The sequence below is a fragment of the Apodemus sylvaticus genome, chromosome 14, assembly GCF_947179515.1.
Source record: "Apodemus sylvaticus chromosome 14, mApoSyl1.1, whole genome shotgun sequence".
Lineage (NCBI taxonomy): Eukaryota > Metazoa > Chordata > Mammalia > Rodentia > Muridae > Apodemus > Apodemus sylvaticus.
Genome location: NC_067485.1, coordinates 44,694,954 through 44,981,211, shown reverse-complemented (window position 1 = coordinate 44,981,211; position 286,258 = coordinate 44,694,954). Strand labels below are relative to the sequence as shown.

General features: G+C 42.2%; 20 protein-coding genes and 10 non-coding genes across 47 annotated transcripts; 12 read left to right on the top strand and 18 right to left on the bottom strand.

The window, feature by feature from the left end:
* Nucleotides 1-14,659: 14,659 nt before the first annotated feature.
* Nucleotides 14,660-15,586, bottom strand: LOC127664798 (putative olfactory receptor 2W6). The gene has a single exon (XM_052156972.1). The coding sequence runs from the start codon at nt 15,584-15,586 to the stop codon at nt 14,660-14,662; it is 927 nt and encodes a 308-aa protein (XP_052012932.1).
* Nucleotides 15,587-38,998: 23,412 nt separating this feature from the next.
* Nucleotides 38,999-39,940, bottom strand: LOC127665147 (olfactory receptor 11-like). The gene is given in 1 exon segment (XM_052157581.1): nt 38,999-39,940. A coding segment is annotated over 1 exon segment (942 nt).
* A 12,987-nt stretch (nt 39,941-52,927) lies between these two features.
* Nucleotides 52,928-53,875, bottom strand: LOC127664752 (putative olfactory receptor 2W6). Its single transcript, XM_052156898.1, has one exon. It carries the CDS (start codon nt 53,864-53,866, stop codon nt 52,928-52,930), a length of 939 nt encoding a protein of 312 aa, XP_052012858.1. The 5' UTR covers nt 53,867-53,875.
* Nucleotides 53,876-71,604: 17,729 nt separating this feature from the next.
* LOC127664826 (olfactory receptor 2B2-like) lies at nt 71,605-72,546 on the bottom strand. Its single transcript, XM_052157014.1, has one exon. It carries the CDS (start codon nt 72,544-72,546, stop codon nt 71,605-71,607), a length of 942 nt encoding a protein of 313 aa, XP_052012974.1.
* A 27,424-nt stretch (nt 72,547-99,970) lies between these two features.
* LOC127664773 (olfactory receptor 2B2-like) lies at nt 99,971-100,912 on the top strand. The gene has a single exon (XM_052156939.1). It carries the CDS (start codon nt 99,971-99,973, stop codon nt 100,910-100,912), a length of 942 nt encoding a protein of 313 aa, XP_052012899.1.
* A 7,368-nt stretch (nt 100,913-108,280) lies between these two features.
* On the top strand, nt 108,281-108,351 carry Trnag-gcc (transfer RNA glycine (anticodon GCC)). The gene has a single exon. It is a non-coding gene; the product is annotated as a tRNA-Gly (tRNA).
* A 340-nt stretch (nt 108,352-108,691) lies between these two features.
* Trnam-cau (transfer RNA methionine (anticodon CAU)) lies at nt 108,692-108,763 on the top strand. Its single transcript has one exon. It is a non-coding gene; the product is annotated as a tRNA-Met (tRNA).
* Nucleotides 108,764-113,145: 4,382 nt separating this feature from the next.
* Nucleotides 113,146-113,569, bottom strand: LOC127665114 (histone H2B type 1-C/E/F/G/I). Its single transcript, XM_052157525.1, has one exon. It carries the CDS (start codon nt 113,539-113,541, stop codon nt 113,161-113,163), a length of 381 nt encoding a protein of 126 aa, XP_052013485.1. The 5' UTR covers nt 113,542-113,569; the 3' UTR covers nt 113,146-113,160.
* Nucleotides 113,570-113,814: 245 nt separating this feature from the next.
* Nucleotides 113,815-114,276, top strand: LOC127665111 (histone H2A type 1-B). Its single transcript, XM_052157522.1, has one exon. The coding sequence runs from the start codon at nt 113,825-113,827 to the stop codon at nt 114,215-114,217; it is 393 nt and encodes a 130-aa protein (XP_052013482.1). The 5' UTR covers nt 113,815-113,824; the 3' UTR covers nt 114,218-114,276.
* A 701-nt stretch (nt 114,277-114,977) lies between these two features.
* On the top strand, nt 114,978-134,024 carry LOC127665119 (histone H3.1-like). Its single transcript, XM_052157529.1, has 3 exons — nt 114,978-115,320; nt 130,074-130,518; nt 133,173-134,024. The coding sequence occupies exons 1-2, from the start codon at nt 114,992-114,994 to the stop codon at nt 130,390-130,392; spliced, it is 648 nt and encodes a 215-aa protein (XP_052013489.1). The 5' UTR covers nt 114,978-114,991; the 3' UTR covers nt 130,393-130,518; nt 133,173-134,024.
* On the top strand, nt 118,449-120,391 carry LOC127665103 (histone H2B type 1-M-like). The gene is made up of 2 exons (XM_052157514.1): nt 118,449-118,849; nt 120,163-120,391. The coding sequence occupies exons 1-2, from the start codon at nt 118,473-118,475 to the stop codon at nt 120,215-120,217; spliced, it is 432 nt and encodes a 143-aa protein (XP_052013474.1). The 5' UTR covers nt 118,449-118,472; the 3' UTR covers nt 120,218-120,391.
* A 15,846-nt stretch (nt 134,025-149,870) lies between the features above and the next one.
* Nucleotides 149,871-210,775, bottom strand: LOC127665117 (uncharacterized). Its single transcript, XM_052157528.1, has 5 exons — nt 210,449-210,775; nt 193,899-193,925; nt 191,967-191,983; nt 179,317-179,645; nt 149,871-150,636 (listed from the first exon to the last, which is right to left on the bottom strand). The coding sequence occupies exons 1-5, from the start codon at nt 210,732-210,734 to the stop codon at nt 150,318-150,320; spliced, it is 978 nt and encodes a 325-aa protein (XP_052013488.1). The 5' UTR covers nt 210,735-210,775; the 3' UTR covers nt 149,871-150,317.
* Nucleotides 152,359-154,277, bottom strand: LOC127665105 (histone H2A type 1-B). Its single transcript, XM_052157516.1, has one exon. The coding sequence runs from the start codon at nt 154,231-154,233 to the stop codon at nt 153,841-153,843; it is 393 nt and encodes a 130-aa protein (XP_052013476.1). The 5' UTR covers nt 154,234-154,277; the 3' UTR covers nt 152,359-153,840.
* LOC127665101 (histone H2B type 1-C/E/F/G/I-like) lies at nt 154,519-185,133 on the top strand. 8 transcript variants are annotated; one of them, XM_052157512.1, is made up of 3 exons: nt 154,519-154,910; nt 162,887-162,925; nt 164,152-165,232. In XM_052157512.1, the coding sequence occupies exons 1-2, from the start codon at nt 154,534-154,536 to the stop codon at nt 162,894-162,896; spliced, it is 387 nt and encodes a 128-aa protein (XP_052013472.1). In that variant the 5' UTR covers nt 154,519-154,533; the 3' UTR covers nt 162,897-162,925; nt 164,152-165,232. The 8 variants fall into 8 exon arrangements, with proteins under 8 accessions (XP_052013472.1, XP_052013471.1, XP_052013469.1 ...); XM_052157511.1 differs by having other exon boundaries at nt 163,896-165,232; XM_052157509.1 differs by lacking the exons at nt 162,887-162,925; nt 164,152-165,232 and adding an exon at nt 184,945-185,133.
* Nucleotides 167,859-177,648, bottom strand: H1-5 (H1.5 linker histone, cluster member). Of its 8 annotated transcripts, none has more exons than XM_052157491.1 (5): nt 175,855-177,648; nt 175,145-175,443; nt 169,263-174,557; nt 168,191-168,302; nt 167,859-168,101 (listed from the first exon to the last, which is right to left on the bottom strand). In XM_052157491.1, the coding sequence occupies exon 1, from the start codon at nt 176,697-176,699 to the stop codon at nt 176,028-176,030; it is 672 nt and encodes a 223-aa protein (XP_052013451.1). In that variant the 5' UTR covers nt 176,700-177,648; the 3' UTR covers nt 167,859-168,101; nt 168,191-168,302; nt 169,263-174,557; nt 175,145-175,443; nt 175,855-176,027. The 8 variants fall into 8 exon arrangements, with proteins under 8 accessions (XP_052013451.1, XP_052013450.1, XP_052013446.1 ...); XM_052157490.1 differs by having other exon boundaries at nt 168,191-168,272; XM_052157486.1 differs by having other exon boundaries at nt 168,191-174,557.
* Nucleotides 180,528-181,840, bottom strand: LOC127665104 (histone H3). Its single transcript, XM_052157515.1, has one exon. It carries the CDS (start codon nt 181,809-181,811, stop codon nt 181,401-181,403), a length of 411 nt encoding a protein of 136 aa, XP_052013475.1. The 5' UTR covers nt 181,812-181,840; the 3' UTR covers nt 180,528-181,400.
* LOC127665108 (histone H2A type 1-B) lies at nt 183,026-183,504 on the bottom strand. Its single transcript, XM_052157519.1, has one exon. The coding sequence runs from the start codon at nt 183,471-183,473 to the stop codon at nt 183,081-183,083; it is 393 nt and encodes a 130-aa protein (XP_052013479.1). The 5' UTR covers nt 183,474-183,504; the 3' UTR covers nt 183,026-183,080.
* Trnal-uaa (transfer RNA leucine (anticodon UAA)) lies at nt 188,280-188,362 on the top strand. The gene has a single exon. It is a non-coding gene; the product is annotated as a tRNA-Leu (tRNA).
* LOC127665099 (histone H2B type 1-C/E/F/G/I-like) lies at nt 195,687-196,247 on the bottom strand. The gene has a single exon (XM_052157500.1). It carries the CDS (start codon nt 196,245-196,247, stop codon nt 195,714-195,716), a length of 534 nt encoding a protein of 177 aa, XP_052013460.1. The 3' UTR covers nt 195,687-195,713.
* Nucleotides 196,387-196,851, top strand: LOC127665106 (histone H2A type 1-B). The gene has a single exon (XM_052157517.1). The coding sequence runs from the start codon at nt 196,403-196,405 to the stop codon at nt 196,793-196,795; it is 393 nt and encodes a 130-aa protein (XP_052013477.1). The 5' UTR covers nt 196,387-196,402; the 3' UTR covers nt 196,796-196,851.
* Nucleotides 197,562-198,037, top strand: LOC127665116 (histone H4). The gene has a single exon (XM_052157527.1). The coding sequence runs from the start codon at nt 197,682-197,684 to the stop codon at nt 197,991-197,993; it is 312 nt and encodes a 103-aa protein (XP_052013487.1). The 5' UTR covers nt 197,562-197,681; the 3' UTR covers nt 197,994-198,037.
* Nucleotides 210,776-211,465: 690 nt separating the features above from the next.
* On the bottom strand, nt 211,466-211,951 carry LOC127665107 (histone H2A type 1-B). Its single transcript, XM_052157518.1, has one exon. The coding sequence runs from the start codon at nt 211,912-211,914 to the stop codon at nt 211,522-211,524; it is 393 nt and encodes a 130-aa protein (XP_052013478.1). The 5' UTR covers nt 211,915-211,951; the 3' UTR covers nt 211,466-211,521.
* A 115-nt stretch (nt 211,952-212,066) lies between these two features.
* LOC127665098 (histone H2B type 1-C/E/F/G/I-like) lies at nt 212,067-215,190 on the top strand. Of its 4 annotated transcripts, none has more exons than XM_052157498.1 (3): nt 212,067-212,587; nt 213,491-213,567; nt 213,945-215,190. In XM_052157498.1, exons 1-2 carry the CDS (start codon nt 212,070-212,072, stop codon nt 213,516-213,518), a joined length of 546 nt encoding a protein of 181 aa, XP_052013458.1. In that variant the 5' UTR covers nt 212,067-212,069; the 3' UTR covers nt 213,519-213,567; nt 213,945-215,190. The 4 variants fall into 4 exon arrangements, with proteins under 4 accessions (XP_052013458.1, XP_052013457.1, XP_052013455.1 ...); XM_052157497.1 differs by having other exon boundaries at nt 213,651-215,190; XM_052157495.1 differs by adding an exon at nt 213,298-213,385 and having other exon boundaries at nt 213,491-215,190.
* Nucleotides 215,191-223,623: 8,433 nt separating this feature from the next.
* Nucleotides 223,624-223,706, bottom strand: Trnal-uaa (transfer RNA leucine (anticodon UAA)). Its single transcript has one exon. It is a non-coding gene; the product is annotated as a tRNA-Leu (tRNA).
* Nucleotides 223,707-229,142: 5,436 nt separating this feature from the next.
* Trnai-aau (transfer RNA isoleucine (anticodon AAU)) lies at nt 229,143-229,216 on the bottom strand. The gene has a single exon. It is a non-coding gene; the product is annotated as a tRNA-Ile (tRNA).
* Nucleotides 229,217-229,756: 540 nt separating this feature from the next.
* Trnat-agu (transfer RNA threonine (anticodon AGU)) lies at nt 229,757-229,830 on the top strand. The gene has a single exon. It is a non-coding gene; the product is annotated as a tRNA-Thr (tRNA).
* Nucleotides 229,831-264,983: 35,153 nt separating this feature from the next.
* Trnai-aau (transfer RNA isoleucine (anticodon AAU)) lies at nt 264,984-265,057 on the bottom strand. The gene has a single exon. It is a non-coding gene; the product is annotated as a tRNA-Ile (tRNA).
* A 791-nt stretch (nt 265,058-265,848) lies between these two features.
* On the bottom strand, nt 265,849-265,921 carry Trnaf-gaa (transfer RNA phenylalanine (anticodon GAA)). Its single transcript has one exon. It is a non-coding gene; the product is annotated as a tRNA-Phe (tRNA).
* A 15,251-nt stretch (nt 265,922-281,172) lies between these two features.
* Nucleotides 281,173-281,246, bottom strand: Trnai-aau (transfer RNA isoleucine (anticodon AAU)). Its single transcript has one exon. It is a non-coding gene; the product is annotated as a tRNA-Ile (tRNA).
* A 788-nt stretch (nt 281,247-282,034) lies between these two features.
* On the bottom strand, nt 282,035-282,107 carry Trnaf-gaa (transfer RNA phenylalanine (anticodon GAA)). The gene has a single exon. It is a non-coding gene; the product is annotated as a tRNA-Phe (tRNA).
* Between the last annotated feature and the right edge of the window lie 4,151 nt (nt 282,108-286,258).

Here is a 286,258-nt window from a genome sequence, read left to right as displayed (position 1 = left end):
ATTTCATCATTTGATAGGTGAACTTGGGAAGATCATGAGTTCAAAGTCAGCCTCTGTTATATAGTGTTTTGGAAAGCCTGGGCTACAGAGAGAAGCTTTGCAACAAGCAAGCAAACAGACAAATTAAATAGGAGCTTTGGGGAGAGCAAACCATATTCAACTCTTAACACTGAGATGGATTTCTCACAAGAAATGAAGTGACATTTAAAGAAGGCAATATAAGGAAACAAAAAATCGACTATGAAACCAACATAATTTCCTGACTATACTTCACTGGGTACATATACATCTTTCAACCAAATTGTAATTAGTTTGGATATCAGCATAACAATTTTATGACTTACTCTAGAAAATATTAACCAAACAGTGTATTTGTCAAGGCTTTAAAATGAATTCTTTCTGCCCCCACCAATTCAGAATGATTAAATTATAAGTTTTATTTAAAACAACCAGTTCCCTGTCTTGAAAATCCACTTTATTGTCACCTGTTCTATCCATAATCTTATAAAGAACCTTCCTCCAGTTCTCTATTTTCTGTAACACTGTCTAGAAAGTATTTGTCATTACTGTAATAGGTCCATGTATTAGTTATTTTCTATTGCTATGAAGAGCCACCTTGACCAAGGTAACTTATAAAATAATGCATTTAATTGGGGTTTTACTGTTCCAGAGGGTATTAGAGTCCACAACCATCATGGCTGGGAGCATGGCAGCAGGCAGGCAAACATCACATTAGATCAGTGGCTGAGAGCTAAATATTGAGACAAGATAGAGAGATGGAGGCGAAGAAAGAGAGAGGGGGGGAGAGAGGGAGAGGGGGAGAGAGAGAGGGAGGGAGGGAGGGAGGGAGAGAGAGAGAGAGAGAGAGAGAGAGAGAGAGAGAGAGAGAGAGAGAGAGAGAGAGAGAGAGAATAGTGTGGGCATTTAAAAATTTTAAATCCTCCTGCCCAGGGACACTCCTCCTCCAAAAATCTACAACTCCTAATTCTTCCCACCAAATGGGGACCAACTACTCAAACACATGAATGTATGAACCCATTTTTATTCAAACTACCACAAGCCAATAAAACTCAGCTATGCTTAATCTATACTTTTGTATGATTAACTAAGAAACTACCAAACAGCATCTACAAATACTTTAATGCCCAGCAGTAACACCAAAGATTTTAGGGTCCCATACAGCTTCATCATTTGATGTTGTCAGTGTTGTCAGTGCTTGTAGCTGTGGTCACTGTATGTAGTGAGGTATTATCACTGTTAGAAAATTTGCATTTCCTGAGAAAACCAGGTAGGCTGCCTGCTGATCTTTGCTTCTCTTGCTGTTACCTCAGATTCAACCTCACAGTTTCATCCCCAACTCTGTAGCAGTACACCTGTGGCAATCTTCCCTACCCCCAATTCCCATCCTCTATGGAACTCACCGATCTTTTCCCTCTAATGCCCCATTTGTTCCTTTCTCTTAGTTTCCAATCCAAGCAGGCACCCCTGATAATCCAAGGGCCTCTCTATCCACACTTCTCATTCTATGCCTCCTGATGCAACACCCCCTCCCTTCCCCGAAAACCTGCTGTTGAATCCCTTTCCTCAATAACCTCATCCCCACTGGTTAGCAAAGATCTTCTTTTCCAACCTTCCTTACCCCAGCTCATGCCATTATCCCTCCAACACTAGTAGGGATACCCTAAGAACATACCGGCTGAGCAAGTCAGGGAAATAAGTCCACATAAAGTTTTCTGCCAGGCAGCTCATAACTGCTACATTTTCCTAAAGTCCAGGCAGGAAGCAGGAACCAAGGAACAAAATGCTCATCCAACAGAGACAAAAGTAGCTATCATCACCCAGACCTATAATCATCCCAATCCTGGATGCCTAGATGAAAGCACAAAAACACAACCAAAAACATCCAGAACAAGATGTCTCTCTTGGAAATCAGCAAAATGACCACACAGGTACTGAATATTCCAACATAACTAAAGCCCCTCCCCCCAAGACCTTAAAATAGTCTGTTTGAAAATGGTAACGTGTCTTACTGAGTAAATGAATAAATCCCTTAAATAAATCCAGGAAAACACAAAGAAACAGTACAAGGTAATGAATCAATCTCTTTAAGAAATAGAGGGAAACAAATGAAAAGGCAAGTAAATGAATGAAGAAAACCAAAACTGAGGGAATTCTGGAAATGAAAAGGGAATTTTGAACAGGAACTACATAGGGAAGCTTGACTAATAGAAAACAGGAGATAGAAGAAAGACTCTAGGTGTTGAAGACGTGATAAAAATATGGATACATCAGTCAGAGAAAAGGATAAATCTAAACATTTGTTGATAAAAAACATCCAGAAAATCTGGGACACTATGAAAAAGACCAAACCTAAGAATGATAGGAAGAGAGGAAGGAGAGGAAACCTAGCTCAAAGGACCAGAAAATATTCTCAACGAAATGATCAAAAAATTTCCTAACCTAAAGAAGGAGATGCCTCTAAAGGTACAAAAAGCATACAGAACACCAAATAGATTGGATCAGAAAAGAAATTTCCCTCATCATATAATAATCAAAACATTAAACACAGAACAAAGACTATTAAAAGCTACAAAGGAAAAATCAACTAATATATAAAGGAAGACCTATCAGAATTAAATTTGGCTTCTCAATGGAGATTCTAAAAGCCAGAAGGTCCCAGACAGATATGCCACAGACTCTATGAGAACACAGATGCCAGCCCAGACTATTAAACCCAGGAAAACTTTCAATTGCCGTGGAGGAAGAAAATAACATATTCTATGATGAAATGAAATTTAAGCAACATTTATCTACAAATTCAGCCCTAAAGAGGGTGCTAGAAGGAAAGCTTCACATTAAGGAGGGTAACAACAACCATGAAATCACAGGAAATAAGCAGTCTCACACCACCAAAAGTCAAAGGAAGGGAAACACCCCCCACCCCCACACTCCAACACACTCATATACACATGCACGCCATCATCAATACCAACAACAAAATAACAAGTATCAACAATCATTGGTCATTGGTATCTCTCAATATTAATGATCTCAATTGCTCAATAAAAAGACACAGACTACTGGGCAGTGGTGGTGGATACCTTTAATTCTAGCACTTGGAAGGAAGAAGCATGCGTTTTTCTGAGTTCTTGGCCAGTATGGTCTACAGAGTGAGTTCCAGGACAGCCAGGAAACCCTGTCTCAAAAAAAACAAAAACCAACCAACCAACCAAACAAACAAACAAACAAAAAACTTCACAGACTAACAAACTATGTGAAATAGAACCCAGCTTTATTGCTTCCATTTTAATATCTAATAAAATAGACTTCAAACCAAAACTAATCAGGAGATAGGGAAGGTCACTACATACTTATTCATCAAAAGAAAAATCCACTAAGATGATATTGTAATTTTTAACACCTATGCTCCAAAAACAATGGCACCCAAATTTGTAATATGAACATAGTGGAACATGTGCCCCTGTGGCATGGTGGGGCATCTTTTGGGTATATTCCCAAGAGTGTTATAGCTGGGTGGATCTATTTCCAATTTTCTGACATACCTCTAGATTGATTTCCAGAGTGGTTGTACCAGTTTGCAATCCCACCAGCAATGGAGGAGTGTTCCTCTTTCTCCACATCCTCTCCAACATGTGTCACCTGTGGTTTTGATCTTAGCCATTCTGATTGGTGTAAGGTGGAATCTCAGGGTCATTTTGATTTGCATTTCTCTGATCACTAAGGATTTTGAACATTTCATTAGGTGCTTCTCAGCCATTTGGTATTCCTCAGTTGTGAAATCTCAGTTTAGTTCTATACCCCATTTTTTGATTGGGTTGTTTGGTTTTCTGGTGATTAGTTTCTTGAGTTCTTTATATATTTCAGACATTAGGCCTCTATTGGATGTGGAGTTAGTGAAGATTTTTTTCCCAATCTGTCTACTATGTTCATAGCAGTCTTATTTGTGATACCCAGAAGCTGGAAACAACCCAGATGTCCCAGGACAGAAGAATGGATACAGAAAATGTGGTTCATTTACACAATGGAATACTACTCAGCTATTAAGAATGAGGACATCCTGAGTTTTATAGGCAAATGGATGGAACTAGAAAATATCATCCTGCGTGAGGTAACTCAGACCCAAAAGGACAAGCATGGTATATATTCACTAAGAAGTGGATGTTAAAAAGTACAGAGTACCTGAGATACAGTCCACAGAACTCAAAAAGGTAAAAAAGCTGAAGTGACCAAGTGAGAATGCCTCCGTCCCACTTGGGAAGGAGAACAAAGCAATCACAAATGGGGAGAGAGGGAGGGACCTGGGAGGGAAACTGGATGTGGGGGGAGGGAGAGAGTAGGGGGGGAGAAGGGAACCTGATCTGGTATTGGGTGAGGGAAGAGGACTGAAGCCCCGAGGGCCAGCAGAAAGAATGGAAACAGGCAGCCTCAGGAGATAGGAGGTTGTGGGGATCCTCCAGAATGCATCAGAGACCCTGGAGGTGAGAGACTCTCAGGATTCAAAGGGAGGGACCTTAGATGAAATGCCCAACAGTAAGAAGAGTGCCAGCAGGAAGGCTGGGCATCAAACGAGGGAGGCGTTGCCATCCCCGAGTCACAACTCTTACCCATAATTGGGCCTCTCTGAAAGAATTACAGGGATGGAAATGGAAAGGAGTCTGAGGAAAAGAAAGTCCAGAGATAGACCCAAAGTGGGACCCAGCTCAAGGGGAGGTCCCAAGTCTTGACAGTATTACTGAGGCTATGGAGCACTCACAAAAAGGGACTGAGCATGACCACTCCAGAAGACCCAACAAGCAGCTAAAAGAGTCAGATGCAGATATTTGCACCCAACCAATGGGCAAAAGAAGCTGACCCCTGTTGTTGAATTAGGGAAGGCTGAAAGATACTGAGGAGAAGGGCAGTACTGTAGGAGGACCAGCAGTCTCAATTAATCTGGACCCCAGAGAGCTCTCAAACACTGGACCACCAAACAGGCAGCATACACCATCTGATATGAGGCCCCAACACACATACAGTAGACAACTGCCAGGTTTGTGTTCATTCAAACATGATGCACTTAACCCTGGAGGCTCCAGGGAGTTTAGAGGTCCAGGGTGGGGGTGGGGGATGGGGGTGGGAACATCCACGTGGAAACAGGGGGGTCAGAAGGAGGTACAGGATGTGGAACAATCAGAGGGTGGATGTGGGTGGGGAGGAGTAAAATATGGAGTATAAAAAATGAATTAATAATAATAATAACAACAATAATAAAGAAACAGTACTATAGCCTAAATCTTACATATTGATACTTACACAATGATGGTGGGAGACATCAGTAGCCCACTCTCACCAGTAGGTCATCTAAACAAAAACTAAACAGAGAAATGCTAGAATGAATAGACACTATAAACCAAATGGACTTAACATATTTATAGAACATTTTCCCAAACACAAAAGAATATACCCTCTTCTCTTCATTTTACTTCATAGAATTTTCTTTGAAATTGACCACATACCCAGACACAAAGCATGTTTCAACAGATACAGGAAAACTGAAATAACCCCTGCATCCTCTCTTACCACCAGATTAAAGCTGTATATCAACAACAGAAGCGTACAAACTCATGAAAACTGAAGAACTCTCTACTGAATGGAAAATGTGTCAAGACAAAAATAAAGAAATTAAAGACTTTGTAGGATTCAATGAAAATGAATATGCATCATACCCGAACTTATGGGACACTATGAAAATGGTTCTAAGAGGCAAATTCATAGCACTAGGTGCTTACAAGAAAAACAAACAAACAAATAAGAAGCTCATACAAAAGTCCTGGGATGATCTCATGCTAGCAACTTAATAGCACACCTGAAATCTTTAGAACAAAACAAAAAAATCACACACAAAAGGAGTAGATGGCAGGAAATAATCACACTGAAGGCTGAAATCAATAAAGTAGAAACAAAGAGAACAATACAAAGAATCAATGAAGCAAATACTTGGTTCTTTGAGAAAAATCAGTTGCTGGAGTCCAGCTCTAGTGGATTTCTAAGACCCCAAGGATGTGGATGTGGCATTGGTGCAAAGAAGGAGAAGACCACCATCTTGTTGTACATGAGATGGTCCTGAATAGTACAAGCTTCTCTTTATTTCATTTCAAAGTCATAAAAGCATACAGTTTCAGTTTTATTTCCTCAAATGTTTCAAGAAAACAGATCATAACTCTCCGAAGTTTTTTTTATTATGTTTCTTTTTTATATGCTTTATTTTCCCAGGCAGATATTTAACCTTATGGGCTCATAATTAAGCACATCTCTATGACCATTGTGGTAAGCACAATGTACCTTAAACACATACTGCAAGTTTTCATCTGAGCCTACACTGACAATATCTTTATTTCTGTTCAACCATGGCCATAATAAGAAAATTTATACTGTTGGCATGAGATCTGGTTGACTCTTGATGAACTTTTTGTATTTTCTAACTACTTGAGGTTTTGGCATCTACATAGACGAGTTCCTTGTTCCTGAACTAATAATGTCTTCAAGTTCATGTGTATTCATTAATTTCCCTAATCCATTCTTGGGAAGGCCACTCTCTGAGTAAGTGTGCTTTATGTAATTTTCTGAGACTAATTATGTGTCCCAGGGAAACTATGATTTCTATTCTGTTCTTCATTAAACTTTCTCAGTTGATTCAAACTTTCTCAGTTGATTCAATAACCATACTATCAATTCCATCATATAGTTTTAATAAGTCCACCTTAGAATTATTAAGAAATTTCTTTGTATATATTGGATATTAGTCCTCTATCAGATGTAGGATTGGTAAAGATCTTTTCCAAATCTGTTGGAAAAGATCTGTCCTTTGCCTTACAGAAGCTTTGTAATTTTATGAGGTCCTATTTGTCAATTCTTGATCTTAGAGCATAAGCGTAAGGTGTTCTGTTCAGGAACTTTTCCCCTGTGCCCATGTGCTTCAGGCTCTTACCCACTTTCTCTTCTATTAGATTCAGTGTAAACTGTTTTATCTGGAAGTCCATGATCCACTTGGATTTGAGCTTTGTACAGGGAGATAAGAATGGATCAATGTGCGTTTTTCTAAAAGTTGACTACCAGTTGACCCAGCACCATTTGTTGAAAATACTGTCTTTTTTTTTTCCACTGGCTGGTTTTTAGCTCCTTTGTCAAAGATCAAGTGACCACAGGTTTGTGGGTTTGTTTCTGGGTCTCCAATTCTATTCCATTGATCTACCTGCCTGTCTTTGTACCAATACCATGCAGTTTTTTTAATCACTATTGCTCTGTAGTATAGCTTGAGGTCAAGGATGGTGATTCTGTCAGAGGTTCTTTTATTGTTGAGAACAGTGTTCACTATCCTGGGTTTTCTATTATTCCAGATAAATTTGGAAATTGCTCTTTCTAACTCTATAAATTTCTATTATGCTATTACCACATTCAGTACAAAATGATAGAAAAAGCTACTAAGAGCATAAACAGTATTATACTGGAGGAAAGGGATCATCCCACAGCCAATACCAGGAAAGATAGCAGAGGCTGTAGATTCTGTCACACTGGTCTATGCTAGGCATACAGGAGCATCTTGTTGGGTATTTCCTAGAAGTGCAGCCATCCACAAAGTACTTAGACTCCACCCCCTAGAATAAAGCTATGTTATCTACCAATCAGTAAGATTTACAAACCCTTATCAAAATTAACTAAAAGGTTGAGAGAAAATATCCAAATTAACAAAATCAGAAATGAAAAGGGGGACATAACAACAGATACTGAGGAAATCCAGAGAATCATATGGCCATACTTTTAAAATCATGTACTTAATTAAATTGAAAAATCTAAAAGAAATAATTTTCTCTATAGATACTACTTTATCAAAGTTAAATCAATATCAAACAGATAAGTAATTTAAACACATCTATATCCTAGTGAAACAGAAGCAGTCATTAAAAATCCTTCAACCAAAAAAATTCCAGGGCCAGATGGTTTTAACAACGTATTCTACCAGATTTTTAAAGATGAGCTATGGTTCTCAAATTATTCCACAAAATAAAAACAGAAGAAACCTTGGCCAACTCATTCTGTGAGGCCATAGTTCCTTTGATACTGAAACTACATGAAGACCCTTCAAAGAAAGAAAATTACAGACCAATTTCCCTCATGAAGATAGATGCAAAAACAGTCAATAAAACACTTGCAAACCAAACCCGAGAACATGTGAAAATGATCACTCACCAAGATCAAATAGGCTTCACCCCAGAGATGGAGGGATGATTCAATATCTGAAAGTCAATCAATTTAATTCACTAAACAAACTGGAAAAATTCACATGATTATTTCATTAGATGCAGTAAAGGCCTTTGACAAAAATCCAACACATCTTCATAACAAAAGTCTTGGAGTGATTAGGAATATAGGAGGCATGCCTAAACATAGTAAAGACAGTTTGCAGCATACACATAGCCTTTATCAATTTGAATGGAGAGAAACTCAAATTCCACTAAAATCAGGAAAAGACAAGGCTGTCCACTCGCTCCATACATATATAATATAATATTATATTCAATATATAATATTATATATATTAATTATATATTAATTATTATATTATATATGTTTATTATAATAAACATATATAATATAATATTCAATATAATACTTGAAGTCATAGCTAGAGTAATAGGACAACTAAAGATCAAAGGGATACAAATTGGAAAGGTTAAGTCAAAGCATCTTTATTTGCAGATGATATGATAGTGTGTGTGTGTGTGTGTGTGTGTGTGTGTGTGTGTATATATATATATATATATATATATATATATATGTGTGTGTGTGTGTGTGTGTGTGTGTGTCCCTAAAAATTCCACTGGGGAACTCTTACAGCAGGTAACACTTTCAGCAAAAAGATAACAACTGAAAATAAGCAAATTAAAGAAAATTTACATTTTGTAATGATTACTGACTTGAAAATGAATGTTTTCATATTTGCTAGTTATGTGTGTCTATGTGTTCATGTGTTTCATTCAATTCTAAAATGCTTTTTGTTTTCTTGATTTTTGTCTTGACCCAATTTCCATTTAGTAGTGATTTTCAACTTCTATGAGTTTGTATACTTTCTGCTATTTCTATTGCTGATATCTAGCTTAGTACATGGTGGTCAGATATGATTCAGTGTGTTATTTCAAGTTTTTTTTTATTCTATATAATTTTTTATTTACATTTCAAATGATTTCCCCTTTTCTAGCCCCCCACTCCCCGAAAGTCCCATAAGCCCCCTCTCTCCCCCTGTCCTCCCACCCACCCCTTCCCACTTCCCCGTTCTGGTTTTGCCGAATACTGCTTCACTGAGGCTTTCCAGAACAAGGGGCCACTCTTCCTTTCTTCTTGTACCTCATTTGATGTGTGGATTATGTTTTGGGTATTCCAGTTTTCTAGGTTAATATCCACTTATTAGTGAGTGCATACCATGATTCACCTTTTGAGTCTGGGTTACCTCACTTAGTATGATGTTCTCTAGCTCCATCCATTTGCCTAAGAATTTCATGAATTCATTGTTTCTAATGGCTGAATAGTACTCCATTGTGTAGATATACCACATTTTTTGCATCCACTCTTCTGTTGAGGGATACCTGGGTTCTTTCCAGCATCTAGCAATTATAAACAGGGCTGCTATGAACATAGTAGAGCATGTATCCTTATTACATGGTGGGGAATCCTCTGGGTATATGCCCAGGAGTGGTATAGCAGGATCTTCTGGAAGTGAGGTGCCCAGTTTTCGGAGGAACCTCCAGACTGATTTCCAGAGTGGTTGTACCAATTTGCAACCCCACCAGCAGTGGAGGAGTGTTCCTCTTTCTCCACACCCTCTCCAACACCTGCTGTCTCCTGAATTTTTAATCTTAGCCATTCTGACTGGTGTAAGGTGAAATCTCAGGGTTGTTTTGATTTGCATTTCCCTAATGACTAATGAAGTTGAGCATTTTTTAAGATGCTTCTCCGCCATCCGAAGTTCTTCAGGTGAGAATTCTTTGTTTAACTCTGTACCCCATTTTTTTAATAGGGTTGTTTGGTTTTCTGGAGTCTAACTTCTTGAGTTCTTTATATATATTCGATATTAGCCCTCTATCTGATGTAGGATTGGTGAAGATCTTTTCCCAATTTGTTGGTTGCCGATTTGTCTTCTTGATGGTGTCCTTTGCCTTACAGAAACTTTGTAATTTTATGAGGTCCCATTTGTCAATTCTTGATCTTAGAGCATATGCTATTGGTGTTCTGTTCATAAACTTTCTCCCTGTACCGATGTCCTCAAGGGTCTTCCCCAGTTTCTTTTCTATTAGCTTCATAGTGTCTGGCTTTATGTGGAGGTCCTTGATCCATTTGGATTTGAGCTTAGTACAAGGAGACAAGGATGGATCAATTCGCATTCTTCTGCATGCTGACCTCCAGTTGAACCAGCACCATTTGTTGAAAAGGCTATCTTTTTTCCATTGGATGTTTTCAGCCTCTTTGTCGAGGATCAAGTGGCCATAGGTGTGTGGGTTCATTTCTGGATCTTCAATCCTGTTCCATTGATCCTCCTGCCTGTCACTGTACCAATACCATGCAGTTTTTAACACTATTGCTCTGTAGTATTGCTTGAGGTCAGGGATACTGATTCCCCCAGACTTTCTTTTGTTGCTGAGAATAGTTTTAGCTTTCCTGGGTTTTTTGTTGTTCCAGATATAGTTGATGAGAGTTGCTTTGTGTCCTAATATGTGGTTAATTTTTGAGAAAGTTCCATGGCCTAGTGAGAAGAAAGTACATTTGTTTGTGTTTGGGGGGAATGTTCTATAGATATCTGTTAGATACATTTGATCCGTGGTGTTATTTAACTCTCTAGTTATTGTTCAGATGATCTGTTGGTAAGACTGAGGTATGGAAGTCACTCACTATCACTGAGCTAAAATCTGTACATGATTTTTCAGCTGTTTCTTTTATAAACTTGGGTGCTCTTCTGTTTGGTGCATAAATGTTTATAATTGCAATATTCTTTTGTTGAACTTTTCTTTTAATAAGGAAGGATTAAGGTAAGGTGATAATCACTTTTTTCCAGCTAGAAATTAATAAGGAAGGGTTCAGGTCTACCTTCAAGATATAGTGTAACAATGGTGCAAATATTTTGGGAGTAATCAATCACTTTTTGATGGATGTAAGACCCACTCCATGAGATGGAACTCATACATGACACTAGTTAAATTACCAAGAACCTGAGTCTGTATAAGTCATGAACTTAAGAGGAAGCCTGCCATTATTCTTCTGTTAAAGGAAGATAGCAATAAAATGACTCCTAATGAATCACTATACTTATACAGCATGGAGTCACTTAGCACTTAATCAGAGAAGCTTCTTTTTAAAGTGGAACAGAGAAGTAGCACAGAGATCTATGACTGTACAATGTGCAGATAATGAGAAATGTAGGACTTAGCTCTAAATGAGAACTTGGACTCATCCCTAAATGGAATGCCTTTATCAACCCCCTTTCCCCTAAAGCTCAGTGATCAGAAGAGGCAGAGAGCTTGGGAAAGCCAAAGGCAGTAGATGACTCTAAGGAAACAATGTCTTCCAGACACAACGGGATGATACATATCATATGAACTTACAGAGACTGTACTATCATGCACAAAACCTACACAGGTTCAAATGAGACAAAACTGAAACATTGAGAGAGGGAAATGACATAGGATACCACCTTAACCAAGAAGCTATTTGTAATTTATACACGGGAAAAATCAGTTTTCTACAATGGAGTGTCAATGGATCTATCATCAATTCTAGGGGAGGTCCCATTTCCATGAGTAACTGGCCAATACAAAACAGATTCTGTGGGTTTTGTATGGTGTGTGTGTGTACATGTGCTTTTGTTTTGATTTGGTATTTTTTGCCTTATTGATTTTTTTTTAATTTGCTTATGCATTTTGATATTTTGTTGTTTTTCCAGTCTTAGAAAGAAAGGAAGAAAGAAAGAAAAGAAAGAAAGAAGTAGAGACAACATAAAGCTGCATGAGGAGGGCTGTGGAGAGGATCTATGAGGATGTGGGGAAGGGGAAAAATATGTTCAAAATATAGTTTATAATGAATATAGAAAATGTGCTTCATTTACACAATGGAATACTACTCAGCGGTTAAGAATGAGGATATCTTGACTTTTGCAGGCAAAGGGATAGAACTAGAAAATATCATCCTGAGTGAGGCAACTCAGACCCAAAAGGACAAGCATGATACATACTCACTAATAAGTGGATATTACACAAAAAAGTAGAGAATACCCAAGATACAATCCACAGAACTCAAAAAGGTCAACAAGCTGAAGGGCCCAACTAAGGAAGTGTCAGTCCCACTTGGGAAGGAGAAGAAAGGAATCACAAGTGGGGAGGGGAGACCTGTGAGGGAAAGTGGACCAGGGTGGGTGGAAGGAAAGAGGGGAACCTGATCTGGTATTGGGTGGGGGAAAAGGACTGAAGCCCTGAGGTTCAGCAGAAAGAATGGAAACAGACAACCTTGTGAGGTAGGAGGTCAGGGGGGGAACCCTCCAGAATGCACCAGAAACCTGAGAGGTGAGAGACTCTCAGGACTCAAAGGGAGGGACCTTAGATGAAATGCCAGACAGCAGGGAGAGGGAACATGTAGATCCCACCTCTACCAGGAAGACAGGGCATCAAGTGAGGGAGGGGTTGCCATCCCACAGTCAAAACTCTGACTCATAATTGTTCCTGTCTGAAAGAACTGCAGGGATGGAAATGGAGAGGAGCCTTATTTCTTTATCTGGAAATAAGGTCCAGAGACAGGCCCAAAGTGGGATCCAGATCAAGGGTAGGTCCTAACACCTGACACTATTACTGAGTCTATGGAGTGCTCACAAAAAGGGACCTATCATGACAATACTCCAGAAGACCCAAGAAGCAGCTCAAAGAGTCAGATGCAGATATTTACACCCAACCAATGAATAGAACCTGCTGACCCCTGTGGTTGAATTAAGGAAAGGCTGGAAGAAGCTGCGGAAGAGGGCGACCCTGTAGGAGGACCAGCAGCCTCAATTAACCTGGACCCCCAAGATCTCCCGAACACTGGGCCACCACAGGCAGCATACACCAGCTACTATGAGGTTCCCAACACATATACAGCAGAGGACCGCTAGGACTGGACTCAGTCATAGAAGATCCACCTAACCCTCAAGAGACTTGAGGCCCTAGGGAGTGGGAAGGTCTGGTGTGGTCTGGGGTGAGAGGTGGAGACATCCTCATGGTGACAGGGGGGTAGGGAGGAGGTATGGGGTATGGAACAGTTGGAGGGTGGACTGGGGGCAGGGGAAATAAAATCTGGAGTGTAGATAAATAAATGACAAAAAATGAAAAATATTTTAAATAATTTTTTAAAAACCAGGTGTATGTATGATGTGGAGAGAAGTCACAGAGGTTGATCCAGCCTTTGAAGTTCTCAGCACTATCTCTGATTGTGAATGTTTTAAATGTTGATGCATCTTACTGTATCATTTTGTCTATCTATTCCGAGTGCATTTTATGCCCTGTTTTAAAAAAACCTTTCTACCCAAAGCTATGAAGACATTTTAAAATTAATTTTGTGGTTAGTGCACCAAGAAATGGATTTCTCTGTGACACCTGCTTCATGTGCATCCTATTCCTTACTCTAATTGTCCCTCCTCTCTTCTTTCTAGTTCTCTGCTTTAGGTTGCAATCCCTTCTGCTCCCCAGATACCCCATTCTGGTTACACAAGGCAAACATTTGTTGCAGTTCCCCCTCTTGGTTCTCTCTTTTCTCTCCCCTGGGGGTTAAAAGAATTGCAGTGCTGTGATTCGAACCTTGGCCCTTGCATACTCTGGGGAAGTGCTCTATCCACGGAGCTGCATCTCAAGCCCCATGGTGTTTGTCTGTATTCTCTTTCCTGAGTGGTAGATCATCTTCATGGCGACCATTGGTCCTTCTCCTCTTGGAACTCACAATGCCAGTCTCCAACAAAAGAACGGACACATTCTTGCTTCCTTTCTAAGAATGTTTGAATTGTCTTTCCTGTTTTATAGTAGAGGCCAGTTTTGCACATTTATTTGGACATTTCTTCATTCTATACAAATTTATTGCACGTTTGACTTTTTGAAACCAAATATCACATCTCTGTCTTCATTGATTAACTTGAATAAAATTTAAATATGTGGTTATTTTTATATCCATTAATCATTTGCTTTCATGGGATTTATTCTTTTTTGTTAATTAGTAGAGGGGTTATAATAACAACTAGTTGCTTACCTTAAGAAGCTGAAATTTATGTACAACATGATAGCTATGACTGAATCACACGGACTTTGGATAGAGTTCGGTGTATTTATTGTATTAAAAGTATCCCAGAGTCAGCTTGGCATGCTGGTGTGCACTGTTATTCCAGCACTGGAGAGATAGAGGTAGGAGAATCAGCAGTTCAAAGTTACCTTTGGCTAATTGGAGAGTCTGAAGAAAGCCCAGGTTACATGACACTGTCTCAACCAAACCAAAACCAAAAGAGTACTGCAGTGTGTCTAATACATTAGCTGAATCTATTATAAGCAAACAATAGGCGTATTTGAAAAGTTCTTGGGAACCCATTATTTACTTCTGTCTCTCAGTGCCTCCCACAAACCTTCTTCAGTGCCCCTTTCATTTCTTTGTTCCTTAAAGTATAGATGAGTGGATTCAGCATGGGAGTCACTAAGTTATAGAAGAGAGTGAGAAATTTCCCTTGGTCCTGGGAAGAGCTATTTCCAGGCTGCATATACATATAGATGATACTTCCATAGAATAGGGAGACCACAGTGAGGTGGGAGCTGCAGGTGTTGAAGGCTTTCCGTCGCCCAGCCGCCGACTTGATCTTCAGCACAGCCGCAGCAATGTAACCATAGGAGACAAGAATCAGAGCGAGGGGCAGCAGGACAATAAGGATGGCCAAGATGAAAGCTAACATTTCCACAGGGCGAGCATCCACACAGGCCATCTTGATCAGAGCTGGCATTTCACAAAGGAAATGATTAATTCTGCGGCGGCCACATCTGGACAGCGTCATTGTCAGTGGTGACATGATGATGGCATTGATGAGTCCACTCACCCAGGCCACAGCCACCAGCCTCACGCACAGCTGTGGGTGCATAATGACCATATAGTGCAAAGGTTTGCAGACAGCAGCGTAGCGGTCGTAAGCCATGACAGCCAGAAGGATGCACTCTACACTGCCAATCGACAGGAAGGAGAAAAGTTGGACCACACAGCCAGCGTAGCTAATGGTCTTGTCTGGGCCCCAGAGGTTTACCAGCATCTGTGGGATGCAGCTGGTACTGAAGCAGAGATCCAGAAATGAAAGATTTGCCAGGAAGAAGTACATTGGAGTGTGAAGCCGAGGGTCCAATATACACACGAGGATAATGGTTACATTCCCCAGCACAGCCACCGAATACAGAGTAAAATTTACTATGAAGAGCACCATCTCCAGGCGAGGGCGGTCCGAGAAGCCTTCTAAGATGAAGCCGTACTCCGAGCTGTCGTTGGACTTCTCCATCGACTTTCTTTCACATCATCAGATCTGTGCAGCTGGAAGGAGCCAAATGAGAAACAGTTAATCTTTATTTCCTAGAAAAAGATCCCACAGCACCAGGATCCAGAGAGGAACATTTAGCCACTGAGTTTAACATTCCCATCCATAGGAGACATCTTTTTAACCAAGAAGTAAGGAGTGCTTGCCATTGATTTAAATTATTTCGTGTTGGAAAATTTTGACATAACAATCTTTTAATTTGAATTAATTAATTTTTTATTTTTGAAGACAGGCTCTCATGTATCCCAAGCCGGCCTCACACTTCCTATGTAGCCAATTGATATCGAACTCTTAGCAATTCAGTCTTCCCCTCTTAAGTACTGAGATTGCTGGCAAGAACCACAACACCCAGGTATAATCTTTTGTTAAAGAGAAAAAAATCCAATGATTCATAAGGCAAAGTATTTTAATTCTAACATCAGATCCTTCTTTGTTAACACATTTGTAAGAAGTTATTCTAATTTAACTCATTTTTCTTTACACCCAGGCAGACAGCCCCCTTTATTCCACTCTTCATGAAAGAGTGATTGGGCATGTTAGGGCCCAGATGTTGTCTTCTATATGCCTTAAATGTAGACCTTTAAAAAGATGGCAACCCGGACTGAATTCAGAACCCAAGCTTCTTAAAAACACAAGAAAATCAGCTATCAGAATCGATGCCAACCTTATTAATGTGGTATAAACAGGCATTTTTCTTTACGGTGTCTGTATTACACTTTCTATGTAAGGTGTAATTACATCTGCTAAGTATCTGACATCTGCCAAATGCTACCTCTGCCATTCACTTTTGTGGCAAGTGATAGCATCTTGCAACCGAGGTTGCTAAGGTTGGGGGAGACCAGACACTTGGGTGTGCTGTTTTGTCTTCTATTAGCTCTTTAGAACTATCAACACAATTGTAGAAGTGAGGTGAGATGCAAGAGGATAAATGGGGAGAATGTGAGAAATAAAAAGCTTTTAGAAAAATGCAATTTTAGCACTTGTTGATTCTAAAAAAGTGAAATTATCTTGATTCGTAAGTAACAGAGTTAGAATTGAAGTCAAGAAACCAAGATAATAAGTAACATAGTTAGGCAAGAGGGAAGATGTCTGCTGGCACAGAAGGAGACATGGCTCACGAGAGTCTGTCAGCTTTTGATCACCAGGATGAGTAGCAGAATGAGGATTCCTGAGTGGATGCTGCTGGCCAAGCCCAAGTGCTCCTCTGACAGTGTGCTCATTTGGTAATCCAGGAACCAAATCACAGCAGAACTTGATGGCTTTTTAATCAGATATGTTGATTTTAAAATAGCATATATCTTTGAAGAAGACTTCTAAAATCGATGGACCTATAGTAAATCAATTTTCCACAAATAAATACACTAAAGTAGAAAACAAAAACAAAAATGAAGCCCTTGTTCTTTAGTTCTTAAGGCTCACCTGTTTTCAACTTTCTCCCAACAATTCAGGAATAACAAATGCTAATGTTTTCTTGTTATCTTGTTATCTGGGATGTTGCAGGTGATTATGAATTTGATTTAAATTCATGTGGAAAATAAGGCATGTCAAAAATCTTATGATTATGAAATGAAAGTACTATAGCAGCTTAACTTGTCAAATGACAGACTGAAAATTAAGTCCCCAACTCTTCTGTGAATTATATTTTAGTTTCTTTCTGAAGATGGGTAAAGACCCTTTGTTCACTTTTCCTATAGGGTTTGGCTAAGTGATAAGAATAATGGTAAAGATACAATAAACCAAGGCTAGTTAAGTCACAGAGTAGAGACAGCTGCAGTGGAAAACCTCATTGGCGGCTATCCTCTGTCTAGCTGCCATTTGGGCCAAATACCCAGCCTTCTGTGGGCTTTCTGGAGCTGTCAACCAAAGCCCGGGGGCAAAGGCTTCCTGAAGATCCCTGAAAGTAAGCAAGGTGGATGGGGATGCTCTTACAGCTCAGAGCAGGGAAAACAGGACTGACCTGTCAGCAGGAGAGATGGTGCCTACAAGTTGGTGTAACCTGTTTTCTTGTCAACACCATGGGGACTGCTCCCTCCTTTGGGTAATTAGCTGGTACTGCAGATGAGAACAGAAGAGTGAATTCTTGTGGGGGAAATGATGAAATAACATCTGAGGAAAGTCAGAACACAGTTTTTTTTTTTTTTAAATTGTTGTTGTTTATTTCCATTTGGTATCAGAGGTGCTCACATCTTCAGGATTTAACTCTTCCTAGGGCAAACCATTCTTGTTGACTTGTGGGGCAAACCATCATTAACAACCAACCAGGGATCTGACATACCACTAAAACCATTGAAATTTTGAGATCATCTAGTTTTCCAAGGAAAGAATTTTAAATTCATATTTATTTCTATTTCAGTATGATTTTTAAAAGTTAATCCAAGAGTAGGCTATTTTCATTGTTACTTAACTTCTAAGTTTTATATCTGTTTGGATTGATAAAGTTTCCCAAATACAATAAATAGAAAATGAATACAAATAATTTGATTAGTTGAACTTTAATAAACTTAATTTAAAGATGTAACTTTGTTTAGATTACTATTGTGCTCTCTCTCTCTCTTTCTGTGTGTGTGTGTGTGTATGTGTGTGTGTGTGTGTGTGTGTGTCTTCAAGTAGCCCATGAATCCAGAAGAAGTTGTTGGGTTGCATGGAACTGCAGTCATAAGTGTTTGCAACATGCTGAATGTAGGTGCTGGGAACTGAATTCTGAACCTCAGGAAGAGCAATAAAATTTCTTAAACTTCAGAACCATTACTCCAGCTCTTTAATCTACATTTCAACTGATTTTCCTTTTGGAGGTAAAACATTGATTACTCTTTGAAGGAGGTAAACTTGCCTCCTCTCAGGCATTCAGAATGATAACTGTCTCAATCAAATAACTGAGGATTAGAATGAATCCTTAAGGTTGGTATATATCCAAAGAATAAACAGTAGGCACATTCACTGATGCACAATAGTAGTGCTTACTAGTTTCCTTTAAGCTGATGTTATTTGAAACTCAAGACAGACCTAGAAACCTCATTTGAAAAGTAGAATTTATATATATAATTATCAGGTTTAAATTATAAATTTATAATTTATAAACTATAAATTTATATTATATTAAATTTAAATTATAAATTTATAATTTATAAACTATAAATTTATATTATATTAAATTTAAATTATAAATTTATAAATTATAAACTATAAATTTATTTTATAGTTGTTATAAAAATATAAGAATAAAATATGGTCACCAGTGAGCAAATTGCAATAGCTTATAATTTTCTGATTAATTGTAATAGGTTTTTTAAATAGTGGAAATTATTACAACAAATATATGAAACAGATAGCAAAAATTTTGATAATCAAAGACTTTTCTAACTTTCCTTTCACTTTCCTTTCCTCTCTCTCTCTCTCTCTCTCTCTCTTATTTGAGATAAGGTTTCATGTAGCAGACTGGTAAAGACAATCATGACCTATACCTGTAATCCCAGCCCTTAGAATGCCAAGGTAGTATCATCAAGAGTTCAAAGCCATCCTGTGTTACATACTGGCTCATGGTACATAAGACCTTATCTAAATGAAATCAAACTAAACCAAAAGATTACATTTATCTAGAAAAGACAAAGTGTGGAGAATAATGAAATTCAAATTCCTGAAACATAACTTTTAAAGTTTTCAGCTTTGTGCATAATTAGATACAAATCAGCATAGTGATGAGTACTTACTCTTTCATGTCACATTGCAAATGCTTTTGTTTGGCAGTGTTCAGTCTGTGAGGCTATAAGACAAGGACATCACATGCAATAAATGAGATTATGAATCAGTTTTAAGATTTTTTCATTGGAAGTGTTTCATGTGTGTGAGCATTTTGCCTGCATGTATGTCTGTGCACCATGTTTATTTTTGGTGTCCATGGAGCACAGAAGAGGGAATCGCATCCTCTGGTACTAGAGTTACACATGGTTGTGACTGCAGCCAGTGCTCTTAACTACTGACTCCTCTCTGCAAACACCATTTTTAAATTTTTATAGGATGGTTTTACTTAATTTTTGGAAATTTGGTTGATGTACAAGTCTTTGACACATTGATTTTACTCCTCACAATTTTATTATAAAGACTATTTATATAAGTTATATATAGACACATATATGTGTGTTTGTGTGTAAATTATATGACTTAGCTATATAAGAAGTAGATTAAATGCCCATTGATTAAATGGTAATTAAGTAAATATTTGCATTGCTGCAAATAAGTAATGTGGTAAATGCATATTGATATGGAGAAAAATTCAAAATATATTAAGCATATTAATAATACTTCAAATGTATCAAATATCCCAAAATTATATTAAGAGACTAGGGTAAAGTATATTGCATTACCACTGATAAACACTTAAAATATTACATATTATACATTATATGTAATTCTAATTTCTACCTAACATCTTTCCACTAGAAATGCTAATATATTACCACATAAACATATATAATTATCATTTAATGCTATTTCCATACTTAAAAGATAAATACAAGTTTGAAAATAAATATAAATTTGTTAGATTAAGTCTAATATTTAGATTTGACTCTGAACATAGACTCATCATATGTTTGCATCTTGTTCCTAAAGCCAAGAGTTGATTCAGTTTGGTTCACTGATGCTCACTAGGTTCCATGATTCTGTTTGATTAGGAGACAATCTTATATAGATTCAGAGTTCTGATTCACAGGAGTATACCCCATAATGAAAAACACAGTTCAATCATCTCAGAGTGCTTACAAATTTAATGGTATTGCTATTTTCACAGATCATTAGGTAGAGGAAAAAGTCAAAGCCACATCACAAAAACTATAGAGCTGAGACTCATCGGGTTTCCATTAAAAATAAAAATGAACAAACAAAAAGCCAAATCAAAATAAAACAAAAAAGCCACTGCTTCTGTTAGATCTATATGCAACTTTAATTCAAATGTAGTCCATAACACAGCACTATCAATTATTTTTTACTCAAGCTACTTGTTTATTACTGAAGTGGCTTAAGATTCTTTTTGCCATTTATTAAAGCAATGGTGTGAACAAATTTGACTAGGTATAACAATGTGTTTTTTCTGCTTTAAATAACCCTTGTAGGTAGTTTTTATTTTTTATGAGCACAATATTAACAAATCTAAGTCATGAGAATGAAAATCCAAGGATGTAAGTCATTTGTGTTTCCTATCTTCCCTATCTTCTAAGTGAAAAGAAAAGACAGTCACCTGATTAGGTCATTGCATTTTGGGCTTATTTATTGGTGGCTACACTCCGAAGTGGGTGGAAGGGGTGGAAGGGAAGTTAGAAAGGGAAAGAACTGGAAATGTGTGCAATGGATTGAGCTTTTCTCAGGCTCTCTTTGTTTCTGGTGGAACAGAAACACAGTTCCATCCACTCATGTCTTTTTCTAAACATCTTGGAAACCTTCAGGGATCCTAGGTGTTGAAGTCAGTGTGTCATATTTAAAATGAGAGTAGGCAAGGTAGGAGGCACTGGTTTTCAACTTCTGCAGTTCTTTATAGAAGTTGCAAAGAACGAGCCCTCAGGGATCTTGTTATGAGATTGTTAGTGCTCATAATGACAATTTCATTTCCCTGAGTCCACAGGGATCCAGCCTCTGGAAGAGTGAAACTTGTTAGCACATTCTTTCGTAATGCGTGCAACTATTAAAAAGTTTCAGAAGTTTCATAGTAATTCACAAAGTGAGTTGTCTCCAGGGTTATCTTAGGAGAAGCAGGCAATTATTCAGAGAGCTCAAGTGAATTGGCTCCTGTCACCATTCTTCTCTTTACAGTTACCTCTGCACTGCTCAGCAGCCCTGGAGACTTACGCCTAGTTACAGCACCTCAAACTTTATCACTGTAACTGGAAAAGTCATCTACCCTCCTTGCAGAAGGGATTTCATTGAGCAGGGACTTACTGTAAGTACCTGAGAGAGTTATTCTCATAGTGAGCTTACTTTTATATCTCCCTCCAGAAATAATTCCCTTTAAAAAGTTGAAATGTAGTATTACCTTATGAATACAATAATTATTCATCAACCACATTTTCAGTGAAATCACTTTGTCCATTCACATTATGTATCTAGCTTTAAAGTTCTCACAATCCAAAAGAAGGTAAGAATTAGGATGTTATGACATTGCATCACAATGAATGTCTTGTTCCCAATAGACAAAAAGATAAACATTGAATCACTTTTGTTATTGTGTTAACTGCTCATTGCTTTTCTGCTTTGATGTTTTCATACTCTATTATATATAGTATTTACTAATGTATTTCTAATATTCACCACAACATTAACACCCAGTAATTCTTCAATTTTTTGACTCTATCATTATAAAAAAATAAGTTAAACATGACAGTACACATATACATGATTTGTTTAATTTTATTTTAAAAGAATCTTGGATAATTTTTAATATAGTAGACACTGCAGTAAAATGTTGTCCCCTGAACTAACTTCTTGGATGAAGTTGATTTTTAAGGCAAATATTAGAGCACCAACTTGGTATTGCCACCACTTGGTATAGATTTATATGTTATTTCTTCTTCATGTAGCTCCATTTCTCATAAATAAACATTTCTCATCGTAATGGCTCTTATGTAGCAGTGGCTTCCTAAATGAATGACTACATTTAGGTGAGTATATATAGTAAACAGAAGCCTCGTATTTGCTAATATTACATGCCCATAGAAAAACATAAAACCAAGAAATATACTCAATGTTATGTGTGGTGGCGTACATCTGTGGCGTACATCTTGGAAGACAGAAGGAAAGATTAAGATTTTAGGGCTAGCTTTGGCTACATAGTTAATATGAGGTCAGCTTGGACTACATAAGACCCCAATGATGTATATCTCTGGTTCTTGTCCTAGTCAGAATTTCTATTCCTGCACAAACATCATGACCAAGAAGCAAGCTGGGGAGGAAAGGGTTTATTCAGCTTACAGTTACAAATTGCTGTTCATCACCAAAGAAGGTCAGGACTGGAACTCAAGCAGGTCAGGAAGCAGGAGCTGATACAGAGGCCATGGAGGGATGTTTCTTACTGGCTTGCTTCTCCTGGTTTGCTCAGCCTGCTCTCTTATAGAATCCAAGAATACCAGCCCAGGAATGGTACCACCCACAAGGGGCCCTCTGCCCTTGATCCCCAATTGAGAAAATGTCCCACAGCTGGATCTCATGGAGGGACTTCCCCAACTGAAGCTCATTTCTCTGTGATAACTCCAGCCTGTGTCAAGTTGACACACAGAACCAGCCAGTACAGTTCTCAACTTGAAATAATCTAGAATTACTTAAAAGACAAGCCCTTTGGTACACTTGTGAGAAATTTTCTAGAGTAAGTTAAATAACTTAATGTCCGTGGTGGCATCCCTCTGCTCTGTGGTTCTGGACTGAATGAAAAGGAAGAAACAAGCTGTGCTTTTTAATTGTCAACACAATCGGACCAGCTCCTGCTTTTCTAACACCATGAGGGAAATAAACACTTTCTTCCTTGAGTTTCTTTTGTCATGTATTTATCACAGCAACAGGAAGAGTAATTAAGATAGGCTGTGCCAAGAAAGGAAGAGAAACAAAAAGAAAAGAAAGAAAGTAAGAAAGTGGATAACAAGTTCACAATAGCAGATAATTTGAACACATATAGAGGAGTATAAACGTCAGTCTCTATTTCATTACTAATATTGGTCCATATAAAGAAATATACTACATATCACACAAACTGAATCAAGATAAATAACTGTTACATGACGATTAATGGAAAGTGAGAGGGGGGTTGCATCAGTAGCACGGAGCATTGCAAGCAAACCGTAAGAGTTTGAGATACTGTGAGTTACTGATGAGGTTTAACCTGGAGAATACTATAAAAACGTGGTGTTGTAGTAAGAGCTTTTCAGCAATTAAGGTTTGTGTGGAAAGCAATGGATGTGACTAAGACATTTTCCATGGCAAAGGTGAGAGACAGTGATGGAAATTAATAAATTCAAGAAATACAGATATTGAGGAAGAAATTGTCGTGGTTATGCATTTGATGCCAAGAATCAGAAAGAATTCCAACCCTATCCTAACCATAACCCTACACTAACCCTAACCCTAACCCTAACTCTACCTTAAGTCCAATGTTAACCTAACCCTAACCCTAATCCTCCCTAACCCTAATCCTAACCCTAACCCTAACCCTAACCCTAGCACTAGCACTAACACTAACACTAACACTAACACTAACACTAACACTAACTCTAACCCTACCATAAGCCTAACCCTAACCCTACCCTAACCCTAACCCTAACCCTAACCATAACCATAACCATAACCATAACCATAACCATAACCATAACCATAACCCTACCCTAACCTTAACCCTATTCCTAAACCTACCCTAACCCTAACCCTATCCCTACCCTAACCCTAACCCTAACTCTACCCTAACCCTGATGCCATGTCACTAACCCAGTCTGTTTACAGTATTCACTCGCAAATTGAAGAATTAACAAAGAGAAAGGGATTTGTTCATGCTACAGCCTAGTGAGGAGACAAGACAGCAAGTCTCAGACCAGCAACCTTGAAGATAGAGTTTAGGGATGTTCATGGATGATGTGGGTGACCTAAGGCCTGATTAAATGAGCAGACTAATGGAAAAGTAAAGTAAGACAGTGGCCCGAGCACACACAATCGAACCTCATGAATCCTTCTTAGCTGTGTGCTCAGAAGGCAATGGTGTTAGTATGCTCCTGGGATAAGACTTTTGACCTTTTGGTATTAGGAAGTCACCCATTAGATACCAGTTTTCTCCTGTTAATCAGGGTCAGTTCTTGCTGATAGTACAAGGTAGCACTTACCTGCTGCTTTGTAACAAATCACCCTAAATTTTTAGCAGCTTAAAACAAACTGCGTGTATTATTTCATAGTGTCTTCTAGGTGAGGCATCTGGACACTAACCAGTAATGCTCAGAGTCTCTTAATTGAGGTTGCAGTCAAGGTATTGTTTTCTTAACATTATCTGGCTTTCTAAGCCCACTGTTGGCAGGCTCCAGAAGACTTGCTATAAGCAGATTCATTAGAGCACGTATCCAGAGCTTGTCCATGACACAGCACCTGGTTTCCTCCATAGTGGATTATCCATGAGAGAACATTCAGTAAGAAAGTCCATCTAATTAGAAGATGGCATCTCTAAAGAGATTTGCACCATTCCTGTTCTATTCTACTTATTAGGAATAAGTCAGTAGTTGACCTTATATTGAAAGGACAATTAGACAGGGAATAAAAACCAAGAAATGTGGGTCATGTGTACCCCATCAGAGAATGCCTGCCACATACAATGGCTTCTCTTCTTGTGTGCTGATTTGGATCACAAAAACAAAAACAAAAACAAAACAAACGAACAAAAAAATCTCCAAAGCCTGGCCACAGTCATAGATTATACTTTCAATAAGACATCGCTTTCTCATAGAAATTAGATGCCATTTTAGACCATCAAAACCCAAAGTTGCAAAAATTGTCCTGTACATTTTTGAGAATAAGTAGGGGCAACTTCTGTTATAATCTCTGGGTTCCTAGACTTACCTATCTACTATTTCCATTAGCAATACAGCACAGTGGAGGGTTTTCTAGTTTAATTATGAGAGAATGGCTGCAAACTTGTAATAATTAGATCATAATGAAACATTCTCAACCATTCTGTGAAGGCAAACCATAGCCTTCGCAGTAATCTGCTCAAAATAGTAAATATTTGGTTAAAAATCACTACATTCCTCTTCCAAATCAGGAAGAAGCATATTCCCAACACAATAAAAAAAAAGGGCATATTTTGATTTTGTTGGCCTTCTGGCAGTTTCTGCATTCTAGGACTTTCCAACCATCTGGAAGTTCACTCTCTTGTCTGTCACTGCAAGTTCTGTAGAGTAATGCTGTCCCTCCTTTGAGTCGTACATTGTTCTGCTCTTCCTGTTGCTGTAACACAATAACCGAGACTAGGAACTTTATAACGTATTTTAATTAGCTCAGAGTTTTTTCCTTGCAGACCTATCTGTTTTGACTCTGGTGAAGTTTCAGTCCTTTGTGTCACAAGTTGAAGGAGGCACAGTGGCAAGAAGATGTGCTGGAGTGATCGTATGGCGAATTAGAAGTCAAAAAGGATTGGAAACCTTTGGGGGAAGTACTCAACTCCTGTGATCTAACTACCTTGCACTAGCAGCCAACTTTAAAGTTTGTTTTTTTGTTTGTTTGTTTGTTGTTTTACATAACCAAGCTTCTACCGCACAAACCTCGAGGGGACGGCCAATCACAGTGCCTTCTTTTATGTTTCTACTGAATATTATACACCACAAGGAATAGAATCTTTAAAATGTTGCCTCTAGATGACTACTGCTGAGCCTAGAGAAGACTATTCAAGCCTTCTGTGATGAGTTGCTTCGGTATGGTACAGCATCTAACTCACTCTCTCACCTGATTTCCTTTGAAATGGGCTGCTTGGTTAGATATAAGGCCACATGGTTTACTACCCAACCAAAGCATTGTTCATGATCCCATTGCCAACCTCAGTTTTTTTTAAACATGAAAGACACATATCTAAAAGGAGTCTATATCTTTTAAGGATACATTGCTAACACTTTCAGGATGGGAAAGGTCAGGGATAGTGGGTTAATTACTGTATTTCAGGGTGTTCTTAGGAAATAGTACCATATTGGGGTCTAAGCAACTGGTTACTGACATTAAAAACCAATGGTGAGATCAAGCTTGACTGGTGGGGCTGTGGTATATCCCCATAGTTTACACTTATGCATTCCTTGTACCAGTTCCAGGAGCAAATAATGAAGACCAGCTGATGTCAATGTGTTTACTTTGCTGGTTTGAATCTCATATACATTGAAAGGTAATTGTGAGAATTAAGTATAATAGAAGATCATTGTATTTGGTGTCTACTCCCATGTGTACAGACACTTGATTTTAATTTACATTTGTTTGTATTTTGAGACAGGGTCATGATGTCCCAAACCGGTTTCAAATTCACAACCTTGCTGTTTAAGCTGAGGTCAACCTTGCTGTTTAAGCTGAGGTTAAGTATATATCTATTGCTTGGCTTGGCTAGATATTTTTCATCAACTTGACACAGTCTAGAGTCACTCGGGAAGAGATAACCCTACTGAGAAAATGCCTCTCTCAGATTGCCCTATATAGATAAACATGTGGGGCACATTACTGATACATGACTGATGTGAGTTGGCTCAGCTCACAGAGGGCTATGCTACCTATGAGCCTGTGGTCCTGGACGCTATAAGAAAAAGTGCTGAACAAACCATGGGGAGCAACCCAGTGAGCAGGATTCTTTCATGGGTTCTGCTTCAGGTTCTGTTTCTGGGTTTCTGTCTTCAGTAACTGTCCTGAATTCTCTTCATGCCAGACTAGAACTGCAAGCTAAAATAAGACCTTTCTTCCCTATGTTGCTTTTGGCCATACTGTTTTAGCAAAGCATTAGCAACCCTAAGACACTTTGCGGTCAGCGTGTCATAGGCACAAAGTGTGATGCTTGTTCTGTAGGAACTTAGCAACTCAGATGTGTTAATGCAGCATTAAAATAAATGAACATGCTGTTCTACAAATATCCAAGCTGTTATTAAACTTATTTATTTATTATAAGTTTATAATATACAGATGCTTAATGAAAGCTGAATAGTCCACAATCTCCTTTTCTCTGTGTCTTGGCCAGATGTGGGTCACTTTCTTAGTCACCATCCACTGCAAATAGGAACTTCTCTGATGAGGTTTGAGAGATGCATAAATCTGTAGATATGGCAAGTCATTATGAGTCAGATTGATATCATGCACACTGAGTAGAATGATAGTAATAGATTCTCTCTCCCCTAACTTGTAACCTGCCTAGCCATCGGCTTTTAGTACAATATTATGTGAAGGATGGGTTTCATCATGTGGAGCAGTATTTAAGTCCAATCAGAAAGTAATTGGTTTACTTCCATGATGTTTGTGTTACTGTTGTGTCAGTAGACTTGTATCTCTAGGACAGGAATTGTTTTACCTTGCAGGGTTCACAGTTGAAGAAGATAAATGGTTAGTTTTCTTTCTGGTAGCATACACCGCATCCTCAACACTATTAAACTATTAAGTAAGGGTAAAGCTTCTGGGTCAATACTAGCTTAATATATATTTATGCTATGTGATTCAAGGATGTGAATTCTTCAGTAATGGTGTGCTGACGTCACATTCTAGAGGGTAAACAGTAGCATTGCCAATACATTTTTTTCTCCCAAAGGTCAGAAGTCATTGAGGAAGAGGGGTTGAAAAGAATGTAAGAGCTAGAGGCAGTGAATGAATACAAAGAATAGTACCTTTTGGACACAAAAGGGCAAGTGAATATATGAACACAAAGAGGTTATGACAGTATGTAAAAGCTCTATGTAAGCTCAAGTTAGACCAAATTATAGCATAAAAAGGGAAGATGGCCATGATCTCCTACTTCTAGCCAAACAACATTGGCAACCAATAGCTTCTGGGAAAGGTAAAGTCAGTATTCTTTAAGAGTTTTGCCACTGTTCTCTCCAGAGTTATCTTTAGTCCAGTTGCAACTTCTCTGCCTGAGCCCTCCTCCCAGCCTGTCTTAGGGTTTTAAGGACAATATTTCATTGGGGCTGGCTTACAGGTTCAGAGGTTCAATCCACTGTCATCAAGGTGGGAGCATGGCAGCATCCAGGCAGACATGGCTGGAGGAGTTGAAAGATCTACATCTTTATCTGAAGGGCACTAGGAGAAGAATGGTTTCCAGGCAGCTAGGATGAGGGTTTTAAGGTCGAAACCCACAGTGACACACCTACTCTAAGAAGGCCACACTTCCAAATAGTGCCATTCCCTGGACTAGGTTTACTCAAACCACCAGCCCAATTACATCTTCTTTGGATTTGGCCTCCTTGTATGGACCCAGGTTCCCCCTAGTTCTTCCCCTTGACTCTCAACCTTTCCTTCTAGCCTATCTCCACTTATTTGTGACTCCCCGTTGATCTTCAGAATATTACCCTACCAGGGTCCCCCACCCTAACATAATTTTCTAATATTGAGAGCTGCTTTCTGCTAGTGGCCCTACAGTTATCACACTTGGCTGGGACTTAGGGATTCCACAGATACCATACATAGCTAGGAGCCAGGTTGGGTAACAGCAACCAAAAAGCAGAAAACCCACCCAAGAAAGACAAGACCAGATATCTACACCAAGAAACACACCAAACATACCTTACATGCCTAGATTCCAGCACAACCACACCAGCAAGACAATATGCCTCTTCTAGAGGCCAGCAATTCATTTTTTGTTGTTTTGTTTTGTTTTGTTTTATTTGTTTTTTTTTTTTTTTTTTGAGACAGACTTTCTCTGTATAGCCCTGGCTGTCCTGGAACTCACTCTGTAGACCAGGCTGGCCTCAAACTCAGAAATTCACTTGCCTCTGCCTCCCAAGTACTGGGATTACAGGTGTGTGCCACAACTTCCTGGCATTAATTCTTTTGTAATAGGCCCAAAGAAAAGAAAATTTGCTGAAGTATAAGAAAAAGATTTGAAAATAGCAATTATATATATATTCTAGGACCTTAAAGAGAAAAATGCTTAATGATGATCATAAAAACAAACTGTTAAATGAAATTAGGATTTAACAAGAAATAGAAATATTAAGGAAAAAACTTAAGGTGAAACAAAACTGAAAATGAAAAACTCAGAATGCCAAACAAAAATATCAGAGGTAAGCCTCTATAACAGATTAAATGACCCAGGAGAGATAATTTTAGGTCTTGAAGATGAGGCTGAAAAAAATGGATAGCTCAATTAAGAAATATGTTAAATAATAAGAATAAAAACCCAGTAACAACAACAATAACAGCAACAACAACACACTCCAGGCATAAAATATGCAGAAACACTGAGGCATTATGAAAAGAACAAACCTATGAATAATAGCTATAGAGCAGTGGTTCTCAACCTTCCTAATGCCATGACCCTTTAATATAGTTCCTCATGTTTAGGTGACCCCCTTATCATAAAATTATTCTTTTTTGCTACTTCATAATTGTAATTTTGTTACTGATACAAATCATAATGTAAATATCTGATTTACATTATATCTGATATGTGACCCAACTGCTAAAGAGTTGTGAGACTCACAATGGAATAGTGACCCACAGACTGAGGATCACTGGTATAGAGGAAGGAGAAAAGCACAGGACAAAGGCACAGAAAATAATTTCAGCAAACTTGTAGAAGAAAAAAAAAGCCTAATCTAAAGAAAGAGATAGCTATTAAGGTACAAGAACACCAAATAGGACCAGAAAGAATACATAATATTCAAAATACTAAATGTACAAAACTAAGAAGGCATACTGAAAGCTACAAAAGAAAAGGGCCAAGTCATATATAAAGTCAGATCCATTTGAATAACATCTGAGTTTTCAGTATAGTCTCTGAAAGCCAGAGAGCCATTATGGTTGTTGTATAACCTCTAAAAGGTCACAGATGGAAGCCCAGACTACTATGCCTAGCAAAATTACCAATCACAACCGATGGAGAAAGAAAAATATTTCATAATAAAAATAAGTTTAAGAAATTTCTGTCTACCAGTACAGTTCTACAAAAGGAACTAGAAGAAACACTTCAGTATGAAAAGAAGGTTAGCTAATACTGAAGAAGACACAAGGAAGAAATAATTCCAGAAGAATCAACCAACCAAAGGAGGAAAAACCTACACTACCACAGCAAAATAATGGAAAATAATAAACTAGCAGGTCTAAGTATTAGTGATCTTAATTCTTCAGTAAAAAGACATAGACTTAACATGTTGGACTAGAAAACATTATCCACATTTCTGCTTCATCCAAGAAACACAACTCACCACCAAAGACAGACATAACTTGGCAGTAAAAGAGTGAAAAATGGTGTTCCAAGGAAAATGGAACCAGGAAGCAAGAACGTGTAGCTACTTTAAAGTCTGGCAAAATAAACTTCAAAGCAAAATTTATCAGAAGAGGGTGAGAAAGGACACTTATTAGAAGAAAATACTCATTAAAGGAAAATCTTCCAAGAGGGTATCACAATTCTAAACATTTATGCACCAAACACAAGGTCACTCAAGTTCATAAAAGAAACAATACAGCTTAAATCACATATTGACCCTCACACACTGATAGTGGGAGTCTTCAATATGCCACACTCTCTAATAGATATGTCACCCAGACAAAAACAAGACAGAGAAATGCTAGAGTTAAATAGCATCATAAATCAAATAGACCCAACACACATCTACAGAATATTCTTCCCAAACACAATACAATATATTTGCTTTTCAATAGTCCATGCAACCTTCTCTAAAATTGACTACATATTAGGACACAAAGCAAGTCTCAGCAACAACTGAAAATTGATATCATTCCCTGCACCTTCTCTGTCTACATGCTGGTTATCAACAACAGAAAAAGCAGAGAGCATGCAAACTCAAGGAAGGTGAACAACTTACTACTGAATAAAAATTAGGTAGAGGCAGAGTCAAAAATAAAATTAACAAATGGGTCCTCATAAAGCTAAAAAGTTCTGAACAGCAGAGTGGCAGCTTGTAAAAATTGGCAAAAACTATAACAATTAAATCTGCCTGATAGACAGTATCTACAATATGTACAAAACTTACTTTTATATATGTTGAAGCTATTTTCTTGAATATCTAGAAAATAATTTCCCAATTAAAAATAAGATAAAGAATAAATAGAGTTCTCAAAAAGTTATTGTTGCTAACAGTGCAAAGATAGTGTAGTCCCCATGAAAATTAATATGAACATTCCTTAAAGGCTGATAACAGAGCTACAAGGCTACCACAAGATCCAAATATACCAATCTTGGGGATATAAGTAAAGAACTCTATATCTTAACACAAATATACTTGCTCATTCATGGTCATTAATGTACTATTTATTAGAGCCAGAGATTGGAAACAGCCTGCAGGTCGATCAGCTGAGAAATGGATAATGAAAATGTGATGCATTTATACAATTGAATATTATTTGGCTGTTGAAAAATTACAAAAAATTTGTAGGTAAGTGGATGAAGTTAGAAGACATCATCCTGAGTGAGGTAACCAAGATTCAGAAAAACACAGACTGCATCATTTCTATAGAAGATATATAACATGTGGATACTAGCTATTAAGCTTTAGATATGTGTTTTAATTTTACAACTACAGAGGATCTATAGCTAGTAAGGGTAGGATATGGTCATTCAAAAGGAGAGAAATAGAATGTAGTGTTAAAAAGAGATAAAGGGAAACTAAGATTGGAGGAATAAATGGGGAAAGGAATGAATGGGTAGGGAAGGAATATGAACATAGGGAATTTGGTCATATGAAATAGGAACAGTTTACATTAAAGACATTTTAAGATACCATATTAAAAAACCTATTACTGTAGAAGCTTCCAATCATATTTACTTATATAAAAGGAAATCAAAAGAGCCACCATTTAGAGGGGAAGACAATGACCCAACTAGACAACTTATGCCAACAAATAAAACATTAAGTTTTGACATGGGTTATATCTTGTTGAGTCATTGGCCAAAGGTCAATAGATGTCTGAGAGATGACCCATGAAACCACAGAGTATTGCCAAAACTATAGGTTACTATCCATGACCTGATGGTTAAGGCCTTATTTCTGAAGACACAACTTACTCATGTTATTGAACATGGAGAAATCAAGCTGGTTCCCAACTAGAAGGTTTACCCTTGGTTACCCTACTGACTGGCATTCATTATTTAAGAAGATACATTGTATGTTACTAGAGGGAAAAAGTAATCATCAGTATGACCCAACTATAAATCATGTGACCTACAACAGAGACCTACCTATAAGATACAGTGGTGCAGCAATGAGTGGCAGAAATGTTATGAGATTTTGGATATAAGATCTGCTCCGTGAGATCAGCCCATACATGACACTGCTAAAGTGGCCAGGAATCCGAGACTAGATAGGTCATGGGCCTAAAGGAAAACCTATTACTATTATTCTGCTAAAGGAACATAGCAATAAACTGACTTCTAATGACTTATTGTTAAACCCATGGATCAATACATTGTTCAAGTCTTATCAAGAAAAACTTCTTTTTGCAGTAGATGGTAATTAACACAAAGTCGCATAATTGGACAATGTACACAGAGTGAGGACTTTGTTATTCTTTTTTTTTAATATTTTTATTTTCTATATTCTTTGTTTACATTCCAAATGATTTCCCCTTTCCCGGATCCCCCCTCCCCATATGTCCCATAAACCTTCTTCTCTCCATCCCTTCTCCAATCACCTCCCTCCTTTTTCTCTGTCCTTATATTCCCTTCCCATGCTAGATCAATCCTTTCCAGGATCAGGACCCTCTCCATACTTCTTCATGGGAGTCATTTGTTATGCAATTTGTGCCTTGGGTATTCAGGGCTTCCTTCCCTTACAGATCAAGGATCTTTTCAGGACAGAGGGCAGAAAAATTGTAAGGGGTAGAGGTGGTAGATGACACCAAAGAAAAAGTGTCTTCCAGAAGCTATAGGACTGATGATACAAATGATTAAAGACTGTGCCAGCATGTTAAGCACTTGTGTAGTCTCACACCAGACAAGATTTCAGCACTGAGAAGGAGAAGTGAGTACAAGATCCCCTAACAAAGAAGCATTTGAAACAGATACCAGCTAGGAAAGGAAAAATCATTTTTTGTCTTATTGAATTTCTTTTTATGTTTTTTTGTGTTTTAAATTTTAGTTTTTGATGGTTTCCTGTTTTGTTTATGTGTTGTTTTAAAAAAAATAGCAAGCTGGGTGTGTAGGGAGACAGGGAGAATCTGGGAAGAGTTGTAGGAGAAGAAAAATATGACCAAAATATATTATATGAAAAAATTTAAAACTAAAAAAAGCAAACTAAAGTCTATGAAAAAATGCATTAACAAAATAAAGTTCACTTTGTGTTGGCCAACTACTTCAAGGAATGGAGTGTGCCTTAGAGTGTGGATGATATAGTCAGTGTCACTCTACTGGAGAAAATAGATATTATATTCATATAGATATTATATTTATATGTAAAGGTATATGTGTAAAAAATATATGTATGTATTATTTGGTAGAACAGTGGTTGCATACCATACGTCTAAGATCTTGTTAATTTACCCATTACCATTATGTTTAGCCCAGAAATTGTGCTTGGGTTTACTAATTGGCTAAGGTTGCAATACCCTATAGATAGTCTGCAGGATCTATCCAAGTTCTGAAGGAGTCAGATCAGAGAAATTAAATGGAGATGATAGAGATAATTTTTGTATACTATGTCTTTAATGGCTGTATTGAATTTTACTATTATCCCCAAAAAGCAATATTGTTTTGATTTACAACCTATGAGAGTGGAAGATGACAGAACAGCAAAGTCAAAGGTGTAGTTTAGACTTCCTATTGTGGTAGTATTATCCCATAGACCAAAGGCCAAATGTGAGTGTTACTCCAAATATCAAGACATGAACCCCAAATATGTAGCTCAGACATGAAGAAATGGCTCTGAGGTAGGTTTATGGCCCCTTCCGAGCTATGTGCTTGGGTTCGTTAATAGGTTAATATTGCAGTACTCTATAGATAGACTTCAGTCAGGATTTATTTATTTACTTCTGTGGGAAAGTTAGAGGGCATCTTTTGGGAGTTAGATATGTCCTCCTATATGGATTTTGTAGATCCAGATTAGGTCATGAGGCTTGAAAGAAAGAGACATCTCACTGGCCCAAGGACTGCATTAATTACCCTACTCTCTAACTCTGTACCCCAATAAAGATAGCATAATGACATTTTAAGCCTCTTGCTATCATTGAAAACACAGGCCATATGTTCCTATTACTCAAATTTTCAGACACTTAAGTCTATAAAAATGGGATGAATACTGAAACACAAATAATTGTCTTCATTAATTATTAAATAATAAATTTTTGTGGTAACAATTTTATATGAGGTATAAGAAATCTAATATTTCTGGCCAGGATGGTCTGGAACATGAGTCTAGGCACCCTAGATACCCAAGGAAAAACCAAAACACAACCAGAAAACAAAATCAATGAAATGATTCCTACTGATATCTGCTATACTCATAGATCTGTGCCTTGTCCCGTTGTCATCAGCAAGGTTTCCTCCAGCAGGAGATGGGAGTGGGTGCAGAGACTCAGAACCAGACATTATGACAAGAGAGAGCCTAAATTGGAGGTCTTCATAGGGTATGTACCCTAGAAGTTCAGGGAACCCTGCAGATGAGAGAGGAGAGATTGTTGGAGTCAGAGAGGATGGAAGACACCAGAACACCACCCACTGAAGCAGGGCTACTATGGGCTCACAGAGACTGGAGCAACAGGCACAGGCCTTCAGGGCTCATCAGCATCGGGTCCTGTGCCCACGTCATGGCTGTTAGCTTGGTGTTTTTGTGGGACTCCTAAAAGTGGGAGTGACTTATTTTGCCTAACCCTGGGATGCTTTTCCTCTTATTAGGTTGCCTTGTCCAGCTTCCATATGAGGGTTTAGGCCTTATTTTCTTTTATTTTTTCATTTTAATACTTTTATTTTCTATATTCTTTGTTTATATTCCAAATGATTTCCCCTTTCCCACATCCTCCCTCCCTATATGTCCTATAAACCTTCTTCTCTCCATCCATTCTCCAATCATCTCCCTCCTTATTCTCTGTCCTTATATTCCCCTCCAATGCTAGATCAATCCTTTCCAGGATCAGGACCCTCTCCATACTTCTTCATGGGAGTCATTTGTTATGCAGTATGTGCCTTGGGTATTTAGGGCTTCTGGGCTAATTAATATCCACTTATCAGCGATTGCATTCCATGCGTATTCTTTTGTGACTGGGTTACCTCACTTAGGATGATATTTTCCAGATCAAACCATTTGCCTACAAATTTTGTGAATTCATTGTTTCTAATTGCTGAGTAGTATTCCATTGTGTAAATATACCACATTTTCTGTATCCATTCCTCCTTTGAGGGACATCTGGGTTCTTTCTAGCTTCTGGCTATTATAAATAAGGCTGTTATGAACATAGTGGAACATGTGTCTTTATTGTATGCTGGGGAATCCTTTGGGTGTATTCGGCCCTATTTTCTTGTATCTGAATTTGCCCTGTTGGGTTCTTGTCTCTTAGAGGGCTGATCTTCTTTGAAAGAAATTGGAGGGGGAGGAGCAGAGGGACGGGAAGCTGTGGTGAGATGCATTGCAGGGGAGAAGAATCTACTTTCAATTCAAAATAAGAGAGACACACTCCACAAAAGAAATTTAATTTGAGCTTACTATATCATTAAATTGTTTTCTCATACATGGAAGAGAATCAACCTATAAATTAGTTCTTAGAACTTGAACAACTGCATCTAGTTTGTGTTCATTTCTGAAGCACTAAATGTGCATTCATACACACAGTTATACATTGATATATGTACACTCTACAGAAACATGTACACATATCTATGCTCTGTCTTTATAGCTACATTATACATATTATGGAAACAAATTTAAGTAGTATGTAGTTTTTATTGTATACTAAGTATAACATTTACCATTGTATTTTAAAGTACATGTCAGTGTCATTATATATTCAAAGGGTCATTTACCATTGCCATACCTTTCTCTAAAACTCACTACACCACCAGATGGGTATGAGTGTGGTGCTGTTCCTTGTGATTTTGATTTACAATTTACTAATAAAAATGACATTATCTCTTTATGTTTTGTTATTATGCATATGTCTTCTTTGGTAAGCTCCTTGCTCAGACAGTTCATCCATGTTAAGGTTGGACTGTAGTTTCATACTGTTGACTTAGAGGCCTTTTGCATAGTTTAGATATAAGGTCTTTATGAGACACACAAATATTTTACAATATTTTCCTTAATCTGATTTTTGGCAAAGTATACCTTCTTTGGTTTTATTATATCTACCAGTTTTTTTACACACATTGTAATTTGGTGATGTATTGAAGAACTCACAAGAAAAGACAGGATGTCATAGAGTTTTAAACCTTAATCTGATCTGTTGATATATTATTTATTGTTTTGCCAATATCAGACAGATTTGACTCCTTCAAATTGAGTAAAATGACCCCCAAATTTTGCTCTTTTCATATTTTAATATCTTATATATTTTTGTTTTTCTGTTTAATATTTAGAATTATACAGCTTCTATTTGTGCAATATCTTACTGAGAATTTATTGAAATTACAATGAATCTACAAGTCTAGTTGGAAAGCCATGTCTTAGCAATATTGAGTCTTCTAATACATTAATATGAAATATCTCAGTGACACAGTCAGGAGAAGCTAATTGGCACTTATAGAACTCTCCACACAATACTAGATCACACATTCTTTTAAAACAATCATAAAAGATTTACAAATGTTTAGTCAAGTCATTCTGTTAAAACCAAATACAATGCACTAGGTGGGTGTCTTAGTTAAAGTTTTACTGCTTTGAACAGACATCATGACCAAGGCAACTCTTAGAAGGACAAAATTGAACTGGGGCTGGCTTACAGGCTCAGAGTTTCAGTCCAGTATCATCAAGGTGAGAACATGGCAGCATCCAGACAGGCATGGTGTAGGAGGAGCTGAGAGGTCTACAACTTCATTTGCAGTCTTCTAAGAGAAAAGTGATTCCAGGCAGCTAAACTAGGGTGTTAAAGTCCACACCCACAGTGACACAGTTACTCCAACAAGGCCACAGCTCCTAATAGTCCCCAAGCACATACAAACTATCACAGTGGGTTTATGAATGACAGAAGTTTATCTCTCAAAGTCCTAGAGATTCAGAAGTTCAAAGTCAAGGTGAACATAGAATTGCTATCTGATTCACAGATGGTGTCTTTAGTAAATTGTCTGGGGTTTAGGTTGGGGTTGGGAGGTGTATCACAGAATGTGTGCTTATGTGTGCTTGGTTTCTCTTGGGGATGATGAAGGTATCTTAAAATGAGACTGTGATGATACTGATTCTGTCATGTGAACACACTAAAATTATTGAAATAGTCATAGTAAATGAGCAAATTTTATTGTGTGATAATTATATTTTAGTAAAGGCAGTTTAGAAGAAAATGAAACGTCATATATTGAGAGAAAATTGCTATTAGATATGTTTGACAGTGGGCTAATTAACTGAAAGAAAGAGATGACCCAAATTAATAGAGTTAGACATTAAAAATGGAAACATTACAAGGGACATCAAAGAAATTCAGAATAGTGTAAGGCTATACTTTTAAAAAATCTATTTCATTAAGTTAGAAAATCTAAAAGAAATGTAAACATTTCTATGCTCATCCAAACTACCAAAGTTACACCAACATGAGATCAACAGTTTAAACAGATTCAGGAAAACAAGGAGAGTGAGAGAGTAATTTAAAAAAAAGGGGGGGGGGGCTTCTGATTTAAAAGATCTCAATCCCAGACAGATTCACAGCAGAACTCTAGAGGACTTTCAAAGAATGTCTACCACCCACACTTCTTAAATTACTAAAAACAGAAACAGCATTTTAAAACTCCCTCTGTAACGCCACTATTTCTCTAAAACTAAACCAAGGTAAAGACCTTCCACAAAAATTACAGGCCAATATAGGTCAAACCCTCGTGAACATAGAAAGAAAAATCACTTATAAAATACTTGCAACCTGAATACAGGCATATATAAAAAAGATTACCTGCCATCATCAAGTTGACTTTATTCTGTAGGAATATTTCAACATATGTAAGTCAACAAATAGAATAAATCATATGAATGAACTTGAAGAAAAACTTCAAATGATCATCTCTGTAGATGCAAACAAGCCTTTGGCAAAACCCAGCATGATAGAAGACCTAGTGGTAATAGAAGGGAATAGGAGTGGAGGGGACATGCATCATGCAATCCAGGGTACATGAAAAACCCACAGCCAACATCATCCTAAAGGAAGAAAAGCTCTAAGAAACCCCACTAAAACCAGGAAGAAGGTGGCTGTCCACTGTCCCTGTTCCTTTTCTATATAGCATGTGAAGGAGCCAGGCAAGCTACCAAGGGAGCTTCCTCCTGATGAGCAGTGAGAGAAAGACGCTCTGTGTCTTCCTCCATGCAGCAATGGGGTTAGAATGTCGTGTTTATAAGCTGACTTAAAGAATTAGGCTGAGGCATAGGCTAGGTGAGTGTTTTCAGCAACACTCTAAACACCTTTATCAATGCCAGGAAATGGTCAGAGCAGTAGCGTGAGTTTAAACCACTGGAACAAAACGGGCAGTGAAAGGACTCCATTTCTCCATCGGCATAATAGGAAGAAAAGGACAGACTGGGTGTGTCTTTTAGTTTATCTTTTCCACATCTCTTAGTTTTTGCTTAAGAAGACTCTCTTGGTCAACCTTTTAAAGGTTTCCTTTACCTCTTTGCTCCTAAGTGTATAGATAAGGGGGTTCAACATGGGGGCAATAATTCCATAGACAAGTGAAACCATCTTTCTCCTGTTCTTGGAGTGTGGTGACGGTGGTAGTAGGTACATGGAGACAGCTGTACCATAAAACAGTGACACCACTATTAGATGGGAGCCACAGGTCCCAAATGCCTTTTGTCGACCTTCGGCAGATTGGATTTTCAAGATTGCACGGGCTATAAATGCGTATGATATAAGGATGAGAGTCAGAGGTGTTAGGTGGAAGACCACACTCCCAAAGAAGAGTTCAGCTTCGTTTGCTGTTATATCCGCACAGGACAACTTGAGCAGTGCAGGCACTTCACAAAGAAAGTGATCTATGACATAGTGGCCACAGCGTGGCAACTGGAGAGTTAGAATGGACAGCCACACTGAGTTTCCAAAGCCAATGATCCAGGATACAGCTGCCAACTGAAGGCAGAGCCTCTGGTGCATGATGACTGAATAATGGAGAGGCCGACATATGGCTACAAACCTGTCAAAGGACATGACTGGCAGCAGAACACACTCGGTAGCCCCCAGGGCCAGAAACATGAACAGCTGGACCACACAGCCACCAAAACTTATTACTTTCCTATTGCTGCGTTAGTTTACCAGCATTTGTGGAACTGTGCACGTGATGTAACAAAGATCTATGGCTGAGAGATTAGTCAAAAAGAAGTACATGGGAGTGTGGAGTTTGGGATCCAAACGGGACACCAGAATAATGTTGAGATTTCCAAAGATGGTCACTATGTAAGATGTCAGGAAGACCACAAAGAGTGGAAACTCCAACCATGGTTGATCAGAGAAACCTAAGAAAACAAACTCTTCTGTGATGCTCTCATTTGCCCAATTCATGATTAATGTCTTAACATATGGCTTCCTGAAACACAAAAATTCATGAAATCAATTTACAAATTTACACTACTTATGTTTAACATAAGCATATTTAATATGTATTCATTAGCTTTTCCATTTGTTTAAAACCACATATTTTTTAACTGTTTCACTTACATATTCTCATTCTACCACCCATTTGAAAACATTTAAGCAACTAGTATTGCTAGTAATACACACACAAAAATAATACAGTTCAATTACAATTAAACTAGTTACTTAAGTATTTCTAAAGTTTCTATGTCCATGCCTACACTTCTAAACTAAAAGCTAAAATTTAAAAAGCAAATTCCTGACTTAGATATGTTTATGTTTGTTCTTTGATTTCTTTTGCCATTGGTTAATTTTTGTTTGTAGTAATTTCCACATAGCTATTAGCAGGAATATTCATTCATAATCCTGATCACTGTTTTTAAACTGTCTTTGTCAAAAATACCCAGATTTCAAGTTATACAACAGAGCTATAATGATAAAAACAGCATGGCATTGGCACAAAAACAGACATGTTGATCAAGAGAATAGAATTAAAGGCACACCCACACATAAACCCACACTCTTACTACTGCCAAAATTTTGACAAAGGGAACACTAGTACACACTGGAGGAAATATAGCATCTTCCACCAATGATGCTTGTCCAACTGGATAGCTATATGCAGAATGAAGCTTGATCTTTATCTTTCACCCTGTACAAAACTCAGCTTCAAATGGACCAAAGACTTCAACATAAGACATGATGTCCTGACTCCGATAGAGGAGAAAGTAAGGCGTAGCCTTGAACTCATTGGCATAGGAAAGGACTTTCTGAACAGGACCCTGATGGCACAGATGTTAACAGGAACAATTAATAAATGTGACCTCATGAAACCAAAAGGCTTCTATATAGGAAAGGCCACCATCATTCCAATGATGAAGCAGCCTAAGGAATAGGATTATTTTGTTTTGTTTCTGGGTGTACATTTGATAAGGGGCTAGTATCTAAATATGCAAAGAAATAAGCAAATTCTTTCTTATTTAGAAATAATTTCTAAAAATAAGAAAATAAAAATGGGACATGAAACTAAAGAAAATAGAAAAGCAAGGGAGAGATGAGAGAAGGAAAAAAGGAAGGGGAAGAAAGGAAGGAAGGACAGACAAAAGGAAGGAAGGAAGGAAGGAAGGAAGGAAGGAAGGAAGGAAGGAAGGAAGGAAGGAAGGAAGGAAGGAAAATACTGCACTGGTAGGAATTCTGAAGCAGAATGAATGAATGGGTAAGGAGAGATGTCACAATTTCAGGATTTCCTGAGTTTCTCCAGTGCAGTAAATGCCCTCAAGCTCATAGAACTATGGCGACACTATGCCATTTTCTTCAAGGACTGATGAGTTTATTCTGCTGTGCTGTCCTGAGTAATAAAAATCCATTCATCCTTACAAGTGTTCTCATTTAGCTGAAAAGCTGTAGATTCTCACTAATACTATTGAAGAGTGACAGTCTCAAATATTATTCAGAAGGCGTCTCCTTATAAGGACATATGTGTGGGGTCAGTGGGCTTCCCAGGCCAGGCTTCAATGTGGCATTCATTTGCTAGAATTCAGTCCTCACCAGCCTTTCGTGCTGTGGTTGATAATAAGACAATTAACGTCTTACCCATATATCTTTCTATAATTACAAAAGCAATGAGCTTTCTTCTGTCGTTCTGAACATACTGTGTGTAGTAGCATCTGCCAGTGATCATCTCCCCATGATCCTCAGTAGTTAGGGCACTAAAAAGAGACAGGTCAAAGGACAGGGAGACATTAAAATAATGGTTGAAGACAATTCAGAGGGGAGGGGAGATTGCAGATCCTCTAAGTGTTATTACATTGAACTTTTTCTCACTTTAGGGTCATGTTTTCCCATTCTGCAAACATTTGGTCATCTTGATAAAAATCCAATATCAAAAAAGAGATTGTTGGGGCTGGAGAGATGGCTCAGTGGTTAAGAGCACTAACTGCTCTTCCAGAGGTCCTGAGTTCAATTCCCAGCAACTACATGGTGGCTCACAACCATCTGTAATGGTGACTGGTGCCCTCTTCTGGTGTGTCTGAAGACAGCTACACTGTACTCATATACATTAAATAAATAATAAATAATAAAAAGGAGATTGTTTAAGTGAAAAACTCAAGTATCCTTTTGCATTGATAAAGTTTAAGTATCTTGAATTTCTAGTGTTGTCAATGTGTGGAAGTGAAAGGATGTGTTGATAGGAGAAGCAAACTCAGAACACTGTGTCTCTGAAATTCTAGCTTAGAGGCAGTCTATCATCTACCTGCTTACTAATGGCGTCTACTGTCTGAGCTGAGACCCGGAAAGGACTCACAACCCACTTCTTGCTCCCGAGTGGAGTTGCATTTACAGCATTTGCAGACATTTCTCAACACTCCCAGTAGGAAAACTATTAAAATCCTGGATTGAACTTCTCTTTTCCAGCTGGAGTGTAAGGATAAATGACAAGAGTAATTTTTTTCACCCAAACTCATAATTCAGCTTAAAAAAATGTCAAAGTTGGCTGTGTTTTCTCCATTTGCACAAAGGCCAGGTTGTGAGTGAATCTAACTTGAAGGGTTCACAGATGCCATTTTGTAAGTTGCAGATAGCAATCAGGTGAGAGCTCCTAAATTTGTTTTCCAGTAGCGAACAAACACGTGCTCCCAGATACCCACTGTGAGAAAAGAAAATATAGGGAAGAAACTAAAACTGAGTCAAATTTGTGTAAATTCTGTAATGGTAAGCAACCCGTATGACGCATGGCCAAGCCTCTAATTTCAATTTCTCTTTTCCCAGCACAACGTTTTAAGAAAGTACTTTACATACCCCACTTGGAGCCTTGGGACCCAATGGCTTGTGTCTGTTTGCTAGTTCAAGGAACTTTGAAATAGAAATGGATGCTTTAAAAGTATGCAGCTTCAATAACATCTTCATAAGCTCATCAACAGCAGTCTGATGTGATGAAGGGTTCTCCAGCCCCTCATTCTACTGTTCAGTAACAAGTTATGAGATCTTCCTTCACGAGTAAATCAGAAAACAAGAGAATAAGAGAGTCTTGCCGGCAACTGGAGCGCGTGTTTTCTGGCATTGTGTTGTGGAATGGGCATTCAGAGTCTGGTTTCAGAGACCTCCCCACCGAGACTGCAGTGACGAGAGGGTGAGTCCTCCAGTGCTGCTCTGCTCTGCTCTGGGTTGTCCATAAGGACAGCAACTCTTGTTATAAGCAAGGGTGATGCCCAGTGGGGGTTCTCTGTGACTCACTCGGCCTTTCATCTTTCCCTCACATTCTGTTCTGCAGTTCTCTTTCCCTGGGGACCTCCTCACCTGTGTCCAAGACAAAAGGGAATGACAAATAGGGACTGAAATACTTTCTGCAGTAAAGATTCAATTTTGTGCTATCAAGGTGAGAATTTGCTTCCTCTTGTAAAGAAGCCAAGAGAATTCTGTGAACTCACAGAAAACTGCATTTGCTCTGGAATTGGATTTGAGATCAATGCTTGTACAATGGACACTGTTAATTTTCTATGAAACTGATTTTGTTACCTCAATTCATCAAAGGATACTTTCATTTCCTACATATCCAAATAATTATTTTCTTCCATAGGTTTTGCTTAGTTAAGCTCTCTTTCTCTACTCAATGCATTTTTGTACAGTTATTGCAAGTTTAAGCATTTGATTTATATTTTCAATAATCTCTAATTAAGATGTATTTTATATATAGTCTCGTATTACTTTTTAAAATGAATAGGTATGAAAAAATAAAGTATGTCTGTCTTATCACTCCAGAAACTATAGATAATATTGTCAGCCCTATTCTATTATATTATCTTCTATTATATTATCAATAGGTTCTGGAGTAATAAGATAGGCATACTGTATGTTTCTTATACCTATTTATTTGAAAAAGTGATATCAGACCATAGATCAAATCTTGATTACAAAAGATTACTGAAAAATATAAATCAGTTTTTAAGCTTACAAACCTATATGAGCAAGTTTGAATTTTTCAAATATTTAAGGAAATATAGTTAAGTAACAATGGAAAGTCGTCTGTCACATAAGGAAAAGCAGGCAGCAGTGCCTCATGTCACCATTGCTACTGAAGGAGATATGAGTACTCACAAAACATTGCTTACTGGCTTAGAAGTGAATAGAAAAAAATCTTTAACAAGCATATCTGTTACCCTAACAATTCTTGCTCATGGAAATCTAACTTGTAAAATGAATTTCTGGCTTGCAAAGATGGAATAAAACTAGCATTTTATTGAAACAATGTTTGTAATGACCAAGTGTGGAGGGAAGATCTCTCTCTCTTTCTCTCTCCCTCTCCCTCTCCCTCCCCCCCTCTCTCTCACATAGGGAATGGAGCAAGTTGTAATTATTAGGAACCAGAAGTATTAAAGTGTGATATTGTTAAGTGAGAAAATAATGTAAAAGAAGAAAAATAACGCAATGTCAATTATGAAGTAAAGGATCTAAATACAATCGTAAGTATTTTATTCCCATTCAGGATTATATTAGAGAAAGATAAAGAATTCTTGGATACTTTCCAGGATCATCTGAAGGAAACAGAGGTATGTCTTGTGGAAGGAACAGATATTAAGCAAAAAGAGAAAAACTTGGACTCATCCCAATAAAATTAGTCAATAATATTTTAAAACTCCCCAAACTATTGACTGTACTTACTCTGATATAAGAGACTGGAGGAAGAAGATGGCCACAGGAAGATGGATTTTCTTGGTAAGTCCTTGCAATAGTTAGATAAGTAAAATAAATTATGGATGTGTATTAATGTATTTAGCCTTAAATTAGTTAGAAGTTGATCTTGAACTTGTAACTCTCCTGCCTGGAGCCTCCTATGCTGAGAGCATAGCCACACATCAGCCCATTTGATGTGGTTCTAGGGCTGAACCAGGGCTTCTTGCATGATAGGTAAGCATTCAATAGCAAATTACACATGCAGCCCAAGACAAAGAATTTTTAAAGGAGAACAAAAGGTTAACAAGTCTTTAGTTTGCAGAATGGAGCAGGATGAAAAACTTTTAAAATTTTAATAGTTTCCCCCTCTATGGGAAAAGTCTATTAAGTCTAATAGATTTTTTTGTAATTTTTATTACTTTTTTATTTACATTCCCATCAGTGCCCCCTCTCTTGGTCCTCCCTTCTCACAGTTCCTCATCTTACTCCTCCTCCCCCTTGCCTCTGAGAGGGTGTGGCCCCTACCACCTGACCTCCCCTTTCCCTGGGGCTTCAAGTCTCTCAAGGATTAAGCACATCTTGTCCCACTGAGGCCTGACCAGGAAGACCTCTGCTATATTTGTGCCAGCGGCCTCTGACTAGCCCATGTATGCTACTGGTTGGTGGCTCAGTCTTTGGGAACTCCTTGGATCTGGGTAAGTCAAGGCAGGTTTTCCTATGGGGTCGATCTCCCCTTCAGCCTCTTCAGTCCTTCCCTTAACTCTTCCATTGGGTCCTGACTTCTGTTCAATGGTTGAATATAAGTATTTGCTTCTGTCTCAGTCAGCTGCTGGTAGGCCTCTCAGGGGACAGCCACACCAGGCTCCTGTCTATAAACATCTCATAGCATCAGTAATTGTGTCAGGCTTTGGTGTCCTCCCATGAGATGGATTCCAAGTTGGGTCAGTCATTGGACCACCTTTCCTTCAGTCTCTTCTCCATTTTTGTCTCCGCAGTTCTTTTAGACAAGAATAGTTCTGGGTCATAAATTTTGACTGTAGGTTTTTATATAATTTTAATAGAATCTTTGGGAATTTCACATCATACACCCCAAATACCACTCATTTCTCAGTCCTTCCATATCTGTCCTCTACCTTTGTAATCCCCCAATAAATAAAAATGAATATTAGAAAATAAAAGAAAAACAAACAAACAAACCATCCCTCTGACCTCACTGGGCTGCTCTATCAACTGCAGACTTCCGTTCATGTGCAGACTTTCCTTCCTGCCCATCTCAGTGAATGTAGCCCTCCAGTCCTCGGGACAGGATCTTCACGTGCTCCAGCAGCTCACAGATGGAGATGTTGGGGTGGGCCAACTCACTGTCTTGGGCTGGGTCTGGGCGGGATATGAGTTGGTCAGCCTGCCAACTCTCCTGTCCCATACCACACGGGCCAGCTCTCACACACCACTCTTGTGAGCGGTATAGCCAGCTCACACACATGAGACAACCTCTGAGGGCCAGGGCCGTTGGGGACCAGCTCTTCCACACAGCTCTGATAACACACAGAACAGTGGCAGTTCTCCTGTGCATATGCCTTGGGTGGGGCTGGCGAGAGGTAGAGTCAGTTCTCACTCTCCCATGGTCACACCTCCAGGACTAGCTCTACAATACACATCCTACCACTGCCAGCAATATAATAGCTCTTAAATGTTCAGAGATCTAGTTTTTAAGGGCCCAGACTTGGGAACGAATCTTCAGGGTTTAAAAATAAAATAAAGCTTCTGGTTTTCATTCGCACCCCAGAGCTGACCCTGTGCCAAGCTATTCAAACCCAAATCCTGCTGGGAGAGAGCTGGATTCCCAGGAGTGCTGACACACCTGAGAGCACAGGTAAGACCACCACTTCTGCTCCAAAGGACCCGACAAGTGCCCTCAGTACACAGAAACTGAGGAGCAACATGGGACAGGACCCTTCCGTTTTCAGTCTGCCACTGGAGATGACCCTGTGCCATAGCTCTCCATAGCCAAATTCTGCCCTGAGAGAGCTGGTCTCCCAGGATTGCTGACACACAAGCTTACACAAGGGACAAGCCAGTCAGAGATAGCAAGACCAGCTAACAGCACAGATAACCAGATGGCAAGAGGCAAGGGCAAGAAAATAAGCAACAGAATCCAAGGCTCCTTGGCATTGTCAGAAACCAGTTCTCCCACCACAGCAAGCCCTGGATATCCCAACACACATGGTATGTACTCACTGATAAGCGGATATTAGGCAAAGAGCATGGAATACTCGAGTTTCGACTCACAGGACACATGAAGCTCAAGAGGAAGGAAGACCAAAGAGTGCATGCTTCAGTCCTTCTTAGAAGGGAGAACAAAATAATTGAGGGAAGAAGGGGGTGGGAGGGACTTTGGAGGAAGAAAGGAGGTGGAGGGGGAAAGGGGCAGAATTAGGTATGGGAGGAGATGGAGATGTTCAGAGAGCCAGGAAATTAGTCAGAGGTGTATAGCAAAGGGGGATTGTAGGACTGTGAAAGGCAGCCTGGTTTCTGGTTGAGCACAGGCTTGAAACCTCAGTGACTGGACACCAGGCTCCTGGCACAGGGCTGCAGCCCTCCATAGATTTGTGGCCATCAGTCTTGTAACAGCAATGCCCCAAGCCCCTCCACAGGTAGAGGATATGACCACGGGTCATGTAGTATCAAGACAGATCTCCATTTTAATGAGGCACCTAAAGGCCTGGAGGTTTAGCCAATAAACTCCCCTTCCCAGACACTCCTCCCTGCAAAAGGTATTTAACTTCAGGCCTGCCCTGAGAAAGGGGTACGGTTTTATTCATCTACTTTCCTCCATGACAATAAATGTCTTGAAACCATGGACTGCCTCTTTTCATCCGGATCTACCGTGGGGAGCAGTGAAGCAGGCCTTCACCGAAAGAACCGGCTGCCTAATCTCCCACAGAAGACCTCTCAGCTCGCCCAGTCATGGCCTCCACCAAGCCAAGCTAGCATGTCCATCAACAAGCCAAGGACTCTCCCTCCTACAGGACGCAGCCGGAGCTCTCCCGCCTTTCCCCCTTGGCCCTGGGTTAGATCCAGCCCTCAGGCCCCCTCTCCATTCTCAGCTCTTTCACGGCTCCCAGTGGTGTCTGGGTGCTCAAGAGAACCATATGGCACTGGCCTCCCTGTTGGCCTGCGGGGTCCCCGGGACCTCAAACTGCGCTCCCCCATCCCCAGACCCTTATAGAGGTGTCCAGCATCTTCACATAGCCCAACATCCAGACAGAGCCAGTGTGGGTAGAGCACAGTCGATTCTCCCATGTCCCATTTCCACCAGTGGCCCAAGCCTTGTGGTGCAGTGGAGGCGGGACACCCCATAACCATAGAGGGGATGGGGAATTGGGGTAGCAAACAAAAAGTCCCAGATGCCAAGAAAACAAGAGCCTTGCAGGACCCCACAGGGATATCATTACCTGGAATAACCTACAAAGGGAAGGGAGACTCTGTGGAGACCATATCCGGAGGTTAGGCATGGCCCCCTGGTTGATGGGGCCACACACCCATCTCCAAAATTTTAACCCAGAATTCCTCCTGTCTAAAGGAAATTCAGGGACAAAGAGTGGAACAGAGACTGAAGGAAAGGCCATCCAAAGACTGCCCCACCTGGGGATCCATCACACATGCAGACACCAAACCCAGACATTATTGCAGATGCCAAGAAGGGCCTGCTGACAGGAGCCTGATACAGCTGTCTCCTGAGAGGCTCTGCCAGATCCTGACCAATACAGATGTTCACAGCCAACCATTGGACTGAGCACAGGGACCCCATGGAAGAGTTAAGGAAAGGACTGAAGGAGCTGAGGGGGCCTTATTTGGCATCAGTGGGAGGGGAGGCCCTTGGTCTTATGAAGGCTTGATACCCCAGTGTAGAGGAATGCTAGGGTGGTGAGGCAGGAGTGGGTGGGTGGGTGGGGGAGCACCCTCTTAGAAGCAGGGAGAGAAGGATGGGATAGGGGGTTTACAGAGGGGAAACCAGGAAAGGTGATAACATTTGAAATGTAAACAGATAAAAATCCAATTAAAGAAACAAAATCAGTGTGAGATATTACTTGTCAATTGTTGGTCTTTGTTCCTGGGCAAATATAGCCCTATTCAGAAAGTCCTTTCCTACACCTTTTTGAAGGAAACAGCTTATGCTTTCTTTTAGATTCAGTGTTTCCAGTTCCGTTGTAATCTTTGATCTGGTTCAAGCTCATTTTTGTGAACCATGATAGATATGAGTCTATTTTCATTCTATTCCATGTGGATTTCCAGTTTCCCCAGGACCATTTGTTAAAGATGTTTTCCTCTGCAGCTTATGGTTTGGGCATCTTTTTCAAATATCTGATGGCTATAGTTATGTGCACTCATGTTTGGCCATCTATCATATCCTATTGTCCAACATCTCTCTGTGTTTGTTATTATAGTTCTACAATGTATCTTGAAGTTTAGAAGGGCAATCCCTCCATTGCTGTTCTTTTCATTCAAGATTGGTTTGGTTATGTAGGGTCATTTCTGGTTCCATATGAATTTTGATTTGTTTTCTAATATTGTAAAGACACAAATGGAACAGCAACAAGCAATGCTTGTTTGAACGAAACTATTCTTGGATATATAGACGTGAACAATACAAAAGAGGTCAGTCCAAGGATCTTAAAGACGGATTTTTATTTTATTTTTTTAACCTTTTCAGTAGTATCTACTTACACAATCCACTCCTCTCCTTTTTAATTGGTGGCTTTAAAGTATGCTGTTTAAAAATTTTAATACAACTCTACTTATTGTCTATATATGTGCTTAGATGTACATGTGTTGTCCTGCACATCCTACTGTGTGTGTGTGTGTGTGTGTGTGTGTGCGTGTGTGTGTGTGTGTGTGTGTGTGTGTGTGTGTGTACAATTTGTGGTAGCTGGCTCTCTCCTCCCGTGTAAATCCTGGGGATCAGACTGAGGTTGTCAGGTTGGCAGCATCACCTTTGCCTGCTGAGCCATGTTGACAGACCCAAACTGTCTACTTTAAAGCTCATGCCCTCCCATCCACATTCCCATCTACCGCAGCTGGAAATGGAAGCTTGTTGGTTTCTGTCTACCATGATTGCTCACAATCTGGGACCTGGTCATAATGTCCCATAAACTGGTCTCACAACAGTTAGCTCTGACATCCTGCTGCCACAGGGATAACTCCTTCCTCCATCCGTCTAATGTCTCCCTAACACTTTCAAGTGTTAAAATTTTAAATTCTGCTACTTTAATATATTTAAAGGCTCATAATAAAAATGTGTCCTTACTCCTATTTCAGGGTAAGAAAAATATCAGAAAAAAAAATCTCAAACACACTCACTCACACACACTCCGGTGCTTTTCATCGGTTGACCAACCACATCGACGCTTAGGAGCGCACCTTCCCTCTTAGGCTGTGGTCTCTTGCCAATCATTGGATCTTTTTCCTGGTCATCTGCTTCCGTCTTCATTCTTGCAACTTTCCTTCTTTCTATGCCATTACTTTATGACTATATCATCTTTCTTTTTATCTTATAAATATGTTGTAATTTCTCTTATTCTTAAAAATTCTCTTGGGGGAGTGCAGAGATGACTCAGAGATTAAGAGCACTGACTGCTCTTTCAGAGGTCAATTCCCAGCAACCACATTGGTGGCTTACAAGTCTGTAATAGGATAAGATGTCTTCTTCTTGTGTGTCTGAAGACAGTGACAGTGTACTCATATGTATAAAATAAATAAATAAATCTTTTAAAAATTCTCTTTTTTATATTACAACCTCTTTCTACACTTCCCCCTTTCTTGGCTTTCCAGTTTTCCTCTGCTGAAGATGTCCGGTATTTGACTGCCTCTCAGGTGTTTCCCCTCCGTCTTACACACATTCTGCAGTCAGAGTTCATGCAATCATTCTGCTTTTGCTGCTTTGCTAGGTCTCATGGGACTAAATCTAGTGGTTGATTTTCAGGTCCCATCTCACTTGGTCCTTTAGCTACCTATGACGTCATGGCTCACATTTCCCTTCTGCAAACACCTTCCTTTCCACAACGGGCCCTGCTCCTGCTCCTCTTCTCTCTCCATCCTTCTTTATGGCTCCTTCTCATCATCCTGATCTCAAAGTTGCACATATTCCTCCCTCTGCTGGCAACACTCTCGTAGGACGCCTGACCTGTTGTTTGATCTCTATCACACAGATCTTTGCTGGAGTTCATTTTCTGTGGTCTTGCGCAATGCAGCCCTTCCCTACGAACTGCCATGCTTACATGTGCACAGATGTCACCACAGAGGGGGTCCCCTTATTTGCTCATCTTTTTCTCTTTACTGCAGAATGGAAAGTCAATGCAGTGATGATGAGTGCCCCATTTCAATGTTTGGTTCCGGTGCCTAGAACTTGTTTTCAGGGCCTTTGCATCTCCTGTAAGGTTGAGAAGGAGAATAATGCGATAAGCATTTCATAAACTATTTCTGACAGTTCTAAGAGTGTAAGTAAAAGTGAACGTAAACACGAGCATTGTGAGGAGTGCAGGCTAACTTCCATTTCTCTTGGAGGAAGATTAAGAGCAGATCAAAGCAATATGCAAAACTATGCATAGTGGACAGAATCCTGAGGATCGTTTTGACCCAGATGCCTTTCTGTTTAAAATAGCAATTGGTAAGGATGACTCCGGTAATATCCTGACAGATAGAACTCATAGATGACAAAAGAACTCATAGATAAAATATTTTTCTGTATTTTATTTTGAGTAATATTCTACAATGCTCAGAAGAGGATAAGACAATCAAGATATTTTAAAATTTATCCTTCTTTATGCCTAAGTAGTATTCTTTGTACATTATTCTATAAACTGCAGGAATGTTAGTAGGACATAGTGATATTTTCCCTTGTTAGTCCCCATAACCTATTACAATATTAAATATTTTAGATAAGAATGAGGTAAAAACAAAGTAAGTCTCATGGAAACTAATTCATCTGGAGTTTCCTTAAAGGACTTGCCAAGTTTGTGCATCTACAAAAATACCTACTTCGTTTTTCAATTTTTTCCTTGCCGTGTAGTGTGACCTTGGTGTCAATTTAAATAAAAGAACAACTTAAGAAGGGTCTGCCTTGGCTTGTAGTTTAAAAGGGATTAATACTCGAGCACAGAGAGGAACCCCTGGCAGCAGTATCATGGTGCAGGGTATGCAGTTGGGGGTCCTCACAGCCTCAGATGTCAGTGGAACAGGAAGCAGAATGCAGACAAGAAAGCGGGGTGGGGCTGTAAGACCACAAGGCCAGCTCTGTGTGACCCACTTCCCTTATGAAGCTCCATGCCCCACAGTGTTCCACAACTTTCCCATACAGTGCCACCAGCTGGGCACCTAGCGTCCAGACAAGGAGCCCATGTGATCACTTACACAGTTGCCCTGGTAACTGCCCGAAATAGATACCCATGGCAGCAGGAGAGGCACTGTTGTCAGTAATGTAAACATGAACAGATCAATATTCAGAGAATAACCAAACATGGGTACCATAACAATCCCCACAACTTGTCTCATTTCTTTCTTTCTCCATACAAGACATTTTCATAAGGTATGGGAGGAGTGGAGAAATGAAACCAAACATCTGAAGCAAAAAGATCCCTCTGTCTTCTCTTGGCATTGATAGGTTAATTGTTAACAAAACCTTTCTCCTCTTAATCTTCCTTTACATGTGTTCTCCTTTGGCCTTTCTTGCTTGAAAGTCAAACATGAATCATTAAGGTCAATTATGTATGTGACTCAAAACACACAGGCTCCATGAGTCAATTTTGGTGTTGGAGATACTAAAACTAGGTAACTGAACGATTTGTTTTGGCCCTTAGGTAGGCATTTGGCACTAGAAATGCACATTTGAATTTTCTAGGGAAAAAAAGACAAGTGTTTCTTCTGTATTAGTTCTAAGATCATTCTTTTCATATTTGTGAAGGGCTCACTAGCAGTCATTGTGGTTTTTATAAAGTGGTGTTTAGAAATGCCATTCCCAGCTGGTATTTTACAATGATAGATTGTTGTTTTATCCAGGTTAGAATCCCTTAATGATGAACTCGAAGTTGGAGGAACTTGAAAGGACACAATGATTTTTTCGTGTAAGATGAGTAACATATCCTCTCACCCTATCCTCTTTCTTCTGTAATCCTAGACCATCCCTAGGTCCGATAGTATATAAAGATGGTGGGTAAAAAGGTAATACCCAAATGTGAACATTCCCTGCTAGACTTCTATGCTCCCCTTCCCTAGCACTTTCTTTATGGCCTCTTTGACATCTTTGTTTCTCAGAGTGTAGATCAGGGGATTAACACTAGGAGTGACAATGGTGTAAAAAAGAGTGAGAAACTTGCCCTGGTCTTGGGAGTAAGTGTTTGCCGGCTGGAGGTACATGTATATGATGGTACCGTAGAAGAGAGAGACAACGATTAAGTGGGAGCTGCAGGTGTTGAACGCTTTCTTTCGCCCAGCAGCCGACTTGATCCTAAGCACTGCTCGGGCAATGTAACCATAGGAGATAAGGATGAGGATGAGCGGCGCCAAGATGATAAAAATCGCCAAGGCAAAAGCCAGCGCCTCCAAGGCCATCGTGTCCACACAGGCCATGCCAATCAGGGCAGGCATCTCACAGAGAAAGTGGTCCACACGCCTGTGTCCACAGCGGGGTAACATCAGCGTCTGGGGTGCCATGATGAGAGAATTGCCAAAGCCGCTCAACCATGCCACGGAAGCCAGCTGCCCACAGAGACGAGGGTGCATGATGACGGTGTAGTGCAGGGGCTTGCAGACAGCGGCGTAGCGGTCGTACGCCATGACAGCCAGGAGGACACACTCTACCCCTCCCAAGGCTAAGACAAAGTACAGCTGGATGGCACAACCCACATAGCTGATGGTCTTGTCTGGACCCCAGAGGTTGTAGAGCATCTGTGGGATGGAGCCCGTGGTGAAGCACATATCCAGGAATGAGAGGTTGGCCAGGAAGAAATACATGGGTGTGTGCAGCCGGGAATCCAGAGCTGAAAGCAAGATGATGGTCACGTTGCCAAGAAGAGTGAGCAGATAGAAGGAGAGAACGACCACGAAGAGGATGAGCTCTAGGTGAGGACGGTCAGAGAAGCCCACCAGGATGAAACCTTCAAAAGAACTCGTGTTTTCCTTGTCCATCACTTGCAACCGCACGCTACCTAGGAGGAGAAACACAAATGTTGGTGATGATTGCAGGTGTGATTTCTTAAAATAGTAAAACTGTACCTTTTCAGAAATGCTAGCTCTCTGACCTAAAGTTTCAATAGGCACTGATCTAAATCATTTGGTCTGAAAAGTATCTCATTTTAATTTTTAAAGTTCCAGCTTGTAATGATTTGTCAACTTGCATCGCTGTTTTTCATCAGCAGGCTGTAAAACATTATTTACAAAAGGTGATTGATGAAGGGGTTTACAGCCCCATGGGAAGAACAATGATGTCGGCCACCCACACGCCCCAGGACTCCCAGGGACTAAACCATCAACCAAGGGGTACACATGGTTCCAGCCAAAAATGTGGCAGAGGAATGCCTTGTCAGGCATCAGTGGGAGGAGTGGTCCTTGGCCAGGTAAAGGCTCAATAGATGCCCCAACAAAGGGATCCAGGAGGGGGAGGTGGGAATGGGTCTGGTGGAGGGGTGTATACGTGGAGGCAGGGGTTGGAGGTCTTTGGGGGGGGAGGAAACCGGGAAAGGTTTTACCATTGGAAATGTAAATGAAGATAATATTCAATAAAAAAAACTGGCAACAAAAACCCCAAAACAAACAAACAAACAAACCAAACAAAAGGTGATTGATGCCAAACACGGCAGTGCACACTGTTACCTTAGCAGCCCAGAGGCAGATAAAGGCAGGTCAGGAGTTCAAATCCAGTGAGTTGGAGGCAAGACTGAGCAATGGAAAAAACCTGTCTGCAAAAAATGTCTGATTCTTTGTAAGGGATCAACACTCAAAAAAATGCCATCACTTTTAAAAACGAGGAAGTAGCAAATTTTCCTAGTAGTCTACACCCGGTGGAGAGGCTAAGGGCTTGGCCACAGATCAGAGACACAAACTTCCTTTCAAGTGAAATCTTGTTCTGAAAACTGTCTCATCACTCCTGAGAGGTCTGGAATCCAATACAAACCCAAGAGGGTAGACATAACCCAGCAAAATGGTCAAAAGAAGCGTATCTTGTCTTTAGTCACATCTATCCCTGCTAGTCCCATCCCTCCTGCTGACTGAAAAGTGACCCTAACACTCGGTCAGACAAGATAACAAATGCACTACTTCAGCATTCTCTGTCCAGCTTTACCGCCATTGTAAAAATTATAGCTTACGTCACTCGAGTGTGGGATCAGGTGACTCACCCTGGGAAAGCTTTCCCACAAAGGTTAACCACACAAGGAAAGCCCCAGAGCCCATCTTAACTGGGCATCTATTTGGCAGCCTTTTTCTCCTCTAATGCTTTATACTTATAGCAAACCCTGCTTCTAGGGAATCTAAACGGAATATTTTCTTTATCTGTCCTGATTTTATAGCGCTGAAAGATTTTTGTATCCTCCATAGTACTTTATACTCTCAGGTTTTGGCTGTGGTTTTATGTCTTAGGGCAAATGTCCTGTGTAATACAAATTAACCAATAGTTTTTCATATTTTTCTAAGCAGTTACTAAAAAGCCATAGGACTGTGACTTTTATTAGAAGCCAATACAGTCATTGAGTACACTGTAGCACAAAAGTATTGTTTATTAAACATTGACATATACTGGAAATGAAATTTTATCAAAATTATAACCCAGCAGAGGCTTCAATGAGTTTCTTCCATTGTAAAGGGTTGAAGTGATCATTTCAATAAGCTCTAGGTAGACAGACAGTGCTTTGATAGCCGAGAGCCAATACTTAGGCTGACGCCAACAAGGCTTTTCTTCTTCCTCTTGAAAAACAGAACTTTAGTACATTACCAATAAACTCAGGGGTGGAGTGGGATGGGGGGGTGCATGGATACCACCTGATGATGAAAAAGTGCATCGATTCTGAGATTCGGGGTGCTTATCATTTTTAAATAGGTAGAAGTGTTGCTACAATGGAATAGCAGTTAATTCTGATTGGGAGAATGCTTGCATTTTTTTTTTCCTGTTAGTCTTTGAAAAATTCTCTTCACATTGAACATATCTTAAAATAAAACAGAAAATAAATTATAAGTTACAGACCACTTAAATATTAATGGGACTAATATTACTTGCCTCATACTAGACATAATGTTAACTGTTGAATATAGTCTATCTCACTTCATTTTCTCATTCGTTCCAAGAGACCAACAGTTTGATTATTCAACAGTACAGATTAAGCCACTGCGGCCAATCAAATCAAATAAGTAGTCTTGACTCATAAAGCTAGTGCATACTAGATCAACTGCAGTTTTATGCTATAGTCAACCTTTCAGTATGGACTCTAACCATAAACACAGGCAGCACAGAAATGACACTAAATATGCACACAAAACTTGAATAGTAATCTTGAGACGTCATCCTATGTGTTTTGATTTATTGCATTATTTTAATAAAGAGTTGTGATTATAAATCCAGTAGGGCAAGTAGGTATCATGGCAGAAGTAGCAAAAAAATCATATTTTTGTTCAGGAACTGAGAAACAATTAAATCTGCCTGCTGCATTAACAATGAGACTGGGCACTCAGAACTTCATAGAATAAACTGAATGAAGCCTTAGGTATTGGGAGACGTGAATGTGATTGACAGTGATGGTGTTCCATCACTACCATCCCTAGAATTTTCCTGTGATAGTCACAGACATGCATGAGTGTTTATCACTTGAAAAACAGAACATAAACCCCAGTATATTTTCCCCTTGCTCCTTAAATCAACCAGGGATCATCCAAATAAGATTCTTGCCATCATGTCCCATGCTAATTCATTGACCCAGTCACTTATGCTTTTTACACAGCCCTTCCCCAGGGGAGGATTGCTTCCTTACATATCAGACTTTATTAGTCTGAAATGCCATTTTAAGTATATACGTGTCTATCCTTACCCGAACCTAAATGAGTGACTTCTCCACAGTGGCACACCATCCCTTCTCAAGGGCCATTACGTTACCTACTTAGCTTTAGTAATGCCATCTGTAATTGCAGAATTTAAATGTTTGCCATCGTTTTGAAAAATAGTACAATATTTACATGTTTTGTGATTTCTGGATCCCTGACCAGATAATTTAAATTTTATATATTCTAAAAAGAAATCAAATACTGTTCTAATATCAGCTGCTATCTAATTACCTTGACAGAAACCAGCATGGAGTGTATTGCTTAGAAGATTCAGAGAAGTGAATTAAGAAGTCTCAGAGTTAAGAATGCTTCAGACTCATCCAGAGTTAAGGTGCTCCAGGGTAAACCCACTGCTCATTATGTGTATGCAGTGGCCACAAAGCCATACAACCCAATGAGAACGTCTTGTGTTCCTTTTTACAGATTCTCCATGCTGAAGTTCAAAGTCACAGAGCCACTCAGTTCTCCTTACTGAGAGTCTCACACAATATGGGGTTATAATCAGTATTTTTATCCCTATGGTTTTACAATCCAGTAGATTCTGATATATTCTACATTTATCCTGGGGAGAAAAACTCCAGTAAAGTACAAAATCTTTCTCCAGTCTCTACACAGAACGAATTATATTTAGCCACACTTTTAAATATTTAATCAAGCTTCTGGAAATAAGTATATCAAATTTAGACTGATCTGACCACAGCTCGAGGTTCTCAAATCAGATCATTGGTAATGTATAGGCCCAGGTCTCAGGATCAAAAACTTACCAAATCTAACAGCACTCTCTGGATTGCCATAGCCAGGGCTCTTTCTTTTTCCTGGGACTTCGCTTGGAAGTCAAGTGGAAGCACCAGAGTATGGACAAGGAGAAGAGAAAGGGGGCTGCAGGGAGTCTCTGGGAAAGGAGCTAAATCAAGGAACAACGGGGCTCGGTATAGTGCAATTGGCCTGGATGAAGAAAGAATGTTGGTGAGTACCCTGGATTCACACTACCTGCGCTGTGGCATGAAGCCCGGCTACAGCCTCCCAGGCCCAAATGAGGAACCAGAGAAAGCGCAGCTTGGGAGGACTCTGATGATCAGCAGCATGGTTGGTGCCTGAGGATCTAAGCACACATGTCTAGCAAGTAAGAACATCTCACGGGTGTCTGGGGTGATACAGAGTTGGTTACTCTGGAAGGTCTCCTAACGCTCCCACCCAAATTCCCTTAGCTAATTATTGCTAACGAGAAATGGGAGAGCGTATGGTCTCACAGGAAATACTGCTATTTCCAACTTTCTCACTCAAAGTTGTGTGTGTGTGTGTGTGTGTGTGTGTGTGTGTGAGAGAGAGAGAGAGAGAGAGAGAGAGAGAGAGAGAGAGAGAGAGAGAGAAAGAGAATTATGTCTTCCTGCTGGATGATGGAGGCTGGTAATTGATAACAAGCTTTGGCCACAGGAAGTGATGACTCCATATTTATACCAGAATGGAACTCAGGGTCAAAGAGAATAAGTACAGTGCTACATCCCTGTGTTATTTTCCTCTTGTGATAATAGCCTATACTGTTTTCTTAGCCGTGCAATTAAAGAAGTACAGGTATTCAGGTATCCTCAACAATATATTTAGTTAAAGTTTTATGCAGTTTTAAGACCTATGGCAACAAATTTAGTGAAATATTTTCTATTTAAAACATATTTCTATAAAACAAAAGAGAATGAGGGGCTGGAGAGATGGCTCAGCGGTTACGAGCACTCACTGCTCTTCCAGAGGTTCTGAATTCAAATTCCAGCAACCACGTTTTGGCTCACAGCCATCTGTATGAGATTCAGTGTCCTCTTCTGATGTGTCTGAAGACAGCTATAGCATACTCATATGCATAAAATTAACATAAAATGTGTTAAAATAATTTTATTTCCATATTTGTAATTTGATATAAAATGACTAAAATTATCTCAAGAAAGTTATGATCTGACTGGCAACTTCAACTCAGAACAAATGAACCCAGTTGAGTGAAAAAGCAATACATATTTGTGTTAGCTTACTTTATTGTCTGTTAAGGCCACAAGGAAACAATATAGGAACTGATGCAAATTACAAGCATGTATTCTATACTTAGTTGTCAGTGATTTTTAAGGGAGACTAATTTCAAATATCTTCTCTCAATGTCAGAAATCTTAGCTGATATGCAAGAGATAGCATGTATAAGTCTGCATTATACATTTAAGACATATTTAAATTGTAACAGTCATTGTTAGTAACCTCTTAGCTGTACTGACCATTTCTGGGTACTTTCATCAAGTAGAAATAGAACACATATGACTATTACCACGCTAGGTGCTGTATTGTACCTATAAACATTATTAGAGTGGTATAGTTTAACATTAGCACCACTAATTAAACTGATGAGGATGGCCTACTTTGATGAACACAGTGATGATAATACCATGTCTATTTTTATTAGTAGTGTATAGTGGTTTTGTTGTCAGCCAAAATTGAATACAAAGGTGAGAGGTTGCAAGTAGTTCACAGGAATTCTGCTTTGCAACCTAATTCTTGGCACATGTGAGCCACTTCACCCTTAGATCCACCTACTTGCTGTGCTTAACATTTTCTTATGGAAATTAGGAAGAATAACCTAGAGAATTTGATGCTTTTAAGAATTTTCTGAGATAATGAGTCCCTCAGAGAAATGAAGAGAATGAGACCCATAGGAGCTAAAACAATGGAATGGAAGTAGAAAAATGGTTAGCTTGGGGTGGGGTGGGGTCAGAACAATCCCTTTTACATTTATTCCCACTTCACGGTTGTTTTGTTCACACTTAGCTTGCATAACCCACAACTCATTTCAAACACATTCCAGTTTATAATTGATGGGATTAGTATAGCACACAAAACTTGGTATGGAATGAAGCAATAACAACCCAAAGGTTATGTGTTAACATGTTAATAAAATATCATGTTACATCATAGAACATCCCTGAAAAGAGCAGAATCTATGTTAGTCATGTTCTCCTTCAAGTGAAGCTGCATGCAAGCACATTCCATTGTATTGCAACTTAGTTTCCACAGTAGCATTTAGGAAGACATTACTAATACAACTTAATTACGTGTGATCAGAAATGCTACTGTCAAGCCCATTAGTTCTTTGAATTTTATTTCTTAAATCTGGTTTTAATGACTTTTGCCTCACTGTGATTTGTCTGACCAACAGCACCTATCTTGTATGTCTTTCCCTAATTTATACTATGCTGCTAAACCCACTGTAGCACCTGCCTTTCAGAACCGACTTCTTTCCTTCATCCCTGGCACTGGGCTACAGCTCCACTGTTATAAGTGCTTCTTCATTTCAATAATAATTTTACCTTTTGATTACTTGAGAGAAGGTCCCGCTCTGTCATCCAGGGTGGCCTGGACCCACGGCAGTTGTTCTGCTTCCGTGTCCTGAGGGATGGGATTACAGGTCTGCACACTACAATCAGTTCTTCTGGCGGCTGTAGTGTCTCACTGCTCCCCATCATCCTTCACGCTGCTACAAAGGGAAGCTTTTAGAAACATAGGCATGATCAGCCCATCTATAAAGTTCTGACATGGAAGGCCTTGACCTACAGAAATATAAATTATTTTAAACAGTGATTTTTTTTAGAAAAATTTACATTTTCAGCTTTATCTAGGAACTTTGAAAACATCTTTGTGCGTGCGCGTGCGTGCATGTGTGTGTGTGTGTGTGTGTGTGTGTGTGTGTGTGTAGCCTTCCTCCTTGTTTAACACCACTTCCCCGTTATTCTGTACAGTGCAGGAATGAGCACAGCTGAGCACACATTCGTGGTGTACGATGTCGAGTCCTTTAGGTGTATGCCAAGGAGTGGTGTAGCTCAGCCACATTGGAAATTTACTTATTTATTTAGATTTTTAATCATACTGATTTCCACTGTGTATGCATCATTTACAGTCCCACCAACAATGAGGGCTCCCCTCCCCCACATCCTTCCCAGAGTGTGATGTCAGGTGTTTTCTTGATCTTATCTATTCACAGTAGGGTAAGGTGACATCTCAAATGATTTTATTTTGCATTTTTCTTATTGCTAACGGTGATGAACATTTTTTATCTTTTTCTGAGCCTTTTTTTCTTCTTTTGACAATTCTCTGCCCATAACTTGAGTGGATTGTTTACTTTCTTTGACTATATTTTGAATTATTTATATATACTAGATATTTATTCTCTGTCAGGAGTAGAGCAGGCAAAGATTGTTCTCTACTCTATGGACTTTCTGTTCATTCAGTAACTTGGTGATTATTTCCTTAGTTTGGTGGAAGACTTTTAGTCTTATGGAAATTCCTCTTGTCAATTATTGACCTTAATTTCTGGGCAAATTTGGAAAGTCCTTTCCAGCACATATGTCTTGTAGGAACACTGCATGTGTTCTCCTCTAACATTTTCAATGTTTCAGGTTTCACATTTGGTTCTTTGATCCATTTGGAGTTGATTTTTGTGCAGGGTGATAGATGAGGATCTAATTTCATTCTTTCACATGTGAACATCCAGTTTCCCGATGCCATTTGTTGAAAATGCTGCGTTCTCCACCAGTGTTTAAAGAATACCTAGCATCTTTGTCAAATGTTAGATGACTTAGCTATGAGCACTCATGTTTGGAACTCCTTGTTTGTTCCATTGGTCTACGTGTCTGTCTTTGTGCCTGTACCATACTGTTTTTGTTACCGTAGCTCTGGGATATATCTTGAGATCTAAAATAGAAATCCCTTCAGCATTGTTCTTTTTGCTCATACTTATTTAGGCTATTTGAAATCTTTTGCATTTCCTGGTGAGTTTTAGGAGAGCCCTTTTCTATTTCTGTGAAGAATGAGATGGGTGGCTTTTTTTTTTTAAAGGATTGCATTGAATCTGTAAGTTGCTTTTGACATAAATGACAGTTGGTCATTTCACAATATTAATTCTACCATCTTGATATGAAGTGTTTTTCCATTCTATAAGTGACTTCCTCAATCTCTTTCCTAGGGATTTAATATTTTCATTGTAGAGGCCTTTCACCCCCTTGGTTAGGTTAATCTTAGATGGAACTATAAAATATTATATTGAGTACAAAACATCACAACCAAGATACAAGTTGGGGAGGAAAGGGTTTATTCAGTTTACACTTCAACACTGCTGTTTATCACTAGAGGAAGTCAGGACTGGAACTCAAGCAGGTCAGGAAGCAGGAACTGATGAAGAAGCCATGGAGGGATGCTACTTACAGACTTGCTCAGCTTGCTTTCTTATAGAACCCAAGACCCAGAAAGACAAGGATATATTTTCTCTGATTTGTGGTTCTCAGATGAGAGAGATGTGACTATATAGCTTTGAGTAACCACAGAAACCAGGGGAGTAAGAAGGTACTGTGATGGAGTGGAAAGAGGGTGTGGGGGGAGAATGAATGCTAGAGAGGACAATAGCATGATATGAGTGATACAGTGATACAGAGGACAGATGGAAAACTTAAGGTCGGAGGACTTGACTGTGGGATGCCATTACAAGGAGAGGGAGGGGTACGGGGAAAATAATATTAAGAGTGTTTGAAAAAGTCATTAAGATGTATTTTATTCACCTAAAATTTCAAATAATATATATAAATGTATGTATATACATCTACATATGTTGATTAAATAAAGTTATACCATTTGGGTTGACAATGCTGCCTTCAAGAGTTAAAGTTAACAAAAAAAAAAAAGAAAGAAAGAAAGAAGAAAGAAAAGAACTCATCATAGCATCACAAGTATGAGTTCCCCTTCCCTAGTTGTTGGTTAAGGAAGTCAAGAAGTTCAGTGCAGTACAATATTCCTGTTGTTCTTGCTTAAAATCTTTCCAACCAATAGCTCTCTAATTAGACTTAAGTCTTGCTCAACAAGAAGTAAATTATACATGGTATTGCAATCCTATCCAAGGCCATGGATCTTAAAAGAAATCTACTACTGACTCTTTACTAAGCCTGCCTAGTTCCTAACAGGCTGCGGAAGGTAAGTCCCTATTGCTGAAGATACCATGCACTGCAGACAGAATTCAGAGGATCTGAGCTAGATTAGACGTGGAAAGCCTCCTCCCCGAGGATTGGCTTTCACAGGGCTGGAATGGGCCATGCACGGTGCCAAGGGAGGAAAGCAACTGTACTGGCTGGTTTTGTGTGTCAACCTGGCACGAGCTGATATAGAAAAAGGAGCTTCAGGTGAGAAAATGTCTCCATGAGATCCAGCTGTAAGACATTTTCTCAATTAGTGATCAAGAGGGGAGGACCCACTGTTGGTAGTGCCATCCCTGGGATGGTAGTCTTGGGTTCTATAAGAAAGCAAACTGAGCAAGTCTGTAAGTAGCATCCCTCCATGGCTTCTTCATCAGCTCCTGCTTCCTGACCTCCTTGAGTTCCAGTCCTGACTTCCTCTGGTGATGAACCGCAGTGTGGAAGTGTAAGCTGAATAAACCCTTTCCTCCCCAACTTATATCTTGGTTGTGATGTTTTGTACAGCAATAGAAACCCTGACTAAGACAGCAACCAATAATCCCAACCAGCTGGGAAGCCTATAAACCACAAATGCTAGCATGGCAAGATATCATTAAGGATGTGATAGTGGAAGTTACATCATGGTGGTAACCAACAGCTCTCTAATTAGAATTAAGTCTTGCTCAACAAGAGGTAAATTATGCCTGGTACTGCAACCCTAGCCAAGGCCATGGATCTTAAAAGAAATCTACTACTGTCTCTTTACTAAGTCTGCCTAGTTCCTAACAGCATTCCACATACTTATCCTTGTATCCAGATAAATATAGCTCTAACCCCTCATCACAAAGCTTCTCTTTGTAACATACAGAAACCATCATAACCTCCTCTCCCCAGAAAAACCAGCACCATCACCTACAAAAACATATGTGGTCAACATGCAGAAAACAGCAGATCCTGGGGAATAAAGCCTCACTGGGTACATTTATAATACAACTCCTGGGCATAAGACTTGGGAACACTGATGAAGAGGGGTTGGAAAGATTTTAAGCAAGACTAGCAGGATATCTGATGTGAGACTGTGATTCTTAGAAATGATAGAGCTGCCTCACCCATGATAGCTTAACAATATGGTTTCCTGAACAAGACCTGAACCAGGACATACTAAAGAGGAAGGGGCAAGTCTCAAGGGGCGCTCCCATTAAACAAAGAACTACAAGCAAATGAAGAGTTCTGAATGGGAAGAAGTAGTTTTCATCAAGAGTCTGCTCCCTTATTGGTTATCCAGTATCAAGTAAGTAGGCATCCCTGAAATATTGTATGTACAAGAAGCGCTAAACAGACTCAGCGTATAAATATGTTGTATTTATATATGTATGAAATATGGGCCATGAATTCATGAGACAGTGAGGGGTGGGGGACATGGGAAGAATTGGAAGGAGAAAAAACAGTGATTATGTAATTATATTTTAGTTTTAAGAGGAACAAACTTTGAAACATGGGTTGTGAATTTTGTAACTACTATAACACTATTAAGCATTTCTAAACATGTAAAAATGTGATGGCACAACTTTAAAAATATTTACAATAGTCAAAGAGATAAACAGACATTTCTAAAAAAGAAAATATAAAAAATGGCCAATAGATTTCTCTCAAAGTTATCAATCATCAGGGAAATTAAGATCAAAGGCACAGTGAGGTATCATTTCACCCCCAATAATGGGTATTATAAAAAACAGTAAGACTGGTGTGTGTGTGTATGTGTAGGAAAGAGTAGAAGCTGTTACAGAATACAATTTAAGTAATGAAGACTATACCAACCAGTTTTAAGGTCTTCAAAGAATAAAGATAGGGCTAACATAAGGCCCAGAAGTTTTACTACTGGATATCCAACAGGGAGAAGAGTTGTTGCTCACTGTGACACTACTAACAGTACAAGAGATAGAAGCAACCAGAGTGCCCATCAAGTGACGAATGCTAAATAATATACTTCAGTATACAGTAATTCAGCCAGGAAAGAAACGAAAGCCTTTTTGCAACAGATAGAACTGGAGATCATCTTGCAATCCCACCAGCCGTAGAGGAATGTTCCTGTTTCTCCACATCCTCGCCAACACCTGCTGTCTCCTGAAGTTTTTTGACCTTAGCCATTCTGACTGGTGTGAGGTGAAATCTCAGGGTTGTTTTGATTTGCATTTCCCTAATGATTAATGATGTTGAACATTTCTTAAGGTGTTTCTCAGTCCTCTGAAGTTCTTCATGTGAAAATTCTTTGTTTAGCTCCGTACCCAACTTTTTAATGGGGTTATTTGGTTCTCTAGGTTCTACCTTCTTGAGTTCTTTGTACATATTAGATATTAGCCCTCTGTTGGATTTAGGGTTGGTGAGGATCCTTTCCCAATCTGTTGGTTGCCATTTTGTCCTTTTGACAGTGTCCTTTGCCTTACAGAAACTTTGTAGTTTTATGAGGTCCCATTTGTCAGTTCTTGATCTTAGAGTGTAAGCTATTGGTGTTCTATTCAGGAACTTTCCCCCTGTGCCCATGTCCTCAAGGGTCTTCCCCAGTTTCTTTTCTATTAGGTTCAGTGTGTCAGGTTTTATGTGGAGGTCCTTGATCCATTTGGAGTTGAGCTTAGTACAAGGAGATAAGAATGGATTGATTCGCATTCTTCTGCATGCTGACCTCCAATTGAACCAGCACCATTTGTTGAAAAGACTATCTTTTTTCCACTGGATGCTTTCAGCTCCTTTGTCGAAGATCAAGTGACCATAGGTGTGTTGGTTCATTTCTGGGTCTTCAATCCTATTCCATTGATCCACTTGCCTGACATTGTACCAATACCATGCAGTTTTTATCACTATTGCTCTGTAGTAAAGTTTAAAGTCTGGGATACTGAATCCCCCTGAAGTTCTTTTACTGTTGAGAATAGTTTTAGCTATCCTGGGTTTTTTGTTATTCCAGATGAATTTGAGAATTGCTCTTTCTAGCTCTATGAAGAACTGGGTTGGGATTTTTGTTTGTTTGTTTGTTTGTTTTTGTTTTTGTTTTTTTTTTTTTGAGACAGGGTTTCTCTGTGTAGCCCTGGCTGTCCTGGAACTCACTCTGTAGACCAGGCTGGCCTCGAACTCAGAAATCCGCCTGCCTCTGCTTCCCAAGTGCTGAGATTACAGGCGTGCGCCACCACTGCCCAGCTTGGGTTGGGATTTTTATGGAGATAGCAGTGAATCTGCAATTGCCTTTGGCAAGATGGCCATTTTAACTGTATTACTTCTGCCAATCCACTAGCATGGAAGATTTTTCCATCAGAAAACTGGGCATGACACTTCCTGAGGACCCTGTTATACCACTCCTGGGCATATATCCAGAGGATTCTTCAGCATGCAATAAGGACACATGCTCCACTATGTTCATAGCAGCCCTATTTGTAGTAGCCAGAAGCTGGAAAGAACCCAGGTGTCCTTCAGCAGAGGAATGGATACAAAAAATGTGGTATATCTACACAATGGAGTACTATTCAGCCATTAGAAACAATGAATTCATGAAATTCTTAGACAAATGGATGGAGCTGGAGAACATCATACTAAGTGAGGTAACCCAATCTCAAAAGATCAATCATGGTATGCACTCACTAATAAGTGGATATTAGCCTAGAAACTTTGAATACCCAAGACATAATCCACATATTAAATGATGTCCAAAAAGAATGGAGGAGTGGCCCCTGGTTCTGGAAAGACTCAGTGCAAGAGTATAGGGGAATTCCAGAACAGGGAAGCAGGAAGGGGTAGATGGAGGAACAGGGGGAGGGAAGAGGGCTTATGGGACTTTCGGGGAGTGGGGACCCAGAAAAGGGGAAATCATTAGAAATGTAAATAAAAATATATCAATAATAAAAAAGAACCAAAAAAAGACTGCTAAGGGAGTATAAAGGTAAAATAAAATGTTACTGATAAAAAAAAAAAAGAACTGGAGATCATGATGTTAAGTGAAATGACCCAAACACCTAAGGACAGGCAATGAACGACCTCTCTTGTGGAATACAAAACCCTGGTCTGAGAGAGCTGGAGAAGAACACAGGCATGACCGATGAATGCTACAGTTAGATAGGAGTTGACACATTCCAGTGTGTTGTCACATGGTGGGATAACTGAAGGAAATACTTCCATGCTGTATATTTCAACAAGTTAGAAGAAGGGGTCTTGAATGTTTTTATCACACATATCTGAGATATGTCCAATTTGGTTTAAGAACTATTTAATATCTATATCTGTTAAAACACCACACATTACCACATTAATATGAAAAAATATATATTGTACATTGGATAAAATAAATTTATGAAGTATATGTCTTCTGAATCTTTTGAATACAGTGTTAGTCTGAGGTTTTCAATTGACTTTAATGACATGAGGTAAGTTTTGTACAAATAGAGAAAAAGTATGTCATATTTACTTGAGAAGATTGTTATCTGTAATATAAATTATGCAGAAAAATGAAAGTGATAAGTCAGACAGTGAACTTGATATGATTGTTCAAGTTACATACAAATAGATAAATACTACCTCTTCCTGTCATCCATGTGTGCTGATTAATGCTCACACAGCTTTTAGAATTATATTGGTTAGTCAGTTATTTGTAGTAACTGCTCCAGGCTAAAAGCAAGGCAAATGGGGACAGGAAAAAGACTTCTTATGAAACCATGCTTTTTGCATGCACTGGGATATCACACTAAGTTCACTAATATCTACAACTATATACATGTCAATATTTTTTTTTGTTTTTTGTTTTTTCAAGACAGGGTTTCTCTGTGTAGCCCTGGCTATCCTGGAACTCACTCTGTAGACCAGGCTGGCCTCGAACTCAGAAATCCCCACCAATAATTTTTTAAAACTGCATTTGTTTCTTGGGTCTGAACAGAAGGGTATTATTTTTCTGCCAACCTTGTTCCAATGGTTAATTCAATGTGTGTGTGCGTGTGGTGTGTATGTGGTGTATGTATATGTGTGTGTATGTGTGTGTGTGTGTGTGTGTGTGTGTGTGTGAGAGAGAGAGAGAGAGAGAGCAGCAATCTACTATTTCAAACTGTAAAATATGTGTACCTTGAAGAATTTTAATGACAGTAAGACTGTGATCATGCAAAGGATAAGACTGAAGCAGATGCTCACCAGTTCATCAAGAATAGAAAACAATCTCTGCACTTAAATTAGCTTCATGCTCTTTTAGAGGATAAGGGGCTCTATAGCCCTGAATGATGAGATGGCTCAATGTGTTGATCAACAGCACTGACTGCTCACAAAAATGATAGATCTACAGATGATCCTTGTATCTTTTGATACCTCAAATGGCAAAAGATATGATTGAGAATCTTTCTCAAAAGATTTACTTTTATCATTTCAGCTTTTATGTGTTTGTATGTCTATGTGTATTTATGCCACAGTGTACTGGTGCTTGCAGAAGCCAGAAGAAGGGGTCAGATCCTTGGAGCTGGAATCTCAGGTAGTTTAAGTCTGTCACCCAACGCAGGTTCTGGGAATCAAAGGCACTGGGAAAACAGCAGGTGTTCTCAATTGCTGGGTCATTTGCACTAGTTTTGTTTGGGCTATTATAATAAACACTATGATCAAAAGAAACTCAGGGAGAAAGGGGTTTATTTTAGTTTACACCTTCTACTACCAGTCTGTCACCAAGCAGAAGTCAGGGTAGGAACTCAAGGAAGGAACTGAAGCAGAGATGATGGAGGAATCCTGCTTACTGGCTTGCTCTCTGACACAGGTTTAACCTGCTTTCTTATACAACCCTGGGTCTCCTGCTACTCCGAGTGGACGGGCCTCCTGCTACTCTGAGTGGACTGGCCCCTGCCAAGGCAATCATCAGTATAGGCAATCTCTCACAGACTGTGTTCAAGGCCAATCTGATCTGAGAAATTACCCAGTTGACTTTTCTCTTTCAAAATGACTCTAAGTTTGCATCAAGTTCACAATAAAATCTAAGCAGGACATCATTTCTCCAACCCCCTGAGTGGAAATCCTAAGAGGGGGCATCTATTATTGATCATCCATATGGATCTCAGATGCCATCATGAATCCTCATGAGACAGGTAATGAGAGATCTGAGTTGCACACTGAGGAAAAAGAGATGTGACACAGACTCAAAAGTGTCCCAGAGTTAATGAACAAGACCTGCCCACAGTGACCACTGGCAAAAACAGGCCCAGAGCCTTTTTTCTTTTTCTCTCCCATCACTCCAGAGTGAAGGACAGACCTATGGCTTCAAAAATTTTGAAACCTAAGTATTGTTTCAACTCAAGCATGTGACAATCTGGCTGATTATTTCATTGTATCCAAGATTTTATCTTCTCTAAATTCTTTCCATATCTAACCAAATTCTTTATATATTGTGATTGCCAGAACCACAGATTTTTAGATTTGGTTTTACAGACTGTGTATACCAACTTCCCTTCAGTATTTGTAAATGTCAGAGATATTAACTTGTTTGTGTCACTGCATATTTTATAGTGTGACATTTATAAACAAAATCAGAATAGCTTCTAAGAACCACCTCTGTCCTCAAAAGTCACAGCCATCAGCCCAGCTTCTATATGACAATTTCTGCAGCATAGCTATCATTTGTCTGTCTGCTTTTGTTCTTTAGTCATTCACAAAAGTAAGTGTATCAAGTTTGATTTCACTATAAAAAATTCCTGAAACAGGAAACCATAAGTAGGTTTTTAATTTGATCTTTAAGTTATATAAATTTCTATTTTCCAAGGTTGTTAGAAATGGTCAACTCTATCAGCATTGTAGTGTGTTGGTTGATATATACATATAGCCTTTCTTCTACTGTACTAAAATCAATTTGCTGATTTTTACCCACTGATGGAATTCAGTCCTTTATGAAAGAAACTACATTTCATGAGCACCCCTCTAGTGCTGATGTCAATAACATCAGAAGAAAGCACTTCCTACTCAATGCTGAATAAATCCTTAAATGCCTTAAAATATCTCCAAGAGATATTCTGATTCCCCAATTCTTCAATCACTCTCTATTCTATGAAGATATTTGTGTTGCAAAATAGATTGATTAAAATGCAAATCCCAGAGTTAAACCAATAGTTTATTAGTAAGTGTCATAGTTAGGTCCCTGTTGCTGTGATAAAACACAATGACCAAAGGCAACTAGAGGAGGAAAGCGTTTATTTCACCTTCTGGCTGTCCCATCACTCAGGTGACTCAGGGCAGGAACTGAGGCAAAAGCCTTTGGAGGAATATGTATTATGGCCTTGCTCCTAATGACTTGCTCAGATCCCCATCCTTCACCATCCAGGACCACTGACCCAGGAATGGCACTGCACACAGTGGGGAGGACCCTTCTGCATTAGTCATGAATCAAGAAAACATCCTACAGACTTCTCTACAAGCCAATCTTATAGAAGCACTTTCTCTTTTAAAATGACCTTTTCTGAGATATACTTTAGTTTCATCAAGTTGACAACAAGCAACCAGGAGTATTATTATCAGTATGTTCTCCCAGGTAAAGTTCTTTATGGAATTTGTTGTCAATCATATTTCAATATTTTCAGTATATTAAATGAAGTAGATGTATCTAAATTGATTTTTGTTAAATTTTACCAACTTATTCCTGATTTTCTTTTATTCTGATTTTTTACATTGTTAGAATAATTTTCTCATTCCACTGTCTTTTTTGCATTATTTACTTTTACGTGTATTGGTGTTTTCCCTACTTGTTAATCTACACACTTCATATGTACCTCATGCCCACAGAATCCAGAAGGCATCAGGTCTCCTGGAACTATAGTTATAGATATTTGTGTGCGGCCATGCTGGCAGTAGGAATCAAAGAGTCCTGGTTACTTTTCCAGAGGGCTGGGGTGTAATTCCCACTGTGTGCATGGTCTTATAACTATTTGTAACTCTAGTTCCAGGGGTTCCAATGACCTTTTCTACCTCCAAGAACACTGCATGCACATGGTGGCACAGACATACATGCAGACAAAACACCAATAAGAAACCTATATGGAAGATGTATAAATCACAATACGTTCTACCTCAAGGGAACTAATAAGCATTCGATAAGCTTTATTCTTGCAGAAGAAAATAAATTAAATAAGTGCCAGTTATCATATGATGATGTTTTGAGAAAATGTTTAAACTGCAGGTAGTTCTTTAATGACTAAAAGAGAGAAATATATATATACAGGAGAAAATGTTTTAAATCCTCAAAAGAAGTTTCACTCAAATGTTAAAGTACAATCTTTTCTTTTTCTTTTTTCTTTTGGTAGATGATATAGAGTAAGACTTTCAGAGAAGTAGAAACTACAACCATAAATAATTGAAGATTTGATTAAAATGATAGAAATTATCATGGTAGTTTTTAGCATAGTCTTGGCTCTTAGACTGTGGAATTTCACTCTAGTCTCTTCTGATTAAGGGGCAGAATCCATACATGGCTTTACAGAATCCCGTTAGACCAACAAATGTCTGGAGAATAGCAGAGTTCTGATTTTGACATGTAGATGAGACTATTTATATGCATTAATATATAATTAAAATGTATTGTTTCTGGGTAAAAGATCGAAAAAATTATTTTAGACCCTGAGATGTATAAGAAACCTTGCCAACCACAAAAATTGTATAAAGCATGAAATTATGAAGTTTATAGGACTAGCAGTTTGGGAAAATCACAGCCACATCTCAGGGCTTGTCAATGGATTTATCTAGGCAGCGAACACTATATAGTCCTCTATCAGCAAGGCTTTATTTGATGGAAAACATCACAATAGTTCAGTAGAGAAGAAAACCATATAGTTTATCAGGCTGTAAAACCTTCTACTAACAGGGCTATTATTTGGGCATCCCTTATTTTCTACTCAGGATGACCCTTGTCACCAGCCTCTTGCACGCTCCCTTTACCTCTTTGTTCCTGAGTGTGTAGATGAGGGGATTCAGCATGGGTGTGATGATCCCATAAAAGAGGGACACCATTTTCCCCCGGTCCTTGGAAGCAGGGGATGGTGGCTGCAGGTACATGTAGATAGCCGTGCCATAAAAGAGGACCACCACAATGAGGTGGGAGCCACACGTCCCAAACGCCTTTCGCCGACCTTCAGCTGACCTGATTCTCAACACTGCTTTCACAATCAACGTGTATGATATGAGGATGAGAGTCACAGGTATTAAAAGGAAGACAACACTTATAAAAAATTGTTCACTTTCAATTGCTGTCGTATCCACACAGGATAACTTGAGCAGGGCAGGGATCTCACAGAGGAAATGGTCCACTTCGTTGTGACCACACAGTGGCATCAGAAGGGTCCATGTGGACTGCAGTACTGAGTTGCTGAAGCCACTGATCCAACACGCAGCTGACAGTTGGAGGCAGCGCCTTTGGTGCATGATGACTGAGTAGTGGAGAGGCCGACAGATGGCTACAAACCTGTCAAAGGACATGACGCCCAGGAGAAAGCATTCAGTGCAACCTAGAGCCAGGAAGATGAAAAGCTGGGCCACACAGCCTCCATAGCTGATCACCTTCCGGGTGCTGCAGATGTTGATGAGCATCTGTGGGACTGTGCTTGTGGTATAGCACAAGTCCAGCAGGGACAGGTTAGTGAGGAAAAAGTACATGGGGGTGTGGAGTTTGGAATCCAGGCGGGACACAAGAATTATCATCATATTTCCAAAGATGGTCAGAACATAGGACACTAGAAACACCACAAAGAGTGGCAGCTCCAGCCATGGCCGATCTGAAAACCCTAAGAGAATGAACTCCCGTGAGATGCTCTCATTGGCCACACTCATGTTAAATGGTGCAGCCTCCGGGTCTCTGGAGCACAAGGGGTTATAAGTTGGTTGGCATGCTTGTTGGATGTGTCAATTAGTTATGAAGTGATGACTCTGGAGAGTTTTGTGCATTCATAAAGTGATCCTGTTAGGATGAAAATGTATTGACAGAAGTTAAAGTGTCTATCAAACATTTTTGAGGTGATTTTCTATTCCTAATAGTTTTTACCAAAGTGATGTCAAGGTTACAGCACTTTATCAGTGTCTACTGTCACAGAACATCCCTTTGGTGTTTGCTGTTCTATGAGTGGGTTGTGCTATGGTCTTTTTTTTTTTTTTAAACCGGGTATCTGCTATTAGGGAGATACAGCTATTGATCCTATTCTTTGGATCCAGTTTAATTTCTTTCCAGAATCAGTGAGAGTCTCTGTCTGCTGGCATTTGCAAAAATTATTTAAATCTCATTTTTTCACTATTCCTGCCCTTCCCTCAAATAAATCCAGATATTATAGCATCTATAGTAAGTTTTCAGACACCATGTCAAAAGCCTTATTCTATCACTCTCATGTCGGAGAATCTACACAGGATTGTTTGTTCGTGTGACATCTGAGGCCGGCAGGTCTGGCTCATGCACCCCCAACCCTCTTCTGTAACTTGTTACATTGCTCTGAGAATGCTTCTCGTCCTCTCATCTTCGGGTTCCTCATTTATACAACAAAGATACAAATCACTTTTCTGGACTGCAGAGAATCACAAGTGCACCCCACTGAGCCTGACTCAGGGTGGGAACAGGGCAGTGTGAGTCAGGCAGCCACAGTGAGGGAGGCACTGAGGAGCTCAGGAGACTCTCTTGGAGCTTTTACAGTGCTCTCTCTCCTAGGGGTCAGCAGCACAGGTGGGTGAGTGACAGTCCTGGCAGTCAGTTCAATCCCAGGGCCAGGGAAGCACATCCTAAGTATGGCTGTTACCTTCCGTGTAAACTGTTTGGCAGTGCCTTGTCCCCTGGAGCACAAAAGTTCAACAGTTGTGACAGTGCTTTATGTAGATATGAGTCAGAATCTTAAATACCTTGGAAGTACTAATATAGCAAGTCCAACATCTAACAAGTACGGAATCCAAAGAAACTTCCACAAGAAACTAAGGTTTCCTATGTATTTTATCCATATGAGAATGTATATTTACAATTTTATCCAGATTCTTTAAAATATTAGCAATGGGTATTACATTTTTCCTACTTTTTCTTAAATATTTAGTTCCTCTCAATCTGTTATGTATTCATAAAAGTAAAGTATGAAATAATATTTCAATATATTTGTATGTGTCTTTGTATGCACGCTGGTGCGTGCTAGTTTGCACACATGCATGGTACAGCATGTATATGAAGGACCAAGACCACCATCGGCTGCTGCTGTCTCTTACCTTGCTTGAGACAGAGTTTCTATTTTGTTGTTCTTGTTGCATGTGGCAGGCTAACTGGCCGTCATGACGGAGGCGATTCTCCTGTCTGTCTCTCTTCTTGCTAGAAGCATTGGGATTCCAAAGAGCACCAAGTCCTCAACCAAACAAGGTTTCTGTGGTTTTAAACTCAGGTCCTCAAATTTGTATAATAAGGAACTCATTTGCTGAGCCATTTTCTCTGTATCTTGGCATATTTTTTCTTTTCTTTTCTTTTCTTTTCTTTTTCTTTTTCTTTTCTTTTCTTTTTTTTTTTTTTTTTTTGAGATATGGTCTCATGTATCCTAGGCAGGCTTCGAATTCACACTTCCATTCCTATGATGCCTCAGTGGTTTATGCATTCTCAAATCTACTCATTCTTATGAGGGGGTCTTTCAAATATAATTTTTCTCCTAAGTATATAGATAACAATAGGATAACAATAGTGTCCCCTCCCACACTGCTAATAAAGGAGGGTTTTACATAAAATGTACTCTTAGAAATGGTGGACCCTGAAGGCAGAAGCTTGGGTTTATAGTCTCCTCTAGCTTCGGTTGCTTTCCTGAGAGCCTGGATCTGCTTGAGCAGCAACCAGAAGGAAAAGCTGACCTGCTGTGAAGCCTGTGGTCCCACCAAGATCACAAATATCTTCTAACGTTCAGATTCTAATGAGAATTTATTTAGTAATTTCTTGTATATTCTACTTACCTCTAACTTAAGCGTGAGAGTCATAAAAATTCGTTTTGACTTCCAAAAAGTCTGACATTCAAACAGAACTAATTTAAAATGCAGAAATACAAGGCCATTTCCACGTGCTACTTAGTCATATACTCGGCGGGGTGAAGTGAACTGATGCTCTTTAGTTCTGTGTGCTGGAAGTGCCAAGGTCTCCAGTCAGAGTGAACTGCATGGCGAGAAGGACACACTGTTCATGCCCAGGACATGTGTCGCTGAAGTCACGTGCATTACACTGAAGTAAGCTAATCACTGTTTTATGAAGAGATATTTTCTGGTTGATTTTATAAAAATAGGCCAAAATATGTTTTCAGCCAATACTGGGTTTGGTCTCTTTAAAAATCTCAACACTGTTCCTTCCTTTATACTGTCCACTAGGGGCTGGGCTAGCCAACCTCCTGACCCAGTGGAAGATGTGGGAGGAGATGTACAAAGAGATGTTGCTCTCCCATTGTTGTTCAGTTCAGGGTAAACCTTTCTCCAGGGATCAAATCCTTAACTTTTTAATAATACAACGATGATGATGATGGGGGAAAAACCTAACCAAACAATAACAACTAAAAATTGAATTTTGTGCTCAACAGAGATTTATTTACACTTGTACATTATTATTGAATGAGTTCTCTAAAGTCACTAGATTAGTTTTTTTCCTTCTTTTTTTTCATTTACTTTTAGAGACAAAGTCTGGATCCTTAGCCCAGGTTGTCCTAAAGCTTAAGACCCTCCTGCCTCAGTCTTCCAAGTCTTGAGATTACAAACATGTGTGACTGCATGGATTTACAGGTGTGGGTCACCATGTGTGGCCAATAGTTAATGCTATTAGAAATATTAGAACCCATTCCATGTTCTCTAAGATGCCACCCGGAATCATGCTGTCATACTTTTGATTTCCATATCAGAAAAGAGACTTCTTTTTAACTTACCTTTTAAAATTGTTTATTAATTTTGTCTATGATACATATATACCTATTTCCAATATATCCAGGATATCTTTTCTTTTCTGGGTTCATTATCTCTAGATGAAGCTGCTTTTAGCAGATGATTGTATATGGCCCATTAAATTATTTTGTTTAAAATTTATCTGCAATACAGTATTTAGTTCAACCAGAATACAATGATGTTCAGGTTAATTTCAATTTATTTTTTAGATGGATAGATTTTTAGAAGACATGTTTATAATTGTGAAAAAAAAACCTCTACACTTTTAACAAATTTGGAGAAAAAAAATCCAATATATTACCACATTAAAAAAATGTCAGACTAATGTAGAGTAGCCAGGTTTGCAAGTCCAAATAATAAATATAAGAAAACTGATCCAATTATCAAGGAAATATATATTAAAAATAATTAACCTCTGTATTCTTATCAGTTTTTAAAAGGAGAAATGGGTTTTGTAGGCTCTTTCTGAAGAGACATAAGACAATATTTCCTTTTATTTTTCTCATGTTTATTAGTTCTTTGAGACTTTCATACAATGTATTTTGATGATATTTACCCTCACCCCAACTCCTCCCAGACCCATCTTCCCTTTCTATTACACTCAACTGTATCCTCGCATATCATCTAAATCTATCAAGTCCAATGTGTGCTTCCCATATACTCTCGGATGTAAGGCCTTCACCAGAGCATGGTCAACTCACAAGGAGCTGCACCCTTCAAGAAAACTGACCCTCCCTCTTCAGAAGCTAGCAGCTGCCAACAGATCTTTAGGAAAGGATGGGACTTAGTGCTCATCTTCCCTACCCATTGGAATCTTGCTTTGCTTGAGTTTATGCATGCTGTCCCAACTGTTGTGAAATCATATGTAGAACTCTTCTGTTCTGTGCACAAAACACCATTTCTTCTAGTTCTTATAAGATTTCAACCCCCTCCTCATCAGTGATTCCTGATCCTTGAGCAGATGAGATGTGATATAGATGTTCCATTTACAGTTGAGTGCCATATATGGGTTTCAACTTGCGGAGCAGACCTGAAATCCAGTCAGAAAGTGGTTGGTTACTCCCAGGAGTAACCATGCTACTATTGCACACATATGTGTGTCTTGCCTGGCTGCTCATTGTTGTATCTCTCAGGGTTCATAGCTGGGTAGGATTAATGACTACTTTTCCCTTCTTGTAGTATACATAGCACCTTCTAGAACTATGAGAGCTGGCTAATAGAGATGAATTGTCTAGGTAAGTACTTGCTTGATTTCTCAGTGTTCTGTGTGTAGTGTCTTCAGAAATTGAATTTAATGTCAAGTTTTTTAGTAACCTAGAACACTGGCAATAGCCTGTGATATTGGGAGATTTATGGGACCTCATCGTCCAACAACTCAAAAAGAGGAAAACCCACTTTTGTCACTGTTGTATCAGATAGTGGTGTTGTTGCCTTGTTATAGGAAACTCTATTTAAACTCCTTGTGTGTGTGTGTGTGTGTGTGTTTTAAAAAGTTTCTTCAGGTTTCCATATGATTTTTTTCAAAGTGTCGTTAGTGTTAGTTCCCCATATTCCATCCTCTATCTTGACCTCTCACCTCATCCTTAACCCTTCCTGTACCATTATTCACTTCTAATCCCCTATGCCATTGTTTTGTCTCTCCTTTGAAATCCACCCTCTTCTGATCCCTTGCTAATTTCCTGACCTTTATGGATATTCCCAGCTGTGCATACAAACCTGAGGATTCAAAACTAACAACCATATAATGCATGTATGTGTGTGTGTGTGTGTCTGTCTGTCTGTCTGTATGTCTGTCTGTTTGGGTTATCTCATTCAGAATGATTATTTCCAGTTACATCATTTACCTCTGAAATTCATAATTTCTTAAGAGCTTAAGAATATTTTGTTATATAAATGTACCATATTTTCATTATTTATTCATTGTTGTAGGTGTCTAGGCTATTTCCATTTCTTGGCTCGTGTGATTAAAGCAGGATTGAACACAGATGTGGCAGTATCTGTATAATACTGTCTCTGCCTATGGATCTTGTGGTTGACCTGTTTCTCAATTTTTGAGGAACCTCTTTTCTGAATTCCAGAGTGCTGTACCAGTTTGTACTACCACCAGCGGGAATACACATTTCACATTTCTCTTTTTCTATGTCCATGCCAGTCATTGTCTTTGGGGGGGGAAGGGGTGACCTTAGCTGTTTTAATTGGAGTAGGATGAAATCTCAAAGCAGTTTTAATTTGCATGTCCCTTATAGCTAGGAATGTTGAACATTTAAAGCAAATGTTCGCATCCATTTGTAGTCCATCTTTTGAAAAGCCTCTGTTTAACTCCATGGCACATTCCAAACTTGGCTTATATCCTTGATGTTTAGTGTGGTTCTTCTGTAGTTGTTGGTCTTTGCATTTTATAGATCCTAACCCTCTGTGAGGTGTAGAGATGGTAAAGGTATTATCCCATTCTGTAGGCTTCATCTTCTCTTGAGTGATGGTGTCTATTGCTGTGTCAACTTGACACAGGCTGGACTTATCACAGAGAAAGGCACTTCAGTTGGGGAAGTGCCTCCATGAGATCCAGCTGTGGGGCATTTTTTCAATTAGGGTACAAGGGGGGAGGCTCCTTTTGGGTGGTACCACCTCTGGGCTGCTATTATTGGGTTCTATAAAAAAGCAAGCTGAGCAAACCAGGGGAAGCAAGCCAGTAAGAAACATCCTTCCATGGCCTCTGCATCAGCTCCTGCTTCCTGGCCTGCTTGAGTTCCAGTCCTGACTTCCTTTGGTGATGAACAGCAACGTAGAAAGTGTAAGATGAATAAACCCTTTCCTCCCCAACTTGTTTCTTGTTCATGTTTGTCCAGGAATAGAAACCCTGACTAAGACAGGCAGAAACTCAATAAAAGTTGAGGAACGTTAGCCAGGGAAGAAAGCTCAGCATACTCTGTTTTACTTTTTTCCATTTTGCCTCCACCCTTTCCCCATCCTCACCCATAACTCATTACAAATACATGAAAGTTTATAACTTATTAAAGTATCATAGTTGTAGAACTCTCTTTTTTGTGAAATGATGTAATAGAATCCAAAGATCTTCAGCATTTCATATTACAATATGACGTAATGAAGTATAAATCTGACACCATCCACTATCTCAGAAGAGTAAACAAAGTCTATACTAGTCACAAATTCAATAACATTGAAACACATTCTCTTTTACTGCAACATAGTCTAATTGTTCTCAAGGAGCTTTGGTAGAAGGGAAGATGATATTGCCCATGCTACTTTCCTCAGATGTATTCAGAGCATTTACATCAAGCACCCATTAATTCTTTGAACTTTATTTTCTCAAACTGCTTTGCATGGTTTTTGCCTCTGTAGTTTGTGACGACACCACTGTTTAAAGCAGCAGCTACCTCTTGCATCATTTTCCCCTTAGAATTTATATCCACTAAGCTGCCAAATCTACCATGACTTTCAAAGCTCTGACTTCTCCTTCGTTTCTGCTTTGCTTGTCCTAGCCCACCACCCACCCCATTGGTAGAAAGGCATCTCCATTAAGGAACTTAGTTTTCTTTATAAAATTTTGAGACTGAGTCTCACTCTGTAGTCCATGCTTTCCTGGAACTCATGACAATCCTGCCGTTGCATCTTACGTGCTGGAATAATCACAGATGTGCACACCAATTCTTGTGTCTTGTTACTTGTGATTTTCTTTCACTTTACTCCAGAGGAGCCTTTCTAAAACATGAGCCTCATCAGCCCACGTATAAAGTCCTTATATGGAAGCCATTTGCTTAGAGAAGCATGCATGCATTCTTTAATACTGAGTTTGGATCTGAACCTGTTTACATTCCCAGCTCTACCTAAAAAGCGTCTGTTTATCTTGTGCTAAAATTATTAAACTATTGAGCAATTTTCAGAAACAATGGAAATTGAACTAATTTTAATAAAATAACTTAGAATAAAGGAGAGGAGGTTTGCCTTTAGAGGAAAAAAATTAGTTTAAACTCCAGCCCAGAAACAACCACTGTGGGCTTAAAAATTTAAAGCCTCATTCAAAATTCCTCAGGAGAAAACCCTTTGAAGAATGACTATGAGTTACATAAGGTAACAAACGCTGGATGTCACCATTGATCCTGAGACACAATGTATGTTTTGCAAGCATACATTTTATAATTGGGATTTCTGTAATCACAAAATACTTAAAGGCATCAAGTTAGCTATTTTGCAACTAATAATTTGTGTGATGATGTCCCAAGATTGAAAGATGCTAAAAAGAAGCACTGTTTATAAAGTATTTGATAAAATGTTCATACCCTTAATGTCACAGCAGGAAGATAATGGAAAAGAAGGGGAATGGAAAGGAAGATCACAGTGAAGAAGACGGACAGGATGAATTGATGGGAAAGATGAAGTTGTAGCTAGTGAAGGAAACAGAAAGAAGGATGAAAGCAACGTAGAGCCTGGAAAAGAAGTCAAAAATGAAGATTTCAAGATGAAGAAAAAGAGGAGTCTGGAGTATTAAAACTGCCCTATGTGGTGTTATAATTTAGTAATGCAGTTCATTTTTTTACTATTGTTATCTCTTTGTAACAGAGAACATTAGAGAAAGCCACAACCAATCAAAATGCAGAGTTATGGAGCCCAGTCTCAATGGATACATCTACAAAACTTCCCTACACCTAAGGTTCAGGGATTATTGTGGAATAGAGCAATCACCCTTTGTAGGTGCCAGAGGTGTTTGATTGTAGGAGCAGAGGGGCAGGGAGTTTGATGTGAGCATGTGTCTCCTTGTAATATCAGAAGATACAGCCATAAAATTTCAACAGCGTGACAGCCTAAACATGAGCTGAATAAGGCTCGTAGCAACACACGTGCTAATGTGGACCGGGAAAAGCCCAAGAGGCCTCAACCCTACACAAAGAATTACAGGCAACTAAGGAATGCTGAGAGTAGGAGGAAACCTCCCCAGGGAAGAGCACAGTTGGTTACCCAGTACCACACGGTCAGTCCTGAAAACCCATGGGTAAATAACATTATGCTGAAAAAACAGGTTGTACTTATATATTTAGAAATATATGTGTGTGTGTGTGTGTGTGTGTGTGTGTGTGTGTGTGTGTGTGTATAACATCAATTAATGCAAAAAGAGGGCATGAACTTGAAACAACAAGGGAGGTATATAAGAGGGCTTGGAAGAAGTAAATTGAACTGGGAAATGATGAAATTATATTATAATCTCAAAAAGAAATTTCGAAAAACTGCTCTACGTGGTATCATAATTTGGCAGCATAGTCCACTTCACACAGAGAGAAGACAAGAGAAAATTTCAACGAAGTTAGCAAAATGAAAGAACCAAGTGCTTATCGTGGTTGATAAGTGAAGGAAAGTAGGTGTAAGGGTAGAAGACAGGAATGTGGCAGAAAGAGAAGCTTTTTATCTGATCTACCCACAGAAAACACATTTTGTATAATGATACCATCTAAGGCCCATACAGTCTGGTATTCAAATCCCTGTATTAAAAAAAAACTAGGATGAGAAGAAATCATAAGTGTATATAATCAAAAAAATGAATATTTCTTTCAAAGATGCCCTATACAGAAACTACTAAACACTCAGATTTACTACTAAAACTACTAAGTTTTAAAACTCAGAAACTACTAAAACACTAAGATTTTGTTATTAATGAGAAAATGGTTGGGTGTAAATATGAACTTGTGAAATGAAATTAGCAATGAAAGTAATGAGCTTGTGACAATTCTATTTGATAAAATGAAATACTGAAAAGGAATGAGGCTTCTAGAAATAAAAAGTAAAAGAAAAAATTAGGAACTCAATTTGGCTTATAGAAATAAATGCTGGGAGACAAATGAATAGAAATATACTGGCGAGGAAGAAAAATAAACCCAGAGCTTGTCAGTGGCACACACCTATAATATCTGCATGTGGGAGGCAGAAAGGAAGCTCAGGAATTTGAGGCCACTCACTGTTATACATTTATGTGGAGGTCAGCCTTAGACTCCAACTCAACAACCCACAAATTGAAAAAATTATGAACATGCAAAATTTGCATAAGAAACCGTGGTGGTTAATCTGAAGCACATCTTAGAAGGTTTCTAAAAGGATGTTTCCAGAAACGTTTAATACAGCCAGTAAGACCCACTGTAAGTGTGAGCAATACTGTTCCATGAGCAGAGGTCAGCGGCACTGACAGCTGAAAGTGAACTGAGTATCAGCGCTGGTCTCTCTGCCCCACCCTCCTCAGCACCCTCAGTGGATACAATGTATCTTCAAACCATGACTCAAAGAAAATTCTCCTTTCCCTAAGTTACTCTAGTCAGGTATCTAGTCACTGCAGCAGCAAGAAAAGTAACTAATACAGAGAAAAATAACTGGTTAGAGACGGAGATTAGAGAGTTTGGGCTGTTGTACATTCAATAGAGGATTGATATCCATAATGCACGAAGACCTCAAAAGGCAAACAGACAAAAACCAAGGAAATAAATGATCCAATTAAAAATGGGCTATATATCTACAGAGAGTTCTCAAAATAAGAAAGTAAAATAGTTAAGAAATACTTTTTAAATGTTCAATGTCCTTAGCCATCAGGGAAATGTAAATTAAAACTGCTTTGAGATTTCACCATTCCCTAGTTAAGATCAGGAATACAGCCAACAGAAAAGGGGACTGTAGAAAGGCAAACTAGTGTATTCACAATAGTGTGGAGAATTCTCAAAGAGCTAAAAGTAGATCTAGATCTAGCATATATAACCCATCACTCCTTGGCATACACCCAAAGGACTCTCAGTTTCTTACTCCACAGATACCAGCTCAGCCATGCTCTTTGCTGCTTTATTCATAATACCTAGGAGGTGAAACCAATCTAAATCTTCCTTATCTGGTGACTAAGTAATGAAAATGTGGCACATTTTGAATGTGGTATACCATAAATATCCATTTAGCTTTACAGAAAAATAAATTTCTCAGGCAAATAGATGGAACTGAAGGGACTACATTGTGCTGGTTAATTTTGTTTTTGTTTTATTAAAGTGACAGAAACTAGAGTCATCTAGAAGAGGGAACTTCGGTTGAGAAAATTGTTCCATCTGATTGTTCTGTAGACAAGTCTTTAGGACATTTTCTTTTTTATTTAATATTTTTATTTTCTATATTCTTTGTTTACATTCCAAATGATTTCCCCTTTCCCAGTTTCCCCCTCCCCATATGTCCCATAAACATTCTCTCCATCCATTCTCCAATCACCTCCCTCCTTTTTCTCTGTCCTTATATTCCCCTCCAATGCTAGATCAATCCTTTCCAGGATCGGGACCTTCTCCATACTTCTTCATGGGAGTCATTTGTTATGCAATTTGTGCCTTCGGTATTCAGAGCTTCTGGGCTAAATAATATCCACTTATCAGAGATTGCATTCCATGTGTATTCTTTTGTGATTGGATTACCTCACTTAGGATGATATTTTCCAGATCAAACCATTTGCCTAAAAATTTTGTGAATTCATTGTTTCTAATTGCTGAGTAGTATTCCATTGTGTAAATATACCACATTTTCTGTATCCATTCCTACTTTGAGGGACATCTGGGTTCTTTCCAGCTTCTGGCTATTATAAATAAGGCTGCTAGGAACATAATGGAGCATGTGTCTTTATTGCATGCCAGGTAATCCTTTGGGTATATGCCCAGGAGAGGTATAGCAGGGTCCTCCGAAAGTGTCATGTCCAGTTTTCTGAGGAACTGCCAGACTGATTTCCAAAGTGGTTGTACTATGTTATAGCGACTGATGAGGAGGGCCCAGACAACTGTAGATGCTGTTACCCTGGGCAGATGGTTCTTCCTGCCTTGTATTTTAAAAAAAGTCTCAAGCGATGACGAAAAAGCCAGTAAGCAGCATTCCTCAGAAGTCTCTGCTTCAGCTCCTGCTTCTAGGTCTTGAGATCATGGCCTGGATTCCTTTGATAATGGACCTGACCTAACCTAACCGGCAGGATGTGCTGACCCCTCTCTTCCTCATGTTCCCTTTGCTACCTCATAGCATTTATCACAGCAATAGAAAACAAACAAGGACATTTACTAAGTGGGGTAACTAGACCCAGAAAGACAAATGTGGTATATTTGCTCTCATTTGTGAATTCTAGCTCCAAATCTTTAGCTTTGAGTATATAATCTGACATAACCACAAAATCTAGGGAAGTAAAACAGATTATGTTGGAGAGGGAAAACAGGAGCTCTAGAGAAGCAGAGAATGAGACACAAGTGCTGTGTAAAGGGAGAGGGGAGGGGGAGATGGGAAGAGAGGCTTTAACTGGGAGAAGAGAGAAAGCGTATATAATACAGGGAAGGGGGTGTGGATAAATAATATTAAGGATGTTTGAAAAGCCACAGGGAAACATTTTGTAAGCTTACTTAAGAATACATATATAATGGAGTTCTGCTAAATGATGTGGTAATGCTCTACCCAAGATTAATGGACTAACAAAACTCCTGGTGCCAGGTGTGGAAACCTCCCTTAGCATCATTGCTCTGGGGAATCCACAAGACCCTGAAAACAAAAGAGACTATTGCATTTGATTTGGTCACCTCCAAGTACTTGAAAGTATGGCCCCCCACTCTTAAAGACAACACACTTCAGGCACAGGATGTGGAGGGATCAAGCTGGAACTGACAGCGAGGCCTCCTGCTTTTAATATTAGCATTTGTGAGGCTGAGGATGCAGGAGCCACCGGCTTGCAGCTAGTCTGTTCTGCACAGCAGTAGACAGCAGGAGACAGCAGGTGCTGGCAAGGATGTGGAGAAAGGAGGAACACTCCTCCATTGTTGGTGGGATTGCAAGCTGGTACAACCACTTTGGAAATCAGTCTGGCGGTTCCTCAGAAAATTGCACATAGTACTACCTGAGGACCCAGCTATTCCACTCCTCGGCATATACCCAGAAGATGTTCCAACATGTAATAAAGACACATGTTCCACTATGTTCATAGCAGCCTTATTTATAATAGCCAGAAGCTGGAAATAACCCAGATGTCCTTCCACAGAGGAATGGATACAGAAAATGTGGTATATTTACACAATGGAGTACTACTCAGCCACTAAAAATGATGACATCATGAATTATTAGGCAAATGGATGGAACTAGAAACTATCATCCTGAATGAGGTGACCCAATCACACATGGTATATACTCACTGATAAGTGGATATTAGCCCAAAAGCTCAGAATACCCAAGACACAACTCACAGACTGCATGAAGCTCAAGAAGAAAGACCAGGATAGAGCATACATAATGTGTAACCTATCAGAACATAAAAACAAAACCAGTTTGGTATCTGCTGCACTAATAATCTTTGAGTTTATCCTTATGAAATAATTTAATCTGTTTTGTGCTATTTTGAGGTCTTTATCCCAGACTAGCTTCTATTTCAATTCTTATCCATATATATGGCATTAGACAGACAAAGCCTAATTTCCCATTTTATAGTTGAAGGAAAAAAATGTTTCCTAAAATAAATCTTATATTTTGAAACAGTTAGCTAATAGCCACAACTAGAGGCTAAAGGCAGCTCTAATTATTTGTATCATTGTCTGGAGTTGGTTTTCGTTTTAATAGAACCTGTTTGCACCATAATAAAAAGCATGATGAGAACTGGATAAAGCTAGACGGAGTGGTTTTCATTTAAGGATTTCTCTTCCTGTGTCAGTCGATGTTACTCTCTTAATGTTATTTTAATACAATCATTTTATGTTTGAAAATGAAGACAATCATGTCAGTCTGTGAGCTAGCAAAAGGCAGTTATTGACTTTTGCAAATCAGCCACCTCTAAAAATCCATAGGAGATGAGTATGTATTACTTTGCAAGTACAAATCAGGATCTGCGGAAGCGAGAATGGATGCAGGAGGAGGCAATCCCTCTCAGAAGATTAATATGTGAAAAATAGCTCACTTCAATGGATTCTTTCCTCTGTCATTGTAACAAACATCTCTCACTGATTCTTTTTCCCAAAGTAGAACCTTTTTTTTTTTTCATTAGCTTGCATTGTACCAAATACATGAACTGACAAACTTTTTAATGACATATTTGAGAACTACCTTTTTCTCACTTGGGTTATTCCTGGTCACATCATTGGGACTGTTCCTGAAACCTGAAGCAGAAAGCAGTCTGGCACACATGTGGAAGTGCCACGGTGTCTTCCTGTGAAGGCAGAACTTTTGAATTGTTTTCTACAGACTCTCTGGGAAAGAGCAGGTTATCCCAGAGTTCAGGAGACAAAGGAAGGGCCCTGAACTCTGCCAAAGTCCCTTTCTACCAGGAAATGTGTCTATTAGAACTCCCTGTGGTAGTGATCCATTGGCTGCTTAAACAAACCCAAACCAATAAAGAACAATTTAAAACTCTTTATAAAAAGAAAAAAGAAAACAACAGCAAAAACAAAAACCAAAAAAGGAAGTCCAAAGTGTGAGTGCTTCAGTTCTTCTGAGAAGGGGAATAAAATACTCACAGGAGGAAATATGGAGATAAAGTATAGAGCAGTGACTGAAGGAAAGGTCATCCAGAGACTGCCCCACCTGGGGATTCATCGTACATACAGTCACCAAACCCTCAACACCATTGTGGGTGCCAAGAAATGCTTGTTGAAAGGAGCTTGCTATGTCTGTCTCCTGAGAGGCCCTGCCAGAGCCTTGCAAATACAGAGGCAGAGTCTTGCAGCCAACCATTGGACTGAGCATGGGGTCCGCAATGGAAGAGTTAGAGAAAGAACTGAAGGACCTGAAGAAGTTTTCAACCCCACAGGAAGAACAACAATATCAACCAATCAGATCCCCCAGAGCTTCTAGGGACTAAGCCATCAACCAAGGAGTACACATGGCTCCAGCTGCATTTGTAGCAGAGCATGGCCTTGTCAGGCATCAATGGGAGGAGAGGCTCTTGGTCCTATGAAGGCTTGATAGATGCCCCAGAGTAGGAGAATTGAGAGTGGGGAGATGGGAGTGGGGTGCGTGGAGGAACAACCTCATAGAAGCAGGAGGAGGGAGGATGGGATAAGGAATTTTGGGGAAGGGGGAAAACTGGGAAAGGGGATAACATTTGAAATGTAAATAAAGAAAATATCCTATAAAAACATTAAAAAAATTTAAATACCATACACCCACACTCCCAATAAATGTGTCTTAATTTTACCTCAGAAAAATGAATTCTTACTCTCCTACAAAACTCTACACACCTTTATAATAGTTTCACACGTAGTATTCTAATATAGAAATAACTTCAATGTTCTCCAGTAAATGAGAGGTTAAAAAGTAACCTCTGCTACATCCATTGCGTGAAATACAGCCTGGTCATCTAAAATATCAACCCGTGAATACACGCAGCGACAGGAAGACTGCTGAGGGAATGAAGCAGAGCGGGAAAGTTGACCTTAAGGTTACAAACTGCATGATTCTTTATACAACCATTCTCAAAATGACGCCCATACGTGGTGGCCAGGAGTCGGGAACAGGGCAGAAAGGGGGAATCTGTGCTTGGAGCTCCAAGGTGGAGCCGGAGAATAGCGTGGTGGATTTGGGCTGCAGTGGTGGGAACACAGATTTACTGGTAGAATGACAACTTTGCATAACACTAACACAAGAGCTTGTGAACCTAGGCATAAGTTCTAAGGTTGTACATGTCTTAGTCAGGGTTACTACTGCTGTGATAAAACACCATGATCAAAAGTAACTTGGGGGAGGAAAGGTCTTATTTGGCTTACACTTCCATATCACTGTTCATCACTGAAGGAAGTCAGGAATTCAAACAAGGCAGGAGTCTGGAGGCAGGAGCTGATGCAGAGGCCATGGATGGGTGCTGCTTACTGGCTTGCTCCCCATGGCTTCTTCAGCCTGCTTTCTCACAGAACTCCGGACCACCAGCCCAGCAGTGCTCCCACCCAAAATGGGTTGGGTCCTTCCCCATTAATGGTTAATTATGAAACTGCTCTACAGACTTGCCTACAGCCGTATCTTCTGGAAGCATTTTCTTAATTAAGATTTCTCTCAGATTTCTCTGTTTTTGTGTCAAGTTGACATAAAACTATCTGGCACATAGAGATATCCATTTCTTGGTTTGGGCACTATAGTGTAGTTATACAAGACATGTCATTGGGTGAGGAGTACACAGGATCTCTCTGTACTATAACTTTTGAGATTCCCTATAAATGTATCATAGGAAACTAAATTAAAATAATATCCTCTTAAAAGATAGTATGTGGAGACTGGAGAGATGGCTCGTTGGCTAAGGTGTGTAGAATACTTGTAGAAGACCTTAGTAAAGCGCTTCCTTGCAAACATGAGGACTTGATGTCAATACCAAGCACCCAGTTACAAGGCTGAGTGCAGCAGGATATGCTCACAACCCCAAGTGCTGAGGTGAATCCGCAGGCTTTACTGGACAATCTGCCTTGTTGAACAACCACCAAGTTGGTGAGTACCAGGAAAACGTGAAAGATTGTCTCAAAGGACAATCTGGACTCTGGCGAAGTTCACCCAAGTCTGACCACTGGCCCTACACACTCAGATAAAGAACACACATGGATAAAAGGAATAAGGGTGATCTGAAAAAAAAAACCAACAACAACTCATGTTTGAACAACTCATTTATATTTCAATAATGTTTTGCATATTCGAATTTTAAATAGGCAAAGTGGAACAAAACGGTAAGTGTCCGAAAGAAATACAAACAGAAGTAAATGATCTACCTGAACTAAAAGTGGACTCTGTCCCACGTTGCAGAGGTTAGAAAAGCTGGGAAGGTGTAACTTAATGTCTAGAAAGAGACTATTGTAACCATTGCTGTCAGGGCAAAGACAAAAAGAACCTCATTAAAATTCTTCTTACAACACTATTGTTAATATTTATTCGTAATAATGCTATCATTTCCAGAAGGAGAAATTAACAGCTCTAGAGCTATTTGAATAATACTATTGAATGCAGAGTAAATATATGGAACAGTGCAAAACCAGATTCCCATTGTTGGAGAAAGAAACAAGGAAAAGGAAGGATGCTGCAAGGAACCATATGATGTACAGACACACACACACACACATACACACACACAGAGAGAGAGAGAGAGAGGGAGGGAGAGAGGCAGACAGACAGACACACAGAGAGAGACAAGCAGACAGACAGACAGAGATTGCAATAATACAATGTTTATGTATTCATTTGTCATGGCTATAACAAAATGCTTAAAGCTAGGCAATATAGGAAGGAAAGACTTATTTGCCTCAAGTTGAGAGGCTGAAAGTCCACATACGCTGCCAGTATTGATGAGATGGACGCCATTATGCTGGGAGCATGGTGAGATTGGTTAGGGGCCAGACGTGCCTTTTACAACATTTATTTATTTATTTCCAGAGAACAAACTGTTGTTCCATGAGACATCAATTCTTTCTGCAGTTTGGTCATCTTGTAATAGCCTTCACTTCTCTCATATCAAACGCTCATCAGTAATGCCAGACTTGGTGACACATTCCTTTAATCCCAGTGCTTGGGAGGCAGAGGCAGGCAACTCTCTGTGAGTTTGAGGCTATCATAGCCTGTGTGGTGAGTTCCAGGACAGCAGAGATTGATAGTGAGATCCTGACTCAAACAAAACAAAACAAAACAAAACAAAACAAAACAAATCATCAGTACTGAAGCATTGGGAACCCGGCTTCCAACACAGGAAGGGAGACAACTCACACTTTAACCAAAGCACTAATTATATGCATTAAAAAGCTGTTTGTTGTTCATGGCTCTGTAAGTTTTCATATTTGAGATTTATGAAAGATACCACAGGTGGAGAAGAAAGTTGAACTCCGGGATGGCACCAGAGTTAGTGATGGTAGTTCTCTCTTCATTAGTGGACAAAGGGCCATATATCTAATGAAGGGATAGATGCTATTGGCTCGGGACACAAGGACTCTTAGAGGAAAAGAGACCTTAAAAAAAAAGCTGTTTGTTGAGAGAAACTAGAAGCAAAAAGATTCTACCAAGGGACATGCTTAGTGCCTAGATCTTGATTTCGAAATGAACTGGAGACAGTATAAGGAGCCAGGGACTCTGAGAGAAACAATCTATTTCAAGGCTGGCCTGCAAAGGTTCCCTGGACAGTGGTGACAGAGCTTAGACATGCTCAGATAGTGAGCATGAAGCAAGGGCATGGGAACTGTCGCAGTCCAAAGTAGGACAATCTTATATTAATTAATTACAAATCAAGATGAGACAGGAGACAAACCTGGGCTGTGTTGGAGCCCCATGAATGTGTCCTTGAAGAGGGCACAATGAAAGGACCAAAGAGCTTTCACAGGACAAATAGAGGACAGTTTCAGAGACAAACAGGGTCAAGTGACCTGCAATTTCTTAATACACTTTGTTCCTGTTGATTCCCTGAACACAAAGTTTCTGAACTATCTTTGCAAATAAGTATATTTACTTTAACTGTAAAGAAATTATAAACACACATGCAGATACATGTAACTATAATTTATATATAAGAAAATCGAGACTGTCTTAGTTTAAGATGCATTCTTCATCTCTTATTTTCATTCTTTGACAAAGAATGGGTCTGCTACAGAACTTGGATTTTTTTTTTTTTTGCTGAAAACCTTCTGTCAGCATCTACACAGCCTCCACATAGCATCCAGGCTATTTTCAGGGAAGTAAAGCATCTCACCTATGCATGGATGGGTGCATAAGCCTTCTCTTGCCTTAAAGCCACGCATGTAAGTAAAAGCAGTAACCCAGGTAAAGTATATTTCCCCCTCCAGCTTAAAACTAGCACAGTATGTCCATCTCATTTGAAGCATTAACAAGCTGCTACGTGGTAACAACATAAATCAATAGATCTGAAGACCAGAAATGCACTCTTTCTTCCCCCTAAAAACAAACAAACAAACATATTTTTTGTTTGTATCCTGGCAAACAGCCAGGCCAGGTATTGTGTTAGGAAAAAAAATCTGCAACAAGCAACAAACTTATCTTCACTGAAATAGTTTAAATAAGAAGAAAAAATAGGATTTTTATCTCAGTATTCCTTTTCTCCTATAGAAACAGTTTGAAAAATTTAGATAAGTCCAGATAGATGGTTGTAACATATTTCTAAGGAGAGTTGATTTAAGGAATCCTGTTCTTTTTTGAACCCAGAGAGTCAGGGTGAACGCAGGAAAGCCAGGAGCTGGCGAAGTACTGAATCTGAGTCAAATGCCTGGCCAGGCTCCTGTCTACTGCCGGCCTCCAGGAGGCTATGATGCAAACAGTCTTATGCTCATAATGATGATTTGCTTAGGGGGCCTGCTACATATACAATCATGATCCCACCACATCGCAACAGAGTTGAATACTTTCTGGTACCTAGTGAATTGCACTGTAGTTGTTTCAACTGTTAGAACAAGCCATGGCATCAGTGTTTGTTGTGGAACTGATATAAGCAAACCTGTGCTGCCCAGTGATATAGGAGTAGTTGTGTGTCACAGACTGTTCTACACACAGTATGCAGTACTTGATGGATGACCATGCTACTAGCTTATGTTGGCATGTTTTAAATTGTGCTCTGTCTACTGATAAAAAGTTTCCTGGAAGGCATCAGGCTGGCAGAAGCCTTACAAGTCTTGAAATGACTGCATCTCTTGATTAATTTGTACAATGTATATTCACAGAATGAATTAAATGGTGGTGTATTACTCAGAACATTTCTGCCTCGTGCCTCAACACCTGTGAATATGGCTGGCAGAGGGAAGATGGAAAGAAGGGCTGAGCCCTTGACTATTACCCACCCCAGAGAGCCTCCACAGTCCTGGTAGATTAACGATGATCAAGGATGCTGTAGTCTAATGTATGCCGTGGAACTTGAGAGCTGATCTTGAGTCCCTGAGGAAAATGGGCCCCCTCCATACTCTCTCCTCCTCCTTTCGGTATACCTAAGTTACTGAAATGGCAGGTAAGAGTAGCCTTATCTGGACAGAAAGAAACTCAACAAAGCAGGAGTATTGAGAACTTAAAGACAACCTCTGCTAAATATTATTGATACCCTGTCTTGATTAAAAGCAAAACAACAGCATCCATAAAACAAGAATAACATATCAGTAAAAGGCATAGGTCCTTTCCAGAGTCAGCATCTGAGTCCATTCTTTCTTTCAGTAAAGGTGCCATCTTTAAAGTCATTTGTGGATATAATGGCTGTAGACATTTAGACTATAGACATTGAGGCTACAGACAATGGTGGTTGGTATTTCAATCCATGGATTTTTCTGTCTTACAAATTCCAAGCAGACGATGTAATTAGAGCAGAGCATATCTTTAAAGTCTTTTGTGGAAGCATTTTCTCAGGAAAATGAGATCTGGAGTACTTGGTCAGCCATTAAGAGTGAACGTTTGCAGAAGTCAAATGATAGAGGTTGTCTTCATTTATGCTTATTTTATGGAGCCTCAAGGTATCCATAAATCTGATCTGTGATGTTCTCTTCGCCCTTTGGTAATAAGATGGGAATCTGAGCCCCCTATATGTGCATCCCCAGGGCTTGAGCAGAGGCGTACGTAAGTCAGGTAGCCTCCAGTTCTAGCTTACTTTCTACTTCTGTGATTACCGCCCGGACCTAAAGTAAGTTGGGGAGGAAACTAGTTATTTCATCTCAAAGCTTGAAGTCTATCATGAAGGGAACATCAGGATAGGAAGTAGAGGCAGAAACTGAAGCAGAGAACCTGGAGAAACATTACTTATAGACTTGTTCTCCAGGCTACCCTTGTAAAACTTCCCAGGACTGTCTACCCAGGGTGGCATAACCCACAATAGGTTGGGCTTTCCTATATTAATCAATCATTTAAAAAATGCCTCCACAGACTTCTTTATAGGTCAATCTTATGGAGGTATTTTCTCAATTGAGGAGTTCTGTGTCCTGATGACTCTAACTTGTGTGTCATGTTGGTGAACACTGATCTGGACATCCTATTAGAACAGACTGGACTGTTTCTAGTTACCCTCATGGGGGGGGGGGCATAGTCTCCCCTGTTTTCCTTCTAAAGAGATGTGTGTTCACCTGAGCTCATTTGTTGTCGTGAAGACTGGATTTTACACCCCAGAACTACAATGATTGAAAATGTGATTGGTTTTTTTGTTGTTGTTGTTGTTTATTTTTATTTTATTGTTGTTGTAAGTGTAGCTTTTAAATTTTCTTCTCTACTGTTTTTATAGGCTTGTCATTGGGTCCTTACTTCATTTTGGTTACTTAAGCTTTATAAAGCTAACAACTTTCTCCACACCCCCTAGCCTTTGCTCTGTCTTTTGCCCCCTGACTGTGATAGGATAGATTAATGGAGCCATCTGCTGCAGGCTGGCATCCAGGACCAGCAACTTTCTCCAAGGAAAAAGAAACTTCAAGTCCACTTCAAAGCTGTTCGCTCTATGGAATAGTAACTTTTTGTGTTTATTACTTCAATGACTCTATGTTACTTTCACAAATTTTTTTGTTATTTATTATGACTTTTTCAGTTCTTGAAGGGTTAGTATATCTTTCTAGATATTCTGTGTGTACAAGCAGAATTAGTGATCTTGAGTTGAGCTAAGTTTGCAAAAGAAGACATAGACTTCACTACCATGGGTGGCTTCACAGGCAGTGGTGACAGGTGTACCTACCATGAAGCCGAGCTTAATTTCATAGCCGGGCACTTGCACAGGCCCTTTCTAAGTCATGGAAAGAGTCCTTGTGATGCATTCCTGTAAATACATTTCACCTACAATTCATGCCACCTGCTCACCTTTTTAAATTTTCATATTAATTGGTAATGAAATAGCTACAAGAATTTTCATCATCTAGCTAAGAGATGACATGAGTCACAGTCATTTGCATATACAGATAAGTGGTTAGTAACCTTTCTGAAATAGGAACAGTATACTGTTCACGTATGAGCCACTGTGATTAAAATGACAGAAACAACTTGGTGAAGATTCAGTCATCAAGGCTGGAAGGACATGGTAGCCCTGTAACAATGAGTCAAAAAGGGTGTGGGGCAGGGATGAAAGGAGGAGGAGAAAAGAGGAGGAATGGGAAGAAGGAAGAAGAAGGGGAAGGGGAAGAAGGAGGAGAGGAAGAAGAGGAAGAAGAGGAGGAGGAAGAGGAGGAGGAAGAGGAAGAAGAGGAAGAAGAAGAGGAGGAAGAAGAGGAGGAAGAAGAGGAGGAGGAAGAGTAAGAAGAAGAGGAGGAAGAGGAAGAAGAGAAGGAGGCAGAAGAGACAAAGGAAATTGTAGACACAACACACCAAATATGTATTCAATACAGCAAAAGCAGTAGTGAGGAAAAATTATATCCATCAGGATCCATATAAAAAGTAGAAAGATCACAGATAAACAACCAATTGCAATGACTCAAGAAAATGTACTACACAGCCAAACCAAACCAAAATACTAGAAGGAAAATATAGTTAAGAAAGATTTAAAACTAGATGAAGCTCCCTCATCCAAGAAGAGAAACAAATAGGCAATTGTTTCTGCAGTCATAAAATGAATCCCAGTTGTAATAAAAGAAAAACACTACTCCAGTAATATGTAGTAATATGGATACATTTCAAAACATTATGTATAGTTGAAGAATCTAACGAAAGTTTACAAACTTCATATATAAAAGGTTTGGTATAGAGAGAAGTGTGTGGTGCTCACACCAAGGATCCCACACCTGTGAAGCTGTGAGGACTTGATGAAATGGCCCGCATCATAGATAAAGTGATTACAAGCAAAGAACTGAATGAAGAAGGCACCATATTGAGGAGCCTGGTTTCTTCTACTTGGAGAAGGAGCCTACAAATAGGGAAAGGGAGAAGACCTGCACGAACTTTACAAAGAGGACTGAAATTAAAGTATCACTGAGAACTGGAGAACTCACCATGTACAGGTGACTGAGCTAGGAAGGGGTGGAGAATGCCTGTGCACGGTATTAAATACTTCTGTGTTCACGCACTCTTAGGTCATGCTGTCTTTTCCATCACCTCCTGAAGGAATCCAGAGTTCTATGGAGAAATTCCAGGCATAGATTGTGCTGAATTTAAAGAAGTATTTCTAGAACCATGATGAAAGGACAAAGGGATGTAGTGGCTGCTTGGAGAGACTTCTGTGGGCACCAAGTGGGGGAAATCTGAGTATCAAAATAATTGAATGAGATTTCAACTAATAAAATGCAGAGGGAACACACAAGTCCTGACTATCGTAAATTTGTGAGCAGAAAAGTGGACATTTGGTAGAGTTCCAACTAATCATCACAGAAGAGTAACAAGATTGGAAAAGGAACATTTCAAAGCCGTGGTGCCATGGATGCGGCCGAGAATCAATGAGAATGCAGAGGAGGTGGGAGGGTTAGGAAGACAACGAAGGCCGACAGAGTTTCAAATGAAAGCTAAAGGCTTTTTCTTAGTTAAATAAAAGGGTAACAACATGGCCCGAGATGCTATCTTAGAATATTTATACATAAAATAATATTTTTCTTCTCATTGAACTAAGTAGTGATCAGAGGTGGTGGCACTTCCCCGTAATTCCAGCACTGAGGAGGCTGAGGCCATCCTGAACTACAGCAGACCCTGTCTCAAAAAGGATCTAGCAAATAAACAACAGGAATTAAATGGTTTTGGAGAACCTTCTGGATAGATTACAAAAAGAAAACAAATTTCTACTGAGCACAAATTTTAGTTTCCATTTGCTAAGACATTCCACGCCGTTCCTTTAGCGTTAGTAAGAGTTGAGCACCCCATCCCTCCCCAGAGGGAAGTTTCTTCTTGAGCTAATCAGTGAGCAAAAGGCCCTCATCTTGCAGCTCCCCTGCCTGTGTCCCACAGGGTCAAGTCCTGGCTTTGCCACTATAAACAGAAGACTTTGGCTATGAAAGATTAAGATTCCCTCCACAGACCAAAAGAAACACCAGTCTTTACAGAGAAAGTATCTTTTATCTAGTTTTGCAAGGCTGACAGAAAAAAAAAATCCTTTAGAATAACAGTAGATTCCCTAAACTATAAATGGCATGGCACCAACGCCATACATTCCAGTCCTGAGAGATACTTCCTCCTTACTGTCCAGCAAGCTGTGTTTGGGGACAACAGAATAGCTACTTAGCAGTGAAACTAAAGAACATTAAGTCATTTTGCCAGAATGAGTGTATGGCTAATTGGTGCAGGAAGGCACCGATGCATCTGCAGACTCTAAATCAATTCTATTTGTATTCAAGGATACTTGGACATCAAAACAGAGTCATCATTCCAGAGGCTTAAATTGCCGGTAAGTAAACACATTTATACAAACTGTTAAAACTTGCATTAGAAATCGAGCATTAGAAGAGGATTGGGAGCCCGGTTGGGACCACGGCTTCACAGCAGGTCAGCTTTTCCTTCTGTTGGCTGCTCAAGCAGATCTGAGCTCTCAGGAAATCAACCTACGCTAGAGGAACAGATAATCTTCAGAGCTCATCGTTTCTAAGCTAAATGTTTACTCACTTTTTTTCCTTACTAGCTGTGTAGGAAAACTACTTCTATTATTTATGCTTATAATCCAGCAAAACAGGATGGTATATGAAAGATCCTCTCACTGAGGTATGAAGTGATTTGAGGAAGCACAAGTAAAAAGTTGTTACACAGAGAGAAAAATATCACTTCTATCCCACCACAGAAAATAAAACTGATACTCAAGGTGTTTAATTCCCTTGTGCAGCCAGCAGACTTGGAGCTGACTCTGGTGCCCTTCTTGTTCCAATGTCCTTTGCACCACTTAAAGCGCTTTTTCAAGATCTCTCTCATTGTTTTGAGTATTCAAACTCAGATCCAGGGCAAGGAAATTCAAGATGAGAAACACAAGGTCAATCCATTACAGGCAAATAAATAAATGAATAATAAAGTAATGATATTACTCATCAAAGAAGTATCCTGAAGTTTAGGTTAAGTACTCTCAGGTGATCACAGATAAAACTTGTAAAGACTCCTCAGTAGCTTTCTGGAACACTTACTGACAAATGTCAGCTTTAGCCTCACTGCTGGCCCTCACGTGGTTCACGTGTTTTGTTTTGCCGGCTGACAGAATGTGTGGTATTCCAAAGGAGAATAATATCACCCTAAGGTACTGCAATGTAGGTTTGCTTTAAAGGAGAGAAACCTATCTTGTACCCTCAAAGACAGAAGCTGTAGCTGTGAGCAAGTAGATTCGGCACTAAGAGGCAAGTGAGAGCCTAGCCCGTGTTGTTTATTAACGCAGCTAAGGAAACCCTAACCTCTGGGTCTGTGTTCTCTTTATTAACAAGCACTTTGTGCTAAGGCTAATGATCTCAGTCTGAGTTCAGTTCACTTAATACACAGAATGATAGCAATCCCACCTAGAGATGAGCTTTTAAGAGATCATGGACGTTTGAGGCTCTCATTTGTTGGAAGTTGGACTCATTCAGAAAGCTGAATGAAGCACAGTATAAGAACTGAATTCTCAGCCGGGCGGTGGTGGTGCATGCCTTTAATCCCAGCACTCTGGGAGGCAGAGGCAGGCAGGTTTCTGAGTTCAAGACCAGCTGGTCTAGAGTGAGTTCCAGGACAGCCAGGGCTATACAGAGGAAACCCTGTCTCGAAAAAACCAAATTCAAAAAAACAAAACAAAAAAAGAACTGAATTCTCACATTGCCTTCCCTGATTCCTGTGTGTTTCTCTGTTGTTATTCTATTCCAAAGTTTCCTGCTAGAGGGACAAATACCTCTGCTCTTCCAAATACCTCTGCTCTTCCTTGTGCCATGACTGTGGAACATGAGAGGATCTTACATATCACAGAACCACTACTATATTACATTGTTTACAGAGGAGTTATAAGTTATGACTCTCAGGGTGAGGGCTCCATTGAGTAGAAGTACATCAACTAATTTTCTCTCCTTTATCTATAATGAGGTGTCTTAGAGAGGCTGTCTTTTGGCAATGTTTCTCAGGATAAACATCAGCATCAAGGGCCCAGGTGTGTCATTGGTCATGTTGGATCAGGAAACACAAGTGATGTCCTTGATGGTGAGATGCCTCCTTGGCAGTAATACAGAACTCATTCCATGCCTTAGCATTGGTTAGGGAGACTTTATAGCTTATCCAGTTAGGACCCAGTTTGAAAGTGGAAGTAACTCCATCAGTTTCTGTTCTAGGACAAGTCCTAGGTGACCTGAGACGTAGAGTCACTCTAATTGTATGGACTTGAGGAGGCTGTGATTTACTCTTGTAATATAAAGACATGTAAGTTCTATATTATGTTAATAAGGACCTACACCCAGCACATGGAAGGGTAAGGCAGAAGGATAATGCCAACCTCAGCTATATATCAAATGTGAGGCTAGCCCCGACTATATAAGACCCTATCTGAAGACAAAGAACAACACAAATGAAATTGTGAGGTATGTGAAATTTATCTTTACTAATGTTTATCCTGCTCTTTCTACCTTGTTCCCACATTTTTTGGCAATGTATAGTTTTGGCTAAGAGAATGAGAAGATGAATTTCTGCCCTCCCTGCTTTAAATGTCCTCATAGATTCATACTGAATTTTAAGAAAGTAGTGAATTAAAGAAATTATGTTTCTTATGAAGATTTGAATCTGATTGGTGATTAAAGCCTCAACTAAAGTTATACTAGTTTGAAAATAGAAACCCAAATATAATGGTGAGTAAAACAATTAAGAATTTTATAAAGGAAAGAGGTGCCTATTTTAAAAGAACAGACAACAGGCAGGTTAATAGGCCAAGACTAGTTTGCTTTCCTTTCTCTACCTCTGTTTCCCAAGGATATGGGTCTCTTCTGTATCTCTCAAGGTAACGTTTAATTTGTATATTACCATTTAGCTATTGTCTGCTATATATTCTTTAAATGGGTGGGTTGGTTCTATACAACTCTTCAGTAACATATTTTCACTTGAAAACACACATGCAGGACTGGGAATGTAGCTGAACTTTGGTGAATGCTTGCCTCTCTTGCCTGCAGCTCAGGGCTCTGTCAGCACTGCTAACCAGGGAGGGGCGTGGCTGCACATCTGCTCACTGCTCTCCTGATGTGGAGGCAGGACGAAGGGAGATGAAAGCTGGCCTTCGGTTACCAGGAAATTTCAAACAGGTCTGGAAACCTGTCTAAGAGACAAACTTAAAACTTCATCTCTCTCTAGCTGATCATATATCTCAGATGTCTTAAAGGAGAGAGTCAGGGAGCGCCTCCTAGAGAGCAAATGCTCTCGAATGAGGAGAAGAACCCAGCACCCTTCCCTCACATTTTGATGAGTGAGACTAAAGCTGAAAAGCATAATTTCGGATAGTGATGAACTCACAGAGTAGCTTAGATTATCCTTGAGAATTGTGTGGGATGCATACATTCTTAACTGCCTGGCTTGTCTCAAAATGTAGGGCTATGAATAGTTTCTCAAACCTAAGCATTCCGCGCTCTGACACAGTTGTGCTTCCCTGGCCCTGGGATTGTCACTCACCCACCTGTGCTGCTGACCCCTAGGAGAGAGAGCACTGTAAAAGCTCCAAGAGAGTCTCCTGAGCTCCTCAGTGCCTCCCTCACTGTGGCTGCCTGACTCACACTGCCCTGTTCCCACCCTGAGTCAGGCTCAGTGGGGTGCACTTGTGATTCTCTGCAGTCCAGAAAAGTGATTTGTATCTTTGTTGTATAAATGAGGAACCTGAAGATGAGAGGACGAGAAGCATTCTCAGAGCAATGTAACAAGTTACAGAAGAGGGTTGGGGGTGCATGAGCCAGACCTGCCGGCCTCAGATGTCACACGAACAAACAATCCTGTGTAGATTCTCCGACATGAGAGTGATAGAATAAGGCTTTTGACATGGTGTCTGAAAACTTACTATAGATGCTATAATATCTGGATTTATTTGAGGGAAGGGCAGGAATAGCGAAAAAATGAGATTTAAATAATTTTCACAAATGCCAGCAGACAGAGACTCTCACTGATTCTGGAAAGAAATTAAACTGGATCCAAAGAATAGGATCAATAGCTGTATCTCCCTAATAGCAGATACCCGGTTAAAAAAAAAAAAGACCATAGCACAACCCACTCATAGAACAGCAAACACCAAAGGGATGTTCTGTGACAGTAGAAACTGATAAAGTGCTGTAACCTTGACATCACTTTGGTAAAAACTGTTAGGAATAGAAAATCACCTCAAAAATGTTTGATAGACACTTTAACTTCTGTCAATACATTTTCATCCTAACAGGATCACTTTATGAATGCACAAAACTCTCCAGAGTCATCACTTCATAACTAATTGACACATCCAACAAGCATGTCAACCAACTTATAACCCTTGTGCTCCAGAGACCCGGAGGCTGCACCGTTTAACATGAGTGTGGCCAATGAGAGCATCTCACGGGAGTTCATTCTCTTGGGGTTTTCAGATCGGCCATGGCTGGAGCTGCCACTCTTTGTGGTGTTTCTAGTGTCCTATGTTCTGACCATCTTTGGAAATATGATGATAATTCTTGTGTCCCGCCTGGATTCCAAACTCCACACCCCCATGTACTTTTTCCTCACTAACCTGTCCCTGCTGGACTTGTGCTACACCACAAGCACAGTCCCACAGATGCTCATCAACATCTGCAGCACCCGGAAGGTGATCAGCTATGGAGGCTGTGTGGCCCAGCTTTTCATCTTCCTGGCCTTGGGTTCCACAGAATGCTTTCTCCTGGGCGTCATGTCCTTTGACAGGTTTGTAGCCATCTGTCGGCCTCTCCACTACTCAGTCATCATGCACCAAAGGCGCTGCCTCCAACTGGCAGCTGCGTGTTGGATCAGTGGCTTCAGCAACTCAGTATTACAATCCACATGGACCCTTCAGATGCCACTGTGTGGTCACAAGGAAGTGGACCATTTCTTCTGCGAAGTCCCTGCCCTGCTCAGATTGTCCTGTGTGGATACAACAGCCAATGAAGCAGAGCTGTTCTTCATCAGCGTACTATTTCTTTTAATACCTGTGACTCTCATCCTCATATCATATGCATTTATTGTGAAAGCAGTGTTGAGAATCAGGTCAGCTGAAGGTCGGCGAAAGGCGTTTGGGACGTGTGGCTCCCACCTCATTGTGGTGGTCCTCTTTTATGGCACAGCTATCTACATGTATCTGCAGCCACCATCCCCTGCTTCCAAGGACCGGGGGAAAATGGTGTCCCTCTTTTATGGGATCATCACACCCATGCTGAACCCCCTCATCTACACACTCAGGAACAAAGAGGTAAAGGGAGCGTGCAAGAGGCTGGTGACAAGGGTCATCCTGAGTAGAAAATAAGGGATGCCCAAATAATAGCCCTGTTAGTAGAAGGTTTTACAGCCTGATAAACTATATGGTTTTCTTCCCTACTGAACTATTGTGATGTTTTCCATCAAATACAGCCTTGCTGATAGAGGACTATATAGTGTTCGCTGCCTGGATAAATCCATTGACAAGCCCTGAGATGTGGCTGTTCGTGATTTTCCCAAACTGCTAGTCCTATAAACTTCATTATTTCAAACTTACCCCATTTGTGTGCTTGGTGAGGATTCTTAGACATCTCAGGGTCTAAAGTAAAAACTGAGAATCCTTTCTACAAAAACAATGCACTTAATATGCATACAGATACACTGTCATGCACATAAGCATGAACCTCCCCCTTTAAACATGTGCAGAAGCTCTGACAGAGGTCTGCAATGCTAACTCTAGACTCATCTTCTTGAGCCCTGGGTGGAAATTAATCATTATCTCTACACCAACACAATTTAAAATGCACAGAGAATTGACCTCAGTAGTTTATTTTAAAATTTTCATGATTTTCTTTCTGCTGTCTCTACCTCTATTAAATCGAGGCTATATCCTGTTTTATCTACCAAAAAATAAATAATAATAAAGCAATACTTTAACCTTGAGTCAAACTTCTTTTTGACAGTTTAAATGATTTCTCCTGTATACATATCATCTCTTCTTGTTAACCTTTAGAGAATCCACAGTGCAATTCATTTTAAAAACAGTCTTACAATAATGTCTACTACTTTTCACTGTTCTTTTCTTCTTTTAAATTTTCGTTTTATGTGTGTTGCATGTGTCTCTGTGTGAAGGTATTGGATCCCCTGGAATTGGAATTAGAGACAGTTGTGAGAGTCCACAGACAACTGTGTGTGGGTACTAAGAATTGTATTCTCAAAGAACAGAGAGTGCTCTTAACCACAGAGTATCTCTCCAAAGCACTGTACTTTTCTTATGCAAGATGAACATTTGTTTTCTATTTGTTAATTGCCTCGAGCCAGCAAGTCTGGAATTAATACTTTTCTCCTATTGCTTTCATAATTCAATAGTGCTGAAGAAAATAGTTCTACACGAAAAGCCATAACTGATCATGTATATTATATGCTAAACTATTATTCATTGCTTCAATTCCTTTTCAACCAAACTTATCTTAAAAACAAAAAATGCAGTGAACACTTTTACTGAGTCCTACAACCCTCAGCGTTTCTAACACAGTAGGTCTGATGTGGGGCTGAGAATTTGTCTATTTTACGAATTTCCAGAAAAATGTTCATGTCCCTAGCAGGGACCAGACATTAAGAACTATTCTACTAACAGTTAAAGAAAATAGCAATTATGCTAAGCACCTATCCTTTCTTTCTATTATTAGGAATTAAAAAGAAAAATGGGAGAGAACATTGAAAGTGTATTTTTGAAAAAAATGAAAGGGAATTTTTTAAGAAAAGTGCATTCTTATCTAAAGTCCAAGTAAAGGAAAGATCAAGTTTCCAGAGACAATTTTTATATCATTTCGAAGACAGTATCAGTGCCTTTTAGAGATCTTTGAGGAGTTGGATGTTGTGGCTGTCATGGGCGGGATGCCAAGGAGAAAGCCACTGAACACCGCGCTCCATCCTGGCCTTCTGAGGTCTTGCTGGTATTTCCTAGGGATCACCTGGGATCAGATCCAGCCTCTAGAACTAGGGTGAGGCCAGCAGAGGGATTAGCGGAGGGGAGAAAATCGAGGTGTTTTATGTTTTAAAAAATGAGCAATTTAATGGATTCAATACACTGTACACTGGTAAATTTTAAAGGGATTTATATCTAAATTCTGTAAATATTTTCCTATTAGCCGATGTATAGATGTACATATGATGAGGGCTTCATGATCTCTGCGGGCTCCTCTCATTATACTGTTGTACAATGTGGAGCAGCAGTGACTGAGGAGGTAGAACGGTTCTGTGTGCTCCTATCTGTGTTAACCACCACCCCCTCAAAAACTGACTAGTAAAATGCTACTACTTTAGAAAGAATTCACTATTGCTATAGGATTTAGATGTTTTACTATACTGATTGACATTTGTCAATCAAAAGTCTGACTAAATTAAAAAATGACAGGAGTGGTAACTTTAAAAAGATGGGTGGAGTAAGAGAAAATAGTTCTGAAGACGTGAGAAATATGATTTAAGATAAAACCAACACATAAGTGGCTGGTAGTTAACATAAATTAGTCTACATATGTCAACTTCATTTTCTACTCTAAAAGGTTTTAAAATATGATTGACAATAAATTCCATATAATCCTTAGCTGGGAGAATGTACTAATAAACTATTGGTTGTAGCTCTGGGATTTGCATTTTAATCAATCTATTCTGCAACTAAAATGCCTTCATAGAGTAGGGAATAAGTGAAGAATTGAGCAATCAGAATACCAAAGCTTTTGAAGATTTTTTAAGGAAGGCCTCAATTCGTTCAGCATGGAGCCGAAAGCACTTTGTCCTGATGTCATTGACATCAGCATTGGAAGAGCGCAGTTTCTTTCATAAAGAGGAGAATTCCTACCACTGGATAAAAATTGAGAAGTTGATTTTAGTATAATGGAAGAAAGAAGTCATAAAAATATCAGCACTCTACAATGCTGATAGAGTTGACCATTTGACAATCATGGAAAATAGAAATTTGTGAAGCAAGGTTAAATTAAAAACTTCTGGCTCCTTTCACATTTCTTTCTCCATATTGTGAACCTCAGTAGAATCTCTCTCAACCTGTCTCATAAAAATTCATAATGTGCTTGGCAGTGGTGGCGCACACCTGTAATCCCAGCACTTTGGGAGGCAGAGGAAGAGGCAGGCGGATTTCTGAGTTCGAGGCCAGCCTGGTCTACAGAGTGAGTTCCAGGACAGCCAGGGCTACACAGAGAAACCCTGTCTCGAAAATACCAAAAATCCAAAAATCCAAAAAAACAAAAAACAAAAAACAAAAACAAAAAAAAACAAAAAAACAAAACATGATGCCATTTGGGTGCCAACAACATAATTTGGAATAAGTACCTCCACTTACGATTCTCAATCACGTAATCAATTTTGCTAATGAAGGTAATAAAAGGTATGAGGAGAGCTTGCAAACCTACTTCATTGCCAAGGGAGGCCATTACTAAAATGCTGAGCCATCCATCCATCCTATTCTGGATCACGTAGTCCCTCATCTCCTAAAAAAAGAAAGCTAAGTTGTTATTTTTTTAGAGTGTTGATCAAATTGAGAAGAATCCACTTAATCTTATTTTATTTTTTTTCTGAGACAGGGTTTCCTCTGTATAACTCTTGCTGTCTGGAACTTGCTCTGTAGATCAGAGTTGCCTCAAACTCACAGAGATCTTTCTATTAACCAATCAGAGATAATTGGGGAGCATTCTTTATACCACACTGATACAGGAGAGCCTTGAATATTCATGAAAATGCCCACGCCTGGACTGTAACTAGATCTCAGGAGAACAGAAATCAGCATCTGAATACACAGTACACAAGACCGTGTACACATAATGTACAGTTGTGTACACAACACATACAAATAACACAATTTCAGGATACAGGAGGAAAATCTGGGAAATAAAAGGAAAAGACATCATTTTTTGATGACAGCAGAGTATTTTGGCAGATACAGGAGCAGCTCTAGATGCCAAGGTTGCTTTTTTGTTAGGAACTGACATGGTCAACAGGCTTGCGTCAGAAACATAAAGAAATTTGCATTAACAACCACACCTCCCTCAGAAAGTTTCATCATCCAAGACACTCAGTACGTGTTGCTCAGGATGCTGTGGTAGCTTCTGTCATCCAGTTACCACCAGACAGCGCGTCAGCACGGAAGCCAGAAGAGACACTGGTGTGGAAAGTGTCAGACGATGAAAGCGTCCAGGGCGGATTTTCTGATGGAAGTGGGACAAGGCAGAGATGGGTACGGTGGGGTGGGCCGGGTGACAGGGAAGTACTGGAGTCAGGGAGAAGTGGAGTGGTGGATTTGTTCAAATGAAGACGAGTGTCCAGAAGACGGCCATAGCAGCGTGTTCCTAGGGTGGAGTTTTAGTTGCCAGATATAAAATTGTCATACATGTGTAGGCTCAAAGCAAGAGTTGCTAGTTTTCTTACTGAGGTTTTGGGCAAAAGTGTGGCGGTGGGACTCAACTAATGAAACAGGAAGTAGAGAAAGATGGATATAAACAATCTGCCTTTGGGGTTTAGACATGAGCTTTATTTGGGTTTAAAGAGAAGAGGAATCAGGCAGAGGAAAGACGCGCGCAGTGCCGCAGGGTCTGCTCAGAGAAGCCTGGGTGATCAATCCATGGGTCTTCTCCCAGGCCCAGGGACATTGTCATCACTCTCACAGCTGGGGGTGGGGCGGTGGGAGGGGCGGTGAGCTGACTATGGCAACGTTTGTCTGTCAGCTTCTCCTGGTCTTCTTCAGGTTCTCCTACAGCTCCAAGCCCAAGGCAGGCCACAGAACTAGAAGCCTTCTCCTCTCACAGAGTTATAATCCCCAGGAATATTATTTCAGACTTCCCCTTCTATTCCATGTAGCAGCCGGCTAAGAAGGAATGTCATGACCTACCTCACAGGATGAGGCTTCCAGGAGTGTCTTATCCTAAAGGAGTGAGGAGCTAATGCTACATGGAGAGGCGGGGGAGTGCCTGTAGCCAGGTGTCTTAGGTAGGGTTTTACTCCTGTGAACAGACACCGTGACCAAGGCAACTTTATAAGGACAGCATTTAATTGAGGCTGGTTCACAGGTTCAGAGGCTCAGTCCATTATCATCAAGACAGGAGCATGGTAGCATCTAGGCAGGCATGGTGCAGGAGGAGCTGAGAGTTCTCCACCATCATCTGAAGGCTGCTAGCAGAATACTGACTTCCAGGCAGCTCAGATGAAGGTCTTAAAGCCCACACCCACAGTGACACACCTATTCCAACAAGGCCACACCTCTAAATAGTGCCACTCCCTGGGCTGAGCATATACAAACCATGCCCCCAGGCCATCTTAAGGCTCCCATTCAACCTATTTCTGTTTGTACAAGCACTTTTTTACTGTCCATTGCTGTCTATACTTCAGAAAATGTAATCCTGGATGGTTCTTCCTGGATCTTTAAATGGTCTACCTCTAGGCTCCCACAACATGTCAAACTTGGATCAAATCTATAATTTGGATCTAATTTTTTTGTTGCTTATTAACCCCTTTCCTTAATAGAGGTGTTATCTCTGTGCTTTATGATGGACAGAAAAGGAATCACCTTCTTTGATGTGATTATATCGGAAAAAAAGCCAGCAGTGAGGAATTTAGATCAAGGGTAGCACAGTCAGATCCTGGAATGCTTTCCTCAGGGGACGGCTCATCTTCATGCCTGGCTCACACTTAAAGGGGCCAAAGGTCAGCTAGTGAGTGAGCACTTTATCCTGGCCGATGAGGAGGGCAAGCAGCTTAGCTCATCCCGTGTAAGACAAATAGTGAGAATCGAGCTTTGTGGTAAGTGAACAAGAGAGGCACCTGGGCTGGAGAGATGGCGCCCGCTACTCAGACTCGGTCATCTGAGTTCATCCTAAGATCCCAGCGGAGGAGAGAAGCAGCTTCCAAAGGTTGTTCTATGATCTCCGCTTGCAGGCCATGGTACACACATACACACAGTAATAATAATAATAAATAATAATAACAACAATAATAAAATTTAATAATAATAATAATAATAAAATAAACAATAGTGTAAACCTGCCAAAAAGAAAAGTGTCACATGAGTCCTAAGTTCTCTGTTGAAATGAGGGGAAATAGAAATGCTGCTTCTGAGGCCTCCACTTGGGGGTTTCTTTACCTGAGCCTCCAACTCACATTTACATTGGGGAAACTTTTTCTGTGCAGATCTTACAATCACAGTATTCTATAGGAGAAAACCGTTTCCTCTTTTGCAGGAGTCCGTTTTGCTCTTTGCAATAGCGATTTTGCATTAAAATTTCTCCTAAATGTGGAGAAACCTTTTTGGACATCTTAGCTCTGGAAACCCTAACAAACCTTCTGGGCAAAGATATCTTAATGCCGTGGTCTCTCTTCCCTGTGATGTTTCCAGAGTCTCTCCTTCCTCATTGCTTGTGGGTTTTATTTGTTTGTTTAACAATATATAAATAAACATATAAAGAAACCCTTTATTAGGTATGCTGTGCCTATTTTCTGCCTGTGTGTGGCTTGTTTTTAAATGTCTTTTACTGAACAAATTTACATTTTGATTCAATGCTGAATGTTCTTTCTCCTCTCTTACTTAAACTAGGATTTTGAGGCTACATAGCTAAGAGGTTAGTTTGTTGTTTTTTGTTTTTGTTTTTTTCATTTTCTTTCTCCTCTTGTCTCTGCTCCTCCTTACCACCGGGATCCACCCTCAGCTTCTATCCCAACATGTATTTGGATTCCTAAAGGTTTTTGGAAAGCATTCCCACACCTTTTCTACTTCTCCAGAAGTTTCTGTAGGGATGCACATTTAAATCTTTACCTGGGAGGGCCTGGAAGGAGGCCCCGGGAAAAACCAGATTTAGTATGCTCAAAAGAAATACTAGTATGTCCTTGCTCACAAACTCAACATTCTGGATCTTTTATGGAAAACCTTCTATTTTTTGGATTTTCTGTTGATTAGGTTACAGCAATCACATCTTGAATTTATTATACAAAATCATTTAACAAGAGTTCATTTTTATGTTTTTATGGAAGTCATGACTGTGCCTTTGGAGAGAAGTTATCCGTTATTGGCATTGCTGCACTCAATTTTCCTAAAGAGCTACTTCTGAAATCAATGCAACCTTGACCAAAGCTCCTGAAGTCAAATCCTTATTTCTAACATTCTCCCTCCCGTCTTCCGACTTCCGACCAGTAGGGGGCAGCACTGATCCTACATACCAGTGCGGGCCTTGGGGGTTCCTCTCTTCCCTTTGCTCTGCACTTTTGCACCCTTTGGTTGGACTCTCTTCTCATTCCCTTACCTTTTCTTCATTGTCCTGCTCACGCCCCTTCAGGGTCCACCCAGATTCCTAACGATTTCTGAGAGTTCCCTCCATTGAGGTAATATTCACGTAATCTGCAGGTACCCACCTCGTTACTGCCCTCTCCGCGCCTCAATACCCCAGATCCCCCGAACCACCCAAGTCTTGTCAGTCTTTCCAGCCTCCTCATGGAGACTTACGGTCTACAAGCTGGTGGCTTGCAAGTGCTTGGGACACTCTGGTTGCAGTAAAATCAGGAAGAAACATTACCAAGCATTATCAATAAAAGTGTAAGACGATGGTAATACCTATATTTTTAAAAAGTCATATTTTAATACGAAAATTTTGATGTCAGTAATGTAATCACTTGTAGGATTACCAGCAGAACCATTCAGGCATTGGTGGTTCAGTGGTAGAATTCTCGCCTGCCACGCGGGAGGCCCGGGTTCGATTCCCGGCCAATGCAGTTGGAGGTTTTTTTTTTCTTTTTCATACTTTTTTACGTCTTCGAAATACAATCTGCCTTGGAATCATTCGTTTTTCCTACTTACATTTTCAATTTCTCGTAATGCTAATCATATTTTAAATAAAATCGTTCTTTCAAGTGAAAGGGAATGATAGGTGAGTGACTGGTTATTTTCTTAAAGAAACATTGAATTAATTTATCTGATGCTATTTAAAATACAATAATTTTGAATTCATTTTTACTAATTCTCAATCACTATACATTGTAAAAAGCTGTCAAAAAAGACAGTGCTCACAGAGGAGTATAAAGGTATTATTTCTAGACATAACTAGCCAGCTATAGCAGAGTGGCGCAGCGGAAGCGTGCTGGGCCCATAACCCAGAGGTCGATGGATCGAAACCATCCTCTGCTAATGTGTACTTTTCTTTTCCCTCGCCACCTATCAGTTTTATTAACTTTCTATTTGCTTGCAGAAACCGAAAGCAATAACTAATTAAAGCATCCTGCGCTCAATATTTCTTCAAGATGAGAACAGCGTGCTTTTAATGACCTGAGGATGGTAACGGACTCAGGCGGTAAGAAACCCAGCTACATGAGTAGCATGCTTGTGCGCCACCAAACTGCATATTACAAATGAAACTACTTATAGCCAGCCCGGTTTTAGAGTGACTGTGAACGTCACACGGAGTAGCCTTTTCTCCTGCTCCGTTTTCCTCCTCGGCCGGCGCTTTTCTCTACCAGCTCAGTGCCGAGTGTTTTATTTATTTCTTTAGAGCTCTGGACATTGTTCCTAGTTTGGCTTTTATATAATCTCAGCTGCTCACCAGCTGGAGGGTGACTCGAGCCAGTAAATTGCTGGGCAACATATGGAGACCTTCTTGTGGGGAGGTGGGATATAAATGAAATTTACTCCTGGTACTGACATTTTCCCTCTTAAAATGTGCGCCTCCTTCTGGAATTCAAACTGGCACTCTTTTCTTTTTTTCTTTCTTATTTCTTTTCTTTTCTTCTTCTTTTTTTTTCTACTTAAAATCTTAATTGTTGAGATGTTAGATTCAGAAGGAAACGGTTCTCTCGAATTTTCAATCGTGAGTGGAGAGATAAAGAAAAGTGGCCATTGATTCGTTAGCCAACCATTTTTTAAATGGAATTTGAGATCCTGGCTTCATCTAAAATAGACCGGAGAGACAGAGAAAGGGAAGGAGAGGAGGGGAGGGGAGAGGAAAGGAAGAGAGGAGAAAGGAGGGGAGGGGAGGGGAGAGGAGGGGAGGGGAGAGGAGAGAAGAGGAGAAAAGCGTAGGCAGTTCATTTGCCCAGGAATCTGTAGTAGGAAGGAGCAGATGGCTGTTACTCTAGCCTCTTCCCGTTTACATTTTGTAAGACAGAAGAAATGGGGGTGGGGGGGGGGGCGAGGGAATTTTAGAGACAGGACTGAGAAAAACAGGTAGAAGAGATTGTATCACATGGCACAGGCAAACAGGTGACTGGTCCAGTAACCCCCTCTGTTTAATACTCAGCCTTGTGTACAGATACCAAAATATCATGCTGTGCTCAGCTAATGTATAAAACTTTGCCTTGCCAGTTAAAAATAATGTCATTGAAAACAAAACAAAGATAATCTAAGTAGAAAAGAATGTGTGTGCATTTTGCATTTTAAGCTTAAGATAATTATTCAACAATAAACCACTTTCAAAAGGTTAGAAAACAGCAGGTAACTAACACTAACAAAAAACACTAACAGAGGTAGTGTTTGCTTAGCAAATACAATGACTAACCTGAGTTCAGTCTTCAGGACTCAAACAAACAATAAACAACTCTGAATATTTCCACGCCTTCACTTCCACCCCACTGTTGTTAGAAAGTCAAGACTGTTCCCACTGGTTTTCGTTTTTTATTTTTTTCTTAACTAGCTTTTGAATGTCTGTTATGTGAGACCCCCTCCCCAGCCCTCCCCACCCTCTTCCCCTCCCTCCTCCTCTCCCTCCCGCCTTCCCCACCCTCTTCCCCTCCCCCCCCCCTCCTCTCCCTCCCGCCTTCCCCACCCTCTTCCCCTCCCCCCTCCTCCTCTCCCTCCCGCCTTCCCCACCCTCTTCCCCTCCCCCCCCCTCTCCCTCCCGCCTTCCCCGGGAGCAAGGAATGCCTTCTTAGCTGAGAATCAAGGGGAAACGCTGGGCATTTGATTCAGGCCTCGGTGTCAGGAGACTTCATGAGTTTGTCTGGGTTCAGAAAGTTTTCTTCATATTCAGTTCTCCAGCTTTGAGATTAAAAAACAATAGAAAAACAAACTTTTGTTTGTTTAGTCTGAGTCATATCCTAAACGTTTGTTAAATGTTACAAAAGATTCAGACAATTTCATATTTACATACATCGTTTCTTCAAACCGGGAGCCTCAGCCAGCGGACCTGTGTCCCACGGGAGTGTTCCACGCCCAGCTCCTGGCAGTTTCTGCCAGTTTTCTGAACTGTCTCGTGCTGTGATCGTTCCAACCACAGGACTAAGAAACTACTGGCATGTGTTTTCGTCCTTATTGAAAAAGGAATGCTAAGACAATGGACACTAATGAACTAAGATTTCCTCCTGCGGGGCTGGAGAGATGGCTCGGCCATTAAACAGCTAGATACTAGCAAAACTAAAAATAGAAGAATTCCTCCAGGAATCTCAAGAAGGGGAAAGGAAAGGCTAGCATCCCAACTCCAGGAGTTCTCACAGCAGGGCAGCCAACATCTCCTTGTCCTGTGTTTCTTTCTATGGTTTCTATAAAACTGTAAACCAATACAGGCAGAGTAGGGTGCACAGGAACTCATATCTCCCCAGTTCTCGCCGAACTGTGAATGAATCTACTTTCCTTTACTCATTTCTTTTTCCTAATTTCTGTTAACATTTAGGGAAAATAGAGTGGCAGGATTAGGGGCCAAAGTGTCTCATAACAGTATCAAAAAAAATTTTTTTTTTAAATACAATGTCAGAACAAGAAAATTTGTAGAAACTAAACATGGTTTCAAATGTCCAATGACTGCTGGACTCCCATGTGCAACTCACATAAACTCTGTTTCAGAAAATCTTCAGTTGTTGTTTTAGCTATAATATGAACTAAAATGAAAGAGATTGTGAACTAATAGCAGGTTGGAATAAGATACACAGTGACACGTGGTGATACAGTGCGCTCCCCACAAAGGCCCGTGGTCGGGTCTTGTCCTTGATGTGACTGTATTTGGAGGTGGGATCTTCAAGGAGCCGTGAGGGTCAGGATCTTCCCAGGCTGGAGCTGCAGGTCAGTGGCTACCACTTGCCTGCTAACGTGCCTTCCATCCATTTCCATGAAGAACGGTCCTAGAGTGGGGTTCTCCTTAGAGAGAAACAGGGCTGAATAGGTCAAGGGCACAACATGAAGGCAGAGACCTGTCAAGTCCTAGAGAGGCCCCAGGAGAAGCCATATCTGCTTATGCCTTGATCGTGAACTTCAACACAATACTTATTGTCTGTGTTACGCTTCTTATTCAACCGTGTTGTTCTAATAATGTTTTAATATCTTTGGGTACGATTTAGCACTGGAATAAGGAATTAATTATTAATTCCCTAATAAATTCCTTAATAAATAAGGAATAAGAGACAGAAATCAAAAACTAAAAAGTATGTCTCTAATATTTTCAGTTATTTTTGTACATTTTAATTTGATTTTGTGTAGTTTTTGTTTCTGATAGCTCTGACCAGACTCATTGTGCCCCAGTCTGTCTGTCTTGCCTCCTCCCCTTCAGTCACGCTCGAATGACTCTTGAGAAGGTAATATAACTTTTAACGTTATTAGGAGAAAAAATAGTTACACTGCTGTAACTCACTGGTCACAGCATAAGGAAGCATCTTTAGTCTGATTAAAAAAAAAAAAAAAAAACCCCACCGGGCTTGTGATTCTATATGTTGCCACAAGATGGCAGAAAAGAACAGCACATTGCACAACACTGCAAAACTAGGTTATTCCAGCGGACCTGCTTTATCTGCACGATGGAAGAGGTCTTCATGCAGAGGGAATACAATCGTGATCTACAAAATATGGTTTAGTGGAGAAAGTAGATCATGAGGTGACGGAGAGGGCCAATATCACTAAACATCAAAAGTGATTTTGGGGATACCGGGGTTATGGAGAGTTTCATAACCTGGACGGTGCATGGAAGTCCCACGAATATTGGGGGCTGTACCATGCATTTAATTCATCTCCAACTCAGCAGTCACGCTGGGCTCCACTGGCTTTAAATGCAGTTGACACTTGCGGCTGGATTCATGACCGTGGACATTCGTTCCAATGAATCTTGAAGATGGCCTCTCTGAAGAATACTTCATCATGAATTTCCACTCAGGTTCCATCTTCGCTTGGACGGCCAATACCCACACCCACGCAGCATTATTGACCTTTGCTTACTCAGCATACTTTTTTTTTCACTTAAGAGGAAAGAAAAGTTGGTTGGCCAGGCTCTGAATACCAGTTAATGCGTAAGTTAAAGCTTCAGAGTACAGTGCACATTCGTAAAGTTTCACAAGTGAAACTGGTAATACAAGCACTATCAATTATAGGCTGCTGCGCACTCATTAAAATATTTCTACAGTCCCGGGGGGGGGGTAAAGTTCGATTGTCCAATAACCCTGATTTTTCCAAACGCATGCTGCTTACTGCAGCTGTCCGCACTTTACCTTACCCTTTGTTACCTCCAAGTGAGAGTACTGCCTTCAATAACCACTCATGTGTAACAGCTATTCCATAGGAAACTGTGGGTGGCTCTGAAAAGAGCCTTTGGGTCAGAAGTGAGTTAGATGAACTCACTTGGAGCTGGTGTACTTGGTGACGGCTTTGGTGCCCTCGGACACGGCGTGCTTGGCCAGCTCGCCTGGCAGCAGCAGGCGCACGGCCGTCTGGATCTCCCGGGACGTGATGGTCGAGCGCTTGTTGTAATGCGCCAGGCGCGACGCCTCGCCCGCGATGCGCTCGAAGATGTCGTTCACGAACGAGTTCATGATGCCCATGGCCTTCGAGGAGATGCCCGTGTCGGGGTGCACTTGCTTCAGCACCTTGTACACGTACACCGAGTAGCTCTCCTTGCGGCTGCGCTTGCGCTTCTTGCCGTCCTTCTTCTGCGCCTTGGTCACCGCCTTCTTGGAGCCCTTCTTCGGTGCGGGCGCGGACTTCGCTGGCTCAGGCATGCTGAAGAAATGGGACGAGCTAAAAGGAAAAGATGACGAGTAGAATAAGATGCTCGCTCTACTGGCTGCCTTTTAAACAAACTTACAGCTATGGGAAATCATGAATCACCATACGTCATGTACTAACTGTCCAATCAAAACAAGAGATTTTCAAAACCAGGGTACCATTGGTAACCAGTGTGTAAACCAATGAAATCTCTCCGTTTTCGCGCCCTGTGTTGACTATAAAAAACATGAGCATAGCTGTTTTGCTTTCTATTGTGGTTATCTCAATAACTAAGTCATGTCTGGACGCGGCAAGCAGGGCGGCAAGGCTCGCGCCAAGGCCAAGACCCGCTCCTCCCGGGCCGGCCTGCAGTTCCCCGTGGGTCGCGTGCACCGGCTGCTCCGCAAGGGCAACTACTCGGAGCGCGTGGGCGCCGGCGCCCCGGTGTACCTGGCGGCCGTGCTGGAGTACCTGACGGCCGAGATCCTGGAGCTGGCGGGCAACGCGGCCCGCGACAACAAGAAGACGCGCATCATCCCGCGCCACCTGCAGCTGGCCATCCGCAACGACGAGGAGCTCAACAAGCTGCTGGGCCGCGTCACCATCGCGCAGGGCGGCGTCCTGCCCAACATCCAGGCCGTGCTGCTGCCCAAGAAGACCGAGAGCCACCACAAGGCCAAGGGGAAGTGAGACCCTTTGTACAAAACAACCTACCTACAAATGCCAAAGGCTCTTTTCAGAGCCACCTACTTTCTCCAAAAAGAACAAAACACTACTGGATACATTGTGGGAGGGAGTTTTTAGGTATTGCCTCACTGCTAATATACCTTGGTTTCTATAAGGCCATTTCCCAACCTCGTGCCTAGTAATACGTAGGCAGACACATCTTGGAATTTAACTGCTCTGCGGAGCAAAACAGTACTACATAAAAGGATTGTCTGCAAGATGACACTTGGACAACACAGGATTAACAACTGTACAATTCTCACTTATGTGTATGATAATTCCTAACTGCCAGTTGCCAACGTCAAAATCAGCTAAGGATGTTAAATCATTTGGTAGTAACACAGCTAGTAACATTTCCACTACACCCCCCCCCCACCTCGCTCTGCAAATTGAATTCCGGGGGGGGGTCAATGTGTTTAGAGTCACTACCTATCTCGTAGGCGTCTCACTACACATCTTTTCATATAATCTGAAACAGGAAAAACAGTAAGAAAAATGCTTTTAATAAAAATTGCATTAATTTCCACGAATACTCAGCGGGGGAGGGTTCTTTTCAAAGAGGAAATTGCACACTTGCTTAAATACACTGTCAGCATACTGCAGAAAACAAAAGGACTCACCAGCCAATTAAGTTGTTCCGGGTAGTCATTTTGACCAATCAGAATTCGGCCGTCTGTATAAATGTGGTCGTGACGCTTCCTCTTTCTCTTGCTTTCCTTTGGAAGCTCAAGTGTTGACATGGCTCGCACCAAGCAGACCGCCCGCAAGTCCACCGGCGGCAAGGCCCCGCGCAAGCAGCTGGCCACCAAAGCCGCCCGCAAGAGCGCCCCGGCCACGGGCGGCGTGAAGAAACCCCACCGCTACCGGCCCGGCACCGTGGCGCTGCGCGAGATCCGGCGCTACCAGAAGTCGACCGAGCTGCTGATCCGCAAGCTGCCGTTCCAGCGCCTGGTGCGCGAGATCGCGCAGGACTTCAAGACCGACTTGCGCTTCCAGAGCTCGGCCGTCATGGCCCTGCAGGAAGCCTGCGAGGCCTACCTGGTGGGGCTGTTCGAGGATACCAACCTGTGCGCCATCCACGCCAAGCGTGTGACCATCATGCCCAAGGACATCCAGCTGGCCCGCCGCATCCGTGGGGAGAGGGCTTAAGTTCGTCTTTGTAGTGTTTTTTCAAAGGCTCTTTTCAGAGCCACCCACACGTACACAGAAGTGCTGTTTACTTGAGCAGTTAGAAAACTTCCCTTGGAAAACTGGTTTCTAGTCGTTTTTTAACCTGCTTGGTTTAGCTGTGAGAGTTGGTGGTTGATTCTCAGGTCTCTACAGTCCCAAGAAGGGACAAGGTAAAATCGTCTAAGGGGAGGTGGCCTTCTGTAAAGGAAGGTGACAATTTGGAAAAAAGATCCCATGGGTGTACTGCAGATGGAGAGCAGCTTGTCTTTGGTTTCAGGCTAAGACCACCTGTTGCTAAGATATAGTACTAACTCCAGAAGGGCTCACACAGATTAAGATTTGCAATGACCAATCCTCAGTTTCCTTCTCTCAGTTTTAGGCTTTCAGTTAGAATTACACGGAACGCTATTCTCACTCCTTGGTAGGCATGGCTGCATGGGCACGAATATTCTGTTTCTGGGAATACTCCATGTGATGGGACTGTCACAATACTGTGATCATCTTCTAAGTAAACCTTAAAAACTCCAGCACACCTTATCTTCCATCTAAGAACAGCCTTTTACTTTATTAGCGACATAAAAACTGCTACTCAGATGCCACCCTCTTGGCCTATCCTAGTGTGTAGGCATTAATGTTATTAAAAATTAGAAGTTGAATTGCTCAGTGATGACTTTAGAATATATATTTAGATTTTTGTTTGCTTGTTTCTACACATAATCTGGAAGTTAGAGGAACAGTCACATAAAGGGACTAAGTCTCAGACAAGCAAAGATCTGGAATTCAAGATTGTGGCAAAAATATTTTAAACTAAGGGAAGGGCCTGTCTCTTACAACTTCTGCCTTATTGTCAGCATCACACTTTGCTTTGCTCTCCTTATGAATCTATACTTACCGATGCTCTGTGCTGGATCCCCATACCATCCTTTAATAATTCCCTAACCTCAGAGAGCAGATGTCCCTTTCATAGATTTTATGCTCTTAAACCATCATGCTCCCTGTGCCCCTAGATCCGTACACTTCATCTTTCCGGTGTTATTTGCCCACTTTTGTGTTGTCACTGGATTGTTTCTTTAGCTCAGACACTACACTTAAGGGTGTCGAAATGTGAAACTGATTGTTTCAGAAAGAATAATGAGGACTTAAGGGGTCAAATAACAGACATTGTGCTTGAACTCCCTGAGACAGCAAAACTGCTGGGTGTTAGGAATTCCTTTCCAAAATCCAGATTTCCAATATGCTCATATGGGCAACACCAAGGGAATTTTACGGCGCTGTTCTCCAGTGGCCCTCGGATTTTCAGAAGAAATTTGAACTATTTCAGAACATGGATCGTCTGCTTATTAGTATCCTTGTGATTGGGATGACAACATTCAATACAGTCATTATTACTGCAGTATCATCTAGGGCACATCCTTGTATACCTGGCTAGCTGCTCAGGGTTTTTTATTTTTCTCTTTGAAATGGGGTTCTCACTGGCTAGCCAGCCCCTGCTGGCCTGGAATTCAGAGATCTGTCTGCCTCTGTGTCCTGAGCACTGGAATTAGAGATGTAGGGCACACATGCACAACAATGTTAACAGTGTATGAGCCACTAACATAACAGCAAGGTGGACAGCTAACTACAAATATTCATAACAGAAAAATAAAGCTAGAAACAATGTTTTCTAAATTTTTATTAAAGTATATACCCACGTGAAACAGGAATCCTATCACAGACTTTGGATTTTCAAACTCAGCAATCCCACTGCCTCAAACAGCAGTGATGGTATTTAGAGGTATAAATTACTCTATACCTGGCTTGTGAAATTTCATCTTGGTGCCACCTACAACAGCGCTATCATATATATGAATACTGGGTCACTATAGAAAATATATATGTTCTGTGTCTCAGGGTTAGGGTAGGTCATCAACATTTTCCCTAGTTTTTAACTCAGGTCCAGCTCCCCTTAATTTCCATGCTAAGTCATAAACAGACAGAGAGAGTAAGGTTAAGTAAAAAACACAACTAGGCTAATATTGCTTACGTTCTTTTATTTTTTGCAAAAGCTATTATTAATTACATCTAGTGTGAGGGTAGGGTATATATGAAAGCCAGAGGACTTGTGGGAACCAATTCTGTCCTTGCATGTGGTGGACCCAGGCTCGAACTCAGGCGTTCAGTAAAACTGTTTTAATGCCTCCAGATTCTATACCAGGCCACTAGCTGAGATGTTTTGTTTTGTTTAAAAAAAAAAACAAAACAAACAAAAAAACACCTATTGAAGACTGCAGAAAACTTGTTATTTAGCTACAATGCTCCAGAAACAAAAATCAACAAAAAGCACAAAATAGCATTGAGGCTTCCTTCTTCAAGGCGCAGCCTTGCACAAACTCAGACTGGTACCGCACAGAGCGCTTGCAAGGCATTCTAATCAGTGATGTGTTTGGCATAGCCTGTGTCCCAAATAAAGCACTTGTCATGCAAACCTATAACCTGAAGTCGATCACCGGGATGGGGATAGAGCCAAGAACTCCGCTTCCGACTTCTACACAAGTTCAAACAGAAATGACACAAAATTAAACTGGTGTATTCCTGGATTTCTGAGAAATCCAAGTGTCACTTTTTTCGAGGACAAAAAGTAGCTGGACTTTGGGCAGGACGCGATGGTCCGAGTAGTTGCCCTTGCGGAGCAGCCGGCGCACGCGGCCCACGGGGAAGCGCAGGTCCTCCCGGGAGGGACAGGTCTTGGCCTTGGCGCGAGCCTTGCCGCCACAACCGGACAAGAAGAACGAAACCCTTTGTTCAATAACTTTACATGCTGAGGCACAGCTATTTGTCATTGACTGAATGGCGCTAAAAATGAAGACGAGGCATTGGCTAAGAGTCTAATGTATTAACCAGTAGAAACACAGGTTTGGAGTATCTTCATTCTGATAGGATGAGCGCAATTTTAAACTAACCGATGAACATGCGTCCATATCTCCCCCTATTTGCATAACCAAGTGTATATAAAACGTTCACTTAGTACATTCCACACTGCCAAATTGCTGCTGGTACCCATTAGAGTAACATGCCTGAGCCGACCAAGTCCGCGCCCGCCCCGAAGAAGGGCTCCAAGAAGGCGGTGACCAAGGCACAGAAGAAGGATGGCAAGAAGCGCAAGCGCAGCCGCAAGGAGAGCTACTCGGTGTACGTGTACAAGGTGCTGAAGCAAGTGCACCCCGACACGGGCATCTCCTCGAAGGCCATGGGCATCATGAACTCGTTCGTGAACGACATCTTCGAGCGCATCGCGGGCGAGGCGTCGCGCCTGGCGCATTACAACAAGCGCTCGACCATCACGTCCCGGGAGATCCAGACGGCCGTGCGCCTGCTGCTGCCCGGGGAGCTGGCCAAGCACGCCGTGTCCGAGGGCACCAAGGCCGTCACCAAGTACACCAGCTCCAAGTGAGTTCATCTAACTCACTCCTGACCCAAAGGCTCTTTTCAGAGCCACTAAGCAGTTCTTTGGAAAGGGCTCACACACTTAATGGTTTTTGTCGACAGTACATTCCACAAGTTAGGAGAACACTATGCAGATATCAGTTAGCAATTTGAGTCTTGTTTTTATGCTCATGCTTCTAGAAACATTGGCCTTAGTTTGTGGCTCGATTCCTATTTTAATAATCTCAAGCGGGAAGGTTGCAGTCACTTCTGTTTGTAAAAAGCTAGCCAGGTTTGTCCTTGTAACACATTGCTCCATACTTTCCTAGGTCGCTCTTTTGGCTTTATTCTTTGCACCAGGTCTCTTGCTGCCTAGTGTGGAATGACCGTAACTACCCATTGTGACCTCAAATTATGTATCTTCCTCAATTTTGGTGTCTGGGATTACAGGCCTTTCCAGGGTTGACTTTCCAAGCGCCTGGTTTTTTTCAATGACCTGGCCAGGTGATTAAATTACCTGGTTGTTAAAAAACATGTCTTTACTTGTATCTTTTTTATGTGACCTAATTTTTAATTTTGCACATAAGAATTTATTGGTATGGTGTTTAAGGATGGACTATATAGGAGGAACAACCTCAAAAACTTGTAATTTTATTGCCATTTTTTTATTATAGTTTCAACCTCAAAAACTTGTAATTTTATTGCCATTTTTTTATTATAGTTTTTGGGATTCTACCTCCAAGCAGTGTTTTGTTTGTTTTGTTTCTTAATCATTCAAGCATAATAGAAATGTCAAGAAAATAGAAATTATTTCTAACTCCCACCAGTAGGCTAGTAAATGGTAACTAAATAGGTAAAGGCAGATGATTTAATATTGTCCTATTTTTTGTTGTATTGCTGTAACCAAAAACAACTTGAGGAAAGGGTTTATATAGCTTGCAAGCCCTTTCTGATTCAGTCACCATTTAAGAAAGGGCAAGAACCCAAGCAGGAGCAGAGGCAGAAAGCAGATGTATGTTCGCATGTTTGCATGTTCGCATGTTCTTCCACCTGTCAGGGCCGCCCTGATCCATGCAAGCTTGACTACCACATCAATCACTAAAAAATGCCCCACAGAATTATCTACAGGTCAGGCGAATAAATGTATTTTCTCAATCCCGGGTCCCTCTTTCACCTGATGAGGTTAGCTTGTGTCAAGTAGAGACACACTAACCAGCACACATAATCACTGAAATTTTAGTACACAGATATTCAAAATGAATTTAAACTGTTGTAGAATAAGATCTTAATATGCCTTTGTAACGATTTTCTTTAATTATTATCTCTGATCTTTATAGTATCCTGTGGAGCAAATTCTATCTTCCCTCTTTTAAAGTGGAGGAAATTAAATGAGAATGGACCACACTGAAGTCACAGCTTATATATCCCGTCTTGTGTGAATGCAGAAACCCCCATTTTCCAAAAAAAATAATTACACAAACCTTGAAAAGAAAATATGTAATACATTATAAAATTAAATATCTCAAATTCTGTCAAGTTTCAATAAAATTTCTTTCATTACTTTTACTTTCCTTTTTAAGTAAACTCCTTTGAGTTTGCTTTGCACCCAGACTTGCTTGGAGCTCACAAGAGTCCTCCGTCCTCAGTCTGTGGCGTGCTGCCATTGTAGGAACTCCCCAATGCAGTTTTGAATGAGTCAGTCTATTAAGCATATAGCAAATCAAAAGCAAAAAGAAAATAGTGACAGAAGCAGTGAACCCTCATCTCATAGATCTCAGAACATCCAGCAGAGGGCGCCTGAGGCAGCATCGTTGGGGCAGGCAGCTGTGTTTTATGGCGTCGCTGGCAGAACAGTGTCTCTTCAGGGAAGGCTTTAAGACTTCCCTAATGAACTTTCCCTCAGTGGCTGAGTTTCCTATAACTGGAGTACTAGCTTTTTTTTTTTTTTAATCATGGGATAAACAAATGCAATATCTTAAAAATGGTTCATCTTTTTTGTTTGTTTTACAGATTTTATTTTATGTATGTGAGTACACTGTAGCTGTCTTCAAACACACCAGAAGTGGGCATCAGATCCCATTATAAGATGGTTGCGAGCCCTCATGTGGTTGCTGGGATTTGAACTCAGGACCTCTGGAAGAGCAGTCAGTGCTCTTAACTGCTGAGCCATCTCCCCGGCCCCTGGTTTACCTTCTAAGGACATGATGCTTGTATGCTGTATGGGAATGGGCTGTATTCTGCTCCATTCCTTCCATGCAACATTAGGAGACCCAGCTAATCCTGACACAGAGGGCCTTGTAAGAGACTGATTCTTTTGGGGATCAGGAGGTTGGGGATCAAGGTTGGAGGGTGGAGGGTGTTCAAGATAAGGTGTAGCCCTGGCTGTCTTGGAATTCATTCTGTAGACCAGGCTGGCCTGGAATTCAGAGATTTGCCTGGCTCTGCCTCCCTAGTGGTGGGATTAAAGGCGTGTGTTGCCACTACCCACCTGTAAGAGACTTTGAGACTAGCATGCTTGAGTCAAAACTGGTTGGGGAGTAGTACAATAACCCTGACTCTCAGAGAGAGCTGTTTGGTGAACTCAAACAGCATATGACAGTTTACCCATATAGTGCACACAATGCCTACTCGCATTGTTCAGTGATTAAATCAACGGCATAAACTAATGGGAGATTAACAGGAGAAAAGCGTTTACATTTATTACATGAAGGAAAAATGACCCAAACTTCAGAGAGATCTGGAAATGTATACTCCTTCTCAGTGGAGGAGGGAGACAGGCACACTAGGGGAGGTAAGTTAGATGCTTGCGGTGCTCTCAGAGGATACTTGTGATGACACAGTTGCTTCTGGGTAGTTTGTCTTTAGTAAATGAAGAGAAATTCAGATCAAGCACCTCCATGAATTTGTTGTTGACAAACACCCTCAGTTTTCAGATATTAAGTATATAAAAAGATTAATATTTCCATTGGTGTGGGAGAAACAGTAATAAATTGATGTTATGAGAGATTTACCAGTGATCTTACTTAGGAAATACAGCGTTGCCCTCTATGATGCCTCATGAGGAAGCGCTTTGGTGGAGGGAGCAAAGGAAAGCCTGAGTGAGCGCAGTTGGGAGTGAATGCCCAGGGGAAGGACACAGAATCTCCGCAGAGCTTTTCACCTCCAGCCTGAGGCTCAGCAGCACAGCAAAGCCTGCTCTTCTGGTCCATGTGTGGATGTTGACACTGTGTGCCGAAAATGTCCACATTAGCTATCTCCCCTACCCCCATCACTACTTAAGTTTGCTCTCCTCTCTCCTATTAGTGTAACCTATTTTCTTGGCTGAGCTGTGTGCCATAATCCCTGACTCCTTGTTTATGTATATAATACATATATGTATATATATGTATATAACATATATAATAACCCCACCTCCTAGTCTAGCTATGTGCAACAATCATGCCTGTTGTTCAGCTCCACATAGGGAAACATGCTGAGCTTGTGGGTGGAGCGTCTACAGCCTGGAGACCAGTCCATCCAATCTCAGCTTTCTAGCCACGAGTCTTTTATCTCCTCACAGCCTTTATCCTGACCGAATCCTGGGAGGCCATATTAATATAGCCTTTGGACTTTGTTTGGTAGGTATTTTTCAGTTTGTATAATTTTCCTAATTTGTTGGCATAATTTTTAAGTGTGTATGTGTGTGTGTGTGTCCTTGTAATTACTAACAACCACAGCTTCACTGAAATCGTTTTAGGGTAAGTCATCTGGAAACAGGAAGGAACTGAAATACAGACGTGCAGCCTTCCCCAAGACAGACTTCCCACCAGGTGATTCTCAAGTGGGTTTCCTAAACCACTCCTGTTTCCCCAGAATATCTGATGCCACGCTCAGAGGTTCCCAGTTTCTCAGGCTTAAATTCTCAACTGATTCAGGAAATACAGGGAAATTGATGGACTTCTTAACTACACTTTCATCCTAAAGGATTCTGGTTACTGTTTTAAACATTGTGTGTCTTTTCCAGGTTTGGAAGAGAGCTGTGCTGAGGTGGATGTAGGCTGCTCAGAACTTGTTCTCAGTGTGGCGTGGTGGTGCTGCTCTATGACATGTCGGCTCTCTTCTGTCCACAGTTCCATCTCAGTCATTAAAGAGATGGTTTAGTCTAGCAGCAAAACTTGCCGGGTTTAGGGATTAAAGGGATTTTGTGGCACTTTCACTTTCTGAGAATAGGAAGGAAATGGAGTTTTAGACACAGTCAATTGCTAACCTCCTGCCCCATCCCAACTCCCACCCCCAGGGACTTCTGATCTTTTTCTATCCCAAGGCAGGCCATACACGTGAGAACACCTCATATAGGACAGAAAAAAAGACTGTCTCTCTACCACACAGACTTGAAGACAGAATTACTGCCCGGGCGGTGGTGGCGCACGCCTGTAATCCCAGCACTTGGGAGGCAGAGGCAGGCGGATTTCTGAGTTCGAGGCCAGCCTGGTCTACAGAGTGAGTTCCAGGACAGCCAGCGCTACACAGAGAAATCCTGTCTCGAAAAATCAAAAAAAAAAAAAAAAAAAAAAACAAAAAGAATTACTGCTCTAACATCCCAGCCCTCCCAGCCCTTCTCTGGGAAATAAGCATCTAGAAAGATCGGTTTGTCTGATAAGAGACCCTGAACCCAGAGAAGTCCTGTCTTATGCCTGGAGACAGGAACTCCATACTGAGAAGCAGAAAGGAGTCTGAGCTGAAGGTCCCGGCGGGTTTCCCCTTAGTCCACACCCATATATCTTTTGTGTCTAATTCCATTACTACACAGTTGTCCATTACTCAAATTCAGGGGGAAAAGAAAAGAACATTTTGCCTTAGTCTTTTGCTATGGAAAGCTGTATGTCACATAAACGTTTAATACAACTGTCTTAGAGCTCCATCCCAAGTCTGTTTTAAAATTGTCTTAATGATGAAATCAAGAAACTCAACAGGAAACCTTAGCTTCCCAGTAACAAGCCCGGGAAGGCCGGGGCTAAACATATTAGCAAGAAGGCCCGTGTTAACCGACACCCTGCACGCGGTAGGGCAATGGAGCAAACAAACTTTCTCTCTGCTCTGACCTATGTTAAATTTGGACGTGTGATGTTTCAGAAATAATATGCCTTCCTATGAAAAATCATAATGGACACTGAAGATTAATAAAGGTAAAGGTTCTTTAATGAGAGTATTTGTCCAGCTCTGGCTAATTCTCAATGATGAACTGACCTTGAAAAGAAAATTTCACTAACTTATAATGAATCCCACAAATGCTGTCCTTAAATCTGCCTGGGTCCCAGCACCAGGGTTAAGCTTTGAACAATTTAAATGAAGACAAGTCTGCATTTCTGGCCCTCTAGGTAGGCTGATGGCAGATATAAGTCCACCACTGTCGGGCCCTCCCCCACCCCCCAACAGTTGTTACCTGGAGCAGAATATACTTTTCTCAAGAAGTGAACAGGGCTTTGCGGCTGGCCAGGACTTAACACAGGTTGTGATTCTGCCCGGTTCTCTAGAGAGGCCTGTTCTTTGATATGCAAATGTCCTTAATGGTTGTTGTAAATCCTGTTCTCTCCGTTGTCATGGAAACAGAGCCTAAGGGACCATCAAATTTGCATATCTCTAGGTGACCTAGTTCGCACCTTACCTTTCTTTGGGGTATTTGGGAAGCAGTGCTCTCTTAGCTAAATTCTAGATTGTGTGACTTAATGTTTCCTAAACTAATCTATTATTAATAGATCCTTTCTAACAACATTTCTATTGCTTTGAATCTCTTGTGAGCATAGTGACCATAAGATCAAAACAGCTCAAAGAGACTCACAGCGAGCCAGCACCTAGGATGCAGGCACAGAACAATCAGCACATGGCTAACCAAGGAATGCTGGGAATTTTTTTTTTGATATTGATGTTGACAATTTGTTTTGACAAACAATAAATATATAGTCATTTTGTCTCAAAACAAATCCATTATCCTTCCTAACATCAGTTCTATTATTTCAAGCTTCTTCTGCTTGAACACTGTCCCTGCTTCTGCAGGAATTGTAGTTTTGCTCAATTCATTGTTAAGGGAATAATCATCAGTGTTGGCCGTGACCTTTAAGATGAGGGAAGATACCAACAACTGCTTTCCATCTCCACAATATAAGACTTCTCTAATTAATTAATGAAATAATGCAATATGATTTTTAAAATGTTAAAATGATTGATTTTAATTTTTAAAAAACTTACCAGAAATTACAATGATGTGTGTGTGTGTGTGTATGTGTGTGTGTGTATTGTTGAAGGAGTTGTTGGGATGATTCTGTAAGACCCTAACCCTCAGTCAGTGGTGTACTTATTTCCAGATACACCCAGTGAGACACCAAGATGCAGATTGATGCAAAAGCAGGAGGTTTATTTTCCCAAGCACCAGGTCGACTCTTTATTAGTCCCTCAAGGTAAGTGACTAGACGTCAACCCCACTGGTTAGTGCAAGCAGCTTTTATACATTTTAGGGGCACAGGTTACATCAGCAAAGGAACAGCTCAAACTTATGGGCTAGCCATATTGACCTTTAACTCTATTCGCTATCAAGCATGGGCAGATCATGACACAAATTGAACTCTACCTAGAACTTTCCAGAGAGTCAGGTAAGTATCAGTCAGTGCATTCTGAGAATTTTTTACTCAGGTATGTTCCTGTGGCTGTTCTGTGTGTGTTCTGTTGGCGCAGCCTTGGCCCCAGACGGGAGGGAAGCTGCAGGGAGGGTGTGGGGCTGGAAAACCCCTTAGGGTCCTTCACTTCAGCAATTTAGGACACTTGTCCTCTCAGAGGACCAGGCTCAGTTCCCAGCATCCAAACATGGCTCACGACCATCCATTCATTGCTCCAAAGTCAGGGAATCTAATGGACACGGACGGACCTGTTTGAAATATGTAATAGGTTCTCATGATACTGAGGGAACCTGGGGCCAGCATGAACTTTAATGGCAGCCATAGGTAGCCATAGGTCCCTTCTGCAAAAGGTAAGGGAAATGACTCCTTTTGGCCATGGGAACCAGTTTGACAAGTTCCTGGGGAACACTGGGTTTTATCCAATGAAAACTCTCCTATAGTTCAGGTTGAGCTTTTGGAATTTTAGGAAATGGAGTTTTCTTTTAATGTACACAGGAATACATTTTTAAATGAGTTGGGTTATACTTTTCTTAGTTCTGCTAGTATAAAAAGTTCAAGAAATAGCTACTTCATTGGATGTGGAATTTGGAGCAACTCAAGCTACATTTTTGGGGCCACAGTCACTCATATTTGGCTCCATAATAAAGAATCTCTTACCCCTGTGATGAAAAGTTTTTTTGTTTTGTTTTGTTTTTGTCAGCAATACCAATTCTCACAGCTAAAGCATTTAAATGTTAGCGTATGGTCAGAAAAACATACTTTACACTAGAAAAAGATCCCATTAGCATGTTCTGATTAAATGGATGAGCTTTCTTAGAATATATGCTTAAATAGTTATGACGGAATATCAAGTGTACATTATCACTTCTAATTTTCTTTCTCCACACCAGTTTAAACTGTTTCATTGTAGGGTCCCTCCGCGAAGAAATATTGATTAAATTAAAGAATAGAATTTTACTCAGTGTTACGTAGCCTAGTTCTGTCAAGAGAAATTCAATTTTTTTATTTCAGTTATGAATAAGAAATTTTCTGCCAATGCAATATGGGCCAGATTAGATGGAACTAAAAATAAAGGCAGGTCTATTACATACTGCCCACAAGCAGGTTCACAGAACCCGAGGAACAGGGCCAGGGAAATCACGCACCCAGGCCAAGGCAAGGGGGTTTTATAGGCCTTAGGTGAGGTAGGATGAGTGGCGGTCAGCTGGGAGCTGAGATTGTGCCCAGTTATGGTCAAAAGCTGAGCCCCTGGACAGGCACACTTGGGTAGATAATGGCGTGCTAGCCCCAAGTTGTCTCCCTGCAGGCGGGGTTGAGGGTAAGAATACAGATGGGGCTTCCCAGCCTGAGCCTGAAACAGCAGCAGGCTTTCTAACCTAACATCCCAACCTCTTTACTTATAGGGGCATTCATTCTGATCTGGCTACTTCCTGCTGAAGAGGGACAGCATAGGGTGGGGTAGTTGGGAGTCAGTGGACCTGTCTTCAGTCAGGTCCCGAAAAAGCAAAGGATGTGAAAGTGCTAGGAGAAACACTAGACCAATGATGGCCACCAGCCTTAGGCGTGGGGCGGAGACTCCATGTGAAGGGCGGAGACTCCATGTGAAGGGCGGAGACTCCACGTGAAGGGCGGAGACTCCATGTGAAGGGCGGAGACTGCCGGAAAGAGTGGAACAGGGTTGTGCCCTGCCTGTATTTGCTTCAGACAATTTTTGGAGTGACTCGATATTAGTTTCTAACAGATCGTATTCATTGACAGAGTAACAGCAATCTTCTCCCAAGAACATGCAGGTGCTCCCTTGTCTGCTGTGAAGAGGTCCAGTGCTTGCCCAGTCCACCTGGGCACCTGGGCCACCAAAGTGGCCTGACACCGGAGGAGGGAGACCAATGACATCACTGAGTTGTCCATGGTCCTTGGGAGACATCCCTTTGATCCCAAACACGGAGTATCCCATGGTGTGTGCGTCTGAGAAAGAATAAGGCAGTTATTTAGGGACAGCCAACCATCTTTTGCCTGTGTGGCCCCTTTGCCAAAGAATTTGTTTCCTCCTCCTCCATCTGGTACTGAGGTTGGTAGATAACAGGAAAGGATGTGACCCTTGGGTCTGGAGGAGGCGGAAGCCAAAACCCAGGTACATGAGTAAGCTCTGCAATTACCCAGAGCTTTTGCTACGCCCAGCCTCTCATCAATAAAGAGGTAGCAGGTCGGAGAAGAGTCTGGCAGAGCTATATAGCCACGTGAGTGAGAGTCCCATTGGGGGTTTCCTTGCCCATCTGGTATAGTGATGAAGCCATAATAGCACGACTGGGGATATAATGTCTGAAGAGCCCCACCAGGCCACAAAAATGGAAGAATCTGATCCACAGTAATTGGAGGTTGTAGGTCCCTCAGAGGCCCACAGTTGGAGATGAGGGTCTTAGAGCCCTGGCTAAGTTGAATGCCCAAGTATATTACAGCAGAGAGCATAGCTGAGCTTTAGACGGGAGACGCGGTGTCTTAGGGTTTCTGCTCCTGTGACCAAAACCCAAGTCGGGAAGGAAAGGGTTTATTTGGCTTATACAGCCAGCTCACAATCCCTCACTGGAGGACGTCGGGACAGGAAGAGGGCAGGAACTGGTGAAGAAGCCATGGAGGGGTGCTACTTACCCGCTTGCTCAGCCTGCTTCTTATAGAACCCAAGAGCACAGCCCAGGCATGACCCCGCCCACAATGAGCTGGGCCCTCCCCCAACCGATCACTAATTGAGAAAATGCCTTACAGCCCTATCCTATGGAGGCATTTTCCCAGCTGAAGTCCCTTCCTTTCTGATGAGTCTAGCTTGTGTCAAACAAAACCAGTCAATACAACCTACTCCTTGTCAACTCGACTCACAAACACAGCACTATTGATTGTCCATCCACTAGGTGGGTCTGGTCTGCGTACTGCCTCGCTGCTGCATTATCACATCCGAGCTGGGAGAGAGGAGGCCCCGGGTGACCCGCCGCAGCCCGTGCTGTGTCTGTCGATGACTGGCAAAGAGGTCGGAACGCCTTAGCTTTGGCGGGAGGGTTGGCAGGAGGAGCCGAGCAGGTTTTCAATCTGGGAGAGCTCTTGGAGGGAGAAAGAAACCTCAACTCCAACACCCTCGTCTCCTACTGCTTCCTGGAGAGGGCAGAAGGGAGCACAGGTTTGTCGGGACCCTGTTTAAGAGGCTGCAGGGGAGGATCCAGGGGTGAAGGCCCGAGTGTGGATGGGACCAGGGTGTGGGTTGCAGCACGCGGAGAGGAAGGAGGCAGAGAAGGCAAGGAGGGCGGAGGTGGATAAGGGGGGAGGGTTGGCCATTAGGTGGCGCCTGTAAACGAGGAGGGGCTGGAAGGAGAGGGGACGAAGATTACCCATCTTCCGAAGGGAGTGGTCTAGGGAAGAAGACTTGAGTAGGCGGAGTATGTGATAAGATCTTTTTTGGAGGTGGAGTAGGTGGGAAAGGAGAAAGGCTTGGGTATAGAGAAGACTCTTGGCCACTAGACAAAGCACGTAGCATTGTAGGAGGGGGAGGGGTAGACAGCTCAGAGAAGGCGCGGGAACCAAGAGATTCAGGTGACTCAGTGAGGGATGATGGTGGCTCGAGTCCCTGTATGTCTGAAGGTGCTGCAGCCTTGGCCAGTGAGACCTGAGCCATCGAGCACTGGCTACAGAGGGAGGCACGGGAATTCAGTCCCCCCAAAACGTGAACGAAAGGGACGTCAGACCATTTGTTCCTACACTACAGAAAATTTCAAGAACACAAAGATGTTATAGTCGGACTGCCCTCTAGTGGCCAGACTGATCAGCGTGTACTGAGGCCCGGCCAAAGAACAAAGGAAAGTCAGGCGTTTTGGATTTAAAAGTCGGAGACCAACCCACTTTGGTTAAATTTTGCAGCAGGCACCCCAAGGGCGGCTGAGGATGGAGTTTAGACCCTGCCTTGCCCATGTCCAAGTCTGAGTTGGTTGCCAGAAAACTCTTTGGCGAGGGTGATGACGTGTTAGCCTCGAGTTTTCTCCAAGCAGAGGGTCTCCTCCCAGCTTGTGTGGGGCGAGCAGGGGTCCAACCAAACTGAATTGTGAAATCGGTTTAAAGGTTCCTATAAACTCTTATAAGGATATTAAAATGGCCTTTTGAACATTTTAAGTAATGGAAATTACTTGAAACGTAATCACTGTAGAGAAGAAACAAGGTAATTCACAGCTCGGTTTGCATGTTAGAAAGTGCACTGAACACCAAAGCGCCTTAGCCCCCGCCTGCAGCGTCCTCCCGGACCGGATTACGTTTGTTAGGGGGCCGCTTGTCTTTTTGTATTGTGTACAATGTCAGTGTATTGATTGTGCGCTCGATTCTGCAAACTCTTAAAACAGGGTGAGGACCTAGTTCCCTTAGAAAGCACAGACAGAGAAATAAGAGGCGCCTTTTTTCTTTCTTTCTTTCTCTCTTTTTTTTTTTTTTTTAGTCTTCCCCTCCCCCACGGCGGCGGACGCAACTTCCCGCCTCTCCCTGCAAGTTCTCATTTCGGTCCGCTCCCTGCTCTATAAAAGCCAGCGCTCAGGCTTCCTGTCAGCATAGCTGCTCTTAGCCTTTCAGAGTGCAGTCATGTCTGGTCGTGGCAAGGGCGGTAAGGGTCTTGGCAAAGGGGGCGCCAAGCGCCACCGCAAAGTCCTGCGCGATAACATCCAGGGCATCACCAAGCCCGCCATCCGCCGCCTGGCCCGGCGCGGGGGAGTGAAGCGCATCTCCGGCCTCATCTACGAGGAGACCCGCGGCGTGCTGAAGGTGTTCCTGGAGAACGTGATCCGCGACGCCGTCACCTACACGGAGCACGCCAAGCGCAAGACCGTCACCGCCATGGACGTGGTCTACGCGCTCAAGCGCCAGGGCCGCACCCTCTACGGCTTTGGCGGCTAAGCCTTTGCGCTTTGTGTTTTTTTGCTGCATAAAGGCCCTTTTCAGGGCCACCCACTTAGCTCTCTGAAGCGCTGTAGCATAGAAGCGGGACTGGAACTCGTGTTGGCTCACATTGTGTTTTTTACGGTAAGCATCTGAACTGCTCAGTATAGCTAGCGTTGAACTCTAGTGCCTCTTAATTGTATTTCGAAAATTCCAGTACCATAAAATGTCTGCCAAGTAGGTTGTGTCTGGATGCTTTGCTACTTTAGAACCTTACCTATTACCCTGTATGGTCTAGATATCCCAAGGTTAGCCCCGTGCCTTCCCTTGTCAATAAGAGCAGTTTTTATTTGGAGTGTTTTCAGTGTTTAGTTTCTGTCGCCCACTTTCTTTGGTTTATGGCAATAGAATATATAAAGATTAAAGTGGCTTACTTTGCAAATGCCAGGTTTCTTAATGTTCAACTTGAATAGCGGACAGACTGGGGTTTCTGAGAGGGTGAATGGCTTGTATAATTTGTAATGCCATTTTTCTAGCTTTGTGTTTAGGATGCAAGTCTTTTCTGTGATGTTACTGATAGTAAAACTTGACAGATTAAGAAACATGACAACCCTCCCCCCCCCCCCCCAAACAGCTGGTTCACTAGATGTCATAGAGAAAAGTTTTGAGTTTACTGTATGTACGTTTGTAGGAGTGCTCCTTGCTATGGCTGGCCTCAAACTTGATCTTTCTGCCTCTGCTGCAGAAGTGGCCAGGATTGCAGGTATTTGCTACCAGATCATGTTTCAGAGCGGATTCTTTTTCCCTCCCTACAATTCTGATTTCAGAATTGCTGAGTGGTTTTGCCCCAAATACTGCTTAATAGCACTTCCTGTGACTTGCTGGTCCTTCAGGCAACCTTGAAACCCCAATGTTTGACAGTGTCTTTTCATTGTCAGCATTTGGTGAATTCTAACATCAGGTGCCTGCAGAACTTCTATTTCTGTCCACACTCAGTCCTTTGCAGGTCCCATCCACTGGGTCCTTAAATAGTATCTGTTCCTTAATGACTAATAATTATATCTGCAGCTTAAGTTTTCTTATCTAGCTTCTGAAATAATCTAGCTCTTCATGAATGTTTAATAGCCTAAGGCTAATAAATACAATACAGTATCCTCTAACAGAACACCATAACCAGTGTCTTTGATCTTTTACTTGAAAATGAAAACACAACTAAGCATCAACAAAAAAGCTAAACCACTGATGATAATATCTTATTCTCCATAAAAATATATAATCACCCAAATGTACCACAGAGTTAGCGTTTCAATAGAAAATAACAACTTGGATAAAATTTGTGTGCAACTATAGTTTTATTAACTCTATTATGGCTGGGGCAATGGCTCAATGGTTAACAGCACTTGTTATTCTTCAGGATAAGAGTTCACTTCCTGGTACCCACGTTGAGCAATTCCAAACTCACTAACACCAACTAAAGACTATCTGATTCACTCTTCTGGCGCCAGCATCGCGGATGCCCTCACTCTTATTCATAAATAAATAACGAAAAAAAATTGAATCAATTTAAATTCAAATCCTACAGCAAAGGAAAAGAAGTTGAGCAAGATTTTATTTATTGTTTTGTTTGGATTTTTGTTTTGTCTTTTTGTTGTTGTAGTTTTCTTTATCTTTTAGAGATGAAGTCTCACATACTTCCAGCTGGCCTTGAACTCCTGACAGATTTTCCTGATTTCATCTCTGGAATTACAGCATACAATAGCTCTGTCTTATTTTCCTTACTGCTGCATCAGGCTTATTCATTGGTTATGAAGACAAGGGTCCCAGTTTGGACAAAGTGGAAGGTACCTGGACCAATGGCTCAAGTAGGCAGACAAATAGGCCTGGTCACTGTTGTGGCTAAAATACTCTGAAGTTTTATTTGTAGTTTTGCAGGTAAATGCACCTAGTTCGAGAGTGAATAGCACCATTAAATGGCAAGATTTCAGCATTCCATATACCAAATATGCTTGGAATATCATGAATTTTAGCATCAAGGTATTTTATGTTTAAATAGCACCTCACAAATACCATCAATCTCTTGAGCCTTTATCCCTTTATTTGCATTAACACAATTGCACAGCTTACTTATTATGTACACCAAACACATTTTAGGATCTTGTTTTACCTATCACATTTGTAATTTCAAATACCAGGAAGTCACACTTATAATGCAAGGATACCAAGACCATGGATTTCTCCAGGCATGGTTCACCTCTGGAACAGATTCTTAATGATCTGGGATAATAAGAAGCTAATGTTCACTTCTGGTGTATTTCGATGACAAAGTTATCAAAAGTTAAAGAGCATGCTTGTTTTAATGATGGCAATAACTTTGTCCCTGTGAAATGGAACTGAATAGAACATTTCGTAGAAAAATCTATTCACTCTTCTGTGTTGTTTTGTGAACAGGGATGAAAATATGAATCACAGTTTTTACAAAGCTATTGTACTTAAGGATTTGTGCTAATACTGTTAGATGTTTAATAGAATATGTTTGTAAAGTTTGAGAAGATTGCAAAAGCAGCTGAGAGTGTGCCAGATAGGTGTGCATCCGCTGTCAGAAGAGCACGGGGACATCCTGTCCTAACTAATTGTCGCCATTGTGTTCTCTTGAGTGAAGAACTGGGCTTTCGGTCTGCATAGAAAATCTAAAACCAGCCCAGGTGCTGTGTGACAAGTGTCTTTCTTTCTTAGGTATTGGGTCCCTCAGGAGAAACTCCAGTGTCTCATATCAGCCTCAGCCTATTTATCTGTTTTAGTCCCAGGCCTCTGGCATTGCGGACCTTTGTTGTGGAGGACCTTCCGAGACAGACAGCTGGTTGGAACTGTTCCAAAAACTGGGCTACCCTCGGCATCTGTACCTCTTCTACCCTAGAACCCACCTACCGCCTGACGTCTGTGGTCGTATTGTCACGCTGCTGCATAAAATTTCTGATGCCTCAGGAACAATTGGTTGTCAGACTGAACTTTGTGTCATGGTTCTTTGACAAGTATATGGAAAAGAAGAACTGTTTGTTTTTGATGAAACGGAATATGCCTTGTAAGAACTGACATCAATATGAGGAGGGGTAATGTTGTCTATTAGATATTACAGGATCAAAATTATGGATAATGTTAAAGGCCAAGAGGCTTCCGATACATCCGCAGATGAGTCAGGTGTTAATGCACTCAAATAATCAAACATAGGAACAAAACTAGTCTGTAGGCATTTTTCTGTTTCACTTTTGTAATAAGGAATATAAAAAGTTTTATCTTAAAACATCTTTTAAAATAGTTGGTAAACCTTCATATTGGTGAAATTCTATTTGTTAATTGAGGGGTATACAGTTTCTTTTCAATTTTCTAAAAGGAATGTATAGTAGTAGTTTTCACAATCATATATATTTCCAAATTGTCTTCTATAAAATAAGGAACAATATACTTCGCCTGTGCTTACTTGGTAAACTTCAAAAATACCTATCATAACCAACACTTTAATGCTTCCTCTCTAGCCAGGCAGTGGTGGCGCACACCTTTAATCCCAGCACATGGGATGCAGAAGCAGGCGGATTTCTGAGTTCAAGGCCAGCCTGGTCTTCAGAGTGAGTTCCAGGACAGTCAGGGCTACACAGAGAAACCCTGTCTTGAAAAAGGCAAAAAAAAAAAAAAAAAAAGCTTTCTCTCTCAAAATGTATCCTTTAACTGGAAAAATATTAATAATAAAGAGTTTAGTCATGTATCCCTAAGCAATGGCCGGGTCTTCTTTCTTGCGGGTCTTCATAAGGCAGCGGAGGAGGAAAAATGTTGACAGACATAAGATTTAGTTTTACAAAATGCAGGGGTAAGAATTGATCTTATGAGATATTTAAGGGTTGTTATAATAATAAAAATATTTACATATCTAAGTCACTTTGCTACTGTACCTGGCCTGCCTGAGTCCCTTTGAGGCCAAAACTTCAGTCTCTGGTTTTAGCCCCTCATTGTAAAACAGCAGTGTATTAAGTAGTCTAGAGCCTTCTCCCTTTTGTCCAGATGCCTCTTGCTTGTCAGGCTAGAGAGGCATTTGGAGAATAAACTTCTACTGGACCTGGAGAAGAGAATCAGGCTCGCAGAAGGAAAAAGGTTTACATGAGCACATAAATTCATACACAAATTAACACGTGTATATATATTTCCATTTAAACCAGTTAGACCCAGCTTGCATACTGCATACACACACACAGACACACACACACACACACACACATACACGCTCTTGCACACACACACACACACACGTCCATATCCATTTGGAGCAAAAGACCAAGTGCCAGTGCAGAGAGAACTCACTCCTTCCAATCTCCACTGCACAGAGAAAGAAAAGGCTTCTCCCTTTTATTGCTGAATGAATCAAAACCAAGTCTGTAAGAAGACTAAGCCTGCCTTGCTATTAAGCAGAGAAGGAGCTGTTCTGTCCCACGGTCAGGAGAAGCCTGGCTGCTCCCGCTGCTCTCTCGCAGCTTCTTCCGCTTTCTTCTTCCGGTCTTCATTCTGCACACGGCTCTTTTCGGGGTTTGTTTTTATGTTAATGATGGTTCCTACGCTGTTCTGTTCTGCATCCCCTTCTGATCTTGCTCTCCCCTGCTCTGCGGTCACAATAATGCTCTTATTCTCAGTGCCTTTTCTCCCACTGCTATCCCTTTACTTCTAAGTTTTCCGTGAGCTCAGGTCTGTCTGAAAGTTCTCCTCAGCTCCTTTCTGTCTCTTCTCTTTGTCCTCGGCACTTAAATATCTTTCAGAATGCATGATCACATGGTAAAAAGTTCATCACAAGTTTACACATAAAGTCAAATCATAAAGTAAGTAAGAAGTTTACAACAGAGAATGTCTACATGCATATCCATTAGGAGTAATTACCTGGCTAAACATTTATCACTTGTCACACAGCTCCTCAGGTTCACATAGAGTTAAAAACCATAACTAAGTTAGTAGTAAAGTGTTTTATAGATAAACCCAGTCAATATTTTATCTTTTCTCCCAGCACCTATTATAAATTATATATGTCTCTGTGTGTGTGTATATACACACAATATATAGAAAAACATATATATAATTATATATATAACAATAAAACTATATATAAACAATATATATAAGCAACCACTATATAGTGATTGTTTATATATATTTTATAATATCAGGAAATGCATATTAATAGCAGGAATCTTTCCTAAAATGAATTTCTAATGGGTCTTGCCTATCAGAGGAAATCTGTTGTGGATTAATAATTCAAGATAAACCATCTCAGGAAGATTACCTCGTAGTTATAGCTTGTCCTGTGTCAGCTCCTGATGTTAAAACTATAGGTATCAGATGATATTTGAATTAAATTTTACATAGTAAACTTAGCTTTTTTATTTAGATATCCAAAATAAAAATTAGTCAGTAATTCAATGGAAAGTTATCACAAGTGTATAATAAATGTTTATGGGATATTGAGGAAACATTAAATTCTAAAAAAAGAGATGGAAATATACTCAAGGACAAAAACCACATATTTATTTCAGTTGACTCTAAAAAAGCATCTGTTAAAGTTCAACCTGCCTTCCTGATAAAAGTTTGGGAGACTTTAGGAATAGACGGAGCGACTTCTGCGGTGTGCGGACAGCTTGCCCTGCAGTTTCTTGCACTTTCTTCCTCCCTCTCCCTGGCCACTCTGGTGGCAGAATATCACAGTCCATAGAAGCACCCCTTAAGTAAAACACCCGAGGAGCCTCGGGCACCAGCAGGAGTGAACTACCCTTGCCTCTGCATTGCTGAGGCTGGCATTCTCGCTGATAAGAGGCTGAGCTCTTCCCAGGTGCAGCTGGCGCCTGTCCTTGGAAAAGAAATATAAAAAAAGCCAAACATCCTTAAGAAGATTTGGGTCCCATTTTGAATCACAGAAAGGAAGTAATCAGGGGTCACAAAGAGCTACAGCCGGCCATAAAATTCCCTAGTTCCTGAGAACACCATAATGATAATCGTTAGGTCAGAAGCACAATTCTGCCCTACCCTTCCCCCCCCCCCACTGCCTGAACAAACGGTATCACATTTGAAAAATGGCTTGCCTTGTCAACTCCCCTGTCACCCTAAAATCCAAAGAATCTCTAATGATGCTATATATAAAAGTGTCAAGCTGTCTAGGCTCAGGGCCATACTCTTGTTCTGCGCAGTGGGAAGGTTTGTAATCCCAGTCTGATTCGTAATAATAATAAAGATGCTTATGCATGATTGAATTGGACTCTGCAGTTCTTGAGTTCTCCTGGGTTTTCCACAGAACCAAAGCGTAACACCTCAAAATAATATAGGCTAAATACAACACACCTATAGCCAACACTGTATTAAATGGAGACAAAGTTGGGGCATTTCCTCTAAAATCGGGAACAAAGATGACAGCTCTCCCCTCTTACTCAAGATAATGGTGAGAGTCTTACCTATAGCAATTACACAAGAGAAAGACATATAGGGCATAATACCAGAAAGCAAAGAGGTGAAACTCTTTCTATCTAAAGATAAGATTCTTTACTTAAAAGATCATCTGGAGTCTACCAGAAACCTCATGGACTTAATAAAGATATAGTAAAATTGCAGTATACAAAAAATCAATAAAAAACAAACAAGCAAACAAAACAGTGGTCTTCATATGCCTAACAGTTGCCTCTCTGTCTTATGCCAGGAGCCTGTGGGAACACTAGTGCTGGGGCGGTATGCCATGACAGGGACTGCCCACAGCAGGCTGGGATGGAGACATCTCAGACGCCTGTGGCAGCTCCTGGTAAAAAAAAGGATGGCTTCTGGAACCCTGAAAAGCAGGAGCTACATCTCTCCAGGGTACATGTGAAATAAGGGGCTGCCTGCAGTAGGCCAGGATGGAGACATCTCAGTAGCCCATGGCAGCTCTTTGTAAAAAGTTTGTTCCCATTTCTCCTAACCTTAGCCTTGGACAAAGGCTATATAGATTTCATTTGTGCATAACTGTTCTACAGTTGGCTTTGGTGTGCATAATTATTTGATTATACCTGACTTTCCTATTCCCTTGTCTTTCTGCTCTGTGAATTCTGTAAAACTAGATGTTTCTTGATGTAATAATTTTTTATTTGATATATTTTTTATTTACATTTCAAGTGATTTTCCCTTTCCTGGAACCCCCTCCCCCAAAGTCCCATAAGCCCTCTTCCCTCCCCTTATTCCCCAATCCACCCCTCCCCACTTCCCTGTCCTGGTATTCCCCTGCACTGCTGCACTGAGCCTTTCCAGGACCAAGGGCTTCTCTTTCCTTCTTCTTGAGCATCATTTGATATGTGAATTGTGTCTCAGGTATTCCAAGCTTCTAGGCTAATATCCGTTTATCAGTGAGTGCATACCATGAGTGTTCTTTTGAGACTGGGTTACCTCTTAGGATGATGTTCTCCAGTTCCATAGCCTTTTCAACAAATGGTGCTGGTTCAACTGGAGGTCAGCAAGCAAAAGAATGCAAATCAATCCATTCCTATCTCCTTGTACTAAGCTCAAGTCCAAGTGGATCAAGGACCTCCACATAAAACCAGACACACTGAAACTAATAGAAAAGAAACTGGTCAAGACCCTTGAGGACATGGGCACAGGGGAAATTTTCTTCAACAGAGCACCAATAGCTTATGCTCTAAGATCAAGAATTGACAAATGGGACCTCATAAAACTACAAAGTTTCTGTAAGGCAAAGGACATTGTCAAAAGGACAAAATGGCAACCAACAAATTGGGAAAATATCTTTACCAATACTACATCTGACAGAGGGTTGATATCCAAGATATACAAAAAACTCAAGAAGGTAGACTCCAGAAAGCCAAATATCCCCCTTAAAAATGGGGTACAGAGCTAAACAAAGAATTTTCACCTGAGGAATATCGAATGGCTGAGAAGCACCTAAAGAAATGTTCAACATCCTTAGTCATCAGGGAAATGCAAATCAAAACAACCCTGAGATTTCACCTCACACAAGTCAGAATGGCTAAGATCAAAAAATCAGGAGAAGACAGGTGCTGTCAAGGATGTGGAGAAAGAGGAACACTCCTCCACTGCTGGTGGGATTGCAAGCTAGTAAAACCACTCTGGAAGTCAATCTGGCGATTCCTCAAAAAACTGGGAATGATACTTCCAGAGGACCCCACTATACCACTCCTGGGCATATACCCAGAGGAATCCTCAGCATGTAATAAGGACACATGTTCCACTATGTTCATAGCAGCCTTATTTATAATAGCCAGAAGCTGGAAAGAACCCAGATGTCCCTCAACAGAGGAATGGATACAGAAAATGTGGTATATATACACAATGGAGTACTATTCAGCCATTAGAAACAATGAATTCATGAAATTCTTAGACAAATGGATGGAACTGGAGTAATAATGATTCTTAAACAATTAAAAATTGAGGCATGGGGCTCAGCACAGCACAGCACAGTCCGAATGGCCCAGGTGCATGCAATGAGCTCTCATCTTGGAAACAATGTAATAATTGTGTTTGACTTGCAAAGAAAGTCTAAAGAAATCATGTTTAGAAATATTAGAAAATGAAATAGAGCCATGTACTGCTAGATTCGTACACTGCTAGATTTGTACATGATCCATTACCAGAAAGTGAAGGAATTTACTGGAATCATGAAAAACCATTAGTACAAGAGACACAATCACAGAATAATGGAACCCAAACACGGGATACTTTAATTCAGAAAGGAAAAACCTATTGAAGTTATGAAATGAGCTTTGCAAAACATTTGAGAATGGTTCCTGGTATCCTTTGGATATATGGATAAGAAAGCATAAAATGCATAAAACTATGTACTAGTAAAACTAAGTCGAAACACTGGGACTCTTAGGAGAGTCATTGTGTGCAACGTGCAGAAGCAGAAAGCCAGCAGAACTGCTGAGTTAAGGGTTAACTTGGTTCTTTCTGGCCCTGCCTGGCAGCTTGGCCCATGTCGTTTATCATTAGAGCTTCACAGGAAGACTACAAGTAGCTGGCCTTGGAGCTCTGTGCTCTGAAGAATAATAACTCAAAGGTTACAGTTTAAATAATGATGAGTTTGCAGTTATTATTATGGCCACAGGCCTGGGAATAGGGAAAGCTTGAAACTTTGGAGGAACAATAATTCTTGATTCTTTGTGGGAGGTGGTTAGTCTTTAGAATTTATTTGGCAATGGTTATATAATGTATTTTTCTCTACCTGCTTTTGGAGTATTAATAACTGGAGCAAGAGATGAGGCTCGCATGAGGTAAGTGTAGAGTGTGAAGTGAGGAGAGAGCATGAGAGGCATGTGGTGTGGAGAGTGAGGTGACTGAACGGAGAGTGCATGTGGCGAGAGTTGGAGAAAGCAAAAGAAAGAGCAGAACCTGAAGCAGGGAGAGAGAGAGCAAAGTACAAACAGCTTAAAGCTGAGGGGGGGGGGGGAGGAGACAGAGACAGAGAACAAATTCAAGCCTTAAAAAAATGCATATCAGTTTGTACCTGAAAAGTTGTCTGTGTGTTTATTATGCGACTTCCAGAAATCCCTGCTTCCAGTTGAGAACCCACATCTTGTGTGGAGACTGGACCCCGCACACTAGTTCTCCCTGGAAAAGAGCTGAGGAGGTGGAGCATCAGCGGGGCAAAACCTGGTTTTGAGAAAGGAAAAGATGCTTAGTATTAATAATATTTACTTTCTGTGATTGTTCGTTTATGATTGGCCCAGGGAGTGATCTTATCAGGAGGTGTGGCATTATTGGAGTAGGTGTGTCACTGTGGGTTTGGGTTTAAGACCCTCACCCTAGTTGCCTAGAAGTCAGTCTTCTACTAGCAGCCTTCAGATGAAGATGTAGAACTCTCAGGTCCTCCTGCACCATGCCTGCCTGGATGCTGCCATGTTTCTGCCTTGATGACAATGGACTGAACCTCTGAGCCTGTAAGCCAGCCCCAATTAAATGTTGTCTTTTATAAATCTTGCATTGGTCATGGTGTCTGTTCACAGCAGTGAAACCCTAGCTAAAACACTCTCCTTGATTCTTTGTTATTCTGGGACCAGAAGCTGATGCTTCTGACTATTAACACCTATGGCTTAAGAGGGGGAGGGGAGGAATCAGGTAAAGGATTTACTGCGAGGGCTCCTTTCTCTCTGGCCAGGAGCCTCACCTCTCACTAGCCTGGTGAGGGGGAAGGAAGCCTTGAGCAATTAACTGATTTGAACCATGTCACTCTAACAGAAAGAAAAACGTTTATACAAGCGAGTATGCACACACACACAATCACACACACACACACACACACACACACACACACACACACACACACACACATTTGGGGGATGGACCAAAAGTCCCACAAGCAGGTTTCATTGAGAAAGCACCAGTGCAGAAAGAACTCACCCAAAGTAAGCTCCAACCTTCATTGCTAAGAGACAGAAAAAACTTCTACCTTTTTACTTGTTAATAAAAAAAAACCGTAAAGAAAACTTCCTAAGTAAAAGAAGAAGAAGAAGCTGTCTCGCAGTATGAAGAACCCTGCCTGCTCTCTCTGCTCTCCGGCTCTGCTCTTACTGTCACAGTTCCTTACCACACCGACCCCAGTAGAGTCTGTGTGACTAGTTCCACAGACTGAAGCATTAGACTTCAAAAGAAGGAGGTCTCCTGGAATTGGCTGTGGAACTCTCGGCCGGAGAAAACAATTGAGCCACAGTTCTCATGGCAATTTTTCTTTTTCGCTCTCTTTCATTCCTTTTCTTACCTGCAGGCTCCTGGCAGCCTAGACCATGATGTTAAGCAAGAATAATGGGTACAAAACCACCCCTTGAGACGGGTCACTAACAGCTAACACTAGCATGACCTCATCTTCAGGGAAACCAATGCTTTACTTTTCAAATCGTTTACAAAATTATTATGATAGATAAAAACTTTCCTCACAATAAAATTTCATATGGCTACACGTGTGTCTTTGGAGGTAGGTTTTGGTATATGGTAAAGAAAGCCTTAATTAGAAAGAATTAAAACAGTTTATGCTTTGAAGATTTATAAAATATCAGGCATTAGATGTTAGGCAATAATTAACCACAGGGGCTGGAAAGTTAGCTCAGCAGTTAAGAGGACTGACTAAAGATTTATTAACCTGTTCTTGGGAATATGCCACTAGCCTTGGCTGACCGCCCTATTGAACATATTCTTTTAGAATTGTTATATTTTGATGATGACATTACCTGTTCTGTTTGTGATTCACCAAACATGTAGTTTCAGAGTTGTAATGCTTAGATGATTTTTACTGTGCCAAATGATTCTTGTTGGTATTCATGTTGTTTCAATGGATATGGTTTCTAAGAGTTGTCATGTTGGCTTAATGTATAAAATCCCCTGCTTGAGAGCTGCAAAACACACTCAGATTCAAATTGCCTCTGTGTTTGTTTCTGTTTATTAACACCAAATCCTTGCCCACCTAGACTTCGAGAACCCTCACCCCAGGGACCCCCATACCCAGCTGTGGTGGTCCGTGGCAGTTCTTAGCTCTTGTACATGTATTTTAGAATACATGATCACATGGTATTCCAAGAATCTTTTTTCAAAAGTTCACAATAAATTCAAACATAAGTTCAAATCATAAATTACATAACGAGCTACATCAGAGCTGTTTACATATGTTTCCATGAAGACTAGTTATCAACTAAACCCTCATTATCTGCCTTAGGAGTTAAACACTAATTCTTGCCGATGTCCAGCTTTGTCTCCCAAGTGGTGGGTAAATTGAGGTTATTATTGGGGGGTCAGTGCTTAGAGCGACTGATGGGGTGAATCCTGATACCTACAGGAGCTGCTGCCTAAGACAACCAGGAGTTATAGAGATTACTCAGTGGACTTTTCTCAAAGGGAACAAAGTTTAATTTACTGGGGCTGTCACTTTCTGTAATCAGTAGAAAAACTATGAACTCTTTTAACTCCTTGGGGCTAGCAAGAAAGAAAAGAAAAGAAAGAAAAATTCTCTCTCTCTACCTCTCTCTCTCTCTTTCTGAGTGGATGAAACAAAAGATAGAGTCCAATAACTTCATATATATAATTAATATAATACATGCACACACACATGCATGCATACAGACCTACAGACACACATTCACACACAGAGGTCAGACAAAAGCTCCAGCAAGCAGGTTACAAGCGTTTCACACATCCACATACATACATAAATACGCACAATTGAATGGAGTAAACTCCAACACACACACACACACACACACACACAATAGTTGATGGATGGAAGGAACAATGCTCCAACCCACCACACACACAAACGTTACACATACTCGCAGTTGATGGAGGCTCCAATCCTCATAATTTATTCTTTCTTCCTGTACTGGCTGGCTTTGTGTGTCAACTTGGAGTTATCACAAAGAAAGTGGCTTCAGTTGAGAAAATGCCTCCATGAGATCCAGCTGTGGGGCATTTTCTCAATTAGTAACCAAGTGGGGAAGCCCCTTGTGGGTGGTGCCATCCTGGGCTGGTATTCTTGGGTTCTATAAGAAAGCAAGCTGAGCAAGGCAGAGGAAGCAACCGAGTAAGAAACATCCCTCCATGGCCTCTGCATCAGCTCCTGCTTCCTGACCTGCTTGAGTTCCTGCCCTGACTTCCTTTGGTGAGCAACAGTAATGTGGAAGTGTAAGCGGAATAAACCCTTTCCTCCCCAACCTGCTTCTTGGTCATGATGTTTGTGCAGAATAGAAACCCTGAGTAAGAAGACACTTGCATAACTTATGTATCCAGGGACCATCTTTCTAGCATTATATAACTACACTGCGATTGCATCTTAATTTCCTTCTAGTGATGTCCCCAAATCCATGTGTGTTTGTAACTAAGCAACTTGATACAGATTAACAAAGTGTAAGCAACAGAGTAGTTTCCTCAGGCAGTTTCTATTAATGGCAGGCAGCAATTTCCACTTACAAAGAAAGGACTGATTATTTTATTTATCTTTTGAAGTAATCTTATAAGAATCTTCAAAGAATCACAAGTCTAAACTATTATATATAAAAAAAACCAGTCATTTCTACCTTAAATCCTCAGAATGCATGTCTACTCATCAGCTGATCTTAATAAATCATATCAGGGGCTGGAGAAATGGTTCACTGCTTAGGAGCACCGACTGCTTGCCCAAAGGTTCTGAGTTCAATTCCCAGCAACCACATGGTGGCTCACACCGTCTGCAATGGGATCGGATTCCCTCTTCTAGTGTATCTGAAGGCGGCTACAGTGTATTCACATACATAAAATAAACAAATCTTTTTTAAAAAATCTTTTAATAATAAATAAATATCATATCAGGAAGCTGAAGGCTAAAATGAGTTTAAGAAATCACTCCTCACCAGTGCGGCCTCAGTGAGAGTCCTGTCAGCCAGAGCTACCGCTGTTCCTGGTCCCTGACCATAAACGGTCCCTTGCTCAACTGATAAGAGTGTGTCTTCCTGAACTTCAAACTGTTTCCTAAGATTTTCTACATCAGAGCCAGCAGTAAAAACATCTCAACCTAGTTTCACCAACAATTTTATTTTTCCAAATTTTTCTCTAAGGGTGGTAGTGATCCCTGCTGGCGGTCTATGTCTCTAAGTTCTTCCCTAAGGTGGGTGGACTGGATCATTCATCCGCCCCACAGCAATGCCTGAGGGGGATCAAGTATTGTGAGTGCCAGAGATGCTGTCCAGTGAGGGACCGGAAGCCCCCTCAGGGTTTCCATTTAATTCTTAGATTAAGCGGGATGGGAGGGTATCGAGCAGAGCAGAGCTCCCTAACTGCAGGAAGTCCTCAGGACACGTGGTCCTCAGGGCCGAGCCACACCATGCCTCATCCAGGTGGGCGTGGTAACCTGTGGGCTGCACGCCACGGGTTCTAAAGCCCCTCATCCTTCCTCCTGTATTTGGCCCGAGACAGAGCCTTATGTGTAAATTTACACAGTTTTGCTAAGGGGAAATTCATCTGCACAATGTTTCATTCATATTGAACTTTTGTATAGATAAATCCAGTCAATGTTTTTATCTTCTGTCCTTGCAAAATTGTTTATTCCCTTTTATGACTTTTAGTTATCAAGTAATGGTTTTACAGCGTAAAGGAACGTTTTCCTTGATGGTAAATCTGTTTCATGCCTTCTTTCTGTCCTAGTGTGACTAGTTCGTGACTAGACTCATGAAGGACTACAGAGTCCTAATTACAGAATTACTAATGACAGCTCAGAACTCGTTGGTATAAATGTAGGAATTCTATAGAATCACTGTTATGAATTGTGACATCATCAATTTGTCTACATACCATCACTTCAAAACATTACATCTTTGTTGACCTGCAGGAAATCTGTCTAGTAAGGTGGGCTAATGTGCAGGGAATATTATACTAATTTAATAATGACAGGAAAGGCATATCCGTGGTAAGAATCAATCCTGAGAGAAAGTCTCTTTTGGACCTGGTCTCTCAGAGCTCACCCATGCCAAACCATTCAAAATACAGTGGGCCACCCTCAGGAAATTTACCTACTGTCTCTTAGGCTATCCTAGATGGCTCCCGACATTCTTAGTTAGGGTTCCTATTGCTGCACTGAAACACCAGGACCAGAAAGCCAGTTGGGGGAGGAAGGAATTGATTTGGCTTACACTTCTACATTGCTGCTCATCACCAAAGGAAGTCAGGACAGGAACTCACAGAGCAGGATCCTGGAAGCCTGGAGGCCATGGAGAGATGCTTTCTTATAGAAACCAGGATTACTGACCCAGGGGTGGCGTCATCCTCAATGGGCCGAGCCTGCCCCCCATTGATTGGGAAAATGCCTTACAGCTGGATCTCATGGAAGCAGTTGTTTTTTTTTTTCTTCTGAGTTTCCTTCCTCTCTGATGAGTCTAGCTTGTGTCAAGGTGAAAAAACAAGCCAATACTACTCAGCCCTTGTTAACTCGACACACAAACACATCACTACTAAGTTATAACCCTTCCTTTTTTATTCATCCTGTCTAGGGTCTTGCTTTGCCTTGAGTCTGGTTATAGGTCTAGATGGGAGCCTTGACAGACATCAGATTTGTCTTGCCTGATATTTCCTTCAGTGTCGCCACTGGCGGGACCTAGTAATTCCAGGTGTCGAGGGGAACCCAAGCCTGAAAGAGAGAAACGGGCGAGAAAGAGGAGCGAGGCCAAGCAAACGGGGTTCTGTGTCAAGGCCTCTTTAATGAAACGTAAAACACCTGGTTATGAACGCTCAGTAAGAGGAATTAGGGAGGGGCTGAGGGGGACACTAGAAGCACAGAAGGAGGAACGGTCATCCGGGAAGGATGCTAGCTGTGGCTCCAGGCATCTGCAGCTTTCCTGGAATGCTGGTTCCGCCCAGACCATCCCAGGTGTTCGGCCAGGATGAGAACCTGTTGATCAGCCTTGGGTGAAGAAAGGGGGGGGGGGGCGGTTTGCTGTAAACGAAAGCTCAGTGAACTTTCAAGGTGAGGGCTGTTGAAACTCTGGTTTTCTAGGGTTTGGTCTCTGACACTTCAGAGAATGAAGGATTAATTTTCTTAGGTAAAAAACACAATATTTCAAGCACTAGGCCTGAAGTAAGGTAAACTCTTGAGAATCTGAGGATTCAAAGTTCTCAGCTTCAACAGGGTCCTCCCTCCCCCCCCCCCCCAAGTTATAGGGTCCCATCCTCTGTCAATTAATGCCCTCACTTTAACTGTCTATCCCCTTGAGACTAAGACTCAAATTTTTGCTGTAATCCAGGCAACCTTATAATGAGAGTTTTGGTTTGATTTTGTGCATCTGGAACTCTCTGGCTGATGGAGAGTAGATTCTCTTTGAGGGCACACTTAAAAACTTTTAGATTGTTTATTTGCATCTGGAGCTCCTGGAGATCATCCCTACCCTTTATTAATTTATCCAGAAGTGCTAAGAGCAACTAAACAGCAAAAGCATTTTCCTTCCCCTTGTCTCAGTTAGGGGTTTTACTGCTGTGAGCAGACACCATGACCAAGGCAACTCTTGTGAGGACAACATTTAATTGGGGCTGGCTTACAGGTTCAGAAGTTCAGTCCATAATCATCAAGGTGGGAGCATGGCAGCATCCAGGCTGGCATGGTGCAGGAGGAGCTGAGAGTCAGGCAGTCAGGATAGGGTCTTAAAGCCCATACCTACGGAGACACAACTACTCCAACAAGGCCACACATCTGAGTAGTGCCACTCTGTTGGCCAAGCATATTCAAAAGTGACACTCCCTACCCCCAAACTATAGAAAGTTTCATATATCTGGTCATCAACTCTATTATCACACACAACTGATGATCAAGATAATCAAAGGCATTTACCTCTTTAAGTTTGAAATAAAGTCTCTACCAATGGCTTCCAATACTCTCTGAGCTCCCAGGAGAGAGACTGAGTGATCGGTTTCTTCAGTAGCTTATGGTGCTGATGATTTAGAAAGTGCTGACAAATCAAAAGTCTATTCCAAACACTTAAAAGATGCATCCTTATACATCTGCTCCTCTATAGCTAGTCCTGGTACCAACTTCTGGGACCATTAGTGAGGGTTCTCTAGAGTCACAGAACTTACAGAATGTCTGTCTCTCTATATAAAGGAGTATTTTTTGGTTTTTGTTTTTTTGGAATTGCTTACAGGCTTCAATCCAACTAATCTAACAATGGACAGCAGTGGCGGCGGCGGCGGCGGCGGCGGCGGCGGCGGCGGCGGCGGCGGCGGCGGTGGCAGCATCAGCAGCAACACATGCCTTTAATCCCAGCATTTGGGAGGCAGAGGCAGGCAGATATCTGAGTTCGAGGCCAGCCTGTTCTACAGAGTGAGTTCCAGGACAGCCAGGGCTACACAGAGGAACCCTGTCTTGAAAAAAACAAACACAAAACAAAACAAAACAAACAAACAAACCAAAATTCCAAGGATCTAGTAGTTGCCCAGTCCCACAAGGCTGGGTGTTTCAACTATAAGCAGAAATTCTGAAGTGTGCTCCAATATATATGCTGACCAGTAAGTGTAAGCAGGCATAGAAGAAGGGAAAAAAAACCCTTCCTTTGTCCATTGTCCTTATGTCTGGCTTCAGCAGAAGTTATGGCCAGATAAAGAGTGCTTCAAGATCTGGATTAAAGGTGTGTGTTAATACAATTTAAGACAGTGTGTCATCCCACCTCAAGACCTGGATCAAAAGCTTGTGTCCTCCAGCCTCCATATCTGGAGCAAAGGCTACAGGTTGCAGGTGTGCCCTCCATTTCCGGATTGTAGTTCATTCCAGATATAGTCAAGCTGATAATCTGACCATCAAGAAGAGCCATCACACTCTCCCAGAAAGTAATTAGGAAAAACATTTCCTTCAAATACTCCCAATTAAGTATTCAGAAATACATTTAACATCATCATCGTCATCAGCAGCAGCAGCAACAGCAGCAAGAACAAAACTCCAAGACCTGTACAAGAAAAACTCTTAAGATATTGACCAAGGAAACCACACTGAAGTGAATGAGTAGTACTGTCTTGGTCCTGACTCTATTTTCTGTTTGTGTAGACACTTCTCAGCCTCCACAATGGTCTTGTCTGCCTTGGGAACACAGGGATGACCCTGAGCACTGTCCAGATATATTAACCAAAATAATATTTGTACAAACAAAACAACTAGTAAAGATTTAAGTCAAAGTGGTCAGGTGTGTTCTTCCCAAACAGCTGTCAGCCTACTTCTGCTTATCTCATGAGATTGATGTAGTTATGGTCTGTGTAGTCTTTTGCTTTTAAAAACAATTTCCAACACCAGGAGACTTTCTTAGGCACTCTCTTAGCTGCTGGCTAAAAATTAAAAAAAAAAGACCTGTGATTTGGCCTTATATGTATAATTATGATGCTTTGTAACTTTCTCACTTAAAATATAAAAAGAAAAGAAACCAGAGAGTGAAAAAATATCTTTATACAGAAATAATATTGTAAAAATATCTACAAGTACCAAAATTAATATACAGAATTAATGTAATACCTATGAAAATGTCCATGTCACCCTTTACGGGCTTAGAAAAAATAATGCAAAAAAATTTTATGGAACAAAAAAGAGCCAAAGAAATTGTAATGAGTAAGAGCAGTAGAGTCGTCACCTGACCTCAAGTTGTGCTATAGTGGTAGAGACGACTGGATTTGGAATAAAAAATAGACACGTAGACAATCCAATGGAATAAAATAGAAGACCTAGAAATAAAAAGGCAAAGCTATACCCACCTAATTTGTGACAAAGTGGGAAAAACATCCTTTGGGAAAAGCCTGTCCAACAGGGCCGGCAAAGCTGGAGTTCTAACAGTGGAAAACTCAGTGTGAAATGGATCAAAACTCTGAATCATTTAACCTTTAGAAGAACACAAAGGAGATGGATGCCCTTCAAGATATTGTGGTAGGGAAATTTTTTTTAAATAGGATACAAACAGCACAGGTCAAGTTCCAAGAGGTGGAACAACATGAAAATAAAAAGTTTCTCTACTGCAAAGCAGACAGAACAGCACATGGACAACATAAAGAATGGGATCGGAACGCTGCCAGCTGCATGTCAGACTGGAGGCCAGGATGTAGAAAGAATTCAGGAACTGAGTGCTGGAAACAGAAAGCTGCCATCAGCTAATAACATTGAATCAATAGTTTTCAAAACAAAGGCAAATGGCCAGTAACTATTTGTAAGTGCTCAATAATCCAAGACATCAGGGATATACAAATTAAAACTACTTTGAGACACCACTTCAGTTAGGATGAAAACAATCAACAAACGTTGGCAAGAGTATGGAAGTAACGCTTCATTCAACAGTAAAGATTCACTGTTAATGGGGGGAACAATCAATAGAGCCACTGTGGAAAACAGTTTGGAGATCTCTCAAAAAAATAAAAATAGAACTCCTTTGTGACAAAGCTATTTTATACCTGAGCATAGATTCAAAGAACTCCATAATACCATATTTTTTACCTCAATGTTAAATACTGCTTTATTCACAATAACAAAGAATTGGAATCAATCTAGTTGGCCATCTACAGACAAGTAGATGAAAAATTTATTACCAATGCACTTGAATATTACTCAGCTCTAAAGAAAAATGAAGTTCTAAAACATGCAGGAAAATACATGGAATTAGAATATATATTAAGCAAAAACATACAATCTCAGACAAAAACCTCACATGCTCTCACATGTGGAATGTAAATATGTAAAGGATGTAGATATGGATACATATCTACAGCATACATGAAAATGGGAGAACAGACTAAATGAAGGCATTGGACAAGTTAAAATAATTGTCTATTGGCACATCTGTGGAAGTGTAAAGCTTAATCCTTTTGTTCTAAATGCATATTCTAACCATGTGAACTGTACACTCTTGGTCGTTTTGTTTATATGACTTTTTAATTATTTGAAGTTCCTTTTACAGCTCATAAGAACTCAATTCAGAAACTCCCCAACCCCCAAAAGTGGCATCTAGTTTTACTCAGAACTTTATTGCATCCGAGGTAGCATGGCAGTTTACAAAGCCTGAGCAACCTCATACTATATCACTGAATGTACAAATTACAATGTAACAAGTGATTTGTGTGGCAAGGTAGTTCCTAACTAAGAGGGCAGGGAAGAACCCTCAGAGAGCGGGGGTGGGGGTCAGCAGGAAAGGGGTTAAACTGCCTAAAATCTACCTAGAAAAAGAAACAGTGAGGAAAAAGAGAATTCAGTCTGACAGGATTGTTTTTGACCCACATGCCTATTAGGCACAGACAGGGGTGCTGATTGGACAACCTGTCACCACTCACTTTTCATTCCCATTCTGGACAGACTGAAATTGTATTTTAGCGAAAAATTCCGAGCAAGCGTTGGCTCCTCAACGAAGTATGTGGTGGTCCTGAAAAGGACCTTTAGGCTGTAACAGAATCTGAGCAGCTCAGCCGCCGAAGCCGTAGAGGGTGCGGCCCTGGCGCTTGAGCGCGTAGACCACGTCCATGGCGGTGACGGTCTTGCGCTTGGCGTGCTCCGTGTAGGTGACGGCGTCGCGGATCACGTTCTCCAGGAACACCTTCAGCACGCCGCGGGTCTCCTCGTAGATGAGGCCGGAGATGCGCTTCACTCCCCCGCGCCGGGCCAGGCGGCGGATGGCGGGCTTGGTGATGCCCTGGATGTTATCGCGCAGGACTTTGCGGTGGCGCTTGGCGCCCCCTTTGCCCAGACCCTTACCGCCCTTGCCACGACCAGACATGACTGCACTCTGAAAGGCTAAGAGCAGCTATGCTGACAGGGAGCCTGAGCGCTGGCTTTTATAGTGCAGGGAGCGGACCGAAATGAGAACCTGCAGGGAGGAGGCGGGAAGTTGCATCCGCCGCGGTGGGGGAGGGGAAGACTAAAAGAAAAAGAAAGAAAGAAAGAAAGAAAGAAAGAAAGAAAGAAAGAAAGAAAGAAAGAAAGAAAGAAAGAAAGAAAGAAAGAAAGGAAGGAAGGAAGGAAGGAAGGAAGGAAGGAAGGAAGGAAGGAAGGAAGGAAGGAAGAAAGAAAGAAAGAAAGAAAGAAAGAAAGAAAGAAAGAAAGAAAGAAAAAAGGCGCCTGTTATTTCTCTGTCTGTGCTTTCTAAGGGAACTAGGTCCTCACCCTGTTTTAAGAAGTTTGCGGAATCGAGCGCACAATCAATACACTGACGTTGTACACAATACAAAAAGACAAGCGATCCCCTAACAAACGTAACCCGGTCCGGGAGGACACTGCAGGTGGGGGCTAAGGCGCTTTGGTGTTCAGTGCACTTTCTAACATGCAAACCTTGTGTTCCTTCTCTGCTATAACCACATTTCAAGTAAGTTTTTTAGTTAATACTTTCAAAAAGCCATCTTAATAGCAGTATTATTTTCTTGAGAATTTGTCATAAAAGCACCAATGGGTGAATTATTAATCTGCATCACTTGGTAAATCCTTTTAAGTTTAAAGTCATTTTATACATTTAAGTGAATTTTCCTTCACTAAGGGTCATTACTGATACTTCTACTTAACTATATTAAATTTAGACTTTATATTGAAATTTCATCGTTCCTATTGTCAGCCTTATTTCTTCTCAAATATTTTCTATTTAATTGACTCTCACTAATATTTCCAAGATAATATCCAAGTGTGTTTGTGAAGATTGAACAAAAACTTTGAGGCTGGGGGTTCCTTTGTGACTACTATGCACAATATTCTCTGTAAAGTACAAGCAAAATGAAAAACACTTATTTCTTTAATCTCCTGAAATTTCCCCCCACAACTTCTAAATTAGGATCTGTCAAGAAAATTCACAGAGGCCTGGAGAGATGGTCAGTGCTCGGTGGGTTAGAGCACCGACTGCTCTTCCAGAGGTTCTGAGTTCAATTCTAACATTGTGGCTCACAAGCATCTATAATGGGATCTGAAGTCTGAAGACAGCAACAGTGTATTCATATATATATAATAAATACATATTTTTAAAAAATACATAGAAAGAAGCTATATCTGCAATGACTGGTTGATTGACAAGAACTACATGCATGAGAGGTACGCAAACTTAATAGTGAAATTGGAGTGTCACGGGTCCTAAGGCTGGTGGTCTTCCCTTTGGAAGAATATGGTTCTCTGTGTCTAACAGTTTGTGACTAGTAAGAACCTAACTTGCTACCTCAGCATAGGACATCAGTAGTTTCCACCAATCCACTAGCCAAGAATGTCATCAGATAGTATCTGAGACCTACAGAAAAGATTCTCTGACATTGCTGCACATGTCTGCAATATGTTTAAACCTATTTTTACTTATGACTTTGTTCTATAGCTTCATAACACTCCTTCCACGTTGGAGCATGAAATCTGGAGAAACCTTTAGTATACACTGTTTCTCATTCTCTTTCAAGTGAGAGAGTGTGTGTGTGTGTATCTGTGTGTGCGCACGTGTGTGCATGTGAGTGAGTGCGTGTGCGTGCGTGTAAGTGAGCCTGTGTGTGTGTGTGTGTGTGTGTGTGTGTGTGTTTCAACTATGAGGTGGGCGAGGATAAACCCAAAAGAGTCCACTCGGTAGAATAAACAAAGATGACACTGAAGACTGGCTTTGGTGAGTGTGAATCCCAGAAGAAAGCTAACGGATGTTTTAGGAATCCAGGTAAAATCATGAGTTTGGCTTGAACCAAAATGCTGGAGGCACTTTTCTCTCGGGGTTCGGGAGGGACTCCCATGTCTGCTTTCTCTGAGAAAGTCTCATGAGAAAATGAAAATTAGCAATAAAAAATGACAAAGGAAGGGTTCCTTATTCCTCTGCGTTTCAAACTTCATTTGAATCCTGTGGAACATGAAGATTTGACTATAGAAAGCAAGCAGGCTGGGAGATCCAACAGGCTATGTAAGGTTTTTGATTGTTGGTCTGATCTTGTCTTCCATCAAGTTCCACACTACAAGAATAATGTGTGTTTTGCTCAGTCCATGTAACTGTAGTTTGGTGCAGGACGTAACAGGCATTGGATACTCAACTGGTAAGTGACAAGGAGACGAAGACCTTCAATTCTAGCTTCTCTCTGCCATTTATTTCATTTTACAAATTCATGTGTAAATTTGGTGTCTCTGTGCCAGTGCCCATGCCTCCAGAACAGGCTGTGTGGCACCCACCCAAAACCGGAACCCGATGTTAGCCAGGGATTAACTATAGACCTCTTGCAGGATCCACAAACGTCCGTAACCACTTAGCCACTCCTTCAGCTCCCTAAATGATTTTTTCAAGGTTACTATCCATACATACTGCATGTTTTCAGATTTAACTCCAGTAATATATTTACTATATCATCTTTATACTTTTCCTTTCTAGAGTTGCTTTGTTAATTCCTTCTACTGACTCAGAATAAGTAGAAATATACTGAATTGTGTATCTTATGTATTTTTTTAGTCTGTTGGCAGCAGAGACCTTTTCTTCAAACTTCTTTAACCTCAGCCTCCTTAAGGTTTGTGCCACTCTAGTGACCTTTACATGTACTTTACATTACAAAAATATTCTTCTGCAATGTACACGGCATTGTACATTGTATAATTGGGTATAAAACTGAGCAGAAGACTAGTTTAAAGAAATGACCGATGTTTTACTTTTAAGTCATCCTGTAAATGCTGAGGGAATTTAGGAGCAATTGGAAGTGGTAACTTATTTGTCCTAGAATGCCATACGGGAACATACACCATTAACTTTCAATACAAGCAAACTTCGTGGCTTGAAACATTGAAACTTAATAGCTACTAGTACATACAGGTGAGACTTTGGAAGTTTGTACAGATAGGTAACATGGAACAATTCTTGGTAGGAACTTATGAAACTAGGGCTAGGTTCCCTCTCAGTGTCTGTGGTCCAACCACCATCCTAAGTAGCACAACTCCTCTAAGTGTTTTTGTAGGTGGCTCTGAAAAGAGCCTTTGTGATTTAAAAGGATGACTTGCTCACTGGCTTACTTCCCCTTGGCCTTGTGGTGGCTCTCGGTCTTCTTGGGCAGCAGCACGGCCTGGATGTTGGGCAGGACGCCGCCCTGCGCGATGGTGACGCGGCCCAGCAGCTTGTTGAGCTCCTCGTCGTTGCGGATGGCCAGCTGCAGGTGGCGCGGGATGATGCGCGTCTTCTTGTTGTCGCGGGCCGCGTTGCCCGCCAGCTCCAGGATCTCGGCCGTCAGGTACTCCAGCACGGCCGCCAGGTACACCGGGGCGCCGGCGCCCACGCGCTCCGAGTAGTTGCCCTTGCGGAGCAGCCGGTGCACGCGGCCCACGGGGAACTGCAGGCCGGCCCGGGAGGAGCGGGTCTTGGCCTTGGCGCGAGCCTTGCCGCCCTGCTTGCCGCGTCCAGACATGGTAAGAATATAGCAAATAGAGTCTGTTCAGTGGGAGACCACAAAGCTATGCTGGTATTATTTATAGTCAACCCAAGGAGTGAAAATGTAGCAATTTCATTGGTTACATATAACCATTTCATCTAGACCAATAACACAGTTGCTTTGAATAACCCTTGCTATGATTGGGTACTTAGTGAATGACGATAGCGAGTACCATCCACAAGTTTGTTTAAAAGGCATCCTGGGCAGACACTCTCTACAGTTGTTCACTCTATCTGTTCTTAGGTTGGTTAATTTTTTTTTTTTTTTTTTTTTACCATGCCTGAGCCAGCGAAGTCCGCGCCCGCCCCGAAGAAGGGCTCCAAGAAGGCCGTGACCAAGGCGCAGAAGAAGGATGGCAAGAAGCGCAAGCGCAGCCGCAAGGAGAGCTACTCGGTGTACGTGTACAAGGTGCTGAAGCAAGTGCACCCCGACACGGGCATCTCCTCCAAGGCCATGGGCATCATGAACTCGTTCGTGAACGACATCTTCGAGCGCATCGCGGGCGAGGCGTCGCGCCTGGCGCATTACAACAAGCGCTCGACCATCACGTCCCGGGAGATCCAGACGGCCGTGCGCCTGCTGCTGCCCGGAGAGCTGGCCAAGCACGCCGTGTCCGAGGGCACCAAGGCCGTCACCAAGTACACCAGCTCCAAGTGAGTTCCTCTAACTCACTCCTGACCCAAAGGCTCTTTTCAGAGCCACCCACTTTACTATAAGGATGTGGCACTTTGTGAGTTACTTGCTTAGAAAGATAAAAGACAAACGGGAGGTGTCAGTTAAGGAGATTAGGAAATTCTTGATTAGGAGGGAGACTGGTTCCCTTCCACACTATATAAACTTACTGCTGTCTGAGTAAACCTGTACAGATACGTGTTTGAGTACGGTTGCGTAGGCGGGTTTTTTTTCACATTAGATGAATGTACCATAAGTGAGATGCTCGTCTCAATCTTATTTAGTGGCTTCATTAGCCAATCACTGACCAGCGCGGGCAATTTCAAAGAGCGTTTGTTTACCCACCATTCTTGGGGTGCTTCCCTCAGTGTTGCTGATACTTAGAACAAAAGACCTTTCCCAGCCGTTTCCATGTTCTCATCTTAATGGGCTTTTCAGTTTAAATACGCAATAGCTTAATTGAAAAAATTTTAAACCTTTTTCTGGAATCTATGTAATTGCTACTACAAAGAGTTTGTTTGGCTCAGTTACTTTGGTGGTACATGTTTGTATGATTAATGTATTCTAATGACGCCCAGCTGTTAATACATTCTGATCACATAAGCTAGAGTTTAATTTTTTTGTTTGTTTAGGGGATATGGCATTCTTTCAGACAAACTAGTAGAAATAATTACATGTTCCTTTTTTAAAAATGAGTTAATCAGGGTAAATTGACAACACATGCCATACACGACTGAAATAAACTTCAGAGTCATGTTTTAGGAGGTTCACATACAGCAGCATTTAATAAAGTCAAAACCAAATTAATTTTGAAGTTCATTTAGAAATGTGTCATTACAAACTTTAATAATATCGATAAATGAAAATATAAAAATAATACACAGATACTACTTTAGCGATAAGGGTCGGCTCATATCACTGGGAAGCATGGAGCCTCTGAAATCTCTTTGGGAACAGAAATTTGCTCTTGCTTGTCTGACATAATTTACTTTACAATTTAGGTGTGTGTTTCCTATGTCATCTTTGTTGTCAGATACTATATGATAGTATAGATACAGTAGAGAGGGAAAGAACCTCTGTAAAAATTCTAACTTCATTATATTTTTTCATAAAGAAAAATTTATGAGAACCTAGTTTCTGTAAGTATTCTTATTTTCTTTTAGTACAAAGAGGAAGACAAATTACTAATAGAGGCCAGTACCAAGGCTCATGGGTTCAGCTTTGGGCTAAAATTCTGTATGAAAGATCAGAGTTAAGAAGAGGAAAGGACTCAGCTTATGTGGGAAGCAGAGAACAAAGCCTTATTCTTAACCATATTATACTGTTACAGCGCTGACTACAAAATAACAGTAAATAAGGTACCAAACTATAATGTTTGCATTTTTTTTCCTTACTATGCAAAGAATAGGGTTTGTTTGTTTTGTTTGTTTGTTTGTTTTTGTTTTTTATGTTACTAATTGAAACTTTTCCAAAAAGTAAAGGAGACAAACATCACAGCTGGTCAAGGAAACACTTGCTGGAGTGTGAAGACATCAGGCCTTAGTCCTCTGTGCAAACGTCCTCATTTTCTCAAGGGATGGGTGTCTAGCAAGTGTATTGTCACTGAATTGGTCACTGATGACCAATATTAATATTAAATTACTTTTTTGATGGTGGGAGAAGGTTGGTTTTTGGTTTTTTGGTCAGACTATTAAAAATAACAAAAACAAGCAAATAATCAAGAGAAACATTCCAGAATAGGAAGAACTTGCAATCTGAAGTTGATCAAATGGATATAACCTACCCAAAGGCACCAGTAATAAATACCTACCAGTATTTTATCACCAGGTCGTTAATACAATGGTTGTCCAAATATGTAATATCAGACTACAATTTAATATTTCATGATTTAGACTACCATAAGTTAATAGATGTTTTCTGACCTTATCTCAATGGAATAAGGTCTCATTCCAATGCACAGGAGAAACAGAATTGGGCCACATTCCAATCACATCTTAATGACAATTGTCTTTGTAAACTAAAAATTTGATCACCTAACACTATTGCAGGTGACTCTAAGTCAGTGATTTCAGCATGCCGGACACTATCTCTATGTCTTTGCACATTTCAGAAGTTTTCTGAGTCAGAATGAAGTCTTATTATACACTTTGAATGCTCTGATGTAGGGCTATGCCACAGTGGTACTGACAGCCATCTTTCCCAACATAATGACAGTCATCAGCCCTTTTCTTCCTTTGATCCAGTACATGACAGAGCAGGGCATGGAAGGAGATTCTGGCCAAGCTCCATCCGTCCATGCATCCAAACACCAATCTAAGCTCAACGTACATATAACACTAGCTCTAGCGTGTAAACATGTGTGTAAAGATCAACTGAAGCAAGACGCGTATTTTTCAAACTGGTTTCAAGTGGCTCTTCCAGTCGTGAACAAAGAAGGAAGAGGAGCACAAGCCATGCTAAGACACAGTGTGTTTAGGAAAGCATGGTCTCATTGTTAATAGTATTCTTCCAGATATTCTCTTTCTAGACCCAAAACTTATGCAATGCCAATAATAATTTCCAGAGATATTCTTCAGTAGCTCCTCCCTCCATATGAGCAGAGGATGGGGACACCCCACCCACATGGTGTGTTAACCCGTCAGTCCCATTACTATGGACAGATGGTGGTATTATTATTACAGAACTACCCTAATTCTTTGCCTTTCTGTTTGGTGTGAGCAAAATCTAAAGCGCTGCGATCTATGATGCTGCCGTAAGAACTGGCGCCTCTGGTCCTCTGCTGTGTTCCCACTGTATCTGTTCACGGAACTCTGAGACACAGCAGAGTGTGGCAAGGGGGAAAATGAGAGGAATGAAAGGTAGTGACGCTTCCTTTAATCCCTTCAGCTACGAAAATGAGCAGGTTCTTCTTCTTTTCCGTTTCTGTTCCATTTCAAATAATAGGTAATCATCCCTAAATGTATTTTTTTAACAATGAACCTCAAGTCCAATACAAATATGAACTATTCCCATCCCTATTTCATGAATTCAAATTTAAACCCTTTTCATTGGGAAATAAAGGACCTCTACTGTCATAGGGTCCTAGAATGACATAGAGGCGTTAATGTGTGGGTGACCTTCCTGAGGGCCTTCCCCAGCACGGAGAGGAGAGCTTTATTTCATTCAAGATTATAAACCATCTTATCTCCTGCACTGGCTAATTTTTTCAACTGCTCCCCAGGTAGGAAACATGCAATACACTATGGAAGGTAGTGTTTTCACAATTGTTTTAGATGTCTGAGCCAAAGTCAGATAAGCCGTTTGTTGAGAAGGCAAGTCAGGGACAACACTGGTCACATGCGGATCCTCAGTTTCATCTGACTTTTAGGAAACCAATGATCACCTGGATCTGTAGAAACATACACATACCCGTTCCCCACTTTATAATATTATTTTTTTCTATTTCTAAGAGTCTTCCTCATTATGCCCAATAGGTTGTAACATATTACCCTCAACACTTTCTCCAGTAACAGCCGAATTTTAGTGAACATAAGATCATCATTTTTACAATTCAAAAATTTTAAAGTAAATGATGAATTTAATATGATGTTTCTAGAATTAAGGGTCATCTTTCCCCTGTGTTTAACATCTCTAATGTTCTGTTGGAAGTTTCAATGATGGCCTGTCCTTGAGAGTCCTAAGGAATACTCATAATATGCTTAATATTCCATTGTTGTAAAAATTCTTTAAGGTTCTGTGACATATAAACTTGTAACATTTACCATTTTATTTAGTTGAGGAACACTCATAACAGTAAAAGCTTCTTTTAAATGTAATATAACTGATAAAGCCTTTTCATTACTTAATGCAGTGGCCCATTGAAATACCTAAAATGTATCTATGGAATTATGTAAATATTGCAACTTCAAAAAAATTATTGAAGATTACATCCAGTCTCTATAGCTCATTTGATTTATTACCTCTGGGATTATTACCAGAAGGCAATCAAGGTCTATGAAATATTTGATAAGTTTCATAATTTAAAGTTATTACTTTTACCATTTGTACTGGCTGGTTTTGTGTGTCAACTTGACACAGGCTGGAGTTATCACAGAGAAAGGAGCTTCAGGTAGGAAAGTGCCTCCCTGAAATTCCACTGTGGAGCATTTTCTCAATTAGTGATCAAGGAGGGAGGGACCCTTATGGGTGGTGCCATCTCTGGGCTGGTAATCTTGGGTTCTATAAGAGAGCAGGCTGAGCAAGCCAGGGGAAGCAAGCCAGTAAGGAACAATCCCTCCATGGCCTCTGCATCAGCTCCTGCTTCCTGACCTGCTTGAGTTCCAGTCCTGAACTTCTTTTTGTGATGAACAGCAATGCAGAAGTATAAACTGAATAAACCCTTTCCTCCCCAACTTGCTTCTTGGTCATGATGTTTGTGCAGGAATAGAAACCCTGACTAAGGCAAATTGGTACCAGCATAGTGGGGTATTCCTGTGACAACCTGACCATGTTTTGGGGAGGACTGTGGAAGGACTTTGGAACTTTGGGTTAGATGATCCATTCGGTGTTAAGAGCTCTGTGGAATGTTCTATAGGAGCTTAGAAGATAATGTTGAGAACATTGCAGAAGATGGAGGCCTGACTTGTGAAATTTCAGAGGGAAGATTAAAGATTCTTATCAGGGCCATGTTTCAATTGTGAAGATTCTGTGGTTTGGTTAGCTGGGGCTGAAGAATCAGCTGTGATGAACAAGATACCAGAACTACTATATAGAACCTTTGTGTTACTGGGACTATTGATGCTGGTTAGCTGGAGCTAAGAAATTAGCGGTGATTAAGAAGAAACCAGCATCACTGAGGTGAAATCTTCTGGGAAGTGTTTTCTGAGAGCACGGAGGCTGTGTTCCAGAGATAGCCACAGTTGTATTTTGTGCTGTGGCTGGACTTGGTACTGTGTAAGAGTCACCTAGGTGGTTCTGGTTTTGAAGGCATGAAGGGGTCACGAAGAGCAGCTGAGGCTCTTGGCACAGTGAGAGGCCACGGAAGGCCACTGGTGAGGTGCAGCCTCAGTTGCAGTTGATGGCCCAGGACCTGAAGGGGTCATGCATAGGAGCAGAGGCTTGTAACCATGAAAAGAGCCTATGAGAGGCTATTGGTGAAGCCTAATTACAGTGGAAAATAGCAGTATTTTGGAGAAGCCAGTACCATGCAATGACCACCAAGAACAGCAGCAGCAGTAGAGCAGCTGGAGCCTAGAAGACAAGCTGTGTGCTACAAAGGGCAGAGCTGGAGAAGTGACCCAAGCCCTTGGAGGAGCCCGGAAGATCGTGAGTTGGATCCCAGACAGTGAACCATTGGAGTTTGAGTTTTGCTTTTGGTTGTGACTGTGCCCTGATATGTTTCCCTCTTGAAGGAAGAAAGTATTTTAATGGAGCCCACAATTAAGACTTTGAATTTTTAAAAGACTTTGAATTTTAAAAGATATTGGGCATTTTTAAGTGGTTGAACTTTTAATATGTAAAGACTGTGGGACTTTTAAAGTAATTTAGATCTTGGGGATGAATAAGAAAGTAAGGGTTGAGGCTTAATAGTGATGTGTTTGTGTGTCAAGTTAACAAGGGGTCAATTGTACTGGCTGGATTTGTCATAGAGATAGGAGCTTCAGTTGTGGAAGTGCCTCCATGAAATCCAACTGTGGAGCATTTTCTCAAATAGTGATCAAAGGGGGGGAGGGCCCCTTGTGGGTGGTGCCGTCCCTGGGCTGGTGCTCTTGGGTTCTATAAGAGAGCAGGCTGAGCAAGCCAGGGGAAGCAAGTCAGTAAGGAACATCTCTCCATGGCCTCTGTATCAGCTCCTGTTTCCTGACCTGCTTGAGTTCCAGTCCTGACTTCTTTTTGTGATGAACAGCAATGCAGAAGTGTAAGTTGAATAAACCCTTTCCTCCCCAACTTGCTTCTTGGTCATGGTGTTTGTGCAGGAATAGAAACCCTGACTAAGGCACCATTCCCTTGAGTTACAGGAAAATTTCTGTGTAAAGCTCCCCAGTTAGCATGTGTATCTGTTTGAAACTTGGTAGCTTCAGGAAAAAAATACAAGAATATAATTGATAAATTTTGATGAAAGAATCTGTGAAGTGATTAGCATTACCACAGAGCCAGAGAGATTGGTGTATGCTCTGATATGCATAAAAGAGTGTGGATTAGCCGTGTGGTGGTGGCGCATGCCTGCCCAGAGCTCTGGGAGGCAGAGGCAAGCGGATTTCTGAGTTCGAGGCCAGCCTGGTCTACAGAGTGAGTTCCAGGACAGCCAGGACTACCCAAAGAAACCCTGTCTCAAAAAAAAAAGAAAACAACAACAACAAAGTGTGGATTAATGTGATGAATTAGTAGTTGTTATAACTAAGAAAAGAAATGTTTCTATAATATCATTATAAAGAAAAGGAGCATGAACATGTGGAACAGTATATGCTGCATGTGAGTCTGTAATAATGTTCAAGGGTATGGAAAAATATGACAAGACCATAATAATAGCTGGAAACTTGGCCTTTTGCACAGATAAGTGTGGGGTTTGTAAAACTTTAGAAATAAAAAATTTTATGAGAATATCCACAAATTCTAAATATATTAGCATCAGTATATGCAGTATTTAAAGTATATATATATATATGTATATATATATATATATACATATATATATATACGTGTATATATATATATATATACATATATATATATATATATATAGTGTTCATTCAAAAGGTTCTGGCTTAATGATAGGACCAATAATAGCATACATTAGTTTTAAAAACTAAATACACTTGTATTTGAATATTGATTATTCCCAGGTCTGGCATGGTCTTGGGGCTGACATAATGACCCGTTTCTGCCCCTGAGACAGGGCTATCGGACTTGGACCTCCAAGAGTGTAGACCACTGCACTTTCTTAAACCTCATTTGTATAATAATTGTGCACTATTATGTGTATGTTCTCACATTCCTCTGAGCAAAGTCTTCTCTGTTAACATTAATGAGTCCAGGAGGCAAAGGTGTTGCTAATGTCTTAGCAAAACGGTAAACCTTGAGACCTTCAGGACAGCCAATAAGACTGTGGGAAAGATCTCTTAAAACATGGGTTCAAAAATATGTAATTTCTCACCTATACAAAACTGTAAGCACGCCATGTGGATTGTATGAGGAGCTTCACAGATGTACAGGAAGAAAGGCCACTGCACTAAGAGCCAGCTTGTCAGAAAGATTCAAAGGCAGGCAGTTTCCTGAGTTCAAGGTCAGCCTGGGACACAACTAGATTAGGCCCAGGTTTCCTAGAAACGGTAATTTCCGGAAGGCGTCTCACCCAGATACTTTAGCATGTGTTTAACAGAAGCTGGCACATCTCTGAATTCTTTTGCAATGTTACAAGAAAATGTGTGTTGGCTGTCTCCTAAGAGGCTGGGTCACAGAATGTTGATTCTTAGGATAATCAAAAGGAAACCTGGAGTAAAGGACTAGATTGATATACTGGGCTTGTGACCTGCAGGGGATGAGCTACCCAAAGAAAGTTTTTAGAATAGCAAGATAGAAAGAACCACTTGGAGAACTGTGTCCAGCAGAATAAAAAGAAAGGATTGTCTGGAGTCTCCAGAGAAAAAGCAGATCAGAGAGAAGGAAAGCGGAACAGAGAGGATGCAGGCTGGCAAGCTGTCTCTAGCAGAACATAGGCGGCCAGCTCGGACCGACCAGTGGCTTGACCAGTCACTTGTTTCCATGCTCCCGGACACCCTTCTCCCAGAACCCCTCTCCATGCCGAAGCTGGGCCTTGTCTGATTATTAACATTTTATCTAATCACTTAAAGCGAACTGTCAATTTGCATTAATTTCCCAAAGATCCTTTTGTTACCTTCTTAGTTTAAATAAGAGATGCAATAAAAAGCAGATGATTTAATGGGACTAATAAGTTAATTTTTTGCTATTGATTTTACAGACATTTTTAACCAGACATAATGAACTTACAAATCCTGAGGTAAGTTTGTATTTTAAAAAATGTGTTAGAGAGTTAAAGCCAAGAGTATGAGATAAACAAAGGTAATTTCTATGTAAGGGTCTGAAAATCGCTGAAGGAAGACCCCAGACTCAGATAGTATCCAAAATCAAAAAGCATGCATGTATTCTGCAGAAACAACCAGCATTCAGGAGGGGACAGGCCGGCCCACTGATGAGAGAGATTGACTCCACCACAGGCTTCCAATTAGCATTTCAGGAAACCCAGGATTCAGGCAGCTGCCTAGAAAATGCACCCCCCCACACACCTCCCGCCCTCATCCCTACCTCCCCCCACTCTCCCAACCTGGCCTGAGGCAAGAACAATGGGTCAGCAGTTTCTGGATGGCCCCCAAGCCCTGTAATGGAAAGTCCCTAGAGAGGGAGTAGGACAAAGCCCTCCTACTTCAGGATTCCCCAAAGGTGCTTTAAATTCTGCCTGTGAGTTCACCTTGGGACAGGAAGGTGCAGGTCTCTGTGTTGATAGTGTGAGAACCCTGCATGCTGGACTTCTGCAGAATAAAACACTGGTTGATGCTATTTGAGCAAGGGGTATCACTCTTCAGTGAATAGTGGACGCTTACACAACTATTCTTTAAATGGAGACCCCAGACCAAGGCACAAAGGCCTTCTTATAGGGAACACAATGATCTCTCTAGAAGGATTAGGTAATCTAAAATTTCATTGGTGGGTGCTAGGGGGTCACAGGTGGTCAGTGGTCTATATTCCTATGTCATGAGCATTCAACAATGAAAGAAAAAGGACTGCCCAGCTCAGATGTCCCATTCTGAGATAAGATATTTCCCCCAATTTTCGTGTGTGTGTGTGTGTGTGTGTATGTATGTGTGTTTGTGATTATCCTCAGGCTGTTCTTTGGGAGAGGGTTTTATGATCTTGTTCTGGATTTTATGGTCATTCCTGAAGCTGGTGCCTTACTGTCTTTTTGAAATCAGGCCTGATCCTCAAAATGGAAACAAACGGGGTTTATATTAACCCTTTCATCTGTTGAGAATCAACATCAGGTTTGGTGTGGTTTGGTTTTGCTTTTGCTTTTTGAGACAGGGTTTCCCTGGGTAGCTGTTCTGGAACTCACTCTGTAGACTAGACTGCCTGGAACTCAGAGATCCATCTGCTTCTGCCTCCCACATGCTAAAGCACATTGCGTGTTTTTCCGGGCTGTTCTGATGTTTTGTTTTGTGTCTGTCCCAGAGTCAAGTGGCCTTTTGACCCAGGACAGAGATTTGCGGAAACTTTTTAAACAAGCAAGCTTAGGTCTGGAGAGCGTGGGCCATAACCGAACCCCAGAGCCGGTTTCTTAATAAAGGAGAGCAGTCTGAAGCAATATCATCCATACCCAAAATACATCTGAATCCCCACAAAGCTGAATCAAGTGACCAGAAGGAGGAACCAGTACACAGAGAGGACAAAGAAGGCCCGGAGATGAGATTTTTGTGGGACTTAAACAGTAGACTTGACAGAGCAAAGGCAACCAGAGGGACAGAGCCTGAGCAAGTGCCACAAGGGAGCTAGCTAGCTGGGAGACGGGACGACAGCAGAACTTACACAGACAAATACGGGACAACACAGCTGCAGATTAAGGGAGTCCCAACTGGGATTCACATCACCTTAGCAAATACACACGGTAGTAATCAGACAAACATGGCAGGGCCTTCACCTAACGCAGCACACTGACAACCTAGGGCTTCAGGGATGCAGAGTTGCCTACCCAAAAGTCAACACGGTGTTCCTGATTTAAACAGCATTTTCTTGACTTTTCTCCAGCTAAAACAGTAGCTTTTGCCACCATGTTTAGAATTGTAAATAGCTCTGTCTTCTAGAATGGATCTCATTAAAGCCGTCCAGTCATACAGGGTTAAGAAGTAATTTAGGAGCAAGTCCTTGTAAAATTTTAAGTAAGCGAATGTATTCCATGAGTAAATACTTACCTGTTTAGAATCTGTAAAAGTTTCATTAAGATAATAAGAGTATGACTATAGTGTATTTGTCCTTGAAGATACTGAAAGAGTTAGGGGTACTTTGAATCATAGTTAGAGAAAATGCCTTTATAACTCGGGGGGGGGAGGGCTTCTTTTTTAATTTTTTTCGTAAGGATTATAAGCACAAGGTCTTATATACATTCCTTTTTGTGCATAATATGCGCTAATTGTTTAATATTCATAATTCTTTATATTGACTGTTAGATGCTACTATTTTATCATCTGATTCAGGACTTACTTATAGATTCATTATCAATTTCTGTATCAAATAAAGCTTGAATATTTGGCTGGTTCACAGTTGTGGCCCTATCATTAAACTGATGAATATTTATTTCTTTTGTTCAGAAGAGGCTCTTGGTGTTTTTGGAAAAGAAAGTAAAGGTTGAGAAGTAAGAAAGACATCAACAACAGACATATAACAGTCATTATTGCTTCTTTCTCTTCTAACCATTTATGTATTTGTCTGATTATTTCTATTATCCCTTACTTATTATGTAATTTGTAATTGGTTTAAAGCCTGGGATATAAGTGGGCAAAGAGGCCACTAGGATATGGAAATGCTGTCTTTTTAGAGCCTGTTTAAAGACTTCCAAACCCTAGTTTCATGTTTTATAATTAAGGACCACCCTTTCACTCAGGTGGAACCAGTAGTAGTGTTTATTTGATTAAATAATTCTTTAGATGTAGAATGTTTTACCTTAATACCTAATCCTTTAATTGGGACTTTTAATAAATCTATCTACTAGTTGTCAACAGAAGAATTCCCCGTAATTACCTGCCTTTTAAAAGCTTTTAAAACCTGGTCCCACATTTTACAATTAAGACCCAGCCTTCCATTCCAGTGGAGTCAGTAGCAATGTTTCGTGATTGTTTAAAAAATTGTAGAAGCTTCATTTGTTACACATCCTCCATGTTTGTTAAGTAAGGCATCGGGCAACTGTACATATTGATTTTGAACCGATGGGGAATTTCACATTTCTGCTACTTTTGATGCTGAAGGTTGTGCTCACTTCAGAGGGAACTATTTACCTTTGCATTCGGTGTTTTTCTTTTGGGTGCCCATCTTGGAGGTATTATTTTCTTTTAGGATGAAGAGAAGTAAAATTCTGATAGGCCATTAGCAAGGCTCATAGCCTCTGATTTAGGCTAAAATTAGGAGTTAATGGTAATTTTAAAATATCCTCCACAGTCTACAGACTCTTAAGATGCCTTGACTAAGAATCTTGAGTCCCAGGAAGTGCTTGGATTATCCAAACACAGTTTAATTTCCATTGGTTTCTTCACAGTATTTGATGTGTGGGATTTGCATGGAGAGTATTGAGACATCTGTTCCTTTAGAGACTCCTAACACAGCTTCTGTAGGGTGTGCCTGCTCTTGCTCCTGCTCCTCCTCCTGCTCCTGCCCCTGCTCCTCCTCCTGCCCCTGCTCCTGCTCCTCCTCCTCCTCCTGCTCCACCTCCTACTCCTCCTCCTGCTCCTGCCCCTGCTCCTCCTCCTGCTCCTCCTCCTGCTCCTGCCCCTGTTCCTCCTCCTGCTCCTCCTGCCCCTCCTCCTGCTCCTCCTCCTGCTCCTCCCCCTCCTCCTGCTCCTGCTGCTCCTCCTCCCGCTCCTCCTCCTGCTCCTGCTGCTCCTCCTCCTGCTCCTGCTGCTCCTCCTGCTCCTGCTCCTCCTCCTGCCCCTCCTCCTGCTCCTGCTGCTGGCCTGCAGACATTGTCATCCTTTACAGCTCCATGAAACTTTATAAAATCTTCCAGTACAATCATTATCTGCTCCTTTCAGCACTGGCTGGGTTTCTGTGTCAACTTAATCCAAGCTGGAGTTATCACAGAGAAAGGAGCCTCCCTAGAGGAAATGCCTCCATGAGATCCAGCTCTAAGGCATTTTCTCAATTAGTGATCAAGGGTGGGAGGGCACAGCCCACTGTGGGTGGTGCCATCCCAGGGCTGGTGTCCTGGGTTCTATAAGACAGCAGGCTGAGCAAGGCAGGGGAAGCAAGCCAGTAACATCCCTCCTTTGTCTCTGCATCAGTTCGTGCTTCCTAAGAATTCCAGTCCTGACTTCTGACTGATACAGCAATGTGGAAGGTATAAACTGAATAAACCCTTTCCTCCCCAACTTGTTTCTTGGCCATGATGTTTGTACAGGAACAGAAACCCTGACTAAGACAGGTAGGATACATTTTGAGCAGATACCCCAATTTCAAGGTGGCTGGACCTCTTCATCTGCTCCTCTTCCCAGTGTGGTCACAGTGAACTAATCTCCTTTCTCTGCTGTTCTCTAGGACAGACCTCTTTAATCATATTTAAACGGGTGGCCATGTGCACCACATGTCCACTTGCTGTGGCCCAGACTGTAACCATAAAGATTCCAATACTAAACACAGAGTACAGAATATGAAGTGTGTGCAGTGTAGAACCTGGGTGGGGCTCAGCAGACAAGGAGGGAGGCTTCATACCACCTTAACAGTAAAAGTGCCCGTGTCCTCTACCATATTGCATGACACAAAATAGACATTCCTAGTAAACTAGTGGGATCTCAGAATGGTCCCAGAACAGGATGACATCTGCTCTCTTACCACCACCACCACCACCCCCAGCCCCATCTTTCTGGAAGTCCCCTTAGGTGCTGGCAGCCTGGCACAGCCCATAGTGCCAGTGGGATGGGTAGCTACTCCAGAGCCCATGCTGATTTGGGCTCAGGTGTTCAAAGGCTGTATAAAATGATAAAAACAAACAAACAGACAGAACACAGCCTTCCTGCTGTGCGGTGGAGTAGATCTGTGCCTCAGTGCTGGTCTCCAGAGTCTGCTTCCTGGATTTGTGACTCTATCTCCCGCACCCCCTCCTGGATCCCAGTTCCCATGATGAAGCTGTCAGACTGCACACACACGAAGCAGAGAGATGCATGCCGGTGTGCACCTTGTTTTCTTGTGTTTAGTTTTATTCAATGATTCAGACCAAGCTTGGGTTGGTACAACCCACATCCCAGGTGTGACTTTCCTCCTCAGTCAGATGGTAGAAACCCGATCTCAGACACACACGGAGCAGGCTCCAAGGTGATTCCAAATGCAGTCCTTCTGAACATGATCAGGAACCACAAGAATGGCCCAGAAGTTCCTTGACGTCCTTTAAACACAGTGCTATGCAGCTCTGCTGGAAGGCACTGAACAGAAAGTGGTTAGATGAGCAAGTCACGATTCTATGCTGCGGAGAGACACCGCAGTCAAGACAAATACCAAAGAAAGGATTTACCTGGAGGCTTGCTTGCAATTTCAGAGGAGGAGCCCATGACCAGAATAGTGGGGAACATAGCAGCAAGCAGAGAGGTGTGGCCCTGGGGGAGAAGCGGAGAGCTCATGCACCTCTAACCAACAAGGGGGAGACAGACAGAGAGACAGACAGAGACACACATACACACAGAGAGACAAAGTCAGAGAGAGGGGAGAGAGAAAATATGATTCCTCAAAACCCATGCCCAATGATACACCCCTTCCAAGCCCATATCTCCTAATCCTTCCCAAAACAGGTTCATCAACTAAGAACCAAACGCTCAAATATATGAGCCTATGGGAGCCATTCTTCTTCAAACCACCACAAAAGGGAGATTTAATTATCATGTTACCCAGACCAGAACACAAAATAATCAAAATAATGTAAACTCAACATATTTTTTAACTAAAATTGTTGATATAGAATGTGGTCAAGATATGGGGAAGGACTGTAAGAGTGAATATTTTCTTCATTGAAAATCAGTATACAACAAATGATTAAATAAATCAATAATAATGGAACTGGGCATTGTGTCACATAATTACATTCCCAGCATTCAGGGCCCTGAGGCAGGAGAATTGTGCTTGGCAGGCCCGCCAGTCTCAAATACAAACAACAGGGCCTGGAGAGAAGAGTCAATGGTTGATTAAAAGCATATAATGGCCGGGTGTGGTGGCGCACACCTGTAATCCCAGCACTTGGGAGGCAGAGGCAGGTGGATTTCTGAGTTCGAGGCCAGCCTGGTCTACAGAGTAAATTCCAGGTCAGTCAGGCTACACAGAGAAACCCTGTCTCAAAAAACCAAAAAAAAAAAAAAAAAAAAAAAAAAAAAGCATATAATGTTCTTGTAGAGGAAGAATTTCAGTTTGCCACAACGTTCCCAGCAAGGCCTCACCTTCAAAACCTCTCCAAAGAGCATCAGCAACAGAGAACAAGTGTCCGAATACCAGTGAAAATGGGGGACGTCTTCCCACTATAAGAAGTAAGCATTTTCTTTCCCTGTCTCTCATCTCCCATCGTTTCTAACTTTTACACTTCCCATTTCAACACGTACTGAGCACGTCCTTAGAGTCACACTCAGAAGTCAGCAGTGGGATCATGTAGTCACATCCTCCTGCAGCTGACAGTCTGAAGACGAAGGTGGATGCTGCAGTGTCTGAGAGGAAAGTGACAAGAGCTGAGACAGAAATAAGCAGATGCAAGGGAAGGTCTGCTTAGGGCGCCCACGTGGTGCTGCAGGGATCGCGAACTCACACATGTAAGGTTTGAGGCGGGTCCTGAAGAGAGAGGAGAACTGGAAAACAGGAAGTAGAAGGTCTGCCAAGGAGACTTTCCTTATGATCAGAAACCACACTTGGTCACTTGCCTATTTGCCATAGATAGGGGGTTTTCATGCTGTCAACTGAATGGACACCATGACCAAGGCAAGTTTTATAAAAGGCAACATTTAATTAGGGCTGGTTTATAAGTTCAGAGGTTTAGTCCATGATCAAGATGGGAGCATGGCAGCATCCAGGCAGGCATGGTACAGGAGGAGCTGAGAGTTCTGTCTTCATATGAAGGTGGCTAGTGCAAGACTCCCTTCCGGACAGTTACGAGTAGGGTCTTCAAGCCAACACCCACAGTGATACACCTACTCCAACAAGGCCACACCTACTCCAACAAGACCACACCTACTCCCAACAGGCCACACCTACACCACAGTGCCACACCTATTCCAACAAGGCCACACCTACCACAACAAGACCACACATACACCACAGTGCCACACCTACTCCAATAAGGCCACACCTATTCCAATAAGGCCACAGCTACTCCAACAAGACCACACCTACCCAACAAGGCCACACCTACTCCAACAAGACCACACCTATACCACAGTGCCACACCTATACCACAGTGCCACACCTACTCCAACAAGGCCATACCTACTCCAATAAGGCCACACTTCCAAATAGCGCCACTCCCTGGGCCAAGCTTATACAAACCATCACACTATTCTTAGAACTTCCACACTTCTCACATTGACTTGTATTTCCATTTCTTTTTCTCAGTCTTTATTAATGGCAATAAAATACCTGACGCAGGCTATCTGTAAAGAAAAGAGGTTTAACGGGCTCACAGTATTAGATACTTAAAGTCTAATGATAGTGAAGGTCCCATTAGAAATGGCTGAAGAACCTGTGGGGGAAAAAATCACTTCTTCAAACAAGCGAGGCAATGGAAAGTTAGCCTTTCTTCAGAATTATCTTAGAGCTTTCCACAACTACTTTCACACTTCCAAGATCATGGCCCACAGTGACCTACGAGCTTCCCAAAAGGTCCTGCATGCTAGACGTCTGGACTGCCTCCCATATAACCATACTGGGGGGTGGGGGCAAATTCCTAACACAGGGACAATTGTAAGCCAATCACACCAAACCCAAACAACAGTTCCATCCATTATCTACCCAGCACCCAGCAATCCACCCAGCATCCATCCATGCCAAGCTATGTCCATGTTGTTCTGTCCAGTCACGGTCCTCTCACTGTATGACCATTTACCTAATCACCACATACTCACTGATGTCTTCTGTACACCAAGCTGGCCAGTTCTGATCCCCAGGCTTCAATCCGTTCACAGTAACCTCAACTGTGGCTGGTTGAAGAGGTGAGGGGTCTGGAGTCCATAGATTGCTCACCCAGGACTCTCTACAGGCAGGAGGGGCCTACGGCCACCCACCCAGGGGCATCATCTCTAAAGCAGTTGACCATGCTCTCATTTTCTCATGTGTATTTCCCCTTCTTTTACTTCTTACACTCCAAGCCCTTAGTCTTGATCCTGAGTGGAGTTGTAGGATCACTGAGTCTTTGTTCTCCCTGGGAAATTTACAGAGTTCAGTAGTTTCCTGGTCTGTCTTACAGCCACATGGGGTATTAGTGTGGCTGAATTCCAGCCAGGATTTAGGTGAAAGGCTCCCAAACACCACATTTTAAGAAACACTTGGGGCTGAACAGCTAGCATCATAGTTAAGAACACTTGCTAATCTTGCATACAACCCTGGTTTCAATTCCCAAAATCTACAGAGTGGCCCACAGCCATCTTTAGCTCCAGTTTGGGAGGATCTGTCTCCCCCTTCTGGCTTCCACAGGTACTACATACATACATACACAAGTCCACATACATACACTTATGTATATGTATGTATATGTATTATGTATGCTGGCGGAAACACTTATGAATATAAAATAAAAAATATAAATCCCTTTCAGAGTTTTTATTTTACAATTGTGTGTGTGTGTGTATGTGTGTGTGTGTATCCACACATGTGTGTATATCCTTGGCAGCCAGAGTCATCAGATCCCTGCTGGAACTGGAGTTACAGATGTGTGCTTGCTGGCTGATGGGAATACTGGAAACTGAATTTGGATCCTCTGCTCGAGCAGTGTCTGCTCTAAACTACTGAGCCATCTCTCTACAGCCCCATGTAATAGGAGCACTCTTTTTGTTCATTCTTTATAATAGTTTTGTCTTTGAATGGCTGGAGTCAAAAACACCTATTTTGGACAAGACTTAGAGGTCAAGATAAAAAGAGCTTGACTCCCAGACCATAAAAATTAAAAAAAAAAAAAGTCTGTGCTGCATTTTAAGAGCTTCCCAGGAACTCAGGCCATAAGTTCCAAGGTTGATGAATGCACTCTCCACCCAAAGCTTTGAAATGGAAAGGCTGTCAGCTTCTCATTGTTCTCAGGAGTGTCATCCAAAGGCAAGAAAGAAATGTGTGGTTCTCCTGTTCCTGTCCCCCTCTCTGCCATTCTAGTAACAGGCCTGTCTGCAGCAGGTGAACCTGACCCAACCTTAGGCTTTCTATAATTGTCTTTCTGGGAAAGAATTTTATTACTGCACAACACATTTTAAATGCTATCTGGAATCTAAGGGCTGATACACTGGCCAAAGCAGTCTAGTCAGAAGAGTCAGACAATGTGTCTGGATTTCTCTCAATTATTGCAGAATGATTCTATCAGCCTTCCAAATGTCACATGTCCCTGCTCTTCTGTCCTGGGACCCAGAGATACCAAACTCAGTTTAACTCAGCTCCACATGCTTTTAAGAAATGTTGAGACATGGGTTGGTCCAAGTCTATCCTCAAGAACAACTCCGGCAAAGAAGCGGAGAGGCATGAGTCTGCTTCATGAAGCGGGCCTCTCCTGAGCCACCTGGGAAACCCAGAGTCACTCCCTTTCCATTGTGTCTCCTCCTACTCTGCCCCTCCCTCTTCCCTGCCTTGTCTGTTTCTCTTCCCTGTTTTATTGCCAACCTCTGACTTACTGTGTCCTCTGTCTGTCCTCTCAGAGCTAAGCTGAAGAGTCCCACACAGCATTCTGCAACACTACAAGTTAGCAGTTTAGAATAACAGACTTAACTCAGTCCTGAAGGAACTCTTAGCTAAGTGTCGCCCACGCTAGAACAGAAGATAACTGTCTGGAAGTGTCACCTATGAGCACACTTCATGTAGATCACACCAGACCCTATCAAAGCACCCTCCCCCACTCCCAGTGGCAGACATAGAAGGGCAGAGGATAGACAAGGGAGCCGAGCATGACCGTAGAGATTATCCAGCCTTTCCCAACTGTAGATGTTCCTCTCTGTTCCTCTGAATCTATAGGTTCGTCACTAGAGAAGCCAGGATTTAGGTTTTTTGTGTCCTAGTTGGATTGCTGAGAGTTTAAGGGCACCCAGGGCTTTGTGCCTTGGGCTCAAGGGCGTGCACCTGCACAAGAGGCCCAAAGAGCCTCTCTTAGTTCCCTAGAGTCCACCCTTATTACATTATCTCATAAAACAGTAGACACAGTGAGTGGCAAAGAAATTGGTTCTTTACCTGATTTGCGTCAAACTATAAATGAATCTATTTCTTTTAACCAATTTCTCTTTCATAATTTCTTTTGGAATACAGGAAAAAATAAGGTGGGGAGGGGGGTGCTAAATGCCACATAACAGTTATGGCGAGGACCAGAAAATGCCAGCTCTGGGAGAGGCAGCAGCAGGGATGCAGGTAAGCATGGGTATTAAGAGGGAAGGCAGCCGAGACTGGCCACCCCTGGCACTGGTGCCATCAACTTAATGCCTCAGACACAGGGCACACTAGCAGCAGGAACAAAAAAAAAACAGCACCTAAAGTAGTGTTCCCTTTCTTCTCTTGAGGGACTCGCCCTTCTCACTCTGCCAATAACACACACACACACACACACACACACACACACACACACGGGTGGGGCATATTCCCAAAAGCAGGAGATATGACAGATATAGCCACATTCAGCATTTAAGCTCATTGGTTTTCATTTCTTCAACAGTAAGTAAATAAAGTTATTAACAGGACTGGCCAAGATTATCATCACTAGGGTATTCTGTACTCCGCTCTAGGTCTCTGTAGTGTGTCATTGGCCAAGTGTATTCGAAACACTCAGAAGCGTCCTGTGTTGCCCATCACCATCACTAGAGGGTCACTGTCCAGATCCAAAGGTGGAAGAAAGCTACCCTGCACAGTGTACTTGGGATTCTGTACATCGACACCTACATAAGAATAAAAGTTAAAATAACGAAAGTGATAATGAAGTCAAAGCAGTAAAATATTTGCACATAGAATCACAACACTTTCCAGAGTTCTCTTTTGTTTGTTTGTTTGTTTGTTGTTTTTTCGAGGCAGGGTTTCTCTGTGTAACCCTGGCTGTCCTGGAACTCACTCTGTAGACCAGGCTGGCCTCAAACTCAGAAATCCGCCTGCCTCTGCCTCCCAAATGCTGGGATTAAAGATGTGCAGCACCACCACCTGGCCAGAGTTCTCTTTTAATACTAAATAAATAGAATGGCATTCCCATGAAGTGATATCAATACAAAAAGGAGTTCAGAGGCAACATACCTTTGCCTATTTCCTGTCTTTCCAGCACACTTATGAAATGCTATTATGACTCAAGAAAAAAAATAATACTATGCTACCAATTACCTAGTTGATGTCTAACTTTCTATTTGTTTCACATACATCTGAAAATATATACAGATAACCTAAGGTGTTGAATTTGCAATGCACTCACGCTCCTCATTTAACCTCTCAGGAAAGAGGCCTTGAGACGGGGTAAAAGGCATCGTAAATCTTTGCTGAAGGCAACTCAGAAATGGATCGAAATGAAACATAGAGCTAATTCTAAGGGAATGATCTGCATTGTCGATGAAGGAAAAATCTAATCCTGTGCAATTAATGACAACCAGGCAAGATGGTGCCTGCATTCTTACACATAACTACCCCAGCACTGAGGCTCAGCAAGAATTGCCTTCAGTTGGTGGTCAGTCTGCGCTGGTCTGTGCCACTATCTGAAATCACAAATATTAGTTGTTAAAAGGGCAAAACATTAAGAGGCATATAAATATAAAACCCCTGGGGGCAAAATGAAACTGTCATTTTCATTGTAGAAAAGTCATAGGTAAAGTATGGCTATGGGAATAAATATGGCTATTTTGCTCTAGCTAGACCTCATATGCAGATTGACAGGAGGAAAAAAAAAATCGAAATACCAACATAGTGTGTACACAAGGAGCCATGTCTGCCTTAAGCCTGTGGGTTGTCGGAACTGCCATTTAACTTCTGGACAGCATTCAGGCATTTCACACAAACTAAGCCTGCCCCAAGCAAGAAACAGCATTCCCAGTACCTAATAGTGTGAGAAAGGGGGGAGGGGAGGCGGGGGGCTTGAAACTGTCCTAGAAAACTGTTTACTCAGAGAATTCCACTAGGAAGTCTGAAATGGCGGTGAAAACTAATTACTAATTAGCAATACTGGCAACAATCTAACCTTAAAGTGAAAACGCTACACTGTCTTTAACACTTAAAACTGACGTAATGCTAAACAAATACAGCAAGTCCTATGTAGGGGGTCACACCAATTACTACTTTAACAAACCTTTAAAACAAAGGGAACCGTTCAAAGGACTTCAGTGTCTGTGTGCTTCCAATGGAAGAACTTGAGTAAAAACGCTCCATAAAAAGTGTAAATGGCTTGGAAGGGTGGAAAGTTGTGCAGTCTTTGTGCACTCGAACAAGATGAGTGGCCCATGACTTCAGAAAAAAATGCCCGCGTTCAGGGTCTTCAGGACCTTCAGCATCCACAGCTTGCAGCTGCGCTTCTGCTGTTCTGCATACTTGGTTGTCGCCTTCTATGTGCCCTTCCAGCAGTGCCGGGACTTTCACCGGCTCCAAGTTCTGTTAAAGTAAAAAAGAAACTTTAAAAATGAAGGGCGTTGGTCTACTCGCAGAGAAAAGCTTCGGCGATGAATAGCGCTCATTTGTAAACGTCATCGAATAACTGTCCAATCAAGTTAAAGTTAGCAATAAAGCAGCGTACAATTGGTTTAGGTGACACACTAACACACAGCCAATGAATTTGATCTTTTTCGCGCCCTGCGTTAACCACTCGGTGTGTAAGCCTCAATTCATCCTAAACAGGTGAAAATTAGCTACTCCTACAGACTAAAACCAGCTAGCACATGGCGATGAGTGTGCAGTTATGGCCCACGTATTTACTTGCCAGAGAACGATCTCAAGGGTCCCCAGGTGACCCATAGGGGCCGAGAGATTACCTAACAGCCAGTTATTCAGAAACCTGAGTCTTACCTTGTAGATTGTGAGCACAGGACTCAAACAATGGCAGGCAAATGTCCCGTTTTGTTGGCCCAGGTGAGTCAAACAGGACCCGGAAAGCTTAAAGTGTGTACAGCTGCATTCACAGAGCTCTCTGGGTGGCTCTGAAAAGAGCCTTTGGGGCTTTGTTGCTGTCACAAACAAACCTACTTCTTCTTGGAAACAGCCTTCTTTGCCTTGGCCGCTTTAGGCTTAGCTGTCTTAGGTTTGGCAACCTTAGGTTTGGATGCCTTAGACTTCACCGCTTTGGGCTTTGCCGGGCTCTTTGCTGCCTTTTTAGGCTTGGCAGGAGACTTGGCTTTCTTAGGACTCTTGGCAACTTTTTTTACTCCAGCCGCCGCAGGCTTCTTTGCTTTCTTTGGAGTTTTCTTCACCGTCTTCTTTGCCCCCGCAGCCTTCTTAGGCTTTTTTGGGGTGGCACCTGCAGGCTTCTTGGCTTTGGCAGCCCCGGCCTTCTTAGCCTTGGGCTTGGCCTCTCCAGAAGCCACCTTTTTGTTAAGCTTGAAGGACCCCGAGGCGCCAGTACCTTTGGTCTGCACCAGGGTGCCCTTGCTCACCAGACTCCTGAGACCAAGCTTGATGCGGCTGTTGTTCTTCTCCACATCGTAGCCACCAGCAGCCAGCGCCTTCTTAAGGGCGGGGAGGGACACGCCGCCGCGCTCCTTAGAGGCAGAAACAGCTTTAGTTATGAGCTCGGACACCGGGGGGCCAGTGGCCTTGCGCTTTGCTGCGCCGGCCTTTTTTGCAGTCTTCTTCTTGGCGGGAGACTTCTCTACAGGAGCCGGAGCCGCAGTCTCAGCGGGAGCAGTTTCAGACATGGCGAGAATAAAAGCTATTAGCTGGTAGAAAAGAAAACCTAACAAGAAGAGCAAACTGTGCAATGCTGCTTTGCTCAGGCCCCGGGTTTATATAAGGCGGTGCTGGGCTGTGATTGGTGGAGCGGCCAATCCACCGCCCTCTGGCCGCAGCGACTCAAGGTTACAATCCTAAATTGTGTTTGTTAGTCCCCTAATTTTTACTTACTGCCGAAAATAAAGTCACAGAAATTGTCAGTTTGGAGTTCCAAAGGAGAACAGCCTTCGGTTTCACGTACCTGTTTGTGCTTTTTTGAATCACACACAACTGACCAAAGATATTTTTAAAAATCCCTCCAGTGTTTACTAGAAATCCACCAACCACATGACATCCTGAGATTTACTTGCATGTTTCTGTTAACTTATATAAAGTATGCAAGGAACATTACTTTAGAGGATTTGTACAAAGATACCGCCTTTAATTTTTGCAGGAGTAAAACTAATAATTCTTTTAGATTGGGCAAAAACATTATTTGTGTCTGTAGCAAATAACACATGTTAGAGTGCCTGGTTGGCTACAGACTGAAATTAACCACTTTAGATATTTCTCTTTAAAATAGCCCAAGCTCCTACTACCTTGTATGCATTGACATCTGTAATGGAGAATGCAATATTTACAGTCTGAGAGAGACTTCCTTGAACTAGGGAGATTAGAAATCATTATATTTAGGAGCTGTAGAGATGGCTCAGTACTTAAGACCACTTCCTGCTCTTGGGGATTTGGGTTTAGTTCCCAGCACCCACAGGACAGCTTGCAACTGTCTATACCTCCTGTCCCAGGGGGTCTCAGGCTTTCTGCAAGATTCGCACTGTATCAGGCATATAACTGATGCACATATATACAAGTACGCAAACCCTCATGCGCATAAAGCTTTAAAAATATATCTCAAATACTTAAAAAAGAAACACTAACCTCAGATGCCAATTGCCTTAATTCTAAGGAAAAATAAATTAGATATGGTTCTGATCAATGGGCTTCACCATTTCCTAGGGATATAATGTAGACAGAAAAATACATTAAAAGATATTTTACATTAGAAAAATTCCAAAAGTTTCAGAAAAATTTTCAGGGAGATCCTACCACTCTCAAATGAGATGGCCAGTGAGATTTTGAAAGTATTTAGCCAACGACACAGTCACACACTTAAGTAAATAGCCAATAACAATATTGATACATTTGCATCTTTAGATGACAAGAAGGCCAATATTTTAGAACACTATTGAGGAATCCACATTTATGCAAATGCAAGGATTTGGAGATGCTGGGCAGTGATGGCCCACACCTTTAATCCAGGAATTTGGGAGGCAGAGGGAGGTGGAAGTCTGTGAGTTCAAGACCAGTCTGAAGTGTATGGATCAAGTTCCAGGACACCTGAGGACAGAGAAACCATGTCTTCAAAAACGAGCGAGCGAGCAAGAGAGAGAGAGAGAGAGAGAGAGAGAGAGAGAGAGAGAGAGAGAGGGTGGGGAGGGAGAGGGAGAGGGAGAGGGAGAGGGAGAGGGAGAGAGAGAAGTTATGGTGAAGTTTGCTATATGGAGAAACATAAACGTTAGTAGGAATAGTAGAAGTGAGTATTGCTTTGGTAAGGAAAGATGTACAAAGTATGTACTAGTTCAATAAAGGCATCAGAATGGATCAGCTGTATAACTGATCCAGCTGATGGTCAGATCACAAAAAATTTTATTAGTTTTCCAAAAAACGTTTGGGGTTTAGTTTTCTTTTGGACAATAGCAGTATTTCTTGAGCATAATTTATTGGGGCACACCTACAATTCTATCAATTATGTGGCTGAAACAAGACTAGGATTACAAGGTTTCTCATTGCTACATATTCATGCAAATCCGCATTGTACACGGAGCTACTTGAGCCCTTATCTCAAAAAATAAACCAAACTAAAAGTAGGCTATCTTACCAGTACAGAGGTTGACAAGGACGCTAAAGCCAACATATTGGCTAGACATAATCGGGATAGTGTGCAAAACCCGCAAGCCTAAAAAGTAAATTGTACCAAGATATAAACTTCTAGCTTAGAAAATATGGCTAAAAGAAAACACTTGTAAGATATTTCTCACTCAAAAGCTTAACTTTACTTGTCATAGCATCAAGCTAAACACAAAGGGTGAACGTTAGCTCTAAAAGGGATTCAATTTCAAGCCTTGGCCCCTAAAGCAGAAACATGCTGGTTAGTAGTCATTCAAACCAGTTGTAGGTCAAACTCATCTAAGCTTCGCATTACAGTGCCCCAAAAGCATTAATCAAATATGCTGTAGAATTTACCCTCACCACATTTTAACTGACTGCAAACTAGACCTGAGAGGATATTGGTTAAGTCATGTGCATTAAGATTGCCAAAGTAGCAATCTTTCAAATACATTGGGGGTAAAATGAAGAGCATTGGACATAGATTTGCTGTTAACTTACACAAGGTAAACAGCCGGCCTTTTGTGATAAAGGAGGGGCTCTGAAAAGAGCCTTTGATATTAATGTGGAGGATAAATCTATGCCCTCTCCCCGCGGATGCGGCGGGCCAGCTGGATGTCCTTGGGCATGATGGTGACACGCTTGGCGTGGATAGCGCACAGGTTGGTGTCCTCAAACAGACCCACGAGGTAGGCCTCGCAGGCTTCCTGCAGGGCCATGACGGCCGAGCTCTGGAAGCGCAGGTCGGTCTTGAAGTCCTGCGCGATCTCGCGCACCAGGCGCTGGAACGGCAGCTTGCGGATCAGCAGCTCGGTCGACTTCTGGTAGCGCCGGATCTCGCGCAGCGCCACGGTGCCGGGCCGGTAGCGGTGGGGCTTCTTCACGCCGCCCGTGGCCGGGGCGCTCTTACGGGCGGCCTTGGTGGCCAGCTGCTTGCGCGGGGCCTTGCCGCCGGTGGACTTGCGGGCGGTCTGCTTGGTGCGAGCCATCTTAGTACAACAGGAGGAAAACGGCAACAAAGGAGGGTAAAGCCCAAGTATATATATAACAAGCCAACCTTTTGGATTGGACAGTAAACTGCTGACATCATAGTTCCTGACAGGGGATTGGTTCGCGTTTAAACCAAGTAAGGAAAGTGAAAGCGCTTCCTACATTTTATATTAAATGTACAAATTTCCATGTTAACGGGACAGTTTCTCTACCAACTCCCAGAAATTATCATCGCGAGAAAATGTTGGCTTTGGAGGTCAAAGGACATTCTCATTACTTATTTAAACAAGGGCGCCATTATTTGGGGCAGAAAATTAATGGAAAATAATCTGAAAGGAAAATTAACAACAGCAAGTTATTCCTGAAATCATCAACACTCTACACTTAATTTTACCCAAGAAATGCTGCAACACTTTTATACGCAGAAACTTTTAGAAATTACAATTAGCACTGCCTTTCTCCCAGCGGTTGCGATTTTGGCGCGAAAAACATTCAAAATGGGTGAACTGGAGTTCCGACTGCAGAAGGCTTCGAGATTCCGTTACTATATTACAGCAACACTGTAAGGAACACTGGTCCTTAGTTGGCATTCATTTACAAGATACAAAGTTACACCACCCAACCTTGGAAGGGAACGTGGGAATTCACAGACAGCAACCTACACAGACACACAAATGTATACAGCTCTAGGAGACTAAGGCCGCCTCTACAGTACCTCAAGCAAGTGATCCTGCTGCTGCCGCTGCTGCCGAGTCAGACAGAAGATGGCAGGCTTGGTGATATTCACTATGTTGCACATGACTTCGGTAGTGCTTGGTGCCGCTTTCTCCCAAGCCCTTCGCCCCACTTACAGTGGTCAAATTTGCCAGAAACAAAAGCAATAAGATCAGACCGTCGTTTTATTAACAGCCTTTTTGCCTAATTGGGAATATCTGGCACAAGCAATATTTACTCAATATTTTCGTGCAAACTGTTTACCAGAGGACCTGATGACAGCATAGTCTTTGTTGTTGGTTGATGGGTATGAGACTGAGCCTCAGAAAGCTGATGACAAATGTCTCAAAATGTCCGGTATGCAAAGTGCTTTCTTTATAACAGGTGTTAAACAGCATGTGAATTAGAGTGCTACGGGTGTATCGGTGTAGTTGAAGTTTAGATGTACTCCTGCCCCACCACCACCACCCACACTTAAATGTGGTTGTATTTTCCATATATAATTGTTTGGGAAAGAGGGATTCAACTTTCAGCTTTGTGCTTTGTCAGGCTAGCCACATTGCTGCTGAAAAGTAATTATTTCCTTCATTCCCAGAACATTCAAGACTTGCTTCATATTCCTTTGCAGTGGGAAGAGATAAAAAGGGCCAGGCAACGTTCATTCTTTGAAATGTGTCATTCGATAGTGAAGGACTGCTGCTGCACAGGGAGAAAGAGCCTGGAGACAGCAGGCTTGCTGGAGGTTGGATTTATGCTAGACCAAAGTAGTTCAAATCCTGGATAAATACGTATTTTAAAGAGATGGGATTCTTTTCACCTTGCCTATTTGTATATCCTAGTCACCTTGTAAGACTGCACCACATCTCCTGTAAACTAGATGTGTTGCAGTATGTTTGGAAACCAATACAGGATAACATGAGATGCAGCAACACTGTTCTTGAACTAAACCTTTCGGGAGTATGGTTTTAGAAGTGGAAACAGCCACTTAGGTGAATAGTTGGTGGCTCTAAAAAGAGCCTTTGTGGAAGCAATGTTGTATATTACGCCCTCTCGCCACGAATGCGGCGGGCCAGCTGGATATCCTTGGGCATGATGGTCACACGCTTGGCGTGGATGGCGCACAGGTTGGTGTCCTCAAACAGACCTACCAGGTAGGCCTCGCTCGCCTCCTGCAGGGCCATGACGGCCGAGCTCTGGAAGCGCAGGTCGGTCTTGAAGTCCTGCGCGATCTCGCGCACCAGGCGCTGGAACGGCAGCTTGCGGATCAGCAGCTCGGTCGACTTCTGGTAGCGCCGGATCTCGCGCAGCGCCACGGTGCCGGGCCGGTAGCGGTGGGGCTTCTTCACGCCGCCCGTGGCTGGGGCGCTCTTGCGGGCGGCCTTGGTGGCCAGCTGCTTACGCGGGGCCTTGCCGCCGGTGGACTTGCGAGCGGTCTGCTTGGTGCGAGCCATGACTTGACAAAAAGATAGGTCTAGTGAAGAGGGAGCGACTAAAGGCCTATTTATAATATGAATCTGAAGCTGATTGGACAAGACTACACCACGCCTACCGAGGTTATTGGTCAACTGTCGCTTTGGGTTTTGAGGGCTTTTTTTTTTTTCTTTACTTAAAAAAAAAAAAATCCTAATGAGTATTGGTGAAGCACTTCAAATTCATTTAAATTCCTGCCCTTATGTCTGGAACGTAGGGATTACAACTGTAAGGCAAACACTCTAGTAGACACAGAACAATTGCTGCCAGCCTGAACTACATAGCGACAGACTGACTCAAAGAAATACCTGTGCAACCTTAATACATTTAGTAATATACGAACTGTATTTTCTATTTCTCAGGTATAGGTTACTTGTTTTTTTCTTCGCAGTACAGATAATTGTTACTGGAATAAATTTGTCGTAGGAAGGACACTGAAACTGAAAGAAATTAATATGCCAGGTACCGTGTCCACAGAAATGCATTTGCAAATCCTTAAATACATTTAGTAATCTACCTGGTGTGTTTTCTAATAGTCATGTGTATGTTAAGCTCTACTTGTCTTTTCAAAATGACTTCTAGTGAAAATTTCCCCTTTATTCCTATATACATTAAAACAGGATAAAATGTAAGGTAATAGCCTCAATTTTGACATCTAAGTAGTATGTCTCAAAAATTTTACTTGTCCTTCAAAATTGAATGCATTGTGTATCAGTTGAGTCTATCAAAATTCTACGTATGTACAAAACGTTATTGGCATACTTTAACTGTTAACTTAGATCTTTCAAATTGCTCATCTCTTTACAAGAAATTCAAGGCTACTTTGTGTCTTAAGCCCAAATGATCCTGTCGTGATTTTTAAATCCAAAGGGAACAGCATGCCCAACACAATTCTCAAAATTTACTCAAACTGTATAAAGATCTAATTATGGAAAAGTATAATATACTTAAGTGTAGAAACAATCTGAATATTAAAGAAAAACCTAATGTACGTAAGGTATTTTAACTTGTGAAGGGATTATGAATGGATATGGTGAAGAGCCTAGGAAACAAAAAATGATCCTAGAAGTTACCAGATTGAAGGCTTTACCCGTACAGATTTGGGGTTAATTAAATGTTATCAAAATTACCTTATTAACACAGGACGTGGTAAACAGAGAGCAGTAAAGCTTAAGCTCTTTTAACAGACACGAGTGGGTGGCTCTGAAAAGAGCCTTTGGTGACTTGTAGGACGCTTTGTACAAAGGGTCTCACTTCCCCTTGGCCTTGTGGTGGCTCTCGGTCTTCTTGGGCAGCAGCACGGCCTGGATGTTGGGCAGGACGCCGCCCTGCGCGATGGTGACGCGGCCCAGCAGCTTGTTGAGCTCCTCGTCGTTGCGGATGGCCAGCTGCAGGTGGCGCGGGATGATGCGCGTCTTCTTGTTGTCGCGGGCCGCGTTGCCCGCCAGCTCCAGGATCTCGGCCGTCAGGTACTCCAGCACGGCCGCCAGGTACACCGGGGCGCCGGCGCCCACGCGCTCCGAGTAGTTGCCCTTGCGGAGCAGCCGGTGCACGCGGCCCACGGGGAACTGCAGGCCTGCCCGGGAGGAGCGGGTCTTGGCCTTGGCGCGAGCCTTGCCGCCCTGCTTGCCGCGTCCAGACATTCTGAGAAGTTGTAAAGAATTGAAGACTTCGGAAATTAAAACTGGAGGAGCTTGGCCTTTATAGGATTCTCTGAGCGCGAAAAAGGGCCTATGCGATTGGCTGGCTCCTTCTTTTCGAATAGACCAATGGGAAGCATTTGTGACGACACGTGGTTCCTTGACAACTTGAAAATTCTAACCAATCAGAAATGTGTTTCTCTAAGCCTCATTTGAATAACGCCTTATAAAAGCGAACGGGTCTCTTCATAAGTTGTAGAGTGGTGGAGATCTTGTCTTACCATGCCTGAGCCAGCGAAGTCCGCGCCCGCCCCGAAGAAGGGCTCCAAGAAGGCGGTGACCAAGGCGCAGAAGAAGGACGGCAAGAAGCGCAAGCGCAGCCGCAAGGAGAGCTACTCGGTGTACGTGTACAAGGTGCTGAAGCAAGTGCACCCCGACACGGGCATCTCCTCCAAGGCCATGGGCATCATGAACTCGTTCGTGAACGACATCTTCGAGCGCATCGCGGGCGAGGCGTCGCGCCTGGCGCATTACAACAAGCGCTCGACCATCACGTCCCGGGAGATCCAGACGGCCGTGCGCCTGCTGCTGCCCGGGGAGCTGGCCAAGCACGCCGTGTCCGAGGGCACCAAGGCCGTCACCAAGTACACCAGCTCCAAGTGAGTTCCTCTAACTCACTCCTGACCCAAAGGCTCTTTTCAGAGCCACCCACCTACTCAAAACAGAGCTCAATTGCTTGCTGTGTAGTTCTAGCCGGCTTGGGCATACTGGTTACTTACTGTTTGTTAGGATAGGTAGGGGTTTTTTAGTTTCTGTTCGCCTTAAGATTTTTTAGTATTCCAGAGTCCATGGGGAATCCTTGGTTGAAATTTGGCCTGTCTTTTTAGCGCTACGACGCAGTGTTTTAAACCTTTTGAACTGAAGCTGAGACGTCACAGTAGATTCTGTTCAACAAGACCCCCTCTTGTTCTTGCTGGAACTAGGGTCTGGACATAGGTGTGATAGTCAAGTCCTCTTTTCGAGCCCAGAGCACTACATGATTCTTGCTGAAAACTTAAAGGAGTAGTCAGATGCAGCTGAACTTTGTTGGGTCCCGTTTTCTGGGTCATTTGGTTGAAGATTTTTGTTTCCACAGCGAATTTCACTGGCTAGCAGTTATGTTTGAGAAAAAAGCTCAAAAGGCTATTGGTTATTTGGGATTGTCCTGGAAGTTTTTCAGAGAACAAAATACTAAGTAAAGATTAAATCAAAGAAATTTAAAGAATAAAAAAATCCCTCTTTCTAGGAGGGCTTACTCTAGGATAGTGAATGTTGATAGTGTTGACTTAAGTGCGAATATGAACAGCTCAAAGTAGTTAAATATCAATGAGATCTTAGTGTGCAAGTGCTAAAAGAAACATTAGCTGTTGTATGACTAGTAAGGTCTTAATAAAGCCTAACCATTTTCCTTAATCATCTCCATTAATCTCTATAGAATCCTGTGGAACAAATTCTATTATCTTCCTTCCTTTTAAAGTTGATGAAATTAAAATGATTGAACTGAAGCTGCAACATAAATACAGACTTGTCTGACTGGAGACCAAACTGTGAACTACCCTCCAAAAAATGATCCTGAAAAATAAATATTTAATATATTATAAAATAAACGTTTTAATTTATCCCATTATATAACGCAATCTCTCTCTCTCTCTCTCTCTCTCTCTCTCTCTCTCTCTCTCTCTCTCTCTCTCTCTCTTCACCCTTTGGGTTTGGGATTTGGAGTTTGGGTTTTCCATGGAGGGTTGGTAGCTTTGGTTTTTTGATTTTGAGTGTGCTCTGTAACGAGGTTTTCTACCTTCTCATCCGCACTATGCTTACTCAGCTAGTGTTTTAGAGTTAGAAGAATTTCAGACTGAATTCTTATGACAGAAAGTAAAGTTCCCTTCTCTCCTAACAGTGTGTGTTATTAAGAATATGGTGGTAAACAGATTAGCCAGAACAGTAGTGAGATCAAAACAGGAACTACATTGTTACTAAATCCCTGTACCTTACAAGAGTAAGTTTGTTTCCCACACCTAATGTATCCAGCAAAATAGGTCTTTCAATTTACTAATCTTGTGCCCACATAAGATGCCGTTCCCCTTGCTAAACTCCTGAACCTGTGATATATGATTGTCCTTTAGCCTTACCAAAACATTTCTTCCCAGATATCTTGATTACTCCCCTTCCACTGATGTATCTTTATAACTTATCTACCTCACAGGTAGCCTTGAGCACTGAGTGCCCCATTCTTCTGTCTTGATGCTAACAACATAACTGTTTTCTATCAGCCCTAATGTTTCTTCATAAGCCAATGAGGGGGATGCTCTCTGAAATCTTAACTTTGGAGAGGCAGCAGGCTTCCCATTTCTAAATATAAAGTTTATTGTAATAAAGATAGCTGTGAGTTTTCTCACGTCTAACAAACGTAACAACTTTCAATCCTGGTGAAAGTAAAAGACTTGAATAAAAGTTATGCAAGGTCTGAGACATTAAAGGGATAATATATTTATGGAATAGTGGGACTTGACAAGCCAGCTAGTTTCGATTTTAAAAAAGTCACAATTGTAAGCCATTAAAAAAAAGTTGGAAGTCACGTTTTAAAAAATATTGTTCAACTTTTCTTCAAATAATAATTAACTTTGTAGTAATAGGGTTAAGAGAAGGAAACTTGGGGAAATTTTTAATATACACAGAATCAGAATGTTTGTGTGGACTTAAGTCTGAAGAACGGTGTGCCTTGTTATGTTTGTCCCTGTCTCTGTTAGCTATGACTTCACAATGTGTTGTGGGGTTTTTTGTTTGGTTTATCCGGTTTATGGGTGTGGAAGAGGATAGGGAGGGGTTGGTTTTGTAGTTGTGTGTGTGTGTGTGTGTGTGTGTGTGTGTGTTTATGGGTTTGTTTTGTTTGTTTTGATTGCTTAGCTTGTTTGTTTGTATGTTTGTTTGTTTGTTTGTTTGTTTGAGACAAGGTTTCTTTCTCTGTGTAGCCCTGACTGTTCTGGAACAAACTCCCTAGACCAGGCTGGCCTCAAACTCAAGAGATCCTTCTGCCTATGTCTCCAGAATACTGGGATTAAAGGCATGGGCTACCACAACCTGGCTGTATAGTTCTGTTTTACATTTGGGCATTCAATCATTCAGTTCTTAAACTATATCTTTATAGCTAAAGAGCATATGTAGGCCCAAATAGTGAAAATAATATAAATGAAATGCTATAATTTTTTTCCTGTGTACATTCTGTAATAAATTTTGTTTTATAAACCTGACAGTCATGGTCTTGTGCATTCATATTGGTTTTGTTTCTGACTAAAGAAGTGGTAAAGACCACCAGCTGGTTAGGGTGAGGTGGTGGGGTTGCAAATGCCTTTACAATCTCTACACAAAGAAGGCCTTCATTTAAGTTGTAACTCCCCCCCTATAAATATTTTCACTTTGAAAACACAACCCATCTCTTCCTCTGTACCAGAAAGTCTGGGAGGACAGGAACTCATTTTTCCCACTACAGTTGCAGGCCTAGTACTCAGATGTACACACCTGCTGGCACCCATACCCAGGCTCCCCTGCTTACCAGGCAGATGCTGTAACCAACTATGCCCCACGGCACCACCAGTTATGGTCTTAGATAATATGCTATGTTATAAAATTCCTTCCCTCAAACTCTAGCTTTAGTCTGTGCTCCCTTAGGGAAGCATGGGGAAACACGCAGATTTTATGTGTACCAGTGCATTTCTCCAGGGTTTTGCTGTTCTCACAACAAAATACTCTCATCCTCCTTACCTCTCAGTTGGTACTGGGATGACACGATATAAACCAGAGTAACAGGTGGACTTCCTTGGGTAGAATTTCTTGAAGAGGAAATGTCAAATACTATTCTTCTAAATCTGAATATCCAGCTATTTAAGATGAAAGAGCAAGTCTGTAACAAAATCAGATGAATCATAAAAAACAAAACAAAATAAATCAAAGCAAACAAGCAAGCAAAAAACGGTTCATAAGGACTGGAGAGATAGCTTAACAGTTAAGAGCATTAACTGCTCTTCCAAAGGTACTGAGTTCAAGTCCCAGCAAACACATGGAGGATCACAACCATCTGTAATGAGATCTGATGCCCTCTTCTGGGGTGTCTGAAGACAGCTACTGTGTACTTACATATAATAATAAATAAATCTTTGGGCCAGAGTGAGCAGAGGTCATAAGTTTAATTCCCAGCAATCACATGATGCCTCACAACTATCTGTACACCTACAGTGCATTCATATACATAAAATAAATAAATCTTTTTTAAAATAAAACGGCTCATAATGGTACACCTGTAATCCCAACACATGGAGACAGTAAAATATTCAATTGTAAGTTGACCTACTATAGTCCTTGCCTCGCTTGCTCAAAGCCCTGGGTTTGATAACAGCCTGCTGGCACACTCTTGTGCCAACACAAGAGGAGCCAAGGCAGGGGTACCTCTAAGTGTGAGGTCAACCTGGTGTCTGCCTATCATGTGGGGGGACCCTCCTGTAGTCCTGTGCAGCAGGAGGCTTTTGGAAATCCCCATGCAACTCCCCGTGGTTTACCCTCCCGACTCCCACCAGTGGTTTTCCTTTGCATATCAAGGAAAAGCTAAGATTTATTTTGAACATCGGAGTAATCATGAAAAGCCATTTCTTAATGGTTATAAAAAACAAAAATCAAAACTTCCACTATGATAATCACCACATTCCAAGGGATATTTAACAATTCAGCATAGGATTATGCTCTTGAAGAGAGAACTATCTTTACTAGACAGGCCACTGTACTGGGATGGCCGAGTGGTTAAGGCGTTGGACTTAAGATCCAATGGGCGCATGCCTGTGTGGGTTCGAACCCCACTCCCAGTATCAGTCACACTAGTGCTAGTGCAGTTGCTCTAGTACTTTTGAAGTTTATTCACCCCCATATATGAATATTATTTTTGTATTTATTTACTTTATAACACACCCAGGTAGCACAGGCTTGCTTCCCAATTTCCCTGCATCTCCCAAGCGTAGGGCAATAATGGCTCCATTTTCACAGGCAGTGGTTTGTCTATGGGTTTCAACAACAGTCTTCTCAGGTTTCAAAAGCAACACTAGGAAAACGTATTCACGCTTATCGGTTTGCCTGAGTTTTGCCTGAGTTTTTAACATTCCAAGAGAATTGGCCAAACCTTTGCACTTGTTGCCTTTATGGAAATTTACTCTGGTTCTCTGAGGTTTGCAGACCCAGAATTCCCTGAATGAAGAAAAGGCCAGGACCCATGATGGGCCCTTGCTAAAATAAATTATTTAACAATAATAAGTTTTACAGTTGACCAATCACACACTTCATTAAATAGTGGCACTGACTGCATCTGCAATACCAGATGTTGTATCCTTACTTCCACAGACTGACACATCTCCTGGTAAATGAAGCATGGGCATTGACCTAGAAAATTCCCTTTTCTCAGTACCTGTCCACAAGGACCACCACAAGCACTTTGCTCTCCGTTGGCAAGGTCAGCAGTATTCCTATACAGATATACCCCAAGGATGGGTCATAATTTAGTTAGGAAGGATCTTGATTACCGCTCTCTCCCACAGATTATCACACTGGTAGATGACGTTCTGCTGATTGGACTGAGTGCACAGGAGGATTTGTTGAAAATATGAATATGCACATGAAAGAAATAAAACCCCAACTTCACAGGCCTTCTACATCTTGCTCTAAATGCAAACAGGAGAAGACTGGCATTCCTCAGGCAGCTAGGAGGAAGCTCTCAGAGTCCACCCCCACAGTGACAGCTTCCTCCAGTAAGGCCACACCTACTCCAACAAAGTCACACCTCGAAATAGTGCTGCTCCCTGGGCCAACCATGTTCAAACCACCACAAACATGGGGTAGTGCACATGGTCGTATATTTAGCTAGGTAGGAGACAGATGGTGTCAGATGTGCAACTGCTTACTGATTCATGGGTTATACAGCCAATGAAGTGGCTAGATGGATGTCCAAGGACTTATCAAAAGTATGAATGAAAGATTGTTGAGAAAAGACATGTAGGGCTGGAGAGCTGGCTCAGCAGTAAGAGTGCTGACTGCTCTTCCAGAGGTCCTAAGTTCAAATTCCAGCAACCACATGGTGGCTTACAGCCATCTATTGTAAGACCCTCCCCCCACCCCCAAAACAGAGGGTGCCGTCTAGGAAGGCGACACCCAAATCACTCGCTAGAAACAGTCTCAATGTAATAACATGAGGATTTCTTTATTCCAGAATTCTGGGTTCCACAGCTGTATACCGCGCAAGGCTAGAGGATTTTGGACCACGAGTGCTGAATTGCAACAGTTTTTATAAGTTTACAACAAAGTCCTCGAATCGCAAACCAATCATTTCTTAGCATGGAGAGCCCGCAAAATTCGAGCCAATCGATTTGTACCACTCCATAGTTTTTAGGCCAATCAGTTTAAATTATCGGAGTCCGCACTCAGTGGACCAATTAGTTTCCTATTTTCTTGAATGTCTATAGCTGCATGAACTCCTGCATAGGGGTAATGGTATAAGTTTACAGAAGCAAGATAAGCTTAGCCCATTTCCAGTTACCCTATGGGGCCAGGATCACCTATTCAAGGCCTTTCTGCTAGCTCTAAACAAAGGGCGGGCTCTGGAATGTGACCTTTTACCTAGTTTCTAACAAAGCAAGATAGCATTTTAAACTTCTGACTTCTTGGTGTCCTTAGAGTTAGGCTGTATTATTTTGTATCCTTTCACTATAATGAGATCTGCCGCCCTCTTCCGGTGTGTCTGAAGACAGCTACAGTGTACTCACATAATAATAAATAAATCTTTAAAGAAAAAAAAGAAGAAGAAAAAGGCATGTGAAGGTGGCTTTAGCAAAGGAGGAGTTAATCGAGTTAGACAGGATGGCCGTTCCCTGCTTATTTGTGTCACTACCCAATGGGTCCATGAAAAAGTGCCCATGGTGGCAGAGATGGAGGTCACACAGGGTCTCAAATCCTGGACTTCCACACCACAAGGCCGGGCAGACCAGGATTCAACACTGTTGCCTAGGGCAGCCATTCAGGTGGCAGGCAGGCTGACTGCATTGCAGTGTCCTCAGGGGAACGGACGGCACTCCTTTCTTACTGGAGTAGGCATTCTTACTGGGTATGGATTTGCCTTTTCCTCACGTAAAGCATTCGCCCAAACTTCCATCCATTCACCTACAGAATGCCTTACACACTGTCACGGTTATCTATACATTGTTGCTTCGGACCAAGAAGCATGGCCGAAGAAGAGAGTGAGTCCACCACACTCATGGAATCCACTGATCTTACCACGTTTCCCACCACCCTCAAGTAGCTGGCTTGAAACTGCCTTTTCAAGACACAATTACAGTATCACGTGGCAATAGCTGGGAAAGTTTGGTCAGGGTTCCCCAGAAAGGTCCAACATATGGTATGGTTTCTCCCACAGCCATGACTGACAGGTCCAGGAATTAGGGGTGGATCTGAGAATGGTTCCACTCAACTTCACGCCTAATGACCCATTCTGGAAATTTCGGCTTTCTGTCCCCATGGCCTTAAGTTCTGCTGGCCCAGAAGTTACAGTTCCCGAACCATGCACGCTCCTGCTAGGTAACACAGCAAATGATCCAGTGAGCCTGAAGCTCTGACTCCGCACTGGCCACTTCGGGCCAGGCCGACTCTGTCAGAAGCTCAGTGGCAAAGTCTCCGTGAGCCGATGGTGTACCCAAGAACGGCATTCTGCTAATTAAAAAAAGTGCTTCGAAGTCTGTGAAAGAAATTCCCTTTGGGTCAGGGAATGACCTGGACAGCAAGCTTTCTCCCTGATGTAAGTTTCACTTTTAAACTCTTCTGGTTTCTAAGTCCCTCCAGGCTCTGTTCAGCTTGTCTTAGAAGATATGCCACTATTTAGCAATTCAGGAAGTGGTTGGTGGTGGGAGTGGTGCTGGGTTATGTGAGGGTTGTTTTTTTTTTCTTTTCTTTTCTTTTCTTTTTGTGGGGATGAGGTTCATTTTTCAAGACCGGTTCTAAAACTAGGAAGCTCTGGCTGTCCTGGAACTATGTAGACCAGGCTGCCTTTAAACTCAGACACCCTTCTGCATCTGCTTGGGATTCAAGGCATGCACCCAGCCTTGAGATTTCATCCTAGAAGGGAAAAAGTAGGAAGGGAAGAGAAAAAAAAAACATTCAGGGAAAGAAGGAATACAAGAGAAATAACAACCAAGAAGGGAAAAAACATGACAAACAAACGCAAACAACTCAGAACAACCCAGGTCACTGGGCCTGAAGGGCTAATTGACTATTTGGGTGGCAGATTGATTTATTCTGAATCTTTCTCAGAGTCAGCAGAGACAAGCAGGGACAATACCCTGAATGTGAGAGCCTTCCTGTGGAGGTGGCTTCTGCTTCCTTTTCCTTTTGAAGAACATGATGTGCAGAGTACAGCTTCCAGGGCACTGTGTGCACTCGGTTCCGGCCATTCTCTGTCTGTCTCTGCTAAATCCATTTAGAGTTTGTGGCTGTGCCTGGCTTTTACAATTTCCTTCCTTATCTTGTTTTCTTTGTGAAGTGCTTGCAAACCTCCTGTTCACTTAATTCAAACACAGGCAAGTATTACTTGTGAAAAGAATAAATGCTGCATTTATTTCAACAAATTAATCCTGTATCTTTGGAAGACTGGGATAGAGTCGAAAATCAACTGTGATCTGGTTTCTTTTCATAGTTGGAAAACCAGCATCACTGTCTCTGCCTTGTCAGCCTGTGCTCCACAGCCTCCTGCCTCCTGCTCATCAGTCCCTGTGAGATCAGCTCAAGGCAGTGAGCCGCATGCTGCGAGTTCTTCTGTAAAGTAATCCAGATCATCACAACTCAGAAGATCCAATGGATACACCCTCCTGTCCAAATCCAAATCAGGTTCCTGGAAATATTGTGAGAAGCAGCAGCAAATGTTAGAACAGGAGAGTTTATTACAGCAGAGCCTCGTGAGCCAGAACTCCACAGACACACACTCACCAGGGGAGGGTCTCACTGACGAGTTTAACAAAACAAAACAAAACAAACAAAACAGCTACAACAACACCCAACCACCCCCAAACATGATAGGAAACAGCTAATAGAACACCCCTTTATAGAACACCAGTACAAAGGCATATGTAAAATCAATTTGAACTCTGCTATCAATAATGAATTTAATTGTTACATTTCCTCGTCATTCATATAAAATTGGAGAAATGTTTTTGTCCAAAGCTTTCTGTTATCAGTTAGAGAGCCACACGGGTTGTTGAGCTTCTATTTGCTGACCATGTGTTTATAAAATTAGTAGTGAATGTGATAGTGGCTGTTTTATTTATTTATTTATTTATGGCTGCTTTATTCGAGACCGTGTTCTGATGTGTCCTCAAAATCATAGATTCCTCTGCTTCCGACCTCATAATTCTAGGGACACCGGGTTTGGCTCCCTTGCCTGGCAGGTGGTTGCATATTGATTGTTCAGGCATAGCTGTGGGCCACCCACCTGAGCACAGGCATCCTCTTGGAGGAGAGCCCGCCCCACCCCCGCAATACTGTTTTTTCTTATACACAGGTTCACGCACACATTCGCTCACATGTACACATACATACACAATACTCTCTCACATATTGTAATCCTCGCATTTTCCACCCTCACCCTCCTCTCCGTTCCAAATTTGCTCCCTCTGGAGTCGCTATTCTCTAGCTTCACAGACTCCTCACACTGGCTTTGGGCCAGCGGAACTCCAGAAGAACGCACAAGATGAGCGAACCTTCCAGCGAGTTCCTCAGCATTTGACCAGCTTTGCTCTGGGAGCCTGAGATGGAGTAGACGCTTGTCTAGCCATCGTGGTTTGAGAAGATACTGAATTTTTTGGTTTAGGGGGTAGTGTGGCCTCCCAGGTCACCAAGGCAAACTCCAAGCTCCTCCCGACCCTCCGGTGGATAAAGTGCTCCCTCTAGGGCCAGCCACCTCAGCAAACCACAGAGCCATCCAATAAAACTTCAGTCAATGCCCACCATGGAGCACCCTGTTGGAGTTCTTTGTGGCAATTATTTTTTGCAAGTGGGTTTTACCCAGTTGTAGCAATGTCCCATTGAGAATGGTCAAGACAAATCCATCCATCGTCTGTCTGTCAGTCTGTCTCTAACTATAGATGCAAATAGATACACACAAAGGATATATATACATTCATGTGCATACACGCATATAGGTTAGACACATACAGATATATACAAACATATGTACATATACAGATACATGTAAATACATACATACATACATTCATGCACATACACATATATAGATTGGGCGGGAGGGAAAATTACAAGCTGCTAAACTCTGATGGAGACAAAGGAAAAGCTCCTTAGATGAGGCACATTTCAGACTCACATGGCGAAAGCTCTGTAGCCTTCCTTCAACACAACTAGCCAAAGGTGAACACACTACTTCATCCATTTTCCAAAACCAATAAACACTGATGCTGTGGGGTTGGCGACCAGAATCGTACCATTGCTAGAACTGGGGCCTGGCCCTCAGCAGAGGCTCTGGGGCCTGCAGAGATGGTTGTCCTGCTTTCTCCAGGACCACTCTCAGACTCCTGCTGAGAGCACACTGTGGGGAGCACTGACCTGGAAGAGTAAGAGCGAATCTCGGGGCCTTGTCTTCTTCCTGCATCTGGAAGGGGACAGGTGCCTCGGCCTACACCCTTGCTGACTGTGTACAGGGATTAAAAAATCTTCACTTTAACTACATATGGTTAGTGTCTTCCAAAGGTTTGGTTTCTTCTAGGATTGAACCTTCTACAGCCAAGAGTGGACCCAGGATGGCTGCCCAAAGAGTCCAGCTTGGGATGGGGGTGCGAGGGTTAGGCTGGGTGGCTTAGAGGAGCCTTTATTCCCCCAGGTGAGGTCTTAACCAAAATTATAAAAATATAGGTGCTCAATACCACCTTTGAGACCTAGTTATAATTCACTTCCAGAGAGACTCTCCTAGTCTGCTAGACACACATTTTACACGTTTTCCAGAACCAGTAAATTTCTAGATGTAGAATTTCAGGTTATAAAAGTTATTTACATATTTAACCACAAACAGATATTATTAAATTTTCCTTCAAAGTTTTGCCAATTTACAGGCTACCAGCAATGACTGAGAACAATGGTCAGTGGGGCTTATCATGGTTTTTGTGTTCTTCTTCTACTAGGCTTACTAGGTGGATAATAGATATCGAAAGCAATGTTAACTGGAAGGCAAACAGTTTAGGAAAGTGCAAGCGGCATTGGGCCTGGTGAGAAAAACATTAAAATTTTGCTTTAGTATCGTGAGAAATCATTAGTTGAAAGGAAGTGAGATGTTAACTTACTGGTCCTTTTGGAAAAAGAAAAAAAAAAAAGAAAACCTGTGATGCCACTTGGTGTGATGTGCAACAGCATATTCGTTCTACAGATGAATATCCACTCCATACTAAAGCTGGGATCTAAAGCCAATTTTTCCACTCCAAAACCAACCTATGTTGTACACGGAATCTCAAGTTCTTACATATGCAGCTTGCTAGGTAGCTATCGAAAAACTATCTTGATGGATCTTTTCTTGGCTAAAACACTGACAATGCCTGAACATGTTCTTAACCTAGAAATAGATAATCAAGGGGCCAACTCGTCTTATTCCCTTATTTGAGCCCTAGAGCAAATACGAGCAGGAATACACGGATATGATATCCCAGTATGCTCAAGAAAGTCAGGCTAAAGAAGGCTCAAAGCTCAAAGGCCTAGAGGTATTGATCATAACTTACTAAGTGCATGGCATGGAAACTGAGATGCCCTTCGCTTCGCCTTAGCATCCCCGTTAAAGTGAAATAACCACAATTGCCCTCTTTGGTTTAGAAGAGGCTTGCCAACCGGTCTTCAAGTTAAGTCTAACAGCTAACCGGGAAGTAGGGGGACTAAGGCGAACAACCCAGAAGGCGTTCTCGGCAGAACACCAGGAGCTGCTTCTAAAGGTACCGCCGGACAAGGGGAGGAGACGCGCGCGGGCGCACACACGCGCGCACTCACACGCACATAAGAGTGGCTGAAACTTCAGATCTCCACATGCAGTACCCCAAACTTGACTCCAGGAAAGAACGCCATGTGTAACAGCTTTTTGCTCTGAAAGTGTAGGTGGCTCTGAAAAGAGCCTTTGGGTCAGGAGTGAGTTAGAGGAACTCACTTGGAGCTGGTGTACTTGGTGACGGCCTTAGTGCCCTCGGACACGGCGTGCTTGGCCAGCTCGCCGGGCAGCAGCAGGCGCACGGCCGTCTGGATCTCCCGGGACGTGATGGTCGAGCGCTTGTTGTAATGCGCCAGGCGCGACGCCTCGCCCGCGATGCGCTCGAAGATGTCGTTCACGAACGAGTTCATGATGCCCATGGCCTTGGAGGAGATGCCCGTGTCGGGGTGCACTTGCTTCAGCACCTTGTACACGTACACCGAGTAGCTCTCCTTGCGGCTGCGCTTGCGCTTCTTGCCGTCCTTCTTCTGCGCCTTGGTCACCGCCTTCTTGGAGCCCTTCTTCGGGGCGGGCGCGGACTTCGCTGGCTCAGGCATTGTGTGACACTGGAACTCTCGCGGAACTCTTCCGTAGACGGCGGAAGCCACCGGCCCGGTATATTTAATGAGTCCATATCCAAATGAGGCATAGGAACGCGTAGCTGTGATTGGTTCCTGATGTACCCATGACGCATCCGAACTCTTGCCCATTCGAAGTGCGCCCCGGAATGCTTCCGATTGGTTTGGAAGAAAAGAAAAAATCAGCCAATCGCATAGGCGCTTTTTTGGCGCCCAGAGGAAACTATAAGAGCCAAGCTCTTGCCGTTTCTCAGTGTTCGGGTATCTTAGTCTTTGTGTTCTTTACAATGTCTGGACGTGGCAAGCAGGGCGGCAAGGCTCGCGCCAAGGCCAAGACCCGCTCCTCCCGCGCCGGCCTGCAGTTCCCCGTGGGCCGCGTGCACCGGCTGCTCCGCAAGGGCAACTACTCGGAGCGCGTGGGCGCCGGCGCCCCGGTGTACCTGGCGGCCGTGCTGGAGTACCTGACGGCCGAGATCCTGGAGCTGGCGGGCAACGCGGCCCGCGACAACAAGAAGACGCGCATCATCCCGCGCCACCTGCAGCTGGCCATCCGCAACGACGAGGAGCTCAACAAGCTGCTGGGCCGCGTCACCATCGCGCAGGGCGGCGTCCTGCCCAACATCCAGGCCGTGCTGCTGCCCAAGAAGACCGAGAGCCACCACAAGGCCAAGGGGAAGTGAGACCCTTTGTACAAAGCGTCCTACAAGTCACCAAAGGCTCTTTTCAGAGCCATCCACAGCACCTTTTAAAGATCTGAACACTAAGCTAAATCAGGTTATTTTTACAAGCGGGTTAATGGTGAGAGATTTGAAAAACGAGAAGCCCAAGTATCTTAGAGCAAACGTAGTTTCTTCCCAGGGGCGACATATGAACCCAAATCTAAATAGTTTTCCTCTGATTGGTCTGGGATGCTAAGGCTGAGTCTCACGTCCTAGAACTGTTGTAGGCCAGTCCAGCCTTGAACTCACCAGCCTGCCTGTGTCCTTAGTGTAGTTAAGGCATGTGCCATCACCACTGCTGTATGAGTGTATGCGGTTGGGAGCAAATAGGACAGAAATTATTCAGACTTGGAACCTTCTGCGTATTCACAGATAATGTTAATATAGAAACTACATTTTCTTTCCTTGGTAGACTATAAATTGTTTCCTCACGACGAAGTGATCACATTTAATCAACAAGGTAAAAGCCCGCACGTATGGGTGCGCACCTGCGTTTGTTTGATGTGCTAAGATTTAAAGAAAAAAAGAAAAAAAAAGAAAGAGAAAGAGAAAGAAAGAAAGAAAGAAAGAAAGAAAGAAAGAAAGAAAGAAATAAAGAAAGAAAGAAATAAAGAAAGAAAGAAAGAAAGAAAAGAAAACACCGCTACCGAAAAACAAGTGCAGGGAGTTGATGGAACCAGCTTCCTTTCCAGAAATGTGGAATTTAATTTTGCTCTAAGCCCTTTCCCCCGGCCACACCCACTTCCACTGAGCTGAGGTTTTCACTCCGGTCCGCAAGTTCCCTATAAGAGGAAGCTGCTTTCTCAGAGACGTTATTTCTCTTTAGAACACCAGTCTCCCTTTCACTATGTCTGGACGTGGCAAGGGCGGGAAAGGGCTCGGTAAAGGCGGCGCCAAGCGCCATCGCAAAGTCCTCCGTGATAACATCCAGGGCATCACCAAGCCCGCCATCCGCCGCCTGGCCCGGCGCGGGGGAGTGAAGCGCATCTCCGGCCTCATCTACGAGGAGACCCGCGGCGTGCTGAAGGTGTTCCTGGAGAACGTGATCCGCGACGCCGTCACCTACACGGAGCACGCCAAGCGCAAGACCGTCACCGCCATGGACGTGGTCTACGCGCTCAAGCGCCAGGGCCGCACCCTCTACGGCTTCGGCGGCTGAGCTCACCAAGTCTCTTCTCCTTAAAGGCCCTTTTCAGGGCCATCCAATTAACTCTCTGAAGGGCTGCAGCATTACTTCCCAAGTTTTTAGTGTCGGCCATCGTGTTTAGGTTTTTTGTGCGAGTTGAAAGGATAAGTGAGTACATTTGGTCTCAAATAACAGCAAACCAAAGACATGAGAGTTGTTATCTCTCAAACCAAAGCCCACCTCTGCTCAAGAGGCCGGTGGTTCTAGGTTAAAAGCTATCCTGGTTACCTACAGTTTGACCTAGTCTTAAGCCAAGATAAAGGTTTCATGTGGTGATAGACCATCATTAAACCGATGTAGCATTTCTTTTTTCCTCTTTCTTTCCAAGAATGTATGTAGCCTTGGCTGGCCTTGAACTTATTATATTTTAGACCAGGGCAGCCTTAAGCTCATCAGTTTGCCTGCCTTTGCCTCCCAGGGGCTGGGATTAAGGTATGTAACCATCACACAGGGCCAAACTCATTGTTCTAAAGTCCCAGAGGTATTGGATGAAATTTCACAGAACACTTTTCTAAAGTTTGAGAGGACATTAGAAAATGAAAACAACTGCAAGTGTGGATGAGAAGACCTGTGCTACCAAGAGGAGCTCAGTTATGGAAGAATCTGCTCATGCCTAAATAAGTTTGTTTTTATTTACTGTTACCTGGGCATGGTTGTAAACCCAGCCCTTAGGAGGCAGAGCAGGAGGATCTCCAAAGTTGAGTCTAAGAAGTGAGTGTCGGCCAACCAAAGTGAAGAGACTCTCAAAACAGACTTACCGTGTGTGTGTGTGTGTGTGTGTGTGTGTGCGTGCGTGCGCGTGCGGATGTTCATAGAGACAAAAAAACGGTGTCATCCCTTGGAACGTTAAGTTACAAAAGATTAGGACTGCCCAATGGGTGCTGGGAACTGCACTCAGCCGTGCTCTTAGCCCAGTTCTCCAGCACCTTAATAACTATTTGGAGGGGGAGGGGCTGGGAGACGCAGGCTTTTTCTAATTCAAGAACCACATTTTGAAATAATGGAGCTATAAAAGAATGCATTATATCTCACTTAATTTTATTTTTGGACTTCCCGAGTGACCATCGACAGACCTTGTATTAGATTGTTCCCTCATTTTATAGAAGACATTCGTAAATGCTCATAAACAATTGTCGAAACTGCTGTTACACATGTTGTTTACAGAAAGGTGCAAACAAACAAAACCAACCAATTAAAAAAAAATCCCCAGGAAGTTTAGGAAAAATCATCAGTATAACTCATCAGTAAGAATGTTGACCCATTTTTACAGTGAATAACAAAGTACTCAATCATTCATTCATTCATTATTAAAAACATCTCAAGCTAGCCTTGAATCCATAAGTCGCCAATGGTCACCTTGAAGTTTTAAGCTGTTTTATTTTTATGTGTATAGGTTACTGGTGTGCTAGAGCCCATGGCTGCTAGAGCCACTGGGTCTCCTAGAACTAGAGTTACAGGAGTTGTGAGGTTGATTCCCCTTCCTCTCCTAAGATGTTGGGAATCTCACTTGGGTCATGGTAAAGAACAATACAAGTTCTTAACTACTACAGGCACTACCTTAAATCTTGCCCCTCGTGCCTCTCTACCTTCAGTGCTAGGATTCCCACCATGAGCCAGCATATCCAGCACACATGGCTTATGGAGTTCTGAGCTTTAAGCGTGCCGGGCAGACACTGCCACAGGAGCCTAGTGACACATCCATATTCATGATAAAGAGCACCATGAAAATGCAAGCTGAGTAAGCTTGCTCTTAGGTGGCTTGAGCTTTGTTATTGGTTTGCTGTGGTCGCCATACATTTGCGGGATAATCAGAAACCCTGGGAAGTTAGTCACTGATCCTGTATCACCTAAATAGAGAACTCTACTTCACAATGATACAATTTATTCAGTAAATTAACAAGGCAAACTCTGCTGTTATTAGTAAATGCTTCTTCTTTTGAATGCACTTATCAAAAGGCCCATAACACAAAATACTGACCAGTAATTGAGTTTTCCTGAGACAGCAAAGTAAGACAGTGAGAGATACGTATCAAATTCAGCCTTTGAAGTAGTTTTAGATTTTGTAGGTCATAAGAGGGACAGAATCGTTTTATTTATTTAGGAATGAGCAGATTCTTCCATAACTGAGCTCCTCTGGGTAGCACAGGCCTTCTCAGCCAACACACCTTCAGTTGTTTTCATTTTCTAATGTTCTCTCAAACTTTAGAAAAGTATTCTGTGAAATTTCATCCAATATGTCAGGGACTTTAGAAGCAAACTGATGAGTTTGAGGCTGCCCTGTTCTAAAAATATAGTAAGTTCAAGGCTACATAGTAAGAACTTTATTTGGAAAGAAAAAAGAGAGAAAGAGAGAGAAAGAAGAAAGGGAGGAATGAAGGGAGGAAGAAAGAAAGAAAGAAAGAAAGAAAGAAAGAAAGAAAGAAAGAAAGAAAGAAAGAAAGAAAGAAAGAAAGAAAGAGAGAGAGAGAAAGAGAGAGAGAAAGAGAGAGAGAGAAAGAAAGAAAGAGAGAGAAAGAAAGAAAGAAAGAAAGAAAGAAAGAAAGAAAGAAAGAAAGAAAAGAAAGAAAGTTGTTGTGAGGTATTCACCAGAGAAGACTAATCAGACATGTGTTGGAGCCAATAGTCTTATTAGGCAGCTGGCTTCCACACTGAAGTAAAGAGATAAGAGAGGAATGAGAAGTGGCCAGCTGCAGGGTCATGAGAATCACCTAAAAGGCCCCTGCCATTTAGGAAAAGGGGGTGAGGGTGGATGATCTGGAGGAGATAGAAGGACTTGGTCTCCGATGTTGACATGCAGAGGACAGGAGTCAGTCTGTGGCTGCAGTAGATGGTGGTCAGCAAATTTCTGTAGGAGAGAATGGAGGTGGCAAAGAGGGGAGAAGGATGGGGAGAGAGGGGGAACAGGGGGACAAGAGTGTAAGGCAAGAGAGAAAATCAAGAGAGCTGGGAAGGGCCTGGAAGCCCCTTTTATAGTGGACTGGGTTACCTGGCTGTAGCCAGGTGACTGTCAGGGTGGAGTCCAGTCAGAACACTAGGGGCCTGGCCCTCCGTGTGACTGATGGCCACAGGATTATGGAGTTGAGGAGTCTGGAGTCTGGAGTTGGTGTCAGGAGCCTGAGTATCTGGGACCATGGCTCACTGGTTACGTCCCTTGTAGAATATTCTACTGGGACCCCGGAGCAAGCATCACTTAACCAAACCACAGACTGCCTTTCACAGTCCCACAGACGGGGTTATAGCTAAAGGTGGGAGGTGAGCCAAGTGTATTCTGGGAATATGGTAGCTGTTGCCTTGGAAACAGGTGTGCAGGTCACACTGTCTCCTATGTGATGTCCCAGATTTCGGAGGTCCTGAGGACAATATTCCTCCCTTATTATTATTATTATAAAGAGAAGAAAGGGAAGCTGATGGTGAAAGTGAATGAGGGTGTCATGTCACTTAAACTGCTTCCTGCTGTCTAGGGGCGTTGTCAGTTTTGGGGTATAGCTGATTTTCACCATCATCAGGTTCCTCTATGGACTGTGGCTTTTCTGTGGGTAGTGGCTAGTAATCCTATAACAGGTACTGATTAATAGTTTGGTTAGAAATATTTTGTATTTGCCATTGGAAGAATGTAGAAACAAAATTAATGAGTCAGGGAGCAAATAATAACACCAGGAGGATGACTAGTAAAGGCGTTACAAAAGAGAGTTCCCACTTCCATATAGGGTTTCAAAAATCCCAGAACTGGAGGCCTCACGTTCCCTGAAATTCTGTTCGTCTGACTGTAGCTCCTGGAATTTATTTCTCACTATCTCAGATTGGTTGAAATAACATTGGTAGAACAGCATTCTTCTTGGAGGAATAGGCAAAGACCACCTTCTTTAGCTGTCAGGACATGTAGTCCCCATCAGTTCTGAAGCACCACGGCTACCAAAGAATCGATTTGTTTCTGCAAAGTACGCACAGTTTCAGTCATTTCTTGAAAATCACTTTTAAACTGGGAAGTGAATGTATTATATTGGGACATGGAAGTCGTTATCCCTGAAACTCTAGTACCACCACCTATGGCTATTCCTGCACCGACCAAGAGTGCCACCTGAACTTCCCTCTTATGTAGGGCAGCTATCATATCTACAACTGGCATTGGCAGGGCTCCTTTCCCTGGATTATCCCCAGTTCAGGGAAAAGGAGTACCAATGAGCAAACTCCTGACCAGCTGGCAGGTAGGCAGTGATATACCTGAGCGCCAGAAAGAACTGATGTGTTTTGGACTGCAGGGCATTGTGGCAGAAATGAGGTATCAAAGGTTGTGGTTCTATTGTAGTCTAGGGAGCTTAGCATTCCTACAGGAGGTATTGTATCTGCAGATACAATGATCTGACAGATTTTGCAAGAAGCAGTGATAGAAAGTTAAGTCCTCAGGAGTAGGCTGGAGGTGGCTCTTCACAAAAGAAGACAATGCTCAACTGTTAGGATGGAAGAGTTGGTGAAGATAGAACAGAGTTTGATGAGTATCAGGGGGTAAAGGTGGGATGTGCATTACAGTGTGGGGGATGAGAGGAGTCCAGGCCCCTAAGGGCTGCAGCTCTAGCTGCCTCATTGGCTCGGTTGTTTCCCTTGGAGACAATAGAGTCACCTGTCTGGTGGGATCTGCAGTGGACAATCCCAGTAGCTGTGGGGAGATGGGAGTCTTTAGCATGGCCATAATGAATGTAGTTTGTATTAGTTACTGATCCTCCTTTTGTGGTAAGTAACCGAGCTCCTGATAATGGGCGTGGCTGGGTGGAGGGAGCTCTGGCCTCTTCAGTCATCCTTAGCCAAGCCTAGGAGGTCAGCTGGAAGAGTACCTGGATGGTTTGTCCCTCTGTTCTGTGTTCAGGAGGGCAATCGACAGCACAATGTCCCTCCTGGTGGCACCTAGGGTACAATCCCCTTGGCTTGCAGGGGGAAGGGGAATCCCTTGCCTGTGACCTTGCTGACCACATCTATAGCAGGGGTCTGGTGGTCTCTGAGCCTTAGAAGGCCAGGAGTCCAGGGTAGTGGCTGGAGCTGGCCGGACAGCATGTGGTATTTTTGTTTTCAGGGTTTTTCACCCCTCTCATGGTACACCTTGAAGGCCAGCCTGTGGAGTTAGAGGCCCTCTCTCCACATGCCTAAGTTTAGCTTTTATGTCAGGTAGCTCTGGGGAAAAGTCATCAGAAGTTCCTTACCTTCTGGGTTTTCATGGTCCAGATGAATGTATAGCAATAAAGTCTTCGTGTGGCATTCTAAAAATTGAGATGGGTTCTCCTGCTTGTCCTGGACAATCTCTTGGAGTTTTTAAAAATTACTGACTTTAAGGCTGCCTTTCTTAGACTGGACTGTAAGGAATGTAATAAATCAGTCTCTGGCTAAAATACTACCTGAGGAATTGTAGTTCCATTGGGGACTGTCTTAGTCAGGGTTTCTGTTCCTGCACAAACATCATAACTAAGAAGCAGGTTGGGGAGGAAAGGGTTTATTGAGCTTACACTTCCATGCTGCTGTTCATCACTAAAGGAAGTCAGGACTAGAACTCAAACAGATCAGGAAGCAGGAGCTGGTGCAGAGGCCATAGGGAGATGTTCCTTACTGGCTTGCTTCCCCTGGCTTGCTCAGCCTGCTCTCTTATAGAATCCAAGAATACCAGCCCAGAGGTGGCACTACCCACAAGGGGCCCTCCCCCGTGATCACCAACTGAGAAAATGTCCCACAGCTGGATCTCATGGAGGCACCTCCCCAACTGAAGCTTCTTTCTCTGTGATAACTTCAGCCTGTGTCAAGTTGACACACAAAACCAGCCAATACAGGGACCCGGGTCAGGCACTGACTCAGATCCGATTAGATATGTTCCATCTGATGAATATCGTCTGCATGTGGTTTTGCCTCTTCCCAAACTTGCCTGTGTTCAACAGGAAGTAAATTACTAGTAAGAATGATGTGAACATCATGGAAAGTCAAACTATAAGACTGAGTGACATATTAGAACACCTCAATAAAGCTGGAGGAGTTAGAGGTATAGGAACCCAGCCTGCTTTCTATTTGAGAAAGTTCACTCAGCAAGAAAGGAACATGTACTCTGACCAGACTGTAAACACCAGCCACTTCCTGGCTGGGTCAGATGTTCCTGGAGGAGGAGAAGGACTTGGGGATCTGGCTGTGGCCTTAGAACGCGTGATAGGAGGGGTGAAGGTCGGTGCCAATGCAGGGCGTTTGGAGCAATCTGCAGCTGGCACAGAAGGGAGGGGAGGGGTCTGGAGAGGTCGAGCTCCTAGACTCTGGGGCCTGGTGAGGAGAAACGGAGGCTGTAGTTTGGGTTTTCCCAAAAACTACAGTTCTGCGGTGGAGGAGAGGTGGTTCCTTGGCGGGATCAAGCACTGTAGCGTCATCTAGAGAGTGTGCGTAGGTTGCATGGCTAAGAGAAGTTGAGTTGGGGAGCATGGAGAGCAGAGGGAGAGTTGAGAGAACACAGATAGATGAAAGCTTGATCATACAAAACCTCATTCCGTTTCCTGGACTGCTGGCTGTGTGTATGGAGGTCTCTTAAAACCATCAGGTCTAGTGTGCCATTCCGAATGGCCACCTAGTATCTAAAAGGTACTGAATCCAGACCTTATTACAGAATGTATCAGTTTCGAGGGCCTCAAATTGGCTGTTCATTTCAGAGATTTGACATTTTTCAGGAGACATCCCAGTGGGGTGCCTGGAGGTATTTGGTTGTGCCTGGTTTACTTGGTATTTTATTCTGGTTCATTAGGATTATAGTAAAGTCTGATTTCCTTCTTAGGTGGAAGGGTAATCTTGTAAAATATATAATCACTAACACATTTTTAAAAAATCATTTTATCCTAGTACTAGATTGGCTTCAGGGGAGCTATTAATCTTAAATTACTAAGTAAAATTAGTGAGTAAATACCTAACTAATTTTTATTTTGAGCATAAAAGAGATTCCTTACTGGTTATGGATGCCTTTGCCAAAAGAGGAGTAATTTACTGTAATGTGGATAAGATTTAGCTAAAGGGCAAAGCTTGTAGTCCAAGTATGGAATGCAGATGTGTCTTATTTGGACTGAAAATTTGAGGTTTAGCTATTTTGCTTCTTTAAATATCAAAACTTAAATATCTGACTCTGTCCTTCTCCCTCTACCCCTCTGCCCCTCTGTCCCTCTGCCCCTCTGTCTCTTGCCCCTCTGCCCCACTGCCCCACTGCCCCGCTGCCCCGCTGCCCCGCTGCCCCGCTGCCCCGCTGCCCCGCTGCCCCTCCCCCTCTATGGGTTTTCATGACTAGGTCAGGTTTCAAAGTGGAACTGTCCAACAATTAAATCAGCATCCCTGGGCGGCTCATCTCCAAAATGACTTGTTAGCATTTCCCACAGACGGCATATCCTTCAGAACTTTTTGGATTTAAAGACAAATCTCAGTTTTCCATGCTATCGTCTTATCAGTGTCAGTGTTTGCTGGGTTCTACCACTGAGCGCCTGTGGAACTCTCAGACCCCAGGCCTTTTCTGTTCGAACTCAGGCCTTGGAGATTTCATCCACTGGGGCCCTAAACAGCATCCATCGTTGAATGATTTCTACGTTGATATTTCTAGCTGAGATTTTCTTCTACAGCTTCTGAAATATGTCCAACTCCCTACTTATGCACACAGACTGTTTTGGGATTTTACTTGGTTGGGTTTGGTTGGGTGTTTTGTTGGTTTTGGTTTGTTGTTTTGTTTCTTAAGATGGGATCTCATGCAGCCTCCTTGGCTATCCTTGAACTGGTTTTTTTTTTTTTTTTTTTTTTTTTTTGAAGAACGAGAACTGGGATCATAAACGTGTATTCACACCCAGTTTATGCAGTAGTGATGTCTGAACTCTGAGTTTCTTATATGCTAGGCAAACACTTTATCACCTCTACTAACTGAGCCAAAACCTCAGACCCATAACTGTTTAACGAACTAAATAAGGCTAACACATCAAAGTATACAAACTCTATTAATATTCTCTCGGTGGTCCATTGTTTTCGTCAGGGCTACTATTGCTGTGAGGGACACCATGACCAAAGCAACTTGGAGAAGAAAGGACTTATTTTGCTTACACTTCCACACCAGCATTCATCATTGGAGCAAGTCAGGGCAGGAACCTGGGCCAAGCACTAATGCAGAAGCCATGGAAGAGGGCCGCTTGCCTGCCGGCTTGCTCCTCATGCCTAGCACAGCCTGCTTTTTTGTAGAACTTAGGACCACCAGCCAAGAGGTGGCACCACTCACAATGGGCCACGCCTTCCCCACATCAATCCCTAATTAAGAAAATGCCTTACAGACTTGCATATAGCTGGAGGCATTTTCTCAACTGAGACTCCCTCCTCTCTGATAACTATAACTGACATTAAAAAAAAAAAAGCTAGCCAGTACAGTTGTTAATAAACAAACAACCAAACAACCAAACTACCCCCACTGAGTTAATAAGAGCTTGCCCTGCAAGATCTTTAATCCCTGCAATTTCCAGGCAGAGGCAGGAAGATCTCGGAGTTTGAGGCCAGCCAGGGCTACAGAGAGAAACATTGTCAAACAAACAAGAAACTATGGTAGCTACACTCACATTCAACTTTAAGAAATTCCCTTGATTTATCTTTTTTAAAAAAAAAAAATGCCTCCAGCTATATGCAAGACTGACAGTCTTGGTCGGTCCATGGATAGACCCGGTCCTCCACAGGGCTGGGCTTGTGGACCAGTCTCCCTGCTTCTGCTCTCAACTCAACTGTCCTATAGACTGCATTGTGAGGCATTGACAATCGTCCAAATAAAGTATCAGCTCACAGGACCATTCCATAATTACTTTACTGTGGAAATAGTGTCTATTAAGTCAATTCAAACACAAAGCACATGTCAAAGAGAAACAAATGAAACTTAAGAAACAAAAAGAAACTTAGCAGGTGAGGTGTGGGTGCAAGCAGGTGTGTGTGCCACACAGCAGACAGAGTGTGGGTGACAGTGCTCTTGTAGTTTACTCTTCTCCTTGGTGCATCCGGTCTCCACAGTGACTTTGAAAGCCAGGGTCCCTGTTTGGGCAAAGTGGAAAGTTACTGAACTGAGAATGCTATCTCCATTATTCAAGAGTGCAGGCAAGTAGACCTGACTAAAACCTTACACAATAAACCCTGAGCTACCACTCCAGAGCCATGCCTGCCTGCTGGCCTCCGCCATGCTCTTCACCATGATGATCAGGACTCAGCCCCTCCAGGACTATCAGTTTCAGTGATGAACATTTTCTTTTATAGGTTGCCTTAGTGGTGTCTCTTCACAGCAAAATAAAAAGAACTAACATTCAGGCTGTAAAACTCAGCACAGACAATATCACGAAAACTGCAGAAACTGACACAGAAGCCTAATTCATCCAAGTCCATAGCCCTGGGAGTCTCTAAATGTAGTGACCTTGCTTTTTGGCATCCATAGTTCTGATTCTGCCTAACTGTTTTTGTTAACAGAAGTACATAACAACCCAGGACATGGTTGTGTGTGTGTGTGTGTGTGTGTGTGTGTGTGTGTGTGTGTGTGTGTGTATGTGTGTGTGTGTGTATGTGTGTGTGTGTGTGTGTGTGTGTGTGTGTGTTTAAAAGCTCACTTGAGAAAGGCTTGGCACTACATTGTTATACCAAACACTGTGTGGTAGCCAGCTGCCTAATAAAGACTTATTATTGGCTCAAACACATGTCTGATTAGTCTTCTCAGGTGAATACACTACAACATTCTTTGTTTCTTTGTTTGTTTCTTTGTTTGTTTCTTTCTTTCTTTCTTTTTTTCTTTCTTTCTTTCTTGCTTGCTTGCTTGCTTTCTGTTTTGTTGTTGCTGTTGTTTTAGGTTTTTTGTTTTGTTTTGAGACAGGATTAGTCTTCTCAGGTGAATACACTACAACAGTCTTTCTTTCTTTCTTTCTTCCTTCCTTTCTTTCTTTCTTTCTTTCTTTCTGTTTTGTTGTTGTTGTTGCTGTTGTTTTGGGTTTTTTGTTTTGTTTTGAGACAGGATTTCTCTGTATAGCCTGGCTGTCCTGGAACTCACTCTGTAGACTAGGCTGGCCTCGAACTCAGAAATCTGCCTGCCTCTGCCTCCCAGAGTGCTGGGATTAAAGGTGTGCACCACCGCCGCACGGTTTTCTTTCTTCCTTCCTTTCTTTCTTCCTTCCTTTCTTTCTTTCTTTCTTTCTTTCTTTCTTTCTTTCTTTCTTTCTTTCTTTCTTTCTTTCTTTCTTTCTTTCTTTCTTCTTCCTTGTTCCTTCCTTTCCTTCTCTCTCTCTCTGTCTCTCTCTCTCTGTCTCTGTCTCTCTGTCTCTCTCTCTCTCTCTCTGTCTCTCTCTCTCTCTCTCTCTCTCTCTCTCTCTCCTTTCCAGATGCATTTCTTCTTAGTATGTAGCCTTGGCTGGCCTTGAATTTACTATATTTTAGACCACGGCAGCCTCAAACTCATCAGTTTGCCTGTCTTTGCCTCCCAGGGGCTGAGATTAAGGTATGTAACCATCACACAGGGCCAAACTCATTGTTCTAAAGTCCCAGACATATTGGATGAAATTTCACAGAACACTTTTCTAAAGTTTGAGAGGACATTAGAAAATGAAAACAACTGAAGGTGTGTTGGATGAGAAGGCCTGTGCTACCCAGAGGAGCTCAGTTATGGAAGAATCTGCTCATTCCTAAATAAATAAAACGATTCTGTCCCTCTTATGACCTACAAAATCTAAAACTACTTCAAAGGTTGAATTTGATATGTATCTCTCACCGTCTTACTTTGCTGTCTCAGGAAAACTCAATTACTGGTCAGTATTTTGTGTTATGGGCCTTTTGATAAGTGCATTCAAAAGAAGAAGCATTTACTGATAACAGCAGAGTTTGCCTTGTTAATTTACTGAATAAATTGTATCATTGTGAAGTAGAGTAGAGTTCTCTATTTAGGTGATACAGGATCAGCAGCACAGACAGTGACTAACTTCCCAGGGTTTCTGATTATCCCGCAAATGTATGGCGACCACAGCAAACCAATAACAAAGCCCAAGCCACCTAAGAGCAAGCTTACTCAGCTTGCATTTTCATGGTGCTCTTTATCATGAATATGGATGTGTCACTAGGCTCCAGTGGCAGTGTCTGCCCAGCACGCTTAAAGCTCAGAACTCCATCAGCCATGTGTGCTGGGTATGCTGGTACTGAAGGTAGAGAGGCACGAGGGGCAAGATTTAAGGTAGTGCCTGTAGTAGTTAAGAACTTGTATTGTTCTTTACCATGATCCAAGTGAGATTCCCAATATCTTTGGAGAGGAAGGGGAATCAACCTCACAATTCCTGTAACTCTAGTTCTAGGAGACCCAGTGGCTCTAGCAGCCATGGGCTCTAGCACACCAGTAGCCTATACACATAAAAATAAAACAGCTTAAAACTTCAAGGTGACCATTGGCAACTTACGGATTCAAGGCTAGCTTGAGATGTTTTTAATAATGAATGAATGAATGAATGAATGAATGAATGAATACTTTGTTATCCACTGTAAAAATGGGTCAACATTCTTACTGATGAGTTATACTGATGAATTTTCCTAAACTTCTTGGGAATTCTTTTTAATTGGTTGGTTTTGTGTGTTTGCGCCTTTTTATACACAACATGTGTAACAGCAGTGGAAACTCAACTGTATATGAGCATTTACAAAAGTCTTCTATAAAATGAGGAGGTAATCTAATACGAGGCCTGACAATGGTCACTCAGAAAGTCCAAAAATAAAATTGAGATATAATGCACTCTTATAGCTCCATTATTTCAAAATGTGGTTCTTGGATTAGAAAAAGCCTGCGTCCCCCAGTCCCTCCCCCTCCAAATAGTTATTAAGGGGCTGGAGAGCTGGGCTAAGAGCACGGCTGAGTGCAGTTCCCAGCCCGTCAGCACACACACACACAAGGTAAGTCTGTTTTGAGTCTCTGCCTTGGCCGGCCAGACACTTCTTGGACCTCAACTTCGGAGATTCTCCTCCTACTCTGCCTCCCCAAGGGCTGGATTGATGACCATGCATAACTAATAATAAAAATTTCCCTTTGTTACATCGGGTTACTTACGTTCTATGACATCAGAATATTAGTAAACTCTGGGCTTTTATTTTGGCTTAAGACTAGATAGCTCGAGCTGTCTTGGATATGTGGTAGGTAGACCAGGCTAGCCTTCAACCCACAGACCTACCCTCTTCTGAGCATAGGTTGGTGATTGGTTGAGAAACAGATCGTTTCTCTTGTTGAGAAGAGGCCTTACTGTGTACTTACTGCTGATAGTAAAAATTAAAAAAGCACACGATGGCCAACTCTAAGAACTTGGGAAGTAATTGCAGCCCTTCAGAGAGTTAATTGGATGGCCCTGAAAAGGGCCTTTAAAGAGAAAAGACTTGGTGAGCTCAGCCGCCGAAGCCGTAGAGGGTGCGGCCCTGGCGCTTGAGCGCGTAGACCACGTCCATGGCGGTGACGGTCTTGCGCTTGGCGTGCTCCGTGTAGGTGACGGCGTCGCGGATCACGTTCTCCAGGAACACCTTCAGCACGCCGCGGGTCTCCTCGTAGATGAGGCCGGAGATGCGCTTCACTCCCCCGCGCCGGGCCAGGCGGCGGATGGCGGGCTTGGTGATGCCCTGGATGTTATCGCGCAGGACTTTGCGGTGGCGCTTGGCGCCCCCTTTGCCCAGACCCTTACCGCCCTTACCGCGACCAGACATGGCTGAAAAGAAGACTGGTGTTCTAAAGAGAAATAGCGTCTCTGAGAAAGCAGCTTCCTCTTATAGGGAACTTGCGGACCGGAGTGAAAACCTCAGCTCAGTGGAAGTGGGTGTGGCCGGGGGGAAGGGCTTAGAGCAAAATTAAATTCCACATTTTTATTTGGAAAGGAAGCTAGTTCCATCAACTCCCTGCACTTGTTTTTCGGTAGCGGTGTTTTCTCTTTCTTTTTTTAAATTTTAGCACATCAAATAAACTCATGTGCGCACTCATACGTGCGGGCTTTTACCTTGTTGATTATATGTGATCACTTCGTCGTTAGGAAACAATTTATAGTATACCAAGGAAAGAAAATGTAGCTTCTATATTAACATTATCTGTGAATACGCACAAGGTTCCAAGTCTGAATAATTTCTGTCCTATTTGCTCCCAACCGCATACAGTCATACAGCAGTGGTGATGGCACATGCCTTAACTACACTAAGGACACAGGCAGGCTGGTGAGTTCAAGGCTGGACTGGCCTACAACAGTTCTAGGACGTGAGACTCAGCCTTAGCATCCCAGACCAATCAGAGGAAAACTATTTAGATTTGGGTTCATATGTCGCCCCTGGGAAGAAACTACGTTTGCTCTAAGATAACTTGGGCTTCTCGTTTTTCAAATCTCTCACCATTAACCCGCTTGTAAAAATAACCTGATTTAGCTTAGTGTTCAGATCTTTAAAAGGTGCTGTGGATGGCTCTGAAAAGAGCCTTTGGTGACTTGTAGGACGCTTTGTACAAAGGGTCTCACTTCCCCTTGGCCTTGTGGTGGCTCTCGGTCTTCTTGGGCAGCAGCACGGCCTGGATGTTGGGCAGGACGCCGCCCTGCGCGATGGTGACGCGGCCCAGCAGCTTGTTGAGCTCCTCGTCGTTGCGGATGGCCAGCTGCAGGTGGCGCGGGATGATGCGCGTCTTCTTGTTGTCGCGGGCCGCGTTGCCCGCCAGCTCCAGGATCTCGGCCGTCAGGTACTCCAGCACGGCCGCCAGGTACACCGGGGCGCCGGCGCCCACGCGCTCCGAGTAGTTGCCCTTGCGGAGCAGCCGGTGCACGCGGCCCACGGGGAACTGCAGGCCTGCCCGGGAGGAGCGGGTCTTGGCCTTGGCGCGAGCCTTGCCGCCTTGCTTGCCGCGTCCAGACATCTTAAAGAACACAAAGACTCAGACAGCCGAATGCTGAGAAACAGCAAGAGCTTGGCTCTTATAGTTTCTTCTGGGCGCGAAAAAAGCGCCTATGCGATTGGCTGACTTTTTCTTTTCTTCCAAACCAATGGGAAGCATTTCGGGGCGCACTTCGAATGGGCAAGAGTTCGGATGCGTCATGGGTACATCAGGAACCAATCACAGCTACGCGTTCCTATGCCTCATTTGAATATGGACTCATTAAATATACCGGGCCGGTGGCTTCCGCGATAGTTAGAGAGTTTCAGTGTTTCACAATGCCTGAGCCCGCCAAGTCCGCTCCGGCCCCGAAGAAGGGCTCCAAGAAGGCGGTGACCAAGGCGCAGAAGAAGGACGGCAAGAAGCGCAAGCGCAGCCGCAAGGAGAGCTACTCGGTGTACGTGTACAAGGTGCTGAAGCAAGTGCACCCCGACACGGGCATCTCCTCCAAGGCCATGGGCATCATGAACTCGTTCGTGAACGACATCTTCGAGCGCATCGCGGGCGAGGCGTCGCGCCTGGCGCATTACAACAAGCGCTCGACCATCACGTCCCGGGAGATCCAGACGGCCGTGCGCCTGCTGCTGCCCGGGGAGCTGGCCAAGCACGCCGTGTCCGAGGGCACCAAGGCCGTCACCAAGTACACCAGCTCCAAGTGAGTTCATCTAACTCACTCCTGACCCAAAGGCTCTTTTCAGAGCCACCTACACTTTCAGCGTAAAAAGCTGTTACACATGTGTTCTTTTCTGGAGTCAACTAAGGGGTACTGCATCTGAAGTTTTTACCACCCAGTGGTGTGTGCGCATGTGTCCTGCCCTTGTCCTCAGACTGGCTTTAGGTCCCAGCTTTAGTATCGAGTGGATATTCTTCTGTAGAACGAATATGCAGATGTACATCACATACCAAGTGGCATCACAGGTTTTTTTTTTTTTCTCCCCCAAAGGACCAATAAGTTAACATCTCACTTTCTTCCAACTAATGACTTCTCACAATACTAAAGCAAAATTTTAATGTTTTTCTCACCAGCACCAAAGATGCCTGCGTTTTCCTAAACCATTTGCCTTCCAGTTAACATTGCTTTCAATATCTATTATCCACCTAGTAAGCCTAGAAGGATAAGAATGCAAATTCATGATAAGCCTCCCTGACCATTCTCAGTCATTGCTGGTAGCCTGTAAATTGGCAAAACTTTGAAGGAAAATTTAGTAAGATGTTTGTGGTTAATATGTAAATGTCTTTTATAACCTGAAATGCTACTTCTAGAAATTTTCTGGTTCTGGGAAATGTAAAATGTGTGTCCAGCGCCCGTGTTAGTCTTCCTTCTAGGCTGCGCTCCACAGTTACCTGTTTTGTTTATTTCTGCAGCATAGTTTGTGATTCAAAAAGACCTGAAGTAATCTGTTTAATGGCGAACAAAAATACTGCATTGTGTTTGGTGGGAAAAGATACGTAGGTGACTTTTCAAAATAATTATTAATTCTTATGCTATATGATGCTTTTTAAAGTCCTATATAGTAATTGAGTCATTTCTTTTTCTTTTTGTTTTGTTTTGTTTTAGTTTTTCAAGACAAAGTTCCTCTGTGTAGCCCCGGCTGCCCCTGAACTCGGAGACCCACCGGAGTGCTAGCATGAAAGGCGAGTGCCACTGTCCCCAGTTTGGGTCATTTTCTTTTCATTGCATCCTTTTAAGGTAACTTGTACTTGTGCCTATACTACAGATCACAAGGCAGGTGTTCGGTGACAGTTAAGAAACTGCTTGAGTTTGCACAGCTAATACATAGAAACTGGCTTAAGAACTTCCAGAACTCGTGCTTGCTGCCGCTGAGTATCATCGCAGCCTGTCTAAACGCTGATTTGTGATGGGTGTCTTCAAGACACAAGACAGTGTGACAGGAAGTAGCCCTGTGTGCCTGTGCATGTTTTCATGAATGTGACCAAGCCCTGGGAACGGTATAAGATACTTTGTGGAAAGAAAGGGAGCGAAAATGCCCTCTGCAGTCCCCTACTTCCAGGCATCTTTGAGATCTTAGAAATCACCAGCTTCCGCTGATGTGGTTGGGAGCTGATCATCAATACCCTGTGTGTGTGGATCGTGGGCACTTCTCTCGCTAAGACTAAAGACCTTCAGTGAAGAGAAAATCCTGTTTCATAACCTAAAGAAGACCCACCTGAGGAAAATGGGAGGAATACGTATCCCCTTTAAGAGACAGGTACCACGAAAAGACCCTCCCTCAACAGAATTGCTTACAGACTCACTGGTAAGCCTGTCCACTTGAGGTCTACTTGGGAAAACTTTTTTTTTGAATTAGTTTTGTTTTGTTGCTTTGTCTTCCCTATAGCTGCCAACCGTGATGTTTAAATTGTTTTAAAGATGAGATCAAGAAACTGAGCAGGGACCATGAGGTCCCTAAGGGCAGAGAAACATTAAATAAATTTGTTCTCTCCTCCTGCCCTCTACCCCGCTTTTGACATAGTGTCTCGTGATGTGTTTATTCACAGAAACTAAAAGCGTGCAAAAGGCCTCACCTCCTACACTGCTACCATGGGATGATGTTCACTGCACACATATTTGTGGAGAAATCTGTACATCCCAGAGGCAAGGGCCTGAAATCTGACCTTATCCATAGGGATGCCTTCCTTAGCAATGTTTCCCTCAGCATTCGTTTTTCACAAACAGCATGTAATGATCAGGTATAGCAAGCCAACTCCAGTAAGATGCTCACCTCTGACAAATCTGTCGATGATACAAAAACCCTCAAGACATAGTAATAAAGAAGCCGGAGCGATAGGTAGGTCTCAATTCAAAACCCTTACTGCTCTTCACAAGAGCCTGCGCTCGGTTCCCAGCACCCCTGGCAGCGTGTCACAAGCGACTGTAACCCTAACTCCACGGCATCCAACACCAGTCTCTGACCTAGGACAGCCAAGCAGGTGACACACGATCTCTCAGGCAAACACAAACAAGTATACAATGAAAGACCCAACAACCAAATGTACCAAGTAGGTTCTATTAGGATGCTTGTATCCGAGGAACATAAGGATAAGTCTAAAACCTAAAAGAGATTATAATAAAAAAGACTGATTACTGAAGAACATTTTAATAATTCTGTAAGGTGATTATAACTTGTCTCAACAGTAGCCATTTCATTGTAATACACTACAGTTTTCTGTTTCTTCAGAAAACTTTGAGATTGTAAGGATGCCAGCTACCGTCATGTGCATGTGTCTATAATTAAAATTGGACTGTCTATATCATCATTTTAATTTTGGAATTGTGATTTTTTTTAACTATCTGAAAACCAGCTAGAAAGGGTTGAAATTGTGTGTGTGTGTGTGTGTGTGTGTGTGTGTGTGTGTGTGTGTGTGTGTTTTCCACAAATATAACCAAATTCTCTTTGCTCTTTCTTCAAATCTGAAGGGGGGAAAAAGCTAAATTTGAAAAGAAAAACAACATTTGAGGCTACAACATTGAATTCCTGAGTAGTATTCCCTATAATTCACTCAGAACTTGGAAATTTTAGCACAGTTCAGATTCTGAAGTATACTGACCTGGAATCTCAGTGTTTTATATGAACAGAAGAATATGACCCTAATGTTTTTTAAAAGAATATTTTCTTTTTTTTTTTTTTTTTTTTTTGGATTTGGTTTTTTCGAGACAGGGTTTCTCTATATAGCCCTGGCTATCCTGGAGCTCACTCTGTAGACCAGGCTGGCCTCGAATTCAGAAATCTGCCTGCCTCTGCCTCCCAGAGTGCTGGGATTACAGGTGTGCGCCACCACCACCCTGCTCAAAACAATATTTTCACATGAGGAACTGGTAAGAGCTGGAAGAAAGGCAGAAGGCAGGAAACCTACGAGCTTGACTAAGCAGCCAACTCCAATCCTCTAAATTTGGGCCTCCCTCAGTTCTTCCTGGGCCTCTCTATGAATTGAGGCAGAAGTTAGAACTTTTACACCCTTGGTATAAAAAGAACATGAGCAGACACCCGAGGATTCAGGTCCACAGAAGGCAATTGCACAAGTACCCAGGCAGAAGGCACGGTGACTGCTAGGTGATCATGTACAAGTCAACTGAACCTGCTTCTTCATCTGCAGAGGAGGAGTGGAAAACCATCCTGGATTCAGAAAGCTTTACAATTCAAGTAAGACAATTGCTACCACAGAAAAGTGAGTAAGAGTTACAGATAAAGGAGAAATGAATATTATAGGAAAATAACACAGGGGATTATGTCCCTCCCAGAAATCATAGGTATTTAAAAATTAAAAACCCAGTACCAGATATGGGATACCTCCACTTGAGTTGTTGGTCAGAGGCGTACCAGAGATTCCCCCTCCCCCAAACACAGCTAGAGCTATTGGTTTTGACTGCCCACCACCACTTGATGGAAAGACCCCGATGCTGAAGACACTGCACATTTGGGACATGGGACATGGAGAAATCAAGATGGTACTGACCAGAACTCTTCCTCCCTATTGGCTAGCATGGGAAGGTTCTGGGGTAATCAATAGTCTTACTTAGCTGTTAACTCTGTGAACTTTAACAATGGCTTGTATAGAAAGATATGCCCGTGGGTAATCATAGATAAGTATTATGAAGAAAATCAACCATTTTCTGATTACATATAAGGCTGTCTCCACAAGAAGAAACACATCCCATGCCCAACACTATACTCTTTTTCTGTTAAATGGACATAAAACTAAGCTGCCCTCTAAACTCACACCTTCCTACCCATAGAGTGGTGCAGCCCAGATCTCATCAGAAGTTTCTTTGAGCAGTGTGTGACCATGGTCTTTTGTACAGGCCTCTTTTTTTCCATAACAACTCTAAGACTCAATTATTTATGAATAGCTATCTACACCATAAGCTTCGACTTGTTCCCCGACTCATACAACCCATTTATTCTAGTCTATGTCTGCCACATGGCTACCTCTGTTTCATGCATCTGACATCCTCAGAATTCAGGGTGAATCCCCGGCCTCTGTCTAGCTCCTGGAGTTCCAGTTTCTCTCTACCAGAAACTCTTCCATCTTCTATTTTCTTCTTCTGCCAACATGCCATCAACTTCTTGTTGACAGGTGATGTTTCCACACAGTACTTAAGAGATTCTGTCTATATCTGAGGAGAGATAAGCAACCACATGGGTCGTATAAGCTACAAGCTAACTGGGGAACGAGCCAAAGCTCATGGCCTAGGCATTGATTCTGAATTGATCAATTCTAAGCATTATTCTTATTATTCTAGGAACAAAGAGGCCAGGTAGAAAAGACCAAGGTTACGGCAGTGGATGCTGGCAAACACAGAACCTTAACAGGTTGTCAGAGTACAAAGAATATTGTGTCAATAAAGAGTTCAGTCACAGATGGGACATCTCTACCATACACACATAACTAAGTCTCAGAAATAATCACAGAAGAGAGAGAAGAAAGACTGTAAAAAAAGCCAAAATTCAGGGAGGACTGCAGTGAACCAGTGTTTTCTGGACATGATAGGACCAATACCCGCATGAAACCCCAGCAGCTGTGGTTGCCTGCACAACATGGAGCAGGACGAGAGCCCTCACCCCTGAGGAGGCATGAGAAGGAGAGAGCTTCTGGGACAGGGATGCTTTTCTTTCTTTATGGGTTTGGCAGGTTGATCCACTCCAAAAGATGGCCCCACACCTAGAAAGTACAGATTGCATTTGTTAGGTTTGTTAGGGTTGAAGAATCACTGAGGGAAGACCCCAGACTCAAAAAGTATGCAAAGGCAGAGTGTTTATTCTGCAGAAATATCCAGCACGCAGAGGTCAGCCACTCCGCAAAACCGCCACGCCCCAGTGAGCTTGTGGCTCCCTTTTTATGCAGGGCTAGGGGAATTTTCCAGAAATGTTAGGGAACCTCTTATATGATTGGTAGGGAAAAAGCAGTGTGACATTAGTACAGTTTTGATTGGCTGCTATGTTAGTGTCTCTATATCTGCTGATACCTTGGGGAATTTCAGAAACCAGCTCCCCCTGGCCTTGTTATCTCCTCCGGCCAAGCGTCCCAGGCACTGACTCAGCGCTGGAGCTCTTTCCCCTAGTTCAGGGTCATTACGGATTCAAGGTCCATGGTCAGTGGCTCCCTCTGAGGAGCCCAGTTTGCTTCTTGGGGAATTAAAAAATTTTATTCCCAAGGTTTTTATTTCTTAGTGAACCTCTCAAGTTAGTTTTTATGGGGGAGGCAAAATTTGAGGAATATAAAGGTGGAAGCGGATTGGAGAGGAGTTGGGGGAGGGGCAAGGAGTAAACATGATCAAAATATGTCCTAGGAAAGTCTCAAATAATAAACCTAATTTTAAAAATAATGGTTTTACCCGATTATACTCATACGCTTTCTTTCTTTCTTTCTTTCTTTCTTTCTTTCTTCCTTCCTTCCTTCCTTCCTTTCTTTCTTTCTTTCTTTCTTTCTTTCTTTCTTTCTTTCTTTCTTTCTTTCTTTCTTTCTTTTTTAACATTTCACAATTTGTTCCACTCTTGCAGACCCAGAGTGAATAACATCATTTGTGAAAGATATGTGACTAAGTATTAAATATTCCCATCAGGAGTCTGTAGCCTCCAAAGCTCACTGATCCGTGGTGAGAAAGGGGAGATAGTATGATTAGGCGACACAGAGTGACTATTTAAGTGAAATTTCTGATTGGGGATTTCTTCTGGATACTATTTCATTACACGCCAATCCAAAACTCAGTGGCATAAAACAAGCTGGTATCCTAATCCTGGATCAGCAAGTGCCACTATCCTGGGTTCTGGGGTCAGCGATTCGGATGGGCCACAGCTGTAATCTGTGTGATCTGCAGACTGGTAGAAAGCGGCTTGGAATATCCGAGGGTAGCCCCTGAGGACTGTAGTTCACATCGGACCGGCCCGCGTGAGCCCGACAACTGATGCTGTCAGTGGACTGGGATGACCTCCTCCAGAGAGTCGGATCTGACGCGCGATGGCTCGAGCACCACAAAGTGGATCCCCAAGGAGATCGAGTGTGAAGCTGTGAACTTTCCTTTCAGAATAAAAGTGTAAAAGCCATCGTAGGTTCTACCTTGCATTTGAGAGGAAGCTTCAATGGAAGGGACAGACAAGCAAGGATTACCCTGCCAGACAGGATTCCCAGGAAACCTGGCAAAACATTCATCAAAACTGGGCTGTCCTCCGCAACGTCCTCAGCTCCACAGGGGTTTAGCCTCTTTGACCTTGCCCTGTAAAATGTGAAGTCAATTTTATGCTCTAAACAAGCAAAACCTCCATGTATGTTCAACATATCCCACAAGAGGGAGGTAGAGCTTCACTTTAAATAATTTAGAATTTGCAGTCAGAGGTGTATCAGGGATGAGTTAGTTCCCTCAGGAAAATATCTTTAGAACAATGTGCCTGCTGATCCCATGATGTAATGTTTAGTGCACTGAACTTTGAATCCAGGGATCCAGGCTCAAATCCTACTGGTGTATCTCACATTTTTCATTATTAAATAATTTCATTCCTTGAAATTTACACTTGTCCCAGTATTAACCCCTAAAACCGCCCACCACGCATGTTCACAACCAACACTAGTTTTATCAGCCCTCGGAAATGTGAGTTTACGTGTTTACGGAGACCCAAGGTCGGAAATCAGTACTGGGGGAAACCTGCCCAATTTCTGGAACCCGTGTTCCGGTGTGAGTGAGAAAGGTCACATTTCTGTTATCTCCTTATTCCCGGGAAAGAATACACATGCTCATTTTAAATAAATGCCTATTTTCCCCCTATTGGAAAGAATGGTCACATTATTCGCCCTTCGGCTGGGAAGCGGTGTCTGAGAGGCGAGAAGTCTCGAGCGGGGGAAGGCAATAAGCGTTCGCTCTTCTCCCGGACCCCACACCCAGTGGAGCAGCGGTTCTCAGCCAGGCCACCGCGTCCAGTCACAGCTACCGGGTTCTTGGGCTGCCTCTCTGATTTCGGTTAGGGAAAGCCTCTGCAACCGAAAATCGCTGTGACTGCGCCACAACACAAAATCATAGACGTACTTGAGACAGGAATTGTTTGGTGTTCTTTTGGTTTTGTTTGGGAGGATTTTGTCCTTTTTATTTTATTTTTTTTTTTTCCTACACAGATTGCACAATGGCTCATTTCTCTACTGAGAACTCTAGATGGCAGCATCCTGAGACTGTGTCGAAGATTGGACCCAGCTCACAGGTCTCCCCCTTGTGTGTTTCAGTCATTGTTCTCATCAAGATCTTCCTTCGCTCCTCAACATGAAGTCCGACCTTCCAGGCTTTCTCACCCATTTCTGCACACGCCCCCCATTATGGGGCTTAGGTACCCCATCTGTTTCCGCTTTTCTCATTGCCCCAAAGGTTAACTCTTGCTTCGTAAACTCTCCTCTCTAGTCCACGCATAATGTTCTAAGGAAGGCCAGGACTGTGTTTTGGTTTTAGCTCCAGTCTTCCCACAAGTGGTTCACAGCGGGGGGTTCAAAGTCACCCCAGGGTGTATAAACTTTGCTTTGATCCTCCTAGAACTTAGGATAGTTTATGTCAAGTTTGTTTTAAAGTCATTCAGCTTTCTTCCCAGTTTCACTTTACACTTGCCTTCACCTCTTCATGTTAGAGTTTGGGAATCACCAAAGAATGGGACCCTACTCAAATAGTATGCAACAGCAAAGAGCGTTTATTCAGCTGAATTTCCTGAATGCAGGGGTCTCCGGATTAGGGAATGGACTCACAGGCCCACCTTTTACTGTAAATTAGGGGAATTCGAGGGACAGTATATTCCCTTTTACCTTGCTGGGTTAGCTCTGTCCCGAGGGGTCTGACTGGTTCTAACATTGGTTAGGGCTCTGGAGACGTCCCCAGTGGTTACTCACTCATTCTAGCTTCCTGTTCTTGCTTCAGCCCAGATGTCGTGGTGTCCTCCAATTGGCTGCCCAAGCTTTGGCTGGCTGACCACGGGTTCCAGGATCTATGTTCTCATTTCTGGGAAACAGAAACTTAGGCCTAGTTTCCCAAACTGCCTGTTTGTAGCCTGCCAGCTGACTCTGACTAACTCAGTCCTCTCATTCCCAAATGTACATCCACTCAGAACACATCCAGGAGAGTCTCCTTGGAAGTAAATTATAACTAGGTCTCAAAGGTGGTATTGAGCACCTATATTTTTATAATTTTGGTTAAGACCTCACCTGGGGGAATAAAGGCTCCTCTAAGCCACCCAGCCTAACCCTCACACCCCAACCCCAATCTGGACTCTTTGAGCAGCCATCCTGGGTCCACTCTTGGCTGTAGAAAGTTCAGTCCTAGAAGAAACCAAACCTTTGGAAGACACTAACCATATGTGGTTAAAGTGAAGATTTTTTAATCCCTGTACACAGTCAGCAAGGGTGTAGGCCGAGGCACCTGCCCCCTTCCAGATGCAGGAAGAAGACAAGGCCCCGAGATTCGCTCTTACTCTTCCAGGTCAGTGCTCCCCACAGTGTGCTCTCAGCAGGAGTCTGAGAGTGGTCCTGGAGAAAGCAGGACAACCATCTCTGCAGGCCCCAGAGCCTCTGCTGAGGGCCAGCCCCAGTTCTAGCAATGGTACTATTCTGATCGCCAACCCCACAGCATCAGTGTTTATTGGTTTTGGAAAATGGATGAAGTAGTGTGTTCACCTTTGGCTAGTTGTGTTGAAGGAAAGCTACAGAGCTTTCGCCATGTGAGTCTGAAATGTGCCTCATCTAAGGAGCTTTTCCTTTGTCTCCATCAGAGTTTAGCAGCTTGTAATTTTCCCTCCCGCCCAATCTATATATGTGTATGTACATGGATCTGTGTATATACATATGTTTGTATCTATATGTGTCTAACCTATGTGTATGCACATGAATATGTATGTGTGTGTGTGTGTGTGTGTGTGTAATCTTTGCGACGAAGGAACCCCAACAGGGTGCTCCGAGGTGGGCACTGACTGAAGTTTTATTGGGTGGCTCATTGTTTTGCTGAGGTGGCTGGCCCTAGAGGGAGCACTTTATCCACCGGAGGGTAGGGCGGAGCTTGGAGTTTGCCTTGGTGACCTGGGAGGCCACACCATCCCCTAATCCAAAAAATTCAGTATCTCCTCAAACCACCATGGCTAGACTACCCCATCTCAGCCTCTCGGAGCAAAGCTGGTCAAATGCTGAGGAACTCGCTGGAAGGTTCGCTCCTCATCTTGTGCATTCTTCTGGCGTTCTGCCGGCCAAAACCAGCGTGATGAGTCTGGAGTTTGAAACTAGAGAATAGCCAGACTCCAGAGGGAGCAAATTTGGAACAGAGAGGAGGGTGAGGGTGGAAAATGCAAGGATTACAATATGTGAGAGAGTATTGTGTATGTATGTGTACATGTGAGCGAATGTGTGTGTGAACCTGTGAATAAGAAAAACAGTATTGCGGGGGTGGGGCGGGCTCTCCTCCAAGAGGATGCCTGTGCTCAGGTGGGTGGCCCACACCTATGCCTGAACAATCAATATGCAACCACCTGCCAGGCAAGGGAGCCAAACCCGGTGTCCCTAGAATTATGAGGTCGGAAGCAGAGGAATCTATGATTTTGAGGACAACCAATGTGACACATCAGAACACGGTCTCAAATAAAACAACCAAAGAAATAAAACAACCACTATCACATTCACTACTAATTTTATAAATACATGGTCACCAAATAGAAGCTCAACAACCCGTGTGGCTCTCTAACTGATAACAGAAAGCATTAGACAACATTTCTCCAATTTTCTATGAATGACAAGAAAATGTAACAATAAAATTCATTATTGATAGCAGAGTTCAAATTAATTTTACATATGCGTTTGTACTGGTTCTATAAAGGGGATGTTCTATTAGCTACTTTAATCATTCCACAGATGCAATATTGGTTTTAAGTCACTATTTTCCTTGGAAAAAGCAACTCAAATGGTTTCCACTTAACCTTTCCAACCAGAAGAGCCTTCACTCTAAAGATCATGGAACAAATATCAGGATTCTGCCAACTTCTTCTCATTTATTGGACTGGAGAAGTGGTTACAGGATGAGTTCAAGGACCACTGGACCCACTGTAAGTTAGACTTGAGCCAAAGCTCCATTAACCACTAGGCCTCTCTAAGTCCCCACTCTAACTGAAGAGGTACATGCTTCAGTGTCAATTCAGAACCAGCATTAAATAGCCCCTAGAAAGCTCAATTGCTTCTTTTCCCCATTATACAGTTACCATAGTATAGGGATATAGTTTTCCTCCGAGGAAGAACAGGGGAAAGGCTAAGAGAAAAACTTATTATTAAATAATTTATTTTAGCAAGGGCCCATCACGGGTCCTGGCCTTTTCTTCATTCAGGGAATTCTGGGTCTGCAAACCTCAGAGAACCAGAGTATATTTCCATAAAGGCAACAAGTGCAAAGGTTTGGCCAATTCTCTTGGAATGTTAAAAACTCAGGCAAAACTCAGACAAACCGATAAGGGTGAATACGTTTTCCTAGTGTTGCTTTCGAAACCTGAGAAGACTGTTGTTGAAACCCATAGACAAACCACTGCCTGTGAAAATGGAGCCATTATTGCCCTACGCTTGGGAGATGCAGGGAAATTGGGAAGCAAGCCTGTGCTACCTGGGTGTGTTATAAAGTAAATAAATACAAAAATAATATTCATATATGGGGGTGAATAAACTTCAAAAGTACTAGAGCAACTACACTAGCACTAGTGTGACTGATACTGGGGTTCGAACCCACGCAGGCATGCGCCCATTGGATCTTAAGTCCAACGCCTTAACCACTCGGCCATCCCAGTACTGTGGCCTAGTAGTCAAAGATAGTTCTCTATTCAAGAGCATAATCCTATGCTGACTTGTTAAAAATCTCTTGGAATGTGGTGATTATCACAGTGGAAGTTTTGTTTGTTTGCTTTTTGTTTTTTAATAAACATTAAGAAATGGCTTTTCGGCCGAGCGTGGTGGCGCACGCCTGTAATCCCAGTACTTGGGAGGCAGGCGGATGTTCGAGGCCAGCCTGGTCTACAGAGTGAGTTCCAGGACAGCCAAGACTACACACAGAAACCCGGTCTCGGGGGGGGGGGGGGGGGGGGAATGGTTTTTCATGATTACCTTCGATGTTCAAAATAAATCTTAACTTTTCCTTGATGTGCAAAGGAAAAACCACTGGTGGGAGTGGGGAGGGTAAACCACTGACGGGGAGTTGCATGGGGATTTCCAAAAGCCTCTTGCTGCACAGGACTACAGGAGGGTCCCCCCACATGATAGGCAGACACCAGGTTGACCTCACACTTAGAGGTAGCCCCGCCTTTGCTCCTCTTGTGTTGGCACAAGAGTGTGCCAGCAGGCTGTTATCAAACCCAGGGCTTTGAGCAAGCGAGGCAAGGACTATAGTAGGTCAACTTAAAATTGAATATTTTACTGTCTCCAGGTGTTGGGATTACAGGTGTACCATTATGAACCGTTTTTGCTTGCTTGTTTGTTTTTCTTTATTTTGTTTTGTTTTTTATGATTCATCTGCTTTTGCTGCGGACTTGTTCTTTCATCTTAAATATCTAGATATTCAGATTTAGAAGAATAGTATTTGATATTGCCTACCCAAGAAATTTAACCCAAGGAAGTCCACCTGTTACTCTGGTTTATATCGTGTCATCCCAGTACCAACTCAGAGGTAAGAAGGATGAGAGTATTTTGCTTGTGAGAACAGCAAAACCGTGGAGAAATGCACTGCACTGGTGCACATAAAATCTGCGTGTTTCCCCATGCTTCCCTACGGGAACGCAGACTAAAGCTAGAATTTGAGGGAAGGAATTTTATAACATAGCATATTATCTAAGACCGTAGCTGGTGGTGCCGTGGGGCGTAGTTGGTTACAGCATCTGCCTGGTAAGCAGGGGAGCCTGGGTATGGGTGCCAGCAGGTGTGTACATCTGAGTACTAGGCCGGCAACTGTAGTGGGAAAAATGAGTCCCTGTCCTCCCAGACTTTCTGGTACAGAGGAAGAGACTCCAGAGATGGGTTGTCTTTTCAAAGAGAAAATATTTAGGTGGGGGGGAGTTACAATTTAAATGAAGGTCTTCTTTGTGTAGAGATTGTACAGACATTTGCAGCCCCACCACCTCACCCTAACCAGCCTGTCTTTACCACTTCATTAGTCAGAAACAAAACAAAAATGAAGGGAATATATGCAAGTGTCTATATACATGACTGACAACTCACAAAACCAGCAATTAGCAAGCTGGAGTCAATGGTAGATTTTCAGTTCAAAGAGTACCAGCTCAAAACCTAGAAAGAGCTGATAATATTTCAGTTTGAGGTTAAGTATGGGAAAATAATGTCTCATCCTAAAAGCCGTCAGTGGCAGAGAGACAAGGCCACCTCTCTGTGTGAGATCTGTTTCTGTCCTAGTTGCCTCCGCAATCAGGAGGATAAGGCCCTCTTCCACACAGGAAGACCATCTTCTTTCCCTGGATTAATGTTAATCTCATCTATGGAAGGATGTCAACGCCGCACAGGGAAGCCCATGGGGATGTCTGACCAGCTCTGTGGACATCTCATTGCCCGATCAAGAAGACATGGGATATTAGCCATACAACGCTTTGCTGAAAGAGAAAACAAGATTTAAAAATCATAAGAGGGTCAAGAATGCTTACTGCTCCTTGACTCCCATGTGGTTCTCAGAACTCACATGGTGACACACACTGGCTTGTCACTCCAGTTTCCGGGATCAGATGCACTCTTTTGAGTCCCCAAAGCACATGGTGGACATACATACACTCAGGCACACAAACATATACACAAATAAAAATAAATGAAAAGGACATTTTTGAAAAGAAATGGCAGATGTGGTGGCTTGTGTCAGCATTTGGGAGACTGAGGCAGCGGTGCAAGGTCACACAGCAAAACTCTGCCTCCCACTCAAAACAGAACAAAACAAAACAAAACTATTTCACGAACACGGGCAAGTAAGGAAGCGATGGAATTTTGTTCCTGTTTTCCATTAGTTTGGCCGTTGTAACATGTTCGTGAATTCAGGGGCAGAGTGTTTGTTCCCTTCTTTTATGTCCTCAATTTTTCTCCTCTTTCTGTTTTTATTTGGGGTGGGAGTGCTTCATTTTATTTTGAGGTATGGTCTTGCTATGTAACCCAGGCTGGCCTCTAACTCTCAGAAATCCTCCTGCACAGGTTTTCTGTGTGCTGGAATTACAGGCTGCATCCTGACCCCTGGTTCCCCACCACCACCACCACCTCCATTCCCAGTGCAGGGCGTTAAATGCAGGGCCTCAGCAGTGCTAGGCAAGAATCCTGTAGGGCAGTCACTCTGCCAGCTGAGCTGCATCCTAAGCCAAGAAGAAACTTGGGGAAAATTCTCTTGTCCTTGCTTGGAAAAGGTTCCTTACTGACCCACAGGGCACACTGAGTGCTGTCCATGAGAAAGGTTAAAGAACTGCACTCAGTGTGCCCTGTGGATTCATGGACAGTCTGCGGGTTTGCCTGTGCAGCAGGAGTCCTGTGAGGGTGAAAAGATGGCCATGCCTTTGGGTTTGCTTTTCTGTTTTCTTTTTGAGAGAGGACCTCAAGTAGCTTGGGCGGCCTTGAACCTCCACTTCTCTGCCTTCGACCCTATCCTGAGTTACAAGTGTGAGCCATGGTGGGGGGTGTTATGTGGGGCTAGATATCCAGCCTCTCACATATTAAGCACACACTGTACCCCCTGAGCTCATGGGGTCTCTTCATTCGCCCAGACTGCCCTTAGCCCTAACTCACAGTATTCTATCTTGACCTCAAAAGCTGGTATTACAAGCTGTGATGGTTATTCCCAATTGTAAACTTTACTAGGTCTAAAAGGAACTACAATTCAGAAATGGAGGGCACAGCTATGATCCAGATCTTGAAGCACAGAGGGCATGAAAAGCAGAGGCCCAGGGAAGGTTGTAGACACCTTTAATCCCAGGAGACAGAAGTATGCAGATCTCTGAGTTCAAAGCCAGCCTCAGACAAAGCAAATTCCAAGAACAGTTTAGGTCCAGGGATTGTAGAACACACCTTTAATCTGGACCATACCTTCTCCTGGAGGCCTACACAAGGACAATGGGAGAAAGAAGGCCTCCTTCTTCTTTGCCTGCTTGCACTTACTTGCCAGCAAGTGTGTTGGAACTGACTTCTTCAGGATTCCAGCTTATATGGAAGACCAGCTGAAACATCTAGCCTCCTGGGACTAGATTCTTGGACTTCCTATTCACAGCCGCCCATTGTTGGGTTAGTTGAACTGTATACTGTAAGTCATTCCAATAATTCTCCTTAATATATAGAGACCTTCCGTAAATTCTGCTGTAGCAGTAGGTAAATGAGTTAATCTGCTTTATGCTCCGGGAGGGTCGCACTTCCAGCCACTCGCCCGGGCCCTCTGGATTCATGAATAAGATACATGAATACCAACTGATTCGGTGTGCCTTGTCTAGCTCAATGGCTGAACGTTTCTAATCCTCTCTGCGTCTAGCATACATTTCCCTCCAGTATTCCTGGCATTAAACCTTCTAAACTCTGTTTCATCTCTGCTACCCCGTTACCTCCTGGGGACCTCCCCCCATCCCCAATCCCTACACACACACACACACACACACACACACACTTAGGGCTGCATTCCCTTTGCACCTACATTGCAGGATGACTTCTCTCCTGCAGCTCTTAAATTTGATCCTTCTCCCTGGAGTCAAGGTGATTCCTTTTCCCTCCCTCGGCCCCTCCTCTCTTGCCTCACCCCCACCGCCCTCAATCTAAAAGTCCCGCCCTCCCTGTCTTCCTGCCCAGTAAATGGCTGTAAGGCAATTCTTTATTATCTATCAAAGTCACCTGGGGGCAGGGACCCTCAGGACTGGAAGTTCGGCTCATTGGAACCAAATCCTAACATTCCATGACTCTAGAAAACCCTGACTAATAATACACCGGCCTATCTGCTAATTCTCCATCCCAGGGAAATTTAACCCTGAGACTCAAGTTTGTTTTTGTTGCTGTGATAAAACACCACGACCAAAAACAACTTGAGGGAGGCAAGGGCTCCCTCCTTACAGGTTATATAGGTCATGCTTGACCGTATAGGTTATAGGCATATATATATATATATATATATATATATATATATATATATATCATATATATATATACTTGATATATATACTTGATATATATATATATCATACTTGAGGGAAGACAGCTCTGGAACTCACAGTAGAACTTGGTGGCAGGACTTGGAGCATGCTGCCTTCTGGTTCTTTGTACTCATCCAGCTTTCTCATACAGCCAAGGGCCACCCGTCCAAGATGGCGCGGCCCACAGTGAGCTCCGCCCTCCCGCATCAATCATAAATCAATCTGGCGCCCTACAGACCAATCTAATGGAGGCAATTTCTCAATTGAGGTTCCCTTTTATTCTTTTCAAGTGATTACAGTTAGTGTGAAGTTGACAAGAACTAACCAGTACAGAGTAGCAAACTTACCCAGCCCACAGTCCAACTGTCTCCCTGCTGTGTGACTACAAATTACCATGACTGACAGCTTGGCTTTATATATGATTCCAGTGCAGTCACGTAAATACGTGGATGTATTTACATTTTCCCTCTGAATGTTTTCACTTCCTACAGGGACAAAATATACTGAGGGCTTTGTGTTACTTTTATTTTTATGCATATGGGTGTTTTGCCTCTTGTATGCCTGTTGTCCTTCATACAGCAAAAGCATATGGACTCTGTCTACGTCGTCCCTGCACTAAAGATCTACCAATTAAAACATGAGAATTGCCCAACGCTTCACATCTCAGGGGATAAATTATTACCCTCACTGATTTGAAGATGAAAGAAAAATAAGGGAAAGGGGTGATGTTCACTGCTGATGCTCAAGGTTTGGAGCTATCAGTCAGGAGAGCATTCTAGAATAATGGAACAAACACCAACGCCCAGGTCCACTGGAAGTAGAGAAAAACCAGGTGCCAATAATGAGAACAATTTGGCCATGAGGGAAGTGGAAATTTCAGCTAGAGAAAGAGATCAGGTGGGCTTGGCAGTTTACTATGATAGCTAGAGGTATTTGACAATCAGTACAAAAGTGAGCAATCTGACTTACAGGAGGCTCAGAGGCTCAGGTGTCTTAATAAAGGCTTGGTGGAATGAACTGTGTTTTGAGAGTAGAACTGTAGAAGGCAGAAGAGTAGAGTCCAGTTGTAAAATCTTGGTACCTTACTGGCCCGTACGGGGATCGAACCCGCGACCTTGGCGTTATTAGCACCACGCTCTAACCAACTGAGCTAACCGGCCAGGGATGCAAGAGCTGCCTTTCCTGAATTCCTATAAAAGATCTTAAACAGGTTTGCTTGCTTGCTTGCTTGCTTGCTTGCTTGTTTTTTTGACCTTTAGTTTTTGAAATAAGAAATGGCACTGATTTATCTTGTTTTGGGATTCAGCCTCAAGAAGCACTGTGTCATCCAAAGAAACATTTGGGTTTTTGTTTTCTTTTCCTTAAAATCAGACGAACCGCACCCAGGTTTTCTTCGCTCCGCTTGGGACGCCCAGTGATGCGGCTCCCACTTGAAACTACACAGCCGCAGGTGCGGCTCCGATGCTGCGACGGATGAGACAAGATTCTTTCCTTTTGCTTCAGCAAATGGCCTTTGCCAACGGAAGGTCGCTCCTTCAATCCAGCTACGATAAGCAGCCATTTTAAGAGAAAGTTCTTCTTGGTCTGTGATTGGTATTTCTCATCCTTTTCGTTTCTAAGCTAATTTCCAGAATTGCTGAGCCTTACAAACGTGTCAGATCGTATTCAAATAACATATAACTACATTCTTTCCCAGTTCTGGCTCTGTGGCTTAGCTGGTTAAAGCGCCTGTCTAGTAAACAGGAGATCCTGGGTTCAAATCCCAGCGGGGCCTTCCTTCTTTTTCTTATTTTTTCTTTCTTCCTCTTTGTTCTTATTAATCCTACCTGATATTCACACTAATTGAACTGGTGCATTTTCCTTCACGTCTTATGAGACGGAACACATTCCGCGAATTAAATTTTGCTGAGAAACTGAACAGCCTTGCCTTGGAATATGTAGATGGGAAATGAAGTAATTTGAGAAAAACTTTCCAATAATTCCTGAGACACTACAGAACTTTGATTTTGCAATCATGAGATTAGAGATGCATGGTCTAGCTGAGGTGTGCTCCTTTGCACACCTGAGAAGAAATGATAATAATTTATGAACTTTAAACATATTTAGTAATAATGGTGCACACTTGCAATGTTTGAGTTTGGGATGAGGCAATGACTAGCCGATTCTGATGTATAGTGCGGTACTATTTTTTAAAAAGGTGATTGGTAACAAAACATGCATATCTAACAACTGACAAACTGACTACAGGTAATTGAAAAAAATCACCTTAAGACTTGATGTCTTTGAGTCTCTTCTAGTAGATTTTGCATAGAATAACTGAAAAAAAAAAAAAAAAACATCAACCCCCCCCCCAAATTAAGACATTCAGACATTCATGTTTTATTTTCAATTTCTTTTCCTACTTTTGATGCTCTAAGATGTATTTTCTGATTATGCTAGACTGTGTAAAAGTCCAATCACCCTTCTTCAACAAGGCACACCAAATTCTACAGAGAACTGGATTTTATGAAGCTTTTCCCGGCCCTGCCCCCTCTGGGCATTCAAGATTATGCAGTGTGCCACCAGACTGGCAGAATAAAGGACCACTTAGGTTGCAGACATACTTCAATGACAGAGGACTTACCTGGCTCTGCGTTAGATTGTCATTACTACAAAATTAAAGTAATAAAAGAATAACAATTCCCTTACAATGAACAAGAATATTACAGAATGACATGTATCTCTGAAAGCACTGAACATGTGAAAGAACATGACAAATACATATAACTTTTATCACAGTTCAGACATTCACAGATGGTTCACTGCCTCTCTCTCTCCTCTCCTCTCCTCCTCGCCTCTCCTCTCCTCTCTTCTCTTTCTGACTCACTGCCTCCCTTCCCTTCCCTTTTTTTCTCTGAGACATTGTCTTACATTATAGCTGAGACTAGCTTCTGTAGCTCAGGCTGACCTCATTTTGTTTGATCAAGCATCTGTCTGAGGTCAAGGATCAATTTCAGACCTTAATAAATAACTTATCCATGTCCTCCTTCCTGAAGGACCAACTGTCATATACAAATAGAAAGGTCTGTCTTTGAGGGATTCATTTGTCTTTTGTTTTGAGAAGTGGTTTTTCTTATAACCCAGGCTGGTTTCAGATTTATTAAGCAGCTGAGACTGCCCTGAACTCCTGATACTCAGAGACATCTGCCTCCCAAGGACAGGACACTGGAAGCCCAGAGCTGCCTTGTGCCAGCTGTGTCTGTCTGTGTTTCTTCCTTCCTTCCTTCCTTCCTTCCTTCCTTCCTTCCTTCCTTCCTTCCTTCCTTCCTTCTTCTCCCTCTCCGGCTCCCTCTCCCTCTCCCTCTCTCTCTCTCTTTCTTTCTCTTTCTTTCTTCTGTCCAAGATTACTTGTCAATATTGGACACTCACTTAACTGGTGAATTTTGATGTCCACACAAAGATTTAAAAAGAAGCACAGTGCTGGGCGGTGGTGGCCCACGCCTTTAATCCTAGCACTTCGGAGACAGAGGCAGGTAGATTTCTGAGTTCGAGGCTAGCCTGATCTACAGAGTAGTTCCAGGACAGCCAGGGCTACACAGAGAAACCCTGTCTCGAAAACAAATAACAACGAAGAAGAAGAAGAAGAAGAAGAAGAAGAAGAAGAAGAAGAAGAAGAAGAAGAAGAAGAAGAAGAAGAAGAAGAAGAAGAAGAAGAAGAAGAAGAAGCAAGGTGATAGAGAATGTTTGGGGAAAGCTCAGGATCTGGTTCTGTAGCCTAGGCTTGCCTGAAACTTGCAGTGGTCTTCCTTTCCTGTCTTTGTCTGCCAGAAACTGGGGTTTGAGATAGACATACTATTGTGGGATTCTGATCCAAGAGACAGAACTTTAAAACAGTTTTAATGCGCATGCTCAGGCTCAGGTGAAGTATTGTTTGTAAAGAAACCTAACAGTGAGTAAAGCAAAACGGAGCTTTTTATGTGGGTTTTTTTGCTTCTTTGTCTCCTGAATATGATAAGCTTTTAGTTATTTTAAAAGTAAGATTCTAAAGATGGCTTGGGTGTGGAGGAAGGAATGGCTGCTTGGAGCATGTAGGAACATCTCAGAGAGTAAACCATGCAGCAGACTCCTTGTCCCTCCTCCAAGCTCGCTCTCTCTCTCTCTCTCTCTCTCTCTCTCTCTCTCTCTGTCTCTCTCTCTCTCTCTGAAAAGGCTTACTAAGGAAGGAGGAAGGTTGACTTAGTCAGGGATTCTATTCCTGCACAAACATCATGACCAAGAAGGGGAGGAAAGGGTTTATTCAGCTTACACTTCCACATTGCTGTTCATCACTAAAGGAAGTCAGGACTGGAACTCAAGCAGGTCAGGAAGCAGGAGCTGATGCAGAGGCCATGGAGGGATGTTCCTTACTGGCTTGCTTCCCCTGCCTTGCTCAGCCTGCTCTCTTATAGAACCCAAGAATACCAGCCCAGGGATGGCACCACCCACAAGAGGCCCATCCCCCTTGATCCCTAATTGAGAAAATTCCCCACAGCTGGATCTCACAGAGGTGCTTCCCCAACTGAAGCTCCTTTCTTTGTGATAACTCCAGCCTGTGTCAAGTTGACACACAGAACCAGCCAGCACAGAGGTGTAAGAAAGGTATGCTCAAGGGTGTTGCTCAGCCTGTGCAGCTATTTCTGTTTTTCTATGAAATGATTCTTACAGGCCCCAACCAAACCGCCACATCTGGGCTTTTAGGGTGTTTTCTGGAGCAAAACATAATTGGCTCCTTCTTTCTGCTTTACTTTATAATCCAGCCCAGCAATCTCTGGATTTGATCCCCTGCCCCATTTACATTTGATGCAATTATTCATATGATTGTATTTTGAGGAGTTCATTTTTCATATCCCACCCAGAAACTAAACCTTGAACCACTTACCATTTGCTATCTACCCTGGGTGAAAGATTCTGCTTCTGTAGCTCTGCCACTGATCCACCCAGCCAAGTTGCTATAAGCCTGGCTTGTGCAGCCTCCAATTAGAATCTCAAAGTAGCAAAGTGGGGGGCTCGGTAAATGCAGGGAATCGCTCTTCTCTAAATTGAAATCTCCAGGAGAAATGCAGAGGGGGACTTATCTCTGCCCTTTGATCTCAGTACTTGTAAGACTCAGAGTATGTGTTCACATGGAAGAAAAAAACAAAGCTCGCTGCAAGTCTGCACATAAACTCAGTCATAAATTGAATAAGAGGTTATAACAGAATGCCTACGTGCATATACACTAGGGGCAATTATCTAGCTTAACATTCACCATTTGTTACTAGCATGCAGGGTCATGGAAAAGTTTGAGACTATAACTAAGCAGTCCTGAAGTTTTGACAAACCCAGTCAATATCTTATCTCTTGTTTTTGCACCTGGGGCCTTGTGGTATACATCTTCTTTAGGGCATTCGGTTAATGATTTCTGCAACCCTATGGAATGTGCTCTACGTTTTAGAAATCTGTTATCTCAGAAGCAACTAAGCAGTCCTATTATAAAAGGAACTTGATGTGCTGTGGGGGTTGTCACTTGGAAACTATGGAAACCCGGTCAAACTAGGTGTTTCTGTAGAACAAATACTCTTTGTCTTTGTATACTGAGTCTGGGGTCTTCCTTCAGCGATTTTCAGAACCTTACAATTTAGCCTGTGACAGGATTTTTCCCTGTCCAATGACATTAAAATATTAGTGCAGCAGGAGGCCTGTGATTGGACAGGGAAAAGGGAGGCGGCGCTAAGAGTTGCAGAGATGAAGAGGAGTGTCTCAGAAGGAGAAAGGCCAAGATGGAGACGTAAACCAGCCACAGGTTGTTATATCATAAAGGTTAGAATATTAGGATACTTTGTCTAATATAGGTGGGAGCTTTTATCATTATCAATTGGTTCTGAAGTTATTGTATTGGCATCTTGTGTATTGAGAATTTATTGATATATAAATCTGACTAGTTAATTATAAACTTCAAGAGTTTTGATTTACTGGGTTACTGGAATGTGGGACCGCTGACTACAGGGGTATATGGCAGAGAAGGAACTAGGGGCTCCAGAGACAAGCGAACCAGAGCTGGGAACACAGCAATCGGTCACTGCTGGAGCTAGCTAGTGACAGAGCTGTCGCGACCGCACTGGGGCTGAAAGTTGCCAGCACAGGTACAGGAATGTACCGGTCCATTTTTTAATATTTCCTGCAACGGGTGTGTTTGTTTCCTTTCTTTTTTTTCTAGAACGTTCAGGTGTACATTTAAATTGTTATTATGAGGAATGTCCATTTTCTTAATGAAGGCACTTAGTGCTATGATTTTTCCTCTTAGCACTGATTTCGTTTTATCCCATAAATTTTGGTATGTTGTGCCTTCACTTCCATTGAATTCTAGAAAGTCTTTGATATCTTTCTTTACCTCTTCTTTGAGCTACTGGCCTTTAAGTAGAGAGGAAGAAAAAGAAATATGTTGCTCTTATCTCTACTTGTGGTGTCACCAAAGTCGTCTTCCTTGCCTGGTGGTTCCAGCTAAATCCCCATAGACCATAGTGGGGGCTCAGTGGCGTTTTTCCTTAGAAATGAAGGCAAACAAAAGGCAGGGTGTCTGACATGTTTTAGGAAAGTGTCCTTGGAGACTAAACCAGTGCAGGCTTGAGGAGTCTCCAACGAAGTCTTGGCCTGTCAGAGCGAAGGCCATAAGCTAATTTCCCAGATCAGGTCTTGTGCATGCACAGCAAGCATACTGAGAACCTCTATCACGGCTGTTAGACCTAGGTTTTCCCATTGGTCAGAGTGCATGCCTTAGATGCGTTGCTTGGCAACAGCCGGATAGACTTCCATTGACAGGAGTACCTGTTCTGCCTGGACTCTCTCCTACTGATCTTGCTTTTGGGTGCTTAGTCCTGGTGTTGCTGGTAGTGGTGACAAGACTCACTTGCAGATCTATATCAGTGTGTTGGTTCTGAGGGTGGCCAAGATCCAAGAGGGAGGGGAGGGGTCGGGGTGATTCCGGGTCGGTGGGTGGGGAGCTCCACCATGTAGTTCTTGTGCTGCTGGAATCAAGGCCGAAAGCTGTCTTCCCCCTGGATCCTCCACCAGCCAGAGGGAATTCTTGCCGGGCCCTGGGAGGCCATGTTGGAGTGCTACTAGCCTCTGCTCCCTCAGAAAGATCAAAAGCTACAAAACCTTCAGAAAGATCCACAAGGCTGCTACCCCTGGTAATGTTGCCACAGTAGAGCGCAGACTCATACTTGGGAAAAATGGCGCCAATGACCGAGACAGCAATGACAGGTGTCTGGGGCTGGGAGTCAGGGTGTCAGCTTCCCTAAGCAGCCCCAACATCTAGGTACCAGAGTAATGGTGGCTTCACAGAATGCATTAGGTAATGATCCTTCTGTTTCTATTTTATGGAGTAGTTTGAGGAATGTTGACTTTAGCACTTCTTTGAAGGTCTGATAGAATTCTGCACTGAAGCCATCTGGCCCTGGGCTATTTTTGGTTGGGAGATTTTTTAATGACTTCTATTTCCTTAGGGGATATGGGACTGTTTCAGAAGTTTACCTGCTCTTGATTTAACTTTGGTATGTGGTATCTGTCTAGAAAAATCATCCATATCATTTATATTTTCCAGTTTTGTTGAGTATAAGCTTCTGTAGTACAATCTAATGATTTATTTGAATTTCTTCAGTTTCTGTTGTCTCCATTTTCATTTCTGATTTTGATAATTTGGATACTGTCCCTGGGCCCTTTGGTTAGTTTGACTAAGTATTTTTCTATCTTGTTGATTCTCTCAAAGAACCAGCTTTTGGTTTTGTTGATTATTTGTATCATCTGGAAAGGGCTAATATTCAAAATATATAATGACACTCAAGAAGCTAACAAACAAACAACCTAATCGAAAAGTGAGGTATAGAATACTCACTAAACAAAATTCACAACAGAGGAATCTCAAACGGCCAAGAAGCACTTAAAGGAATGTTTAAAGCCCTTAGTGATCAGAGAAATGCAAATCAAAACGACCCTGGAGATTCCACATTACACCAATCAGAAGAGCCAAGGTCAAAACCTCAGGTGGCAGCACATGTTAGTGAGGATGTGGAGAAATAGAAACACTCCTTCATTGCTGGTGGGATTGCTAGCCAGTGCAACCACTCTGGAAATCAATCTGGAAGTTCCTCAGAAAATTGGAAATAGATCTACTCAAAGACCCAGCTATACTACTCTTAGGCATATATCCAAAAGATGCCCCACCATTCCACAGGTGCACATGTTCTACTATGTTCATAGTGGTCTTATTTGTGAAAGCCTAAAGCTGGGAAAGCCTAAAGCTGGAATCAACCTAGATGTCCCACAATGGAAGAATGGATACAGAAAATGTGGTTCCTTTACACAATGGAATATTACTCAACTATTAAGAATGAGGACATCATGAATTCTGTAGACACATAGATGGAACTAGAAAGTATCATACTGAGTGAGTTAACTCATACATGCACGGTATGTATTCACTAATAAGTGGATATTAGTCAAAAAAGCACAGAATAACTAGGATACAATCATCAGAATTCAGGAAGTTAACAAGCTGAAGGGCCCAAGTGAGGATGCTTCTCAATCCCACTTGGGAGGGAAAAGAAAGCAATCATGGGGGGGGGGAGGGAGAGGAGGGGAGGGACTGGCTGGGAGAGGGGACAGATGGAGAGGGGAGCATGATCAGATCTTGGGGATTGAGGGGAAATAAGGCTGAAGCCCTGGGGGCTAGCAGAAAGAATGGAAGCAATCAACCTTGGGAGTAGGAGTTGGGGTGACCCTATATAAAGTACCAGAGACCTGGGAAACAGGAGCCTAGCATGGCTGTTTTCCAAGAGGCCCAAAAAGTAGCTGAAAGAGTCAGATGCAGATATTTATGTCCAACCAATGGACAGAAGCTGAGGACCCCTGTGGTTGAATTAGGGGATAGCTGGAAGAAGCTGAGGAGGAGGGTGACCCCATAGGAAGACCAGCAGTCTCAACTAAGCTGGACTCTCAGAGACTGGGCCACCAACCATACACCAGCTGATATGAGGTGCCTGACACATATTTACCTTTCATTGCGTTGGGTAAACACCTAGTGATTATGTAAGTCCATATATGAATACCAGCAGTTTGAAAATCCAAATGATATGCACAATGACAACTTTATTCTCTTAGGGGGAAAGTAGAATATACAGTATTGTGTATAATACTTATTGGCCATTGCCATACTCATATTTCTGTTACATTTTGTATTTTATCCTTAAGATCAGTTACTCATCATGAAACTTTTAAAAGGTCACTGAACTATTGACATTGCTTTATTTCTGTTACTGTGATCAAACACCCTGACAAAGCAACATACTGGAGGAAAGGGGTTATTTGTCTTACAGTTCTAGATTATAGTTCACCATAATAGGGAAATCAGAGACAGGATCTGATCACACCACACCCACAGTCAAGAAAGGAATGAAAGAAAGGCAGCCTATGTTTTCTTTTTTTTAATTGGTTATTTTATTTATGTACATTTCAAATGTTATCCCTCTTCTTGGTTTCCCCTCCACAAACCCCCTATCCCCTCCCCCTCCCCCTGCTTCTGTGAAGGAGCTCCCCCATACACCCACCCACTCCTGCCACCCCAGCCCTACCATCCCCTACACTTGGGCATCTAACCTCTACAAGACCAAGGGCTTCCCCTCCCTTTGATGCCAGATGAGGCAATCCTCTGCTACATGTGCAGCTGGAGTCATGGGTCCTCCATGTATAAGAGACAAAGAGTGGAGCAGAGACTGAAGGAAAGGCCATCCAGAGATGACCCCACCTAGGGATCCATCCCATCTGTAGACACTAAACCTAGACACTATTGCTAATTTCACCCTTGTTGACAGGGATATGATATAGCTATCCCCTGAGGCTCTGCCAGAGCCTGACCAATACAGACACTAAAGCTCCCAGCCAACCATCAGAACACAATGGTCTCCTTTAGATTAGGGGAAGAACTAAGAGGGGTTTGCAACACCACAGGAAGGACAATATCAGTCAACCAGAACCACACCCCCCAGAGCTCCCAGGGACTAAAACAACAACCAAAAAGCAAACTATTTGCTCACTGTTAGTTCTCATTACTCAGCCTAATGTGTCTTATCACGAAAATTAAAAACAAAAACAAAAACAAACAAACAAACAAACAAACAAACAAACAAAAAAAAACCCTCAGACACCACCACAGCACACCTGATATGGACAATTCCACAGTTAAGGCTCTGGTTACAGGTGATTCTAAGTTGTGGCAAATTGTCATTTAAAACAATTCAACATAGCTTCCTGGATGTTGAAATACATATTTATTTCAATAAATGAAATAATGAATAACCTATATTGTAACTACTTAAATGACGAACTTCTCATAAATATGTGCCTTGACGTGGAGATAATAAAGTAGAAATTTAAAGATTAGCTAACATCAGTCATCCAGAATATACATAAGCACACATGCACACACACACAAACACACACACACACATCTACAATGTACACAGGCACACACATTCACACACACATCATTCACATACACATACACACATATAGCCTTAACCCCACATGCACACATACAGATATACAGACACAGACACACTCACACACACACATGCCCACAATGCACGCAGGCCCACACACTCACAAACACATGAACACATACATACACACCCTTCACATGTACACAGGCGCTTACACAAACACATGCACACATATATACCTCTATGCATGAACACACATGTACACTCATGACATACATATACACACACACTCATAGACATACATATGTACGCATCTAGACACAAAGACACATACACATTCATATACACTCACATACATGCACACAGGCATACACACACTCATACTGACACATATAAACATCCTCACACAAGCTCAAAAACTCACACACACACACACACACACACACACACACATTAAAATGACTTCAGTCCAAAGAATCAAACTAGAGTAGCACCAAATAATGTAAAGGTTTTGCAGTTAAATTCATATATTCTTTTTTTAATGTCATTTCCTCACATTATGGGAAGAGAATGATCATAGAGAGTATGTTAATCTATAACTCATATGGTCCACTGATAAAACAACTGTAAGTACATCTGTAAGCAGATCTATAGCAGTCCTCTGCTATATATGTGTCGGAGGCCTTATATCAGCTGGTGCATGCTGCCTGGATGGTGGTCCAATGTTTGAGAGATCTTGGGGGTCCAGGTTAATTGAGACTGCTAGTCTTCCTACAAAGTTGCCCTCCTCAGCTTCTTCCAGCCTTTCCCTAATTCAACCTCAGGGGTCAGCAGCTTCTGTACAGATTTTCCTGTGCTAAGCAGAAAGTTTAGAGAAATGGGACTCAAGTCCAATAGAAACTTTACCTCTTTCCTTTCAATTAGCAGCATTTCTGAAATTAGGAAATTGTAAAAAAGTAGCTACTTGGAAAAATTATACCACTATCTGAAACTATCAATATTGATAAAATTTTATCAAAAATATTGATAAAATATCAATTGAAATATTAGTGTTTTAGTCAGGGTTTCTATTCCTGTACAAACATCATGACCAAGAAACAAGTTGGGGAGGAAAGGGTTTATTCAGCTTACACTTCTGCATTGCTGTTTATTAAAGGAAGTCAGGACTGGAACTCAAGCAGGTCAGGAAGCAGGAGCTGATGAAGAGGCCATGGAGGGATGTTTCTTACTGGTTTGCTCCCCCTGGCTTGCTCACCCTGCTCTCTTATAGAACCCAAGAGTACCAGCCTCCCTCCCCTGGTACCACCCACAAGGGGCTTTCCCCCCTTGATCACTAATTGAGAAAATGCCCCACAGCTGGATCTCATGAAGGCACTTCCCCAACTGAAGCGCTTTTCTCTGATAACTCCAACCTGTGTCAAGTTGACACACAAAACCAGCCAGTACAGTCAACCCCTTGTCAACTTGACACAGAAACACATCACTATTAAGCCACAACCCTTACTTTCTTATTCATCCCCAAGATCTAAATAACTTTAAATGTCCCACAGTCTCTACATATTGTACTTTCAGACATTCACCACCATGCCTGGCCTATGAAATTTCATAGTTCACTTTGAAATTCCAACTAAATACTTATTTCAGTGACAATGCAATGTAAGTGAAGTAAAAACAAGTGTTGAAGAAGTTGTCCAAGAGCGTATTGTCAATTTACTACATTTTATGCTGATTTTCATTATAGCTTTATTGTAAAGAACTTGCAAAGAAAAAAAGCCTAATTCCCCAAATTAAATCATAGTAGAAAAGTTTTCAGTATTTTCCTTGAGAGATTACTTAAACTGCATCTCTAGCACAGGATTTAATTCTTCATATTCCAAAGAATATTATTTTACCAGAATATCAAGTCTAACATGAATGCCATGTTCACTTGTTAGAGAAATAGTATGAATATGAGTACAATCGGCCCAGGATGGAAGAAATACTGTGACATGTGTCATCCTGTCTATACAGTGCTTTTGTGTCAAACATTCTCTACTTCAATGACTTGGAGTTGACAGCATTTCAGAAGCATTTGCATTCTCACCAGGCTATGGAAGAAGCTTCATAGACTCTATTTGTGGTATCAGGAACCCATGGCATACATTCTGTTTCAAATGGTTCACTAAGGCTTAAGTTGTGAATTAAATGACACAGGTATCAAATGTACTCTGATGGCTTATGAAGAATGTGAGAGCACTGTGTGTGAGACGGTCAAGGATGTGGCTAACTGAACCTTAGAAAATGTGAGCTCCACTGTGTCTTCCATAAACTTTTCCATTGAGAAATACCAAGTTCTCAGAGCTATACATTATTTTTATAGGATATCTTTATACCACTTATACTGGCTCTAATAAAAAAAAAAACAATAACAAAAATTTTAGAAGACCAGAGAAGAAATATAAAGGAACTTGATGAATTAGACAGCTAAAGTTATTCTTTTATCTTTATGTCTTTATGGGATTCCATAGTGTGCACAATCCCTGAAGCCCTGTTGCTGGAGTTTCCAATCCTATTAAATAGGTATTAAAATCCACATAATCCAGATATTATAATTATAAGCTATATGCCTAGATCTGGCAGTTCTAACACTGTTCTAACTTATTCACCGGCTATGAGATCCCTTGCTTCTTGAGGTTTCTCCTGGCTAGGGGGGGTCTGGTTCATGGTGGCATTTCCTCCTCTTCCTTCATCCTCTCTTCTCCTCTCAATTTCCTCCTCTCCTCCTACCACGCTCCCCACTCTTGAGTCTCCCTTCTTACCTTTCCCCTCCACTTCCCAATCACTACTGGCTTAACCTTTTCTGGAAATATAAATTTTGAAGTCTATATTTTAATATTTGATTAAAAATGAATAGCTTAAACATTTTTAAATATGTCATTTATATTCATTTCTTTAAAAAATGTTATAGTAAATGAAAGTATATTTTGAAAAGAATTTCTTCTCTTCAGTGACAGTTTTCTTCTAAGTTTTTTCTTTATCTTTGTTTGATAGTGAATCCCTAACATTCTCTACACTCATACATTTGACAAATAGGGATCGCCTTAAGATTTTGATGAGCCTCAATGATTAGTAGGACAGCCATACACAAGGCTACATAGAAAATCCGTCTATCTTCACACACACACACACACACACACACGCACGCGCGCGCGTGTGTGTGCACTTACATGCATGGAGTCACCCAATCATGACATCCACACACATGCCAACACACCCGTGCATGAACACACACATACACATACACACACACACATTCTATTGGTCACTGAGCCTATCTTTATTTCAATCATGTGTGCCTTAGTAGGTTTGTATCAGGTTGAGCATTTAAATGTGAAAACCACTGGAGAAACATAGGCTAAAAAAGCAGCAGGATTCTGCTTCTCCTCCAACTATTTCCACTTCATTGAAAACATTGGGAAGTTTTAGTGTTTGCTAATTTATGTGGACTGGAATTGGTAGGACATATATAGAAAAACCGAATGCAGTTTGTAAATTTCAAGCTTTTATGGCCCCTAGAACTCCTCCCAGAAAAATAACATACCCATTTATTCTTAATTTTCCTACATTTTATCTTGCAATTTTTTTCAACTGTTTCATGGGACTCAGTATACCATTTTGGACAAAGCAAAGCTATGAGTTCTTTTTATATGCATGTTTGATTTGAAAATGATGATGGCTAATTCTGTGTTGCAAAACTTAGTTTTGCACCAATGACAGGGATGGTCACTTTCAATTCCGGTAGCAAAGTTATGTGAGTCAGTAACTAGACACCAGTGCAGCCTACAGGATGGCACTTTTGGAAAAGTTGTATTCTTCCCTTCTGCCAGTGGGCAGACAAGGGTTCCAGGCACCCTCCTGTTTCTGTCTCTCCAGTGTTGGATTCCTAGTGCACATCACACCACCACGTTTGGCTATGTCTTGTCCCCCACAACTTCTGGCAAATCAAGCTCAGGCCCTCACACTTACAACTTAGGGACTTCACAACTGAACTGTTGTGTCAGTCCATGTCTTTTTAGATTTTTTAAAATAAAAGTATTTCCTACCAGATTCCTCAACATTATAGAGGCTGAGGAAGGAGAACTGGGAATTTGGGTTGTTAGACTTTCTAAAGAAAGCTAGTTGAAAAATCTCACATTATTAGGTATAGTTTTTACTAAAGTGGTCATCTTCTATTATTTCATTGAAATCTACTTGAAGATGAAAAGTAATTTTCATAGAGTGGAATGAATTTTGGTTCCAGAATTTCTGAGTGTGAATTCAAAATCTGTCACGTATTCACATGGTCTTTCTGTGTAATTCTTAAAATTACAGAATATGAAATATGTTGTCTTTGGAATTAAAATTAATTTAAAGCAAGTCCAGTGCTTAGAACAGTAGGTGGTAATTACATACTAAGAACAGCTAACCCTTTCCATTCTTAACAGGTATTTGACATATCTAAGGAGCACAGTAATATTAATAAAGTAGGTTTTACTAAATATGAGGCTTATTTTTGCTGAAAATGACATTAGAAATGTTGGTGTATTTACCTATATCAAACAAAGCATAGAATATTATGATTTCCCCTTATCTTAACTGTTATAATACTTGATCAAAATTTATTTTAAAAATTACTAATATTATCATTATTATTTTAAAATGTATGTACATGTTTGTGCTTGTAGTTGAGTATGCCACCATGAGTGGCAGTATTTCCAAAGAAAGACACAAAATTAAATACATGCAATATGCTTATACTGTCTCCTAGGGATGGCAGTAGTTATGCTAAAGGGAGGCCAGAAAGTTGATAGAAAAATTAAGTTTTCAATTACGATCAGCAACTGGCAATTTTCAAAACCCCCAACTAGAAAATGAATCTGCATACCAATGTTCTCAGCCATATAGACAACTTCTTTGGAGTACATGGTTTCTTATAGACAAAGACAGTTCTTTTTTATGAAAGCTGGAGTAAACTGTTCCTGCCGTGTGAAAAGTAATCTATTGAGACCATCCTTGTAGAAAACACATTAAAAGGAAATACCACATAGAGTTCTGATGACTCTGTGCTTCGGTGAAGGCTGCCTATTTCTGGTTCAAGTTGGCACATTTCAAATAGCTCAACAGCTTGAAAAGTATTTGACTTATGACTCCAGTGTTACTCAGCTTCAGGAATGAGGAAAGACAGCAGGGTTCTGAGATGAAAATGTTTGTTATTCTGAAAATTGAAACCAGAGACGTCTAGCATAGTTTATTCAAGTGCAATATTTAAGAACTAAGCAGTTCCCAGGAGTATTTATTTAATAATTAACAGTATTCTGTAAGGTATTTTGTCACCCCCTTTTATCTTGGAAAGACCTGAAACTATGAATAGATATCTATCTATGATAGATAGAAGTCACTAAGTCAACACATGGCAGACATGCTTGTCCTTCCACATTATATACTGTACTAGTTGTTAGAGTTGTGGAAGAGGGCCAGCAGAGATGTCCTTCAACACATGGGAGAATGAAGAAAGTCTGATAAAATAGATGGCAGAAGTTTTTTTTTAGTTGTAAGAGAAAAAGAAATGATGTCTGTAGAAAAATAGATGGAGCTAGATTTTTTTTAATTGGGTATTTTATTTATTTACATTCCAAATGTTATCCCTATTTCCCAGTTTCCCCTCCAGAAACCCCCATCCCATCCTCCCTCCCCCTGCTTCTATGAGGGTGCTCACCTGCCCACCCACTCCTGCCTCCAGGCACTGGCATTCCCCTACACTGGGGCATGGAGCCTTCCCAGGACCAAGGGACTCTCCTCCCATTGATGTCCAACAAGGCCATCCTCTGCTGCATATGCAGCTGGAGCCATGGGTCCCTCCATGTGTATTCTTTGGTTGGTGGTTCTCACTTAGATCTCCATGCCAGAAACTATTCCTATGTAAATCTTAAAACTTCCTCCTTTTGAAGTTCATCTGTAGATAGGTTACTATAGCAACCCCTTTCCACTTCACCTCATGATCCCCCTTTATCATGCCAGAATTCCAGCAACAATAACTAGCCTTACCCAGAAATTATGAGAAACTGTTTCTTAGAAATGATGTCAGCCCCGAGATTGTTCCCACTTTACCCCTCCCAAACCTTGTATGCTTCCCTTTATATTGACTTGTGTAAAAATTAAAGTTTGACAGCTTGATCTGGATTAGACAGGCTGTCCGGCCTCTCTCTATTGTCTTGTCGCCCCATCGCCTTTCTTCTAGATGGCTTAAGGAACCCTGTTGACTGTCCTGCAGGTTGGGACAACTTAATTGGATGCTGTGAAAGCATTTGACAAAATTCAGCATCCCTTCTTGATAAATGTCTTGGAAAGATCAGGAATTTAAGGCCATACCTAAACATAGTAAAAGCAATGTATAAAGTTTGGCTATTCCTGCAGAGGGCCTGAATTTGGTTCTCAGGACCTAGGCAGGAGGCCCACAACTCTCCTAACTCCAGCTCCAGGAGATACTCCACCTCTGGACTCTAAGAGCACCCAATAGAGCATACTCACAGGTGCTATATAACATTTAAAATAGTGATCAAATCTTTCTATATAATTTTATTAATATGACCTTTCAGGTCAGAAGATGGAATCAGATTCCCTAGAAGTGCAACTACAGGCAGTTGTAATGAGAGTTTGTTTTTCTAAACAATTCAGTTATGCTATGTGAATATGTTATTGTTTTAATTCTAGATATGGGATAAGAGGCCCACAACTACCTGTCTCTTCAGATCCAGAAAATCTGACTCCCTCTTCTGACCTCCTCAGAAAGGCACCTGGGATGTGTTGCTCAGACATACATGAAGGGAAAAATAGTCATATACATGAAATGAAAGCAATAAAATATTCTAACATAGCAAACATAAGAATTAATGAAAATTGCCGGGCGGTGGTGGCGCACACCTGTAATCCCAGCACTCTGGGAGACAGAGGCAGGCAGATTTCTGAATTCGAGGCCAGTCTGGTCTACAGAGTGAGTTCCAGGACAGCCAGGGCTACACAGAGAAACCCTGTCTCGAAAAAACCAAATCCAAAAAAACAAAAAAAAAACAAAAAACAAACAAACAAAAAGATTTAATGAAAATTAAGATGAAAGATAAGAAAGAACATGGAAATGTAAACACATAAATTAAGCAAGTAAATTCAAAATTCAAAACCAAAAAGTGCAAATCAAGTCACCAACGTGAAGAGATACTATGTCAGGGTCCAACAGCCCTTGAAAGTCCAAGTGTGATCTCAGCATTTTCAAACCCAGTTGGTTTCCAACCAACCAACAGCTTCTGTACCTGCAAGGACAGAAGGCAGCCTCAATCAGAGCTGTAAATGGACAGGTATCTATCAGTTGTCATAATGGTTCCTTGTGAGATCAGAACAAGAAACAGAACTTTGGTGGCTGGGCACAACTCACAGGTTTTCCTCTGTTTCTGTCTCCATTGACAGGAAGGCTGGTCTTGGTCATGGGGTCACTGGAGGGCTGGTTTTACTCAAATGTCTGTCCCCAATGTTGCCCTGTGACCCACTTCTTCCTGCTTGGCCCACTGCACAAGGGCCATAATTTCCCCCAAATGGCACCACCTGGTTGGAACAGTGTTCAAATGTTTGACTTTCTGTGGGACTTTTAACACCCAAAGTTTAACTAGCACACTTTCCTCATTAATAAGCAGAGAAGGAGCTGGGCAGTGGTGAGTTCCAGGACAGCCAGGGCTACACAGAGAAACCATGTCTCAAAACAAAACAAAACAAAAAACAAAAAACAAACAAACAAAAAGCAGAGAAAGAATCCTAGGAATGACAATAGGATCCAGAGCTCCCTTGTTTATGGCCTCTGATAGTCACTGTCGAGTAGAAGGACAGTACCTTGGATCCCAGCCTTTATAAGTTTGTCACAACTCATGTTTACACTCAATGTATTCTATTTACTTTTTTTTATTCGATATATTTTTTATTTACATTTCAAATGATTTCACCTTTTCAGGCCCCCCACTCCCTAAAAGTCACATAAGCCCCCTTCCCTCTCCCTGTTCTCCCATCCACCCCTTCCCACTTCCCTGTTCTGGTTTTGCCCTATACTGCTACACTGAGTCTTTCTCTATTTACTTTTTTATTGGATATTTTCTTTATTTACATTTCAAATGTTATCCCCTTTCCTGATTATCCCCGCCCTCAGAAACCTGCTATCCCATCTTCCTTCCCCCTGCTTCTATAAGGGTGTGTCTCCATCCACCCACCGACTCCCACCTCCCTGCCCTCTCCCTCCCCTACACTGGGGCATCAATCTTTCATAGGACCAAGGGCCTCTTCTCCCTTTGATGCCCAACAAGGCCATCTTCTGCTACATATGCATCTGGAGCCATGGGTCCCTCTAAGTGTTCTCCTTTGTTGGTGGTTTAGACCCTGGAAACTCTGGTTGGTTGATACTGTTGTTCTTCCTATGGGGCTGCAAACCCCTTCAACTCCTGCAGTCCTTTCTCTAGCTCCTCCATCGGGGACACCATGCTCAGTACAACGGTTGGTTGTGAGCATCTGCCTTTGTATTTGTCAGACTCTCGGAGAGCCTGAGTGGACAGCTATATCAGGCTCCTATCAGCAAGCATTTTGTGGCATACTATCTGTGTTGGTGACTATATGGGATAGATTCCCCAGGCGGGGCAGTCTCTGGATGGCCTTTCCTTCAGTCTCTGTGCCACACTTTGTCTCGGTATTTGTTTCTGTAAGTATTTTGTTACCCCTTTTAAGAAGGACTGAAGCACTCACACTTTGGTCTTCCTTCTTCTTGAGTTTCATGTGGTCTGTAAATTGTATCTTTTGTATTCCGAGCTTTTGGGCTTACTCAGATTATGGTCACTAAAGGATGGTAGCTCCTGACTACATTGGTAGTTGTGACAAAATACTGTTTTCCATGCCACCCCTGGGCGTGTGACTAACATCTGTGGGGCTGAGAGAGAGATGACACCATTGATTCCTTGTTTCTCTCAGGCCTGAGACTTCTCACCAAAGCCCAGGATCTAGAGACAGCAGGCTGATGTTTTAGAAATGATTAAGAAAACAGTTGTCATCCAGGAATCTATAAACAACTGATATAGTAGATGGTATCATATTTTGGTACTCTAGACCTTTCTGCTCTCAAAAAAAAAATGTCTTGTTTTCATCCTTATATACAACAGAAATTGATAGTTTGTGCATCAGGATGTTAGCAAGGCAAGAAAAAGTAACCGACTGTGTACCAGGGCTGTTTTCTAAGTCTAACTGAACCAGATGGTCAAGAAAAAGTATGAGATCAGTCTATCAAGCCCTTTGGTTAAGGCCACATGTTCTGCTCTGTAGCAACTCTCTAGTACTTATGAGTCCCCGCACCTTGCTACTATTGAATTGGGGTTGAAGTTTAAAGTGGGAATTAGCAGAACACAGACACACAGAACACATCTAGACATGATCAAGCTACCTGTCCCCAGACTGAGGAGAGTCCTTCAGGGTCATCTGACAGACATCAGACAAAGTGAAAGTAAGGACAGTCTCATAAAGATGATCCCATGGTAAATATAAAATTTATGAAAGTGCAAGGAGGAGAATGAACACTTCAAATAATCTTTGTCTATTCAGAAATGGTGAGGCCAGCCTGTGCTTCAGGAGACCCTATCTCATGAAACCAAAACACAAAAGCAAAGGGAAAAAAGGAAGAGAAATTGTTTTCTGCATGATCTATGTTCCCAAAGCATCAAAAATTGATGGTAACCGCTAGACACATTGTACATAGGCACAAGGGAGTGTGACAACAGTGATTGAGGTACAAGGGCTCTGATGAGCCATTTCCATGTGTTTGAACGAATGCTACTGTCACCTCTTGTTGCTGCCAACAGCTACAGGTGAACTGGAGACCTGAAAGAGAATACTGGGGATAAACGGGGAGGCGACGAAAGAGAACTGAGTCAGGACGACATTAGCCGATCATGACCAAAGCTTTAATAATATTTAGTCAATATATAGCCTTCAGAATAAATCCCTGCCCCCAGACCTCAAGGAGAGATCTGAGAACTTGTTGGCTCCAATCTCAGCAGGTCGCCTTTTAAGATCAGAGCACTTCACGCCCAACAGGTCCAGGATGCTTTCAGGTGAGACTGGTCTGAGGCTGCCGTGACTTCCAGGTGAAAGCAGCAGTATTGTTCTCTGAAGAACAAAGGCCAGGAATAACACAAGCGGAAAGGGGGAGGGGGGCTGGTGGCCAGGAATGTCGCAGGTTGACCGAAGATGCTCAATGCTGGAGGGGGAAGGGACAACCTCTCATCAGAACTCATTAGTTTTACACATTAAAAGAACCACACAGGACCCGCCCACAACCAGCTACATGACAGATGCCACAGGAAATGGACTACAGTTTAGCAGAGGTCAAGGAGGACATTCTCTCTTAAAATGTCCATAGTCACCTGGAAGCAGGACATGTGTACACATTAAGCACATGTAGCCACACTAAGCGCTGGCTAGCAATTCTAACAAGCTAAAACCTCACACGGTGAATGGGAAGTACAGGCACTGTCCAGACATGGTCACCAAAGCCCTACTTGCCAGATATCTAGTCATATATTTGATTTTTAGATTGTCTCAGGGGATAGACCCTCCTTCCTCAGCAATACCTTGGAAAACAGGAAGGAACCTGAAAGGGGCTTTGATGCTGGACCATGAAGGTTCTGTTCCCCACTGCCGCTCCACTAACAGATGAAAAGATTAGGATTGGAGGACAGAGATTTATTCAAGCCTAGGTCTGGAGATCTGGAGAGACTCCTTGTCAGTAAAAGATTCCCTCTTTCTCTAAATGGACAGGAGTTTGAGTGGGTCCTGTGGAGTGCTGGGCAGACCAGCACCAGGTATTTTTTATTCCTAGACATGGAGTGACTCAAGTAGGTGAAGGGACATGGTGTGGTACGTCCTATTATAGAAAGTTCTTCCTGGAACTGGCTCTTTTTAGACTTATTTATTCTGTGCTTGAATTCTATTCAGCTTCCCACTTGCATATTTAGCATCAAAAAATAGGGATCTGAGCACTGCCTTTGACCCTTGCATGGAATCATGACTTTAGAAATACCAGGAAGATCTTAAGGTAACCAGCTAGGAAGCAGTCTCCTGCTAAAGCACAGAGACACATTGGTGTCTTTCCTTAAGACAGTCCATTATGGCCTATCAGTTCTCTTAATGGGAGGACTTGATACAACTTGGCCTGTACTTGAAAGTAAGGGTCTGTACTGGCTGTTTTTCTGTGTCAACTTGACACAGGCTGGAGTTATCACAGAAAAAGGAGCTTCAGTTGGGGAAGTGCCTCCATGAAATCCAGCTGTGGGGCATTTTCTCAGTGATCAATGGGGGGAAGGCTCCTTGTGAGTCGTAGCGTTCATGGGATGGTAATCTTGGGTTCTATAAGCAAGCTGAACAAGCCAGGGGAAGCAAGCCAGCAAGAGACATCCCTCCATGGCCTCTGCATCAGCTCCTGCTTCCTGACCTGCTTGAGTTCCAGTCCTGACTTCCTTTGGTGATGAACAGCAGTGTGGAAAGTGTAAGCTGAATAAACCCTTTCCTCCCCAACTTGCTTCTTGGTCATGATGTCTGTGCAGGAATAGAAACCCTGACAAGACAGGGTCTGAGCAAAATGGGAAACACTAAAGGACTTGGAAGGGGCAGGCAAGGGGTAGTGTAATCAGCAGAATGTGGTCAAAGTTCTTCATGTACATGTCTGCAAATGTCACTGTGAGACTGTTCATGTTGCGCAGTTACTATAAACTTCTGTTCAAAATTAGTGAAAGGAATAAATCCACGTAAACTATGACAATGTAAAAATAGAGTAAAACATCTAATTTACAAAGAAAATAAGGATTCCCCTATTCAATCTTCAAACCAAGAAAATACAGGAAGATAGCCTTAGTTTAAATCCAGAAACCAAAACCCTCTAAAGTGAAACATAGGAACAAAGAAGAAAACTCACTATGTTCAGATTCACCAATTCACTAAGAACCAAGTTCAGTGACTTACCAGTCTAGAAATCCAATTGCTCTCCAAGCAAGCAAGCAAGCAACCAACCAACCAACCAATAGCTACTGCACTGTGAGGACAGGAGGTATTCTCAGCCAGAGCTGTAGGCAAGTAAAAGACCCCACAGTGGTTCCTTTTGAAGCTGAAATTGACCAATGATGGCTGGGCACAGCCCACTGGTTTTCTTTATTTTCTTTCCTCAAGACAGGATAGGCTCAAGGTCAGTGAGGCTGTAGAGACTTAAGGAAGATAGTATGTTTACACCAAGTTAGCAGTCCCTATATCCCCTGTGGTCTACTTCTTTCTGGTAGGCTATATTTTTCAGATTTTCTACAGCCTCAGGAAACAGGGCCAAACGCTAGAGACCAATATTCAAGAGCATGACCTTTTCATGGATATTAGATATCCAAACCGCAATAAAGACCCTTTCCACTTTATTAATAATAGGTGGAATCCTATGAATTACAAGAAATAATTCCAGACTGTTATCCTTCACTGAGTTATATACAATGTATTAGTCTGCTTTACAGTGTGTAATATTATACAATTATATACATATATACAGCCATAACCTCATAGCCAATGACATTAATCAATCAAAATGCCCCCTAACCTTACCTACACTCACTTTAGTTCTTTTTTCTTCCCCAAATTACTCTAGCTTGTGTCAGTTTGACAAAAACTAATGGGCACAGGCTAACATTCACACATTAGTCGATGGATAACATGGTTCACTTTACACTTGGACCCCAACATTCTCTAACAACTGTTGGTTTATAAAAGCAATCACATACACACTCAAGAATATCAAGACTTTTTATTAGATTCAAATAGATAAGAATAAAATGCTAGCTTCTAACTGGTACTAGGATACTCTGACAAAAAGGCTCTTTTTCCCAGGACACTGCAGTCTAAGTGCCATCTCTGGGGCTGAGACTTTGTCATGTTTTCACCACATATTCTTCATCTGGTTTCTCATCAGAAAGCTAGAATCTAAGAGGGCAGTAGGTTGGTATTTTCTTAATAATAGAGAAAAAAAATTGATCAGTGGTCATCCTGGAATCCTTAATCCTGAAGGCAGAGGCACACAACCAACCAACCTATTTAATCAAAACATGCTTTTCCTAGCCAACATTTTGAGAAAGTAGAGCAAAAATTCTCAAAATGAACAACAACCAAAATAGTTGTGGACATAAGTGAAGATTGAGTGCCTATTTCCTAGCTAAAGCCACTCCCAAATAGCTTTTCTGGGCATGTTTGGACCACTCTAGCTCCCTTGGCCCCTTTTATGATCTTAACTCTATGTTGTGTCTTCAGTCCCTCTGGATTTAAAATCCTGGTCCAGTTTGTGCTTTCCTCATTCCAAGCCCTTAAGATCCTCATGCTACTGCCTCAGAACTATCAGCCATTGCCACCATCATCAATGCTATTTCCCGATACTTGGGCTCTCGTTGTTGTCACATCTGACCTCCAGTCCCTCACTGGCATAAAGTCTCTCTTCTTTCTAATGTTCCTAATGTCAGTTAGGCCCTGCCATCTTATGACCTGATGACCAATCAACAAGATCAGATTCCCAGCTCTGAGGCACCTCCAAAAATGACCTTTGACTCTTGTCAGTGATTTGATTCTGCTTATATGTCGTGGTGGTCTGTCGGGTGAACCCCATTCAGGGATAGATGACTCTGATAGCCTTTATAGTCTGGGAACAAGGCTGCTTTGATCTCAAGGCAGGCTAGACTCACAGGAAAAGCTGCCCAACTTCAAGTAGGACCAAAAAGGGGTAATTTTAACAAGACCTGGCAGCAATCTGTCGAAGGGAGTAGCACCAATTTGGAGAATTAGACTTTTAGGAAACACTGGTCTTTATAGTAATAGCCAATGGGAGAGTCACTAAAGGGACTGAGGCAGGTGATGATCTATTCTCATTTAGGGTCTTTCCATAGTTAGGTTTCTGTTGTGATACACTGTGATGGCTATTCCTGGTTGTCAACTTGATTACATCTGGAATGACATACAGTCCAGGTATGGAGGGCACTCCTATGATTCAGATCATGAGGGTAGAAGACACGGGCTTCTGACCTGAATATTAACACAGAGATCTTGAGGTATAAAAGCCATGAAAAGCTTAGGCCCACCCATGGCAGTACAGGCCTTCAATTCCAGGAGATCTCTGAGTTCAAGCACGGCCTGGGACAAAGCACCTTCATCTGGGCCACACCTCGTACTTGAGGCTTACACGAGGCCTTTGGAAGAAGGAAGACTCACTTTTCGTTGCCTGCTTGCACTTACTAGACAGCACATCTGGTGGAGACGACTTCTTCAGGATTCCAGCCTATACAAAAGACCAGTTGAAACAACGAGCCCCCGGGACTCAACAACTACTAGATTTTTGGACTTCCCATCCACAACTGCCCATTGATGGGTAAGCTGGATACAGACTGTAAGTCACTAAATTCCCTTAATATAGAGTCATTTTATATGTTCTGTGACTCTAGAGAACCCTGACTTATACAAACACCATGACCCACATTAACTTGGGAGGAAAGAGCTTATCTCCTTTTTCACTTTATCAGCTGTTTAACAGGAAGCCCCAGCATAAACCTGGAGCACAGGAACTGAAGCAGAGAAGACCACAGATGAAGGTTGGACCCTCTGGCATTGTAACTTCCTTATACAATGGGACACCTGACCAAAGCCCACTGGCCCACAGTGATGAGGCAAGAATGTCCTAAACCAATTAGCAACAAAGAAAGTACTCTAAAGGCATGCCTCCAGGCGGTCTCTCTCTCTTTACAGTCTGGTACTGACTTGAAGCTTGTAGCTGGAGATGGGGCCCTGGAGATGGTCTCTCTCCTGCCACTGGGCTTCATACATCCCACGAGTCCTTTCTCTCTCTCTCTTTCGCCCTCCCTCTCTCTCCCTTTCTCTCTCCTTCTCCTCCTCTTCTCCCCCTCCCCTTTCCCTCCTCTCTTAGAAAAACAAAGCAAAACAAAACTGTGCTTTGCCTAGTTTTCTCTGGGTGCACTTAGATTTCTTGGGAGAATCCCATAAGGGAAAGTCCAATGCCCTCACAGGAAAAATGTATTTTCTTTTGCTCCTCTATGTTTATCAGTGTTTATCTATCTCTTGAAAGGTGGGTTGGATCAGGACAGAGCAACATCTGTCCTATGTCACACACAGCCAATGCATGTTAAGCAAACTTGTCACACATCATGCTAAGAGCCCAGGTACTCTCTGAGGCTTGCAGAGGTGTGGAGCTGGTACCCGTGACATACATGGGGATATTCCTGATACACATTCTTCCAGGCTATTTCTTTTCAGTTTCTATAATGTGTTGAAACTAATAACAAGAAGCCAAGTATGATGGCACACACCTGTAATCCCAGCACTGAGGAGGCTGAGGCACAAGAGATTAGCCAGGGCTACATAGTACAACTCTGTCTAATCCCTGGATGGCCTGATGGCTTGCAACTCACTATGTAAATTAGACTGGCCTCAAACTCACAGAAATCTGCCTACCTCTGCCTTCTTAGTTCTAGGATTAAATGCATGAGCCACTGTGCCCAACAAGACCCTCTATTAAGAAAGAAAGAAAGGAAGAAAGAAAGAAAGAAAGAAAGAAAAGAAGAGAAGAGAAGAGAAGAGAAGAGAAGAGAAGAGAAGAGAAAAGAAAGAAAAGGAGAAAGAGCTCATTTATTCTGAAAGGATAGAAAATACAGCCTAACTCTAATGACCCCAAGAAATCAGGAGTTTAAAATGCTATCACGCTTTGTTAGAAACTAGGTGAAAGGTCACATTCCAGAGCCCGCCCTTTGTTTAGACCTAGCAGAAAGGCCTTGAATAGGTGATCCTGGCCCCATAGGGTAACTGGAAATGGGCTAAGCTTATCTTCTGTAAACTTTCGCCATTACCCATAAGCAGGAGTTCACGCAGCTGTAAACATTATAGGAAACTAATTGGTCCACTGAGCGCGGGCTCTGATAATTTAAACTGATTGGCCTAAAAACTATGGAGTGGTACAAATCAATTGGCTTGCATTTCGCAGGCTCTCCATGCTAAGAAATGATTGGTTTGTGATTTGAGGGCTCTGTTGTAAACTTATAAAAGCTGTTGTGATTTCATCAACAAAATAGGAGCTTCTGTAAGACCCCCCAAAACCGAGGGTGCCCCAGCACCCCACGCCTCGGAAGGCGACACCCAAATCACTGGAGAGAAACGGTCTCGGTGCAATAGCATGAGGATTTCTTTATTCCAGAATTCTGGGTTCCACAGCCGTACACCGACCAGGGCTAGAGGACTGTGGATCATGAGTGCCGAATTGCGACAGCTTTTATAAGTTTTTATAAATTTACAACAAAGCCCGTGAATCACAAACCAATCATTCCTTAGTATGGAGAGCCCGTGAAATGCAAGCCAATCCGATTTGAACCACTCCATAGTTTTTAGGCCAATCAGTTTAAATTATTGGAGCCCTCGCTCAGTGGACCAATTAGTTTCCTATATTCTTGGAGTCTATAGCTGCGTGAACTCCTGGATAGGTAATGGCGTAAGCAGTTTACAGAAGCAAGATAAGTTTAGCTCATTTCCAGTAACTTTGTGGGACCAGGATCACCTTTTTCAAGGCCTTTTTGCCTAGGTCTTAAAGGGCAGACCCTGGAATGTGACCTTTTACCTAGTTTCTAACAAAGAGCACAAAGAATGGGCTCTGGAATATGAAGTGTTTGGGGCTCCTTAGAAGGCTGGAGTTAGGCTGTATTTTCTATTCTTTCACTTCCAGTTCTTGGAGAAGGAAGAGTCTGTGACGGGAATTAGGTAGTAAGTGGGTGAAAGTGAGTGAAGGTGACTACAAAGATGGACGGAGGCAGAAAAAGCCAGAGTCCAGAGACTCTTAAGTATTGGGTCCAGCATGACCTTGGTAGGGGTGGAATGATTTGGTTCTCACCCCTGCAACAGTACCTGCAGGGCACAGGCCTCCGAGCTGTGGGAGTAAGGCTTGTTTGTATAATAAAGTACCTGTTTGTATGTTCAACCTTCAAGGAACATCCTCCCCCCCAGTTAATGATAACGATACCGGGATTCCAGTAACAGCTAACAGCATGAGTCCAGGAGGGGAAGGTGTGGCTAATAAGGTGTAGCAAAATGTTAAATGCTAGAACCTTCAGGGCAGCCCTTAGGGCTGCAGAAAAGATCCCTGAAAACCTGAGTTTTCAGTGGTGGAGCATTCCTGTAATCCCAGCACTCTGAGAGGCAGAGGCAGGTGGATTTCTGAGCTGGAGGCCAGCCTGGTCTACAGAGTGAGTTCCAGGACAGCCGGGGCTATACAGAGAAACCCTGTCTCAAAAAAAAAAATGAGTTAAAAAATATATAATTTAAGGATGCAATATTAGAAAGTCTATATGAAGCCAGGCAGTGGTGGCGCATGCCTGTAATCCCAGCACTCTGGGAGGCAGAGGCAGGCAGATTTCTGAGTTCGAGGCCAGCCTGGTCTACAGAGTGAGTTCCAGGACAGCCAGGGCTACACAGAGAAACCCTGTCTCGAAAAAAAAAAATTATAAAAATTCAGTGAAGGTGCATGCCTTTAATCCCAGCACTTGGGATGCAGATTTCTGAGGCCAGCCTGGTCTACAGAGTGAGTTCCAGGACTGCCAGGGCTACACAGAGAAACCCTGTGTTGAAAAACAAAAACAAACAAACAAACAAAATAGAAGAAGAAAAAATTTTATCTAGAGCTGAACTATCTAGACATCCAAGAGAGCGAACACACCTCCTTTATAATTTATTCAAATAGGATTTCTGATCTTGGTTGGAAATCCCTTAGAGAGCAAATACAGCTCTTTGAGAACATTTTCTGACTTTCTAATTTTGATCAGAAACACCCAAGAATTATTTTAAGAATTTTTCTAAGAGAATTTCTGACTTTCATGAGCTATCCAAAGAGGTTTTAGATTTTTTTTTTTTAGTAGCAGAGAGAGCTGTCTCAAGCAGAAAGCTGACTGTCTCAACCAGAGAGTTTTTTAGAATAGCAAAAAAAAGACTGTCTCAAGGAGATTATAGAGACAGCAGTCTGAAAATCTATCTCAAGCAGACTGCAGAGCCAAGAGATATCTACAGAGAGCTGCCTAGGAAACCATCTTGAGCAGAATGTAGGCCTCCAGCTGGGACCCACAATTTGACTTTGAGTTGTTTCTTTTTGCCTCTTCCAGACAACCCTTCTCTCAGGAATCTGGACCAAGCCGAGGCTGGCCCTTGGCATCTAAGAAGTAAGCTGGGCCTAGTTTCACAGATCTGTAAGTCAGATATTCAGGAGGCTGGGGCAGGAGGATTTTAAATCCAAGGCTACCCAAAGGGTTAGGCACATAGCATAACGGTAAGTTCTCACGTAGCATTCAGGAGGTCCTAGTCAAAAACACAGGGGTAGAGTGACAAAACCACAGCGGTAGAGTGATAAAAGCAAGCTCTCAGGAGCACTGCCCTCACTTGCAGGAAATGGGAAAGGCCTATTTCAAGATAAAAGAAATTTCAAAATGCTCAGGCTATAGCTACTGTGCATTAATACTGCCTCTGGTTTATTACAGGAGTAACTTCCCAAAAATGTTACTCACAGAAGGACTGAAAGAGTATTTGAGAATATAAAATGTGGTTTACATAAGTATACCTTCTACATTACAAGTCTATTGGCAACTCTAATTTGCTTTTGTGGAGTTTGAAACAAACCAAGCAATAGCTACTGAGGAAGGTTAACTCCAGTTCCAGGAGATCTGGCACATGCTTCTGACCTCTGGTGGCTCAGCATATAGTTGGTGCACCTACACACTCATACACATAAAATACATAAATCTAACGAATATAAATTTTTAAAAATATATTTTACAGTCATTTCAGTTCGTTTTTTAAATATTTTAATCGTAATTAATTCTTTTTTTCATTTCAGTCTCTTAACTGTCCTGAAGAAGCATTAAGAAAACCTAGCATACCAGGCACGGTGGCACACACCTTTAATACCAGGAGGCAGAGACTGGCAGATCTCTGAATTTGAGGCCAACCTGGTTTACAGAGAGACTTTCAGGACAGCCAGGACTACACAGAGCAACCCTGAATCAAAAAAGCCAAAGAAAGAGAGAGAGAAAGAAAAAGAAAGAAAGAAAGAAAGAAAGAAAGAAAGAAAGAAAGAAAGAAAGAAAGAAAGAAAGAAAGAGACATTGAGAGAGAGAGAAAGAAAGAAAAAAGAAAGAGAAGAGAAGAAAAGAAAGAAAAGAAAATCTAGTGTATTTCATAGGCAATGAAAAAACAAACCCATTCCAAGAGTAGGTGGTAAATATATTTTAATACTGAAGCATTAACATTTTGTAGTTCAATGAAATTATAATAAATGCTAACATTACTACTGAAGAATAGAAAACAGTAAAAATCCAGGGTAAAGAAGAAAGGCATTATCCAGACCAAAGAGTTTAAACATGTGCACATGCAACGTGGACACCTATAAAACTAAACATTTAAGGGATGCTCCTAAAACTCAAAAGCAGAAACTCCTCAACTCCAAAAGCAACTGTCAAAGAAAAAGAAAAAAGTGCAAAAGGGTTGGAACATCTGTGGTACCCAAAGCCCAGCGTAAGGAAGAGAAGCATCAGTGAGAAAGCCAACCACATCCCACCAGGCCAAAAGCAAACAGAAGGGTTCTGATGGATGGCATTAAAAGTGAAGCCTTCAAATCTCCAAAAAAAAAAAAAAAAAAAAAAAACGGGTATGATGTTGTCTTAGGGTGTTACTGCTGTGAACAGACACCATGACCAAGGAAACTCTTATAAGGACAACATTTAATTGGGGCTGACTTACAGGTTCAGAGGTTCAAGCCATTATCATCAAGGCAGGAACATGGAAGCATCCAGGCAGGCACAGTGCAAGAGGAGCTAAGAGTTCTACACCTTCATCTGAAGGCTGCTAGCAGAATACTGACTTCCAAGCAGCTTAGATGAGACTCTTAAAGCCCAGGCCCACAGTGACACACCTATTCCAACAAGGACACACCTCCAAATAGTGCCACTCCCTGGGTCAAGCATTTACAAACCATGACAGTGGTGCATGCCTTCCATGCCAGCACTTAGGAGGCAGAGGTAGGATGATTGCTCTGAGTTCAGTACATCCAAGACTACATAGTGAGACTATATATCTCAATAAAAACTGAGAGATTTAGCATTAAGACTGGGATGAAACAATGCAAAAAGTTCAACTGCTTCCCAACCACAGTTCTTTTAAGGGGATTTCTTTTTTTCTAGAAATATAATTCTGCTGTATAGGAGAGATGTATACCAGTAAAATAAAAAGTGGCTGTCTCTTAAAAGTGAAAGGGGAGCATAAGAGAAAGCCTTAAAGAGAGACATAAAGGGAGAGAAAAGGGAGAGAAAAGTCACTGAGACTATTGTCCAAGCACATACCTTGTCATAGGCAACTTTTTAACATTCCAAGTTTGGAGTTTGAAAAATAAAGTCTCATTATAGACCAGACTGCTCTCAAACTTGCTGAGTTTTAAAGGTTAGCCTTTAACTCCTGATCTGCTCTATCTGTCCAGTGCTAGAACTGCAGGCACATAACACATGCCTGCTAAGAGAACCTGTTTCCACTGCACTAACCTCCCTCCCTCCCCATACACCCATCCTTAAAAATAAGACACTATTATGCCTTGCAGGAGTTCTTGATTGGAATGGAGAGATAAGTATATAAATGGAAGATAGATAGATAGATAGATAGATAGATAGATAGATAGATAGATAGACAGACAGACAGACAGATGGAAGCAATAGACACAGGAACATGGGATAATAACCTAAGGAGTGAAGGAGGTAAGAAGGACAGCAAGAGCTAGCAGGACTGACTTTGTACGGGTGCACCAAGTCTCAAAGACACAGGGCTCAGGAAGGAGCTTGAAAAGCTTGTTTTTCCCCTGTCAGAGAAAGTTCAACAGAGGCTCAATATTTCCTGAGACGTCCCCTTTTCCATTGTAAGATTTAGCAATCAATTAGTGGCTGATAGTAAGCAGGAGAGATCTTCCTGGAGATGGTCCGCTATTTTTTAGGTTTTTTTTGCTCAGCTGCTGTGGGTGTACCTTGGAGAGGCTCAGCCCAGGGGCTTCTTCTCCAGATTGCTTCTTGCCGCAGCTGCTGTGCCTTCTCATGTTTGTCATTGCTGTCTTCCTCATATATCTGGCATCACCGGTGTGACTGGCCTCATTGCCTATGATTTGATATGATTGCATCTTGGGAGAAAGCCCACTCTATTGGGCAATAGATCAATATGAAGAGGAAACGTTCATAAAATAATATTGTTTAGATGAATCAATCATTTTGTGGAACTCCTGATTTGATTTAAATAGTTTTAGGAAGATAAGGTAGTTGATAGAAAGTTTAAGGAGATGGTTTAAGTTGTTTTCCCAGAAAGAGATAATAAAGTTAGAATCATGAATAGAATGTGCCCCCTCTTTGTATAATTATAAGGGCTGCGTGTGTTTAAGACAAGTTAATGATCAAAGAATACACGTATTCCAGGTTGGGTCTGGGGTTACTTGATCTTGTAATCTAGGGATGTGGTCACAGAGGTTTCAATGTGCACCATGAAAAGAAGAGTCATGGCCAAAGTGGAGGTAATTGTATTGGTAGCATAAGAGCAGAAAACAGATGATTAGCCAGTTTAGCTGAACACGATTTCAAAAATAAGATGTAAGACAGATGACCTGTTTCTTGGTAAATACAGATTGCCACCAACTAAGCACAGGGAAAAGCTTGTTCCTATAGACTTGGCTTTCTTAAGCTTTGTTAATCAATGACATTAAAAAAAAAAATCAATGCCCAATGAATTTGTGGAGAAAGATACACAAGAAATGTTTAGTTGGGTGTGAGTTTCAAAAAAAGAATGGGTAATCAATCATCCTATTGTAATTTCCTCAATGTAAGCACACAAGAGAGCTGAACCAAACAAAGCTCAAAACTAGGCACAGAAAAGAGATACAAACACAAATCTGAACAAATTGATCTTCTCCCTATAGCAAAACTAATGTCCCAGAGACAAAAGTGGTCTGTAGGGGACTGAGCCAGGGTGAAAGGGGTTGAAAGAGAGGGAAGTACAAATGATGGCTTATTTTCTTTCATATCAGAATCTATACGTGTCTTAGTTAGGGTTTGCTATGAGAAAACACCATGATTAAAGTAAGTGAGGGAGGAAAGGGTTTGTTCAGCTTTCTAAATTGCTGCTCATCACTGAAGGAAGTCAGGACAGGAACTCAAACAGGGCAAGATCCTGAAGGCAGGAGCTGATGCAGAATCCAAGGAGGGTGCTGCTTACTGCTTCCCCTAGCTTGATATAGATAGATAGATAGATAGATAGATAGATAGATAGATAGATAGATAGATATAGATATAGATAGATAGATAGATAGATATAGATATAGATATAGATATAGATATAGATATAGATATAGATATAGATATAGATATAGATAGATAGAGATACATATACATCATATACATACACATACATATATATATAAGATTTTATGTATGTGAATACACTGTAGATGTTTTCAGACACTCCAGAAGAGGCATCAGATCCCATTACTGATGGTCCCTAAGTAGGAGACACAGTGAAGATTCTGTGAAAAGAGATCATCCTGTCAGTCACGGAACAGGTGAGAGCAGAGGCTTGGAGAAGTGAGACATTTTGGTTTGTGTTCCCCTAGAAACCAGAGAGACTCTCGAATCATTCTTATTCTCCCACCAAGTTAAAGAAGGAACACATGCAGAGATGCCCCCTCCCTGCCTGAGCTCCCCAAAGGCACAGTGGGGAAGCCCGGTGCTCAGCCATCTTTCCAGCCTGTGGTACATACATACCTTTGGAGTCAGGCTCAGCAAGCCCTATGCCTCACAAACAAAAACCAGTGCATGTGCTTCTGAGGGAAGTGTTACAGCCCTGAGGAGGAACATCAAAGAGTGGTCAGGTGTTCTCACTACCACAGTAGGTGAGCCCTGCAGGACTGTAATTGAACCTTCTGGATTTGTAGAGTTCTTGTTTTCAGTTAACTGCTGAAGGGCTTCAGTTTCAGCTCTCAGTATGTGGGGGAGAAGGAATCCCCTGAAGAATCTTAATCCCTGGAATATAACGCTCACCCTCCCTCCACAATTACTACAGAGCTTTGTTTTAGAGGCTGTTTCAGACTTAATTAAAATTTAATTACTCACATAACAAAACTATAGAAATGAGCCTTTGAGGAGGAATAGTCTTTAAGATTTGTATGAATAAAACTGTAGCTGCTTTCAGACACACCAGAAGAGGGCATCAGATCTCATTATAGATGGCTATGAGCCACCCACCATGTGGTTGCTGGGAATTGAATTCAGGACCTCTAGAAGGTGCTGTCAGTGCTCTTAACAACTGAGCCATCTCTTAAGCCCCTCAGTCTGCTCTCTTATAGAACCCAGGACCACCAGCCCAGGGATGGCACTACCCACAAGGGGCTGGGCTCTCCCAGATTCATTACTGATTGAGAAAATACCTTATAGCTGGATCTCAGTGAGGCATTTCCTCAACTGAGGCCTCTTCTTCTCTAAGGACTCTAGCTTGTATCAAGCTGACACACAAAACAGCCTGTACAATATGTAAATGCCCATACTTGCATGCATGTGAAGGCACCAAAGCAAAAGGTATTTCTGGGTAGGAAGAATATCATTGAGGGAGAAAGAGTGACAGTGGGCAAAGTACAAGGAATTGTGCATAAAATTTATTTTATAAGCTAATGGAATTAATTTATTAAAGTTACAATTGGCTCTTGTTTCCAATAAAGAATTTTGTGTGAAAATATTTAGACAAATAATCATGATTTCCTCATTACATATTGTGCTCACACACACACACACACACACACACCAACACTGATATGACTCTGAGCTATGTTACTGACTAAATATAATAAATAATTTTTCTATTTGTTACTGTACAGCAAAGCCCTGGAACGACCCTTAACGGAACTTGGGGTGTGGGTCAGTTGGACGACGCTGACTACCAATCAGGAGCCACAAGGCTGGACTTCTAGCTGGTTCTGTTAGCTCCTTTGTTTCTGTTCTGAATGCTATCGTCCAAATTCATAAAGGAACAGTTCGTAGAGCGTTCAAATCCATAAAGGAACAGTTCGTAGTACTCAGGTGCCTAAGCATTCGTAATCTGTGAAGTTATTTTCTGAGTCTGAAAGCTACTTCCGAAGCAGTTAAGCAACCACTTTCCGGGAGCTTTTCTTTCTGCTTCCTAGCTCTTCCATAGTTTAAGGAGTCAGAAGAAATGCTTTAAAACAAAGAAGGGCGTGAAAGCAGAAAGACGGAGGAAGAAGTCTAAGGTACTTGTGTGGCGCGGGACGGTGGGATAAGAGAGAAACAAAAATCGTGGCATCTGAAAAGAAGGGGTTTTTTGAGAGACGAAGAGATCCGGCCGGGTAAGTGGGAGGATGATATCAAAGTATAATGATATATGTTTGGAAATGTCACAAGGAAACATTGCTCTGCATACTAACTTAAAAATAATGTAAATTAAGCTAAATAAACACCCTAAAAGTTTCTGGCCGAAACACGGAGTTCGGGAGGGAGAGGCAGGAGGATAGCTAGTCTCAAGGTTCGATCTTAACGAACTAATAAGTTACAAAGAACCCTTTTCTATCTGTCTTTAGCAATACTTTTTTCTACTGGGAAGAGTTTTCAATTTTGGAGGAACCACGCACACTTCTTTCTCTAGAAATGGCCACTGTGTGTGTGTGTGTGGGTGGGGGGGGGGGGGTGCGTGTGGCCGGGGATCCGGGCTGTGAGGACGCAGGACGCTGGCAGTTTGGACTCAGTGACACCAGCGAGACTCGGTTTGGCCACGGATCTGGGTGAATTCGCGAGTTCGCTTCCTTGACCCTCAGTCCCGAGATGTTACAGAGTTGGGCACTAAGAAACCAGAACTACCCAGAAAGAGAGACGGAGGGAGGGAGGGAGGGAGGGAGGGAGGGAGGGAGGGAGGGAGAAAGAAAAGGTGGGAGGGAGGGATGAACGGAGGGAGGGAGCGGGAAAAGGAAACCTCTATGTGCGCACAAACCGCAGAGTGGAGAGAGAGGCTGGAGCCTGAGGTTACTGTCAAGCGGGAGGAATTTTCCCAAGTTATACCAAGAGCATCTTAGTCTAGGGATGGGCGTCCTAGCCTCCCTCCGACAGAGAGTTTGGGGATTACTACAGGAAACTAAGGAAGCCAAGCATGGCCTCCAGCTGAAGGCCTGTACTGCTTGGTGGTGCGCTCTGCTCCGTCCGGTGCAGCCTCAGAGAGATGCATTTAATAATGGGTTCTGCGTTAAGAGCCAACCCAGAATCAGCCTTTCGCATGTCACGGGGCGCCTCGCAGTCGAGAGCGGATATTAATGAACTATTGGTGTATCTGAGTAGATGCGGCTATGCAAGAGATCTTTACACCAGAGAAAGCTCCGAGCACAGGGGCGTCCTGCAACACCCAGCTGCTCCGACGGGGAACCCCTGCACCTCGGCTGGGTCTGGACAGCATCCTCATCCCCACCTCTAAGGTCCAGCGGCCCCCGCAGGGCCCTGCAGACCACGTCAGCCCAGCCGGCTTCCAGATAGCTCCGGCCACTACTACAGCTACCAAGACCTTGGTAGGGAGCCGCCGGGAAGCCTCGCCTGAGTGCGCTTTGTTTACCCCAGTGTTTATTTACCCCAGAAAAATTAAAAACAGATAAACCCAGCGGAGAGGCTGAAGCAGGAGGATCAGAGATTCCAGGCCAGATTAGCACTCCAATTCAAGGCCAGCCTGGGCTACAGGAGACCCTGTTTCAAAGCAAACACCACAGAGTAAGTCTGTTCAAAAAACAAAGACAAAAGCTATCTTGCTATTACTATTGCTTTGCACTCACTGCCTCATTGAGTCTGCCCTCCTCTCTATACCTAAAAAAAGAGATTTTTCGGACCTTCTCCCAATTGCCCCTAAAACACACATAAGCTCTCATGCTACGTGCAAAATTTCGTGAGACAGGATTTCACACTGTAGCCCAACCAGCATAGGCTTCAAACCCGCTAGGGTCAACTCCTGCTTTCCAAGAGAGAGAATTCCGGATATAGGTAATCTCGTGTAGCTTTTCTTTTCTTTCTTGAATTTGTTAAAAGACAGATGGGAATCTCACTATGTATGCTTGAGTGTCCGGGAACTCGGAGATCTGCCTGACTCTGCCTCTTGAGTGCTGGAATTTAAGGAATGCACTTAACTTTTTATTGTAGTGACTTCCTTCAAGGAATTTTAATCTTCGGATTCTGCGCAAACGGAGATCTGGCTCAGATGTTAAGAGACTTAAAAAATAATCCTCTACTACTGGCCCGTACGGGGATCGAACCCGCGACCTTGGCGTTATTAGCACCACGCTCTAACCAACTGAGCTAACCGGCCAGATGACCAGTAAGCTCTAAGTAAAATAATAGGAGGGTATGTGCTATATAAGTTTTAGGCATGGTTTTTAACAAGAGAACCCGAAATACTTAGGTATCACATTCAACAACAAAAACTTTAACCGTTGACGAACTTTTCCTGAAAAACCTCTCAGGACCTTACCTTTCACTTTTAGAAGCATGCCAAGTACCAGATAGCAAATTGCAAACTTCTCAATAACTCCTTACTCATTGCCAAGAGATAACTCGTATTTCTTTCAAGTCGGTTCCAAGCAAAGCCTCCGAGACTTGTGGTATTGAGGAACCACACATTCGCACACATTAGCATCTAGGTTTGGGCTACCCCACAGCACATGGCTTTACTTGGTACGAAGAGACCCTGGAAACCAACATGGTCCTAGGAACAGACCCCAGAGCCTAGCATGTGGGACCACCCCGAACCACACTCCCTTCCCTGAATCCTATACATACATTCAATAAAATATAATTTCAAACGAATAATGCACTGTATATATTTTTCTTATTTTCATTCCTGGAAATACTAGAAACTGAGAAACAACTTAGCTTCGTATACACAAAAGGATTTTCGGAGGGGAGGGGCTTACATAACATTTGTAAAGTAAATAAATATCCAATTAAAAAAAAAGAATGCTAAAAAATAAAAAAACAATTAAAGGACTTTCAAAAGCCTTGTTCTCTGATAACAGTGAAATTATACAATCCCTTGTCATACAACAGACTTTAAAGGTACAATGGATGAAAACCACAATGTGATGTGAAAAAAATACTTCTTGCCGAAACCCGGGATTGAACCAGGGACCTTTAGATCTTCAGTCTAACGCTCTCCCAACTGAGCTATTTCGGCTTGCTACCACCCACTTGACCAGCCATATCAGAGGATCCGGTGGGGTGGGAAGGAAAAGCGAGAGAGAAGCAGGAAGACAGAGACAGAGACAGCTTATTAACGTCACAACCCTTTCTCTGTCCCTCCGACGGAGAAGCAGGAAGCACGCCGTAGAGGGCACCAGAATTACATTGTAATGCTGGACACGGAGCCCAAACCCAAGGAGAGAAGACGCCAGGTGGGAACGTCTCAAGAGTTTATTAGCTGACAGCGGGAGGCACTTCTACTCTGGAAAGAAGCGCCCGCGTCTGCAGAAAACAGTCTGTTGCACAAAGTTTCTTGCTGGGCAAGCAAGAGAAACCAAGCAGACTATAAGGGCCAATGAAAAGCAGTTAGTTTGGGCTAAATCACAAAAGGTTTAAAAGTTTGAAGAAACGGAGCAGTGATGGTGCACGCTTTTAATCCCAGCACTTGGGAGGCAGAGGCAGGCGGGATTTCTGAATTCGAGACCATCCTGGTCTACAGAGTGAGTTCCAAGACAGCCAGGGCTACACAGAGAAATCCTGTCTTGGAAAACAAACAAACAAACAAACAAACAAAACAACAGCAAAAACTAAAAAAAAATAAAAACAAAAAAAAAACCAAAAAAAGCGGAAGCTGTGGTGGTTTGAATAGGAATGGCCCCTTAGGATCACGTGTGTGAAAACTTGGTCGTCCACAGAGTACAGTACTGTTAGGAGGTGCGACCTTTTTGGAGTAGGTGTGGTCTAGTCAGAGGAACCTTGTCACTGGTGTAGATCTTGAGGTTTCAAATGCTCAAAGCAGGTCCCATCTCTCTCTTCCTCTCCCTCCCTCTCTCCCTCCCCCTCTCTGCCTGCTGATCTAGATGAAGAACTGCAGACCAGTGCTCTCCAGTGTCATGCACCTGACCCTGACTGACCCTCTGAACTGTAAGGTAGCCCCGGTTATATGAGTTGCTGTGGTAATGGTGTTTCTTCAGAACAGTAGAACACTGACTAAGCTGGAACCCAAAACCGGGACTCAGGGTTCCTAGTGGCAGAGGTCGTGAGGAATGCTCCTTAGTGCCTTGCTTTCTGTGGCTTGCTCAACCTGCTCTTACAGACCCAGGATCACCAACTGCCCAACCGATCGATAAATTGCTTTAGAGACTTGCCTACAGGCCAATCTGATGGAGACAAGTTGATATTAGGTTGACAAAAACTAACGAGAACACAGATTTTACATTTTGTCAATTCTCTACTATTGTCCTTTGAATTTGATAGTGCCAATTGCTAACCCAGGAGGTGTTGAACTTGTTTGAGTGTGAAAACCAGGTAGAGATCTTTTTAAATTCCTTAAAGGGCTTAGAGAGACAGCTTATCAGTAAAGGTCCTTGACTGCTCTTCTAGAGGACACAAGTTCTATTATCAGCACCCACAGGACAGCCCTCAAATATCAGCAAGAAAAGGGATTGGACCTCTCTTCTTGAAAGGATAGAAAATAATACAGCCTAACTCTAATGACCCCAAGAAGTTAGAAGTTTAAAATGCTATCTTGCTTTGTTAGAAACTAGGTAAAAGGTCACATTCCTGAGCCTGCCCTTTGTTTAGAGCTAGCAGAAAGGCCTTGAATAGGTGATCCTGGCCCCACAAGGTAACTGGAAATGGGCTAAGCTTATCTTGCTTCTGTAAATTGCTTACACCATCATCCCTATGCAGGAGGAGTTCACGCAGCTATAGACATTCAAGAAAATAGGAAACTAATTGGTCCACTGAGCTCGGGCTCCGATAGTTTAAACTGATTGGCCTAAAAACTATAGAGTGGTACAAATCGATTGGCTCGCATTTCTCGGGCTCTCCATGCTAAGAAATGATTGGTTTTATCGTAAACTTATAAAAGCTGTCACAATTCGGCTTCACAGTCCTCTAGCCCTGCAAGGTGTATGGCTGTGGAACCCAGAATTCTGGAATAAAGAAATCCTCCTGTTATTGCATCGAGACTGTTTCTTGTGAGTGATTTGGGTGTCGCCTTCTGGGGTGTGGGCACCCTCGGTTTTTTGGGGTCTTACATTCTGACCTCCTTAAATAACAAGCACATGTGTTATACATACACAATACATATATACACACACACACAAGCAGAACACTCACACACATATGTCTATTTTTTTAAAATAATAAAAATACATTTCATTTGTTTTCCCATTTTTATTTATTTTTATGTGAATGAGTAGCCGCCTGTTTGTATCTCTGTGATTGTGGAGGTCAGAAAAGGGCATGGAATCCCCTGGAACTGGAGTTCCGGCCACCATGTGGTTGCTGGGATCCAAACCTGATGAACAGTCAGTGCTGTTAACTGCTGAGCCATCTTGCCAGCTCCAAAAATAAAAGGTAGGATACACTTTATTCAGCCAGGTGGTGGCAGCAGTGCATGCTTCAAGCTTTAATCGCAGCACTCGGGAGGCAGAGGGGTGGCTCTCTGAGTTTGAGGCCAGCCTGCTCTACTGAGTTTCAGGACAGCCAGCACTACACAGAGAAACCCTCACTGAAAAAAGAAAAACAAAGGAAAAAAAGGAAAAGAAAAAGAAAAGGTTCCTACATCCTGTAGGCCTAGACCTAACAGCCCTGTACAGGATTGTGAGGGGTTTATTTTGAAGAGAGGCTGACTTAGCTCAGCTGAACTGGGACTTACTATGTATCCGAGGCTGGCTCCAGGACCTCCTGGTGAATCTGATCCTCCTACCTCAGCTTCCTAAATACCGGGGTTACAAGCAGCACTACTAAGCCCTACCATTTTGCTTTATTACTCAGAAGTTGTAAACAGGGCTGGGGAGACGTGGGAGCAGTTAAGAGCAGCTGGGTGTTCTTCCAGAGGACTGGGTTCAATTCCCAGCACCCACAGAGCAGATCACAGCTGTCTGTTTTTCCAATCCTTGGGGAAGCCACAGCCCTCTCTGGCCTCCACTATGCATTTCATGCATGTAGTGCACAGACATACGCGCAGGCAAAACACCCATACACATAGAAATAATAAATAAATAAATAAATACATTAAAAGAAGCCTTTAACACATGAAATATAGGTACTGAAGAGATGGCTCAACTTTTTTTTTTTTTTTGATTTGTTTTTTCCCAAGACAGGGTTTCTCTGTGTAGCCCTGGCTGTACTGGAACTCACTTTGTAGACCAGGCTGGCCACAAACTCAGAAATCCACCTGCCTCTGCCTCCCAGAGTGCTGAGACTACAGGTGTGCGCCACCACCGCCTGGCTGGCTCAACTCTTAAAAGCACTGGCTGCTCTTCCAGGGGTTCTGAGTCCAATTCTCAGCAACCCCATGAAGGCTCAAAAATATCTGTAATGGGATGCAATGCCCTCTTCTGATGGGTGTGAAGGGAGAGACAGTGTACTCATATACATTAAATAAGTAAATCTTTTTTAAAAAAAGAGAGATGAAACCAGGAATCTGTCTGCTTACTTTCATTTATGAAACTTCCCTTTTCCTGGTTGTCTTTCTCTGTCTGTTAATGTGAGTGTCTGTGTGAATGAGTGTGTTGACAGAGGACAATGTCCCTGGTTCTTCATGCCACTACACCTTTCAAAAAGTTTATTTTTGTCTTTTTAAAAGTTTTATGTGGCCCACAGTAGCCTCAGTCTTAGTCACCTGCTTCTGTATCATAGTGCTGTAATTAAAGGCTTCACCACATCTGCCTGGCTAAGACAGGGTGTCTCTGTGAGGCCCTGGCTGTCCTGGAACTAACTAGCATTGTAAACCAGCCTGGAACTCACAGAAATCCACCTGCCTCTGCCTCCAGATGGCTAGGATTTAAGGCCTGCACCACCACTGCCCAGCCACGCCTATCATTTTTAATGAGGGTTCTGAGGTTTAAACACAGCAGGGCAAGCATGAAGGGGCCATCTCTCTACCCCCTCCATTATTTTTCTGCATTATATTTTGTCTTGAGACAGTGTCTCATATTGTCCAGCTGGCCTGGAAGTCACTATGTCTGTTGAAGGTTCTTCAACTACTTTGGGAAATAAGATAACAAATTCAAGAGACTAGTGATAACCGAGTAGTTTTAAATCTATAATACTGCAGAAAGGGACCTCTAGCATAGAGAAAAGGCATTAATGGCTAAAGTGCTGACTTGGCACAAGACAGTGGTTTTTAAAACCTACAGAGAGACATTCAGGTTCTCTTCTCCTATAGATAGGCCTATAGGGCCTGCATTCCTCTAGGTCTCCTGTCTCATTGGCCTATGATGACAAAAGACTCATCCAACAAAAAATTTGGGACTTGAGAGTGGCCCCTTCTGATTACTGGCTCCCCTCTCCTGACTAAGTGACTAGGCTTTCCTCTTGTAGCTTCCTGAAACAAAGAGCCAGCCAGCTTGTCTGTAATTCCACTGGACTCTAGCTCATCTCATCCTGAAAATGGACCAAAGTATCTGTGTCTTACACTCCTTATCCTTCTCTGACATCTCCCAAGTGCCGGGATTTTTTCCATATCTTTTGAGTCTATAAAGTGTTTCCTGGAGAGCATGACATAGGTTACAGGATAAGGTTGCTGGACACAAGTCCCAAAGAATCAAGTTGTGTTTTTACTGAAAAAGGCTCTTGATGACAGTGTTGTGATTCTCAGCCTTTTTATTCCCCTGTGTGTCCTCATCATTTTCTTCTTCTGTCTGCCTAGCTTCTCTCTCTTCTAGGGTAGCTGCTGTGCTCTCCCAGAGGATTCTGATACTCTTAGTCCACGTGGGCCACAAACTCTACACAGGCAAGGACTTCATCCAAGGCTGTCCCTGGTGGCTTCCTGGTGTGTCCTGCAGGGACTCTTCCCACAGCCCTAGACTCAGTGTCTCTGGAACCCTTGGCACTGTAACTTTTGAGCGAGCCTCCAGGGCCTTAACCATCTGTCTCCTGGAGTTCATAGCCTCACTTTAGTCAATGCACACATTGACACATGCCAACACATAATAAATACATGCTTGCACATGCATGCAGTCCAGCTACAAGGGTGAGAGCAGGGCTGTAGATTAGCCAAGCGGCAAACATGGTTTCTCTTTGTTGCCATTGAGCTGGGGCCTTTTTAATTTATATGTTTAATAGTCTGAGCTGGAGCTCAGGAGCTACAATCTGAGGAGCTGGGGCATGTGGAATATTTCAGGCTTACCCCTACAGAGCTGTGGTATCTCTACTCATAAATGGAACCAGTTGTGGTCAGGTTGGTCAGAAACTTCCCCAATGACTATGCCCATATGCCTCATACCAAAGCTGGTATGAGTCCTTTATCAGCAAAGCCAGGAGGTATCAGTTCGAATTAAACCCCTGGCTCTAGATCAGTTTCCTAGGGCATGCTCCATTTCCCTGAGTTCCTTGTGTCATATCAAGGAGTGGGGACATAGGACACTGCCTTCTGGCCTCTACCCACACACTTCCCTGAAGAACATGGTCTTACAGGCCAATGTGTGTTCAGCAGTTTGGACTCACGTGGTATGGGCACACTAAGTGTGAACATGTCAGGAGGGCCTAGATGTGTCCTTCTTCCAGACTGAGGGAGGGGAGCAATGGGCCTCCCCAGTCACCAGGGAGGAGGTGACCACAGGATGACAGGTCTCCAACAGGAATTACAGCTCAATGACTTGGTTTGCTATCAAGATGGGCTTGGGACTAGAAGCTCTGGGACAGCATGCTGGGAAGCTAGATGGAGAATCTGTCCAAGCCTTCGCCTGGGCCAGGTGGAAGGAGGGGTTAAATGAGGGAGATGTTGAAGGGAGGAAAGGGCATCATCCTTGCCGTGCTCACCTGTCTTTTTTCTGCAGTTTGAAGGCAGGGGTAGGTCCTGGGTATCTCTAGGACATCATCAAGGCCACCCTAGGAGGTTTGTGTCACCTTCCTCCCCAGATATTCTCACCCCTGTATCTTTTGCCCCCTAGGAAGCAGCACCTTCAGACCTAAGAGCCCTAGCAGAAGGCTATAGTGAATTTTTAGTGAATTTTACTTTTAGTGCAGAGTGAGAAGAAAAATTCCTTTGGGGGGGGGTAACCCATATGATAGAACCTCCCACATATGACTCACAGACTCTGTGATTCCTCAGTTTAAAAAAAAAACTGAAATCAGTCCAAAGGTCCTAAGTACCTTTTCTGTAAATGAAAGGAAAAGAGAGGCTCCCATTTCCTCCCAGATGTGAGGTGTGCTCTCGGGGGCTTCAGAAGTGTCTGGCCCTCTCTCTGGCTGGTAAGGACTATCTGACTCAGGCTGTACTACCATGTAGGATTGATGTTTTCCAAACTCAGCCTGAAGACGTTCTATTCCATGACCTTTAACTAGATCCAGGCCACTAAAGCCATTTGCTGATATTTGCTGAAGACAGAGTGAGTGAGTGGTTACCAGAGTGAACCCCATGCAAAGGACAGGACAGAAGCATTGCTTTCTGAAAGAAAATTGGCTTTTTCCTGTGTGTGTGCATGTATTATATCTATGTGTGTGCATATATACAGTTTCATATACAAACACACAGACACACACAGACATATATGTATGTATACAAATGCATACATACATACATACATACATACATGTGGAGGCCAGAGGTCAAAGTCAGGTGGCTTCCTCTTCTTTTCTTTTTTTATTTAAGATAGAGTCTCTCACTGAATTGAACGCTCACCAATTCAGCTATTCTGGCTGACCAGAGAATTCGAGGAATCCTCTGTCTTTACCTCCCAAGCACTAGAACAGACTTATATCATTGCACCCAGGTTTTTACAAGACTGCTCCAGACCTTGAACTCAGGTCATAATGATTGAGCAGCAAGTGTTTTAACCATTAAGCCATTTCCTGTGACCCCAAGACTTGCATGAGAGTCAGAGGGACCAGGGGCAAAGTTAGGAAGAGGAAATACCTCTTTGCTCTCTGACACCTTCAGATACAGAAACCAAACTAGACCCAAAGACTCAAAGACTGGGACAGGTGAGCAAAACCATAATAGAGAAAGAACCAGAAACATGGAACAGTGAGAGTAATATCCTGAGGTACAGCTAGACAGATGTTGGTAATGGAAAAAAACCACACACCGATACTTTCACATGTACACACACACACACACACACACACACACACATAACCCACACCAGGCATGCGCTCATGCAGCCAGCCTGAGACTTGCTGGAAATAATTCCATTATATTTGTAAAACTGGGACCTCATCTGCATAGTCAGCATGGAGCTGCTGCCCTGCATATCAGTCAGTTCCAGATGTTGAAGCCCTTGGAGGGGTATATATGAGAGAGTGTGAGAAGAGGTATTTGGGGGTTGGTACCCCAGAAGATCGAGAGGGAGGCCTCAGCAGGCAGAGGAAGATTCCAAGATGTCAGGAGGCTCTCCAGAAATCCATGCCCTAGTATGCCAGTCTGGTTCCTCCCAGGCAGAGGTCCAGAGTTAGAAACCAGCTTACCTAGTCTGGTTAGGTCCCTGACAGCCAGAGGACCCGGGAAAACCACCTGTTGTTCTCATTCAGTGTGTGTGTGTGTGTGTGTGTGTGTGTGTGTATGTGTGTGTGTGTGTGTGTGTGTGTGTGTGTGTGTGTGTGTGTGTGTGTGTGTGTGTGTGTTAGATTGTCAAGTAGGCTGTCAGGCCTTGGCCTCCTGGCCTTCTTTTTGAACTTTTAATATTCTCTATAAAGCCTGGTGTGTTGGGGTGGTATGTGTATCTAAATATTAGAGAACAATGGTTTGGAGTCAGATCTCTCCTTCCACTTTCAAGAGTTCTGAGGATAGATCTCAGGTCACCAGGTTTACAGAGCCAATGCCTTTAGAATCAAGCCGAATTTGGGTTGTCATCAATCTGCTCCCAGGAGACCCATTCTGTGTCCGTCTCTGGCTTGTGGGATGTGCCAGGCCCATCTAGGACACCAGAATACTGCCCTCAGTCATCTTGGCTGTTTTTCTTGTGGGACTTGAGGTTGATCTTGGGCCTTGAATCTGGATTGCCTGAAATGTGGGAACCTCAGACTGTGAGCCTATAGATTTTAATGACTGCTTTTATTTCTTTGGGGGTTATAGAATTAGTTAGTTTCCCTGATCTTGATTTAACTTTGATAAATATCTATCTAGAAAACCATCCATTTCCTTTAGATTTTCCAATTTTTTGGAGAAGGTGCTTTTCAAGTAAGACCTAATGATTTTTTAAGTTTCCTCAGGGTCTGTTCTTATGTTTTTCTTTTGATTTCTGATTTTGTTAATATGGATATTATCTCTCTGCCTTTTATTTAGTTTGGATAAGGGTTTGTCTATCTTGTTAATTTTGTCAAAGAACCAGCTCTTGGTTTGGTTGATTCATTGTCCTGTTGTCTTTGTTTATAATTGAGATATTTCACCGTCTACTCAGAGTTGGTGTCTACTACTTTTGGGTGTGTGTTGCAGGAAATATTTTTAAAAAAGAGCCAGCACATGGCTCTAGCCAGATGATCTCAGCCTAGTCTCTCTGGGCCGGAGCTCCTGAGTTCCCTGGCCATGCCAGCCCCATGCAACAACCTTCCATCCCCTGCAGTCAGGGGCCCCAACACCCATTTACCTGGTAGAAACAAAACTTTTTTTTCTTTTTTGGTTTTTGTTGTTGTTGTTGGGGGGGGGGGGGTGAGTCAGGGTTTCTCTATGTAACCCTGGATGTCCTGGAACTCACTCTATATACCAGGCTGGCCTCCAATCTGCCTGCCTCTGCTTCCCAAGTGCTGGGATTAAAGACATGTGCCACCTTTGTGCCAGTTTGAAACAAACCTTCTAAAGCTTATAGTTGACACGTCAGATTTATGTATCAATAAAGTCTCAATTCATCAGATGCCAATACAATAATTTCAGAACCAATTAATGATAAAAGCTGCTCACCTAGATAGATAAATTATCCCAATATTCTAACCTTTATGATATCATAACTACCAGTAGCTGATTAAAGCCACGCTGGTTCACATCCACCTCATCTTGGCCTCCTTCTTCTGAGACAAAGGCTCTCAGTCTCTGCAACGCTTAGCTCCGCCTCCCTTTCCCTGTCCAATCACAGGCCTCCTGCTGCACTAATATTTTAATGTGATTGGACAGGGAAAATCCTGTCTCATTACCCTAATCATTTATACTGGTCTTTCCTGCTCTTTGTTTCTTGTTGAATTTTACGTGTCCCTTTGTTCCTTCTATTGCCTTCTTTTGAATTAATGTTTATTTTTTATTTTAACCTAATTTTTTCTTTGCATCCACTTTTTTTTTTTAAAAAAGGATGTTTTTTATATAAGTACACTGTTGCTGTCTTCAGAAACAACAGAAAGGGCATCTGATTGCATTACAGATGGTTGTGAGCCACGATGCAGTTGCGGGGAACTGAACACAGGACATCTGAAGAGCAGTCTGTGCTTTTAACTGCAGCGTCATCTCTCCGGTCCCTGCATCCACTTTCTTAAAGATGTATTTTGTTTTTAATCTTGTGTATAGGTGGGTGGTATGTGTATGCATGTGTGCGTGTGTGACCACAGGACGAGTCTCTTTTCCTATATTATGTTGGTCTGACATATTATGGATTCCTCATCTACATATGGGGGGGCTTGGGACATTGCCCTTATGTGACTGATGGCCACAAATCTTTGGGGGGCTGTGGCTAGTGACAGGAGCCTGGTGCCCGGGGCACAAGCAAAGGTCCTACTGTCCCTTCAGGGTCTCCGGGACTTCTAGCCTTAGCGCAAATGGGAACCAGGCTACCTTTCACGGTCCACTTCCCCACAGTCCACCTTACATTGCATAGTTGAGCTGCATTTGTCTGGACACCATAAAGAGAACACCCCAAAAAACTTCTGGTGGTGTGCTGCAGTTTGTCGCTGCTTGCAAGGACTCTGGCTGATTGGATGCACGTGCTGAGGCAGGACATGTGGAGAATATATGATGTCTGGAGGGTAGAAATAGGACTCCATGGAGTGACAGAGACAGAGCTTGGCTTGCTGGTACAGCTTGTGGGTCTCACATCTTCGCTGATCTTCACTTCCCTGAGAGAGGCACAGCTGAGAGTGTCTCCTGGTATGCTTCGGTCACTCCTGCTGATTGGAGCTGAGGCTGAGGCCTGGCTGTCTCTGCTAGGTCATTGTTACCACTACTGCTAACTTGACTACTCTGAACTGGTCTGCTGGTGTATCCTTGACGTGTTTGTGAATGGATGGAGCTGCTGCTGCCTGCTAACCTGAGAACTGAACTGCCAAGTTTCTCCAAAGAACCTTTCTAAACAGCGCCACTCCCCGTCTGCCCCTCCCCCATACTCTTTCTTCCCACTACCTTTGGTGGGTGGTGAGTTACAAGGAATAAATGTAAGCAATATAAGAAATTACAAATGTACCCCAGCCCAGGGTGTGTGAGTGTGAAATGTCATAAGGTAAACAAACACCCTGACTCAGTGAATGCCTCAATTTTAACTGACTAAAAAGATACCATGGAGACCAAGTCTGGAGTGTGTGTGTGTGTGTGTGTGTGTGTGTGTGTGTGTGTGCCTGTGTGTGTGTAGAGATGATAAAGCCTAGGGTCAGATAAAGTGGTGCTGAAGGCCTGAACTGAAGAGACTTTAAAACCCTGGTCTGACAGCTGAGGTGTGGCTTATTCCCAATAGCCCCAAGGGAGACTTTCTTGTTAAGACTGACACATTCCCAGAGCCAGTCCACCGATCTTAACTCTTAACGGAGGCTCCAGCAGGAATCCAAAGCACAGGAAGGAAATGCTGAGGGCCTGGCCTGTGCTTCCAGAACTAGGCTACCACACTTACCAGACGAGAGGTGAGTATGTGTGTGTGTGTGTGAATTAATTTGATCCCTTTTAGCTTTATATTTGCTCATGTTGCTTAGGAATAAACACTGGTGTGACTCGATCCTCTGAGTCACCAACACGTTCTTTCACTCTCAGCCTCATCCCTAAATGTGACTCTCAGCAGAAGGTTAAAATATTTCAGACCCATCTTTAAAATAGGATTTGAAAAAAATTAAAGTTACAATTTCCAGTACCCAAGGCTGCACATTTTAAAATCCATTCGATTTCTGCAACAACCATTAAATTCAACATCCCTGGATGGCCTGAAATAGCTGGACTTGAGACTCACCCTTGAAATACCAGCACTTGGGATGGCAAAGGCAGGAGGACTGCACAGATTGCAGGCTAGCTGGAGCTTCAGAACGGGATCCTGGATCTCCCTCTCTCTGGAGTCTGGTATGGACAGCTGTGTACTGTCTGTGCACCTGGCCACCGGCCGCAAGTCACAGGACACTGTCTCTTGAAGATTGTACCTGGAGATGGGGCCCTGAGGCCTGCTCTCTCCTGCCACTGGGCTTCACACATCACACAAGTCCTTTCTCTCTCTCCCTCTCTCTCTCCCCCTCCCCCTCCCATCTCCTCTTCTCCCCTCTCCCTCCCTCCCCTCCCCCTTCCTTTCCCTCCCTCTCCCTCCACCTCTTCCTCCCCTTTCTCCCCTCCCCCTCCCTCCATCTCTCCCTCCCCATTCCTCCCCCTCCCTCCCCTTCTCCTCCCCTCCCCTTCTCTCCCCCACCCTCCCCCTCCCTCTACTTCCCCTCACTCCCCCTCTCTCCCTCTCTCCCTCTCCCTCCCCATCCCACTCCCTTCCTCTCCCTCCCATTTTCCCTCCCCTTCCCTCCCTCTCTCCCTCTCCCTCCCCCTCCCCTGCTCCCTCTCCCTCCTCCCTCCCTCTCTCCCTCTCTCCCTGTCCCTCCTCCTGTCCATCCCCCTCCTTCCTCTTCCACCCCCTCCTCCCCCTCCCTCTCCCCTCCTTCCCTCTCCCTCCCCTTACCCATCCCCCTCCCCCTTCATCCTCCTCCCTTCCCTTCCTTTCCTCCTCCTCTCCCTCCCCCTCCCTCTCCGTTTCTCAGAAAAAACAAAAATCAAAAAACAAAACTTGTGTGTTTTGCCTAGATTTTTCTGGGTGCACTTAGATTTCTTGGGAGAATTCCATAAGGTAAAGTCCAGTGTCCTCACAGGAGCAGGGATCTTCCTGTGTGATCTGTGCTTATCAGTGTTTAACTGTGTAACATAGTCCCTGAAGAATCTTAGTCCCTGGAGTACAACTCTCTTTCTCTCTCTCCCTCCACAATTACTACAGAGCTTTGTTTCAGAGGCTGTTTCTGACTTAATTAAAATGCAATTACTTATGAAACAAAACTATGGAAATGATCCTTGAAGAAATAGTTTTTAAGATTTATTTATGTAGCTGTCTTCAGACACACCAGAAGAAGGTATAAGATCCCATTAGAGATGGTTGTGAGCCACCATGTGGTTTCTGGGAACTGAACTCAGGACCCAAAGGATAAGCAGTCAGTGCTCTTAACCACTGAGCCATCTATTTAGCCCCTCAGTTGGCTTTCTTATAGAACCCAGGACCACCAGCCCAGGGATGGCACTACCCACAAGGCGCTGGGCTCTCCCCCATTCATCACTGATTGAGAAAATACCTTACAGCTGGATCTCAGGGAGGCGTTTCCTCAACTGAGGCTTCTTCCTCTCTGATGACTCTAGCTTGTATCAAGCTGACACACAAAACAGCCTGTACAATATGTAAATGCCCATACTTGCATGCATGTGAGGGCACCAAAGCAAAAGGTATTTCTGGGTAGGAAGAATATCATTGAGGGAGAAAGAGTGACAGTGGGCAAAGTACAAGGAATTGTGCATAAAATTTATTTTATAAGCTAATGGAATTAATTTATTAAAGTTACAATTGGCTCTTGTTTCCAATAAAGAATTTTGTTTGGAAATATTTAGACAAATAATCATGATTTCCTCATTACATATTGTGTTCACACACACACACACACCAACACTGATATGACTCTGAGCTATGTTACTGACTAAATATAATAAATAATTTTTCTATTTGTTACTGTACAGCAAAGCCCTGGAACGACCCTTAACAGAACTTGGGGTGTGGGTCAGTTGGACAACGCTGACTACCAATCAGGAGCCACAAGGCTGGACTTCTAGCTGGTTCCGTTAGCTCCTTTGTTTCTGTTCTGAATGCTATCGTCCAAATTCATAAATGAACAGTTCGTAGAGCGTTCAAATCCATAAAGGAACAGTTCGTAGTACTCAGGTGCCTAAGCATTCGTAATCTGTGAAGTTATTTTCTGAGTCTGAAAGCTACTTCCAAAGCAGTTAAGCACCCACCTTCCGGGAGCTTTTCTTTCTGCTTTCTAGCTCTTCCATAGTTTAAGGAGTCAGAAGAAATGCTTTAAAACCAAAGAAGGGCGTGAAAGCAGAAAGACGGAGGAAGAAGTCTAAGGTACTTGTGTGGCGCGGGACGGTGGGATAAGACAGTAACAAAAATCGTGGCATCTGAAAAGAAGGATTTCGAGAGACCAAGAGATACGGAAGGAAGTGAACCTGGCAGGGCAAGTGGGAGGGTAATACCAATGTCTAATGATCTGTGTATGGAAATGTCACAAGGAAACGTTGCCCGGCATGTTAACTTAAAAGATATAAATCAAGCTAAGTAAACACCCTAAGGAACAACCAGTTTCTGGCCGAAAGACGGAGTTCCGGAGGGAGAGGCAGGAGGATAGTCTCAAGGTTCGGTCTTAACTAATCAGCTATAAAAAACCCTTGTCTGTCTTTATCAATACTTTTTCCTACTAGGAAGAGTTTTCAGTTTTGGAGATGGTCTCTTCTCCCATGCACAGATCTTTCTCTAGAAATGGCGGGGGGGGGGGGGAGGGTTTGGGGGGTGGGAGAGCATCTCCCTAAGGATCCGGGCTGTGGAGACGCAGGACACTGGCAGTTTGTCCTCAGTGGCGCCAGCGAGACTCGGTTTGGCCACCGACCTGATTCCCATCCTTGACCCTCAGCCCCGGGATCTTTCAGAGCTGGGCACTAACTAAGAAACCAGAACTACCCAGAAAGAGAGAGTGGAGGAAGGGAGGGAGGGAGGGAGGGAGGGAGGGAGGGAGGGAGCAGGAAAAGGAAACCTCTATGTGCGCACAAACCGCAGAGTGGAGAGGCTGGAGCCTGAGGTTACTGTCAAGCGGGAGGAATTTTCCCAAGTTATACCAAGAGCATCTTAGTCTAGGAATGGGCGTCCTAGCCTCCCTCCGACAGAGAGTTTGGGGATTACTACAGGAAACTAAGGAAGCCAAGCATGGCCTCCAGCTGAAGGCCTGTACTGCTTGGTGGTGCGCTCTGCTCCGCCCCGTGCAGCCCTAGAGAGATGCATTTAATAATGGGTTCTGCGTTAAGAGCCAACACAGAATCAGCCTTTCACGTGTCACAGGGCGCCTCGCAGTCGAGAGCGGATATTAATGAACTATTGGTGTATCTGAGTAGATGCGGCTATGCAAGAGATCTTTACACCAGAGAAAGCTCCGAGCACAGGGGCGTCCTGCAACACCCAGCTGCTCCGACGGGGAACCCCTGCACCTCGACTGGGTCTGGACAGCATCCTCATCCCCACCTCTAAGGTCCAGCGGTCCCCGCAGGGCCCTGCAGACCACGCCAGCCCAGCCGGCTTCCAGATAGCTCCGGCCACTACTACAGCTACCAAGACCTTCCCGGGAGCCGCCGGGAAGCCTCGCCTGAGTGCACTTTGTTTACCCCAGTGTTTATTTACCCCAGAAAAATTAAAAACAGATAAACCCAGCTGAGAGGCTGAAGCAGGAGGATCAGAGATTCCAGGCCAGATTAGCACTCCAATTCAAGGCCAGACTGGGCTACAGGAGACCCTGTTTCAAAGCAAACACCACAGAGTGAGACTGTTCAAAAAACAAAGACAAAAGCTATCTTGCTATTACTATTGCTTTGCACTCACCAACTAACTCACTGCCTCATTGAGTCTGCCCTCCTCTCTATACCTAAAAAAAGAGATTTTTCGGACCTTCTCCTAATTGCCTCCAAAACATACATAAGCTCTCATGCTACGTGCAAAATTTCGTGAGACAGGATTTCACACTGTAGCCCAACCAGCATAGACTTTCAACTCCTGCCTTCCAAGAGAGAGAATTCCGGACGTAGGTAATCTCGTGTAGCTTTTCTTTTCTTTCTTGAATTTGTTAAAAGACAGATGGGAATCTCACTAGGTATGCTTGAGTGTCCTGGAACTCGGGAGATCTGCCTGACTATGCCTCTTGAGTGCTGGAATTTAAGGAGCGCACTGCACTCATCTTTTTAACGTAGTGATTTCCTTCGAGGAATTTTAAACTTTGGATTCTGAGCAAACCAGCTTCTGGCTCTCAGAAGAGATTTAAGAACAAAATAAGTTGTAGAACTGGCCCGTACGGGGATCGAACCCGCGACCTTGGCGTTATTAGCACCACGCTCTAACCAACTGAGCTAACCGGCCAGGTGACCATTGGTCTCTAAGTAAAATAATAGGAGGGTATGTGCCATTTAAGTTTTAGGCATGGTTTTTAACAAGAGAACCCGAAATACTTAGATATCACATTCAACAACAAAAACTTTAACCGTTGACGAACTTTTCCTGAAAAACCTCTCAGGACCTTACCTTTCACTTTTAGAAGCATGCCAAGTACCAGATAGCAAATTGCAAACTTCTCAATAACTCCTTACTCATTGCCAAGAGATAACTCGTATTTCTTTCAAGTCGGTTCCAAGCAAAGCCTCAGAGACTTGTGGTATTGAGGAACCACCCATTCGCACACATTAGCATCTAGGTTTGAGCTACCCCACAGCACATGGCTTTACTTGGTACGAAGAGACCCCGGAAACCAACATGGTCCTAGGAACAGACCCCAGAGCCTAGCATGTGGGACCACCCCGAACCACACTCCCTTCCCTGAATCCTATACATACATTCAATAAAATATAATTTCAAACGAATAATGCATTGTATATGTTTTTCTTATTTTCATTCCTGGAAATACTAGAAACTGAGAAACAACTTAGCTTCGTATACACAAAAGGATTTTCGGAGGGGAGGGGCTTACATAACATTTGTAAAGTAAATAAATATCCAATTAAAAAAAGAATGATAAAAAATAAAAAACAATTAAAAGGATTTTCAAAAGCCTTGTTCTCTGATAACAGTGAAATTATGCAATCCCTTGTCATGCAACAGACTTTAAAGGAACAATGGATGAAAAACACAATGAGATGTGAAAAACAAACTCCTGCCGAAACCCGGGATTGAACCAGGGACCTTTAGATCTTCAGTCTAACGCTCTCCCAACTGAGCTATTTCGGCTCGGTGGCAGGTCCTTGAAGAACCTTATTGGAGGATCTCTGGGGGGAGCGCAGGCGTTGGTGAGGGTGTGTGTGTGTGTGTGTGTGTGTAGAGAGAGAGAGAGAGAGAGAGAGAGAGAGAGACAGACAGACAGACAGACAGACAGACAGACAGACAGAGACAGAGAGACAGAGAGACAGAGACAGCTTATTAACGTCACAGCTCTTTCTCTGTCCCTCCGACGGAGAAACAGGAAGCACGCCGTAGAGGGCACCAGAATTACATTGTAATGCTGGACACGGAGCCCAAACCCAAGGAGAGAAGACGCCAGGTGGGAACGTCTCAAGAGTTTATTAGCTGACAGCGGGAGGCACTTCTACTCTGGAAAGAAACGCCCGCGTCTGCAGAAAACAGTCTGTTGCACAAAGTTTCTTGCTGGGCAAGCAAGAGAAAGCAAGCAGACTATAACGGCCAATGAAAAGCAGTTAGTTTGGGCTAAATCACAAAAGGTTTAAAAGTTCCGAACGTGACCCAGTTTGAACAACTTCTCTAAACAGATGTTATCTCCTTCCTTACATCACACTAAACCTGGATACAGAACGATTTATCCCTTGGGCTGGTTTACATGACAGGGCACTCAAGATATCTCAATTTCCCTTTAGCAAGGTACATTCTGGAATGGCAAACAAAGCATTTTACATTTCAGGGTCTGAAGTACTTGACCACATATATATGAGGGTAATATCAAGTGCTAGTCCCCCTACCCCTGCCCTGCCGGAGCCCTGCCTGTCCAGAACTGGCCTTGCCTGGCTTGACCCTGGCTGGGTGAGTGGGAAAATGTCTATATCCTGCCATCTCCAGTCTAGCCTCAAACATTTCTGGATCAAACTTGTCTCAGTGTCTCTCCAGTCTGACGGGGTCTCTCAACACTGTCCCTCTGTCTTCTTTCTTTGAAGCAAACATTTCCTACAGTCTGTAGTTCCTTTTGTAGACATTCCATTACACACACACACACACACACACACACACACACACAGTGTTTGCTGAAATCTTATGGGGCCCTTCCCCTAGATGAAGAACTCCGAGCCACTGAAGACTGATGAGAGAGGCAGGATTAGTCTTCCCAAAGGTTGAGGCCCCTAATTGACTAACCGATTTTATTTTCATTAAAAAATAGAATAAATGTTAAAAATTCATTAAAAAAACAATGTGTTAACAAAATTAAGTTTTTTTAAAAAAAGAAATAAGAAATATCAGTTAAAAGCTATAAAATGGTGTAAGCCACCCATTGTCAAACCTGTGATAGGAAGGAGGGAGAAGGAAACTTGGGAAGATGTGTCTGAACGTGGGGAAGCGATGCAGGTCCGCATGGCTGGTGAGTCAAAGCTTCCTGCAACTCTTTGAATCTTCCCAGCTTTTATGAAATCATTTAGGACCATCTAATTGAGCACCCAAAGATCTCTTTCTCATTCAATTTTTCTATTCTACTAAGAATAGATTACAGAGTAAAAAAAAAAAAAAAAAAAAAAAAAAAAACCCTGAATGTGTGTGCCGCTTAACGAATTTTACAGGTTTAGATCCCTACCCCACCTCCAGTTCCTGCCCATCCCATACCTTCTGCAAGGTAGCCACAGCCTGAGCCTCCTACTCATCTCTCATAGCTATTTTAATGTAATAACTTTATACATTTTAAACCAAACAGAATCTGCATTGTGTGTGTGTCTGGCTGTTTTCAACCATTATTATCTCTGAACTTTGTATTATCTGTAATGTATTTTTGTTGGTTGTATTAGTGGTGTTCATTTTGTGGGTATTTGCTTGTTTGTGACAGGTCTGAAGTCACCTGGGTCTAGCCTTGAACACCTGTACTCGGAAGATAAGGACTCTGAGGTCCCAATTCTCCTTCCTCTCCTCTTGCTAGGATTTAGGGCCTTGTCTGTGCTCGTGACTGTAAAAACAGACTGTCTAAGCAAGGTGTAGCAGTGCAGGCCTGTAACTGTAAAAACAGACTGTCTAAGCGAGGTGTAGCAGTGCAGGCCTGAGACAAAAATGAACAACAACAACAAAACAGACTTCTTTCTCACCAGCTTCCATTTCCAGGTCTGCTTCAACACACTTAACCATTTTACTGCTGGGCTGACTCCAGCCTAAGCTATTATAAAACCTCTACCCAATCCAACCTGCGGGTGACTTTGGGTGAACATAGCATTTGTTTGTCAGACTGACAGGCAGACAGATAGAAGAAACTGCTGGGCTGTAAGAAACATATCTCTATTTAAATTACAAAATGCTTCTAATCATTCTAAGAGAACTCATATGATGTCCAGCTCAGCCAGCACTTACCATTGTCAGGATTTGATTTTAGCTATTTGACTAGGGATAGTGTTTTTTTGTTTGTTTGTTTTTTGTTTGCTTTTTTCGAGACTACGGATATTGTGATAGCTGAACCTACTATGTAGGTCAGAATGACCTTCAGCTTACGGTTTGCCTCCTCCCCCTCTTTCCCCTCCTCTTCCCCCTCCTCTTCCCCCTCTTTTCCCTCCTCCTCCCCCTCTTTCCTCTCTTCCCCCTCCTCTTCCCTATCTTTCCCCTCCTTCTCCTCCTCTTTCCCCTCCTCTTCCCCTCCTCCCCCCCTCCTCCCCTCCTCCTCCTCCCCCTTCTGCTTCTCTTCCCTTCCTCTCCCCCTCCTTCCCCTCCTCCTCCCCATCTTTCCCCCCTCCTCTCCTTCCTCCTTCTCCTCCTCCCCCTTCTGCTCCTCTTCCCCTCCTCTCCCCCTCCTCCCACTCCTCCTCCCCCTCTTCCTCCCCCTCCTCCTCTCCCTTCCCTCCCCTTCCCCTCCTCATCTGGTGCTGCTAGTGTAGACATGCTTCCTGGTGTTCAGCTTTCTTTAGTTTTGTGAAACAGTCTTACTCTGACCCAAACTGGCCTCAGCTCACCTTGATCTTTCCTACTTCAGCCACTAAAGCACTGACATATACATAAGAGTCGCTATTCCCAACTAACTTTTTAAAAATGATTTTTAAAGTTCGCATATAAACTACATATTATTATACTTTGTGCCCACCAACCCACTTTCCCCACTCCTTTCCCCAATCTTCCCTGTGTTAGGTCTCAAAGAAACCTGGGACAAATCTTACTCAGTACCCCGCAGCACTCCCCCCCCCAAACCTCTCCCTCTAGGGCTTGGCCTTCTCTTGGGTTCCCCCAGCCTCATCCCTGCATAACTCAGGCATCTTGACTACACTGGTCTGTCGGCTGCTTCTTTGGGGAGGGGTGGGGGTGCTCCCCTCTCGTTCTCTCTTCCTTTTTCTCTGCTCATGGTCTGGTTTAGTCTGTTCAGACGGGACTCTCCCCCTGCCTGCTTTCTCCCTTACATCTACAATAAAATCTTGTTCATATTTTAGTAGTCATGTCCTCTTCTTTCTTTTCTTTTCTTTTCTTTTCTTTTTTCATTTTCACGCTGACCCCTCCTGAAAGGCATGTTACTTGTAGGTCACAGGTTAGACATGTTAGTTGAGAGTCATGAACTGATGATCCTCTGCCTAGACCTGCTGAGTGCTAGGATTACAAGCATGGGCTACCCTTTAATATTATCTTTACTTTAAAGTACTTAAAAAAAAAACCAACAACAACAACAAAAACAAAAAACAACAACAACAACAAAAAACAAGCCTTTGGGCTGGAGAGATGGCTCAGTGGTTAAGAACACTGATTGCTCTTTCGGAGGTCTTGAATTCAGTTCCCAGCAACCACAATGTGGCTTACAACCATCTGTAATGGGATATGATGCCCTCTGAATGTGTGTCTGAAGACAGTGACAGTGTATTGACATATATAAAATAAGTAAACAATTTTTTAAAAAGTCTTCAGTTGAAAATTCCTCATTAATAACACCTTTCTTTCTGCTTTGCCTTGCTTTGGGGGCCACACCTATGTTCTGACCAAATGCAGGAGTTTCCTTCTTTTAAATGATATTTCTGCTTAAATGCTGATTGTTTAGCGAAGACTTCTATAACAGCCATAAACAGAGTAGCCCCTCAGGGCTGGATGTGGTGACACACACCTTTAATTCCAGCACTCAGGAGCCTGTAGATCTCTGTGAGTGCCAGGTCGTCCTGGTCTAAACAGCAAAGTCAGCAAGGACTACATAGAGATCCCATCTCAAAAGAAAA

What these genes read in the sequence shown, in the direction of transcription:
- LOC127664798 (XM_052156972.1), bottom strand. Translation starts at nt 15,586, where the DNA reads ATGGAGAAGTCCAACGACAGCTCGGAGTACGGCTTCATCTTAGAAGGC.
- LOC127664752 (XM_052156898.1), bottom strand. Translation starts at nt 53,866, where the DNA reads ATGGACAAGGAAAACACGAGTTCTTTTGAAGGTTTCATCCTGGTGGGC.
- LOC127664826 (XM_052157014.1), bottom strand. Translation starts at nt 72,546, where the DNA reads ATGAGTGTGGCCAATGAGAGCATCTCACGGGAGTTCATTCTCTTAGGG.
- LOC127664773 (XM_052156939.1), top strand. Translation starts at nt 99,971, where the DNA reads ATGAGTGTGGCCAATGAGAGCATCTCACGGGAGTTCATTCTCTTGGGG.
- LOC127665114 (XM_052157525.1), bottom strand. Translation starts at nt 113,541, where the DNA reads ATGCCTGAGCCAGCGAAGTCCGCGCCCGCACCGAAGAAGGGCTCCAAG.
- LOC127665111 (XM_052157522.1), top strand. Translation starts at nt 113,825, where the DNA reads ATGTCTGGACGCGGCAAGCAGGGCGGCAAGGCTCGCGCCAAGGCCAAG.
- LOC127665119 (XM_052157529.1), top strand. Translation starts at nt 114,992, where the DNA reads ATGGCTCGCACCAAGCAGACCGCCCGCAAGTCCACCGGCGGCAAGGCC. An exon ending in CTGTTCGAGGATACCAACCT is followed by an intron (nt 115,321 to 130,073) that starts GTGCGCCATCCA and finishes AGCCTTTCAGAG; the next exon opens with TGCAGTCATGTCTGGTCGTG.
- LOC127665103 (XM_052157514.1), top strand. Translation starts at nt 118,473, where the DNA reads ATGCCTGAGCCGACCAAGTCCGCGCCCGCCCCGAAGAAGGGCTCCAAG. An exon ending in ACCAAGTACACCAGCTCCAA is followed by an intron (nt 118,850 to 120,162) that starts GTGAGTTCATCT and finishes TGATCTTTATAG; the next exon opens with TATCCTGTGGAGCAAATTCT.
- LOC127665105 (XM_052157516.1), bottom strand. Translation starts at nt 154,233, where the DNA reads ATGTCTGGACGCGGCAAGCAGGGCGGCAAGGCTCGCGCCAAGGCCAAG.
- LOC127665101 (XM_052157505.1), top strand. Translation starts at nt 154,534, where the DNA reads ATGCCTGAGCCAGCGAAGTCCGCGCCCGCCCCGAAGAAGGGCTCCAAG. An exon ending in ACCAAGTACACCAGCTCCAA is followed by an intron (nt 154,911 to 156,405) that starts GTGAGTTCCTCT and finishes TTTTCCAAAAAG; the next exon opens with TAAAGGAGACAAACATCACA.
- H1-5 (XM_052157486.1), bottom strand. Translation starts at nt 176,699, where the DNA reads ATGTCTGAAACTGCTCCCGCTGAGACTGCGGCTCCGGCTCCTGTAGAG.
- LOC127665104 (XM_052157515.1), bottom strand. Translation starts at nt 181,811, where the DNA reads ATGGCTCGCACCAAGCAGACCGCTCGCAAGTCCACCGGCGGCAAGGCC.
- LOC127665108 (XM_052157519.1), bottom strand. Translation starts at nt 183,473, where the DNA reads ATGTCTGGACGCGGCAAGCAGGGCGGCAAGGCTCGCGCCAAGGCCAAG.
- LOC127665099 (XM_052157500.1), bottom strand. Translation starts at nt 196,247, where the DNA reads ATGGGCAAGAGTTCGGATGCGTCATGGGTACATCAGGAACCAATCACA.
- LOC127665106 (XM_052157517.1), top strand. Translation starts at nt 196,403, where the DNA reads ATGTCTGGACGTGGCAAGCAGGGCGGCAAGGCTCGCGCCAAGGCCAAG.
- LOC127665116 (XM_052157527.1), top strand. Translation starts at nt 197,682, where the DNA reads ATGTCTGGACGTGGCAAGGGCGGGAAAGGGCTCGGTAAAGGCGGCGCC.
- LOC127665117 (XM_052157528.1), bottom strand. Translation starts at nt 210,734, where the DNA reads ATGTCTGGTCGCGGTAAGGGCGGTAAGGGTCTGGGCAAAGGGGGCGCC. An exon ending in CGCGCTCAAGCGCCAGGGCC is followed by an intron (nt 193,926 to 210,448) that starts GCACCCTCTACG and finishes GTTGTGTTGAAG; the next exon opens with GAAGGCTACAGAGCTTTCGC. An exon ending in CTGTTTGAGGACACCAACCT is followed by an intron (nt 150,637 to 179,316) that starts GTGCGCTATCCA and finishes AGCCTTTCAGAG; the next exon opens with TGCAGTCATGTCTGGTCGTG.
- LOC127665107 (XM_052157518.1), bottom strand. Translation starts at nt 211,914, where the DNA reads ATGTCTGGACGCGGCAAGCAAGGCGGCAAGGCTCGCGCCAAGGCCAAG.
- LOC127665098 (XM_052157495.1), top strand. Translation starts at nt 212,070, where the DNA reads ATGGGCAAGAGTTCGGATGCGTCATGGGTACATCAGGAACCAATCACA. An exon ending in ACCAAGTACACCAGCTCCAA is followed by an intron (nt 212,588 to 213,297) that starts GTGAGTTCATCT and finishes TTATTTCTGCAG; the next exon opens with CATAGTTTGTGATTCAAAAA.